Source organism: Scyliorhinus canicula, chromosome 20 (assembly GCF_902713615.1).
Source record: "Scyliorhinus canicula chromosome 20, sScyCan1.1, whole genome shotgun sequence".
Lineage (NCBI taxonomy): Eukaryota > Metazoa > Chordata > Chondrichthyes > Carcharhiniformes > Scyliorhinidae > Scyliorhinus > Scyliorhinus canicula.
The window spans coordinates 23,973,525-24,261,882 of NC_052165.1; the positions used below are offsets into that span (position 1 = coordinate 23,973,525).

Below are 288,358 nucleotides of genomic sequence, written 5' to 3' on the forward strand. Positions count from 1 at the left end.
GTGTGCTGCTGTGAGCGCTGCTCCATCTGGCGGTACTGAGTGTCACTGTTACAGTGAGCTCTGAAAGGCTTGGACGGGGAACCTGGGAGAAATCGGAAGTTGCTGAATAATTGGGGAAGGGATTATGTGTTAAGGTTACCGCGTGGGCGGTTCACAGCAAAACTTGTAGGAATTTAGCATATCCACTCCCACTCGTGCAAGTTTAAACGTTCCGGGGTGGGGGGTGGGGGTCTCTTCTTGACTAGTACAAAGATCTTTTTTTCTTAATTCGTTCATTGTGGACATCACCGGTGGTGAGGTCAGCGTTTGTCGCCTATCTCTCATTGCCCTTGAGAATGTGATGGACTACTGCCGTCTTGAAATGCTGCAGTCTGCGTGCTGGAGGTATTCCCACGGAGCTATGGGGCATGAGGAGTTCCAGGATTTTGACCCAGCCGCAGTGCAGGAATGACAGTACAATCCCAAGTCTGGATACTGTGAGACTTGGAGGGAAACTAGCAGGTGGTGGTGTTCCATGCATCTTCTGCCCTTGACCTCGAATTGTTCTTTCAAAGTGACGGTACAAACATGATGGACTGAAAGGCCTCCTGTGTTGTATGGTTTTGAGATGATTAAATCTATCATCTGCTATGACTGCTTGGTTTGCCTCTTCTGTTCGACAGCCATGGCCTTTTACCAATGTTTCGCAATAGAGAAATGATCAAAGGGTCTAGATAAATGACTATAAAAATGAAACGTGAGTTAACGGGTGTTACTTGATCACATAATATAGGAACTCTCGGATGCTGAGGCTGTTTCCCCTTGTGGAGGAGTCTAGGACCATAGTGCATAATGTGATGAATGTAGAAATTGATATATATTATTTCTGCCTGTAATGTTATTAAAAACCCTGGTTTAAAATACATATAGGCAGTGTGTTTACTAAAGCTGTGATTAAGGAGTTGTAAAAGTGTGGTAACCATTACTTCTAGCCATTTACTTGTTTACATAGAGATGGCGAATGGAACAATGTTCTGATTGCTGGAGATTCACTGGGATACAGATATATTGAGGGATTGTGTTTAGTCCAGGCCAAGCAGGTCATGGGACAAATTAGTGGAATACACATTATGCTACTAATGGCATAAGCCAGGTCGGTCTGTAGTTTTGCAGTCTGCTGGAAGATCTTAGGTTAAACAAAGTTTGCCATAGGATTTGAGTCTGACAAGACAGAAAGATTTTCAGGTTGTTCCTGATAGGATCTCTCTCTCTAAAAACTTGCACAGATAAGCAAGCTGATTGTTAACTTTAACTATAAGTGGAATTTGAACTGAATTGTTGCTGAATTTGAATTAGTGGCAGGTATAGGTAATGGGTTAAAGTTTATTTCCTTTTATTTAAGAACTGTTTAACTGTTAATTGTAAAGCTATTTCTTTGAAGTTAATGTGGTTCATTCTGTGTTTAGATTAAAGTTTGTTTTAACAGAAAAGATACCAATTGGTCAGAGTCATCACTTCTGGGGTGAAGTACCCTTTCATTATAAAGTTGAAAATTGTTTGCAGCTCCTCATCTGGTATTCGAGCAAAAGTTGGGGTCTGGCCTGGTGTCCTAACAATAATATCAGAGTAAGGGGTCGCCCATTTAAAACAGTGCTAAGGAGGAATTTCCTCGCATAGAGAGTAGTGAATCTGTGGAATTCTTTACTGGAGAGGGTTGTAGAGACTGGGTTGTCAGGGCATAAGGTGATTAGAGTACAGGTTGTCGTCGGACTTCAAACTCCATTCATTCCTGAGAACAGTGTCCAAAGTCAAAACATTTTAACTTGGAACCGATTTTCCCATAAGAACAATATTATAAATTGGGGATTGGTTCCTGAACCATGCCCTGATGTCCTGTTTTCACCAAACTAACCCAGAATTTTGTGCTCAATCAATTATAAATAAAAGTAATACAGCAATAAATTAATATTATAAAATATAATATTATTTCAAAGACGTGCAGGTTAGATGGGGTTTTGGGGTTACAGGGATAAGGTGGGGAGTGGTCCTAAGTAACGTGCCCTTTCAGAACACTCTTTCAGAGGGTCGGTGCAGATTTGATGGACTGAATGACCGCCTTCTGCACTGTAGGAATTCTATGATTCTATAAATTTCCAGATAAAGTTTGGAAACAGGTAGGTTCACCAAGTAAAAATGCGTCGCAACTGAGAGTCAGGGAGATGGGCAGCACAGAACATCGATGCACACATACAAATGTTTGAACTTTTTTTGCTAACGTTGAGTCGTAAAGGCGAAACCAACGTAAATTTTAAACAATGTGTCGTAACTCGAACGCAGTAAAGTCGAGGGCTGCCTGTATATCATGCCATTGTTTTGTGGTAATACGGAAGGACAAATGATTGTAATGCAATAAATGGTAATGTATTGAGAAGTAAGTAACAGCTGACCATGAGGAAATATTACTCATTATATATAGAATTACAGCAGGTTGGCAGGGTGTGGAAGTGTGCGGCACACTTCTAAAAATAAATTTAGAGTACCCAATTAATTATTTTCAATTAAGGGGCAATTTATCGTGGCACATTCTATACGCTCACCCCTTCTTTCCTTTACCTTCCGCGACCCCCCGGTCGCTCCCCACCTGCTATTTACACATATGGCACAATTGGTTGCTATACACGCTGCTACACGCGAACTACCTCTGAACCCTGGGACGAAACTCAACAAAACTGGCCGCCCTGAAATTCGGCTGGTTAAGATAAGCTTCAACCTCCCATGGTTGTGTTTTAAGAAAAGAATGGTCAAGGAAATTGTCCGCCCACTCACCGCATCGACCACAAGCTGCGAGAGTCTCTGGGCGCGACTCTCCGCTGCCCACGCTGTTTGGGAGAATAGCGGGAGGGCCTCCCGACATTTTTTGCGCCCTCCCGCTATTCTCCCCCACCCCCTCGCCCGACCCATGTCACGAATCGGCGATCGCCGTTTTTTACGGCGAGCGGCGATTCTTCACGGCCGATGGGCCGAGCGGCCGGGCCTTTACGTCCGTCTTTTCACGGCAACAAACGCACCTGCTTGCTGCCATCGTAAAAACAGGCGCTGGATGCCCGTTTGGGGCATCCAGAGGCCCGTTTGGGGCGGGAGCACCACCCTTGTGCTCGGGAGGGGACAGGCCCGTGATCGGTGCCCACCGATCGTCGAGCCTGCGTCCAAAAGGGACGCACTATTTTCCCTCCGCCGCCCGACAAGATCAAGCCGCCACATCTTGTCGGGCGGCGGTGGAAAAATGCGGAACCGCGCATGCGCGGCTTCGGTCAATGGTGTGATGACATCACCCGCGCATGCGCGGGTTGGAGCTGGCTCCAACCTGCGCATGCGCAGCTGACATCATACAGACGCCAGCCGCGCGTCATCTTGCCGCGCGGCCTTCAGGCCGCGACGCCGTGATTCCCAGGGTCCCGCTCCTAGCCCTGATGGGGGGGAGAATCGGGTCCTGGGAACGGGCATGAAGGCTGCCGTGAAACACGGGCAGTTTCACGGCAGCTTTTACGACTCTCCGCATTTGCGGAGAATCTCGCCCTCTGTACTTCAAAAAAACTTTTGCATTTCTTGTCTCTCCAAAATGGTATTTCGGAAAAAAAAATGGGTCATAATGGGTAACTGGAGTAAGGAGAGAAAGACTTATAAAACAAGATATTAACCAAAGATAATAACAGATACTATGCTTGCAACCCCAGGATTACCCGGAAAACAGAAAACACAGGATGAAGCAAGGACTGCTGGCATGCGTTTGGCCCATCGTTGGACTTCTGCAACTGCGCCTGCAACGGACTTTTGTTACAAACCCCACAGCAGCCCCGAACACTACCACACAACAGGCCCCACCAGCCCGGACACTACACCACACATAAAGACAGACATCGAAACCCCCACTTGGTGTGAAAACATTGCCAAATGGAGCCTCCTTTCATACATAGTACAGGCCCTTCTAGTAATTGCAATAATCTGCAGTGTCATTCAGACACTCCGACTCCATAAGTGGCGAGCAAAAGCCTCCCGCTCCCCAATATATACAGTCCGATCCCCCTTCTTTGTCATTCAACAAAATTAAACGCATGTACTAATCGCTGCTAAGAATAAACCATGTACCTCTTTAACTTTATTAGGATTAAGTAGAAATGTGATGCTGCTGTTTTAAATTTTATTCTGTATATAAGTTCTTTGATATTCACCAGCAGCATGAGAGTAGCTTAGATAGTGTTAGCTAGAGACCAACTGTGCGGATAAATTTAATGTTTTATCGTGCCCATTAGAGATGAATTAATTTATGGATGTATTAATGAAATATTAGGTAAATATCCCAAACCATAAGATAGAGTAGAGTAGAACCTTGCCTTGACCAAGGGTGACCGGTCCACCAAGGATGAACAGGGATCGATAGTGTGACCCACCACGCTTCGTGTTCAGGATCAAGAGGACGGATTGTAGCCATCTAAGAGGGCCACCTGCAAAGGATCATGGGAATTATGGCCAACCCAGGACTCAGACAGATAGGACAGCCTATGTGTATCTGAAACACAGGTAACCAGGCCTGATCAAAAGCCCCGCTCGTTTGCATTTCAATGGCCCATTTTCCCAGGACAATAGAACTCCGATCAAGCAACCGGTACAGCCACAGACTGATTGGCGCCACTCCCTTTGCTCAGAAAGGCCAACTGCCAAGGTCAATGAAAAAAGATGAAATCCCAAAAAAAAAGATTGGAATATAAATATGGCACTTCAGTCATATGCAATACAGATGAGGCACAAATGGAAGTTTTCTTTTTTCCCGAAGAACTGGTTGGCAGCTTCTGGGCAGCACGGTGGCGCAGTGGGTTAGCCCTGCAGCCTCACGGCGCCGAGGTCCCAGGTTCGATCCCGGCTCTGGGTCACTGTCCGTGTGGAGTTTGCACATTCTCCCCGTGTTTGCGTGGGTTTCGCCCCCACAACCCAAAGATGTGTAGTGTAGGTGGATTGGCCACGCTAAACTGCCCCTTAATTGGAAAAAATGAATTGGGTACTCTAAATTTATAAAAAAATAAAAAAACTGGTTGGCAGCTTCCATCACCATTTTTTCTGGTGCTGATCCTCAAAGTTACCAGATACACTGAATTCACTTTACAGCATGTCACCTGCAAGATAATGTGAATTGTTAGTGTATTAACAGAAACACTAGGCTAGCATATTCCTCAGCATTCAGCAAAATAAACCTTTTGACTTCAATGACTGATTATGTTTTAAAACTTTAAAATAGTCCCCCAGCTCTTTGACCATCAATAGAATGAGTCAAATATTAGTATTTAAGGGCTAGCATTTGAAAGTAGCAGTTAATGGACACGAACATTGGGGGTTAAGAGAAGCAATCACAATGGAATATTATGTGTAAATGATCAAAAGTCCATCAAAAAATTGAGTTTAAAGACCGAGAAGGATTATTACAATAATATTAAAGATGAAATGGACAAGAGTAGGGAATGAAAGGACTGAAAAGCTTGTCTATGTGTCAGAATCTCTTGAAGATTTCAATAATAAAATTGTGCACTCTGGACAGAAAGTAATTCTGCTCGAGATATTTTTAACAGGTTCACTACATACCAGAGCCCTTGATGGGGACAATCAAGACAATCACAAATCTTACAAAGATTTACGTACAAAATGAGCATTGGGGAATATACTGAGTTGTTGGCAAACATATATGGGTAAATAATTCTTTTCAATACAAATAAATAGTTTTGTAAGGTGAACTCTTGAAATAGGGAACATAGGTACGAACATATGGATTAGGAACAGGTGTAGGCCACTCGGCCCCTTGAACCTGCTCTGCAATTCAATAAGGATCATGGCTGATCTGATTGTAACCTCAATCCCACTCTCCCACTAACCCCCTATAACCTTCCACCCCCTTATTAATCAAGAATCTATCTAGCTCTGCCTTGAAAATATTCAAAGACGTCAACTTCCGGTGGCGGCTATGGAGGAGTAAGTCGCACATTTGGTGGCTCTCGATCCGGTCGGACGTTTGGACCTTTTTCCCCCGACTCTTTTGTACTTCTGAGTGCTAGATCGGAAGGTATAGGCACTCGAGCACTGACTCCAGACACAGGTAGCCATGATGTGGAGATGACGGAGTTGGACTGGGGTGAGCACAGTATGAAGTCTTACAACACCAGGTTAGTCCAACAGGTTTGTTTGGAATCACGAGCTTTCGGAGCACTGCTCCTTCCATTCACCTGAGGAAGGAGCAGTGCTCCGAAAGCTAGTGTTTGAAACAAACCTGTTGGACATTAACCTGGTGTTGTAAGACTTCTTACTGTCCAGACACCGGTGTATGGAATTAAGAAGCAGAAAGAATCGCAAACAGTTGAAGAAGTGGGCAAACAAGGGCAGTGTAGAAGCTGCTGCTGAGGACAATATGGCCAATGTCCAGACCCCAGTGCAGGCAGCCCAGCCAACAACAGAGCATCTGCTGAAGGTCATTCAAGAGGGCGTTACCACGTTGAAGCAGGACAGTTTAGACCCGATTCAGAAGTCTATCAAGCTCCTGGAGCATAGGCTGGATGCCCAGGATCATACAATCCAGAAGCTGGAAAAGGTGCTGGAGGAGCAGGAGGATCAGGAGGTGGAGATGGAGAGACTGAAGGATCAACAAAAAAGGCTCCTGGAGAAGGAGGAGGACCTGGAAAATAGGTCTCGTCGGCAGAATTGCTCGAGGACGGCTGGTTTAGCGAAGTGGTGCTGATGGGCGAGAGTTGGGTCAGAGGGAACAATAGGTGGGAGACTTGTTGGCGCCGGAGTCGAGAGTCAGCAGGCTAGCTGGGTGGGCTGGTCTACGGAAGCCATGTGGGGGTGTGTATTTAGTTAGTTTATGGCAAGGGTTAGGTTACAGGGTGTTGTTGCTAGGGGAGGGGGGGTAGTTGTTCTGCTGACGAGGGAGGGACTTAGGAGGTCGGAGGTGGGGACTGCCAGAACGCGGGCCGGGGGAAGCGCGACACAGGGGCTGGGGGTGGCCTCAAGAAAAGAGATGGCTGATCGGCAGGGCGGGGGGGCATGGCAACCAGGCTGATCACCTGGAACATTAGAGGGTTAAACAGGCCGGTAAAGACGGCACGTGTGTTTCCGCATCTGAGGGTGCTGAAGGTGGACGTAATAATGCTTTAGGAGACTCATCTGAAAGTAGTTGACCAGGTCAGATTGAGGAAGGGCTGGATTAGCCTGGGGTTCCACTCGGGGCTGGACACTAAAACTAGGGGGGTCGCGATTCTGGTTAACAAATGGGTGCAATTTGAAGTGGGCAGCACAATCTCGGATGGGGGAGGCAGATTTTGTCATAGTGAGTGGCAAGCTAAAGGGGATGAGGGTAGTTTTGGTCAATGTATATGCCCCAAATTGGGATGATGTGGATTTTATTAAGAGACTGCTGGGGAAGATACCTGACCTGGACTCACACAGGCTGATTATGGGAGGGGATTTTAACACAGTCCCTGACCCCGGCCTAGACCGGTCGTGTTCGAGAATGGGTAAGACTGAGGGGCTTCATGGAGCAAAAGTGGGGGGGGGGGGGGGGGGGGGGGGCTGATCCATGGAGGGCTAGTCGGCCGACGGGGAGGGAGTTTCCGTTCTATTCACATTCCCGAATTGATTTTTTCATCATGAGCAGGGATTTGCTAGCAGGGGTGACGGACGTAGAATATTCGGCGATCGCTATTTCGGACCATGCCCCACACTGGGTTGATCTGCAGGTCTGCAAGAAAATTTTCAGCGCCCTCAATGGAGGCTGGAGGTCGGTTTATTGGCGGACGAGGCGGTGTGTGAGAGGGTGAGGAAATGTATGCAAAACTACCTGTAGGTCAATGATACAGGGGAAGTCTCAGCTGTGGTGCTTTGGGAGGCGTTGAAGGCAGTTGTGAGAGGGGAGCTGATCTCGATTAGAGCACATAGGGACTGGACGGAGAGGGCAGAAATGGACCGACTGGTAAGGGAGAGCTTACAGACAGACAGGAGATATGCGGAGACCCCGAGGGCAGAGCTATTAAGGGAACGCCGAAGGCTACAGATTGAGTTTGGGGTGTTGTCCACAGGTAAGGCTGTGGAGCAGCTTAGGAAGGCGAGGGGTGCGATTTACGAGCACGGGGAGAAAGCCAGTAGAATGTTGGCACAGCAACTGAGGAAGAGGGAGGTGGCCAGGGAAATAGGGAAGGTAATCTATCGGGGGGGGGGGGGGGGGCGGCACTTGGTAGGGGATCTGGCAGGGCTGAATAAGGTGTTCAGGGACTTCTATAGCAAGCTTTACACCTCGGAACCCCCCCCCACCCGGGGTGGGAGGAGATGAGGCTTTCTGGATGGACTGACCTTCCCAAAAGTGGGCAGGGGATTAGAAGACGTGTAGGGGGCCCCAATCAGGACTTAAGAAATATTGAGGGGCTTGAGGGCCATGCAATCGGGTAAAGCCCCGGGTATCCGGTTGAGTTTTACAAAAAGTTCTCCGAGATAGTGGGGCCGGTGCCGGTTAGGGTTTTTAAGAAGGCAAGAGATAGAGGGGTGCTACCCCCGATGATGTCACAGGCCACCATCTCCCTGATATTGAAACGGGACAAAGACCCAGAGGCATGTGGGTCCTATAGGCCGATCAATCTGCTCAACGTAGATGCTAAAATGCTGGCCAAGCTCTTGGCTGCTAGGATTGAGGACAGTGCCGGACGTCATTATGGAAGATCAAACCGGGTTTGTCAAGGGTAGGCAGCTGGTGGCTAACCTAAGAATGTTGCTGAATGTGATCATGGTGCCCCCGGAGAGTCGGGAGGTAGAGGTAGTTGTGGCAATGGATGCCGAGAAGGCTATCGACCGGGTTGAGTGGGACTATCTATGGGAGGTGCTGGGACGATTTGGGTTCGGGGAGGGCTTTATCGACTGGGCCAGACTGTTGTACCAGGCTCTGGAGGTGGGTGTGAGGACCAACAGGACGACACCTGACTATTTCAGACTGTACCGTGGGACAAGGCAGTGGTGTCCGCTCTCCCCACTGCTATAAGTGATAGAGCCGCTGGCGATTGCCCTGAGAGCTTCTAGGGGCTGGAAGGGGCTGGTACGGGGAGGGGGGGTGTGGAACACAGAGTTTCATTGTACGCCGATGACCTGCTCTTCTACATCACTGATCCAGTGGCTGGGATGGATGAAATCATGGGAATCCTGAAGGAATTCGGCCAGTTCTCGGGGTACAAACTGAACATGGCAAAGAGTGAGTTGTTTGTAGTCCAGCCAAGAGGCCAGGAGGGTAGGTTGAGGGGGCTGCTGTTCAGGCTAGTCAGGGACAGTTTTAGATACTTAGGGATACAGGCATTAGTCTAGCAAACCTTCACGGAACTGCTTCCAATGGACTTACATCCTGTTGTGTTATGTTACTTCGAGTAACATAGGCTGCTACTTGATGTAGGCTTTGCTGAAGGATACTCCAGACTCTGAGATAAGTTCAACATATTCATTGAGCAATCAACAATGCTCCTAAATGAGTTTGACACTCCACTAATCTGACTCTAGTAACTCGGTATACTCTGCTAACTATACAAGCTTGCTCCGGACCACGTGCTAGGGTGTGATGTTGCTGTTAATCAACCCTGTCTTGCTCTCTAGGTTTCTGGCAGTGGAAGAGGCAGAGCCTGTGTGCCTTGTCCTTTTTATAGTGGTCATGTAGTTCCCCCTTGTGGTAACGCCACCTCTGGGTGTCCTGATTACCCATTGGTTGTGTCCTGTTCTGATGACCCATTGGTTGCGTGTCTGCATATCATGACACATCCTTCCTTAAATGAGGAGACCAATGCTGTACACCAGATGTGGTCTCATCATGCCCTATATAACTGAAGCACAACCTCGTTACTTTCTTATTCAATCTCCCCTGCAATAAATGAGAACATTCTATTAGATTTCCTCACTACTTGCTGGGAACTTGATAGTGAGTTGAGGAGTAATATTGATGCAGCTTTGGCAGGCGTTTCCACGGATTGGTCCTGGGACTCTAGATCACTGGTATTCCTCTCTCAGGCTCCTTTTTTTGGCCTCCTCTTCCCATCAAATGTCCTTGAAGAATTGTGTCCCTTCAATCAGGGCATTCATCCAAGAAGCCCTCTTCTGAGCAAGGGTCTCCCAGGCATTGACATCTATGTGGTATTTCTTGAGAGAAGCCTTTAGGTGTCTTTGAAGCACTTCCTTTGTCTTCCTCTTGTTTGGGAGCCTTCCTTGTGCTGGGCAAAGAGTATTTTCTTTGGCAGTCGGGAATCTGACATTGTAAGCATGTGGCCGGCCCAGCGGAGTTGTTTCGTATGATCGCCGCCTCAATGCTGGTGCTCTTGGCACCTTCAAGGATGTTGTTTCGCCTGTCCTCACAGCTGATGTGGAGAATCAGACAGGGTTAATGGTACCTCTCCAAGGCCTTGAGGTGGCGCCTGTGCATAGTCCCAGTTTCTGAGCCATACAGCTGGAAATGCAATGATTAGTTCCACAGCTGTTGATAAATGTGCATTGGGCACTGATGTCCCACATTACTGTCAGACGTCTTACAACACCAGGTTAAAGTCCAACAGGTTTGTTTCAAATCACTAGCTTTCGGAGCACAGCTCCTTCATCAGGGAGACCTCTTCAGGATCTCATGGAGTGGGATCCACAATGCTGCTTTATGTTTAATGGAGTTGTGCCACAACCATTTCTGTTGATTGGGAGCTGGGACCTTTAGTTGTGATAATAATTACTGCAACAACTTGGTGTAACGACAACAATCTCTCCCTCAATGTCAGCAAAACTAAAGAGCTGGTCATTGACTTCAGGAAGCAAAGTAGTGCACACACCCCTGTCTGCATCAATGGGGCTGAGGTGGAAATGGTGAGCAGTTTCAAATTCCTAGGTGTGCACATCACCAAAAATCTGTCCTGGTACACCCACGTCGATGCTACAACCAAGAAAGCAGAACAGCGCCTATATTTCCTCAGGAAACTAAGGAAATTAGGCATGTCCACATTGACTTTTACAGGTGCACCATAGAAAGCATCCTACCTGGCTGCATCACAGCCAGGTATGGCAACTGCCCGGCCCAAGACTGCAAGACATTTCAGAGAGTCATGAACACCGCCCATCACACAAACACATCTCCCATCCATTGACTCTATCCACACCTCCTACTGCCTGGGGAAAGTGGGCAGTATAATCAAAGATCCCTCCCACCCGGCTTACTCACTCTTCCAACTTTTTCCATCGGACAGGAGATACAAAAGTCTGAGAACACGCAAGAACAGATTCAAAAACAGCTTCTTCCCCTCTGTTCCCAGACTGCTAAACGACCCTCTTATGGACCGATTTGATTAATACCAAACTCCTTTATTCTTAACCTGCTGCCAGTGTCTATGTATTGTGTATTTGTGTGCCCTATTATGTATTTTCTTTTCATGTATTAAATGGTCTGTTTGAGCTGCACACAGAAAAATACTTTTCACTGTACCTTAGTACACATGACAATAAACAAATCCAATATTTATATAGCACCCACCCGCCCCAAGTACTCTCTGACTTAAGGACCTCTAACAGCGACCCCGTAACTAGAGGGACCCAAACAGAGACCCCTCAACTAAAGGAACCCCCCACAGGGACCCCTTGACTAAAGGGACCCCACACCGATACTGCCTGCCCCCCCCCTCTCCCCACCCAACCCCCCAGAAAAGAGAGCCCTGTGTGGAAGCTAGAGAGCAGTCCAGACAGAGGCAGTGACAAAAGGTGCAGCTGTAACACTTACCTGGAAGTTCCATGTGTCCATTCCTGGAAGGAGAAGAGCTGTGACCTGTGTTTCATCTGCTCAATCCATTAGCTGCAAATCATTCATTGATTTCTAGTAGTGGGCTGTGATTGATAGCTTCCACGAAACAGATGCAGCCCGGATTCATTCACCTCCCTTCCTGGATGAGTGACTCTAAGTGCTGAAACTCCAATAAACATCAACCACATTAAAGAGCTGTATGTGCATTGCAATCACACGCTTGTGTGATTGGAATGCACGTGGTGATTGGAATGCAATGACCTCTCTTTGAGAAGGTTGATATTTGTAAACATTGTGGCCTAATAGCCGGATTCCCTCAGAAATCCCTTGTATTCCTCACCATGCATAGATTTGCATGGCAAGGGACAGGGAATTGCTTTCCAATTTGCGCTCTCAGGGGGAACATTAATCGGTCCCAATTCTCCTCCGGCGGGAGAACTAGTCTCCCAAACAGAGACTCTCGCCCATGCTTTTCATAAAGGTCAAGCAGTATTGACAAGGAACTGTACCACCAGTGAGAATTGGATACCTGTCATCGTCTTGGCACTGACAGAACCGGTCTCCTACTCTGTGTAAACCCGGGACAAAGTTGTGCTTGGAAGACACACTGAGCAACATTTAGCAGTTCGAACAGGTTTGCCAGAGACAACTGGGCCAAGTGAAGACCTGGACATTCCTGAAAACCTGACAATACCTGAAACAACCGTGCAAGTCAGTACCTCAGTTGAGGATATTCCAACACCGAGTCAACCTCCAAATCCTTCGTCAACTCTAGTTGAGACAAATGCAGACAAAGTCTAAACTCAACCAAAATTACCGGAGGTTACAGTCAACACAAAGAAGCGGATGACTGAGGTTCGTCGACAACCACACAGGAATCAACGTCCTCCAAAGCGTTTGTTAATTGTTCATATTGTAAATTTTGATTGTTAACGTAATGCTGTGTTTCATTGCAGGAACCTCTGATATAAAGAAGGAGGAAAGTGTGTTCATGTTAGTCCCTAGTTAGAACAAGGTTGCTTTAAGAGTTTGATCACATGATGCATTGATGATGTCATCGGCAGTTTAGGCAGGCTAACAGTCAGTCTAGTTTGCAGCCTGTAGTGAAGACACCTTTCCAATAAAGCTCTTGTTTGTTTGTACATTCGCAGTCTGCAAGCATATCCTTCAAAAACACCTTTTAAGAGCTCAGAGTGGATAGTATGCTCTGTGATCCCTGAATGCTTCCAAAACATCTTGGACTGTGCACCAGGAGCCAGGTTAAATTAGTTAACTGAGCTGATCTCCCATGAGACCTGCATAAAGCCCTGCAAGCTAACTCCGTGATCAAGGAACGGCCATCCAATCGTTGTAACATCAGAGCAGATTTATCAATGCTGTGAAATAATAGGGAGCAATGCATTGAATCAGCATGAGTAATACTTGAAAATATAAAGGAGCCAGACTCCAAAGTAACCAAAGACCGAATACAAAGAAATAGAGGATATATTTTAAAATAAAAGGATTGAAACAGGATAATACCTGAGTTCCTTTGAATGTTATTTAAAGACATGAAAATGTTGAGCAGAACAACTTATTTTGCTGAATGGTTTCAAAATGATAAGTACAAGAGGGATTTGGCATGAAAAACAATTTTTCTTTTCTTCGTTCATAGGATGTGAGAATTGCTGGCAAGATCAGCATGCACTGCCCATTCCTAGTTGCCCTTATCGTGGTGATGGTGAGTTGTCTTCTGCAGTTATGTGATGTAGGAAACCTACAGTCCTTTTAGGGAGTTCCAGAAATTTGATCCAGTGACAGTAAAGGAACAATGATTTTATTCCAAGTCAGGATGGCCTGTGACTTTGAGAGGAATTTTCAGCTGGTGATGTGATGTTCCTATTCATCAGCTGCCCTTGTTCTTCTAGGCAGCAGAATTTGAGGATTTGGAAGATGACGATGAAGGAGCTTCAGTGAGTTGCTGCAGGGCACCCTGTAGATGGTACACACTGCTGCTACTGTGTGTTGGTAGGGGAGGGAGTGGATGTTTAAGTTGTCAATCAAGCAGGCAGCTTTGTCTTGAATGGCGTCAGGTTCTTGGATATTGTTGGAACTGCAGCCATCCAGGCCAGTGGAGAGTATTCCATCACGCTCCTGAATCGAGCCTCGTAGGTAATGGACAGGCTTTGGGGAATCAGGTGGTGAGTTCTTTGCCATGGAATTCCCAATCTCTGATCTCCTCTTGCCACCACATCTTTATGTGGTTGGTCCAGTTAGGTTTCTGGTCAATGGTGATTCCCAGAATATTTAACTTAAAAAGAAGCAAAACCTGCACATAACCAGATGACTAACTAATCTGCTAACTCAAAGCATTAATACTGTGATTGAGTCAAAGTCCTGGAGCTCCCTCCCTAACAGCACTGTGGGTGCACCTACATCACATAGACTGCAGCATTTCAAGCAGCGGCACGCAGATCGCTTGAATGAATGAAAAAAATTATTGTGAATAGAATTTGGCAGGGAAAATGAATGCAAATGAATCAATGCCTTTTGTTCGTGAGAGGTCAGGAAAAAAAACAAAAGAAAAATACTATGGCACCTGGTGAACTGAAATAGTTAATGGAAATGTTGTAAATACTCAGCAGGTCAGGCAGGCAGTATCTTTGAGAAGAGTGACAGGTTGATGACTTTTTATCAGAATTGGAGAAAGTTAGGGATGTAACAGGTTTTAAGGAAGCATAGGCGGAGAAAGCGGGAGGACAGGACAGAACAAAGTGCCCAGGTGGTGCTGGCAGGGGACCTGTTAGAGTGCCAGGCCCGGCATTGCCAAAGTGGCATCTTTCCCTCGCTGTGGATCAGGCCTGTGGGTACCATGCTGGAGGGAGGGGTGGGTGGAGGGAGGGGGGCAAGGATGCCCTTATAGGTGAGTTGAGGCTTGGATCGGGGGATTTGGGCCTCGCGTTGGGGGTCGAGAGGTTGGGACGCCATTTCTTTAAAATTGAGATGACACTAAGAGGATTGGAAAGTGTATTTTGCATCAGTATCTATTCAAATAACTATTATTGATCAGGTATAATAGTAAAATAGGGAAACTGATGATAGAACGAGAAACAGCAGAAATGTAATCCTTGAAGTAAAAGGTGGTATTGACTGCCAGCTTGTAGCCAACAAGTCGATGACATACTATTTAGGCAGATAGGAGAGGTTGCACGGAATTATAGCGTGGAGATCCTGGGGAATTTTAATACCTGAAGCGAGAACGAAATTTGGGCTGAAAATATAAACAACTGCACGTGCCAGGTTGTAGAGCTCACAAATAAGATTATTCATACCCTCAGTATTAAGCCAGGGACATGCAGCTCCCTCAGCACACGTGAATAGAAGCTAAAGATTCTGCAGTTTTAATGATCTAACTCCCACCATGATTGGAATCTATGCAATGTAAAGTAAGTCTTGAAATTGTGCATTGCCTAAATGTGTCGTGTAGTGATAACTTTTAATAAAATATTAATATCATGAAGCTGACATGGGCCAAGAGTGTTGTAGTTCATAATGCAAATTTGTCAAGAGAATCTCAAAATAACTTTGTCCAGATGGAAACTGAATGCAAATGGGTTTATATGCTCCACCCATCAGTGACAAGCCACCCTTCCCAGTGGTCAACCTTGGGAACTTTATTGTAATAAATAAGCATATGATTATCAGGCCCATACGTCAGAATCAACCCCTGACAACAAAACAATCCATCCACGGCAGCATGACGTATGACTGGTCTGAGAAGGTGTGCACCTGGTGAGCAGCACATCCAGGGGAGCTCAGAATGTGTGCAGCATTGGGGGGAGATGGGGGGGGGGGGGGGGGGGGGGGGGGGGGGGATGGACAGGACAGGGTAGTGCCCGGGTGGTGCCAGGGTAGTGTCAGGAAGTGGCATTGCCACATGCAGATTTAACGCCACTTTTCCCACCGGAAGTCGGCCTTTGCCGATATCAGAGAAAATCCCGGCCATTGTTGGAAAGTTCTCTGAGTGTGCTCAAGGGAGTGAAGAAATGAAATTCTCCGTCTGGAAAATAGATGGCATTGCCCCCGTTTTACAGTGTCAAGTGGGAACCTGAAGATCCAATATGACAGGTGGCATGCACGCATTCTCTCCATGATGAAATTGCGCCACGTGCCCAATTGATAAAGGCTCCTTCATTAGGGTGCAAGCCTGACACAATCATTAGTCCCATGCAGAAAACCACTGAAGTATGCATGGACATTTTGGATTTTTAAATAAGACATGCGTTTTAAAAAATGGACATGCAATATAAAGATGGCTGAGGATGTAAATTCTGAGAATGTAAATTCAGCCACTGTCTGAGTTGCTCCAGTGTGGATTATACTATGAAAGAGACAATGGAGTATGACACCCTTGTCTCAAACAGACATTTCAAAGGAGGAAGCCGTGCAAACATGAACTGCCATCTCCTGTGGAGATAATGGAAACCGATTACCCTCTCAGCTGGAATCAAAACCTGTTAAGTGATGTCCCAGACCATCTTCCACAAATACGCAGGAGACTGGAATTACAAATGGCAGCGGCAAAACTTGATGTGTGGATTTGGACTGAGTATGACACATACGCAAGGAAAGACAGCAGCAGTCACCCCTTCCAAAGTTTGTTGGTATCATCTTTCTCTCTCTTATTGCTGGAGCAAGCCAAGTCGGCAAAGTCACAGCCGAAAAGGAAGCAGGACAGCTTCTCAGCTAACCATAGGACCCAGGAATCTCAAAACCAACTATTCAACTGCTGAAGTCGGCACTACTGGAATCACGAGTCTCAAACGGCTGTAACATTTCCCCATCTACTCCTCATGGACAAGTCAACGACTGATCCGTATATCATTTTTTCTTATTTTTTTCAGACTCACTTCTCATTTCTAATCTGTGGCAACATGTGTGCAGGTGTGTTATTATATTCCTCGTCTTTAGTAGCAAATAAACTCATTCTTTAACTCACTCAGCCTGGGTAAACTGGCTTCTTTTAAAACATAAATACATGAGAACTGGGAAAAGGGATCCGCAAGGGAAGGGTTCATTTTTATCAGTAATCTTGTTGGGACCAGATGATGGGGTTGAATGAAGAAAGGGAGCCAGTTCATCCCTCCTCACCGGGGGGGCATAGTAGGCTGGAGATATCCTATCCAGAATGTAACATTTTGGGGCTGATGTCAAGATATTTCCCACCGTGGGGATGGAGGGTGACAAATTTGGTAACCTCATCAGGGGACAGGTCGTTACATTATGTAAATGTGGGGGCCTAGTATCTATCAGACACCATCTTTGTAAAATTGGATTGCACCTGACCACAGAATGTGCCATGCATGCTGTGGTCAATTTGTTCGGGGACTTGGCTTCCAATATGGCAGTCGTGACAGGGACCACCGCTGGAAAGGTAATCACCACTTTAAGGCCGTGGGCCACTACCAGCTGCATTTGACCTAAACCCCAGCCTCCATCCTCCTCCCACCACCCCCTCCTCCCCAACTGCTGCTTCCACCCCAAGACAGTTGTTGATTCAAAGTGGGGGTCATGACCCACGGGTGGGTCACGGGCAGGTGTCGGGAGGGTCACGGAGCCAGCCATCGCAGCATTCCCGATCACGGGAATTCATGCAAGCGGCTTTGAAAATGGCGGCCGCGACCAGCAAAAGAAAATGCGGGCGTACTGCACATGCGTGTACGCTCATCAGTGCACATGCGGCCCGGGAGCGTTGGAACCTGATCTTGGGGTCAGAGTGCAATCTCAGCAAGGCGCTGGCTGACTGCGTGGTGATCACCGATGATGAACCAAGCTATGACTTTTATCTGTTTTGCATCCCTAAACATTACTGTAATGATCTGGGGAGAGTATATATTCCTCATGGTTTATTCATGGACAGAACTGAACGTTTTGCAAGGGATATAATGAAAGCCATGGGAAATCATCACATCATCGCCCTCTGTGTACTGAAGGCTGGCTATAAGATTTTTGCTGACCTTTTAGACTACATTAATGCATTAAATCGAAACAGTGAGTCGTCAATCCCAATGAAGGTGGACTTCATCCGCTTGAAGAGTTACTGTCATGATTAGTCAACAGGGGAGCTACTCAGAGTTTATGAACTGAGGTATGAAATCCATGCTCTCATCTTGTGAACCTGGCTGGAGTGAGATCATGAGGACCAAGCAGGCTAACCTCTCGCATTAAAGATAAGATAAAATGGTGAATCGCGAATGTCGGCCGGCGTGGGTCACGAAGATCTACCAGTGTGGGTCGCGAAGTTCGGCCGGCGTAGATCCTGAAGTTCAGCTGGCATGGGCCCCGAAGGTTGGCCGGTTGGTAAAAATGGGTCCCCAGAAAAACGTTTGAAAAACACGGGCTTACATTGTTTGGGGGCTGGTAAGATGTCTTTGGGGCTGAAATTGGCGCCAGCAGGTTACCCAAATGAGGCAGACAGAACAACTTGCAGTGAAACCGACTCACTTCGGGCGAAATTCTCCCAAAACGGGAGAAATCGTCAAACTGCCGTAAAACCCGGGCGGGTTTTACGGCATCGCGCCCCTTCCCGACGGGGGACCGATTCTGGGGCGAAATTCTCCCAAAACGGGAGAAATCGTCAAACTGCCGTAAAACCCGGGCGGGTTTTACGGCATCGCGCCCCTTCCCGACGGGGGACCGATTCTGGTCCCCCGTCGGGGCTAGCAGCCCGACGTCGGAGGCTCCGACAAGTCGGGCTTAACGAAAATCGTTAAGCCCGCTTGTCGGACTTAGCGCCGGCTGACGCGTCATATGACGTCAGCCGCGCATGCGCAGGTGGGAAGACTCCACCCGCGCATGCGCGGGTGACGGCATCGCGTTTTTGCGCGAAATCCGCGCATGCGCGGTCCGGGTTGCCCCTCAGCCGCCCCGCGTATTGATACTGCGGGGCGGCGGAAGGACAAATAGTGCGCGGGCATCGGGCCCGCTGCCCGCGATCGGTGGGCACCGATCGCGGGCCCATGGCACCCTTGGCACGGCCGTGGTACTGCCGTGCCAATCGGTGCCATGGTTATTTTTTTCCAGGTGGTCACGACGTTTTTACGAACGGCAGGACCAGGTGTGTTTGCCGTTCGTAAAAAGGTCGTAAAGGGCTGGGACTTCGGCCCTTCTAACAGCTGTGAATCGCTGCCGGCCGTAAAAAAACGGCGGCAGCGATTCGTGTCGGGATTTCGGCGGGGGGGGGGGAGAATAGCGGGAGGGCGTCAAAAAAGTCGGGAAGGCCCTCCCGCTATTCTCCCACCCGTCGTGGGGGGGGGAGAATTTCGCCCAGGGTCCCCCGTCGGGGCTAGCAGCCCGACGTCGGAGGCCCCGACAAGTCGGGCTTAACGAAAATCGTTAAGCCCGCTTGTCGGACTTAGCGCCGGCTGACGCGTCATATGACGTCAGCCGCGCATGCGCAGGTGGGAAGACTCCACCCGCGCATGCGCGGGTGACGTCATCGCGTTTTTGCGCGAACCCCGCGCATGCGCGGTCCGGGTTGCCCCTCAGCCGCCCCGCGTATTGATACTGCGGGGCGGCGGAAGGACAAATAGTGCGCGGGCATCGGGCCCGCTGCCCGCGATCGGTGGGCACCGATCGCGGGCCCATGGCACCCTTGGCACGGCCGTGGTACTGCCGTGCCAATCGGTGCCATGGTTATTTTTTTCCAGGTGGTCACGACGTTTTTACGAATGGCAGGACCAGGTGTGTTTGCCGTTCGTAAAAAGGTCGTAAAGGGCTGGGACTTCGGCCCTTCTAACAGCTGTGAATCGCTGCCGGCCGTAAAAAAACGGCGGCAGCGATTCGTGTCGGGATTTCGGCGGGGGGGGGGGAGAATAGCGGGAGGGCGTCAAAAAAGTCGGGAAGGCCCTCCCGCTATTCTCCCACCCGTCGTGGGGGGGGGAGAATTTCGCCCTTCATCTCTCGGCTCTCAAATTTTGACACCAGACATCCAACTCTGGAAATCTAGTTGGCAAATGTGTTTTGTTGAAAGCAATGGTGAATTCTTTTATATCGCAATCTGTTCCAAACTGAATGATTCTATTGTAGCCAGTATGCGATCATAGAATCATAGAATCCCTACAGTGCAAAAGGAAGGCATTTAGCCCATCGAGTCTGCAACGACCCTCCGAAAGGGCACTTTACCTAGGCCCACTCTCCCGGCCTATCTCCGCAACCCTGTAACCCCATCTAACCTGCACATCTTTGGGCACTAAGGGGCAATTTTAGCATCGCCAATCCACCTAACCTGCACATCTAGGGCAGCACGGTAGCATAGTGGTTAGCACAGCTCCAGGGTCCCAGGTCCGATTCCCAACTTGGGTCACTGTCTGTGCGGAGTCTGCACGTTCTCCCCGTGTGTGCATGGCTTTCCTCCGGGTGCTCCGGTTTCCTCCCACAGTCCAAAGATGTGTAGGTTAGATGGATTGGCCTTGCTAAATTGCCCTTGGTGTCCAAAATTTCCCTTAGTGTTGGGTGGGGTGACTGGGTTATGGGGATAGGGTGGAGATGTGGGCCTGGGTAGGGTGCTCTTTCCAAGAGCCGGTGCAGACTCGATGGGCTGAATGGCCCCCTTCTTTACTGTAAATTCTATAATCTTTGGACTGTGGGATGAAATTGGAGCACCCACAGGAAACCCACGCAGACATGGGGAGAACGTGCAAACTCCACACAGACCGGAACACAAACTCCACCCAAGGCCGGAATTGAACCTGGGTCCCTGGCGCTGTGAGAGAGCAGTGCTAACCATTATGTCACCAGTGGCCAGCTTTTCTGCAGAACCTACAGAATTTCAAACAATGTTTGTGGAATAAATTATCTAGTGAATCCTTCGGTGGTGTTCAGCACACCTGCTGGCCCTCTCCATCCTTGTTGGAAGTGGAAAATATGAATAAACGTTTGCAAGTCATCATTTTGATCAGCACAGAGCTCTTCTTATGTATATTATCTGAAAAATGCTGCCTTCGAAGCCTCAAATCTAATCGGATCCCAATGAAAAAAATAGCACAGAAAGGGACGCGATTTCTGCTGTTTGTATTATGAACCATTTCAACGCAGAAGATCATCTCAATATAAATATAGACTGTCACCATATTTGTTTCCAGACAGTAGCATTCTCATGTTGTATTATCATCAACTAATAATGGTTTTTATTTGCAAATAAAGTAAGACTGTAGTTACAAGTCATTCAGCGAGGTATGATGCGTTCTTTTATTTTGCACTTCTAACTTTTCTACTGAGCTTCCAATTTAGATGTTAACATATTGCAAAACAAAATTACTGATCATCACAGAAAGGACAGAAGAACATTCCGTCAGCAGTTCGATTGCTTGGGTTCCTGCCGCAATGAAGCGGACAGTTTGAAGCAGGCAGTGTCGGTAGTGCAGGTTGTTGAAATACAAATATGTAAACAATGGGGAGACACATCAAAACTGCAACTGGATAGAGGAATGGAGAACCCATATCATTCCTGGCGCCTCACGGCCTCACGGTAGCATGGTGGTTAGCATCAATGCTTCACAGCTCCAGGGTCCCAGGTTCCATTCCCGGCTGGGTCACTGTCTGTGTGGAGTCTGCACGACCTCCCCGTGTGTGCGTGGGTTTCCTCCGGGTGCTCCGGTTTCCTCCCACAGTCCAAAGATGTGCGGGTTAGGTGGATTGGCCATGCTAAATTGCCCGTAGTGTAAGGTTAATGGGGGGATTGTTGGGATACGGGTTACGTGGGTTTAAATAGGGTGATCATTGTTCGGCACAACATCGAGGGCCGAAGGGCCTGTTCTGTGCTGTACTGTTCTAATGTATTCTAATTCTGCATATTCGAAAGTATCATTCGTTTGATCATCTGGGTGACAATACTTGTGTGGGCACTTTTGGTGTACGATGTAGGTTTCACTGTTTATAACCCTTGGGAATTTTTTATATTATTCAGACAATAAAAAGGTAAGAATGTGCTGTTCAGTAACTTCATATTGTTCGATAAATCAGATAACCTTGTGACTCAGGTAAATTTGCACCAAACCTCAGTTCGGTGGGCCCAGATTGAATTTGCGATCACAACCATCATTTAAATTTGTTTGCTTTCTTTGAGCCAACATCTGGAGCAACTTAATTGAGTGCAAGGGGTGGGGTGGCGTGGGTTGTACACAGGACAATATTAAAGCACAAAAGCAAAGTACTGCAGATACTGGAAATGTGAACTAAAAACAGAAAATGGTGGAAATACTCAGCATCACTGGAGGGTAAAACAGAGTCAACAGAGTTTCCGAGGAAAGACTAGGGGCGGGATTCTCCACCCCCCGGAATTAGCCCGCCCGCCGATCGGTAGCCCCCGATCGCGGGCCAGGCCACCGTGGAGGACCCGCGGAGTCGGATCCCCCCCTCCTCACTCCCCACCAGGACGGCCCCCGCAGCCAGAACGCTGTGGTCCCAACGGGTAGGACCACACGCGAACAACGCCAGCGGGACTCGGCCTGTCGAGCGCGGTGAATCGCCGGGGGGCGCATTCAGTGGCGTCCGACCGGCACAACAGCGACCGTGCCGGCGCCATCGGCAGCACCACGCCCCTCAGATGTCGGGCTGCCGATGGCGCCGGCACGGTCGCTGCAGTACCGCTCGGACGCCACTGAATGCGCCCCCCCGGCGATTCACCGCGCTCGACAGGCCGAGTCCCGCTGGCGTTGTTAGCGTGTGGTCATACCCGCTGGGACCACAGCGTTCTGGCTGCGGGGGTCGTCCTGGTGGGGAGGGGGGGATCCGACTCCGGGGGTCCTCCACGGTGGCCTGGCCCGCGATCGGGGGCTACCGATCGGCGGATGGGCTAATTCCGGGGGGGTGGAGGCCTTTGTTCCTCCGCACCAGGCCCCTATAGGGCTCCACCATGTTGCATGGGGGCCAGCGCAGAGATGGCATCCCACACGCATGCACATATCCGCGCCGGCCGTGGCTCGCATTCGCGGACCCACGCCGGCCATGCTGGAGCCATGCCGGTGCAGGTCCACGCATGCGCGCCACGCCCGGCACGGGTCCGCGCATGGCGCCACAGAGCTGCGTGAAGCTCTCCAGTGCCATGTTGGCCTCCTGTGGGTTGGATGATCGCTGCTCCTAGTGGCCAGATTATGCCGTTGTAAAACACTCCGGCGTTTACGACGGTGTCAACACTCTGCCGCTAAAACGGAGAATCCCGTCCCAGGGGTCTGAAGTGGCAACTCTTTCACTCTCCACAGATTTTGCCTGACCTGCTGAGTAGTTTCAACGCTTGGTTGATTTATTTCAGATTTTCAGTATTTGCAGTATTTTGCATCGAAGAGATGACATGGCATGCTGGTGAGGATTGGAAAGACAATTCTGCAGCTCACCCAGTCTATCTATGCCAAGAGCAGGGAATATTAAATCAATGTAACAATAAAGTTTGCTTCAAAATAATTCATATTTCAGAAATGGACAAAATTAACATTTGACCACATCTTCAATCTGGCATTTGTTCATTTCCAGTGGTTCGAGTTCAATAACCGGAATTAATTTACAGACGGGCGTAATTTTTGTAAGTCAGAAACATAAGCAAGCCTACTTGTATCATCGTTTTAAGAGATCATCAGTTATACTGACATTACTATAAATTACTATTGCTCAGTCGGATAATTGTGCCAATTTTCAAAAGGAAATAGATTGTGGTTTATCACATTCCCTCTCAAATGAAATGAGTTCAAAATAGAGGCAGTCATTGATATTATGCGATCTGAGCAGTGAGATGTATACGTTATTTGTGTTTTTGAACCAGCATATTAACTCAGAATTGACTGGGTTTTCCATCATATTCTGGTGTAGCTTAGGGTTGTCGAGCACATCCAAGAGCAGCGTAAACTTTACTAAAACACCTACATAAGTTATTAATGGTTTTGCAGGCAGGTTACGTCACAGTAATTTAGTATAACTTCTGCAAGCGGCTTCTACACCAAATGGAGAATGAGATCTTCGTGCACACAGTCAAATCCCTAAGTGTTTGTTCATTTTGGATAAAGCATCACACACTGCGTCGAGATCACTTTGGATGTCTTGAACAACTCTTTCAATGACTGTGGAATCCGTGAGCATTTCAATGCTTTGGGTATATGGGTTGTAGTGTACACAATATGGGCGTTTGAGTGATTTTGAAAATTCCCTGAAAGAATAAAATGTACGATTTGTAATCAAGTTCTATTAGAATTGCATCTAAAACAGTTTCACAAGTAACGCTGGGTAGCAGGAATGCAAGAAGTTAGGAAGCATTTCATGTGAAAAGGCCATTTGTCCCATCAAGCCAGCTCCTTCCACAGACCATGTACAGCCTGCCCTATAAAGCACTCTTTCCCACCTGCTTAATCTCCTGAAAACATGCCCCCCCCCCCCCCCAACCCCATGTCACAGGAAAGCCTAGCATCCATACTTGCCCTTCGGAAGTTGGTGGTGAGCCACCTTTTTGAGTCACTGCAGTCCCTGTGGTGTAGGCACACCCGCAGTGCAGTTACATTAGGAGTTCCAGGATTTTTACCCAGCAAAGGTGTGGTGAATGTAATATAGATGTATATATGTTAATTCACACTGTCTTTGTAAGCGCAGTAGCGCTATCCTACCACTAGGGGGAGTAGCGCTGGGAGCACTCAGGAACTTGTACTGGGCTCCACCCTTGGCTCCGCCCATGACTCCTCCCCCTAGTGCTGCTGTATAAATACCCGTGTCCAGAGTCAGCCTGAGTTCACTACGAGTTCATCGACAGGTAACAGTCTGGCTCTGAAGTAAGTCGATTAAAGCCTAGATTCACATCGGAAACACGTGTCTGGTGAATTGATGGTTCCATTAAAAGGTCAATATTCAATTGCCTTCCAATTCAGGCAGCTATCTTTCAAGGGCTCCAGATGCTCGGCCATGAGTAAGAGAGCTAGTGTATCTTACAGAGTATTAACTCAACTCAGTCCTAAAACCTCCACAACCTCTCACTTCTATAAATGGGAATATCTATCCACGGAGTCCAACTTCTAAACATGCTAACAAAGTATTAAGCTAGTAAAATTCAGATGTTCGAAGGCTGATTAGGAGCAGCCTTGCCATTGCCCTACAAGCACTTGGCAGTAAATTATCCTGTCCTCTGACAGTAAAATGCATTCTGTACTGGTCAGGTTTGATGAGGATCACTGGAAGTCCCTCGGGAACCGTGAGGGACAGGCTGACGACCAAAAAGAAAAAGATAGATTGCAACTAAAAACAGAAAATGCTGGAAAATGTCAGCAGGTCTGGCAGGATCTGGGGAAAGAGGGACAGAGTTAACGTTTCAAGCGCATGTGGCTCTTCTACAGAACTTTGAGTCACATTGAACTTGAAACGTTAGCCCTGACCCTCTCACCATTGATGCTGCCAGTCCTCCTGAGTTTTTATTTCAGCATTTTCTGGTTTTAGTTCAGATTGCCAACATCAACAGTATTTTAGCTTTTATTATAGATGGATTACCAGCCCCTTCAAGCACACAGACATGTTTAACTTTCGGCGTGAGGTATAACTTTCAAATGAAACAAATGGGCTTCGATCCAAATGGTTAGTTAGATCTGCAACCACACCATCTGGTGGATTAGAAAGAGAGCAGCGCATCAGTATCCATGAAAATAACTAGACGGCGGACCAGCCCTCCGTAGAACGGGAATCACACAGATTGAGTGACCTCCTGGGGAGGAGGAAGGGAGGAAATAGGAGAGAGCAAGAAAGATAAAGGAGCAGCACTTCTTTGTTAAAATCAATATTATTTTAATGGTTGAATGAACAATTAGTGCCCACAAAAATGCAACAAAGCAGATTGAAGTATATGTTTTTTTCTAAAAGATTATTTTCTTCAGCCTCTGGTCTGACATTAAGTTCACCAGGTCGATTACCTTTGCTGAATAGCTGGATAACAACTGTCTATACACCCTCACAAAAACAAAGGAACGCAGAGATGGGAATGGTCTATTTAGCTCAAGCCTACTTCATTTGCCATTTCTGAAAGAGAATTCCAAACTTCTAACACCTTTCCCCATGTAGCAGTGTTTCCTCATTTCATTCATGAAAGGTCTGGCTCCAATTTATAGACTTAATCCCTCTGGTCCCTCGACTCCCAAACCAGTGGAAATGGTTTCTCTCTCTATAGCCTGTCTGTTTGCCTTAATATCTTGGAAACTGTGCTTACATTGCCCCCTAACCTTTTACATTTTGGGAACACGTCACTAATTTATGTGATCTCACCTCGCACTGCCGTAACCTCGAGGGCTATGGGACAAGTGCAGGAAAATGGGATTAGTGCAGTCAGATCTTTGTCGACCAGTGTGAACATGATGAGCTGAATGATCTCCTTCTGTACTGTAAACGTCTATAAGTCGACTATGGATGTGGTGTACCTAGGGTTTTAGAACATAGAACATAGAACATTACAGCGCAGTACAGGCCCTTCGGCCCTCGATGTTGCGCCGACCTGTGAAACCCCTCTAAAGCCCATCTACACTATTCCCTTATCGTCCATATATCTATCCAATGACAATTTGAATGCGTTTAGTGTTGGTGAGTCCACTACTGTTGCAGGCAGGGCATTCCACGCCCCTACTACTCTCTGAGTAAAGAACCTACCTCTGACATCTGTCCTATATCTATCTCCCCTCAATTTAAAGCTGTGTCCCCTCGTGCTAGACATCACCATCCAAGGAAAAAGGCTCTCACTGTCCACCCTATCTAATCCTCTGACCATCTTGTATGCCTCAATTAAGTCACCTCTTAACCTTCTTCTCTCTAACAAAAACAACTTTAAGTCCCTCAGCCTTTCCTCATAAGATCTTCCCTCCATAGCAGGCAACATCCTGGTAAATCTCCTCTGCACCCTTTCCAATGCTTCCACATCCTTCCTATAATGCGGCGACCAGAACTGTACGCAATACTGCAAAAGCGGCCGCACCAAAGTTTTATACAACTGCAACATGACCTCATGGCTCCGAAACTCAATCCCTCTACCAATAAAAGCTAACACACCGTACGCCTTCTTAACAACCCTCTCAACCTGGGTAGCAACTTTCAGGGATCTATGTACTTGGACACCGAGATCTCTCTGCTCATCCACGCTACCAAGAATCTTACCATTAGCCCAGTACTCTGTCTTCCTGTTATTTCTTCCAAAATGAATCACCTCACACTTTTCTGCATTAAACTCCATTTGCCACCTGTTAGCCCAGTTCTGCAGCTTATCTATGTCCCTCTGTAACTTGTAACATCCTTCCGTACTGTCCACAATTCCACCGACTTTAGTGTCATGACTTCTATCCCCTTGCATTCTAGTCCTCTAGATATAAAGAGCACAATTTTCCCATTGCGTTGCACCCAGCATCGATCTGGGCGCATCAAGGGAGTGGCCCAGATCGGGCTTCGTGCTGGGTGCAATCTGGATCATGCCTTCACTGGGCGTGACCGAGTTAATTGTATTTAAATGAGACATTGTTCAAATATGCGCGACCTACTTGAGGCACATTCTCCTGGAACACGGGAGTCACCGGCTGCACCGGCGAGGCCCCACTGTTGAGTACTGGTCTCCACAAGTAGAGACCAGGCATGATAGCCATGCCAAGCATCTTAGAGGCCATTGGAACCCCCTGGGAGTTCAGGGGCAGGTCAGGCAGTATCCTGGCACTCCTCCTGGCATCCGGGCACCCTGGCATTGCCAACCTGTCCAGTTGGCACTGCCAAGATGCCAGGGGTATGGCCTGGGTGCCAGGCTGGTAGTCACTAGATGCCAGATTGACAATGCCAAGGGTTGGTGCCTGAGGGGGGCATGTCCATGAAGGATGGTCTGGGGGGGGGGGGGGGGGGGGGGGGGCGGTATAAAGGGGCTTCTGAAAAGTTTTGCGGTTTCAGGGGGGATAGGGGCCCTCAATGACCTCATAGCAGCGTTTCCTCACTTGGGGGAGGTGGGATATTGCCACACCTGAAGAGAGTCGCATTGCCCATGGGTGGAGGTTGTGGGGGACTCTCAAGCTCACTTAGAGAACAGGGCACCCTTTCAAAATGACGCCCTGATCTCTGAGGAGCCGGTCTTGCTGGCAAGTTCAGCTCCCCACTGCTGATAGAATTCTCAGTGTGGCCTAGACCGGGGGACAAACTCTCCATGGCTCAAAAAATGACTAGGTGTTGGTGAATTCAGGTCTGGATCTCACCCAAAAGGCTGGCGGGAAACATACCACCAAACACTCCCGAGATGACACAAAGGGTGGGATTCTCCAGCCGCGCCCGCCCGGTGACTGGAAATTCCCGCCCGATCTCAATAGACCTTCACATGGTCCACATCCCGCCTGTGGCAATCTTGCAGCGGGCGGGGAGGAAGAATCCAGCCCAAAGGCTTTTGGGTGAATCGCACCCACAAGCTAGCATTCCATTAGCCCTGATTATTTTTAGTACCAGTTCTTGACATTTTAGTGATCTATCCCTGGACCACCATTCCCCCCCCCCCCCCCCCCCCCCCCCCCCCCCCCACCCCCCACCACACCCCCTCCCCCAAGTCTCTTCAGACTTCCACTTCTTCTAGCTTCACTCCTTTTAGGAGGTATCCCATTCTATCCTTTTTAGGTCTAACATCATTGACCTTACATTTGCCTCCATTGAGAGCCATTTGCCGCATTCTTGCCCATTCACTTCATCCATCAATATCTGTTTTGTAATGTTATGCTTCTGCCGACATTGCTGACAATGCCACCTGTCTTGGTGTCATCACCAAATTGGGATGTGTGTGGCTTCCTATTCCCTCATCTGAGTCACTGATAAATACGATGAACAGTTAAGGCTCGAACAGAAATCCGCAAATTGCAGGACAGCACTAGTCGCATCCTGCTGATCATTTTACCTGCCCATTATTCCTACTCTCTCTCCTGCCACTCAACGAATTTCCTAACTGGGTTAATAATTTGCCTTCAACTACAGTTAACTGTCTCTCTTGAGGGACTTTATCAAATGCTTAATGCTTTCTGGAAATCCAGATTGATAACATCCATAGGCATTCCCTTAGCCACTATTTTTGTCACCTCTTCAAAAAAATTAATACAAAAGATACAAACTTCCAAATCAGGAGCAGGAATAGGCCATTCGGCCCTCCAACCCTGCTCCACCATTCTATAAGATCATGGCTGATCTGATCTTTTGGTGCAACACCACATTCCCGCCTCACCCGGAAGCCTTTGACTCTCAATTGTTAGTCAAGAATCTATCTACTTCCGCCTTCAAAATATTCAACGGCCCTGCCTCCACCGTTTTGGCTTTACAACCACAGCATTTGAATCCTACCCTTGTGACCTGAGGCAATGATTTTATTTCATGTTTACAAAGGAAAGTGGGGGACTGAGTAGAATTGGAATCATTGTCAACGGGATAGTAGCACATTATGGCTTAAAGCAACAGCAACTTTCACTGATTTAAAAATAGCTCAGCATACGAACCGGTTATTACTGCGTTGACATATTGAAAAGGCTTGGGAACGCTACAATCATAGAACATAGAACAGTACAGCACAGAACAGGCCCTTCGGCCCTCGATGTTGTGCCGAGCCATGATCACCCTACTCAAACCCACGTATCCACCCTATACCCGTAACCCAACAATCCCCCCTTAACCTTACTTTTTAGGACACTACGGGCAATTTAGCATGGCCAATCCACCTAACCCGCACATCTTTGGACTGTGGGAGGAAACCGGAGCACCCGGAGGAAACCCACGCACACACGGGGAGGACGTGCAGACTCCGCACAGACAGTGACTCAGCCGGGAATCGAACCTGGGACCCTGGAGCTGTGAAGCATTTATGCTAACCACTATGCTACCGTGCTGCCCCTAAGCAATCCTTTCCAAAGAACACATAATTATGTGTTGCTATGCTAAGCAGCATAAACGCACAGCTGTTGATTAACCTACACAGGTTGATTGTACATAAATGCCTAGAAATTCCAGCCCGAAAGAAGCTCCACAGGATGTTCCATTTATGAATGTCCAAATTCCTGATGCTCGCTCCCAATATGCAAAGCGGTGTCAAGCCCATTGCCCGTGAAGCAAGGCTGATGCTCTCGTATCATAAATATGGGAGGAAGGTAGCTTGAAATTGCTCCATAAAACATTGGAAGATCAAACATTTTGTTCATTTAAATCTTATCACTTTTTTTATAAATTTAGAGTACCCAATTCATTTTTTCTAATTAAGAGGAAATTTAGCAGTGACCAATTCACCTACCCTGCACGTCTTTTTGGGTTGTGGGGGTGAAACCCACACAGACACAGGGAGAATGTGCAAACTCCACATGGACAGTGACTCAGAGCCGGGATTGAAGCTGGGTCCTCGGCGTCGCGAAGCAGCAGTGCTAACCACTGCACCACCAGGCTGCCCCTTTTAAATTTTATCTCAACTGATTTCAATTCTCTTTTTTTTCTGCATACCATGACTGAACTCTTTTTGATCTACCGAAATACTGAGAGACACTGAAGCAGCCAATTGAGCAACTAGCACGGTGGGGCAACATCTGGTGATTTTCTAAACTCTGCCAACCATCTGCTGTGAGTTACCAGTTCAGACTGCAGCTGCCTGCCCAATGCAAAGTTAATGGAATGTGGGAAATAGCCTGAAGCTGCAGCTCTCACAGGATCTGTATAGAAATGTGCAAGGATAAAACGGGAAATTTATGGTGAGCGGGGGCATGCACATGATAAAAAATGGCAACCTCCCTGCCCATCATTGAGCTGGCCCCCACATCATGGGGGTAGTTAAGGCATCAGGCAGCCCGCCTATCCTTGAGCCTATTGGCACCCTTCAGTTGTCAATAATAGGACACAATCTGACCTCATTCAACCTTCATTTCCAAAACCCATTGGACACGGGAACATGCTGACCATTCAGGAAGTGGTGACCATTCAGGAAAGTGGTGGCCATTCTGGAAGGTGGTGACCAGCCGGAAAGATGGTGGCCAGCCGGGAAGGTGGTAACCAGCCGGGAAGATGGTGTCCGTCCGGGAAGGTGGTGGCCATTCGGGAAAGTGGTGACCATTTGGGAAAGTGGTGACCATTCGGGAAGGTGGTGACCATTCGGGAAGGTGCTCACCATTTGGGAAGGTGGTGACCATTCGGAAAGGTGGTGACCATTCGGAAAGGTGCTGACCTTTCGGAAAGGTGCTGACCATTCGGGAAGGTGCTGACCAGCCTGGAAGTTTGTGTTCAGCAGGGAACAAAGAACAAAGAAAATTACAGCACAGGAACAGGCCCTTCGGCCCTCCCAGCCTGTGCCGATCCAGATCCTTTATCTAAACCCGTCTCCTATTTTCCAAGGTCTACTTCCCTCTGTTCCGCCCATTCATATACCTGTCTAGATGCTTCTTAAATGATGCTATCATGCCCGCCTCTACCACCTCCGCTGGTAAAGCGTTCCAGGCACCCACCACCCTCTGCGTAAAAAACTTTCCACGCACATCTCCCTTAAACTTTCCCCCTCTCACCTTGAAATCGTGACCCCTTGTAACTGACACCCCCACTCTTGGAAAAAGCTTGTTGCTATCCACGCTGTCCATACCTCTCATAATTTTGTAAACCTCAATCAGGTCCCCCCTCAACCTCCGTCTTTCCAACGAAAACAATCCTAATCTACTCAACCTTTCTTCATAGCTAGCACCCTCCATACCAGGCAACATCCTGGTGAACCTCCTCTGCACCCTCTCCAAGGCATCCACATCCTTCTGGCGACCAGAACTGCACGCAGTATTCCAAATGTGGCCAAACCAAAGTCCTATACAACTGTAACATGACCTGCCAACTCTTGTACTCAATACCCCGTCCGATGAAGGCAAGCATGCTGTATGTCTTCTTGACCACTCTATCGACCTGCGTTGCCACCTTCTGGGTACAATGGATCTGAACTCCCAGATCTCTCTGCACATCAATTTTCCCCAAGACCCTTCCATTGACCATATAGTACGCTCTTGAATTTGATCTTCCAAAATGCATCACCTTGCATTTGCCTGGATTGAACTCCATCTGCCATTTCTCTGTCCAACTCTTCAATCTATCTATATTTTGTTGTATTCTCTGACAGTCCCCTTCACTATCTGCAACTCCACCAATCTTAGTATTATCTGCAAACTTGCTAATAAAACCACCTATACCTTCCTCCAAGTCATTTATGTAGATCACAAACAACAGTGGTCCGAGCACCGATCCCTGTGGAATACCACTAGTTACCCTTCTCCATTTTGAGACACTCCCTTCCACCACTACTCTCTGTCTCCTGTTGCCCAGCCAGTTCTTTATCCATCTAGCTAGTACACCCTGAACCCCATACGACTTCACTTTTTCCGTCAACCTGCCATGGGAAACCTTATCAAACGCCTTACTGAAGTCCATGTATACGACATCTACAGCCCTTCCCTCATCAATTAACTTTGTCACTTCCTCAAAGAATTCTATTAGGTTTGTAACACATGACCTTCCCTGCACAAAACCATGCTGCCTATCACTGATAAGTCTATTTTCTTCCAGATGTGAATAGATCCTATCCCTCAGTATCTTCTCCAACAGTTTGCCTACCACTGACGTCAAGCTCACAGGTCTATAATTCCCTGGATTATCCCTGCTACCCTTCTTAAACAAAGGGACAACATTAGCAATTGGTGACCATTCGGGAAGCTGGTGACCATTTGGAAAGTGCTGACCATTTGGGAAGGAGGTGACCATTCGGGAAGGTGATGACCATTCAGGAAGGTGGTGACCATTTGGGAAGGAGGTGACCATTCAGGAAGGTGATGACCATTCAGGAAGGTGGTGACCATTTGGGAAGGTGGTGACCATTTGGAAAGTGCTGACCAGCCGGGAAGATGATGTCCAGCCGGGAAGGTGCTGACCAGCCGGGAAGGTGCTGACCATTTGGGAAGCTGGTGACCATTCGGGAAGGTGCTGACCATTCGGCAAGGTGGTGACCATTTGGAAAGTGCTGCCCAGCCGGGAAGGTGGTGACCATTCGGGAAGGTGGTGACCATTCGGGAAGGTGGTGACCATTCGGGAAGATGGTGACCATTTGGGAAGGTGCTGACCATTCGGGAAGGTGGTGACCATTCGGGAAGGTGGTGACCATTTGGGAAGGTGCTGACCATTCGGGAAGGTGGTGACCATTCGGGAAGGTGGTGGCCATTTGGGAAGGTGCTGACCATTCGGGAAGGTGTTGGCCAGTCGGGAAGGTGCTGACCATTCAGCAAGGTGGTGACCATTCGGGAAGGTGGTGACCATTCGGGAAGATGGTGACCATTCGGGAAGGTGGTGACCATTTGGGAAGATGGTGACCATTCGGGAAGGTGGTGACCATTCGGGAAGGTGCTGACCATTCAGCAAGGTGGTGACCATTCGGGAAGGTGCTGACCATTCGGGAAGGTGCTGACCATCCGGGAAGGTGCTGACCATTAGGGTAGGTGGTGACCATTCGGGTAGGTGGTGACCATTCGGGAAGGTGCTGACCATTCAGCAAGGTGGTGACCATTCGGGAAGGTGCTGACCATTCGGGAAGGTGCTGACCATTCAGCAAGGTGGTGACCATTCGGGAAGGTGCTGACCATTCGGGAAGGTGCTGACCATCCGGGAAGGTGCTGACCATTAGGGTAGGTGGTGACCATTCGGGAAGGTGCTGACCATTAGGGTAGGTGGTGACCATTAGGGTAGGTGGTGACCATTCGGGTAGGTGGTGACCATTCGGGTAGGTGGTGACCATTCGGGAAGGTGCTGACCATTCGGGTAGGTGGTGACCTGCCGGGAAGATGGTGACCTTTCGGGATGGTGGTGACCTGCCAGGAACATAGAACATAGAACATTACAGCTCAGTACAGGCCCTTCGGCCCTTGATGTAGCGCCGACCTGTGAAACCACTCTAAAGCCCATCTACACTATTCCCTTATCATCCAAATGTTTATCCAATGACCATTTAAATGCCCTTAGTGTTGGCAAGTCCACTACTGTTGCAGGCAGGGCATTCCACACCCTTACTACTCTCTGAGTAAAGAACCTACCTCTGACATCTGTCCTATATCGATCTCCCCTCAATTTAAAGCTATGTCCCCTCGTGCTGGACATCACCATCCAAGGAAAAAGGCTCTCACTGTCCACCCTATCTAATCCTCTGATCACCTTGTATGCCTCTATTAAGTCACCTCTTAACCTTCTTCTCTCTAACGAAATGTCCGAAATCCTCCCTCCTCCAACCCACACCCCCGAGAGCACCCTGTCCCGTACCCCACGTGGGGGCAACAAGGGGAACCCCTCCACTTGCCGCCTGGCAAACGCCCTAACCTGCAGGTACCAAAACATGTTCCCCGGGGGGGAGCCCAAAATTCCCCTCTAACTCCCGCAAGCTCACGAACCACCCCTCCACAAACAGGTCCCTCAACCTTCTAACCCCTACCCTGTGCCAGCCCAGAAATCCGCCATCAATGCTCCCTGGAACAAACCAATGGTTCCCCCGTATCGGGGCCTCCATCGAACCCCCCACTTCTCCCCTACGCCGTCTCCATTGCCCCCAAATTTTGAGGGTAGCCGCCACCACGGGGCTCGTGGTATACCTCGTTGGAGGGAGCGGCAACGGCGCCGTTACCAGCGCCTCCAGGCTCGTGCCCACACAGGATGCCACCTCCATCCTCTTCCATACTGCCCCTTCTCCATCCATTACCCACTTACGCACCATCGCTGCGTTGGCAGCCCAATAGTACCCACAGAGGTTGGTCAGTGACAGCCCCCACCTATCCCTGCCCCGTTCCAAGAACACCCTTCTCACCCTCGGAGTCCAATGCGCCCACACAAATCCTGGAATACACCTGTTGACCCTCCTAAAAAAGGCCTTCGGGAGAAGGATGGGGAGGCACTGGAATAGGAACAAAAACCTCGGGAGCACCGTCATCTTAACGGACTGCACCCTCCCCGCCAGTGACAGCGGCAACATGTCCCACCTTTTGAACTCCTCCTCCATCTGCTCCACCAACCTTGTGAGGTTGAGCTTGTGCAGGGCCCCCCAGCTCCCAGTCACCTGGACTCCTAGGTAGCTGAAGCTCTTCCCTGCCTGCTTCAGTGGGAGCCTGCCAATCCCCTCCTCCTGATCCCCCGGGTGCACCACGAACAACACGCCCAGGTTCAGCTTATACCCAGAGAAGCCCCCAAATTCACTAAGAATCCTCATCACCTCCGGCATCCCCCCCACCGGGTCCGCCACATACAGCAACAGGTCATCCGCATAAAGCGACACTCGATGCTCCTCCCCACCCGCACCAGGCCCCTCCAGTTCCCTGACTCCCTCAACGCCATGGCCAGGGGCTCAATTGCCAAAGCAAAGAGCAAGGGGGATAGGGGACACCCCTGTCTCGTCCCCCGGTACAGCCGAAAGTACTCCGACCTCCTCCTATTCGTGGCTACACTCGCCATCGGGGCCTCAAAGAGCAACCTCACCCAACGGACAAACCCCTCCCCAAACCCAAACCTTTCCAACACCTCCCACAGATACCCCCACTCAACCCTATCAAAGGCCTTCTCCGCATCTAATGCCACCACTATCTCCGCCTCCCCTTCCACAGCCGGCATCATAATAACGTTGAGGAGCCTTCGTATGTTTGTATTCAACTGCCTTCCCTTCACAAACCCCGTCTGGTCCTTGTGAACCCTCAGCACCTTCCCAAATGGTGTTTGCCAGCAGCTTGGCGTCTACATTTAGCAGCGAGATCGGCCTATATGACCCACACTTGTCCCGCTTCAGGATCATGGAAATCAGCGGCCGTGACATAGTTGGGGGCAAAGCCCCCCCCCCCCCTTGCCTCGTTAAAGGTCCGGACCAACAGGGGGCCCAACAGGTCCGCATACCTTTTATAAAATTCAGCCGGAAACCCATCCGGCCCTGGCGCTTTCCCCGACTGCAAGCTCCCTATCCCATTAACCAGCTCCACCAGCTCAATCGGCGCCCCCAGTCCCTCCACCTGCCCCTCCTCCACCCTCGGAAATCGCAGCTTGTCCAAGAAGCGCCCTATTCCCCCCCTCCACCGGGGGTTCAGACCGGTACAGTTCCCCATAAAAGTCCCTAAAGGCCCCATTAACATCTACCCCCCTCCGCACCACCTTCCCAACTCTATCCGTCACTCCCCCAATCTCCCTGGCCGCGTCCCGCTTTCGGAGCTGGTGTGCCAGCACCCTGCTCGCCTTCTCCCCATATTCATACACCGCCCCCTGTGCTTTCCTCCACTGAGCTTCCGCCTTTCTGGTAGTCAATAGGTTGAACCTGGCCTGGAGGCTACGCCTCTCCCCAGCAATCCCTCCTCCGGAGCCTCCGCATATCTCCTATCCACCCTCACCATCTCCACTATCAATCTCTCCCTCTCCCTCTGCTCCCCCCTCTCCCTCTGCTCCCCCCTCTCCCTATGGGTTTGGATGGAAATCAACTCCCCTCTGATCACCACCTTCAATGCCTCCCAGACCGTCCCCACTCAGACCTCCCCGTTATCGTTGGCCTTAAGGTACCTCTCAATACACCCCGAACCCTCCCGGCTGTGGTGATTGTAGATCTGAGTAGATACAATACAACTGAACAAGCACTAGAGGGAGCACAGTAGAGCTATAAATACACAGGGACAGGAAGTAAGGACACTTCACCGAAGGGAGAACTTGGTAGCAGGACACAGACACAGGCAGACAGCATTTGAGGTAGCCGTAAGTTAAGCTCTGAAGACAGAACAAATTCACAATAAAGCATCTTCTCCAACTTTGAGACTACGAGCTTTATTAAGACACGAGGAACAACACATGGTACCAAGAGTGGCTTCAGATGCTTACTACAGGACAACTCAGCTGCAGATACAGAAAGAACAAAATGGCATGGAAATCTCCTACTGGACATTGGACTTGGGAAGACATTGTTTATTCGAGGATGTGGCTTGGAACCCCACCTCAGCTGGACATGACCGGCAATGTAAGAAATGTCTGGAAAATGTTTAAACAAATGTTCGATTTATATATCATAGCTAATGATGTAGCAGCAGCCTCAGACGAAATTAAAATAGCAATGCTCATCGCAGGACATGAAGCTAGGAAAGTTTATAATGGATTTAAATACTCAAAAGATGAAGACAGCAACAACTTACAAACAATACTAAACAAATTTGAAGAGTACTGTAAGGAATTTGAACAGCACGGTATGCTCAAAGACCAAACTGCACAGAGACTGAGTGATGCAAAACTCAAACAATCAAAATCAGAACGGAAAGAGTTCAGTCAAGAAATCGCGAGTGAAAAGTACAGATCAAAAAGAAGAAATAACTTGAATTTTCACAAAGCAAAAACGCTGCAATCCGCGATAAAATGGCATCGGAGCACATTTTACAGTCTCGGGCAAACAAAGAACAAAAAACTGCGTCTGCGCATGCGCAGGAAACAGAAGCCGCGCATGCGCAGTTACAATCACCCGTTTTGCGTTCTGTGCATGCGCAAGCCGTGAGCGTCATGACGTCTGAGCATCCGGACCAAGTCTACTTAAAAGGGAAATGCCCGATAATTGAAAACAAGATACTTAAAGCGGTAAAACCAAACTTTCTTGCCTCAGAAGACAAAAAAATGCCTGAACTTAAACCAGCAGTTGAAAACAACTCGCACAACACCCTGGAAAAAGCAGTCTGCACCACCCAAAGTGAAGAGAACAAAAAGAAATCCGAAACAAAAAAAGATGATTTGTTTTTTGAAGACTACTACTCAGACATGGCTGAGTTATTCGGATATGCTGATCACAGCATCAGCGACACGGTCGCAAAGCTCAACACGAATCTACTCGTGGTAGATTAATCAAACCAAGATGATTTGGTTTTCGAAGAATACTACTCAGACATGGCTGAGTTATTCGGATATGCTGATCACAGCATCAACGACACGGTCACAAAGCTCAGCACGAATCTACTCGTGGTAGATGAATCCAACACCATAGTGCCATGGCAGATCGTCGATACATTGGATGACAGCAATACCCAAGAAGAAGACGACGCCACACAGAGAGCACAGAAAGACTCTACAGAGAGAGCGATGACAGGCTCCACAGTGAGAGTGATGAAAGACTCCAAAAGGGAAGCAAGCAAACACTCCCTGGCGAACACCATGCATGAACAAGACCATGAAGGTCAACCCGACGTATCTGAGCAACCGCAAGCAGACTATGAAAGTCTACCAAGCTCACATAAACAAGAAGAAGACAATGTACATCTACCCACTGCATGCAAAAACAGTGACAAGGTGATCACACTCGACATACAGGAGGTACAGGATCACAGCGAGACTGACAGTTCTCAGCTTGTCTGTACAGAAGCACAGAGTAGGGCCACCCAAGAGTCCAGTGAGACCACGCCAATAGAAACCATCCAGATTTTGACTCCAGAAGAGGAGCACCAAGAGTCCTGTGAGACCACATCAACAGAAACCATGAAGATTTTGACTCCGGAAGAGGAGCACCAAGAGTCCAGAGAGACCACGTCAATTGAAATCATGAAGATTTTGACTCCGGAAGAGGAGCATCAAGAGTCCAGAGAGACCGCGTCAAATGAAATCGTGAAGAATTTGACTCCAGAAGAGGAGCACCAAGAAAGCAAAGACTCAAATTATCCACATGGGACACTCATTGAGCATAAGAAGAAAATCAAAAGCCAAAAGAAGCACAGCCGAAACGAGAACAACAACAGCAAGAACAAAAGCAACATGAAGCGCAATAAGAACAACAAAAATCGCAATGGCAGAGTATTCAACATCCTCCACCCTCGAAACCAGCCGCCTGCTCAGGACAAAAAAAATCAATCCTCGAATAGGCCTTATGCACGTGGGAGAAAAACGAGTACTCCCTGGCCCTTGGCCTCGCAAACCTCCAGGGATCCACCCCCCCATCTGATCCATAAATCCCCTCAACACCTTAGCCACCGCTGCCCTCCTACCCGTCCGGGACTTGGATCAATCCAATGGGGGATTCAGCACCGTGTTGAAGTCTCGCCCCATGATCAGGCCCCCCCCACCTCCAGGTCCGGAATGCGGCCCAACATGCGCCGCATAAACCCCGCATCATCCTAATTTGGGGCGTAAACATTCACCAACACCACCCGCTCCCCCTGCAGCTTACCACTCACCATCACATACCTCACGCCACTGTCAGCCACCACCCTCAATGCCTCAAATGACACCCTCTTTCCCACCAGGATCGCCACCCCCCGATTCTTCTCATCCAGCCCTGAATGAAATACTTGGCCCACCCACCCCTTCCTCAGCTGAACCTGGTCCGCCACTTTCAGGTGTGTCTCTTGGAGCATGGCCACATTCACCTTCAGCCCCTTCAAGTGCGCAAACACCCGGGCCCGTTTGACCATCCCATTCAGCCCCCTCACATTCCAGGTTACCAGCCGGATCAGAGGGCTTCCTGCCCCCCTCCCCTGCCGATTAGCCATAACCCATCCCCTGCCCACCACTGGCCAGCGTCCCCCGCTCGGCCTGTTCCCCATGGCGGCAACTCACCCCCCCCCCCCCCCCCCCAACCCCCCAGCACCCCCTGCATCCTCCAGCTCCTTCCTGGCCATTTCAGCAGCGACCCGGTAACCCCCCTCCTCCGCCGCGCCCCTCCCTCCATAGCACTCCTGTGAGCCAGCTAACTTCTGCTGACCCCCGTGGCTCCCGCCATACCTCCGACTCCTCCCCACTTGGGACTACTCCTCCTCCTTCGTGCCCATCAGCAGGACCTCCCCCCCCATTCCCCCCCTTCCCCCCTCCCCCCACCCCGCTCTTGCACAGGAAAATAACAGCCAGCAACGGCCCATGCTTCTCAGCCCCGACCCCGCCCCCATCATCCCACAACGCGGGAAACCAGAGAAAAGCCTGCGCTTTCGCCCTGCCCAACCCCGCCTCCTCTAGGGCAACTTCCATTGCCAGTCCCCACCACCAGCTCCCCGCACTCCCAGTTTACCTCCCTGCCCGAACCCGTTCACCAGACCTATACAAAAAGACATAACAACATCACCCCACCCACCCTAAAGCCAATACACATCTTGCATTAAACAGAGAAACCCCCCACCAGAGCAAAAATTAAACACAATTACATTATCATACAAAATCCCCCATCTTTGACCCTCAGTTTGAGTCCATGTTCTCGGCCTGCACAAAGGCCCACGTCTCCTCCGGGGACTCAAAATAATGGTGCCGGTCCTTGTAGGTGACCCACAGACATGCAGGTTGCAACATGCCAAACTTCACGCTCCGTCTGTAGAGCACCGCCTTTGTCCGGATATACCTGGCCCTCCGCTCAGTCACCTCCGCACTCCAGTCCTGGAAGATCCGCACCTCCGTGTTCTCCCACTTGCTGCTCCACTCCTTCTTGGCCCACCGGAACACGCACTCACGATCAACGAACCGGTGAAACCGCACCAACACCGCCTGCGGCGGCTCGTTCGGCTTGGGCCCCCAAGCCAGAATTCTGTGGGCCCCCTCCAACTCCAGGAGCCCCTGGAAGGACCCAGCTCCCATCAACGAGTTCAGCATAACGACCACATAGGCCGCCAGGTCCGACCCCTCCAGCCCGTCCGTGAGGCCCAGGATCCGCAAATTCTTCCGCCTCGACCGGTTGTCTAGCTCCTCGAACCGCTCCTGCCACTTTTTATGGAGCGCCTCGTGCATCTCCACCTTCCCCACGATGGCCACGGCCTCATCCCCCCTTGCGGAGGCCTGCTTCTGCAGCTCCCGGATTGCAGCCCCCTGGGCTATCTGAGTCTCCATCAGCTCTCTGGTGGTAGCCTTCAGCAACTCCAGCAGCTCCATCTTAAGCTCCTGGAAGCAGCGCAGCAGAGTCTCCTGCTGCGCCTGCGCCCAGTGCCTCAGCTCCTCGAGGGCTCCGCCGGCCGCCATTTTGTTTCTCTTCCCCCGCTTTTCCAGGGGCGCTTCCACTGTTTTTCTGCTCACCCCACTCCTGGTCCGGACCATAGGACCTTAGGGATCTACTCTCGACCCCTTCCCACATCGGGATTCGTCGACTAAGTTCCGTTGGGGGCCCTTAAAAGAGCCCCAAAGTCCGTTTTTAGCGGGAGCTGCCGAACGTGCGGCTTAGCTCCGCATTGCCGCCACCGGAAGTCCAGTACTCTGCCTTCTTGTTACACCTTCCAAAATGAACCGCCTCACACTTTTCTGCATTAAACTTCATTTGCCACCTCTCAGCCCAGCTCTGCAGCTTATCTATGTCCCTCTGTAACCTGCAACATCCTTCCACACTGTCCACAACTCCACCAACTTTAGAGTCATCTGCAAATTTACTCACCCATCCTTCTACACCCTCCTCCAGGTCATTTATAAAAATGACAAACAGCAGTGGCCCCAAAACAGATCCTGGTGGTACACCACTAGTAACTGAACTCCAGGCTGAACATTTCCCATCAACCACCACCCATTGTCTTCTTACAGCGAGCCAATTTCTGATCCAAACTGCTAAATCACCCTGAATCCCATGCCTCCGTATTTTCTGCAATAGCCTACCGTGGGGAACCTTATCAAACGCTTTACTGAAATCCATATACACCACATCAACTGCTTTACCCTCGTCCACCTGTTTGGTCACCTTCTCAAAGAACTCAATCAGGCTTGTGAGGCACGACCTACCCTTTACAAAACCATGTTGACTATCCCTAATCAAATTATTCCTTTCTAGATGATTATTAATCCTATCACTTATAAACCTTTCCAAGACTTTGCCCACAATAGAAGAAAGGCTCACTGGTCTATAGTTACCGGGGTTGTCTCTACTCTCCTTCCTGAACAAGGGTACAACATTTGCTATCCTCCAGTCTTCTGGCACTTTCCTGTAGACAATGACGGCATAAAGATCAAAGCCAAAGGCTCAGCAATCTCCTCCCTAGCTTCCCAGAGAATCCTAGGATAAATCCCATCTGGCCCAGGGGACTTATATATTTTCACACTTTCCAGAATTGGTAACGCCTCCTCCTTATGAACTTCAAGCCCTTCTAGTCTAGTAGCCTGTATCTCAGTATTCTCCTCAACAACATTGTCTTTTTCCTGCGTGAATACTGACGAAAATATTCATTTAGCACCTCTCCTATCTCCTCAGACTCCACGCACAACTTCCCACTACTGTCCTTGACTGGCCCTACTCTTACCCTAGTCATTCTTTTATTCCTGACATTTCTATAGAAAGCTTTAGGGTTATCCTTGATCCTACCTGCCAAAGACGTCTCATATCCCCTCCTGGCTCTTCTTAGCTCTCTCTTTAGGTCCTTCCTAGCTAGCTTGTAACTCTTGAGTGCCCTAACTGAACCTTCACGTCTTATCTTTACATAAGCCTCCTTCTTCCTCTTGACAAGTGATTCAACTACTTTAGTAAACCACGGTTCCCTTGCCCGACCACTTCCTCCCTGCCTGACAGGTACATACTTATCAAGGACACGCAGTAGCTGTTCCTTGAATGAGCTCCACATTTCAATTGTGCCCATCCCCTGCAGTTTCCTTCCCCATCCTATGCATCCTAAGTCCTAAGGTGGTGACCATTCGGGAAGGTGGTGACCAGTCGGGAAGGTGGTGACCATTCGGGAAGGTGGTGACCAGCCGGGAAGGTGGTGACCATTCGGGAATGTGGTGGCCAGCCGGGAAGGTGGTGACCAGCCAGGAAGGTGGTGACCATTCTGGAATGTGGTGAACAGCCGGGAAGGTGGTGACCATTCGGGAATGTGGTGACCAGCCGGGAAGGTGGTGACCAGCCGGGAAGGTGGTGACCATTCGGGAAGGTGGTGACCATTCTGGAATGTGGTGGCCAGCTGGGACGTTGGTGACCATTCTGGAAAGTGTTGACCAGCCGGGAAGGTGGTGACCATTCGGGAAGTTGGTGACCATTCTGGAATGTGGTGGCCAGCTGGGACGTTGGTGACCATTCCGGAAAGTGGTGACCAGCTGGGAAGGTGCTGACCATTCGGGAAGGTGGGGACTATTCTGGAAGGTGTTGGACAGCTGGGAAGATGGTGGCCAGCCGGGACGTTGGTGACCATTCAGGAAGGTGGTGAACATTCCGGAAAGCGGTGACCAGCTGGGAAGATGCTGACCATTCAGGAAGGTGGTGAACATTCCGGAAAGCAGTGACCAGCTGGGAAGATGCTGACCATTCAGGAAGGTGGTGAACATTCCGGAAAGCGGTGACCAGCTGGGAAGATGCTGACCATTCAGGAAGGTGGTGAACATTCCGGAAAGCAGTGACCAGCTGGGAAGATGCTGACCATTCAGGAAGGTGGTGGCCACCCCCACAAACTTAACATTTCAGGTTAAAAGTTCGGAAAGAAGGGAAGGATGGTACCCCATGAGGGAGATCGCCTGTGTCCATAAGGAGCACTCCCCTCCCAGATGGTATTCCCATTTGTTGCCTCCCCCCACTGAGCCTCTAAAGCCTGACCATCCAACCCCCTCCCCGGTCCCCCGTCATTAGAGCCCCTGAACCCTCCTCGAAGAAAATCTCCATACTCACCTTGAAATCGGTATCTATTTTTCATCTTCCCGAGACTCCTTGTAGTCCCAGCAGTGGCCACTACTGTGCTCTGGCGCTGCTGGTACTACTCAGCTGCCAGCCAATCAGCTCACAAAGACAGCACTTCCTGTGCTCGAGAGGCAGAATTCCCATTCTCACCATAAGGCCATCCCCAGCGTATTATCACTGCAGGGTGGCCCATTTTAAAATCAGCTAGGTGCTGACCAGGTTTTCTACCAGTGGAGGGGTGTGAGAAATATGCCCACTCCCCTTTAAATCTTCAAAATTCTGGTCTGACAGAGGATCATCACCGTTAAAAGGTCAACGTTGGAGGTACTACTGGGAGAAGTAAAACAAAAGATGGTTTCCCATTCTATCCTAAAGCACTACCATAGGCTCATTACGCCAATGGACACATTTCAAAAGTACTTCACTGGTTGAGACATCCAGTGTCATGAAAGCTTCCTTGGAAATACAAGTCTTTTTTTCATCTTAGACAGGAGGTGTCCACCAGAGTACCTATAATGATAAACAATTAACGGAAACATTTAACTTGTTTATTAATTCACGGGATGTGGGCATCACTGGCTGGGCAAGCATTTATTGCCCATCCCTAATTGCCCTTCCAGAGGTAATTTAAGAGTCAACCACATTGCTGAGCGTCTGGAGTCACATGTAGGCCAGATCAAACGATGGCAGATTTCCTTCCGTAAAAGAAAAGAGTGAAACAAATGGCTATTTACAACTCGATAAGGATTTTGTTTTTATTGAATTCAAATTTTACCATCTGCATGGTGGAATTTGAACCGGGTTATCTTGCGTCTCTGGATTACTAGTCCAGTCACAACACTTCCCCAGCCAAGGTAAAGCTAGTCAGCACTGCATTGAAGTAGATAATAAAGTATGCAGGTCGCTAACACTTTCCTCTCACCTAACTGAGGTTTTGTGCTAAGCCTTCACAAAAGAATGATTTACAAACATTCATGCCTCACAAACCTTATCGAGTTCTTTGAGAAGGTGACTGAACAGGTAGACGAGGGTAGAGCAGTTGATGTGGTGTATATGGATTTCAGTAAAGCGTTTGATAAGGTTCCCCACGGTCGGCTATTGCAGAAAATACGGAGGCTGGGGATTGAGGGTGATTTAGAGATGTGGATCAGAAATTGGCTAGTTGAAAGAAGACAGAGAGTGGTAGTTGATGGGAAATGTTCAGAATGGAGTTCAGTTACGAGTGGCGTACCACAAGGATCTGTTCTGGGGCCGTTGCTGTTTGTCATTTTTATAAATGACCTAGAGGAGGGCGCAGAAGGATGGGTGAGTAAATTTGCAGACGACACTAAAGTCGGTGGAGTTGTAGACAGTGCGGAAGGATGTTGCAGGTTACAGAGGGACATAGATAAGCTGCAGAGCTGGGCTGAGAGGTGGCAAATGGAGTTTAATGTGGAGAAGTGTGAGGTGATTCACTTTGGAAAGAATAACAGGAATGCAGAATATTTGGCTAATGGTAAAATTCTTGGTAGTGTGGATGAGCAGAGGGATCTCAGTGTCCATGTACATAGATCCCTGAAAGTTGCCACCCAGGTTGATAGGGTTGTGAAGAAGGCCTATGGTGTGTTGGCCTTTATTGGTAGAGGGATTGAGTTCCGGAGCCATGAGGTCATGTTGCAGTTGTACAAAACTCTAGTACGGCCGCATTTGGAGTATTGCGTACAGTTCTGGTCGCCTCATTATAGGAAGGACGTGGAAGCTTTGGAACGGGTGCAGAGGAGATTTACCAGGATGTTGCCTGGTATGGAGGGAAAATCTTATGAGGAAAAGCTGATGGACTTGAGGTTGTTTTCGTTAGAGAGAAGAAGGTTAAGAGGTGACTTAATAGAGGCATACAAAATGATCAGAGGGTTAGATAGGGTGGACAGCGAGAGCCTTCTCCCGCGGATGGAGGTGGCTAGCACGAGGGGTCATAGCCTTAAATTGAGGGGTAATAGATATAGGACAGAGGTCAGAGGTGGGTTTTTTACGCAAAGAGTGGTGAGGCCGTGGAATGCCCTACCTGCAACAGTAGTGAACTCGCCAACATTGAGGGCATTTAAAAATTTATTGGATAAGCATATGGATGATAAGGGCATAGTGTAGGTTAGATGGCCTTTAGTTTTTTTTCCATGTCGGTGCAACATCGAGGGCCGAAGGGCCTGTACTGCGCTGTATCGTTCTATGTTCTATGTAAACTTCACAATCCGCCCATACTGAATTAGGGCACATATTATTACTGCCACTGTAAAATGGAACATTTATTGCCATTTGGAAAGATAATCCCTCAAGGCTTCACCCTGCATGATTTAGGTTAATTTACTCACACGTTAGGTGGGATGCAGAGAGCCACCCATGTAGGTGCTCTTCTAATTTCCAACATCTCAGAAAGGCCTCTGCACTTGCTGAATAAAGCAATTTCTAACAGGAGGAATAAGAGCCGAAACGGAGGAGGTTCCCCTTTACTGAATACACACAGTCACAAGCCAAACTGAACACAGTGGGACCTGAAGGTCAGAAGAGGCTGTGCCATGCTGAATCTGCATGTAGTACTGTTTCTTTCTTCTTCATCTTCATCCCGTTACACATTTTCTCGCACGTAAATAAAATGAGACTGACCACCCAGAATGGACCTAGACACTGGAAGTAATACGTCAGAAGCTGGGAATTCTGTGATGAGTAACTCATCTCCTGTCTGCTATCTACAAAGCACAAGTCAGGAGTGTGATGGAATACTCTCCACTTGCTTGGCTGAGAGTGATTCCAACAACACTCAAAAAGCTCAACACCATCCAAAACAGAGCAACCTGCTTGACTGGTACCCAATCCACTACCTTAAAGATTCACTCCCTCCACTACTGGCACTTTATGGCAGCAGTGTGTGCCATCTACAAGATGCACAGCAGCAACTCACCAAGGGTCCTTCAACAGAAGCTTCTAAACCGATGACAATTTACCCCCTAGAAGAGAAGGGCACATGGGACCACCACCACCTACAATTTCCCACCCCAAGTCTCACACCATCCTGACTTGGAAATATATCGCCGTTCCTTTACTGTCACTGGGTCAAATTCCTGGAACTCCCTCCCTAACAATGATGTGGGGTGACCTACAGCACAGGGGGTACAACCATTTAAGAAAGCAGGTCACCAACACCTTCTCATGGGGCAATAGGATGGCCAACAAATGCTGACCTTGCCAACGACACTCACCCGCCCCATGAACAAATAAAGAAAAAAAGCGTTTGGTTTCTTGAGTAATTTGGAATAAATCTGTTCCATCTATTTATAAATCGGTGTTGATCCTGTCCATCTTCTAAACTAAGCAATATTCTGCTGCAGTTCTTAGCATGGACAATCTAACTTTTTTAATTACTTCAATGATCACCGTTTACAAAACAAATCAAGAGGAAAATGGGGCAAGCAGTATGATGGATTACCGATCTAATGTTGCAGCTTTTGCATTCTGACATCTATCCACAGCCTCACATTGATGATGTATAATGAATGTTATTCAGTGCACATGAAACATAGATCAAGAGACAGGGAAACAGTATGGAATAGCCTGTGGAGATGGCTGAAGGAGTTAATTCTCGGGAGTGCTTTAGTTGGAGGGCCCTGACTGCCATGATGTTGAAAACTGTTGAATCTTTCAGATTGTGTTGCTACATCTCTGACTTTCTGCAGGAAGGGGACTTGAGTCTAACTCTCTTCTGTGAAGGAATGAACTCCTGCACCAGATTTCCAGCTCAGTTATGTAAAAGCGACTAAATAGATGCAGAAATTCCCGGAAATGCAAAAATTCCCCCCAATGCAGCGGCTAGAGAATCTGAGCTGGGTCTCATGGGGCAGATTGTCATCACAGAGGCAGGCAGCTCGAGCCGGGAAATTTCCCGACACGCAGCCACACCTTGGTGTAAAGGATCCCAAATTGTGGGTCGGGGAGATGGATGCGGGATGCAGTCTGTCCCTGCGAACCTCGGAAGCAGATTCTCGGCAGTCACGGGTGTGAGTGCGTGGCAAGGTGGGCTGGTTAGAAGGCCAGCCACAGTCATCTCAGATTTAGTCAGCCCCTCTAACCTTCACCCCTCAAAAGCCCCCACCCATTCCCCATGGCCCCTCATACCGTCCATACCAACTTAGTGCCAGCTCATGCCCTTTCCATGCCTATTCACCCAATATGCACTGTGTAAATGAACAATGAGCCATATGTTAAAAATGGCAAGTGGGAACTACTGAGAGAGAGAAAATGCACCCATTCAGAAATGTTATTTGAAAAGCTTCTGTTCCTACAACCCTATAAAAGTATCACTCAGACACACCGTTAAAGTATTGGTAACAAGAGTCTTCAAATACTTCACACCCCTTAATCCTGTCCAAATAAATATTGAGATATTGACAAAAGACATTGCAGAACGAATAACTTATGATAACCTTTTAATGTCAACAATTTATTTAGCACTCATCAAAACAGAATCCCTGTTGAGCTCTTGCTTTTATTGGTCTTGACGCTCAGCCAGGCATGCATAATGAGGACTGATGGAGTCTGCCATATTCATAGGATTATGGAGAGTAGCGGGGGTATGAATTGGCATGGAGGGTATGAGGGACCAATGGGGAGTAGCTGAGGGGCATAGCTAAAACCTTTTGAATTTACCCATCAAATGATTCCCGCTTCCAGACCATAAATCACGACTCCTTTGAGGGTCCGGAGAAGCAAGCCCAACTCAAGGAACGTTGCAGGGGGCCTAGGAGATGCCTGCAACTGAAATGGAGCCAGCCAATTCGGGAGTGCAGGGTGTGGGTAGCCAATTGCCGATGCCAGGAATGGAGTGGACTTCCAGATTTGGGTCCCACCTGCCATTTTTAAACAGCCAGAGACATCCCGACTCCACCAAAATCACAATTCTCCTAATGTGAAGTTCTCCAATGAATTCTGAAGTTAAACTGGAGCTCTTCGCGAGATGAGCTGCAAGCGGATAAACTGCTTTCTTTTAAAGATGACTTTCCCTTACCTTATTCAATCTCAGTTCACTCTTTGAAAAATGAGAGGAAAATAGTAAACCACAGTGTCTGTCCCTTTCATGGACTGACTCCCTTGTTATTGCCAATATTTTTCTTTTAGAAAACTTCTAATTGGAAAAACTGACCTCCTGATCTTTAGTCCTTAGCTCTGGGCCCCTTGCCTACACCTCAGTTTCTTGTTTAACATCTGACTGCCTGTGTTTCCCTTTGTCCTTTTCTCTGAATTCCCACAGGTGCTCCGTTGGTTGCATTCACTTCATTCCTTTTCAATTATTCAGTCAGAAGTCTTTCAGTCAATAAAACTAGCTGCATCTCTTTCCCCCCCACCCAGGGTGTGAGTTTAAAGAGACATAAGAACATAAGAACTAGGAGCAGGAGTTGGCCATCTGGCCCCTCGAGCCATGTCTTGGATTCTCAAAAGAATCCTGGTAAGGAGGCCTGGACGAGACAATATGACCCCTCTAGACCTTTTTTAGAAACAGATCAGAGACTGTGTCTGGCTTCATCTTTAATACCTCCAGTGCGTGTTTTTTTTTAAACCTGTACAAACTCATTTTGTCTTCAAACACAATGGCGGGATTTTCCGGCCGATTCCTCTAGCGGAATGTTCTGGTCCCTCCAAAGGCAACCTCCCCCCACATCCCCACCATCCCCCGTGGTGGAGGGCGTGAACAACGGGAAACCCCATTGATATCGGCGTGACTGGAAGATCCTGCACACTAGCCAATGGCGGGTTGCCTCTGTCGCCACACAACACACTGCGGTGGGGAAGGGAAGGGGGGGGGGGGGGGGGGGGGGGAATCCTGGTCAATCCTTACAATTGTAGAATCCCTACAATTCTGAAACTCCGACCCTCCAAAAGAGCACCCCACCTAGGCCCATGCCCTATCATAGTAACCCCATCTAACATTTTGGACACTAAGATGCAATTTACCACGGCCAATCTTCAGATTGTGAGAGGAAATCGGAGTGTCCGGAGGAAACCCACCCAGGCATGGGGGGTTGGGGGGACGTGTAAACTCCACACAGTCACCCAAGGTCAGAATCAAACCCGGGTCACTGGCGCTGTGAGGCACCAGTACTAACCACTGTGTCCCCAATATATAAACATATCTCAATCCAAAATCATCCCAGTGAAGGGAAAAGTGATCCAAAATCTTAAAGCACCAGTAAAAAAGAAAACATGATGCACAACATGTGCTGCCTACTCTTCCTAGTGATCAGAATTATCATTCGAGAATTGAACTGTCGCCCATGATGCCTGTACCCCCACAGTCACAATTCCCCAAACAGTTATTTTTCTTTTCCATCAGGCCACATTGCAACAGCGAATGCACAGGTAGATCTCCACCATTTTCTGTTTTTATTTCAAATTTTTAACATCTACAGCTTTTCGTTTATAGTCATAAAAGGCACGATGGCACAGTGGTTAGCACTGCTGCCTCAGAGCGCCAGGGACTCAGGTACAATTGCAACCTCGGGTGACTGTCTGTGTGGAGTTTGCACTTTCTCCCTGTATCTGCGTCAGTTTCCTCTGGATGCTTCAGTTTCCTCCCACAGTCCAAAGATGTGCAGGTTAGGTGGATTGGCCAAGCTACATTGCCTCTTGGTGTCCAAAACAAAGGTTAGGTTGGGTTAGGGTGATAGTGTTGGGGCATGGGCCTAGGTAGGGTACTCTTTTCAAGGGTTTGTGCAGACTTGATGGGCCATATGGCCTCCTTCTGTAGAGATTCTAATGATTCTATATTTGTCAGCCTCTGAAACACTCCAAAGGGAGACCTCACATAATTTATTTTTTTTATAAGATTTGCTGAGACCGGCCCAGCAGTTATACCCGGATCCCAGCACCATATTCAGCAATATTTTCAGACAAAAAAAGCACAATTGTCACTTTACTTCGATGTAATCCAATTCTCGAAAGTGCATATTGAATAATGCCCACGAATTGTAGAACCCCTCCATCCTTCCCCTCAGTTCAAATTTGACTTTCTCAAGAGTCAAGAATTCCAGCAAGTCCCCCCCGCCACGCCAGGGCACAGGGTGAAGAGGCTTCTCTCCATCCCAACAGGATCCGCTTTCTGCCGATCAACGAGGCGAAGGCTACAACACTTCGCACTCGTTTCCAACCCCGGCTGCTCCGACACCCGAATACGGCCTCTCGAGGGCCTGGGTCCAGTTTCACGCACACCACTTTAAAGATTGCCCTAAAATCCTCCTTCCAGTAATGCTCCAGCTTTGGAAAGGACCAAAACATATAAACGTGATTTTCGCCCCCCCGCCCCCAGCAATGTTCACACACATCCTCTACCCCCTCAAAGAGCCAGCTCATTCGTGCCCTTGTGAGGTATGCTTTATATTCCACCTTCAGCTGTACCTGCCCCAAACTTTGGGCACGAGATGGAGGCATTCACCCTCACACCTCCTCCATATCCTCTCCCGACACTTCCTTCCACTTTGCCTTGATCCCTTCCAGCAGTACCTTCTCCTCTTCCAAAATAGCCCCTTAAACCACCGACACTACCCCTTTCTCCAGTCCCCCTGTCGTCAGCACCTCCTCCAGCAGTGTCGAAGACATCTCTACTGGGAAGCTCTGTATCTCCTTTCTGGCAAAGTCTCGAACCACTCACTGTTATTTTCATCATGATGAGGTCATGGCTCAGTATCTTCCAGTCCAATTGCGAAATCGTGTTGCAGGTTTGTAAACAAATGAGGGGCAATGAGTTTCAAAACTCTTGTTTTGTGTGAAGATATGCCCGTTTAAGGTGCAACGAAGAACAGTGGAAAGGTTGACGAACTCAGCTTGTATCCTGCTTAACTGCCAAGGGCAGCTTGACTACCTACCCTCAGAATAGCTAACAATAGATACAAAAAGGACCTTGGCTAGAAATGACTCATGAGCCTACTGTGCACACCATCCATGTATATCGTGCACGCTTATTAAGGGAAGCCACCTAAATTGGGCAATTAGTGGGAATATTTTCCACAGTCATCAAGCTCAATTACAAAGGCACTGCTTACAACATGTAAAGCAGGCTAACTATTCCAGATGGTGGTGAATCTAACAGTAGTTCACACCATTGTGATCTTTCAGCCAGTGAATAAAATTTACCCGCTAATTCACGTTCATCACTCCAATGTAGTCTCTCAAAGCTATGATGCAGTAGTTTAGTCTTGGTCACTTTGGGACAACTTTACTGCCCGATTCTTACAGCAGGAAGACCATGTTAACACCGAGTCACCAGCTATAAGCATTAGGGTCTGTGTGAGCAGACAAATGTTTTAACAGGTCTAATTGGCATTCCCGCTATAGCTGGTTGAATGCAGGCATTGACCAGTTCAGTTTAAACTTCCACTGGTATTGAAAATGAAATACCGTGCAAGTGTGGTGCTGAGCACTTGGTCCGTCAACAGTCAACTCTGGATTTTAGAAGGAAATAAATGACTTGCCTCATTTTGGCTTTGGCCTCCTCAAAACTTTCTGACAAAAAATAAGCTTCCTGGAAGGTGGTGATGAGGCATTCCTGCGTGGAGGTTGTCCTTGGCTCAAACGGTTTCACAATCGCTTTGTCCGACAGTGCGTGCTGTGAGAGACAGACACAAGTAAAACAGAAATCTCTCAACTATGAACTGCAAGCATCGAAACAAAAAATCAGTGAAAAGTCAGTTCTTGCCTTTAGTTCTCCGATAGAAGACAGAAGTCCTGCACCATAAGCACGCAGTTGTCCATCCTGCTTACAGAGCCCAAACTCCACTGTGAAGAAGTAGCACTGCAGGGTGACACGAGTGACATGTAAATTATAGATTACTGGGACTGCTTATAATTCCTGTTAAGTCACCAGAAAAATGGCTCCTGCGCTCAATAGTACTTCAAGCAACTAATAAGTAATTTTCTGGATTATCTTTTTATGTACTGCACGACATACGACAAGTAAATAGTTTGAAATGCAGGTTTCTGTGGCAATTTAAGCAACTGGACATTGTGAAGTACATCATCCATCCCAGTGCTAGGTAACAGTAACTGTGGCAACCATATTCTCTCTGTCACCAACCAGCTATGAATCACCAGAACTGAATCTGTTGATCACTAACCGTGATAATTACCAATTTCTTTAAAAAGCAAGCAGATTCGCAAATGCAAAGAAATCAGTCTTAAATAGCTAGAAGAAAGTCTGTTTGTTCAGGCACAGATTAACAAGAACGATATTAGAAATGCTGCTATAAAGAGATTTTCATGCAAACCAATTTATTTAGTCATGAGATAATGATGTTACAACTCATTTTTGATTGTAGATCTTAAATATAGCAATATGCAGCAATGGTATAAGTGTACTGTATCAAATGTAGTGTATTTAGTGGGGAAAGAAAGGGCCCACTGTTCATCAATCCTCCACTGGCTCTTTCAAAAGAGCAATCTGATTACTCCCACTTCCCTGCTTTCTCCTTGTGCCCCTGCAGTTTTTCTGCTTCAAGTATTTATCAAGTTCCCATTTGGAGGCAACTAGTGAATCACTCTCCACCATCCTATCGGACAAATCATTCCAAATCCTAACCACTTGTGGGGGAAGGCGTTTCCACATGCTGCCCTGCCAATCACTCGAGATCTGTGCCCCCTGGCTATTGACCCCCTTTATTTACCCTGTCCAAATCGTTCACCTTTGAAAATTCCTCCACCAAATCTCCTCTGAACTTCTTCCTCAGTCTCTCCACATAGTTGTAATCCCTCATTCCTGGAACCATTCTGGTAAATCTCTTGCACGCCCTCTCCAAAGCCTCTTAAATTCTTCCGGAAAAGGTGGTACCCAAAATCGGACACAATATTCCATCTGGGGCCAAGCTAGTGTTTTGTATAGGCTTACTGGCCTCTGTACATCATACCTCCAGTCATGAAGCTCAGGAACCCACACGTTTCATTAACTGCTTTACTAACTCGTCTTGCCACCTTCTATTAACTGCACATGAGCATCCCCAGGTTTCTCTCTTCTTGACCTCTCCTTAAAATTATATCATTTAACTCATTTCTCCTCAACCCTCACTTACAAATAACCTCTCACTTTTCTGCATTGAATTTCATCTCTATGAATGCACCCATTCTACTGGCCTATTGTACCCATGGCCTGGTTTAGCTCACTAAGCTAAATCGCTGGCTTTTAAAGCAGACCAAGCAGGCCAGCAGCACAGTTTGATTCCCGTACCAGCCTCCCCGGACAGGCGCCGAAATGTGGCGACTAGGGACTTTTCACAGTAACTTCATTGAAGCCTACTCGTGACAATAAAGCGATTTTCATTTTTTTCATTTTCAAGTCTGCTGGGAAATATGGCCACTATAAAAGAGACACTATAGCCTGATGGATATTTGTAAAGGCACCAGCAAAGTGAAGACACCAGAAACCCTGATGGTTAAAGAGGCTAACTCTGCATCAACATAAGCAACATAAACAGTGGGGGTCTGCAGTGAAGTACAGGATGTACACAGGGAGAGAGGACAGGAGCTGATTGGACATTGGCTGTGCTATGCTTTGGACAGACAGTGATTAAGCATTGACCTCTGTGTTCCATGCTCCTGAGAAGTAATCTGACCCCTGAGTGAGTCATGGCTCTTTGAACTTATGCTCCACATTGGGTGGATATGGTACTGGAGAAGGGGGTAACGCAGAGGCCGGGGTGGAAATTAGAGGTGGGACTGTTGGAGGACCGAGGGTTCTGTGACAAAATTGAAAAGGTAATTGAGGAATATGTAGGTTTCAACTGTGCAGGTGAGGTGTCAAAGGCAGTTGTCTGGGAGGCTCTAAAGGCGGTGGTGAGGGGTGAGGTGATCTCGTTTAAGGCCAGGGTGGACAAAGAGGAGAGGTTGGAGCGGCAGAGGGTAAGAGATGAGATGTTGGAGGTAGATAGGAGTTATGCAGAAGATGGCGATCCAGCGAAGTTGGAAAAGAGGAAGGAACTGCAGGCGACTATTTGACAGACTGTCCACCAGGAAGGTGGTACGTCAACTGAGGCGAGCAAGGGGTGCAGTTTACGAGAATGGAGATAAGGCAGGTCAGGTATGTTAGCAGGTCAGCTTCGGAGGGAGGCAGAGGTAAGAGAAATTGTTCAGGTGAGGGACAGGGCAGGGAAGTTGGTGGTGGCTCCGGATCTGATTAACAAGGTCTTTGAGGAATTCTATGAGAGGTTGTAAAGGGCAGAACCACCTGGGGGAGACCGGGAGATGCAGGAGTTTCTAGATGGGTTGGAGTATCCGAGTTTAGGGGAAGGGGACAGAGCTACATTAGAAGGAGCAATAGTGGAAAAGGAGATAAAGGACACGATTGGGAGGATGCAGTCAGGGAAGGTGGCAGGGCCGGATGGGTTTCCGGTAGAATATTATAAAAATTTCAAGGATAAGCTGGCACCCCTGATGGTGGGGATGATTGAAGAGGCGATAGGGAAGGCGGTGTTGCCACAAACTTTGGGGCAGGCATCGATTTCCCCGTTGCTTAAAAAAGATAAGGATCCGGCAGAGTGTGGGTCGTATAGGCCCATATCACTTCTGAATGTGGACGCAAAAGTATTGGCAAAGTTACTGGCGGGTAGGCTGGAGGAGTGCCTCCCGAAGGTGATAGGTGAAGATCAGACAGGGTTAGTGAGAGGGAGGCAGCTCTTTTCAAAGGTTAGAAGGGTATTGGACGTGGTTATGGCACAGGCGGAGGAGAAGGAAACAGAGGTGGTTGTGGCATTGGACGCTGAGAAGGCGTATGACCGGGTAGAATGAGGGTTCTTGATGGCAGTTCTGGAGCGGTTTGGGATTGGGCCAGGATTTGTGGACTGGGTAAAGCTACTATATAAGGAGCCGAGGGCGAGTGTCAGCACAAATAACATCAGCTCAAGATACTTTTCTCTCCACCGTGGGACTAGGCTGGGATGTCCTATGTCCCCCCTGTTGTTTACACTCGCAGTTCAGCCATTGGCTATCACGTTAAGAAGTTCGGGGGGGTATGGAAAGGAATAGTGCGGGGAGGGGGGAAGGGTACAGAGCATAGGGTGTCCTTATATGCCGATGACTTGCTGTTATACGTGTCGGAACCGTGCGTGTCAATAGGGGGAATATTGGAGCTGCTTCGAGTGTTTGGGTCTTTCTTGGGGTGCAAACTAAATCTAGACAAAAGTGAGTATTTTGTGGTGTCTCGGCCGGGTTGGGGGCAGGGGTGGGGGGGCTGCCATTCCGCAGGGCAGGGACTCAAGGCAGGCAGGGGGTTTGGTTCTCCCGAACCTGATGTATTACTACTGGGCGGCGAATATGGAGAAGCTGCGAAGCTGGGTCAGAGGGGTTGATTCCCAGTGGGTCAGAATGGAGGAGAGTTTGTGCAGGGGGGTCGGGATTGAAGGCACTAGCAACAGCGCCGATACCGATGACCCTGGGGAAATACTCAGGGAGTGCGGTAATAATAGCTTAATTGAGAATTTGGAGGCAGTTTCGCCAACACTTCGGGTTGGGGGCAGGGTCAAGGAAAATGCCGAATCGGGGAACCACAGATTTGAGTCAGGGAAGTGGGATGGAAATTTTGGGAAATGGGAGGAGAAGGGGATTAAGACACTAAAAGATTTGTTTCTTGGGCGTCGGTTTGCAGGATTGAAGGAGCTGGAAGCGAAGTATTGGCTGGAGCAGGGAGAAATTCTTAGATTCATGCAGATTCCAGATTCGAGATTTTGCCAGAAAGGAAATACTGAGCTTCCCGGTGGAACCGGCCTCCACATTGCTGGAGGAAGTGCTGTCAACAGGGGGATTGGAGAAGGGGGTAGTATCGGCGGTTTACGGAGCTATTTTGGAAGAGGAGAAGGCACCACTGGAATAGATCAAAGCAAAGTGGGAGGAAGAGTTGGGAGAGGACATGGAGGAGGGGTTCTGGTGTGAGGTGCTCCGGAGAGAGGGCCTCCACCTCGTGCGTGAGGTCGGGGCTGATACAGCTGAAGGTGGTATACAGAGCACACCTCACGAGGACGAGGATGAGCCGATTCTTTGAAGAGGTAGAAGATATGTGTGAACGTTGCGGGGAGGGGGGGAGGGGGGGGGGGGGGCAAATCACGTTCATATGTTTTGGTCCTGTCCAAAGCTAGAGGATTACTGGAGGGAGGTTTTTAGGGTAATCTCTAAAGTGGTGCATGTGAAACTGGACCCGGGCCCCCGGGTGGCCATATTCGGGGTGTCGGACCAGCCGGTGTTGGAAACGGGTGCTGAGGCGGATGTTGCAGCCTTCGCCCCATTGATCGCCCAAAGGCGGATCCTGATGGGTTGGAGAGCAGCCTCCCCACCCTGTGCCCTGGCGTGGCGAGGGGACCTGTTGGAATTCTTGACTCTTGAGAAGGTTAAGTTTGAACTGAGGGGAAGTATGGAGGGGTTCTGCAATTCATGGGCATTATTCATTATGCACTTTCAAGAACTGGATAACATCGAACATTAGTTGGGGGGGTGGTTGGGAGGGTTGGGGGGAGGGGGACTGTGTATGTTAATGGTGACTATGGGTGATTCCTGATTTCTTTTTGTCATTTGTTTATGTGAACATGTGGGCCAATGTCTGGGGTTTGGTGGGAGGATGGGATCGTTGTTATTGATATGGGGATTGATATATTCGTTTCTGATTATTGTTTATTGTTGGTGGGTGTAAATTTGGGAGAAAATGTGAAAAAGAGGAGAATAAAAATATATTTTTTTCAATGACTCTTTGAACATTTGTGACTCAAGGACAAATTTAGTGCCTAGCCTAGTACGATCGTCTTGCATTATCATAATTGTACGAACTGCGAGGGCAGCACAGTGGCGCAGTGGTTAGCACTGCTGCCTCATGGCGCCGAGGTCCCAGGTTCGATCACGGCTCTGGGTCACTATCTGTGTAGAGTTTGCACATTCTCCCCGTGTTTGCTTGCAGGGTAGGTAGATTGGCCATGCTAGATTGCCCCTCAGTTGGAAGAAATTAATTGGCTACTCTAAATTAATTTTTAAAAATAATTTTTTTTAAATAATTGTAAGAACTACAAAGGTTAATGTAATGTCTAAATCAACCACTGGAGGGACCTAGAAGTACAACTATAAAAGACATTGATGCTAAGCCTTGTGGGTGAGAGATTGAAGAGAAAGCCAGAGAACAGACTGAAGGAAAGATTGTGAGTGAGAGCAGATCGTAGTTAATGTAATAATGTAGAGATTAGTAGTAGATGAGTGCAGATTATATGTTTATTATCAACTGTGAATTATATAGGAGTAAGTGTTGAATCGATTTATAGCTTTAATTGTTGTAGTTGTATTTGTTATTTATAGCTTTGTTCAATTTAAAGCTATGTGTGGTCTTTTTGAACACTACACCAACCATCCTAAAATTAGCAATACAAAGTGCACCTCAGACGGGGTAGTGACATCCTCCGCATGTCCACTATGAGAAGTTAGATAAGTATTACCAGTTTAACCTATGTTTGTGAACTTGTAATGGTAGCAAAGGAAGATAGAATCATGTGTGTGCTTTTGATGCAGTGTATGATAGAGCCTCTCTTGTAGTAGTGATAAGCCTTAGGATTTTATATTGTGTTCAATAAAAAAATGATTTGATTCAAAGTTAAAGGGTCATGTTTATCCATTGGCTGGAGTGAGAGTCCCAATTAACACTATGCCTTCTTGATACATATTATGACACTTCCAAGTTTTGTATGATATACAAATTTCTGTACCCACACTGCTCCAGGCAACATCATGATGTAAAAACCAGCAGCAGTCAGAGAATCCCGACAGTGCAGAAGGAGGAGGCCATTTGGCCCATTGCGCCTGCACCAACCCTATGAAAGAATCCCCCACTCAGGCCCACTCCCCCACCCTATCCCCGTAGTCTCAAATAACGTTTGGATACTAAGGGACAATTTACCATGGCCAATCCACTTAACCTGCACATGTTTTGGACTTTGGGAGGAAACCGGAGCGCCCAAAGAAAACCCACGCAGAACACATGGAGATTGTGCAAACTCCACACAGTCACCCAGGCCCCTGATGCTGTGAAGTAGCAGTGCTAACCATTCTACCGCCCCAGTCCAAGTACCAAACACTGGGAATACCACTGGGGAATACCAAGGATGCTGGAAATCGGGAATAAAATCAGAAAATGCCCAACATACTCATCTGCGAAGTGAGAAACAGAGTTAACATTCAGGCCAATGAGCACTCGGCAGACTGTGAAAAACAACTATGCACAACTGTTTTCCATGCTGTCGCCAGTTTTATATCCATGCTGCTCCTCTCCCCTTTATCCAAAGCATTGAAATTTCACAAACAAACTCAATATGTGATACTTGTCAGATATCTTTTCAAAGTTTGTGGTTCACATGGACTATGCTGCTCTCATCCACCTTCACTGTTACCTTCCCAACAAATCCTAACCTTCATTAGTTCATGTCTATCCAAGTGGCTGTTCATTTTCTCCTGGTTTATTGTTTTGTGAAGCTCCCTCATGAGTGAAGTTAAAACGACTGGACTAAAATTCCCAGGTTTATATAAAGGTGTAACATTTGCAATCCGCCAGTTGTTTTGACACCGGCTCTGTATTGAAGGAAGGTTTGGAGTTTTGAGGCCAGTCCCGCCACAGTTTGCACCCTTACTTCCCTCAGTATCCTAGGATGCATCCCATTCAGACTGGATGGCATCATCAACTATAAGCAAGGATGCAACACCAGTGTCACATCTACTTGATGTAGGATTCAGTAACAAGACTCTGCGATCAGCTTACATGAAAATTAACTCAAAATCATTGCGTCAGGTCACCTTTAGGTTGACTGATAAAAGTGAGCTTCCCAAATTGGTGAATAGCCGTTCGGAGGGGCAGAGCTTGAGTATTGCTGAAAACAGACATTTTGTTGAAGCTTTTCATCTAGCACTCATCAGGCCAATCACAAGAATACCAATGTCAGGGGAAACAGCAGGTTTCTGTTGGATGAGAAGAGAGTTCTAATTTGTTGGCAAGTGGGCTCTGACTGGTAGAAGCATTGCCATGGAGAATGCACCAGTTGATGGTGACTGGTAGTTAACTGACAAGCTTCAACAAAATGTCTTTTTCAGAGATACTCAAATTAGTATCTGCGCATCATGTGCAGTTAAACCTTGTTACGACATGAGATTTGCAACCATGTCTTTCATTATCACAATGTTCAGTAGAAAAGATCAAACTCAAGTATAATGAAATTCTGACCGAAATATTGCTGCAGGCATTTCTTTATCACATATTGCCAGGATACATATTAGTGGATGTCACAGGACATCACTCCAGGAGCACCTCAGGGTAGTGTCCTGGGCTCAACCATCTTCAGCTGCTTTGTCAATGACTTTCCCTTTGTCATAAGGTCAGAAGTGGGAATGTTCGCTAATGATTGGATAATGTTAAGAACCATTCGCAACTCCTCAGATACTGAAGCAGAGCATGCCCATGTGTAGCAAGACCTGGACAACATTCAGACTCAGGCTAATAAGTAACATTCATGCCACACAAGTGCCACACAATGACCATCCCCAATAAGAGAGAATCTAACCATTTCTCCTCACTGCTAAATCCCCCATAAACATCCAAGGGGGTTACTATTGACCAGAAATGTAATCCTAACAGCGATGTAAATACTGCAGCAGCAAGATAAGGCCAAAGGGCGGGACTTAGGTGACCAGTAATTCGCCTCCAGACTCCCAATGCCTGTCAACCATCTGCAACGTACGAGTCAAGAGTGTGATAGAATACTCTCCACTTGCCAGCTCCAACAACATTCCCCATCGGTCAAAACAGCCACTTGATTGTTCACCGTCAAATATTCATTTGATCCAGTACCAACACACTGTGGCAGCAGTGTGTACCATCTACAAGGTACACTGCAGCAACACACCAAGACATCACCTTCCAAACCCACAAATTCTGCCGCCTAGAAGGACAAGGGAGGGGAACATCACCACCTGTATTGCTCTCCTAGTCTCATACACCATCCTGACTTGGAAATATATCACAGTCCCTGAATCAAAATGATTTCTACACCATGTGGACTGCAATGCTTCACAAAGGCGACTCCCCTCCATCTCCTGAAGGGCAATTATGAATGGGCAATAAGTGCTGGCCAGTCGGCAATGCTCACATACCATGAATAAAAAATAAAAATAAACTTTTCTCACGCTAAGTCACCATTTTCAATTGTGGACGCCTCATGGCGATTCATTTCAAGTTCTATTAGCAAATGTCCTTCACCCAGACATCTGTTGAGATGTCTGGGTGAAGGCCCGTGGGCTACATGGTAGCACAGTGGTTAGCATTTTTGCTTCACAGCTCCAGGATCCCAGGTTCAATTGCCAGCTTCGGTCACTGTCTGTGTGGAGTCTGCACATCCTCCCCTGTCTGCGTGGGTTTCCTCCGGGTGCTTTGGTTTCCTCCCACAGTCCAAAGATGTGCAGGTTAGGTGGATTGGCCATGCTAAATTGCCCCTTAGTATCCGAAAAGGTTGGGTGGGGTTACTGGGTTACAGGGATGGGGTGGAGGTGTGAGCTTTGGTCGGGTGCTCTTTCCAAAGGCCAGTGTAAACTCGATGGGCCGAATGGTCTCCTTCTGCACTGTAAATTCTTTTTTTTTTAATTTAGATTCAAGGTTATGACTGTGAGATTAGGTACAAGCCAGGTATTTTGATAATCACATCGGATACACTTAGCAGATTGCTTAACCCAACTAAATCAAAAGATATATGCTTAGATCCACAAGTTGACTTCATTGACATTGAACTTGAGGATATTTTCTAAATTGATCTGGTACATTTGTAATACAAATGCTAGCAGCTGCAAGAAGAAATGGCAAAATATTTTACATGACAGAAGTTGTGGAAAATGATCATCAAAGGATAGCCTGATTTAATTCAGCATGTCCAGATACACATGAGACCATTTTTGGCATTATTGGGATGGGCTAGACAAATTGCGGGGGGTCATTTTAAAGGCAGGCAGATCATCACACTGGAATCTCTGTGACCTGATATTCTTCAACAGCTTCATCACTTACACATGGGCATAGATCAGACGAGAAGACTCACAAGACAGACAGTCTATTGGCTGAGTCTCAGAAGGCTGAGTATGAACAATGATATTGAACTGACCATCAAGAAGTGCAAGGCATGTCAAGAGCACATGGCAAGTCAGACAAAGCACTATTGATTCAACATGAAGTTCCTACCCACCCTTGGTCCAAAATTGCATCCGACTTCTTTCTGATTTCATGTTCAACTACTTTACCAAGTTATTTACCCCATTATTCGACAATTGCAGAATACGTCAAGGACAACGGTTGCATATACTCTTAAGTGCTAATTTAGTTTATTTGGTGTGCCTGGAGAAATCATTTACAGATAACAGTCCACAATTTATTCAGAAACCATTTCCGTATATGAGTGAGAAGTGGAATATTGATCAAACTACTCTTTCTCCTCATTACACTAGATATAAGGGCCAACCTGAATGAATGATTTACACAGTGAAACCCCTCATTCGTAAATGTAGACAGGTCTAGCAAGATTTATACATTGCAATGTTATATCTGACAGCGAAATCGTTGAGTGCAACTATTCTATCAACAGTTGAGCTCATGTTTGGCAAACTCATGCATACTAATTTACCTACTCTTACCCATTCTACTCTCTCAGAAGCTAGAGAGCAGCTTTCCAAGTTACAAGAGAAGCATGCATGAGAAAAACGCAGGTACAGAATCAGCAAGTCTATATTTGGGACAATAAGTTTGCATCTAGGATCCCATGGAAGGTTTGTGACAATGAGGTGAGGTGACAAGGATTTGTTCAGAACCAAGGTCTCATGAAGTCATTAACACAAAGGTGCAATGGTGAGGCATAACCAAGGACAAATCAGGTCCATCCCAACTCCACAACCACTGTGCAGCCCTATTGCATCTAGGACAAGATTCCAAATGCAGCCAGGAGCAACAGCTAAGAATGACAATCACATGGATCACTGTGAGAAATTAAAGAACCCTCCAGACAAAGTTACCATCACAACAGCTGGACATACCAGCAGATTACCTCTACACTTTAGAGACTCACAGGTTCATCAGTTCTATGCACTTATGTAATAGAAACTAAGCATGAATGTGTATTTAAATAGTTATACTTCTTTGGAAGCGGGAAAAGTATCTTGAAAAGGAAAGGAGGATGTGGTAATATGCTCATATGGTAATATGGTAATAAGGGGCTGGTTTAGCTCACTCAGCTAAATCGCTGGCTTTTAAAGCAGGCCAGCAGCACGGTTCGATTCCCGTACCAGCCTCCCCGGACAGGCGCCGGAATGTGGCGACTAGGGGCTTTTCACAGTAACTTCATTGAAGCCTACTCGTGACAATAAGCGATTTTCATTTTCATTTCATATGCCTTTAAGGGATGTCAGCATGACACAGTAGAGGGGAAATGTGGAACGTGATCCAATCTTAGTTTCACTTTTTGCTTTGAGCAGAGCACTCACACATCTCTGATGTCCTCAAGCTTCATAAGTATGCATAACTGTTCCCATGTGCCTAGAATGCATAAATGAACCCATATTTACCCAATCCCATATGAGTGATAGGTGCTTGTGTCTTATACCGAAGGTATTATATCATTACAATAACAACATTTATGTGGAGTGAATTTCTCTTTTATAGAGAAATCTATAAATTATTGATGTTGGTATTGGGAGAGAGTCAATGAATACAGGAGATTTGGCACAGGGATAGAAGCAAGGCCACATTGCAAACAGGACAAATTCAATTTAATACAGATAAATGATGGCCAACCAATACTGCTGAACTGGTTCTGGAAGATGCTGAAAGTCATCTGGCAGTGACAATAAATTCAACACTTACTATATCCGAGTCAGGCAGTCAACCAAACAAACAGAATGTTGAACAATAAGTCTTGGAGAAGTGGGAATAAAATTGGCGCGAGATGACACAGGCTCTGAACAGATAGACATGTGAATATGTGGTTGAACTGCTCTAGCATATTTGTAAGAAATTCTAGACGGGGGCAACTTACAGTGGCTAACTTCTGAACATCTTCATCTGTCGCAGCAAGAGAGACAAGGCCTAGTTCTTGTGAAAACTGTGCAAAACTTGGATCTGCCAGGAGAGGTACATGTCCCAGCAGCTCATGGCATGTATCACTGAAAAATATATGTTGAAAAGAGAATTATAGTGTGCATAACCTGTACATTAGCATCACCAGCTACATTCAGATATACATTATACATAGTGACATTCCAGAAAGTGAGGAAATACAATTATGACTTTATAAATGTAATAAGATTAATTTATGTGGCTTTTATTGCTTACAAACTGCTTATATGTGGAAATGGTTAAAAGACAGAACTCATACAAATATTGTTCCTTTGGATTTGGGATCTTGGTGAGGGAGCATTAACCTTTTAACCAATTGGGAGCAGGGAAGCCCCTGGAGTGTACTCGGAATCTGGGGAAGTTCACCCTCTGGAGCTTTTGCTCCATAGTGCTGAATCGATGTCAGTGACAGGCTCCCCACCTAGATGTCAGGCTGAGTGATAGGTGGGCAACACTGGAGAAAAGGTCTCAGGGTCAGGGGCAACAGGCATTCAACCCCTTACCCCAGAGAGAGGGAAATGACCAGTCCAAATGAGGGTTGAGATGTCTCAGCGGGGTGGTGAAAGCACCTTGGGGAGAGTGGAAGCTAAGTGTGGGAGAGGATGAAAAGAAGGCTCAGGAGGAGAGGGTATGTCTGATCATGGGATTGTGGTGGTGAGGGTGGAGGTTGAGGCAGTTATGCTGGATTCAGCAAGCGAGTGGAATTGTATCGACCACCTGAATCTGCTCCAGAAGGACAAATACTAAAACATGGAGGCATCCTAGATCAAAGCATTGGCATCTCCTAGATCATGTAATCCACTGGTCAAAGATCTAAATGACATCTGGACCATTTGATCCATGTGGACACAAACCCATCCATACTGTGGTTATAAATCTGTTTCAATCATAGAATTTTACAGCAAAGAAGAAGCCACGTAATTCTTCAGTAAAGCAGATATCCACCTCACCTATTTACCCTGCCTGATGCTTTTGCTCAAATATTTATCCATTTCCATTTTAAAAGTCGTCATCATAGAATTTACAGTGCAGAAGGAGGCCATTCGGCCCATCGAGTCTGCACCGGCTCTTGGAAAGAGCACCTTACCCAAGGTCAACACCTCCACCTTATCCCCATAACCCAGTAACCCCACCCAACACTAACGGCAATTTTGGACACTAAGGGCAATTTATCATGGCCAATCCACCTAACCTGCACATCTTTGGACTGTGGGAGGAAACCGGAGCACCCGGAGGAAACCCATGCACACCCGGGGAGGATGTGCAGACTCCGCACAGACAGTGACCCAAGCCGGAATCGAACCTGGGACCCTGGAGCTGTGAAGCGATTGTGCTATCCACAATGTTACATTTCTGCTTCCACCACAATTTCTGGTGCTGATCTCTCATTACCCACTAGCTATCAGAAATAGTTTTTCTCAATTTATTTAATCGAGAACTGCAACGATTTTGAATATTTTACCTGCTTTTAACCTTCTTTGCCTCATGAAAAGGTTGCTGCTTGTCCCCTAATTACTAAAGCCCCTCATGTACAGTCAGAGAAGGGGGATAACTACCTGTCATGTGAGAGTACCTTTAAGAAATGGGTGTTTAAGAAATGCACCTTTAAGAAATGGGTGTTTATCAATGATGTCAGTGTGGGTGGATCTGGGCTGTTCGTCAGCTTTTTACTTTCGTTTTAGGCTGTTGCTGCGGGGTGTGTTTTAGTTTTGTTTCCAGAGCTGGATAGCTGCAGTCACAGCCAAAAGGGGTATTAGTCTCTCTCTCTCTCTCTGTAACCTAAAAACTGTAAATCGATTCCATGGTGTTTTAAAACTAATAACTGCTCTCAGTAGTGACTTTAACCTGATGTGCTTCTGTTTAAAGGTTTTTTAAAGTATTATGGATGGTAAAAGGACAGCTTAAGGATTACTTAGTATTGCATTCTTTGGGGACTGTATTTGAATTAATGGTTGCCAAGATGTTCACTGTATGTTTTAAAAATGTTAACTTGAGATCATAGAATAAACATTGTTTTGCTTTAAAAAATACTTTTCCATTTCTGCTGTACCACACCTGTAGAGTGGGCCGTGTGCGCCCCATACCACAATCTATTAAAAGTTGTGGGTCAGGTAAACTCTATGACACACTTTGGGGTTCTCTAAACCCTGGCCTATAAGACTACCTCATAACTTTGGGGGCTTTTAAGACACACAAAAATAAAATATTCACCAATAAAACTTCTTTATCCAAAGATTGGTCGGAATATAAAACATGTCACCACATGAAGTAATGGAGGTAAATAGCACAGATGGTGATCGCCACAAGTCGGTAGGAGCCCCTGAACCTGGAAGCCTGACATGCTGCGACAGACAATGTACTTAAATCCCCTCTGTCAGCGCTGTGTCCACGCCAAGCTGCGCCTGGGCCTCGGCAATGAACACTCAGGAAAATGCGTAGCTCTTGCATTTTCTTTTTTTAAATAAATTTAGAGTACCCAATTCATTTTTTCCAATTAAGGGGCAATTTAGCGTGGCCAATCCACCTACCCTGCACATCTTTGGGTGTGTGGGGGTGAAACCCACGCAAACACAGGAAGAATGTGCAAACTCCAAACGGACAGTGACCCAGAGCCGGGATTGAACCTGGGACCTCGGCGCCGTGAGACTGCAGTGCTAACCACTGCGCCACCGTGCTGCCCTAGCTCTTGCATTTTCAGGTAGATGAGTAATAATATGGGGTGGGGGGGGGTGGAATAACTATTAGGAGGCCCATCCATGGGTATCGATGCCACTCGGACGCCCTTCAAAGGCAGAGCTGCAAGCCGGAGCACCTGTTTGTTTTGGCACATCCACCACTTCCCCATTTGAGACTTCAGTCTCTTAAAAGTCGTCTGCAATGCTTGAAATAGCAATCCCCTCAGGCACTAAGCTTGCAGTTTCCTAAGGTGTGCTTCCTGAGAGTGCTGCTTAACTCTGGTAATGTTAGATTGCAGACCTGCCTCTCTTGTTAACACACATTTCAGTACTGGATTCAGTACCTCACTGAGCTTGTTGCTGCGATGACCAGAAGTCTCAGGCTCCCTTGGAGCTTAGTAGATCAAGTATTGCATCTGCGTTCTCAGGAAGAGCCACTCAATGAAAGCTTGCTGCTGAGGAATGATATGCAAGCCCATCATCCCAGCTCACTCTTAAAAATCTCCCAGAGGTAATTTACAGTCTGAGCTCTGTAGAAATAAATGGAGGTACAAAATGCACAGTGACTGCACAACCTGTTAGTCAGCGTGGTTTGTTTGTGTTCATTCATGAGGGTATTGCTGGCTCGGCCAGTATTTTCTGCCCATCCCTAATTGCCATTGAGAAGGTGAGCTGCCTTCTTGAGCCAGTGCAGTCCATGTGGCATAGCTGCACCCACCGTGCTGTTGGGGAGGGGGTTCTATGGTTTTGACCCAGCTACAGTGAAGGATCGATGATATATTCCTAAGTCAGAATGGTGAGTGACGGGGCAGCACGGTGGCCTAGTGGTTAGCACAACCGCCTCACGGCGCTGAGGTCCCAGGTTCGATCCCGGCTCTGGGTCACTGTCCGTGTGGAGTTTGCACATTCTCCCCGTGTCTGCGTGGGTTTCGCCCCCACAACCCAAAAATGTGCACAGTAGGTGGATTGGCCACGTTAAATTGCCCCTTAATTGGAAAAAATAATTGGGTAATCTAAATTTAAAAAAAAAAAAAAAGAATGGTGAGTGACTTGGAGGGGAACCTCCAAGGGGGTGGTGTTCCCGTAATATCCTTGGCTTAGATGGTGGCTGCCATCGGTTTGGAAGGTGCTGCAGGGCATCGCGTGGATGGTACACACCATGGCCACTGTGGTGGAGAGAGTGAATGCTTGTGGATGGGATGCCAACCAAGTGGGCGGCTTTGTCCTGGGTGGTGTTGAGCTTCCTCCGTATTGTTGGAGCTGCACTCATCCACTCAAGTGGAGAGTATTCCATCACATGCCTGACTCGAGTCTTGTTGATTTTGAACAGGCCTTGGGGTGTCAGAAGAGGAGTTACTCACTGCAGAACCTGAAGCTTCTGACCTGTTCTTGTAGTCAGAGTATTTATATGGCTGGTGTAGTTCAGTTTCTGCTCAATGGTAACCCCCAGGATGTTGATAGTGGGGGATCCAGCGATGGTAATGACATTATATTAAAGGATCGAAAGTAGGGATAAAATAGTACTTGTATTTATTTTATTCTTTAATAAGATTATGCTGCGTCAGGGCGGCACAGTGGCGCAGTGGTTAGCACTGCTGCCTCACTGAGCCGAGAATCCGGATTCGATCCCGGCTCTGGGTCACTGCCCCTATGGAGTTTGCACATTCTCCCCCTGTCTGAGTGAGTCTCACCCCCACAACCCAAAGATGTGCAGGTTAGGTGGATTGGCCATGCTAAATTGGCCCCTAATTGAAAAAAAAAAGAATTGGGTACTGTGGTGACCTACCAGGGCCTAGCGCTTAGGCCTGATTGAAATTGGTCATTTTAATTTAAAGAACTGGGCACTTTAAAACAAATCGCAGTCGCTCCAACACAGCCTCGTGGTAATTCGGGCTAGCCAAGTTCGAATACACTTAGAGGTCAGACAGGCTGCCAAGACATGTCCGGAACTGCCCTGTCAATCGACTATCAAGAGATAATCGATCTGATTGATATGCGCCGGCCTACTGTTGTGAACCCAGGCTGGGCCAGACTCTCGGGCGCCTAGAGTTACCGCCGTCCCTTATCCGGCAAAGGTGTATGTGCAAACACGACCAGGGGATACGGACACCTGGGGTGGGCCCAGATGACCTGTCAATTGGGCATCAATCAGATCATTGGACACTAAAAACTGCTTCGAATATCCCATTGGCAAAAGGCCACAGGAAGTGGGGAAAATGCGCAAAGCCAAAGGGGGATAACAGTAAGCACTCTGGGCCCCTTGGCAGCGAAGACTCGGTGTGGGAAGTGACCTTGACCAGACCAGAGAGGAGAAGACCAGACCAGAAAGCAAAGTACTGTACACATCCCTGTCAGCATCGACGGGGCCAAGGTGGAGATGGTGAGCAGTTTCAAATTCCTACGGGTGCACATCTCCAAAAATCCGTCCTGGTCCACCCACGTCGACGCTACCACCAAGAAAGCACAACAGCGCCTATACTTCCTCAGGAAACTAAGGAAATTCGGCATGTCCAAATTAACCCTTACTAACTTTTACAGATGCACCATAGAAAGCATCCTATCGGGCTGCATCACAGCCTGGTATGGCAACTGCTCGGCCCAGGACTGCAAGAAACTTCAGAGTCGTGAACACCACCCAGTCCATCACACGAACCTGCCTCCCATCCATTGACTCCATCTACACCTCCCGCTGCCTGGGGAAAGCGGGCAGCATAATCAAAGACCTCTCCCACCCAGCTTACTCACTTTTCCAACTTCTTCCATCGGGCAGGAGATACAGAAGTCTGAGAACACGCACAAACAGACTCAAAAACAGCTTCTTCCCCACCAGACTCCTAAACGACCCTCTTATGGACTGACCTCATTCACACTACACCCTGTAGGCTTCATCTGATGTTGGTGCTTATGTAGTTACATTGTATACCTTGTTTTGCCCTATTATGTATTTTCTTTTATTCCCTTTTCTTCCCATGTAATTAATGATCTGTTGAGCTGCTCGCAGAAAAATACTTTTCACTGTACCTCGGTACACGTGACAATAAACAAATCCAATCCAATCCAATCCAACCAGACCAGACACTGCCAGTGAGAACCACATTTGTGAAGACGGACCAGAGGAGCGCCAGCAATCAGACCCATAGCGGTACCAAGCCACCTTTGTGGGGAGTATACACTGATCTTGGGTACTTGTAGTATTTTGTGGGTAATTTAAGGGTTAATTGTGTTAAGTAAATATTGTTGAATTGAACTTGTGTTTGTGGTTTGTTCTCCTCGATATTAAAGACACACTAAGTAAAACTTTTGAGTAGGTAAACTGGTCAAAAGTATCTGAGGTTTTACAGATACAACAATACTCTTTATTTATTTTTAAATATTGTTTTTATAAGATTATGTCACGTCGAATTACACCATTCTGCATCTACACTACAACTGCAGCGTCACTATAAAATGATTTTGCCACATCTCCACTACACCCAGAAGTTATAAATCCAGCATCAGAGCATAACCTAACCTAACTCCAGATTGAAAGTCTACATTGTCATTTTACAAAGTTAAACCCTTTACGCCAACTTTCCAATTATGAGTGTAAATGCAAGCAATGATCTCATATTGGCCCATGATTCAGAAATGCAGTTGCAATCAGACAATCATTGTCACTGGGTAATCCAACTCCTTCTGTGTTTCAAAGGGGAATCATTTCCTCCCTAAATTAGACAATAGTTCTCTTTATTCTTTGATGGCAACGTAATAAGTAGCGGAATCTGTTCAGCTGCCTAAGGAAACTGGAAAAGCAATTTTTAAAATGCTTGTTCGGCATAATTACAGTGAAACAGGAGTAGCCGTGGGATCTAGGTTAAACACTAATAGTCACAGTTCCACACAAGAGACAGGCGAAACTTCACACGCCTGGGGTTCCATTAAATTACAGTCAGATTATTTGATACAAAATAGTTTTACTATTGATGTTGCATATCAGTAATATTAGTAGAATATTCATTCGTTAGAAAGTCTTGGAGCAGCACCAGTTCATACAATAGGCACTAACTGATTCCAAAAGCAGTTTTAGAACAATTTTGTACTTTGAAGAACAAGTTCAAATCTGGAAAAGAGACACTTACGGTTCTGGAGTGTAAAAGGGATCTGAACTGTGACGCACATACTGAGTGCAGTGGAAAACTCGAAAAGCTAGGCCAGCTAGAAAATCCCTCGGGGACAAGTATCCAGCCACTGGTCGGACTACAAAGCCCGATCGTTCTGTAACATGGAACAAAAGGGTTTCTACTTCAATTTGTTCCGTTAGTTGAGGAGAACAGCCCAAATATTGTCAAATCCCAGTAAAAGTCATCAGTACTGGCACCACATAATGCTGGAGTTCTATTTGAAGGTGTACATGACTAGCTTCTTCCCTGCTGCCTTCAGACTTTCGAATGGACCTGCCGCATATTAAGCTGCTCTTTTTTCTACACCCTAGCTATGACTGTAACATATTCTGCAGCCTCTCCTTCCTTCCCTGTGTACTGCATGCATTGTCTGTATCGCATCCAAGAAACAATACTTTTCACTGTGTACTAATACATGTGACAATAATAAATCAAATCAAAAGACCAGTTCGGGCAGGTCTTACCCTTCATTTCCAATTTTTACCGTTTCTCCTTGTCAGTGTGCAATGCACGCAGCCTCTAATACCTTTCAAAAATGCAGAAACATCTTCCAGTTGTGGGATGTTGTCCTCTCTGTAGCCACAATGTTTTGTCAGAAGAGGGAAATTCTTCAGGTACTCTTGACAGGCATGGGTTGGGTAAAGTTTCGTCAGCTCTTTGAACACGGTCCCCCAGGTCTCAACTTCTTCTTCTGTGTATTCAACTCGGGGGATAGGTTGACCACTAGAGGGCAGCAATAGAACATGTTACTGAACAATGGTGTTCATCTCTGTTCCTCAGTTACAGTTTAATTAGCGTTTTCCATCATTTGGTTATTGGAAGGTTTTTTGCAGATGGTTTAATATCTGCGCGGTTACCCACATCTTACCCATCAGCTGGCGATTATAAAGATGATGCACCGGTTGGAAATCAGTGCTTTATAGAGTTAAATAAAACAGTAATAATAAAGTCATAGAATCCCAACAGTGCTGAAGGAGGCCATTTGGCTCATTGAGTCTGCACCGACCCGCAGAGAGACCCCAATCCCCCGCCTTATCCCCGTAACCCCACCCAACCTTTGGACACATAGGGGCAATTTATCATGGGAGGAAACCGGAGCACCCAGAGGAAACCCACGCAGACACGGGGAGAACGTGGAAACTCTGCACAGACAGTGACCCGAGGCCAGAATCGAACCTGATTCCCTGGCGCTGTGAGGCAGAAGTGCTAACCACTGTGCCACCATGCCATCCTTGTCCTGACATTGGTACATAAATGTTACAGTGTGTGAGCTGGAATCTTTAGAACTGACTGGTCCAGGTAAACTATTGTTGTCTGGAACTAATAGTGGGAAGTAGTAAAAACATATGAAAAAAATAGAAAATTCTGGAAAACACAACCAACCCCTCCGTATGTGAAAGAAAAGAGCAGCAATCGGTGATAGTTTCATTATACCCAGGTCATTGGCCCGGGTCTCAGGATAATTAATCCAGTGACAATACACTATTTGCTGCCTCTTTGCTTTGAGCAAAAGCAGTGTAGTGAATGTACATCATGTAATTCACACTGTAGTGTATTGCGTTCACACTGTATAGCATTGTGTCCCTGTGGGCTCTGTCGGTGAGCCGTTGCGCGGCCCTGCCCACAGCGGGAGATGAGGAGCTTGTACAGGGCTCCACCCTCGGCTCCGCCCATGGCTCCGCCCATGGCCCCTCTCACTACCGGAAGTATAAAGTGCTGCAGCCTTGTGAGTCTGCAATTTAATAGACTTAAGAAAACTACTATGGAATCAGCCCTGAAACCTGGTCGACTAGAACTCGACCCGCAGGCTGCAGAGGCGAAGGAAATCTTTCTACACTGGCTTCAGTGTTTCAAGGCCTACCTGGCTGCGTCGACTACCTCTGAGACTACAGATGAGCAGAAACTCAGCCTACTGCCCACACAGGTGAGCCATTGCATCTCTACGCAACTTAACAGTACCGACTCGTACACCAAGGCCCTCGCTATGCTCGACCGATTATACGTGCGGCCTGTAAACGAGGTCTACGCATGGCACATTTTCGCTACCCACCGCCAGCGCTCCACAGAGTCGCAAGAGGACTACCTGTGCGATTTAAAAGCCCTTGCACGGGAATGCAACTTTCAGGCTGTCACAAGGCTGCCTCCCAGCATATGGAACTCGCTGTCTGTGATGTGTACATTGCGGGGGTCCGGTCTAATTATGTGCGCCAGCGTCTATTCGAAAAAGGGGCCCAGAACTTGGAGGACACGGTAGCGCTAGTAACCTCAATGGAGGTCGTGTTTCAAAGTCTCAACTCATTCCCCGCAGACCAAGCGACCCCATCGTGGACCCCCAACCAGCGACTGCCCCAGGCCTGCGCCGCACGGCCACCCACCTACTATGGAGCGCCAGTGTGCCATTTTTGTGGCCAACCCCAACACCCACGGCAGCACTGCCCGGCCTGCAACGCAACCTGCAGCAGCTGTGGTCGAAAAGGACATTATGCCAAAGTATGCCTGTCGAAATCAAAACCCTCTAACTCCCCCGCAGTCCAGAGAAATCGCTCCCCCAACTCGCAGGCCCACAGACCCCGCAATGTTGCAGCGTGTCTGCTGACTCCACCTCCCCCGACATGTGTGACTCATGGGGGCCGCCATCTTGGCAATCCTCCCCCACGCGGCCGGCCATGTACGAGTCATGGGGGCCACCATCTTGGGCGCCATCTTCCTCGCCGTCCGCCACGTGCGATCCACGGGGGTGGGCACCTTGGACGCCATGTTCCTCATCATCCACCACGTGCGATCAACGGGGGCCACCATCATGGCCATAACCCGATGTTCACCTCGACGACTATGACCTCCGCGGACAGTCATCACGGGGCAACTCCAGCACTGCTGACCGAGCCACCGACTACCCGCAACTCAACGCAGTCACTTTGGACCAGTCGCTGCCAAAGCACCTCAGGAGCTCGATGATGTCCGTCCAAGTCAACGGATACAAGACACCATGCCTCTTCGGCTCTGGGAGCACCGAGAGCTTCGTACATCCTGACCTGGTAAGACGCTGTTTGCTCCCTATCTTCCCCGCACGGCAAACTATCTCCCTCGCCTCGGGTTCGTACAAGGGCGCACCGTTGAGACCCTAATGATACAGGACGCCAGCTACTCTAATTTTTAGCTGTACGTACTCCCCGACCTCTGCGCCCCACTCTTACTCAGGCTCGACTTTCAGTGTAACCTCAGGAGCCTCACACTCAGCTTCGGCGGACTCCTACCTCCTCTCACTATCTGCAGCTTGGCAACTCTAAAAACTGACCCCCCTCCACTCTTCGCTAACCTAACGGCTAACTGTAAACCAGTAGCCACTCGCAGCAGGCGGTATAGCCTGCAGGACAGAGTATTCATTAGAGCCGAAGTCCAGAGGGGGTCATAGAGGCCAGGAACAGCCCCTGGAGAGCTCAGGTGGTGGTCGTTAAGACCGGGGAAAAGTTCCGGAAGGTGGTTGATTACAGCCAAACCATTAACCAGTTCACGCACCTCGATGCGTACCCCCTCCCCAGAATTGCAGACATGGTCAACCAGATCGCCCAGTACCGCATCTTCTCCACGGTGGATCTGAAGTCTGCATATCACCAGCTCCCAATCCGCCCGGAGGACCGCCACTACACGGTGTTCGAGGCAGATGGCCGCCTCTTCCATTTCCTCTGGGTCCCCTTTGGCGTCACGAATGGGGTCTCGGTGTTCCAACGAGCAATGGACCGAATGGTGGACCAGTACAGGCTGCGGGCCACGTTTCCGTACCTGGATAACATCGCCATCTGCGGCCATGACCAGCAGGACCATGATGCCAACCTCCACCGATTTCTCCAAACCGCCCAGAAACTCAATCTCACCTAGAATAAGGAGAAATGCGTTTTCCGCACTGCCAGACTAGACATCCTCGGCTATGTCGTGGAAAACGGAGTCCGGGGCCCCGACCCGGACCGTATCCTCCCTCTCCCTCATTGTCCCAGGGCCCTCAAGAGGTGCCTGTGATTCTTCTCTTATTACGCCCAGTGGGTCCCCCAGTATGCGGACAATGCCCCCTCACTATTTAAGACCACACTCTTCCCACTGTCAGCTGAGGCCCGCCAGGCCTTCAACTGCACCAAGGAGGACATCGCCAAAGCCGCCATGCGGGCGGTGGATGAATCCGTCCCCTTTCAGGTAGAGAGCGACGCCTCAGAGGTCGCTCTCGCCGCCACTCTGAATCAGGCAGGGAGACCAGTAGCTTTCTTCTCCCGAACCCTCTCCGCTTCGGAACTTCGACACTCCTCAGTCGAAAAGAAGCTCAAGCCATTGTGGAAGCCGTACTGCAGTGGAGGCACTACCTCGCAGGTAGGAGGTTCACCCTCATCACCGACCAGAGATCGGCTGCCTTCATGTTCGACAACTCGCAAAGGGGCAAAATAAAAAACGATAAAATCTTGAGGTGGTGGATCGAACTCTCCACCTATAATTATAACATCATATATCGGCCGGGGAAGCTCAACGAGCCCCCAGATGCCCTGTCCCGTGGCACATGCGCCAGCGTGCAAGACGACCGCTTAAAGGCTATCCACAATGACCTCTGCCACCTTGGGGTCACCCGGCTCGCCCACTACGTCAAAGCCCAAAATCTGCCTTTCTCCACCGAGGAGGTAAAAGCCATCACCAGGGACTGCCCGATCTGCGCGGAGTGCAAACCGCACTTCTATAGACCAGACAAGGCCCACCTGGTAAAAACTTCCCAGCCCTTTGAACGCCTGAGCATCAATTTCAAAGGGCCACTCCCCTCGACCAATCGTAATGTGTACTCCCTCAACGTCATAGACGAATTCTCCCGCTTCCCCTTTGCTATCCCATGCCCCGATATGACCTCCCACAGTTGTCAGAGCCGTGCACAGTGTCTTCACCCTGTTCGGCTTCCCCAGCTACGTGCACAGCGACGAGTTTGTCCATCATGAGCGACGAGCTGTGTCAGTACCTGCTCGACACGGGCATCGTCTCGAGCTGGACTACCAGCTATAACCCCAGGGGGAACGGGCAGGTGGAGAGGGAGAACGCGATGGTCTGGAAGACCGTCCTATTGACCCTCCGGTCCAGGAATCTCCTGACCTCCCACTGGCAGGAGGTCCTCCCCGACGCGTTCCATGCAATTAGGTCCCTCCTGTGCACTGCCACTAACCAGACCCCTCACGAGCGATTATTTGTTTTCCCTAGGGGAACTACCATGGGGGCTTTGCTCCCATCTTGGTTGAGGACACCGGGCCCGGTTCTCCTCCAGAAGCGCGTCCGGACACATAAAACAGACCCACTAGTAGAAAGGGTACTACTGCTACACTCGAACCCCCACTACGCCTATATTGAACACCACGACGGCCATCAGGACATCGTTTCCCTCCGGGACCTGGCGCCTGCAGGATATACCACTACCACCACCACCGCCGAGGTACCCCAACACCCCACCCGACCCCCCCCCACACCCTGCGCCCCCACACCTACAGGTTTCCTGTGCCCCCCTTCGCCCGTCACACCTGTCAGGAACGAAACTCGGACCGAACCACCCCCGGAGTCCACCCTCAGATCCACACCACCCGTCACCACCCAGCTACCCGAAGAGGCTGCAACCCCAGTGCTCCGCCGATCCCAAAGGACGACTCGGCCACCAGACCGGCTCAACCTGTCGACCCGTCACCCCCGCCGGACGTGATTTTTTTTAACAGGGGGTGAATGTGGTGAATGTACATCATGTAATTCATACTGTATAGTATTGTGTTCACACTGTATAGCATTGTGTCCTTGTGGGCTCTGTCTGTGAGCCGTTGCGCGGCTCTGCCCACAGGGGAGATGAGGAGCTTGTACAGGGCTCCACCCTCGGCTCCGCCCATGGCCCCTCCCACTACCAGAAGTATAAAGTGCTGCAGCCTTGTGAATCTGCCCTCAGTTCTTCTGGTGGCAGGCAGGCTCAGTTGTAAGTCTATTAAAACCACAGTTTACTTCCTATCGTGTCTCGAGTAAATTGATGATCACATCAAGCAGGAAGATACATAACGTAGAAATTTCACAACAGATGATTTCATGACTGGATGATATGATGTCTACCTGTTGTTCATGGTTCGTCGCATTATAACTTCTAATTTACGCATGAAGGAAATCCCAGTTTTTATGCTACAATTGTATAAGGTGTTAGTGCGGCCACACCTGGAGTATTGTGTTCAGTTTTGGTCTCCTTACTTGAGAAAGGACGTACTGGCGCTGGAGAGTGTGCAGAGGAGATTCACGAGGTTTATACCAGAGCTGAAGGGGTTGGATTACGAGGAGAGGTTGAGTAGACTGGGATTGTACCCGTTGGAATTTAGAAGGATGAGGGGGGGATCTTATAGAAACATTTAAAATTATGATGGGAATAGATAGGATAGATGCGGGCAGGTTGTTTCCACTGGCAGGTGACAGCAGAACTAGGGGGCATAGCCTCAAAATAAGGGGAAGTAGATTTAGGACTGAGTTTAGGAGGAACTTCTTCACCCAAAGGGTTGTGAATCTATGGAATTCCTTGCCCAGTGAAGCAGTTGAGGCTCCTTCATTACATGTTTTTAAGGTAAAGATAGTTTTTTGAAGAATAAAGGGATTAAGGGTTATGGTGTTCGGGCCGGAAAGTGGAGCTGAGTCCACAAAAGATCAGCCATGATCTCATTGAATGGCGGAGCAGGCTCGAGGGGCCATATGGCCTACTCCTGCTCCTAGTTCTTATGTTCTTATGTTCACACCTGGATTGCACTGACTCTCTGCATGGAGGCACGGTTTGTGAGGACAAGCTCAGGGATTTGAAGAGCTGCAGCAGCAAAGTGCAGATTTATTTATCTAATCCCCATAATCACATCCAAAGTTGAAATGCAGGAAATGGAGCGCTGTAGCACCGGTATCCTCTTTACATTTTCCCTCCATAAAAAACCTCTGACACATTTTGTGCAACAGCAAAAATTCAAGGATCGGCAACTTGAGGTGGCGCACCTCACCCATTTACCAACATCCCACCAATCAAAAGACATGCAGCGGGGTTCTCCGTCAGCTGATGCCGAAATCGGGAAATGTGATTGGGCGGAGAATTAGTTTTGACGGCGAAATCGTGGCGGGCGCCGGTTTCACACCAAATCGCAATTTTCCGTTGCCTTGAGAGTGGCATCTATGCGTTCCACTCCGCTCATTAGCGAGCCGAACCCAGTATTCTCCGGGACCTCCACCATTCTCCGCCTCCACTGGGGGAACACCCGGCAACAACGTTCACAAATCAAGAAACAGGCGCCGTGGCTGATGAGGGAGAGAGAGGAGGTAGGGCATCACAGAGGCACAATTCATAGTGCCAACTAGGCCACCATTTAGCCCGTTGGACCTGGTTGGGCACTGGGGTGCGCACCATGTCAACCTTGAATACAACCAGTCATGGTGGCCTTCCTCCTAGTTGCCACAGCCCTGCGGCTGTACGAGCTGGATCTGCTTGAGAAGGAGGAAGATGCAGCAGTGGAGAGTGCCCCAGAGGAACAGGAGGCAGCCAATGATGATGGAAAGCCAGCAGCGCAACAGGCCAAGGAGGAGGTGCAAAGGAGGCGCCGCAAGAGGCCTCGTGTGTACCAGAAGCGCCCGTCATTCGAGGACCTGCCGGACCGGGCATGCCAGTGGTAACAGCAACTCAGTGGGGTCTCACTTCCTCTCCCAATGCTGACATCCACCCGGTGACTGCCCTTTACTCGGGCCCTGTGCTGCAGTCTGCCTCAGGTCTGGCAGTCGCCCTCCAATCTGCTCCTGCCCCCGCCGGTTATGGGCAACCTTCTCCTGGGGGTGGGGGGTAGCTGGTGGCTTCAATGGCCAGGGCACCCGGCCGCGGCGGTCGGCATGGGTGCCAGCTGTGGTGCCGGGTGGGGTTTCGGACGCCCTCCGGGTGAAGGGTGGTGGGGGTTGGTGCCAGGCGCGCAGCGCTGCCTACTCACCTGGGCTCTCTGAGGAGGTCGTGCGGCTTTGTCTGGCACTACTGGCCGGTACAGATGGTGTTGCCATTGGCACTGTCAGCCTCTGCCACCTGCGCCCAGCCCACGGCGGCACTGGCAGTCTCCTTCCCGGGGCGGGGTACAGGGTCCCCTGCCTTTCCTCCACAGTGTCTAGCAGGGTCTGAATCTCGGCGTCCGTAAAACAGGTGGCCGCTCTACTCGCTGCCATTTTGTTGGCTGCGATGGTGTGGATGGGGAGTGAAGTGTGTATACGCGGCTGCAGCTTGTCAGCTTCCTGAGTGCCAATCGCAAATCTGCTGAATCCGGCAGCGTTTCTCATTGGAATCGATTACATTCCCCGTGACACCGGTGCTAGCCCCTCAACGGTCATTGAATGAGTCGAGGTGCGGCGCCAGTTGTGGAAGTCCATGAATCCTGCCCCAGCATCAACACTTAGTCTCCGGAAGGGAGAATTGCGCCGATGCTGTATGGCTGTTCATATCCTCTGGAGAGTAGCAATTGGAACTGTAATTTCCTGACATCAAATGGGTGGAGTTTTCCTTGTAAGAATCTCAATGGCTGTCAACCATTTTAGCAGTGGACTCACACTTGCTGATGGTAAAACTAAATGAGCTTTAAGTTGAGGCCATAATGAGCAATTAAAGTTGAATCTATCAGAAAGGAGCTGATGCAGAGGATTTAAAATAAAAATCAGCAAAATTCTCTTTGTTACCTGCTAACACGTACATTTTGTAATTCATGGCAACGTCCACAAAGTACTTCCTTCGCTTTCTGTACTCATTGTCTTTAAAGCCCTGTGAACAGAGGGAGATTAAGGCTGAATTTATAGAATCATAGAATTTACAGTGCAGAAGGAGGCCATTCGGCCCATCGAGTCTGCGCTGGCCCTTGGATAGTGCACCCTACTTAAGCCAACCTATCCCCATAACCCAGTAACCCCACCTAACCATTTTGGACACTGAGGGCATTTTATTTTTTCATAACCAATCCACCAAACCTGCACATCTTTGGACTGTGGGAGGAAACCGGAGCACCCGGAGGAAACCCACGCACACACGGGAAGAACGTGCAGACGCCGCACAGACAGTAACCCAAGCCGGGAATTGAATCTGGGACGCTGGAGTGGTGAAACAATTGTGCTAACCACTATGCTACCGTGCTGCCCACTTACACTACAATAGTGACGAAACAAAACTCCCCAAAGTCCCCGAGGTCCCTCGGCTGTTTTTCCCTTCTGGGAGGAGAGCTGAGAGCTTATCCTGAGGGTCACCACACCTCAAGCGCAGGGCAAAGTTGAGAAGGTGGGCGGAGTCTTTGTGGATAACCTCAGGAGGTAAGGGAATTGAACCCACGCTGTTGGCGATGCTCTGCATCATATATCAGCTGCCCAGCCAACTGAGCTAAACAACACCCACCCCCGCCCACGAAGTAGCATCAACGCAACCCAAACCCGCTTCACGCTAACACTACAGTTGCAGTGTAAGCTCAGCCTAAGTCGCAACATTTTAAGAGTTATCATGCAACATAGCATTGTTGTCAGAGCCTGCAGTATTCACATATTAAAGAAAACATGCGTGTGAGTTTATATTACTCGACGAAACTGTAAAATGAGCATTTTCAATCACTCATGCACTAACTACATTCATCTAAGACATTGTGGTTTACATATCTGTCTGGCTTCATGCTGGGGTACCGTCTTATAAAATGGAACTGGATATCAGAACCTGGGCATGCGTTGCACCAAATTTTCAACCAGTAATCTAAACAATCAGGGGTTCATATGCAGCTGGTGTCCAAATTTCTGATTACCTCTTTTTTTTTAAATAATTTTTATTGGAATTTTTTACAGAAAATATAAAAATATAACAAGTAATAATATGCAACAAACTGCCCCATAACACCCGCAACTCCCCCAAACCGTAACAACACATGTATCCCTTCCCCCCCACCCACCCCAACCAAGAGAACTTAACCATAAATTAAAATTAAATAAATCAAATTTAAATAAAATAAACAAACATAGTCATTGGTCCCCCCCAACCCCCCAATCCCCCCCCCAAACCCCCCCCAACCCCCCCCCAACCCCCCAACCCCCCCAACCCCCCCACCCCCCAACCCCCCCCCCAACCCCCCCCCCAACCCCCCCACCCCCCAACCCCCCCCCCCAACCCCCCCACCCCCCAACCCCCCCCCAACCCCCCCACCCCCCCCCAACCCCCCCCCCCCAACCCCCCCCCCCAACCCCCCCCCCCCAACCCCCCCACCCCCCCGGGTTGCTGCTGCTACTGTCCCAGTACCCTATCGTTGAGCCAGAAAGTCGAGGAAAGGTTGCCACCGCTTAAAGAACCCTTGCACCGATCCTCTCAGGGCGAATTTGACCTTCTCTAGCTTAATAAAACCCGCCATGTCATTGATCCAGGTCTCCACGCTTGGGGGCCTCGCATCCTTCCATTGTAGCAAAATCCTTCGCCGGGCTACTACTGAATGAGGAAGGAGCAGTGCTCCGAAAGCTAGTGTTTGAAACAAACATGTTGGACTTTAACCTGATGCTGTAAGACTTCTTACTGCGCAATTGGAAGAGTTTCACACAGGGGTTCTTGATCTCGCACCAAAACTGCAGTAGAAGATTGCCAGCAACCACAGTGAAATCCGCTAAGTTACGGTGAGAGATTAGAAAACACTCCTTTGAAATCCTACCCCGAGTAAAGCCTATCAGAGTAGAGGACAGAAGATGGGTGTTTGGCCCATTGCATCACTGCCAGAACTCTGAAAGTATTGGTGACTGACCCAATCGCCTGCTCTTTCCTCGCAAAATCGTTCATTTTTCAAAGTTCATTTTTTCTTCTTCTTGAGAAGCCTGTGGCCATCGTGTCTATGTTAATTATCCGTCACCACCCGGAAAGTTGGCAAGCATTTGTTTCGGGGTCTCTGAATCTTAACACCCTCGGGGCGACGTGCTCTGCTCAGATCCCAAGAACAAATTTTTTTCAAGCAGTTATTTTTATTTATTTATGCAATATGGGCCTCACTGCCCGTCCCTAATTGCCCTAGAGGATGTTATGGAGACAACGGAATGGCTCACTAGACCCTTTCAGAGGGCAGCTTTGTGTCAGCCACGTTGCCATGGATTTGGAGTCACATATTGGCCAGACCAGGCAGGGACAATGGCTTCCTTCCCTGAAGGACATTAATGGGTTTTTAACAACTACCTGGTGATGGAGTTTTATGCCCAACTTATTTAATGAGCTGAATTTAAATTCCTCACCCATCATAGTAGTATTTGAATGTATGATTTAGTGGATTACTCGCCTAGACCTCCACATTACTCGTCTCGTCACATAATCATCAATGTTATGCAATGGGAGTAGATTTTGTTTTTTACTGACTGGTCAGGGCTAACTAGAGTAAGCGAACCAGCCTTATCTTTCCAATCCTTTATAAACTATTTTTGAACACTGCCAGAATGACATTTAAAACAGCATCCCCACAAGGGGTTGAGACTTGTTGCAACTCCATTCTGTAAGAACCTTCGCTTCGAACACAGACTCTTTGTTGGTACTCACTGGGTGATCTGCATCAAGGTCTGATCCATACATCAGGACTCTCTGGGAACTTTTATCCAGCTCAGAAATCTTTCTTGGAAACCAAGGAACGCCCCCAAATTCTACACAATACACAGTAAAATAAATATGGAAGCACGGATGGACCATCAGCACATTCTAAGTGGTACGATCAGAATTAATCAAGTAACTTGTTAAATCTGCAAGTTTTCCCAGTTCCTTGAAAATTCACCAGCCTCTGATTCCAGCATTTGTGTTGGTGCCGGGCTAGTCTGTAACCTCCTCCACTGGCCCCAGTTTGCGGGGCTTCTCTCTCTCTCTTTTGCACATTTGTGGTGGGCATCGTCTACAGTGGTACATCTCAGGCACCTGCTTGTACCAAAGATCCAGTGACTGTTGCGATTTCTTGGTGGGTTGTGTTACCTCTTCCGGGAAACAACCTCGATGTTATAGTGTCCTTTGCAAAGGTGCATTCTTCACAGAAAAAATCATCAATTTTTACTCCCATCAAATCTGTTAAAATGACATCTCCTTTCACAATATTAATGACAGCATTTCCCCGACTATAATTACAGTGCGTGAGACACAGCTGATAAGTCACTTCTTAGGCTTACGCTACTGAAGTCAGGAATGCTGCTTGGTGACACTAGTTATGCAAGTTATCATATCCGTCAAAAATGTGCAAATGCTTCACATGGTGTTTCCCATAACCAGCAGACATAAAATACCTTTAATCCTTAAGGTATAGAAATTAGCAGTGTGAAAGTTTGGAGACATCCATTACAACTCCAGCTGCACCCATTATAATCAGTTACGAAATAAGGCACCTGGCTTCTGATTGGGGTGATGCCCAAATTTAATCCTTTATATGTAAAAGGTAGAAATTCTGAAGAATAATTATTTTCTGCCAATATATTCAGTGACAGGTATAAACTGCGAGAGCAAATTTGTTTGATGCTCTTTATGATGCAGTAATAAATAGTCAATACAAAACAACTTCCCTTATACCCACAATTCTGAAATCAGTTCTGTTCCCAGAGGTGAAAAAGCCAAAACTCACATTAATACCAAGCTGCTTTGACTCAATTTCTATGAATGCGACAATGACAGTACAATGCGTAGACTGCAGTATAACTCATACCTTCTTCCTCGGTCCCCTTGCTGGCCAATGGATTCAAAGAAACAATGTTTGCGTTGGCTCGTAGTAACCGAATCAGTTCGTTAAAATCTTCTTTTGTGCTGCTGCAATCCACAAATATCTCAACTTCTGAAGCTCTCCTCTTTGACTTCCTGGACTCTATGTGAACTAGATTGATGCGTTTCTCCTGATGAAACAGAGAGTAATTGAAAGTTTAGAATTCGCACAGGGTGACTCAAAACGAAGCGCCTATTGAGGCGAAGCGATGTTAGAGGTGGGGGGGATAGTTAGACGAGGGACAGGGAGATATTTTATACTCTATCTTGAACATTCCATCTTTATTTTTAAACTGAGGGTGCTCTTTCCAGGGGCCGGTGCAGACTCGATGGGCTGAATGGCCTCCTTGTGCACTGTAAAATCGATGATTCTGTGACCTGAAACGTTAACTCTGTTTCTCTCGCCGCAGATGTTGCCCGCCCGACTTGTTGAGCAATCTCTATTTTTAATTTCAGATCTCTGGGATCTGCGGTATTTTGCTTTTGAATTGGAGGTTTCGCAAACATTGCAGGGGAAGGAGCTGGAGATGCAAAAGTGGTTAACAGTGCCATCACTATCCTGGTGGGGAAGAGGGTGGCGTTTGAGGCGTCTGAGGTTGTGGCTGATAGTGGCGGCAGATATGTGATGGTGAGCGGTAAGCTGCAGGGGGAGAGGGTGGTATTGGTAAATGTATATGCCCCAAATTGGGATGATGCTGGTTTCATGAGGTGTATGTTGGGCCGCATTCCTGACCTGGAGGCGGGGGGCCTGATCATGGGGGGGGACTTCATTACTGTGTTGGATCTCCCACTGGATCGTTCTAGTTCTAGGATGGGCAGGAGGCCAGCGGCGGCCAAGGTGTTGAGGGGATTTATGGACCAGATGGGAGGAGTGGATCCCTGGAGGTTCGGGAGGCCGAGGGCTTGGGAGTACTCTTTTTTCTCCCACGTGCACAGGGTTTATTCCCGTATTGATTTCTTTGTCCTGAGTAGGGGGCTGGTCCCAAGGGTGGAGGATGCCGAATATTCGGCTATAGCGATTTCGGACCATGCTCCGCATTGGGTGGATCTGGAGATGGGGGGGGGGTGCGGGACCAGCGCCCGCTTTGGCGTCTGGACGTGGGGTTGTTGGCTGATGAGGAGGTGTGTAGGAGGGTCCGGGATGTATTGAGAGGTACCGCAAGGCCAATGATACTGGGGAGGTCCGGGTGGGGATGGTGTGGGAGGCTCTGAAGGCAGTGATTAGGGGGGAGATGATCTACATCCGAGCCCATAGGGAGAGGGGGTGAGGAGGGGGTGAGGAGGGAGAGGGAGAGACTGGTGGGGGAGCTGCTGACTGTAGATAGGAGGTATGCGGAGGCCCCGGAGGAGGGATTGTTGGGGGAGCGGCGTAGCCTGCAGGGTAAGTTTGATTTACTGACCACCAGAAAGGCGGAGACACAGTGGAGGAAGGCGCAGGGAGCGGTCTACGAATATGGAGAGAAGGCGAGCAGGATGCTGGCGCATCAGCTCCGCAAGCAGGACGCAGCTAGGGAAATTGGTGGACTGAAGGATAGGGGTGGGAATGTGGTGCGGAAGGAGGTAGAGGTCAATGGGGTCTTCAGGGACTTCTACAGGGAACTGTACCGGTCGGAGCCGCCGGTGGTGGGGGGGGGAATGCAGACCTTTTTGAACAGGCTGCGATTTCCAAGGGTGCAGGAGGAGCAGGTGGAGGGACTGGAGGCACTGATCGAATTGGAAGAGCTGGTTAGAGGGATTGGCCACATGCAGTCGGGGAAGGCGCCGGGACCAGATGGGTTCCCGGTTGAATTTTATAAAAGATATGCAGACCTGTGGGCCCCCTGCTGGTTCGGACCTTTAACGAGGCATGGGAGGGGGGAGTTTTGCCCCCGACGATGTCACGGGCGCTGATTTCCCTGATCCTGAAGCGAGATAAGGACCCCTTGCAGTATGGATCATATAGGCCAATTTCACTGTTGAACGTGGACGCCAAGTTGCTGGCGAAGATCATAGAACATAGAACAGTACAGCACAGAACAGGCCCTTCGGCCCTCGATGTTGTGCCGAGCCATGATCACCCTACTCAAACCCACGTATCCACCCCATACCCGTAACCCAACAACTCCCCCCTTAACCTTAACCTTACTTTTTAGGACACTACGGGCAATTTAGCATGGCCAATCCACCTAACCCGCACATCTTTGGACTGTGGGAGGAAACCGGAGCACCCGGAGGAAACCCACGCACACAGGGGGAGGACGTGCAGACTCCGCACAGACAGTGACCCAGCCGGGAATCGAACCTGGGACCCTGGAGCTGTGAAGCATTTGTGCTAACCACCATGCTACCGTGCTGCCCATCTTGGCCACTAGAATAGAGGACTGTGTGCCGGGGGTGATACATGAAGATCAGACGGGTTTTGTGAAGGGGAGGCAGCTGAACACTAACGTGCGAAGGCTGCTAAATGTGATAATGATGCTGGCGGCAGAAGGAGAGGCGGAGATTGTGGTGGCATTAGATGCGGAGAAGGCCTTTGATAGGGTTGAGTGGGAGGTGTTAGAGAGGTTCGGGTTTGGGGAGGGGTTTATTAAATGGGTGAGGGTGCTGTACGAGGCCCCGATGGCGAGTGTAGCGACAAATGGGAGGAGGTCCGAGTACTTCAGGCTCTACCGTGGGACGATGCAGGGGTGCCCCCTGTCCCTCTTGCTTTTTGCGCTGGCAATTGAGCCTCTGGCCTTGGCGCTCAGGGAGTCGGGGAGGTGGAGGGGTCTGGTGCGGGGTGGGGAGGAGCACCGAGTGTCACTTTATGCAGATGACTTGTTGCTGTATGTAGCAGACCCGGTGGGAGGAATGCCGGAGGTGATGGAGATTCTTGCTGAGTTTGGGAGTTTCTCGGGCTACAAGTTGAACCTGGGCAAGAGCGAGCTGTTTGTTGTACACCCGGGAGATCAGGAGGAGGGGATTGGTAGGCTCCCGCTAAAAAGGGCAGTGAGGAGTTTTAGGTACCTGGGGGTTCAGGTGGCTAGGAGTTGGGGGACTTTGCATAAGCTTAATTTTGCTAGGTTGGTGGAGCAGATGGAGGAGGAGTTTAAAAGGTGGGACATGCTGCCGTTGTCGTTGGCGGGTAGAGTACAGTCCGTTAAAATGACGGTGCTCCCGAGGTTTTTGTTTTTGTTCCAGTGCCTCCCCATTCTTATTCCGAGAGCCTTTTTTAGGAGGGTGAACAGCAACATCACGGGATTTGTTTGGGGCACGGGACTCCGAGGGTGAGGAGGATCTTTTTGGAGCGGGTCAGGGATAGAGGGGGGCTGGCGCTGCCCAACCTCTCTGGGTACTATTGGGCGGCTAATGTCTCGATGATATGCAAGTGGGTAATGGATGGGGAGGGGGCAGCATGGAAACGGATGGAGATGGTGTCCTGTGGAGGCACGAGCCTGAAGGCACTGGTAACGGTGCTGTTGCCGCTCCCTCCAACGAGGTACACTACGAGCCCGGTGGTGGCGGCTACCCTCAAGATTTGGGGGCAGTGGAGGCGACACAGAGGGGAAGTGGGGGGCTCGGTGGAGGCCCCGCTGTGGGGGAACCACCGGTTTGTCCCAGGGAACATTGATGGCGGGTTCCTGGGGTGGCACAGGGCGGGCATAAGGAAGTTGGGAGACCTGTTCATTGACAGGAGGTTTGCGAGCCTGGGTGAGCTGGAGGAGAAGTTTGAGCTCCCCCCGGGGAATATGTTCAGTTACCTTCAGTTCAAGGCATTTGCTAGGCGGCAGGTGGAGGGGTTCCCTTTGCTGCCCCCGCGGGGGGTAAGGGATAGGGTGCTTTCGGGGGTGTGGGTTGGGGATGGGAAGGTGTCTGACATCTACCAGGTGATGTAGGAGGTGGAGGAGGCGTCGGTAGAGGAGCTGAAGGCTAAGTGGGAAGTGGAGCTTGGGGAGCAGATTGAGGAGGGGACATGGGCGAACGCCCTGGAGAGGGTGAACTCCTCCTCTTCATGTGCGAGGCTTAGCCTCATCCAGTTCAAGGTACTGCACAGGGCTCATATGTCCGGGCCGAAGATAAGCAGGTTTTTTGGGGGTGAGGACAGGTGTGTCAGGTGCTCGGGGAGTCCAGCGAACCATGCCCATATGTTTTGGGCATGTCCGGCACTGGGGGAATTCTGGCAGGGGGTGGCGAGGATGGTGTCGAGGGTGGTGGGATCCAGGGTCAAGCCAGGCTGGGGACTCGTGATATTTGGGGTTGGGGTGGAGCCGGGAATGCAGGAGGCGAAAGAGGCCGGTGTTTTGGCCTTTGCGTCCCTAGTAGCCCGGCGGAGGATCTTGTTGCAATGGAAAGATGCGAGACCCCCAAGCGTGGAGACCTGGATCAATGACATGGCGGGATTCATTAAGCTGGAGAAGGTCAAATTCGCCCTGAGGGGGTCGGTACAAGGGTTCTTTAGGCAGTGGCAGCCTTTCCTCGACTTTCTGGCTCAACGATAGGGAACTAGGTCAGCAGCAGGTGCAACCCGGGGGGGAGGGGGGGGAGGGGGGGGTTTCAGGGGGGTATTGTTTATGTTCATTTAATTTATTTTTAATTTATTTTGTTGTTCATCGGGTTTGGGGGGGGTGGGGGGGTTCGTTATAGGCGTTTTTACGGGTCCAGGGGGTGTTTATTATTGTTATTATTGTTCTGTTGTTATACATTTTTCTTTTTTAAAACAGTGCCATCACTGGCACATGTCTAGAATTGCAGCATAGCATATTTACATAAGCAGATTCCAATGTTAATTGGATTTAGAAATTTGATACAGGAATGTTGGCAAAATGTGACAGCAAGAAATAGGTTTTGTAGACTGGGTGCAAGTGCAAACATTAAGATGTTAAATATAGGTGCATGCAATTAATTTTCAGTAGGTCAACATAATCTATTCCGTGATATCTGTCTCTCTGGACCCTGTAGAGTCTTACTTGAAAGATCTGAAGGGCTTTCACTAATTCACCAACTTCATTTTTCAACGCAAACAGAATTGTGGTTCTGGTAGTCTCATTCTTGACATTTTCTTTGCTGACTTTCTTCTCATCATATTTAGAAGACCATCCTTTATTTACCTGCAAAAATATTTCAATCAAAATGCGTTTAAAAAGTAGTTGTCAAATTGGAAGAATTAATTTACTTTGCAATGACTGTGTATAACATATGGTGCAAATGGAAAGGGCTCTACTCAGATTCTACAGCATTCAGTGATCGAAATGTATTGAATCTGATGGGGAGGTAGTTATGAACATCCGATTTAGGAGCAGGAGTAGGCCACTCGGCCCCTCGAACCAGCTCCACTATTCAATAAGATTGTGGCTGATCTGCTTGTAACTTCAACCACACATTCCTGCCCACACCTGATAAATGTATCTATCTTGGCCGATAAAATATTCTAAGACTCTGCTTCCACTATCTTTTGAGGAAGAGAGTTCCAGAGACTCACGATCCTCTGGAGAGAAGTAAATTCTCCTCATCCCCAGCTTAATGATCCACCCCTTATTTTGAAACAGCGAGACCTAGTTCTAGATTCTCTGACAACAGGGAATATCTTGTCCACATCCCTCTGGTCAATACCCCTCAGAATCTTAAAGTTAAGATCAAGTCACCTCATACTCTTCCAAATTCTAGTGGATACAAACCTAATTGTGGGCAGCACGGTAGCATTGTGGATAGCACAATCGCTTTACAGCTCCAGGGTCCCAGGTTCGATTCTGGCTTGGGTCACTGTCTGTGCGGAGTCTGCACATCCTCCCCGTGTGTGCGTGGGTTTCCTCCGGGTGCTCCGGTTTCCTCCCACAGTCCAAAGATGTGCCGGTTCGGTGGATTGGCCATGATAAATTGCCCTTAGTGTTCAAAATTGCCCTTAGTGTTGGGTGGGGTTGCTGGGTTATGGGGATGGGGTAGAGGTGTTGACCTTGGGTAGGGTGCTCTTTCCAAGAGCCAGTGCAGACTCGATGGGCCGAATGGCCTCCTTCTGCACTGTAAATTCTATGATTCTATAATCTGTCTGAGCTTTCATCATTAGACAACCCGCCCATTCCTGGTATTAGTCTACTGAACCTTTTCGAACTGCTTCTAATGCATTTACATCTTTCCTCAAATAAAAACTCAACAGAATACTCTAGATGTAGTCTCACCAATGCCCTGTACCATTCCCCTCACAATAGCGTTCTATTTGCTTTCCTAATTACTTCCTGAACCTGAAACTTCTGTGGTTCATGCACTAGGACACCCAGATCCCTCTGCATCTCAGTGTTCTGCAATCTAACAGAATTTAGATAATAAGCTTCTCTTTTATTCTTTTACTATATTAGATAATTTCACATTTTCCCACATTATACTCCGATTTGTCAGATTTTTGTCCACTCACTTAACCTACCTATGTCCCTTTGTAGCCTCCTTATGTCCTCTTCACAATTTACTTTCCTACCCATCTTTGCGTCATCAAAAAATTTGGCAAACATACCTTCAGTCCCTTCATCCAAGTCATTTATATAAATTGTAAAATGCTGAGGCCCCAGCACTGATCCCTGTGACACACCACTTGTCACATCCTGCCAGCGTGCCTACTCTATGTATCTTTTTTTTAAAAATTCTAATTAAGGGGAAATTATGCGTGGCCAATCCACCTACCCTGCACATCGTTGGGTTGTGGGGATGAGATCCACGCAGACACAGAGTGAATGTGCAAACTCCACACGTTCAGTGACCCAGGACCGGGATCGAACCCAGGTCCTCACTCAGCATCGTCAGTACTCTGTGTATCCTGTTGGCTAGCCAATCTTCAATCCATGCCAATATGTTATCCTCTACACCATGAGTTTTTATTTTACACAATAACCATTAATATGGTGTCTTATCAAATGTCTTCTGGAAATCTAAGTACAGTACGTCCACCAGTTCTCCTTTGTCGACAGCAGGTGACTACTTCAAGGAACTCCAATAAATTGGTTTAACATGATTTCTCTTTCAAAAAACCATGTTGACTCGCCTGGTTATCTTGAATTTTTCCATCTGCCTCTTGAACAATGGCTTCCAACATTTTTCTTAGGACAGAAGTTAGGTAAACTGGCCTGTAGTTTCCTGCTTTGCCTCCCTCCTTTTTGATCTTCCAATCTAATAAACCTGCCCTGATTCTAGGGACTTTTGGAAAATTAAAACCAATGCATCAACTATCTCACTAGACCCTTCTTTCAAGAACTTAGGCTGAAGTCCATCTGGACCCAGAGACTTGTCACAGATCCAACAATTTGCTCAATACCACTATTCATAGGTGTTGACTATGTTGAAACTTAAGTAGTGTGAGTCATCCCAGCTCACCTCAGCACTATTCAAAAAAGGGACTGTTGAAAGCGCACAATCAGCAATATTCATGCACGAGCAGTTGGGAGAGGCCACGTTCAGAGTGAGACACAGCCAGAGTGAGTGTTGAATTTGGAGCACCTTGGAAATTTGGTGCAGGGGAGAAAGATGTGCTTTATGCTTTTTTTTTGCTTTCTAACTTTTTAGTCTTCAGAGAGTGGTCTTGTCCTGCTGAAGGGGTAGAAAACAGAAGGGAGGGAGCTGATTGGTGAGTAGTGAGTAAGTTGCTTCTCTCCAATTTAAAGCTAAATGAAGGAAGAGATAAGAGCTCTAGCTTTTCTTTAAAATAACAAAAATAGTGTTCCAATTGGCATTTATTTAAGTTAAAAAGTATGATTGGGGAGTTGAGTCCTTTGTTTTGAACCGTCTGGAGTTCCTGACGAGCCGTACAATCTGAGTGGCCATATTTGCAGAAAGTTTGACCAGCTTGAGAGCTTTCAGAGTTTGAGCGTCGGCTGGAGGCACAGGGGTACATTCACGAGGCTGAGAGTGAACGTGCATAACAAGTTTTTAGATGTGGTCACCCCTCAGCTGAAGGAAGTACGGTCAGAGAGGGAATGGATGATAACCAGTCAGAAGAAAGGGAGCAGGCAGGTAGTCAGGAAAGCCACAGAGATCTCACATAAGAACCATTTTTCTGTGTTGGAAAACAGAGTGAGACTGAAGGAAGATCCGCATCAGAGCAGTAGGAGTCATTCAAAAAGGAAATGGAGAATGCAATGCCAACATGCCAACATGTTCCCATAAAGGGAACAGGTCAGTCCACCAAGTCCAGGTAACCCTGGATGTCAAGGGATATACAGCATTGGATAAGGAACAAAAGGGAAGCTTATGGCAGATTCAAGGGGCTCAATACAGTGGATGCCCTAGAGGAGTTTAGAAAGTGCAGGGCGGTACTTAGGAGAACAAAGAGGGGGCATGAAAGAAACTACCGGGCAAGATAAAGGGAAGCCCCAAAATGTTTTATCATAGAATCATAGAATTTACAGTGCAGAAGGAGGCCATTCGGCCCATCAAGTCTGCACCGGCTCCTGGAAAGAGCACCCTACCCAAGGTTAACACCTGCACCCTATCACCATAACCCAGTAACCCCACCCACCACTAAGGGCAATTTTGGACACTAAGGGCAATTTATCATGGCCAATCCACCTAACCTGCACATCTTTGGACTGCGGGAGGAAACCGGAGCACCCGGAGGAAACCCACGCACACACGGGGAGGATGTGCAGACTCCACACAGACAGTGACCCAAGCCGGAATCGAACCTGGGACCCTGGAGCTGTGAAGCGATTGTGCTATCCACAATGCTACCGTGCTGCCACGGTATAGGTTTATAAGTATATTAAGGGCAAGAGGGCAACCAAGAAAAGAGTAGGGACCATTGGGGAACAAATGAGCAAACTGTGTGTGGAGCTGAAAGACATTGGTAAGGTATTAAGTGAGTATTTTGCATCTGTGTTCACTGTGGAGAAGGACAATATAGGTATAGGAAGCAGAGAATGGGACTGCGGTATAACTGGACAGATTAGTATTGACAGGGAGGAGCTGTTTGCAGTTTTAGTGGGTTTAAAAGTGGATAAAGGCCCAGATAAGATGTATCCAGGCAAGTGAGAAGATTACAGGCGCATGACACTAATTTTCAAATCCTCCCTGACCACAGGAAAAGTGCCAGCGGACTGGAGGACAGCTAATATGTACCATTATTCAAGAAGGGAAGTTAGGAAAAAAACAAGTAATTACAGGCCAGTGAGTCTAACATCAGTGGTAGGGAAATTATTGAAAACCATTTTGAGGGACAGAATTAATCTGCACTTGGTGAGGCAAGGATTAATCAAGGATAGTCAGCATGGCTTTCTCAGGAGGGAGATCATGTCCTATAAATTTGTTTGAATTTTTCAAGAAGGTGACTAGGTGTATGGATGAGGGCAGTGCAGTTGAATAGTCTACATGGACTTCAGTAAGGCTTTTGACAAGGATCTGCATGGGAAACTGATGAAGAGGGTAAGAGCCCATGGGATCCAGGGCAATTTGGCAAATTGGATCAAAGATTAGCTTAGTGGCAGGAGTCAGAGGGTGATGGTCGAAGGTTGTTTTTGTGACTGGAAGCCTGTGTACAGTGATGTTCTGCGGGGATCAGTGCTGGGTCCCTTGATGTTTGTTGTTTACATTAATAAACTAATGTTCAGGGTATGACCAGTAAGTTTGCAGAATACACGGGAATTGCTGGTGTGGTAAATAGCGAGCAGAAAGGCTTAGATTAGAGGCTGATATAGATGGACTGATCTATGACTCTGTGATGAAACTGCCTGCATGATTTCCCTCTTGTTTATCTTACAAAGTCATTCCCCCAAAAAATGTTCTCCATATTGCACAAAAGATTTCAAAACTTTCCTCTGCCATCTCTTTAGATCCATATGTCCAGAAATGTACACCTAAGAAAACCAAGTAAAACAACAATAGCTATTGTAAAAACTATTTAATTGGTAGCTCTAGTTAAAGACAAAAATGTGCATTCACTTAAATATTTCTGGAAAGCATTGTATTTATGCATGTTTTATGAGGCTAGATGGTATAGTGTTTGTCATGACATACGTATTCTTTGTTGATCAGACACATGTAATTGTTTTCACTGATGGAACACGTCATCGCTGCAGTTATTACCAGGCATCATTACTCAGGTTCTGTCAGGTTATTCTGCTGGTTGTTTCCTGTTTTTTTCCTTTCCAATCACATGTCTGCCACCACTTTTGATTATTCAAGTTATTCCCTAACCTGAGCTACCTTCATCTACATGACTTTGTGCGGTATTTCTCAAAATTGTCTATTTTGCTAGTCTGCATGTCCTGTGCAAAATTACTTAACCAACATGAATTTCTCTGCATAGTACGAAACCTGAGTTTGCGTTGGTACTCATTCAGAATCATTAAGAAATAGCATCTGACATGCTCATCAATGGTATTATTAATGATTTTTGGAATAATAAAGAATAGATGTAAGCTTTAAGGTTCCCTATAGTGCTTGGTTCTGTTTACCTTGATCTTTATTGAATGTACTCCAGTTTAAAGGAACTGTGCATCTCAACCACGATTAACATATTTGCTCCTATTGTTGGATGGATCCCTGTTACACTGGTTCTGAACTTTTGGTGCAATTATTTTAATTTGAGCAGTGAATTCTTGGCAGATTGTGAAGGAATGTATTCAGTGAAACGGCAATAGTTTTCTTCAGGAGCCTGAGTGATGTGGTTTTTAGCAGACCTGCCTCTGAGCTGGAAGGTCCTGGGTTCAAGTCCAACTTCAAGATTTGTTAGTCACAGAATAACCCAGCCACTGGTGCAGGAAAGCCAGTGTTTATGAGTGCTGGTCCGCCACAAGCCTGGATAAATGAGTAGGGTTAATGGCAGGAAGGGAACCTGGTAAGACCACCCTCGAAATCCAAAAGCTGATGGCTAATGTGAAGAGTAATTAACCAGCATTGAGGCAGCTCCATGCAACATGGGAAAAGCAGAGAGGAATAAGATTCTTCACTCTTTCATCAGTCCAAATGTTGTAATTGTGACATTATTCAAATTCAATTACAGAACTACTTTCCTTCAAACTTGCCAATATGCTGCTATGAAAACTTAAATTCACAGCCAGACAAATATAAATGATTTCAATCAAATTCAACATGTGACTGCAAAGCTCCAGGAACACATAATTTCAGTGGATGACCCTTCTAATTTAAGCTGTGAGTTTAATGGATGTTCTTTTATGTACAAAATCTAACATGGAACTTTGTAGTGCTTTCACAATATAACTTGTAATGCTGCACAGTAAAGAGAAGATACTGAGCAAGACCCTTCTGAGAGACTGAGATGAGAAAGATTGTCAATAACCGGATAATGACAATTTTTCTAAAAATTGTTGAAATGTACTTTTAAAATGTACAGACATCAACAAGAGTTTTGACAAATTAGCTAAGTAACAACTCTTGTAGAATATCTGTAAACTTGAATGTGAGAAAAGCACGGATTGCAAGCTTCAGACTCTGAGTAACAACTTCAACTTCAAAATAAGCGATGTGTCATTCACTGCCACCAGAGAGAGAGCTAAATAATTCTGGATACTCTTATCAATTGAAAGAATGTTCAGTAATTATGTTCAGCAGAAGTATACATTATTCTTAATGACTTTTGTCTTGCGCAGGTAATTGATATTCCCTTCAGTGATAAAACCATAACTGAATCTTTAATCTGAATAACTACATAATCACTCACAGTTGCTCATATTTAAACTCTTTCGTAAGTGCAAATGTGATGATGTCTAACATCCATTCTGTCTGTAAACTCCAAATATCGGGGCAAAATTTAACAGGAAGTAAACATTTTTACCTGCTTTAATCTGGACTCTGAAAGGTGCGGCATAGTTAATTATTATTAAATGGTTTTATTAAATATTCGGTTATTAATAACAGAAAGATTTTGAAACTTAAATTAATTATTAGAGTGAATAACACTTGAAGACTTCATGTGAATAGGGTAATGGTAGAAGATAGTAATCTCTGGATTATTGGTCATTTAAACTGGGCATTTAATGCTATCGTGAAGCTGTACAATTGTCGTAAAAACCTAACTGGTTCACTAATGTCCTTTAGGGGAGGTAACCTGCCATCCTTACCCAGTCTGGTATACACGTGACTCCAGTCCCACATAAACATGGTTGACTCAACTGCTCTGTTAAGTAGCCTAGCAAGTTATTCAGGTGCCCCACCACCACCTTCTCAGGACAACACATGCTGGCTTTGGGGTGATGCCACATCTGAGAATGATAAAAAAAAAAGGACAGGAAATATCTGAGGTATACGGAACTTAGCAGTAAAAACATTTAGCCACTAACTCTTCAAATAAGCTTTTTCATGTATTTTATAGGAAACTCTTTAACTGTAGGCCATGTCCAATGCCATACCTGCTTCATTCAAAGCCAATGAACTTAAAGAAAAACACACAGAACGGATTTGTTCCTCAAGCATTTGGTCTTTCAGAAACTTTTAAACCTACAAAGTAGACAGGTTTGTTTTATTTGGTTGTTGTTTTCAATGGAGTCATTTTACCTCTGATGAAAATGGTGCTATAAAAATCTAATCAGCTGTAACTTGTATAATAATAAATCTTTATTATTGTCACAAGTAGCCTTACATTAACACTGAAATGAAGTTACTGTGAAAATTCCCTAGTCGCCACATCTGACGCCTGTTAGCGTACACTGAGGGAGAATTCAGAATGTACAATTCACCTAACAAGCACGTCTTTCGAGACTTGTGGGAGCAAACTGGAGCACCCGGAGGAAATCCACGCAGACATGGGAGAATGTGCAAGCTCCGCACAGATAAAAGCTAGGAATCGAACCAGGGTCCTTGGCACTGTGAAGCAACAGTGCTAACCACTTTGCTACCATGCCGCCCATAGAATGGGGCATTATTGACCCATTTTAAGCTTGTGACTAATTTAACACTGTTGTTTTCCCTTCCTCACTGTTTCCATCTGTAAACTTATCTGACTTTCCCCCTGCCTCAACATTTCTTATTGCCAGTGAACCCATCTGATAACAAGGTTCTGCTCTTTTCAAACAGACATTTGAACTTGAGCTACCATATTTCATTTGGAAGTTTTACTCCTCAATTAACTTCATTGGAGTGCAAGCTATACAAACGTTGCTAAATATACACCATCCTCATTGATTCATTAAATCCCTCCATTAGTAAAATCAAACTACGGATCATATTCTGAATATTTATGATCCTGGTACATAGGACAATTTTATCCACATTGGTTCTACAATTCAATAAACTGACAGGAACCAGGAGTTGCAGGTATCATAGTCAAGTTCCAACACATACATACTGGATCCATCACTACCATTTTAGCAAAGTGTCAATTAAATTATTTTCACGTAACTTGTTACAAATTATTATCTTATCAGGGATGTGTAATACTTGCGAGTGACACCCATATCCCTCAAACTGATGAAAAAGAAAAGACCATAGTATCAAGTGTAAATGTTTCCATTGCTGCATTGAGTTTCTGTTTGAAGAATTGCTCATAAGAAAGTAAGAAGCCATAACCAACTATTAGCAATGATCTGCTGTATATCAGGAAACTCACATGTGAACAGGTGATCACCTGGGGTGAGATTGAATTGCTGTTTCATACTGCACAAGCTAATTGCAATTGAATATCTAGAGTTCACTTTAGAATACAATAACATTATGTAGCTCAATCAGTCCATGTCGATGATAACCTACCAGCAAATCGCATTTACTCACTCTGCCCCCAATTTGCCTTCAAACCCCTTTTTCTTCACCCACCTGTCCAATCTAATCTGAAATGCTACTCTAGTTCCTACATGATCCACCAGCCCGGGAATCGAAGTCCACCGCCTCAAGAGATTATATTAAAAAGTCTGCTCCTGTCTTCTATTCTAAACCTCTTGCATTTAATCCTGTATCTAGGAACTCTCGATCCTGGTCCACCAACTGTCCCCGGACGAGGACACACCCCAAAGCTGCGAACCCACCTGAGTGCTTCGACGTTGCTCCTCCAGCAAGCCCGAGTCCAGGGACATTCCTCGCTTTGCCCAGTATTTACTGCCGATCATCATCTTGGCAACGTTTCCAGGGGGTGGGGGGAGGGTGGTGTAAAAGACCGCGTTCCTCAGTGGGACTTCCAATCAGTCTGGATGTTGTCCTGTTCAGTGGTTGCTTAAATACTCTGCAATTGCTGATGGGGAGATAGGAGACGCTGCTCGTGTGCGCACTCACGTAAGCATCCTGGCCAAACTGCTCGTCCCTTCCCGCAAGAGAAGAAACATGGGTACCGCAAAATCTGGGTTTAACTGTATAGAGTGGGGCATGTTGTCTAATCGCAAGGGGGGAGGTTTGGGGGCATAATTGACCCGCTGAGACGCCCTGGGATACTTGGAGATAATGGAATATGTATTGGAAAGCCCCGCTCCTTTCCAAAAGCGGGCATTTTTACCTCAGCTGTACTTCACACAACATTTCTTCATCTGCCTCATTCGCACGTGAAGTTGTTTCATTTACAGGACGCGCTCTGGAAAAAAAAGTTCTCTACATTTGTCAAACTGCAATGAAGTAAATCAATAAGATTGCCGATTGAAATGTCAACCTCTCGTTTACCTGACTCACCAGGGGGCAGGCTAACTGACTGTGAAGCGGGCCGCCAAATCCCTCAGTTTGATCAGCAGTCGCTCTTTGAAAGAAATATTTCCAGTGATTTGAAGTAAAATGTAAAAGTGGTCAATGAAAAGCGCCGCTGTCAGCCGGCTCGGCGGTAAGGATATGAGTGGGACCTTATTGAATACACATTCCATTTGAATAAAATGATTGCCGGGTTCAGTAAAATGTGCTTTACTCTTTTCCTGACTGATTTCACTCTCACCGCATTCAGCTTTGCCCTGGGGTCTTTTCCACACGAACAGTATTTCTTGACGATACCGGAGTTCCTTTGGCCAAACAAGCCGAGGATTACCCACCAGAGGAATGTAGAGTGAACTGACCAAGGGGCAATTTTAGATGAAAGGATTTATTGAATTCAGCCAGACCGCAAACACTTTCTAACAAACGATGAAATAATTCAGCTGGTTTGCAAAATAAATGTTTGGGGGGGGGGGGGGGGGGGGGGCAGCAACAATTTGTTGCCTCGGTATTTTAAGCAAGAGTTGTTGTAAATGAGGGGTGGGAGATTGTGAGGGCTCTGTGCGTCCCAGGGTATACGCAGACAGACTTCTTATCGGTGCCAGGGAACTAGCTAGACGGGATTTGTGTAAAACCTGCCTGGCAGGTAACCGTGCAAAACCTCTCTGGGGGGCGGCTGGGGAAAACGCGGAGCGGAAAATGGTTATTATTCGTGACTGCAACGATTCTGAAATAACGTGGACAGAACAGGACTCGAGTGTGGCAGGGTTGTCTGTCCTGCTCACTGCGATAACGCCAGGAACCAGGTCAGAATGTGACATCAGGCGCTTCAGATAGTCAGCATTCATGAACCTGGGACGTGTTGAACAGGAATGTTACTTTTACTCCCTCTTGCTGGCCCGCCAATAAATACATTTGTGTGAATGGTATTTTAAAACGCTCCAGTCAGTTCTCAGAGTGGACTAGTAAAACCCAAAATATAAACCACTGGTTCTTAAGCAGCCCTTGGTAATATTTAAGAGCACTTTGGCATCCTCAAAAGATGAAATTATTATTGAAGTGAGACGGTTAGAAATAACGGAAATGTGGCAGGTGAGCAGCAGTCCAACTGGTTACACGAAACAGTGTTGAATTGCACCTAAAGCAGAATCGCAGAAGGAGGCCATTCATCCCGTCGTGTCCGTGCTGGCCCATCATTGGAGCAATTCACCTGGTGGCACTCCCCTGCAGCACTGCATTTTTGTCCTCTTCAGATATGATCCAATTTCCTTATGAAAGCCTGGATGGGGGCAGCACAGTGGTTAGCGCTGCTGCCTAGCGGCGCCGAGAACCTGGGTTCGATCCGGGCCCCAGGTCACTGTCCGTGTGGAGCTCGCACACTCTCCCCGTGTCTGCATGGGTCTCACCCCCCACAACCCAAAAAGATGTGCAGGGTAAGTGGATTGGCCACACAAAATTACCCCTTAATTGGTCAAAACATTGGGTACTCCAAATTTATTTGAAAAAACATATCCCCACATTGCAACCAATGAAATAACGGCTAGAACAGTCAACAACTTCACCAAATCATTGCTACTGGGCTACTTTCTGAAAGGCGAGTTATTAATTTTGGTCCAGGCCAACGGCACCAATGACCACAGTAGTTACTCGCTCATCAGCCTCTGGAGTTACCTCCGAGAGTTGTTTGAGAGGGTGAATGGCAGCATGGGTGAAGAAAGAAAGCTAATTTTTCAGGTTGATTACATCAGGCCGTGTTTTGGCAACAGAGGCTGGCTGCATGAGTTGAGAAGTTCCACAACTCAAATGATCCGCCTGGGTAAAATGTATTCTGATACACACAACTTGTGCATGATCCGCCTGGGTAAAATGTATTCTGATACACACAACTTGTGCATGATCCGCCTGGGTAAAATGTATTCTGATACACACAACTTGTGCTCAGGAGTCGTTGGAGTTGTAGGATGGAGTTAGACCTGTCAACTCAATTCTCTGGGACTTCATCCCAGTTATGTTAGAAGATTGTATCCACTCTAACCCTTGCCCCATAGACTCCCTTACCTCCACTCATTCCATACTCCCTTACCACCACTCACTTCCCAAAGTTCCTTGTACCTTCCATGCCAACTCAATGTCACCTCATGCCATCCAAACACCCCATAGCCCATTATACTCTCCATGCCAACTCACACCCCTTTCCATGCCCTTTCACCCAGTTTGAACCATATATTAACAATGGCAAGTGTGGAACTGCTGAGGGAAAAAAGACATTCAGAAATGTTACTCGAAAGAAAAACTGCGGTTCCCACAACTCTCAAAAAATGTCAAGGATTGAGGATTGAGATAGAATGGGGCCCTTGAGAGATTGACCACACTTCCCCTCTCTTCCAGAGCAGGGTGACTATTGGATTTTGTCTCTGAACTCCCTCCTACCTTCAAGCAAGGTGGGGGGGGGGGGGGGGGGAAGGAGTAGGGAGCACTCACCAGGGACAGCCCCCCCTCCCCCCCCAACCACCCAGGGAACTACCCAGGGCATATTACAGGCTCCCCTACCATCTGCAAACCTGCCAGAAGGGGAACTTAAAATTATAGTCTGTGTTTCTGGCAGCTAAGAAATTATTGGTCTGTTGTTTTTTTCTATCACTAGTGGAATGCCTGTGCCATTGCTCACAAAGCAAGATATGCTACCGTTTAATGCATGTGCTGCACCATAATTCACAATGTAGCATATTACATTGACTGAATAAATCAAACTGCATTTTTACTGGACCACTGTAACTTCTTTGGCAGTGTTTCAGGAATCACATTGCACAAACCGGAAATTGTGAAAACTTTAAATCAGCGACCTGGATTCTTGTTTGTTTCTTTGCATAGTACAGGATATGCAAGTTAATAAGTTGCATGGTGCCAGGTTAGGGCAGGCGGGGGGGGGGGGGGGGGGGGGGGGGGGGGGGGGTCGGCTAGATATCAGATATTCAAAATGCTCTGAATGGGCTTGAGACCAGCTGTGATGTCATGTCGGTAGTTATACAGGAGGTGGTGAATAGCCTTGGAGGTTGTAACAATGAGAATGGTTGTCCTGGGATTGCAGAGCATGGGATATTTTGAGATTTGGCAGGTCTGAATTTATAATCTCCAGAACTGGTTGACTGAGATAATAAACCTACCGCCTGTTGTGGCTGAAAAACATTTGTATGCAAAATCATGTACGAGACATTTTAGCAAAACTCAAAATGACAGAAAAGTATTTAACACCTCTGCTTGTTCGACATATAAACATTTTTAATATCATGTAACAGTTGATAACATCTTAGCATCAGGGTTTATTTTAATATTTTACAGAGGAAATTACAGGATGCTAATAATCAATATTAATATCAACTTCACTGATAGCTCAATGAAAAAGAAAGCATGACTCATTCCACTGACAGCTGGAAGATTAAAAGTCTAACTCTGCTTCGTACAACAGAAAAGAATGTAAATATTGCAAAACCGAATTCGGAGAAATATAACTCTTCTCAAGTCTAGTCTGTCCAATTCAGTGGGTGAGCAAATATATAATGAATTTCTATTCATATTAACTCCCTTATCTGAAAATATGCACAGAAGTGATGGCCACATTTTATTCTGAATAAGATCAGAATGCCATTTTTTTGGAAAAGTTGCAATGAGCACCAAGTCCATTTTTTTCATGAAGTGTAAAAACAATAGCAACATGAAGAAAATATTTTTTTACCTACCAAGTGATTAGGATCTTGACCGCGCTGCCTAAATGTGGCGGTGGAGGCAGATTCAATGGAGGCCTTTTAAGAGAGAATTGGATTCGGATTTAATTTTTTTTTTTCTTAGTGAGGAGGGAGGGAGGGACTGGGATAGTGAGGAGGGAGGGAGGGACTGGGATAGTGAGGAGGGAGGGACTGGGATAGTGAGGAGGGAGGGACTGGGATAGTGAGGAGGGAGGGACGATTCGGATTTAATTTAATGTCACATGTACAGAGGTATAGTGAAAAGTATTGTTCTGCCGTACAGTCCAGAGAGATTGCTCCATACAAGAAAAAAACAGGACATACATAAATCACAATGCAAATAAATAGTGTTGCTCGTTCTACTGTTAGTGTGATTAACACGCCTCCATTTAAAGGACATGTGCTTAACACTGGTTTGGCTCTGTATCTGTATCTATGCTCAGGAGTCGCCAGGTGCCGTAACATACACCGTCACAAGTTATCAAGGTCAAGTTCAAAGCAATAAGTCTTAACACCGATCAGTAAGTCTAAACAATTAGTGTTTATTATAACAGATATAATAAATACTCATGCACACGCTAAAAGACTAATACTTATTTCTACTATTAAACGACTAAATACTTATCTAAGTAGGAACCAGCAAGGTCAGGGGACAAGGCCTTTGTTCCTTTCTGGACTGCACCTTCTGTTCACTAATAGTCGGCAAGAGTATAAGCAATGCCTGGGTCACGTAGCGATCGTTGTTTTGGCACTTACTGAAAGATGGCTGATGCTCAACGGCCGGTGATGAAAGACAGGATCTGGAGGCTGGGGTCGGAGTCAGGATGCAACAGCCTAGGCCGGAGTCTGGAAGCAACAGACTGAATCATGTGCTTGACCTTCTTTTTATAGGTCCTAGAGGTCCGTGCCCCTTGGGGCGGGCTCTTTCACCTGCTAGGTATCGATTGGGTCTTTCCCAATTGATATCATTCGAATTCCCCTATCCTGGAGTCGTTCCTCGATGGCGGGGGCGGTTCCTAGGGGTCATTGACCTGGGTTCTCTGGCGCCATTCTGGCTGGGTAGCTATAGAAAGTATCAATCGATACTTAGAATGTTTCTATTGTATCTGGGACTGGGCCGGTATCATCTCATTAGTGTGCAGATCGCTTTCCTATTTGCACCTTTGGCTGAGTCTCTTCACCTGCCTTGAAACCGGTTTTTACGAGTGTCTCACTGTTGAAAGCTTCTGCAAGCTGTTTGTCCTTACTATGGCTGTTTTTCCCTGCAGTCTTAGCAGTTCTCCATTTTGTAGACTGGTGTCCATTTTAGAGGGCTACAATAGACACAGGCATCGGGTGAAGCATATGGAATGTAGTACTACTCGGTAGAGATGTGTGGAGAGATCAATTCAGCCCATGAGAGGATCATTCAGGCGTCTGGTAACAGCGGGGAAGAAGCTGTTTTTGAACCTGTTAGTGCACGTTCTAAGACTTTTGCATCTCCTGTCTAATAGCTATATGAGAAAAAAAAAATTGCAGGGTTACAAGGAAAGGGCAGGGAGTGGAACTAGATGGGTTCCTCTTGCGAGTACGGAAACAACAGGTCAGTGGCCTACTGTAACCATTCTGTAATTCTTCACTGGCAATTACACACAAGTAAAGGAAAAATGCAACATCCATTCAAAAGTCACAATTTATCTCGATTTCAAGTAGCTGATTATTCATTATTACTAAACTACCTTTATTCAGGGGCTGGTTTAGCACACTGGGCTAAATCACTGGCTTTTAAAGCCGACCAAGGCAGGCCAGCAGCACGGTTCAATTCCCAGACCAGCCTCCCCAAACAGGCACTGGAATGTGGCGAGTAGGGACTTTTCACAGTAACTTTATTTGAAGCCTACTTGTGACAATAAGCGATTTTCATTTTTCATTTAATTTTCCTTTCATTTCATTCACTCTCGTCCAAAGGGCAAGGTCGCATCGATTTTGAAAATAACTTATTTCAGATCCCACAGTGGAGAACAGTTTTTGCCAGACACGATGCATTTTGTTTGCAACCATACCAAAGAACTTTAGGGCATTTACAATCTCCTCTGACAGGATCTGGCACTGTACTCTCAGAAACATTTTACTGTCATAGTCTTTCACTAAAACTTTATTCATGACTATCCAGTTTTCCTGGGGATCATTCCAGTAGTTGTAGTAGAATCCATTAAGGAGTTACACCTTCCCTCAAATATTGTTGGCTCTCCTGCAATGATGATCTTGAAATGTGCCACTGTAGGAACAGCAGCAAGGAAAAGCAGCAATACTAACAAGACAAATGAGAGCAGCACTTTCACAAAATATATGAGCTCTTGTAACCGCATCCTGTTTTCCACAGTAAATTGAGAGCAGAGCCTTTCCCTTCAAACACTTCCTTTCAATTAAAGGCCTAGAATCTCAAGATTAGAAGAAATATGAAATGAGTAAAAAAACATTGTCCAGCATGGTCATTCCTTTGCAACAACCCTCAGGTATTCCACACTGCATTCTTAGTTTCATGATTAAAAACCCAGCCTCAAAAGACAAGGGTAATAGATGCATGGGAACCTCCTCCAAGCCACTCCCAACCCTGACTTGGAACCATATTGCAGCTCCTTCACTATTGCTGGGTCAAAATCCCTTCCTAACAGCACTATGAATGCACCTACACCTCATAGACTGCAGCAATTCAAGGCAGCGGCTTACCTACATCTTCCCAAGGGCAATAAAAATGGCCAGCCAGCGAAATCCATGCCCGTGAAAGAACAAAAAAAGACTTAAGTTTCTGTAAGAACCTCCTAATTATTTCCACTATGTCGCCTCGACCCAGCGCAAGATATATTTGTGCTTAATGCAATCATACACTAGGTTGGATTCTTCAAGCCCCGATGCCAAAACCATGTTCAGCGACAGGGCGGAGAATCCCCGATGATGCCAAAAACGGGGCAGCGCCACTTTCACGGTGCTCCGCCCCCTGAACAGCAGCATACTATGCCGTACGCCATATCCACAGCCTCCGTACATTGGCTGAGGCCCGCCCCACGATGCTCCACCCCGACTGGCCAAGTTCCTGACGCTGTGGGTCTCGCATGGCCTTACCAGTTGGGAATTCAGTGCCGCCACAGTCGGGGGAGGGCCGATCCGCGGGTAGGGGGGGCATTATTTGGGGCTGGGGGCATTATGGTGGGACGGTCCGGAACGCGCGAACCGGCCGAAGGAGGGGGCCACTATTTCGCTGGCTGGGTCCGCAAGTGGCATCCACCATGAAGCACGGTGCGGCTGCCACCATGCGCGGCCACAGACCCAGTAACTCTCCAGGCTCTATCGACAGCTAGAGCCGGGTGCTCTACGCTGCCTGGCTGCTAACATCCACCCCCCCCCCCCCCCCTCCCCCTCCCCCTCCCGTTTTTACACTGCTGTGAGGACTTAGTCCCCAGAACAGAGAATCCAGCTCTGCAATTTTCTAACATTTTTCAAGTTGTTTGCCTATGGATAAGTAACAGTAGGAGTTTGTGCTTTGTCACAACTGACAAAAAGTGCTTATAACTATTCTGGTTAACTTTTTCTCTCTTAACAATTGACAGTGACACAAGCTCAGTCGGTTTCCAGCAGCAATAACCGAAGAGAAGGAAATTATATCTTGCCCAGAATTAGACATCAACTAGATGTGAAACCAAGGATGGAGTCTTAAGTTCACTAATTCTTACCCCACAAATGAATTGATGCACTCTCTTCCATATAAGAAAACAAAAGTACTGAAGATCATCAGCTACTATTATAACTATAAATAGCAGCTGCCTTTTTACTTTAAGAATGTTTTTCTACATCATGGAGTGAAGTAGCAACTAGAGGTACGAGTTCTCACATATGAACCGTAAATCAGGAAGTAAAAACAGTAATTCGCTCATTGCCTCCAAAGTAAAAAAAAACAGCATGACGCTGTTTAACACTGAATAATGTTCTGTGCAATGGCATATATAAATCTAACTGATAATTTATTTCAGTCTACAGTATTATGAATCCAAGGTTTTACAATGTACGAAACAATAATTTGATTTGAGATCAATGCAACTTTATATACATATCGCAGAAACAATAATAGATGTCCAAACGCAGCATGCTATGGAGACAGACTATTCCACATCAAATTCTTGTGGCGCAGTTTTTAATAAAACTAATTTCCATACGAATGGCATAGAATATGTCATAGCTGCTGAAACACTGCACAATAAACCTTTTTAAACTAATAGGAAATTTGGAGAAAGGGCATCACAAACAGAAAAGAACAAATGTGAGGCACAAACTGAAAGAAAATTATGTCAAACTGTGCTAATTTCCTGGGCAACAGGAAATTAAAACCTTAGAGCACACCAGTACACTCTTCTTTGACTCCCTGTAAATGTCTGTGTAAACTAAAACAAATCCCTGTAAATTTGAGAATGCTTTCCCTCAAGTTCAAGGCAAAAATAAGTTGTAAACTGTATATTAGTTAATGGAATTGGCCGATAACTTTCAACATAATAATTGTTTATTGCAATTTTAACACTTCAGATCACTGGTCCATCACAAAAATGTTTATTTTGACAAGCTAATTGGAAGATTTACAGGTCAATAAATAGACACCAATTTTGCAGTACAGAAAAAACATTTGATCTGTAGGGCCTGCACCTCTTGACACAGACATGCACTTAGTTCCATTCATTGCTCCTATGTCACATTTTAATCTTAAGGAATTTATTCCTCCTCCTTTTATGTATCATGTTTCCATGTCATTTGTGCCAGTACAAACTCTGGCCCGATTTAATATTTTGGCTAATCAAGAGATTGCCAACAGCATTTTATAACATTTGATCCAGTATGCAGGTTACTGCAATGGGGTCATTGGTTATCCTACAGCTCAGGCAATTCCCCATGGGGAGATTACAGGGATAATATTGTTTCAAGATTGCAGGGGAACAAAGTTCACTTTACAGGAGCTGCTGTGAAATTGTTGACAGGAATGCTTCTGCGGTGCCTGCGAGACACATACCAGTCAGTCAGAGTGTACAATGTATGGCCTCCACCTGGAAAATATCATGTTATGTCTACTCCTTTTGGATGCATGTGTACTAGATCTCCTTGCACAACACAATATGCCAAAGCGGAAGCGGCATGCTAATATCAATTAGAGCACACTGCCACCAGTGATCGTCAGGTAAAGTACATCAACTGAAGAATATCCCTGAAAAAGATGGAATAAGCCTCTTCAACCTATCTTCTTGAATTGGCCCATTCCAAGTCCGCTTCAACTCTGGGCTGCTAAATCATTGCAAACAATTAAGCCAAGGTACGCTGTTGCAAATGGGATGCTGAAAATAGACAAGAATATATCTTTTCTTTTAAAAAAAGTAATTTTTAAAAATAATTTAAACTAAAAGGATGATTTAGATGTAAATCTTAAATATTTGCTAGTGTTCCAGTTTTAACTCAAAGTATTTAATGAATAGTGCCAAGAAATAAAACAGGGGAGAAAAAATAACAAAAATTGTAGAACCTTTACAGAAATCCACCACAGGGGACATGACACCAGGAAGTAATAGTACCTTTAATGGCTTCAAAAATATAGAGCTATCAGAGATGAAGTACCAAGTCACATCTGTTCGGTCAATGGCACTGTGGTTAACAGTTTGCTCAGTCGGAACTCCTTGAACCTTGTGAAGATTTATTAACATCCTCCAGGAACTAGAGAGCGAACTAAGTCAGACTGAGCTGAAAACTGAAGGTCTTTCTACACTAAAGCTGTTAACTATAGTTATTCAAAAATTGTGTATTTTTATTTAAAGATTTCTTTGTTACAATTCTATTAATGGGCAGCATATAAACTTGTGTATTTCTAAGCCTTCCTTCCAAGTGCATGGACTTTAGTGCAGTTTGTAAAGTAAAACAATCTTGAGTTTTCCATAATAAAAAGGAAGCAGTGCAAATAGGGATTTTCTTTTCCACAAACCACATTTGTTGCAAAAATAGTTCCCTTGTGATCACAAAGTACATATTTTAGAGAGCAGGGTTATATATTACATTTACTTTTATACACATAATCAGAATACAAAATGTCAGGCTTTATACAACTGTTAGAAATTATGCCACTGTACATTTCTCATTATAGTAAAAATTATAAGGTAAATCAAGTTATACATTTATTCATCATGCTTTATTATTAACCATACATTAAAGTATGGACAAGAAATGTGACTCCTTAAAAATCAAGCTTTTCAACAAATATTCTCAGTTGATTAAAAGATTATATAATTTTTTGATTTATACTTTGAGGAAGGCTATTAGATTACTAAGCATTGTGTTAATTGCAAATTAAATACTTTTGTTGGCAGTTCTGACAATCTCCAGCGCATAAGCAATCTTCAGGCACCAAAAAGAATGCTTCTGCTGTCAACTAACTTCAAGTCTTGTAAAATAACCTCAGAACAGTAAACCATATAATCTCCCAGCCTTACGTTTAACTTTATATGGTGAACACTCTTTAATTAATACTGCATACAATAATGCATCACAGCAGCAAAACTTAAGTATTTTCTTCCTCTAGAACACTGTAGATTACAATGTCATTTTGCTGAAGTCTCATTTGCAGTAGTCACAGCTCATTTTAGAAATATTTGTGATAACTTTGTTATAACCAACAATACAGTTAATCCAAAATCTGTGGGGTAGCTCAAAGCATTGGTCCTTTTTGTTAGAACAATTAGAGCTGGTAGAGCTTTTTACAGATAACTAAATATTATCTATAATTCACCACCCATTATATTTCTTTCCCTTAATCTTGACCCCCCCCACCCCCCACCCCACCCCCACACACAAAAAATGGTCAAGTCTGAGTTATCACATAGGATGCCCTATTTTAGATAGGTAGATTGGACAAGCAAGTTATACAATTTAATTAAATTTTGTACATGTTTGATTTAAAAACTACAAAAAACATTATTTCATTGATTTCAGGAGGCATCATGAGAGAAAAAACTCTTTGTAAAATAAAATCATAGATACTAACTTGACAAGCTTTCATGAATTAACAAAATATTTGTTTTCATATTAATACAAAACAAAATCTCATTACTATCCAACATCCATATAAATGTTTGACGAGGCAGTCTGAGAAAATGCATTTCCATATGAAGGCTCTTATGGTTTTAAGTAATTAGAAACAGGTAAAGTTTCTCTGCATCATTTTCTTTAAACATCTGGAATTGCAATAGATGCATTTGTTGTACTAATCCCTTTCTCTCTTGTCTTAAACATATCTAAACCCACTGATCGTTCTAAATACTGATGAGTCATCCATGAGGGCTTTTGCAAAAAGTAAACAAACTGTGGCATCTTTTTTCTTGGGTTATAAAATTGCAGCTTTCAGCATCATTCTACACTTGACACCTGGTGCCCATTTTGAGGGGTATCTCTATGTCTGGCTAAGTCTTCATTTGTCTGTGCAAAGGAGGTTGCTGCTGCATCTGAATAGTTTGCCCTCCAAGGCTTTTTGGTAACCCCCGTCTCAGGTGCACTGATTTCCAAATCAGGGGTTACAATTGTGCTATCCTTTAGGCCGAGAATCTCACCAACAGCCTGTGGCAACTCCTACACAAAATATAAACAGTTTAATTTAGAAGAAAAAAAACATACAAATTTTCATTTGTTTCTATATAAACTCCTATCAATTTGGATTAAAATAGTGTGACCTTGGCAACAATGAACAGATACAGGAAATTAAAGTATGGTAGTCAAAGGTTGCTATGGAAAACCTGTCATTGAAATCTCTGCCGTTTCCCCATATTAACTAATAGATTCATGCATCAGCAGAGATGGCCAAAATACATGTGTAACGGATTTAAGTATTTGAAATTGAACAGGCATTTAGGAGTGAGATTCAAATTCAAATAGCCTGTGTAGACACAATGTAATCAAAGTAATATAAAACAAAGGGCCTTTAATTATGTTTTGCTTAACTATAAATGTATCACAGACACAAAACAGTGTGCAATAAGGCTATCCCTGTGATTATTTTCACTATGAAGTTGTAGATTGATTTTCGGAATCATTTACAGGGCAGCATGGTGGCGGTGGCTAGCACTGCTGCCTCACGGCACCGAGATCCCAGGTGCGATCCCAGCTCTGGGTCACTGTCCGTGTGGAGTTTGCACATTCTCCCTGAGTTTGCATGGGCTTCGCCTCTACAACCCAAAGATCTGCAGGGTAGGTGGATTGGCCATGCTAAATTGTCCCTTAATTGGAAAAAATGAATCGGGTATGCTAAATTTATTTATTTTTTTAAAAATGAATCATTTACTACAACATATCAACTCTATCCTTACTTTCAGAATAAAACAAATTTCAATGGTCAAAATTATGAGTGTATCAGTAATGAAAAACTTTAGCATTTATATTTAAACGTCTTCATACTCCACAGTTGACTATCGTTCTATGTAATGCAGTGTGTACTTTAATGAACAGCCAGTAGCTAAATTTGCTCTAGAGTAATTCAAGAGCTTTATCATTTTCTCAAGCACGGTTCATTACAGAGGTTAAACATAGAAAATAGGAGTAGGTCATTCGACCCTTCGAGCCTGCTCTTTATTTAATATAATCATGGCGGATCTTCTATCTCAACGACACACACCTGCACACTCCCCGTAGCCCTTGTCACCTTTCGAGTCTAGCAGAGGTTGGTAAAAGTTAAATACTTCACAGTATACCACTCACCTTGCATTTCATCATTTGGCAGTAAATTGCGTCTGCTTTACATAGCATTTCTTCTACATCCAATTTCAAGGAAAGTTCATTGACGTGCTAAAAATAAAAAAATATAAAATCCTCAATGTGGATTCTGAGTGGAAATAAAGTTAAATCCTGCACTATGCAAAGTTTAAAGGGAAATTGAGCCAAAGGACGGTGAGCAGCAAAAATTCATGCAAATCAAATTCCTCATTGGGACAGTTTTCCTTGGGTGAGGGGGGTGGAAAGCGAGGTTTGACACAGGTATTAAAAATCACAAAGAGTCTTGATAGACGTATTTGGTAAAAGAAGCAATGGTAACACGAGGAAAAACCTTTTCATACGAGTGGTTAGGGTCAGAAATGTACTGCTTGACGGGAGTTTTAATTGAGGCATTTAAGAGGGAATTAGATAATTATCTCAAAGGAAAGAATATACAGGACTATGATAAGAAGGCCGGGGGGGAAGGAGGGGTGGGGGGATTGGCACTAGGTGAACTACTCTTTTGGAGAGTTAGTATAGTCACAATGGGCAAAATGGCCTCCTGCCGTGTTGTAACCATTTTGTGATTCTGTAGTTTTTATACACTGATCTGAAACATACAGCAAAACACACAGCTCTGCAACTGACCTACTAGTGTACAAGTAATTCAGTACCTTTAGAATTTCATTAAAACCGTAATGGTTTTCCATTATCTTCTGTTTTTCAGAGTCCAGTATAGCACAGCATATCAGAAGATGAAAATTCTGGCAAGGCAATCCAGTCCACATAACCTACAAAATGAAGAAGGTTTTTTTACCCACTGTTACTCACAATTTAATTTCCTCCATTCTTGTAAAAAAAAAATTAATACTACCATGATTCTGTTTCAGAAACACAGGAGGGAGAGATGAATATTCTTGATAACAGTTCTGGTGTCAGCACTTTCAAGAAATAATCTTCAAATAGCATTGCAATTTTATTATGGGTTTTTTTCACCCGTTTTATCCATTCTTTATCAATTTAGCTGAACAGCTGGCTGAGGCACATTTTGAATAAAAGAAACAATATTACCTCAACATTGTCAGAGAACAAGAAATATTTTCTCTCTAAATTACTGAACTCAATTAACTCAAAATGCTGGTTGGGAGAGAACCAAATGATGCAGATCTAGGCCAAAATTCTACATGGCAAACACAAATTAAAACTCTTGGTCCTTCTGGGAGCCTCATAACATGTGTAGGCACATTCCCAGGGACTGTGTTAAGAGTAAAGTAGTGCTAGCACACTTACCTTTAGCATGTGGGAGCAAGAATCTAAGGCAGCCCAGACTATTGCAATAAATATATGTAGATTTTAGATGTTTTTTGATCAAATTCAACATATGGAATTAAAGAGCTTATTTATAGGTTACAAACCACTGCTTTTTAAAAAGTATATATAAATGACGGATCTTGAAATACAGCGTAAAATTCCAGAAATTGCAGACAATATTAAACTTAGAATGTGATATAAATTATCCAATTTATTTTTTTCCAATTAAAAGGCAATTTAGCGTGGCCAATCCACCTAGCCTCCACATCTTTGGGTTGTGGGGGCAAAAGCCACGCAAACATGGGGAGAATGTGAAAACTCCACACGGACAGTGACCCAGAGTCGGGATTGAACCTGGTACCTCAGTGCTGTGAGGAAGTGGTACTAACCACTGCGTCACCATGCTGCCAAAGTGTGATATAAATTACGTGCAACAGGACATAGATAGGCATGCAGAATGGGAAGCAAGGTTGGATTTAATACAGGAAAATGTGAGGTGATGTACGTTAGCAGAAGGGACGAGGAGAGGAAGTATGGACTTCATGGTACAGTTCCAGATGTGTGCAGGAACAGAGGGATCTGAGGATGCATGTGCAATAATCTTTAAAGGTGGCAGGATATATTGGAGAGTGTGTTTAGCGACGCATAAGGGATCGTGCGCTTCGTAAATAGAGTCATTTAGTACAAAAGCAGGGAAGTTAGGTTCAACTAAAATACTGAATCCGGTGCTGGTCAACAAACTTTAAGAAGGAAATAAAGATCCTTGAGAGGGCTGCAGAGGAGATTTACCAGAATGGTTTCAGGGATAGAGCGCTCCAATTACGAGGTTCTGTTGGAAAGGCTGGGGTGTTCTCCTTGAAGCAAGAGAGATGGAGGGGAGATTTGATAGAAATGTACAAGATAAGGTAGGGAAGGAAAAGCTTTTCCCATTAGCTAATTGTACCAGGACTAAGGGACACAGAATTAAGATTTAGGGCAAGAGATACAGGGGGAATGCGAGGACGATTTTTTTTTTTTTACGCATGGAACTTATTGTCCATAAGGATGGTGGATGACGGTTAACTCAGTAAATTCAAAAATAAATTGGATGGGCACGTGAAGGAAATGAACTCACAGGACTACAGGGACCAAGCAGAGGAATGGAATGACTGGACTGCCCAGTGGCAAACCAGCTTGGACTCGATATGAGCTGCATGTCTCCTTCCTAAATTATTCCATTAGAAGTCAATGAATTAATAGCAAATTAGCGAACTGGATTGAAAACTGCCTCAAGAAATGATGAAAATTTAAAATATTTTAGTTAGGAACAGAAAAGTCTGAAGAAAATGTCGGACTGCAACTTATGGAAGAGTCAAGCGACCAAATATATACTTAAGAGCAGTAGCTTGATCAAATATAAACAAAATGCATTCACATTAGCAAATAAATAAGTAAATGCCTACATTAATGGTTCAGATTTTAAAACAACAGTGCTATTTTAAAATTAATAGCTTATTTTCTAATCTGGAAAATTCAGCACAAAACATGCTTTGGGTTGAGGTAACCGAGGTTTATGTTGTGGCACCCAATTCTCTTTACTAAGCCAGAAAATGTAGCAACTGAGGATAAATAAACCACTTGTTCAGATCTTGAATATTGCTGAAAAGAGACACGTTGTCGAAGATTTTCATCTTGCACTGATCAGGAAAAATGTAAGAATGCCAAAATTCAAACAATCACAGCAATTTATACTACATGAGGGAAGGGATGCTGGTCTGATTGGCTGAGGTGCCGCCATGGAAAAAAACAGTGGGAACTATAGATTTCCTGCACTGCCGTGTGATTTAAGAGCACAATGTTTGAACATGTTCCTTTTCTTTGCAGAGTATAGGCCCCAGCCTAAGAATGTCATGTCATTTCTAGCAAGCATAAATCAAACATTCTGACATCGCTGAAGAGATACAGTCTCAAAACGTTAACCCCGTATCTCTCTCCACAAATGTTGCCAGACCTGCTGTTTTTATTATGTTACAAGTTCGACTGATTATTTTAGTCAGTTGTTAGTGTAGCTATTAATGCACACAGGATTGATCAGCAAGTGCTGCCCAGTCACGGAATCACATCTAACAGCAGATGTTTTGTTTTGAGTTTTTGCAAGCATGGTCTGTACTCTGCTCATTCTGAACAAACAAATGTATTTGCCCTGATGAGTGCAAGACAAAAAGCTTTGGTGACATGTGCCTCTTTTCAGCAATATTCAAAACCACATGTTGTTTTACTCTTTGAGATGTAAGTGGAGTTACTGCAAAGTAACTCCCAAACATTTCTTCAAAGATTAACTACAAATCAAAAGCACATTCATCTGTACAATATGAAATGATTCTAACCTCCCAAAGTCTAAGAGTATCTTGAAAGCTGAACTCCCTTTTGAACCGAATGAGAAGCCACCTGAAGCAGAAGTAGAGATATCCAGATTCTTGAGATTCTAGGAAAACAACTTATCTTGTTAAAAATCCACTTATCCAGTAAAATACTTCACTCTGTACCAGTTATCTTGTCCATATATATATTCAAATACCAAAGCTTAAGATTTCTGCACTATGAAAACAAATAAAAAAACCTTGCTTTTAGATAGCACTTCCAACACCCTCGGGGTATTGCTAACTGTTTCACAGTTCTTAAGTATTTTTGAAATACAGGTAGCAGTCTTACACAAGGAAATGGGGCAGCCAATGTGTGCATACCAAAGACCGACTAACACCAAAGGAAATGACCTAGTCTGTTTGGGTGGCACTGGATAAGGAAGCAACAATGCTGGCGAGGACATCTGAAGAAAATACTGCTGCTCCTCTTTGAATCAGTGCAGTGAACCTTTAATCTTCACCCAAGAAGGTAGCTGGGGGTTCGAATTATGTACCATTCAAAAGACAGATGAGGAATTAGATGAACAATTCAAAACCATACATTTTAAAACTTATTTTTCAAATAGGTGTCAACCAGATTAAACTCTATTGGAATAATGTCCGCTTTGTAGTCTTTCAAATTAAAATAAAATTAATTATTTGCATATTCATTTTTTAAAATTACAACAAATTTTTGAATTAACAATAGACTGCATTTTTTAAATAAGGTCCTACCGAGAGTGACTGCATGAGTGTTGTTTTTAATGTAGTTCTCGATTCAAAAGAATGTGTTATTGCCCCAAAACTTAAGATTAGCTCCCTACAAGCTGACCAGCCTACTGCAGCTACTGTCCTTTGCTGAAGGAGATGAGAGAAATGGGGTGAGCGTGGCGTTTAGAAATGTAGAAACACAGCGTCTTATTATTGCTCCTTCATTTCCAAAAGTCTCTGCACTACTGTTCTTAATCTGCAGGCAAAAACCATTAATGGCGGCTCCAATCATAAAGTCAGTTGCATCACAGAGATGAGAACTACCTTTTTAATTGAATATCTGTTCCCTATAAGACACTATTCACAACGCTCTATGCTGCTCTTGCTTATGTTATATTTGCTTTGTTATTTTGCCCTTGTTCCACTAATTATTTGTCGATGAACTGTGTACTTTTTCCACATTCACTGTAACCATCTACTATTTTTCTTGTCTACTGTGTACGTTTCCTTGGCTGCAGAAAAATACTTTTCACTGTACTTCATTATGTGACAATAAATAAATAAAATCAAAAATAGAGCTAAACCGAGTTAGTTTAGATACACATTTAAAAAAAACACACTTACCAAGATAATTCCAGAAACCAAGGTCTAGCAACTTAAGTAATGTACTCAGTTGAGATAATTCTGTTTTCATGCCTTGCATTTGCTCCTCAAAGTTACAATGCTACAAGAAAAATAAAAACATTGCTAACACTGCCATTATATTACAAATATAGCATTAAAAAACTAAGCTTTCACTCTATTGTAATTGACTCTCAAATTAACCAATCCTTGTGGCTCATCAAATGCACCAATCAATATTGTCCATCCTTGCCTTCCATGGATCAGTTTGAGACAATTTAACAGTTCTGAATTCCCAATTTCACTTCCAGACTCTTCAGAGTTGTGGGGGCGGGGGGGGGGGGATAAGCAATAAATACAACAAAATAAAAAGACTAAATGGAAGATGAGAAACAGGAAAGGCAGGAGGGAAGAAATTATACCAAAAAGGAACAAACGAAGGCATAAAATAAACAGGAAAGGAAAAACATAGATATAGAAAAAAGGTGGCAGATAATTATATCAAATTAATGCCATGAAGACATAGATTAGTTGTCAAAGCTGGTTAGTTTACATTTCTAGCTTTATGACGAATCAAAGAAAAACAGTAACTTCTGCTTTACTGTTATCATTAACACATTACTAACCAGGTAGGTTTTTGGAATTTTGTGCACTTCTTAAAAATAATTTGTGTTAAGGCCATAACTCTACTTAAAATAACGGCGGGCTCGTCCCCAGAAGCCCCCAAAATGCCAATGACTGGGTAGGAGAGATGCACGCGCAACAAGTGAGAGCAATGTTGATCTTGTGGGAGAGACACAATCTGTGAAGAGCTGCTCCTCCGATCACAGATGCTGACTTCCCCATGTTCATTGATTCAGCTTCCCTATCACCGACCCTTGCTTCTCTTCAAGGGAGAGAATTTATAATTGGAGGAGCAGCAAGAGCAGGCATGAGGGAACAAGTGAGTGGAGGAGCTGGAGCTGTTATTCTGCCTGGTCTCACTGCTGGCATCACAAATCACTTTGAGAGGAGGCAGTTTTGAAGAGGAGTAAAAACAAATCGCTTCAGCTGTTAGTCTTCAATAATCTAGATAAATTTGTGTAGGATGTGCACTTGGGGGTTTACAGTTGGGGTTAGGTAAACAAGGTAAATGAGCTATTTCAGGCTCAATGTTTTTATTTCAACCGCCAGATAGATAGTGTCCGGCCCTGTGGTTTCAGAGCATACACCACATCCCGACAGAGACTGTCCTGTATTTAACAATATCATTGATGATATTCTCCAGAAAGATGTTCAGCATACCCCAGATCTCATGGTAGATAATGCCAGAAATGTGTCTGACACTGCCTCAGTGAGCCAGGCAGCAGATGGCAGGCTTGGATGTTATCCTGGGAGGACTTTGTAGTGGTGTTTGCCTTCCCCTTTCCCATAGAAAGAGGAACTAGACACTAAAAAAAGCAACTGATAATTGTTAGTGTCCAAAGTAGATGGCACACATTATTATATCCGTAGGGATTAGGAATCCTATAAAACAAGGGATTTTTATGGGTATTTTCAATTTTAAACCTGGATGAAAACGGTCCTGCCTTATACTTGATTCCAACTATTTGATACTCGGGTTGTCAATTTTGCAATCCACCAACTCTCGTTTCATTTTCTTTGTGGTGGCGTCAGTTCATATTAGTTTCAAGGGCTATAATTGCAAAGGAGTGAAGGCTTGGTGCATGAAATGTTGTTAATAGATTGAGCTCGGGGGAACATCCTTCAGGAGCCCTTATACGTGAGTGTTGGGGGGGGCGGGGGGGGGGCGGGGCAAGCAGAGACATGGAGGTCTGAGCTGGAGAAGGGGCAAGGATTCGGCAGTGGCTGCTTTAAAAGGGTCGCGGTCTGATCACAGTCCCAATGGGCGCCCAGATGAAGTAGTGCCTGATTTCAATAAATTCAATTTCAAACGTTTTCCAATGCTGGTAAAAGGTAAAGTTGCCATAGTTGCAGATGTCCATCGGCTGCTTTCCCCTGAGGGGGAGAGCTAACTGGTGGTAATTTAGCCTGAGGATCCCCACACCCCAGGCGAGGGGCAAGGTTGAGAAGGCATAGCCTTCTTAACATTGCTGGCCTTGCTCTGCATCACAAACCAGCTGACTAGCCAAGTGAGCTAAACCCAGCATTACCTGGGGATAAGGTGGAAAGTCCATGTACAACTTGTCAGACAAGAAACAGGCTCAGTTAGACTATTATGTCACACACTACCCCCGCTCATTACCCAGGTTCACATGCACAAGCAGACTTTGGACTTTGCTGAAACCCCTGCCCTGGAAGTGCTCACTTGCTTGTGCAAGGTCACAAGGATTCCGTGACATCACTTCCTGCAACATCTCCTGGAATATGTCCAGCCTGACTTGGCAACCCTAGCTTCATCTGGTCTGACAGTCTGGGGAAATTTATGAAAGATATTTTGGACAGCCAGCATACCCGTGTTTGCTTCTATATTTGTGTACAGACTTTCAATGTCCGTTGTAAAAAGTACGGTATTTGGGGGATACAGTTAATGGGTTAACCACCTCTATGAAGTAGTTTGTATCTTTAATGTAACTAGGGTGCTTCTGTGCTAAGGAGTTTCAATTTCTGTCTCATTAAAGCTTGGATGATCATGTGAGGAGGTGCATTTGTTTGGAAATAATGTCAAAGTATGAAGTTTTTGTGAATTAAACCATTTGTTATCTGATTGTTAGCTTGGTGCTGCAGAATAAATTTGATGGGAATCCTTTTGTTGCACAGTTGGACGTTGGTATCATGATGCAGTTATCACCACGCACTTTAAACAGAAATATTGAGCAGGAAGAAGCTTGAAATTGCAGAACTAAACCAAAGAATGCTGGATAGTGCTAACTGCTTGCAAAGAATGGTTAAAAGGGGCTGCGGATGGGAGACTCATTCCTAATAAGTTACCTTGTGCCAGGAGTTGGAATTTTCATTTTGGAAAATGAGGTATGTGAGATTTATTTATAATGAATCAAACCACCTTACTTATAGATTCCAAGTTAAAAGATTTGATTATATATTCTCCTGTTGATATTTGCGCTAGGTCATCTATCTAAAAAATAAATCCTAAAAAAAAGGGTTCATTCCAAATACAAAAGATAATGTTCCCACGTGACTGCATCACCTAATAAAGGAGGTTTAAAAAAGGAACGTCTGAAAACCGAAAGGTAGCACCCCCTGAGAAGAGCCCTGAAAAGAAATATTTGAGACCTGTTGCATACAACTCTAAAAATCTACGATAGTGTGCAATGAGGCAAGTAATTATAAAGAGATGGCAAATGGCAATTAGGTCATAAAAATGTCTACTCTGCATGTCAGAGGAAATAATGCATCTTACTTGTGGTTGAGTTGCTCACATTCCCTCCCTTGAGAGTTAAATTCTCTACTTCAGTACTCAGTTGGGGAGTCATTTCCACTTTTTAAAAAAATGTTGGAAATTTCATATCGGAGAGATGCTTGCAAAAATTTAAATTCAGTGCTAACTAATTTTAATTCTTACCATTTGTTCTATGAAGGCAACAAAGCACCAAAAGGCATCCACTTCATTTTCCATAACATATAAAATGGGAGAAAGCAAATCACTCATTCCTTGGACATACCCTAAAAATTAAAAAGTTCATGTCAACTCATTTGACTAGCCATTTCAACAACTACTGAGCTCACATTAAATCAGTAACTTAATATCATGCGTTTCATATCGACATAGTTTGACATGTTAGGTACACATGCAGTCACTAACGGTATAGCCATATTCATGCAATGTGTTTATTGATACTCAACTTAAATATTACAAACATTAAATACTTTTAATCAAAAAATGTTAAGGTACATAGTTTGTTGCTAAAGTTAAAGATATATTTTTAAAAAGTAAATATTTGTGTAAGCAAAGCTGAACATGATTTTTATAGATTATAATACTCACCAAGGTCAAAATCATACATGCAGTAGGTCATTAATATGTCATGCAATAGAATCAGTCCAGGATTTTCATGACCTTCATAAAAAGGATTTATTCTATCTGTTCTGTTGACATCTTTCTCTGAAAGAAATATTTATTTCCAAAAGAAATTAAAATTTTCAAACTACTTTCCGACATTGAAGAAAAATGAAAGCATCTGATCTTGTCAAAGAATACATTTCCATACTTGAAACAAATTTTAACTAGTACCTTCACGTATCACTTTCTTTTACTGCTCCTGGTTTTTAGTGGATTACTTCTTTCCCCTCTCAAGATGAAACACGTTAAATCAACAATGAAATATCACACGCTCTTTAAACTATCAAGGCACTGCACCAACAACTCTTATCAGAATCAACAATTTATGCAGTGACATTTCAGTGAGGATCAAATGCATCAAGGAATTTTTTAAAAGTTCAATAATTTCCAAATGTCTACAGTTCAAGAAGCAAACTCTGAAAGACAATCATCGTAACAGTTACAAGACTGGCTCACTTGAAGAAAGATCAACTTGTGTTAAACAAGCAGACTGCTTTATCCTACAATCCATGTATTAGTGTGACACTTTCAAGGTGGAAGTGGCAATGCAATTTGGGATTCTGATTTCCAAGTACACCACAGCAAGATTTGGGAGACCACATTTCTAATCAACATCAGTCTATTGAAACTCTGCATTTTAAATGTTATCCAGGTAGTTTGCTGGACATCCTCAGAATTTGCATACTTTCTTTATCCTTTTTTAATGTTATGACAGAAGAGCCATCCATGCACTCGCAAAGTTAAAAGTTAACTGGCATGGCTGTGCTCATACCCAAGATTACACATGAGTAAACCCTGTTAATGCATCCAATAAAACATTAAGCTGTGGACATGACCCAAGATAGGCCTGCTGCACATACAGGCCCGAGATCAGAATCCATAATAATAAACTGGCCATAGTCCCAGATGACCATAGGCTGCTTTCCCCTTTGAGGGGGAGAAACTGGTGATGATTTAACCGGAGGATCACCACACCTGAGGCAAGGGGCAAGGTTGAGAAAGCAGGGCTTTCATGATATTATGACAACTTTCAAGAAACCCAATAATTTTAATTTAAAAAGGGTACCGAAAGTTATCAAAAAGTTAAAGGAAATTTAACTATTCTTTAGCTCTACATCAAAAAGCTAAAATTGTTAAATAGGTTTGTTAAATTAAGAGACAATGAATGAGGTCATGACAAATTCAGAATCTAAGTTACTGGTTGCATTACTGCTTGCCATCCTTAATCTAGACTTTAAATTACATATTATTCCTGCAACGCAATAAACAACAATGCAAACAACTTGTACAAAAAAAAAGTGCCCCGTGGAAAAAGTCAGGAATGGCCAAAATAGCAAAACCAATTCCTCAGGTTGAAGCAATGTTTTTCTCTCAAGTTTGCAAATTCAACATTTTAACATTTATTTAAAAAAACCGAAGAGTGCCCAATTATTTTTTTTTCCCCAATTAAGGGCCAATTTAGCATGGTCAATTAATCTGTCTTGCATATCTTTTTGGGTTGTGGGGGTGAGACATGGGGCGAATGTGCAAACCCCCCACGGACAGTGACCCAGGGCCGGGATCGAACCTTGGTCCTCCGCACCTTGAGGCAGCAGTGCCAACCACCGTGCCGCCCTAACATGATGTCTCCAGTGGCTGCTAAGATGATAAGAACATGGCCCATGAATTTGGAATCTGGTATTTCTGGAAACAGCAGGATTTGGAAGAAATTCCCTCGGAAAACAACAGCTAAGTTGCACAGCCTTGACGTCCAAGCCATTAACAAGTTCTCTGGGCATCCTCAATTGTTTGACCCCATGTAAATCAGATACAATCATCAAGCCAAGAAGCTGAATGTTTGTAACTGAAGACGGATTTAAAGAAAAATGAAGAGGCAAGTAGACAGCATGAATCAAAATCAGTGAACAAATGAAACACTATATGATGAAACTACCACCAGAAAAAGAATGCTTCCGGAGCAGTACACAGCGGGGCAGTGGTTAGCACTGCTGCCTCGCGGCACTGGGGACCCTGGTTCGATCCCGGCTCTGGGTCACTGTCAGTATGAACTTTGCAAATTCTCCCCATGTTTGCGTGGGTTTCACCCCTACAATCGAAAGATGTGCTGGGTAGGTGGATTGGCCACGCTAAATTGCCCTTAATTGAAAAAACTGAATTGGGTACTGTAAAGTTATTTTTTTTTAAAAAGAAAAATGATGCTTCTTTTGATGACACTGATCAGTACAAAACTATGATTAGACAGACACCCCAAGTACTATGAGAAAGGAATGGAAGATAAGTTCAACAATGATGAAGGTGGAATAAGGAAATAAGTTGGTTATGTATTATAGGTTTAGGAAGTCATGTTTGGTGACAGATTGCATGTGAAGTTTACAGCTCAGCTCAGAGACAAAAGCCCTGTAACGAGTACTGCACAATTGTTTACCCTGAAAGAGTATTCTATGGTGTATATAATACAAATAAGCACTGAGAGATTGATGATTTTATAAGTTATGGAACTGTGATAGTGGACAGTTAGCTTGTTCGTGATGTTTGGCTTGCGTTTGGATCCAATCACAACTAATGAGATGAAAGTTTTTCCCTCTGTTGTTTGTTCTGAACTGAAACAATGTTGGAGGTCTTAACTCAGTGCCTGCAGGACACAGCCGATCAGAGAGAAAAAATATAATGTTTTTTTTTTTTAAATCATCTGGTCTCGACTACATTTGTTCCGTTTAGCATGGCTAATGCAGGCAATAAGCACCAGAAATAATAAAAACATTCCATCACTCGTACCTTAGAACAAACATTCTCAGTCACAGAACTATCAGCATTTCAATCTGACTAAATGTTTCTTTCAGCTCTTAATTAATGAAACATCGGCCTGTTTACCTATAAGACTCTTGTAATCTTTTAATCTTGTATTTCTTTTCTCTTGTTCTTCGCTGACTGACTTCCACTGAAGCTTCATCCTGAAGTACTCATCTCTATACATGTGAAATAGAAGGAAAACCCAAAATGGATTGATTGCTGCCTTAGTTATTGCAAAAACTCAATTCTAAAATTCGGAAATTGTCAAATGCTTTATTAAAAAGATCATTTTAAATATTGAATCAAATCCACAAAAATGTATACAAATCTTCCCTAATTAATACAGGGCTAGTGAACTCTGGGTATTGTAGCCTGGAGCTCATTTGCCATCACAAAAAAACTATACTAGGCAGAAACAGAAACCGTAATCTTCCTGCACAGAACCTAGAACAGACCAGCCGAGGTCCAGAAACATTCCACATTAACAACTATTGTTAGCACATAATCTATGATACATAGAGAAGAACAAAGATAACTCACGTTTTTCTTTTGGTTAATAGTCTTCTATTTTCTTTTGTACTATCCCAAGGGAAGTAATTTAGAAGGAATTTCCAAGTCACTTTTCTTACTGCATGACAAAGACCCTGTGAGAGAAGTATATTAAATACAGGAATACATTTACATATTTATAAAAAGATAAAAATGGGCGTGATCTTCCGGCCTTGTTAGGCTCCTGCTCAAGCGAAATGAGGCCCATGAATAGCGGGGGAAGACAAAAACGAGAACCGCACCAGGCGCCAAACAGTTTGCGATGCAACCGGCCCACTCCCATAGGCAAAATCAGGATCTCACCGTAGTGATAAACCAACTATCACCACTTAAGCCCAATTTCCATACAATTAACAAGAGCCACCCCATATCCAATGGTCTTCTGTCATTCAGCAGCCTTCCCAGCAAAAGTGGCAAAAGTAAAAATGCTGGCAAACAAACTGTTGCACAAACTAAAAAAGTGTTAAAAGACTTCAGTTATGCATGGCAGCATGGTGGCGCAATGGTTAGCACTGCTACCTTATGGCACCAAGGTCCCAGGTTCAATCCCGGCTCTGGGTCACTGTCCGTGCAGAGCGTGCACATTCTCCCCATGTTTGCGTGGGTTTCGCCCCCAGAACCCAAGGATGTGCAGGGTAGGTGGATTGGCCTCGCTAAATTGCCCCTTAATTGGAAAAAATGAATTGGGTACTCTAAACTTAAAAAAAAGACTTCAGTTACCCCCTTGAATATCATTTTTTTCAGCTTGTCAGGGTCGAGGATTTTTCCTTCTGCATCCATATTCTGTAACCACCTCTCAGTAGAAACTGGTTCTTCTCTATGAATTTCAGGCCTTGTTCCAAGATCGATCTGAAATAGATGTATGATTTTCATTTCATACCACTCCAGACTCCCTTCACAAACAAGCTGGATAGCTAAAATACACATCAGAAATTGAAAATTCTGAAGACATTTCATCAGCATGATAGTTTATAATAACTGGTGGGCTTGGTGCATTTTTTGACATCAAGATAACTCACTCGTGTGATGACTTCAAAACCTGGCTCCTCCTGATGATTAATTTCCAGACCCGAAATAGATTCAGTGAGATCCATTTCTGATTCAGGTCTTTGTTGGGATGTTACATCATAGCCACGAAAAGCATCCATAATATAGTTTGTAACTTTTGAAAAGCCTCCTAATGTTGTTGTATATGGATCCTTCTTGAACTTCTGTAAAATAAACCCCCAAGATAATAAACAACACCATATATAAACAGACCAGAATACAAATTTCCCTAAAATAGTTAATCCAACAGATACGTTTTGTGTATGCAATAAGATAGTAGAATCTCTAATTGGTCAGCCATAGAATCTTACAATTGGTGACTAGTTCATTTTCTAAAATAGGTTGGGGCTCTTTTCTTTAGAAAACAGAGAAATGAGAGGTGGCCTGTTAGAGATTTTCAACATGGAACGGTTTGACAGAACTACCAATAGGACAAATAGCACAGAGCCATTTAAGGGGGAGCTAGATAAATACTTGGAAGAAATAGACGGTTGTGTTGTTACGAGCGAGATAAAGGAACACTTAGGAGGTTGTGTGCGCAATGTTAAAACTGGCATTGACCCGGTTGTTCCTTTAAAGCAATTTCAGTTAAGTAAGCAGGCGTTCAGGTCACTCAATGTTTCAGTTACACGTTAAAAAGTACCCGGCATAGGTTAATGGCATTACAACTTGTTCCCATTTCTTTATTTCCCAAAATTACTTGCATCTTGTAACAAGGCGTTAACATCTGACACGCACTGATTTGCCGTTTTTAATACATGACTAAATGATCTTCAGTGCAATTATTGATGCTGAATTGGAAGATATGCAGAGTTTGCATAGCATAAAATATGACAGCAAGACTGATTTATTGCCACTGAATAAGACTTTTTTTTTTAAAAAGCTATAAAAGTCATTTATGGCAAAGAAGGAGGCCACTCAGTCCATGTGGTTATAAAAGCAACTTATATTTATATAGCCCCTTTAATGTAATAAAAGGCCCCGAGAAACATTGCAGGTGCATTATAAAAGAAACACCAAGCCGCATAAAGGGACAATAGGTCAGAAGATCAAAAATTTAGTCAAAGTTTTAAGGTAGGTTTTAAGAAGCATTTTGAAGGAGGAACTCAAGGCAGAGACATGTAGGGCAGCACAGTAGCACAGTGGTTAGCACGATTGCTTCACAACGCGAAGGTCCAAAGTTCGATTCCCGGCTTGGGTCACTGTCTGTGTGGAGTATGCACGTTCTCCCCATGTCTGCATGGGTTTCTTCCGGGTGCTCCGTTTTCCTCCCACAGTCCAAAGATGTGCAGGTTAGATGGATTGGCCAAGTTAAATTGCCCTAAGTGCCCAAAAAGGTTAGGTGGGGTTACAGGAATAGGGTGGAGGTGTGGGACTTAAGTGGGGTGCTCTTTCCAAGAGCCGGGGCAGCATTGATGGGCCGAATGGCCTACTTCTGCACTGTAACTTTTATGTTCTATGTTCTAAGAATGCCAGCACTTAGGGCCTAAAAAACTAAAGGCACAACCACCAATGATAAAGCAATAAAAATCAGGAATGCCGAGAACAGGATTAGATGAGTTCAAATATCTTTTTGGGCTGGAAATGATTAGAGATAGGGAGGATTGAAAACTAGCATGAGAATTTTAATTTCAAGGTATTGCTTATTATAGAACACTTTGGGAGTCAGTGACATTTTTAAGCTTGAGTTCTACAATTACATGGAAAGTATAAATTATTGATTTAGATTGCTATTCAATATTAGTTTAAATATATAATTGCTAAAAGCTTAAGATAGAGAAGAAAATATTCCCTCCACCCCAGAAATTTAAACAGGGTTATGCTTACTGTCCACCCCTAATTACCCTAAGCAGTTGCTTTTACAACTGTGGCTTCCAAGGTCATTCAGAGTCAAACATGTCATATCAGCCACACCAGGGAGAGGTTTCCCTTCCCTAAGGAAGTCTAGAAGCATTTATCATCATTTTTGCAGAGCCAGCCCACTGAAGAGCAATTCATAATTTCACTTCAGATAGTCAACAAATATTAACATCCATTGTGGTGAGGTGATACAATTCATATGGACAAAACAGATGGTGTTCAGGAGTCAGTAAGGTTTTAGGATTTGGGCCAGAGTTGGAACATAAAATGCAGTTAGTCAGCCTTTGGAGCTGAAAGCTTTTTAAGAAGCAAGGCAATGCCTTAGCAGCACCTGTTTTTTCTCCTTAAAAATGGGGAAAGTGAGATTGTTGTGAAGTAAATCAACTTTGCTTTAACGGTTACTATATTCACTTATTTGTAACTATATCAGTTTAACAATTAGTATCTGATATAATCTCACAAAATATTTCTCAGACTGACTTTGGAATTATTGGACAAGTGAATAGCGGGGCAGAAATAAATTATATCTGGTTCAAATCAAGGGGGTAGTATTGTTGCACCCTTGGGAGTATGTTATCGCACAATTAAATATTGGAGTACTCTTCCATCCTAGACACTCAGAAAATATAACAATTTAAGGTTATGCATCTTAAATATGTCATGTACTTACTTGCACTAAACCAGCTGCATTTTCCTCAAACAAGTTTTCAAAAGACTGAGAAAGTGCCTTACTATTGTATGTAACGAGGAGTACTCGGTCATCATGTGATGATCTATAGGAAAACAACAAAAAGGTAGACCACATCATTCGGAGTTTCTTCATGTTTCAATGGAATGGCTATGTTCATTTGGTTTAATGATATATACGTCCAAATCGCCGCACAAAAACCATTCACTTTTGGTTTTCAAAGCAAATGCTTTTTAAAAACTTTTCATGGGATGTGGATGTCACTGGCAGGACCAGCATCTGTTGCCCATCCTAATTGCCCTTGAATTTAGTGAAGTTATTGCTGTGGGTTTGGAGTCACGTGTAGGCCCATGTAAGAATGGCAGATTTATTTCGCTAAAGGACATTAGTAAATCAGATGTATCTTCACACCAATAGATGATCGTTGATATGGTCACCATTACCAAGACCAGCTATATATTCCAGATATATTAACTCAGATGCAATTCCACTAGCTGCCTGGTTGGCTTTGAACCAGGGCATTAGCCTGGGCCTCTGGATAATTAGTCCAATGACATGACCTCTACCCTACCATTTTGTTCCAACAATTATCAAAGAAGTTATTTTATGCACAACTGGAAGAAATACAATTTAGAACAGTTCTGAATTTGTTATCGAGAAGAATCTGAAAAGAATGGAGCATTACAATGGTATTTATGCTCTGCGGATTTCAGTGAGAGGCAGGCTTTCCAAAGTCTCGGTAAACCTGGCAGCTGAAGTGAGGTATGATAGCTTCAGGAAGATGCAGTGTCTGCGTGAGTTTCATCCAGGTGCTCCAGTTTCCTCCCACAGTCCAAAGATATGTAGGTTACGTGGGGTTTAAGGGGATAGGGCCTAGGATGAGTGCTCTTTCAGAGGGTAGGTGCAGTCTCGATGGGCCAAATGGTCTCCTTCTGTACTGAAGGAATTTGATGGTTCTATGATCTCCTTTGTAAAACCACTGATGCTCAAAGGGTAGCTACTGCTGGTGAGTTGTACACCTTCTCAATATCAGCATGAAACGCTCTCAAGATCGGGTACAACAAATCAAGACAGCAAGATCTTCCCCAACAATGAAAACTCCTTTCCACTGAATTGGAGTGGTATTCTTCTTTTTTTCCCATATACACATTCAAGTCTTCCTTGATTTAGGTTGTGAATTAGGAGCAATTCTACAAAATTTCTCGCCATATTAAGACTGGCCAAACTTGTTTTTGTAGAGCATATCTACAGAGGAGACGTTTATCCCATCAGTTTGGGCTAAAACTGAACTGAAGTCCAAGAGGCAAAAGGTCAGTGTCTAACACATACTGCAGCATCCAGGGTGAATTTTACAAAAAGAATACAAGGACAAGACCATTTTAGATTTAGATTTGTCAAGTGTACCGAGCTACAGTGAAAAGTATTGTTGTGTGGGTGTAAGGTCGAGACAGATCATTCAATACATGAAAAACATAGGACATACGATAAATACACAATGTAAATACATAGACATCGGCGAAGCATACGGAGTATAGTGCTACAACAATAAAGAAGATGAGGAGAGAGATCAGTTCAGTCCATAAGAGGGCCATTCAGGAGTTTGGTATCAGCGGGGAAGAAGCTGTTAATACGCATTCTCAGACTTTATCTTCTGCCCGATGGAAGAGGTTGGAAGAGAGAATAACGCAGGTGGGAAGGGTCTTTGATTATGCTGCCCACTTTCACAAGGCAGCGGGAGATGTAATCAAAGTCAATAGATGGGAGAAGGGTTCGCCTGATGGGCTGTGTTCACAACTCTCTTTAGTTTTTTACAGTTTTGAGCTGAACAGTTGCCATACCAAGCTGTGATGCAGCCAGATAGGATGCTTTCTATCGTGCATCAAGAGCAGATTACTCCAAAATACTCCTTTGAGCAAAATCTGGAATAAAGAAGCCGGGGCGGAATTTTCCATCTCCCCCACCCCGCCCAGGGTTTAGCAGCAGCCCAAGGAGCTCAACATTGGCCGGCAATAGGGCTTCCCATTCAATGCACCGGTGGCAGGGATTCACCATCAGTGGAACCGGATGATCACGTTGGCAAGAAAGTCTAGAAATCAACGTGCCAGATATTAACAGGCTTTTTTTTGTTAAAACCTTATTTGAATATGGCTAAAGCAATAAGCTTACATTTGCAGCAGGTTTCCACCATTACATTGATCAAATTGCTGTTTCAAGATTTCTGAATCGCCATGCTCATCCACATGCTGCAACAATTTAATTCCTGACTGAGCGTAGCTGAACAGTTATACATTAGGTTATCTCATCTCAGTGAGGCCTAATCCACACATTTCTATTATTAAAGTTGAGTGATAAGAACTTTAATAACTGAAAACTGTTGGCTAACCAAGGATAACAGGATGCGCTTATTTGAAATGAAAAATGTGACACGGTATTTTCATTGGTAAAAGGCAAACCCGTACCGCACACATTCTGAGGTGACAGCAATTTTTAAAATCGCCAACTCACTTTACCTCAGACAGCTGGGATTATAAAGAACCAATCAGACAGATACAAGACCAACTGGAAAAATGAACAAGCTGTGTCATCACTGCCATTTAATTGCGGAGCTTCTGTTGAATTGTTGGTCACAATCCATGAGAAAGTTTAAAAACCACATATAGCAGCAGGCTTCTTAAGCAGCTGTAATGTGTGTACTTAGAACTGAAAAACAGTTACAGAATAAATATAGCCAATGTTAATTCTAGCTCAAATAATCAAAAGCTTTGGAAATCTCCAGAATCCCAAGATATTAACATCTTCCTTCTCCATCCCAAAGCACAAAAACAACTATATGAACTGTTGACTATATCTTTGGGATTAAAGGAGTGAAGGAAAAGCCATAATGGTTGATCAAGCACTGCTTTAAGCTAGTGTAGCTTTTCTGTTGCAGGAATTGGCCAATCTCCCAGTCACATGGGAGTCAAGACCAAGAACAGTCTTTGGGTCAAGATTGTTGGATAAGTGTTAGTTGTAGGAGTCCTCATTTTAAGTATTTCATATTTTTACATAACTTGATGTTATACTTTTTTTGTATTTGAACAAATATAAGCAATTTATAGATCAACTCAATGTTGTTTTTATGCAATATTGACTGTTAATTTGGGAGACAGAAATGGGCACTACCGTGTCACCACAACTGGGAATGTGCAAATACATTGTGACAAGTTTGCACAGCAGATTTCCATCATACAAAAGCATGGCAACAAAAGAAAAACTTTTTCAACAGGAAGCATAGGCAGAGGGAAAAGTTTAAATATATTATGATAGGCCTCCAAATTAACCATATTAGCATGCCTCTGACTTTAGATGATTACAATATTCAAACAAATTGACTGCCAAACACAATTACTAAAAGCAGGCAAGCAGACAATTTCACAGGTCATCAAAAATAGTTTAAGAAAATTTATGAAATGTTTATATGAAAATTTTAAGTCGATCCTGCCAAAAAACAAACCTCTTATGGTACAGGAAAATTGGTTGAGATTGCTTTACATAATCATTTCCACTAAAAAAAAGGCACTCTTTATTTTTATCACTTCCAAGTCAGCCTTTTTTTAAAAAACTTAACTTCCTAGGTTATTTACTTCACTTTTTATTCCTAGATCACTGGCATAGCTCCATTTGCCTCCAAGCACTGCCACAAACCAAGTTCTAGTTCAGTCAGGCGCCTTCAAGGTGTGACATGACCTGAAACGTTAATTGTTCTGCGCTTTGTAGATGCCGCCTGACCGGAGTATCTACAGTACTTTTGTCCATTTATAAATTTCCCCTTTCTTTCTAGTGATACTATAATTTGAAATCTCTGCTTGCAGAGCTTTTCGCTCATCCACATTCAAACCAAATTTGTCTTTGTCTCGGAGCACAGTTATGGAGATAGGCAAAGGAACGTAACATAAAGAATGATTTTCAAATCGGTAATTCAAAGTAGTAAATAGAAAATAGGAAATAAAGAAATGATAAATTCAAACAGCTAAACAGCAGGCCAAGAATGATAAAACTATGTAACTGATTAACAGTTAGATAGACAAAAAGGAAATGACATTCAGAAATTGACAAACTGCATGGCTCACAAGTGTGGTAGACTTACAAAAACGCTGTATAAAGTAAACAGACTTAAAGTATGAGGAAGTCTTAAAGAGGTGTGCAGATAAAAAAATCTCATGACAAAGTGCAAGAAAGCGCACAAAGAAGAGGCAAAGGGTAAATGAGTGAGACACAAACAACAATAATGCCAAGGAGAACACAAATTTATCTTTTTATCCTTGAACAGTGCCATTTGAGATTATTTTCTGTATTTGTAAACTTAATGACAGCACGGTAGCACTGTGGTCAGCACAGTTGCTTTGCAGCTCCAGGTTCGATTCCCGGCTTGGGTCACTGTGCGGAATATTCTCCCGGTGTCTGTGTGGGTTTCCTCCAGTTACTCCGAGTTTCCTCCCACAGTCCAAAGATGTGCAAGTTAGGTGGATTGGCTATGCTAAATTGACCTTAGTGTCCAAAAAACGGTTAGATGTGGTTACGGGGATAGGGTGGAGATGTGGGCTTAGGTAGGGTGCTCTTCCCAAGGGCCGATGAAGACACGATGGGCCAAATGGCCTCCTTCTGCAATGTAAATTCTATGATTTATGAAATATTTTAACAAGTGATGGATCTTTTAATGGGATTACTACCAAAAGCTCGAGACAAGTTTAATTTTGTCTAATGTTTCTTCACTACCGGTTTCTCTTTCCCATCCTTGGCAAAAATTGTCAAACAATTGATATCAAGCAGGACACCATTAACACTTTGGCACTAAGATCAAAGGCATAAAATTAGCATTCTTAGCATATGAAGAGCTTGCGAATAATAATGGAAGTAAAATTTAAAACTATGTCAGCATAAAAATTCTTAAGAAAGGGCCAAAAACATACATGGAGTAGACTATGTAGAGACCACATGCAAGGATCGGAAGATGGGGCAATGGTAGGGATAAACAAAAGGAGGACTTTCCAGCATACAGAGCAAAGAGAGACATGTCTTTCATCTCTCCCCACAGCCCCTCCCCCCCCCTCACCCCCACCCCACAACCTCCTCATGGCATTAACAGCAGCAAAACAAACATGCAATAGCTGGAAGATGCTCTCTGACTGTTAGTTAGATTGCTGATCACATTTTGCGATTACATTTTATGAAAAAGTGTCTTTCAGGCCAAAATGTATTAACTATGACTGATGCTGGAAAGACACATGATGAATTACAGGCTTAAACAGCTCTGGAAGCACACATTAAAAATTTTGCAATAAAAAAAACTAGAATATTTCATCTGAAATGTCAGTAGCCACACATTTTGGATGCGATTTTACAGCTGCGTTGCGCTTGAGCAAGAACGCGACACTTCAATCTCGAGAAAGGCCAAAATGGGGAGCCGTGCCGAGTGCTGATCTTTTTGCGATCTAATGCTCCCGTTGCCAAAATCAGGATCCCACTGTGGCGTGGTGAGAAACCAATAATCACCATTTAAGGCCAATCTCCAGATAACAAAAATAAATGACCCCCTATTTAACAGCCTCCTCAGCAAGTGGTCACGCGGGTGCCAATTAGTACCCCTTTTTTTTAAAACGTGAAACTGGCAGAATGGCTGCTGCGGGGATCCGAGGAGGTGAGTAGCCATCTTTGCTGTAAGGCAATGAGCTCAGGGGCACAGAGGTGGTGGGGGTTGGGGGGGGGGTCTTGTGTGCTCCCATTATGGGGGCAGCCCCAGCCCCTGCCTATCCCACCGACCACTCATAACTCCAACTGACCGTAGAGGCCTCCAGCCCCACTGAAGGCAAGTGCTAACAGGGAATTGGTAATTGCAGTAAAGTGAGCACTTCACAGCTCCCAACTGGATTCCCGTGGAAGGCGTACCATGTAGGATGTAGGAGTTATTGGCGGGCATCACAATCAGAACGTGCTGTCTGGACACTGCAGGAAGCAACACCACAGACACAGCGGCCCACAACTGAACACCAAAGAACTGGGCCCCAGCACTGGGGACATTTCTGCGACCAGATAGTGGATGTGCGCGCCAGGGAGGGGAGTAGCACCCAGTTTAGGTAACATTACGTGCCGGTGACTGGGGTACAGGATGTGGCCGGAGGTGCATGGTCAGGGTGTGTTGGATGGCAGGGGACGTGGTGAGCAATGGTGTCCCGGGGTGGAAGACACTGCTATTTGTCAGCCGCTGAGAGCAAAGGCAAAGAGAGCGATTCTCTTTTGGGGGCTTCTTCTTACCAAAGGGGCTTCGCGCGCTTTTGGGCGGGCCTTGAACTTGGTCCCAATTAATTGGACCGTATCTTGATCATCGGTATCGATTTCCGCCAATAAAGGGGTGGTGCCCTGATTGCTGGGCGGGCCCTAGGTGGCCGTTGGCCTGCTTTGTTCTAGTCTCCTCTGGCACCAGGTGTCTGCTTTAGTATCGTTTACCTAAATGTTACTCTTTTGTCCCCGGAGATGGCTCATTAGTATGGTAATGGTTTTGCAGTATCCATCTTGTCTGGGAGCTACAGCTCCAATCAACAGACAAACCTTGCACCTGCTTGCTTTCTCAGCATTGTCCATTTTCCCTGCATGCTTTGCAACGTGTCCATTTTGTAATTGGGACGTGGCCACCCCAGGTGGCTACATCGCCCTCTCGAAATCTTTATAGATATTACACAGGATGGATGCCGTCTTGGACCCCTTGGATGTTGCCTTTGCAGTGCTGCTGGCAGGCCAAGCAGCTAGTTGCCAGAGAAGGCGGCTGCAGCAGCATTGGCTGAGACTCGAGATGGCGGCCCATGTGCAGTGCCCCGTCTCATACCCTGAGGACCTGGCTGCCCATCAGGCCAGTAGTGACCCCAAGGGAGAGGCCAGCGATGGCCCAAGGTGTACAGGTGTCGCTGATGATGTGTGCCAAAGAAGACTCCGCCTCAACAAGAGTTGGTGCGGCACATGGCCATCAGTGTCTCCGCAGCCCTGAACCTTTATACCTCAGCATCATTCCAGAGCTCATCAGAGGTGGAGCCAACTTGCTGCTTACCGCATCCTGTGGCCTTCAATGCCCCAAGCGGGTGTCCCCTTGGGGACCTGGGCCGGAGGACCCCAGCCCACTTGCCGATGTCACATGCACAGCTGTGCCATACTGATCCAGGTGCTGACTCAGATGTGTTATTGTCAGGGGGTGGAACTGGTGGTTGCCGTCACCACTCCATTGGGTGTCTTGGGTTGGCACCCAGCGCTCCCTCCGCCTGGTCGGTGCCCATAGGGTACTGGGGTCACCTTGGGATGGGGAGTCAACTGGATTGAGTCCCGGCACCCTTGCTTCATCTGACTCTAGGAGCCCTAGTGCCTCCCCAATGTCTACAGCATGGTGTCAACGCTCTCGGCGATGCTCCTCCGTGACTGGGACATGCTCTGGAATGCCCCGGCTATTCTCAACTGCGACTGGGACATGGACTGGAATGCCTTGGCAATGCCCCCAGCCCCCGCCCTATCCCCATAACCCTAAAGATGTGCAGGTTAGGTAATCCCACGTAACCTTTTGGACACTAAGGGGCAATTTAGCATGGCCAATCCACCTAACCTGCACATCTTTGGACTATGGAAGGAACCCAGAGCACCCAGCGGAAAACCACGCAGACACAGGGAGAATGTGCAAACTCCACAGACAGTTACCCAAGGCCAGAATTCAACCCAGGTCGCCAGTGCTGTGAGGCATCAGTGCTAACCACTGTCACCATCACTAGGGTGGCTTTCCTTAGACCAGGGAATGCCAAGGAGGGAACCTCATTTCAATTATGAGGGACAAAGATAGGAAGAAACCTTTCCCCTTCATAGAAGGGGGGCATTTGAGGAAAAACCTTTTTACCCAGAGGGTGTTAGGGATCTGGAACTCACGACAGGGTGGTAGATACGGGAGCCCTCACAACATTTACGAAGCATTTAGGTGCGGCATGGTAGCTCAGGTTCGATCCTGGCCCTGTGTCACTGTCCTAGTGGAGTTTACACATTCTCCCCTGTCTGTATGGGTCTCACCCCCACATATCTCAAGCGTATCTCAGCTACCAGTAGCTGCAATGTCCACATCAGATCATTAAAGAGTAATGTACTAACATCTAACCATGTTGAGTGAAGAAAAAAAATCAGAATAAATTCTGGATGCAAACAGATTAGTAGAAAGAGGGCTGAATTAAATGGTGCATCCGAATTTCCTGCCCCACATCCTCCCTCCAACCTGGATAAAATATCAGCCTGGGGTGGAAACATTGGCTGTTCTACAGTCATTTGGCTGAAAGTGGCATTCAAGCCCCTCAAGAACAGGAACTTCCACCTCAGAGCTGCCTCCAATCAGAGGCCTCCCTGCAGATTCATCTCGGGTGCCAAGCTGGCAGGCCCTGACAAGGAGGGCGAGCTCACTGGGGTTTGATTAAAACTTTGGCTGGTAGCCCTCTGGTAGGCACAGGGGACCTGATAAGGAAGAACCTGCCACATCCACCATCAGCCTGTCAAGGAAAACCTATTTGGACCGCCACTTGGCATGGGCCTTTCCTGATGTTATTACAATGTTGGCAGACACAGGCGGAGATAATTAAGTGGGCATCAGTTGCCCACTTAAGCACTTCGATTGGCCAACTGGCCTGACACCACCTCAACCACTGGTATAATTGCAGTGGGGCTGAGAAGATAGATAATAAGCAGGTGGTCCACTGGATTTAACGTGCCTCTCTGACTTTAAACATATTGACAGGAGAGAGCAAGTCAAGCCCAAAGTCTGCACCAAATGCTCTCTGCAACCATCGGTTGAAGATGCTGCAATTCTGATAATTAGAAACACAGAAAATTAATTAAACATCCAAAGCACTACATACAGCCTATATCTTTTCCAATGGCTGAAAGTAGGAAGTTCAAAATTGGGAATGGAAGCAAATAATTCATAGGGTAGTCCCACATGCTACAGGTAGAAATATTAGCTCACTTTCCAATGGATCAATATTTCACAAGGCTTCTAGCAGAAACTCCATTTTGGCATTAAATTTGGATGCTTACACCTCTAACTCAACTTTGAGGGTTGCTTTCACTAAATGTCCTGAATAAGGAGCACATTAGCAGATGCCATCTTTTAGCTTTGACCACAATTACATCAATACTGAAACATAACCCAGCAGGTTTCTGAACATTCCATAGCAGAATCTCACATCCCTTCCAATGAACATGGCTACAGCACTGATGTAAACCTTTATTTCTCATCATCAATGATGGTTTACAATAGCCCTCACCATAAACAATGGCAATTACCTCTCATTACTATTGCAATAGGCAAATAGCTGGCTTGTAATGCAGAACAATGCCAGCAGCGCAGGTTCCATTGCTGTACCGGCCTCCCCGAGCAGGCGCCGGAATGTGGCGACTATGGGCTTTTCACAGTAACTTCATTGAAGCCTACTTGTGACAATAAGCAATTATTATTATTAGCTAGCTGTTCTAAACTTATAATTTCATTAATATGGAAGTGATCTATGAACTTCTCCAACTTCAGGCTTTCATTCCACATATTTTTTTTTTAAAGCGTAAAACAGATTGTGCCAAGTTACACACTTGAAAGGTAGGGCGGTCTCCTGTCAAAGTGAAACACCTGACGACTAATTGGGCAGCATGCTCCATTTTAAAAATGTTATAGTTCTTACAACCACCTGCAATACTAACAGCAGTTACACATCACCACCAGCATGAATGCAAAATCCACAAGTAAATGAGGGTACAAGTAGATTTTACAACTTGGGCCAGGACTTCCCAGTCCAGCCCACGGCAGCAATTGCTGAGGGACCAGAAAAAGTCCAGCCTTGATCTCCATTACCTAATGATATAATGTTTGTACATGTGCATTCTTTTAACATTTGAACTGCTTGCTGAGTTATTTACTTGACCTTATCTCAGCTGGATGTATTATTGGAGGAAGAGGAAGGAATTTGTTAATGATATATCCATCGTCAAATGTTAGTCTATTTACTTGGATATTTGGATACACTAAGATAACTGTTTTACTTTTTTCTAAATTTGTACAATTGGTCCAAGTAAACAACGAACAGTGATTTCTCATTTATGAAAATAGCAATCAATACATCAAACTAAGGATGAAGAGGTAATTTGGTCTACCTAGCTCATGCTTAGATAGGAATGGAAATTCCACGCCCCTGCCCTCATAACAACTTAATTGCATCCTGTTTGATTTCAGTTTTTCTTGCACATCACAACTGTTCATCAGTGTGTCTATGGATCAGGATCATAAGGTGCATTGGTCACTCGCATTTACCAAGGACAGTCACAAAACAATTAAACAATATAACAATACAGGTCTTATGGTTAAATTCATCCACCAACCCTCCCCACAACAAGATGCTGCTGCATTAGGAAGTAGATACGACATGATCAAGCTGAATGGCAGAGCATGCTTGAGGAGCTAAACGGCCCAGTCCTGTCCTATGTCCCACTTCTAAGTACTCAGTTTCCTGCAGGAAATAATATAAAGAAGTGCAGTCTTTTGTAGTCAGATTTTATTCATTTAAATCGTCCATTCAGATTCATTTCATCCCACTCCAATGATTTTCATTTATTTTGTTAATCTGGAAACCATCAAAAGACACTGTACATTTACAATCTTGACAATGTAACCAAATAATCTGAAGTGCCCAAAATACTTTTAGAATCCATCTATGGTTTAAATGTAATCTACAATAAACCATACCGAACACTTTACAATATTTTACAACTAATGTAGTAGTAGAACGATTATAATTATTTCATAATCAGTTTGTATTTTTGTCTAATCATCATCTGTGATACAAAACAGTCAATTAGAAAGTCTGATATGAGGGAGTGAAGCTTAAGTAGTTTATCAAATCATAAGAAGATATAAATTCATTGTTTTGTGTCATGTGGGGACATCCCATGCAGAAAATCAAAATAGTTACTGGAAGAAAGTTTAGAAATGTTGGAGACAATAGGACTTGAGTTCCATGTCAAACAAATACCAGTCATTTGTAGGTGGCCATTTAAAACAAGAGTGGCGTAACACAAGATATTAGCAAATTTACACTCATTACTTAGGAAGGAAAAAGATGGTGCTTCTGATCTATTAACGAGGAAAATAGATACATTGAAGAACACATCCATAGATCCCTAAAGGTAGCAGGACAAGTCGATAAGATGGTTAAAAAGGCCCATGGGATGCTTTCCTTTATTAGCCAAGGCACAGAATATTAGAGCAGAGAGGTTTGATAGATGTATATGTAAAATATTAGTTTGGCCACAACTTGAGTACTGCGTGGTGCTCCGGTCACCTTATGACAAAGGATGTAATTGCAATAGTGAGGGGAAGATGATTTATGAGGGTGTTACCAGAACTGGAAAAACGCAGCAATAAGGAAAGATTGGATCAGCTGGGGATTTTTCCCTTGAAACAGAGAAGGCTATGGGGATATTTGATTGAGGTGTACCAGGCTGGGAAGGGCCTGGGGGGAATGGATGGGAAAGACTATTTTCCATAGCCATGGGGTCCGTCACTATGGGACATATAAAAAGTGATTGGATTAAAGGGGAGATGAAAAAAACATTTTCATCCAGAGGATGGTAGGGGTCCACTGCCTAAAAGGGCAGTAGAGGCAGTGACTTCAACTCATTTAAAAGATGGCTGTATATGCAACCAACATCCTGCAACTTCCTGGGAAGGATATGGACTAGGTGCTGGGAAATGTGATTAGGTTGGAGGGCTTGTTATTCAGCTGGCAAGCACACAATTGACAAAGTGACTCCTTCTGTGCCATAATTCTTTTCTACATTTTCTAAATATTTGAGAAGGACGAATTTGAAGGGATGTGGGGAGAGGGCGGGTGACTGGCAGCATGGGAGTTGCTCCTGAGGAGAGCCAGCACGACAAGACGGACCAAATGGCTGCCTTCTGCCCTGTAATGATTCTACGATTCTATAATTTGTGGTGCTAATAGCATGAGATGATCAGGTTTTGGCTTGTTAGCAAAGAGTAAATCATCATGGAATGCCATCTAGTGGCAATACATACACGACTGCCAGTTAATTGTGTATTTCAAGTATTTTCCATTTTGTTTGGTTTCAGCATTTTCAGTTTCTTTTCTTTACCCTGCAATAAAAACAATTAGAAAGAGCACCCAGCTAAAGTGTATCAGAACTAACAATAGGTTTTAGGGGCAATCTAACAATGGGCTGCAGTGGTTCAAGAAGGCAGTTCACCACTGCTACCAAGGGCAATCGGGGATAGACAATAAATGCTGGCCTAGCCAGTGACACCTACATCCCTTGAATATATATAAACAAATTTCCACACCACCTTCTGTCATAGTTAGTTTCAATCTCAATCAAATATCTTGGAGCCGGAACTTAAAAATGCAGAATTTTCAGAATTGCCATGCATTGCCTAAAAACTAGAAAAGTTGTACCTGTATAGATTGGGAGAAACGTATTTATGCAACATGTGGTGATAACAAAGGAATAATGTTTGCTGGATCATGCCGGAAATAAAAGTTCTAAATTGGGGAGGGCTGATTTTAATAGGATAAGACAAAATTTGTCCGAAGTGGACTGGAGCAACCACTTGTAGGAAAATCCACATCAGAGCAGCAGGAGTCATTCAAAAGGAAAGGGAGGGTGTATAAAGTAATCATGTTCCTGTAAAGATAAAGGGTTGAACCAAAATGTCCAAAGAACCCTAGATGTCAAGGGAAATACAGGATTGGATCAGAAAAAAAAAAGGGAGGCTTATGGCAGATTCAGGGGGCTTCAAACAGCGATCGTCTTAGAGGAGTATAAAAAGTGCAGGCAAAATAAATCAGGAGAGCGAAGAGAGGGCATGAAAACCACTGGCAGGGAAAATAAAGGAGAATCCCAAGGTGTTTTATAAGGGCAAGAGGGAATCCAGGAAAAGATTAAGGCCTATCGGGGACCAAAGTGGCAACCTGTGTGCAGAGCCAGTAGATATAAGTGAGGTATTAAATTAGTATTTTGCATCTGTGTTCACCGTGGAGAAGGACAATAAAGGTATAGAAAGCAGGGAGGGAAACTGCAATATAATTGATCAGATTAGCACAGAGAGGGAGGGTTTAGCGGGCGAAAAGTGGATAAATCCCCAGGCCCAGATGAGATGCATCCTAGACTGCTGTGTGAGGCAAGGGAGGAGATTGCAGCGCTCTGACATTAATTTTCAAATCCTTTTTGGCCACAGGCGAGGAGCCAGAGGACATCTAATGGGGTATCATTATTCAAGAAAGGATGTAGGGAAGAATCTAATTATAGGCCAGTGAGTCTAACATCAATGGTAGCGAAATATTGGAAAACATTCTGTGGGACAGAATTAATCGCCATTTGAAGAGGCAAGGATTAATCAATCATAGTCAGCATGGTTCTGTCAAGGAGACATGTCTAACAAATTTGATCTAATTATTCGAGGAGATGATCAGGTGTGTAGCTGAGGGCAGTGTATTTGGTGACATCTGCAAGAACTTCAGTAAGGCTTTTGAGAAGGTCCTGCATGGGAGACTGATCAAGAAGTTAAGAGCCCATAGGATCCAGGGCAATTTGGATCCAAAATTGTCTTAGTGGCAGAAGTCAGACGGTGTTAGCTGAAGGTTGATTTTATGACTGGAGGCCTCTGTCCAATGGTGCGCCACAGGGATTGATGCTGTGCCCCTTGCAGTTTGCAGTGTACATTAACTTACAGACGGGAATGTGGGTGGTATGATCAGTAAGTTCGCAGATGACACAAAAATTAGTGGTGTGGTAAATAGTGAGGAGGAAAGCATTAGATTACAGGACAGTATGGACAGGCTGGTTAGATGGGCAGAACAGTGGCAAATGGAATTTAACCCTGAAAAGTATGAGGTGATGCATTTTGGGCCAAACTAACAAGGCAAGGGAACACACAATGAACGGTAGGATACTAGGAAGTACAGAGGACCAGAGGGACCTTGGTGCGCATGTCCATAGGTCCCTGAAGACATCAGGACAGGTAGATAAGGCGATTAAGAAGGCATATGGGATACTTGTCTTTGTTAGCCGAGGCATAGAAGAGAGAGCAGGGAGATTATGAAGGAGCTGCATAAAACACTCGTTAGGCCGGAGAGTAGTGTGTGGAGTTCTGGTGGTCACACTATAAGAAGGAAGTGATTGCACTAGACAGCCCTAGGTCACTGTCCGTGTGGAGTTTGCACATTCTCACAGTGTCTGCATGGGTCTCACCCCCACAACCCAAAACAATGTGCAGGGTAAGTGAATTGGTCACGCTAAATTGCCCTTTAATTGGAAAAAAAATATTGGTTACTCTAAATATTGAAAATTCAGGGCAGCAGGGTAGCATGGTGGTTAGCATAAATGCTTCACAGCTCCAGGGTCCCAGGTTCGATTCCCGGCTGGATCACTGTCTGTGTGGAGTCTGCACGTCCTCCCCCTGTGTGCGTGGGTTTCCTCCGGGTGCTCCGGTTTCCTCCCACAGTCCAAAGATGTGCGGGTTAGGTGGATTGGCCATGCTAAATTGCCCGTAGTGTCCTAATAAAAGTAAGGTTAAGGGGGGGGTTGTTGGGTTACGGGTATAGGGTGGATACGTGGGTTTGAGTAGGGTGATCATGGCTCGGCACAACATTGAGGGCCGAAGGGCCTGTTCTGTGCTGTACTGTTCTATGTTCTAAGAAAGTGTGTAGAGGAGATTGTAAAGAATGTTGCCTGGTCTGGGCATTTCAGCTGTGAAGAGCGGTTGGTTAGGCTGATGTTGTTCTCTTGAGATCAGAGAAGGTGGAGGTGGGACCTGATTGAGGTGTACAAAATTATGAAGGACACAGATACGGTAGATAGGAATAAACAGTTCCCCTCAGTTGAGGGATCAATAACCAGTGGAATAGTTTTAAGGTAAGGGGCAGGAGATTTAAAGGGGATTTGAGGAAAAATCTTTTCATCTGGAGGGTGGTGGGAATCTGAAAAGCACTGCCTTAAAGGGTGGTAGAGGCAGGAACGCTCACAACATTTTAAGAAACATTTAGATGAGCACTTGAAATGCTATAGTTTACAAGGCTATGGACCAAGTACTGAAAAATGGGATTAGAGTAGATTGGTATTAGTTGGACTGTGCATTCACGATGGGCCGAAGTGTGCAGCAAAACTCTTTACTATTCGCATGACAAATATCACTAAAGTTAGAAAATGCAGAACAGTTCCCTCTTTCACTTTAGAAAGGTACTGTGTGTTTTACTTCAGGTGAAGGCAAGAAATAACTGTTAGCAGCATGGGGGAAAAGTGAAAAATATATCACAAAAATTAATTTAAAAGCACATAAATTAAAGGTACCAAGCTGAATTTAATGTAAACCTAATTCAATTACTCACTCTCTAAGAAACACATATCTCTTAAGGCACTGGAGTAGATCTGTGCTGCCGCCATGATGGAAATGAAGAGCTGGCAGAAAGGTATCATCCCAAAGACAAAACACCATGTACGACCAGCCCATGCCTTCTGTATTTTTTTTGATGGATTTCAGGTCAGTCAGGCTGAAGGAGAATGTCCATTTACTTCTCTTACTCATATTATATGTTGATTCATCTGAAAAAAAGTTAAGTAGAACACAGAAAAGTAACTCCTAACTGAAAATGCAAGCGATTATCACAAGGTATTCTTAAACCTTCAAAAAACAATTTCATGGGCAGCATGGTGGCGCAGTGGTTAGCACTGCTGCCTCAAGGCACCGAGGTCCCAGACTCGATCCCAGCTCTGGGTCACTGTCCGTGTGGAGTTTGCACATTCTCCCCGTGTTTGCGTGGGTTTCGCCCCCACAACCCATAGATGTGCAGGGTAGGTGGATTGGCCACGCTAAATTGCCCCTTAATTGGAAAAAATGAATTGGGTACTCTAAATTATTAAAAGAAAAAAAAAACAATTTCATTACTTACTGTTTGAAAAACAATCACAAAGGTCAATGTGACGGCTAGAACCAATTCTTTCTAGCTGTTTTATTCCAAGTCCAAGAGACATTATATTTTTATTATAAGTGTATTATTCAAGAATAGTCTCTGGGAAGTTAGCGCCAAAATATATTTGCATTAATTGAATTACCAATAGCATTCTATTTATTAACACATAGCAAAGTAAACTATAAAATGAAAGATGTTTATCCCATACAAAGGTCACCAAAATCTTGAGAAGTGCCTTTGAAGTAATTCTGCAGTTATTGCTTCCCATCATTTTGGCATGAATGAAAAAACATTGGCCCATATTTAGCAACTGTAATGACAGTCAAACTGTCAGTGTTCGGCATCATTCGAAATGTGAAACTGACAGCAACTTCTGCTATCCACACATGTGCAAATTTGGAAATCCAGACAGTTCCAAAAGTGATTCTCCATTCCACCAGGGTGAATTTTAAAAGTCCCCACAGTGAAAATCGCTAGACCTCACTTCAATTAATGGGAACTTCCACTTTTCATGCTCTAACTTCACTGTAAAAATCCTCCAGAAAGTTACGCCTTGATGAATGAGGCATTACTGGCTTTTTAAACAGCTTGCCAAGTCATAATTCTTGTCAAACAATCTCTCTGATGCTAAAAACTACTTTTATTTATTTGTACAATGGCAAAATTAGACATTATGGTAACAATTCCATAGATTTAATATAATTTTTAAAATTAAGTTTGTTGCTATTTCTGCTTCTAGCTTAATCTCATGCAAATTTCCCTGTTAAAAAATTAAACTGTTTAATTTTCTGTAAATTGATGAAAAGTTGATTAAATTCTACTTCTCACTGTTGCCGGTGAAAATTCTTCAATGTGATTGGCTGTTTAGCCTGCCTGATGACATCACAGTTGCTGGATACCAGAGATTCCATATAGTTGGTGCCAGAATCAAATTAACATTGGAAAGAGGAAATCCATGCCAGAGATCCATGCAAGAACTTTGCAGGCTGCTTTTTCCTGATCAGCTATAAGTGACAGCAAAATCCAGGCTATCCTCCACAACCGTGATGGGGCATATTTACTATTCTAGAATCTAGAGTCAAGATTTTCCTTGGAATATGGAGCTCTCATTGGAGGAGAGCAAAGCCACATATTTCATGACCAGCCCAAAAAAGAAAAACTAACCCAGTGGAACTAACTTTCCATTATAACCCGATTGTCACAGCATCACAGAACTGTTATGGCGCAGTGTAAGAGGCTATTTGGCCCATCGTGTCTGCACCAGGTGTCCAAATGAGCAACTCACCAAGTAACATGTCTTCTCCCCATCAACTGGCAGATTCTTCCTTTTCATGTAACGTCTAATTCCCTGTTTGGAACCTGCCTCCATTGCACTCTAGGGCAGCGTTCCAAACACGAACCACACGCTGCACAAGTTTCCCCTTGTTATTTAAACCCCATCGAATTCACTAATGTCCTTTAGGGAAGGAAATCTGCCATCCTTACCTGGGGTAGTCTATATGGGACTCCAAACCCACAACAATGTAATCAACTCTAAAATGGCCTTAGCTGTACCAAACAGCTAAAAAGTTTAAAAGGAGCGAAACTGGACGGTAAACTCAGCCCTGTCAACCCTGCAAAGTCCTCCTTACTAACATTGGGAGAACCGTCTCACAGGCTAGTCAAGCAACAGCCTGACAGTCATAGTTACAGAATCATACTAAACAGATAATGTCCCGGACATCACTGGGTACGTCCTGTCCCGCCAACAGGAGAGATCCAGCAGAGGTGAAGGCACAGTGGTATACTGTCAGGAAGGAGTTTCCCTGGAAGTCTTCAACATTTACTTCGGACCCCATGAACTCTCACGGCATTGGGTCAAACACGGACAAGAAAGCCTCCTGTTGATTACCATGTACTGCCATTCAGCTGATAAATTAGTACTTCTCCATGCTGAACACCACTTGGAGGAAGCACTGAGGGTGGCAAAGCTGCAGAACATAGTTCAAGTGGGAGACTTCAATGTCCAATACCAAGAGTGGTTCAGTAGCACCACTGCAGTCCAAGTTGGCTGAATCTTGGATATGTGGTAGGCGGTGAAGGAACCAAAAAGAGGGAAAGATATACTCAACCCCATCCACACCAATCTGCCTGCCGCTGATGCATCTGACCATGACAGTACCGGTAGGAGTGACCACCACACAGTCACTGTGGAAGTGAAATATCTACACATCGAGTTGTGAGAAACTATTACCGTGCTAAGCATAATCACTAATCACCTAATTTAAATGTGTTATATGTTCCCAAATGACAGAATCAATCTGGCATGCCTGGATCAATGCAGGGTCATTGAAGAAGCATTAAAGGCCTCAGATTGCTCAATACTCCATTCATGCCAACATGTTTGTACTGTCATTACTTCATTTCTAATTGCATACACCTAATTTTTTTCTCTTCATGTCTTTTAGATTTAAAAGTCTCCCTGCATCAAGTACCATTCCTCAGCTTAGTCCTACACACCTACCAAACTCCCTGGCAAAGATGTAGGGAGTAACTTTTGCCTTCATTATTGTTAAAAGTACATGGTGCCCACTGAACACTGACCTTTTAAAGCAGAGCAAAAGAGCATGACTTTACTGTCTAAAGTATAGGCACAAACTAATCTTAAATCTCATCGGCATAAATTGCTACATGACAGAATTTTTTTGTCAATTCCATTTAATTTGATTAATAACTTAATTGTTGTATTTGGCTGGCGCTGTAGTTTATGCCATCAACTTAAAAGGAGAAATTTATTCCAATTGGATAAAACCAGCATTGCCCAACAGAGACCAAGAATATACCCTTTCAAGAGCATTAAAGATACTACTCAAAGAAACATTGAAAATAGGAGTAGGCCATTCGGCCCTTCAGACCTGCTCCATCATTCATTATGAACATGGCTGATTATCCAACTCAGTGGCCTGTTCCTGCCTTGCCCCCATATCCTTTGATCCATTTCGGCCCAAGAGCCAAATATAACTCTTCTTGAAAGCATATAATGTTCTGGCCTCAATTACTTCCTGTGGTAGTGAATTCCACAGGCTCACCGCTGCCTGGGTGAAGAAAGTTCTCCTCAACTCAGTCCTAAATGGTCTACCCCGTATCCTCAGACTGTGACCCCTGGTTCTGGCTTCACCCACCATCGGGAAAATCCTTCTTGGATCTACCCTGTCCAGTGTCAGAATTGTACAGGTTTTTATGAGACCCCCTCATTCTTCTCAAATCCAGCGAATATAACCCTAACGGACTCGATACTCCTCATATGTCAGTTCTATCACCCCAGGAATCAGCCTGGTAAATCTTTTCTGCAATTCCTTGAGAGCAAGAACATCCTTCCTCAGATAAGGAGACCAAAACTGCACACAATATTCCAAGTGTGGCATCACAAAGTCCCCATATAATTTCAGCAAGACAGCCTGCTCCTGTACTCAAATCTTCTCGCTATGAAGGCCAACATCCATTTGCTTTCTTTACCACCCACTGCACCGGCATGCTTACCTTTAATGACTGGTGCACAAGGACACCCAGGTCTTGTTGCGCATTCCGCTCTCAATCCATAGCCATTCAGATAACAATCTGCCTCCCTGCTTTTGCTACCAAAGTGGATAACATCACATTGTACTGCATCTGTCATGCATTTGTCGACTCGCTCAACTTGTTCAAATCATGCTGAAGCACCTGTGCACCCTTCTCACAGCTCACCCTCCCAGCCAGCTTGAAGTCATCTGCAAATTTGGAGATATTACATTTAGTTCCCTCATCTAAATCATCAAGATATATTGTGAATAGCTAGGGCTCCAGCACCAATCCCTGCGGTTCACCACTAGTCACTGCCTGTCATTTGGAAAAATACCTGTTTAATCCTAATCAGTGTTTCCTGTCAACCAGCTAGTTTTCAATCCATCTGAATTCAACACCCCAATTCATGTGCTTTACTTTTACATGGGACTTGGTCGAAAGCTTTCTGAAAGTCAAAATAAGTAACATCCGGTTGGCTCCCCCTCGTCAATTCCACTGGTTACATCCTCAAAGAACTCTGGCAGTTTTTTTCCCCCAAGAATGATTTCCCTTTCGTAAATCCATACTGACTCTGTCCGATTCCGCCACTGTTTTCCAAATGCTCATAAAGTTTCAGTACTCTCAGAAAGTATCCTTATTAAAGATTTTTCATTGTAAACCACAATAATATGTAACAGTTAAAACAAATTACAATGCAAGAATAACACAATAAACAATCAAGAACCGGGCAGCACGGTGGCACAAGTAGTTAGCACGATTGCCTCACGGCACCAAGGTCCCAGGTTCGATCCCGGCTCTGGGTCACTGTCCAGGTGGAGTTTGCACGTTCACTCCGTATTTGCGTGGGTTCCGCCCCCACAACCCAAAAGATGTGCACGGTAGGTGGATTGCTCACACTAAATTGCCCCTTAATTGGAAAAGATGAATTGGATTCTAAATTTATTCCAAAAAAAAAATCAAGAACCCACACTAACTTAAACCCCCCCCCAAATATTAAACCAAACCCGTTAATAACGGTCGTTGACTAACTCTTTGAAGAAGGAAATGAATGGCTGCCATCTTAGATAGAACCTTTCTGACCCCTTAATGGTGTATCTGACCTTCTCTAAATGCAAGAATGATGTGCGATCACCCAATCAAGCCAAGACACTGGGTGGAGCGAACGATTTTCACCCTCATCGCCGGTCTATTAATGAAGCAAAAGCGCGGGCATCAACCCCCCCCCCCCTCCCCCACCCCATCCGCAGCACTAGCGAGTCAGATACCCTGAAAATGGCCACCGACAGACATGGCCCCAGATCAACATTGAGGATCTCTGATGTGGTGCTGAAGAAATAGACCCAGAAGCTCGCCAAATTGGGACCAGACCAGAACATGAACGTGTGGTTAGCCGGTCCCAACACTCGCACCTGTCTTCCACCCCAGAGAAAAAAAGACACTCATCCTTGCCTATATCAAACAAGCCCTGTGATAAGAAAGTTTCAGCCACATTTTAAATTCATGGTGGAATAGTGCTGTAAAACCCAATTCAGATTTTTCCCTTTCAATTTGTGCTGCTGGAGGCTTACAATAATTTACTTAGATTACTAAAAGTACTAGTCGCAAAATGTGAACTGTTTAATGCAATGCAATGTGGAAACATTCCATTTAGTGCAGTTTACATACCATCACCGTTCAAAAAGGGTTTCTTTCTAAAAGTAACTGTATTAATCATGTCCCATTCAGCTTCACAGCTATTTTGGTGGATTGTACTCCTGGAAGATTTTTCTTTCGGACATTGAGTCCATTCAACAACTGAACTGGAATCCTAAGAGAAAAGCAAAAATAATGTCAATTTTCTTCCTTTTAAATGACATTGAAATCTATATGAAAAATATATATACTTGTATACATATTTTACATGTTTGTTTCTTTCGTCCATAAAGATACAAAACAGTGAAATTGAGAGGGAATACCCAATAGTCCTCTTTTATTATTAAAATCCTTTGAAAGGTTATGTATTTTCAATACAAAACTCACATTTAACAACAAAATATCAGACTAATTAATCTGCAACACGAACCAGCCAAACAATATGCTACACTTTCAATATTTTGGATTTTCAATGTGTACAGGAAAGTGATGGAAATCTGCAATACAATTTCTCAATTGTTTCAGCATCTACGTTACTAACAACTCACAATTCTTTCAAAGGTGCATATTAATTTGGCCCACATGCTAGCTGGCATTATAAGTGTCGCTTCCTCAGGTACTGTTTTCCCCTTGCTGTTGAATAACCACTGTTATCATTCCTGCCTCCAAAAATGTACCCTCAACCGCTCTGACTTTGCAAACTGCTGCCAATCTCTAACCTAATTTCCGTCGCCAAATTCCTTCAATCTGCTGCCATCTTCTAAAACAACATCCATTTTTCTTACATTTAAGTCTCCCCAAACAAGTTTCTATTCTTGCCATAGCAATGAAACAACCTTAATATTCTGTGACTGCTGTCTTCAGCCCCAGCACAAACACTATTTCAGGTAACAAACTTCCACGCCCTTTAAAGTTGAAAAACGTAAGAATTGACATTGACAAAATTTTACGGATATGTTTGAAGTCTGCATTGATTGGTAATTCATAAGACCATAATTACCATAACATTGGTAATTCATTCAATAGTTGATTGTATCGTGGATTTACTCCAGCAAATGCTTGCTGCTTACACCAGAGTAAAACAACTCAATTATTTCAGTGGAGAAAATATTAACATTCAAAATGTTAATCGCCTAATTAAGACATTTTTAAAAAAATTATTAATAGAGTTCTATCCTACCAAAGTAAATTGAACTGGGATTCACTTGGCAGATCAGAAGGTGAGTTCGAAGCATCTAATTACTATCTAATTTGTAATTCATTGCTGAAATTGTGCTATGCCAGGATTGACAAAACAAGATGTTTCAGTAAACACACGTTAGAAAGATTACATAATTAAAGCACTTTTAACCATTTTAAACAGGCATCTGAAGATGCACAGATAAACATGAGTTCATCTAATTATCATACGGCACAAATATATACCACATTAAAAATACTGCAACTCGACATTAGACAGATCAGAGTAACATTTTGTAGTTATAGCTTTTAGCTAACTGCTCACTTCATCAGAAGTGGTATTGAAATCTAACTATTCCATTTAGTTATGCAATAAATTACCTTTCCCGCACAAAAAATGTTTGAAGAATCCAAAGAGTCATCCACTGGCGACCAATCCACTACAGCCCCTGAACCCTGGAAGAAAAAGAGTATCAACGACCTAACCAATGCAAATATTTCAGGCAACCAAAACTACATTTTAAATTTGAACAATGATGCAAGGTAGAACACAGACTCAAAGATTTATGGATGTTGCTTTGTCTCAGAAATTATTGCTAATTCATATTGTGGATTCTGTCTGATAAATAGGGCTGTTTATACGTTGTAGGGAATAACATCAGTGCCACTAATTTACAATGATGGAATATATCAAATAGATTTAAATAGTTGAAAGTTTCTTTTAAACTGGCGTTTTGGAGATTTATTTCCACAACTCTCCATTATTCTACAATTGCAAGGTGAATGGTATTTATTATAATAAAAAGTTAAATGGATAAATTTAATAATGTTAGTTGTGAAATGTATAACTTTTTGTTTAAAACTCCAAAGAACTTCCAGTTACTGTAAAAAATTAGCTTTTGGCTCATTAATAAATTGTAACACTGAAATGCTTACATGATTTTCCGTCATGAAAAGACTTATATAATTGTTAGATACAAAATGATATGATAATGGCTACACAGGAAGTTTCCACGTTAAATGTTAACATATAAATTACAGAAATTGCAAATATTTATGTTTGCAGATAGATTCCTGTACCCCAATTAATGTCTGCAGGTTTCTATTATGCCCCATTTCTGCCACTGTTAAACCTACCCAATGATTTTATTTACCTCTTAATTGAATTCTGCAAGGTAAATTATCACTTACTTACCACAGGAACCTCCCAAATGGGTCCTCAAGATACTAAAAGCAAACCACAGACTTACTGTTGCTTGACCCCCTCCTTATTGCTATCATCTCACCCATTTCAACCCAGAACTTAATTTATTTTACAGGGCTCATCTGGCAGCGATCTATGAAAATTTATACCACACTTAAATACTTAGTTATATTTTTAACAGCACAGGTTTCCTGAAGTCACATTTCAGATCTTTGCATGAAATTTCCATGTTACCACTCACTCTGACACAAATATTGTGGTCTCATGGACCGTGGCCCTCAACTCCCACCCTGAACCAACTTTCATATGCTGCACCCACCCTGCCTTCAACACTGCTGAAGATTCACGCCTGAGAAAATCAATCAGCTAATTTCAGATTACTTTAAACAATAGAAACATAGATTAATTTTCTTTATGAACTCTCTACCAGACTGATTTAGCCAGGAGTCATTTGCAAGTTGCTAGAGGCAATATTTAAAATAATCTAAATATGATGACTAGGAAACACTGATAGACGGCAACACATTAGAGACAGTAGTACACATTGGTAATAAGTATAGAGCATCATCTTGTTTTTAAATAGAAAATAAAATTTGTGAAGGCAGGTGAGAAACAGCCCTGTAAATCTAAAACCTGAGTGTGTAAGGCCAACAAGATGCTCGAGAAAGCTTGCAATAGATCTGTTAACCAAAGGTATCAAGGAATACGGAGCAAAGGCAAGTATATAGGGCTAGGTCATAGAGTAGCCAGGATCTCTTCAATGACAGAACAGGTTTGAAGGGATAAATAGTCCACTCCTGATCCTATGATCCGTTTCAAGGTTTGCACCTTTCCATAGCACCAAGTCAATAATCATTCCTAATGCAAATCAAGGGAGCATCTCAGCTTCATTTCACAAAAATTACTTTTCCCAGTTTTCAAGTTTGCCTGCCACTTACGTAGAATTAACAGCTGCTACTTTACCAAGATGGAGAAAGAAAACCAATGGAGTTTGTTGCTCAACATCCACAGTAGTGTTCTTGGATTGTTTGGATACCGTCACAAAGATACATCAAATCTTGGGGTGCATATTGCCTCCATTTGATTAAACATATCATTGTAATCATTCATTGTCGACAAAACATGCTCAAGACAAAAGCTCCACTCTCGTTGAGAGAATGCACGGGAAATGTGATTTAATTCCAGGGAATTTTTCAAACGCATGTGACCTTTTAATAGAAACATAGATGAATTTTCTTTATGAATTCTCTACCCAGACTGATTTGGCCAGGAGACATTTGCAAGTTAGTAGAGGCAACACTGGTCAAACAGATGAACTGATGTCAAACAAAATAAATTCACAGGAACTACAATCACTTCCAGAACATTGATGCCCGAGAGGATTAACAGTCACAGTCTTGGGGTAGCACAATGGTAACAAGACATGTCCTAAGATACAAGAACACCTAACATGAGCTTAGATTTCAACAGTTTCATATCAGTATGCAGCTTATACGGTGAAAACGTTGATCTGGTTCTTGGTGAATCTGTTTTCATGCAGTCTCCAATCACAATGCTAAAGTTTGAAAAAGAAAAGAGACGGAAAGCAGATTTTTGAAATTATGACTAGCATTATCGGATTTGGCACTGCGGAAAGCAAAGAAACTCATGCTTTTATCCTTTATAAAGTTGCACCATCTAGTCCAAACCAACGTAAATGCTGTGGTTCTAAAGATGTAACTCAGAAAACAAATTCATTGGTTGAAGTACCTTATCAATCAACCTCAGTACTCCCGGAAGCGTATCTTGTTCACCAATTCTTTCAGAGCATGAATGAATGAACACTCCATCTTGTTCATATACAATCTGGAAAAAAACAAAGGCGGAGGAGAATTTTTATTTAAGTTGTATGACTCTGTCTACACGTCCTGCTGCCGTGGGAAAACGGGCAGCATAATCAAAGACCCCTCCCACCCGGGTTATTCTCTCTTCCAACGGACAGTAGCTACAAACATCCGAGAACACACACAAACAGGTTCAAAAATAGCTTATTTCCCGCTGTTACCAGACTCCTGAATGACCCTCTTATGGACTGAACTGATCTCTTCATATATCTTCTCTACTGAGTAGTACTACACTCTGTATGCTTCACCCGATGCCTGTGTCTATGTATTTACATTGTGTATTTATATATGTCCTATGTTTTTCATGAATGGAACGATCTGTCTGGACTGTACGCAGAACAATACTTTTCACTGTACCTCAATACATGTGACAATAAATCAAATCCAAAAAGGCTGCCTGTCCTTCAACCCAACAGCTTTACAAATGCTGTTTACAAATTCAGCCAGATGTTCAACAGTTCCAAAACTGAGTTAAACCATACTAAGTGGCAGCTTGGCTCAACGGAGTTTAAAGAAGTCATTGGCATCTCAGCTGAGAAATTAAAGTGCTATCTGCCTGTTCAAAGAGACATAAAAGATCCCATGACAGTATTCAAAGAGGAACACAAGAGCTCTCCGAGCACCATGGTCAACATTTATCCCTCATCCAAATCCTGCAAAACAAATTAACTGGTTTGCTATATGCAAACTGTGGCCTGAATTTGCCTACATAAAAATGGCAACTTTACTTCAAAATAATTAATCAGCTTTGAAGCACTTTGGGACATATGCGGACGAACAGTCAGACATTACATGCATGCAAGTTGTAAATGTTAATTTATCTGGTTCATGTAATAAAAATAACAATCTTCATTGTCACAAGTGGGCTTGCATTAACACGGCAATGAAGTTACTGTGAAAAGCCCCTAGTCGCCACATTCCGGTGCCTGTTCAGGTACACAGGGAGAATTCAGAATGTCCAAATTATCAAACAACACGGGCGCGATTCTCCGCTCCCCACGCGGCGTGGGAGAATCGCGGGAGGGCCCCCCAACAAAATTCACGCCCCCCTCGATTCTCCACCCCCCTCTCGGAAGAGTCACCGCTCCCCGTTTTTCACGGCGAACGGCGATTCTCCGACCTGGATGGGCCGAGCGGCCTGCCGTTCGCGGCCGTTTCACGACGGCGGCAAACACACCTGGTCGCTGCCGTTGTGAAACGGGAGTGAGAAGCCCGTTTGGGGCTTGTAGGTGGACTAGAAAGGAAAGAGCACCACGACTGTGCTCGGGAGGGGACAGGCCCGCGATTGGTGCCCACCGATCGTCGGGCCAGCGTCCAAATCGGACGCACTATTTCTCCTCCGCTGCCCCGCAAGATCAAGCCGCCACATCTTGACAGCCACCGCGCATGCGCGGGTCCGTGCTGTCAGCGGCATGACGTCAGCCGCGCATGCGCGGGTTGGAACCGGCCAACCTGCGCATGCGCGGCTGACATCATTAGGCTCGCCAGCCGCGTCGTTCTTGCCGCAACACCCCCGTGGCCGAGATTTACGGATCCTAGCCCCGCCGGGAGGGGGGAATAGGGGGCGAGGAGCAGCCTCCGAGGCCGTCGTGAAACTCGACCGAGTTCACGACGGCACTCCTCATTTTTCCCGGGAGCGGAGAATTCCGCCCCACATTTTTCGGGACTTACGGGAGGAAACCGGAGCACCCGGAGGAAACCCACACAGACATGGGGAGAACGTGCAGACTCCATACAGACAGTGACCCAAGCCAGGAATCAAACCTGGGACCCTGGAGCCACAAGGCTTTTTATGAAAGAATGGCACGAGCCATTAAAAGTACATGAGCTGCAACCAGAACGGGAAAGTCTCTCCCTTCACATTCTGGGAGGCGCTGTAGGTAGTGGCCGGGGGGAGTTAATAGCATACAGGCCACATAGGGATAGGACAAAAAGAGGGCAACTAGACAACGGTTGATCGACTGAATGCTGGAGGTGGATCGGCAGTATTCTGCGGTCCCGGCAAGCGGAGAGGGAAAGACTACAAAACGAGTTTGAGTTGAGCTCAACTGTGAAGGAAGTGAGCCAGCTCCGCCAGTCCCAGGGAACCTTCTACGATCAGCTGTCTGTTGGCCCACCAGCTGAGGAAGCAGATAGCCGCTTGAGAGAATGCACAGATCAGGGATGAGGGGGGAACGGGTGACCACAACTCCAGAGATGATCAAAGGAGCCTTGGCTGCCTTCTACCGAGGACTGTACATACCAGAGGCGGTGAAGCAGCTCCTGGATGGGGGAGGAACAGGGGCAAGGACCGTTGGGTTTAGAGGAGGTCATGGAGTGCATCATGGTGTGCATCACCTCCGAGACGGCATGTAGCACAGTGGTTAGCACTGCTGCCTCACTGCTCCAGGGTCCCAGGTTCTATCCCGACCTCGGGCAACTGTCTGTGTGGAGTTTGCACTTACTCCCTGTGTCAGCGTGCGTTTCCTCCAGGTGCTCTGGTTTCCTCCCAGTCTACAAAAGTGCAGGTTAGGTGGATTGGCCATACTAAATTGCCCCTCAGTGTCCAAAAGGTTAAGTGGGGTTGCGAGGTTACGGGAATAGGGTGGCGGTGTGGGCTTAAGTAGGGTGCACTTTCCAAGGGCCGGTGCAGACTTGATGGGCGGAATGACCTCCTTCTGCACTGTAAATTCTATGAATCTGGGAAGGCTCCGGGACCTGATGCACTTCTACAAAACAATTTGAGGCAGTACTGGCCCCACAACTGGGGATGTTCAGTGTATCACTGTCGAGGGGGGGTCTTGCCACCCACGCCGACATCGGCTTCAATTTCACTGATTATGAAGGACAAAGATTCGGCGGAGTGTGGGTCATACAGACCCATCTCACTCCTAACACTAACGGAAAAGTTCTAGCGAACATTCTGGCAAAACGACTGGACAGTCAAATGCCTGATAAACATAAACCAGAGGTGATTATCTCCCTAGATGTAGAGAAGGCCTTTGATCGGATGGAACAGAAATATCTCTTCAAGGTACTGGAATGGTTTGGACCAGTGTTCACCTCGCAGGTAAAACTCTCCCATGGCATGCATCTGGAGAAATGCCACAAGCTCAAATTACTTCCAGCTGCACAGAGGTACGAAGCAGGGATACCTGTTGTCCCTACTGCTGTTCACTCTGGCAATTGAGCCACTGGCTAGCGTGCTCAGATGAGTGGAAGGGTAGATAGCCCACAAATGGGGCCTGGCTCCACAAGAAGAACCTAGCTAACCTGGTGAAGGGGTGCCTGCGGAGGTGCGGTCCCTGGCAGGGAGACTGCAGACGATAAAGATGACCGTCCTGCCAAGGTTCATATTCATGGTCAGATTGCTTACGATCTTTCTCCCAAATCCTTTTTCACCAGGGTAGAAAAACTGATTATGGCCTTCATTTCGGCGAGGAAGAACCCCAGGATCTGTAGAACTATCCTAAAGATGGGGTGACGCTAGGGGTGGGGGAGTCACCTCTGTGGGTACTGGTCTCTGCCCCACTCCCATTCATCCTGGCCAAACACTCGATGAGCTCGGTGATGATAGCATCATTAAAAGCCCTGAACCAACTGAGACACCATTTCAAGTTAAGCGACATGTCCATCTCAGCTCCCATTTGTAATTACCATAGATTCATCTGGGCCGGAATGAACACCACATGCAAAACTTGGATTGGATTGGATTGGATTTGTTTATTGTCATGTGTACCGGTAGGTACAGTGAAAATAATTTTTCTGCAAACAGCTCATTACGTACATGCGAAGAAAAGAGAATAAAAGAAAATACATAATAGGGCAACACAAGGTACACAATGTAACTACATAAGCACCGGCATCGGATTAAGCATATAGGGTGTCGTGCTAATGAGGTCAGTCCAAAAGAGGGTCATTTAGGAGTCTGGTAACAGCGGGGAAGCAGCTGTTTTTGAGTCTGGGAAACTGTTTTTGAGTCTGAAGAAGCTGTTTTTGAGTCTGGAGAAGGGAACTTGGAGAAGGGAAGAAGGGTGTTGAGGATCAGGGTGGCAACCTTGGAGGAATGAACAGAGAAGTTCTAGCTGTCAAAAGGGAGCGAGCTCCAATATCTCCAGATACGGGACTTCATCCACATGGAGCCCCCATCCTTCCGTCAGTTACCCAGGTGCACACTGCCAGAGAGATTAATATCATTGGTGGAGTTATGGGAGGGAAAAGTGTGCAGACATGTATGGATGACTGCTAAAGGAAGTAAGGGCCCCACTAGATGAAACAAGGGAGAGGTGGAAAGAGGAACTAGGCCTCGAACTAGGGGGGAGATCTCTGGAGCGAGATCTTGTTTCCTCATGCACGAGGCTGGGTCTAATGCAACTGAAGGTGGAGCACAGGGCACACCTGACGAGGACACTGGTGAGCAGATTCTTCCTGGGGATGGAAGACAGCTGTGAGTGATGCCAGAGGGGTTTGGCTAACCACTCCCGCATGTTCTGGTCCTGCCCAAAACTGGTCAGATGCTCGGCCATGTTATTTGAAGACATGTCTGAGGTCATGGGGGTCAAGGTGGAGTCATGCCCATTGATGACGATCTTCGAGGTGTCAGAACAGCCAAAACTATTCAAGGGAAAATGGGCTGATGTGGCATTATTCATAGAATTTACAGTGTAGAAGGAGGCCATTCGGCCCAGGAAGTCTGCACCAGTTCTTGGAATGAGCATCAGTGCAGACTTCACACAGACAGTGACCCAAGTTGGGAATCGAACCTGGGACTCTGGAGCTGTGAAGCAATTGTGACAATCTTGGCCTTCACCTCCCTGAAAGCCTGGCGCAACCCCTACTTGGGTGGAGATCGGCAGCGCTGCCCAGGGCCTCGGACTAGCTGGCAGACCTCACGGAATTCCGGAGGTTAGGAAAAAAATTGTTTGTCATTTGGGGGGGGGGGGGGAGCATCCCAGGTTGAGGTAGTTCACCACCATTTTTAAGGAGCAGCAACTTTTTTGGGGGGGGGGGGAAGAGAAAGAGAGAAAAAGACTGACGTTGGGGGTGGGGGGGGGGGGGGGGGGGGGAACAGCTTCAAACCAATAACACAACTGTTTGCATTACATCCATTGTACTGATGCCCATGAGCGTTGTTCTGCAGCCTTTTAAAATTTAAAAAAAAAAATTCAAATTTGTGCAAATGAGTATGCCGCTCGGCCCCTTGAGCCTACTCTGCCATTCAACTCCACATTCCTGCCTACCCCCAATAGGTTTTCACCACCTTGCTTAGCAACATTATATCTACTTCGGTCTTTAAAATATTCAAAGACTCTGCTTCCACCATCTTTTGTAGAAGAGTTTCAACGAGTCACCAAGGTTTTCACCTCATCTCAGTTTTAAATGGGTGACCCTTTATTTTTAAATTGTGACCCCTAGTCCTAGAATCCCCCATGAGAGGAACATCATTCCCACATCCACCCTCTCAAGACCATTCAGAATCTTAAAAATTCCAATCAAGTCCCCTCTTACTCTTCTAAACTCTAGCAGATACAAGCCTGGTCTGTCTTGCCTTTGGCCACTCAGCAAACAGAAGTTAACTTGTTCCGTAAATACTATTGGTGAAGTTATCCAGAAGTCTTAGAGGAACTGTGCAATGAAAGAACAGTCTGTGATAACTAAATTTTAAAGGGAACATTGGTCGCATGGACAAGGTGAGCTCAGAGAGGGCATAAAGATACATCAGAGTCAACCTAGAAAATTATGCAAATTAGAGGGTGGGGAAAGAGAACCTTCAGAAAGGTTTCGGGTGGTGAACGATGGGAAGGGAGGGAAGTAACTTAAGCAACTGAATTCAGGGGGATCAAGCTTGTTGTCTTTTCAGCTTGCACACCGTGTACTATGGGTTCTCAAACAGCACACATAATTATGCATATATTTAAAGCTGCTAACAAATTTAATCCACCAATTAAGCAATAATGCAAAAGCAGTCCGTTACAAAATCCAGGTTTACAAAATGTAGATGTTACAAACCAGCTAACATGAAATATATGCCAAATTATCTGTCCATCCATCCTAAATGAAAGCAGAAAAATCTAGCTCAGTAAGTGCAAATTGAAATGGTCTTCATAGACCCATACATCCGATTGTTAAGTCCCAGAGCTGCTCGTCATCGACAACTCAAGAGTTTGCATCCTCTTGATATGTGTTAAAACTTATCTGGCACAACTGCGCCATAGTTTCATCACTGCAGCTCACTTCACAAAAGAGAAACATTGTTTCCCGTTTCACAATGGTCAAGTCACTTGCATATTTGCTGATATAATCATGTACTAAACATCTACGCACTTCTCAAAAGCTTCAAAAAAAAGTTCCAGTAATCCCGATTCTATGACAAATTGAAAAAGCGAAACTTCAACAAGGTCTATGTATTTTAGTCTTTCCAACATGTAAAATGTCTCAAGATGCTTCACATGAGCTTTGGCAAAAAAGCATCAAAGGAGATATTAGGGCAGAGCGGCTAAAAGTTTGGTCAAAAGAGGAGCTGTTAAGTGTCTTAATGGCATTTAAAGGTCCTCAGGCAGCACCTTCCAAACCCATGACCACTACCAACCACAAGGTCAAGAGCAGCAGCTTCCTGGGAACCCCATCACCTGGAGGCTCCCTTCCAAGTCACTCACCACCCCAACTTGGAAATATATCGCCATTCCTTCACTATCGCTATGTCAAAATTCTGGAACTCCTTCCCTAACAGCACTGTGGGTGTACCTACACATCAAACTGCAGCGGTTCAAGAAGGTAGCATAGTGGTTAGCATCAATGCTTCACAGCTCCAGGGTCCCAGGTTCGGTTCCCGGCTGGGTCACTGTCTGTGCGGAGTCTGCACGTCCTCCCCGTGTGTGCGTGGGTTTCCTCCGGGTGCTCCGGTTTCCTCCCACAGTCCAAAGATGTGCAGATTAGGTGGATTGGCCATGCTAAATTGCCCGTAGTGTCCTAAAAAGTAAGGTTAAGGGGGAGTTGTTGGGTTACGGGTATAGGGTGGATACGTGAGTTTGAGTGGGGTGATCATTGCTCGGCACAACATCGAGGGCTGAAGGGCCTGTTCTGTGCTGTACTGTTCTAAAGGTAGCTCACTGACACTTTCTGAAGAGCAACTAGGATGGGCAATAAATGCAGGTTCAGCCAGGGACGCCCACGTCCTGTAAATTACATTTTTTTAAAAGATGGAAAAAGTGAGAGGCAGAAGGGCTTTAGGAATGGAATTCCAGCGCTTTGGTCAAGACAGCAATCCCACCAAGAATAGAAGAGTGAAAATCAGAGACAGGCAAGAGGCCAGAATTGGAGGAGCACCAAAATCTCAGAAGGGTTGCATGGCTGGAGGAAGGTTGGAGCCACACTTGGATTTTGGAGACAAGGATGAGATTTTAAAATTGAGGAAAATTGGAAAAAAATAAAGTCCTTACATTAATTTCCTACCAATCCACAACAAACATGCTGAATTTTAAGTTAATTTAATTCACATTTTTTCACAAAATTACATTTGAATGCCAAGTAGATAAACTATTGAGGATTGGCATTACAGATATTACAGCACAGAAATAGATTCAGACCAACTTGTCAATGTTTATGCTCCATAATAGTCTCTTGTACCCTACTTCATCCTACCCAATTCTTACTAATTAATGGCAAGGTTACATCCTCAATACTACTGGTTAGCACTGCTGCCTCACAGCACCAGGGACCTGAGGGCGATTCCCACCTTGGGCGTCTGTCTGTGTGGAGTTTGCACTTTATCCCAGTGTCTGTGTGAGTTTCTTCCGGGTGCTCCGGTTTCCTTCCACAGTCCAAAAATATGCATGCTAAATTGCCCCTTAGGGCATAGGGATAGGACCTACGTAGGGTGGTCTTTCAAAGGGTCGGTGCAGACTCAATGGGCCAAATTGCCTCTTTCTGTATTTTAGGAATTCTATGATACGCGAATGGAGTTGCCAAAAGAAAAAACATTGCACAAAGTGAATCCAAGTTAACGATCACTGGCAAAAGAAAGAGCGTTTGCAGCTGTTAAGTTCCTGTGAAACGCCAGCTCCGATCCTCTCCCGGTCTGGAGGGGGGAGCACAGATAAGGAGGGGAGTGGACACAGGAATGGGCACGACCGGGTGCCAGCCGTCAGCAGAAGCCAGCGCCAAGCAGGTGCTGCACTCGTGGCATTTCCCCAGTGACAAGTTGTCAACACAGCCCAGCCAGCTTCCCGTGGCATTCTTCGCCGCCGCCTCCCGCTCTTTAAAGTCGAAATACATTTATTTTTAAAGATCCTCCTCATTTACTGATCAAAAAATCAACCAAAATGCTGCAGACGGGAAGCGGTCCAGTTAGGGAGCAACGAAGCCGTTTAATTTTTAAACATGGGGTATCAGGCGGCGGGGGGGGGGGGGCGGTGGCGGAAGAACATGGAAACCAGAGAAACACAATCTTTACCTTGGCCGCCGCCGCCATCTTGCTGCCGCTGGTGACGTACGGTCAGTCACGTGCTTCAGCCAGGGAAAACAGTCCAGCTGCGCGCGCGCGCTTCGCCGCCTCCGTCTCCTTCCCGTTTATCAAAGAGGTCGCGGCGACAAGATGGGTGGCCCGCTGGCTCTCATGAGCGGGCGGCGCCCCGCCACCTCCGTGGCCACCGACGGCAATGGCAGTTCGACTGCCGAGCGAGGTGGGAACATCCGTGGGAGTCCAGCTGTGAGGGATCTACCTGGATGGGAGAGGGTGGCGATTTGTGGAATGGGATTTGAGTCATTAAATGTTTTCAAGAAAGAGATAGATATATTTTTGATTAACACAAACGGATTAAAGGATATGGGCAACAGGTGGGGAAGTGGATTTGAGACCAGGAAGAGATCAGCCATGATTTGATTGTGAATGGAAGAACAGGCCCGAAGGGCTGAATTGCATACTTCTGCTCCTAATTCCTTTGTCGCTAAGTTGATTACCCACTCCCCATTTACAAAGACCAGGGCTATGCCATTCATATACACCTAGCTAGCCTTCCATTGGATAGGTGCAGGGGTGGCATAGAGGGATGGAGTCCATGTACGGGCAGATGGAGAGGAATGACTAGAGGTACCAGCCTGAGGGCATTGGTTACGGCTCCATTTACATTTTCCCCAATGAAATAGACTGCCAATCCGGCGGTGATGGCCACCTTGAAAATGTGGGGATAATTTAGACGGCACTTCAAACTCGGGGCCATGCCAATCTTTGAGATCCATTGTTGTGAGCCGGCGGTTTTGGCTTCGCCCTTCGGGATTTGGAAGGAGGAGGGCTTGGAAAGGTTCGGGGATCTGAAGTTCCTGGGTTTTTAGGAGTGGCTGGAGAGCGGTAAGCCCTTGAGAACTAACTAGTTTAGATATTACCAGGTACAAAACTTTGCGTGTAAGGAGATTGCTTCCTTCCCTTCGCCCCTTCCTCATTGATGGACAAAGTTCTTTCAGCTGCAAGTGTCGGGGAAGGAGGGGTGTAGGAGATCTACGGCCGGCTAATGTCGAAGGATCAAGTCCTGTTGGACAAAATTAAAAGGAAATGGGAGGAGAAATTGTGCCAAGGACTTGAGGATGGGGAGCTCTATATAGAGTCAACTCTACCTCTTTGTGCACTCAGCTTAACCTGATGTAATTCAAGGTGGTGCATAGGGTGCATTTGACCAGGACCCGTATAAGAGGGTTTTTTGTAGATGTTGGGGATAGATGCGAGCGATGCTGTGGGGGCCCTGCCCATCTCACATACATATTCTGGTCCTGCACTGGGATCGTGAACCTTTGGGTCTCCTTCAGCACCGTGTCGGGTATTCTCGGTGTCGACTTGGAGCCATGTCCTGAGGCGAAGGCAGAGCTCTTGCCTTTGCTTCGTTGATCGTCCGGAGGCGAATCGTGTTTGGCTGGAGGTCCTCGTCCCTGCCCAGTACAGCAGCTTGGCTCGGCGACCTGATGGAAGTTTTACACTTAGAAATAATCAAATATCTCATGAGAGGGGAGGCTGAAGGATTCTACCTCTTGTGGCAGCCATTCATTTCCTTTTTCAGAGAGTTGATCACCATCACATGTTGGGAGGGTAGTGGAGTGGGAGGGCATTGGGGATTGCTGTTATTTCTTTTGGGTTTGTGGGGGGGTGGATGAAAAGGTTGAATTACTGTCAACTTGCACATAAATTATTGTTTTGGTGTTATTCTGGAAAATAGTTAACTAAATAATTATTTTTAATCGGGAGGGGGGACTGGTTGGGCAGCGGGGGATAGTTTCTGTACATTGTATGAATCTGGTTGAATATTTAAAAATCTGTAAACTGAAAATTTGAATAAAATTTATTTTTTTTAAAGTTGTGAAATAAACAGAATTAAAATGTTCTGCCTTTTCTCGAGGTAAGTCCATATCTGGAATCTGTGTCCAAAAAAGATTTTTGAAACGTCAGTGGATTCCAAAAACATTGAGTCATGTTCGTCTGTCTTGAATTAAATTCGGAGATGTTCCTGTGTGTGCAAAGGTTTATGGGTATGAAGCTTTAGTCCTTTCCTGCCTCTTAACAAAGAGTGACTATTTATTCAATTCTAAACTATAATGTCCTACATATAAGAATTCTACTTAACTATTTCTATGTTCCATCACAGTGGAACCTCCTCATCCTCTTAGTTCTTTAATTGTCCACTACCGTTCACAACTGGATGTGGCAGGCCTACAGAACTTAGATCAGACATGTTGGATATGAGGCCACTTACCTCTGCCTTATCACATGCTGCTTCTACTGTTTGACACAGCACAAGTAGCCCTGTGTTATAGCTTCACCAGATTGACACCTCATTTTAGCTATACCTGGTGCTGCTCCTGGCAAGGCCTTTTTGCACTCTTCATTGAGCCAGGTTTAATTCCCCCAGCTTGATGGTAATGGTTGAGTGAGGAATATGCCGGGCCACGAGGTTACAAATTGTGGCCCACAGCACCTCATGGATACCCAGTTTAAGCTGCTAGTTATGTTCTGAATCTACCATATTTAGCATGTTGGTAGTGCTACGCAACACACTGCAGGATATGCTCAGTGTGAAAATGAGGCTTCCCCTTCACAAGGATTCTGCAGTGGTTACTCCTACTTATATTGTCATGGGCAGATTAATCTGTGACAGGTACATTGGTGAGGAAGGATTAGGGTGAGGTTTTCCCTCCCCACAGGCCCAGTGTGGCAGACTTGTTCTTCAGAACTCCACCAGCTTGATCAGTAGTGGTCTACCAGGCCATTCTTGGTGGTGTACTTTGAAGTCCCCCAGCCAGAGTACATCTATGCCCTTGCCATCCTCAGTGCTTCTTCCAAGTGGTGTTCAGTGGGTAGGAATGCTGATCTATCAGCTGAGGGAAGGGGGGTAAGTGATAATCAGTAGGTTTCCCTGCCTGTGTTTTACTTGATGGCATTAGACTTTGTTGGGTCCAGGGTCAAGGTTGAGAGCTACCAGGAAAACTCCTGCCTATATACAACTGTGTCACCGCCCCTGCTGGGTCTTCTGCAAATGAGACAGCAAACCGAGGGATGGTGATGGTGGTGACTGAAATATTGGCTACAAGGTATTTTGTAAGGATGACTATGTCATGCTGTCACTTGAATGGATTGTTGGACAGCTCTCCTAATTTTGGCACATGCCCCCAGATAGTATTAGTAAGGAGGAATATGCTATTGTCATTTCTGGTGCCCAATTCAATGCTAGATGGTCCATCTGATTTACCTTCTTCTTCTTGACTTTTTTCTAGCAGTTGATACAACTGAGTAGCTTAGTAGGCCTTCAGAGGGCAACATTATTCAATACGTTCAATAGCCGATGATATTATTGTGAGGTAAGGAATAAACAAATCAGGACGAGACCATTCGGCACATCGAGTCTGTACCGACCCTCCGAGAAAACACCCTAACATCGGCCCACTCCACCACCCTTTTCCCCGTAACCCTACCTAACCTTTGGGGTGGCACAGTGGTTAGCACTGCTGCCTCACAGCACCAGGGACCTGGGTTTGATTCTGACCACGGGTGACTGTGGAGTTTTCACATTCTCTCTGTGTCTGCATTTTCTCCAGGTACTCCAGTGTCCTCTCAAGGGCCAAATATGTGCAGGTTAGGTCAATTGGCCATGCTATATTGCCCCCAAGTATCCCGACGGTTATGTGGGATTACAGGGATAGAGCGGGGATTGGGTCTGTGTAGGATGGTCTTTCAAATGATCGGGTGCAGACTTGATGGGCCGAATGGAATCCTTCAGCACTAAAGGGATTCTATGAAGACACTATGGGGCAATTTAACCATGACCAATCCACCTAACCTGCACATTTTGGACTGTGGGAGGATACCAGAGCACCCGGAGGAAACCCACACAGAACTGGGAGAAAGTGCAAATTCCACACAGTCCCTGTATGGATTTCCGTTATGCCTGTCTTTTTGTGGGGTACGTACGATAATCCTTGTTCCAATCCTACTCAGGCTGTATGGCAATGGTGCTAAGCCCTTAGATAAATTTGCCAAATTTAAAAGCAATTTTCCCAAATTCTTCACTCAGTTGGGGTGACTATATATATGAACACAGTTATTTGTTAGCAATGAGCACTTAATGTTCACCCATATAAGACTCAGAGCCTGTTTGTGAGACCTGCTGAACATGCAAGAAGGCTCTGTGCATGGGTGCAGACTATACTTTATTGATTGCTGGTTCTTCGCTGAGGACCTGGGTTTGATCCTGGCCCCGGGTCACTGTCTGTGTGGAGTTTGCACATTCTCCCCATGTCTGCATGGGTCTCACCCACACACGGCTTGGGTAGGGTGCTCTTTCTAAGGGCCGGTACAGACTCAATGGGCTGAATGGCCTCATTCTGCACTGTTAATTCTATGAAAGTAGCATCAATAGGAACATATGCGAAGGAGATGGAGAGACTGGGAAAAGGGGTGGAGTCTTTACAGGAAGTGGGGTGTGAGAAGCTGTAATTGAGGAGTTGTGAAGGTCAGAGGGCTTGTAATGAATAGATAGTCTATCACCAGAAATGGACACAGAGAGGTCAAGGAAGGGAAGCGTTGGAGATGGACAATGAGAAGCTGAGAGAGGGTGGAAATTGGAAGCAAAATGGATACATTTTTTCAGGTCCAGACAAGAGCATGAGGTGACACAAATAGTCGGCGATGTACCAGAAAAAAGAGTTCTGGGAGCAGGCCTGAGTAGGATTGGAACAAGGATTATCGTACATACCCCACAAAAAGACAGGCATAACGGAAATCCATACAGGTACCAATATGCACCTTTTATTTGCAGGAAATGAGAAATTGTTCATTGAGAGAACAGCATAAAATCCATAATATTTCCCCCGCTTTAGGTCTGAAGAAGTCAAACGGACTTGAAACATTAACTCTGTTTCTCTCTCTTCAGAAGCTGTCCTTGGAGATATCTGTGCTCATCCAATTCTGGACTCTTAAGTATCCCAGTTTCAATCGCACCATTGTTGGTAGTGTCATGGGAGTGTACCTTTATGAAATGGGTGTTTATCAAATAACTGCAGTGATGTCATTGTGTGGGTGGAGCTGGGTTGTGTCTCTGGCTTTTACTTTCATTTTGAGCTGGAAGCTGTTTGTGGCTTTGTGTTTTACTTTCGTTTTAGGCAGTTTAAAGCTGAATTCAGACAAGGGAGGTTCATTTTGTCTCTCTGTTAAAAGGAGTCCAGAACACTTGATAATGTAAAAGTGATAACTGTGTTGTGTAAAGAATTTATACCTACTGCTTTGTTACAAAGTGTTTGGCTTATGGATATTGTTAGGAAAGTTGTTAAGGGTTACATATAGAGTACTGTATCTGGAGGGGTATTTGTGTTGGTAGTTGATAAAATGTTTACTGTATCTTTATAAAATGTTAACTGAATTCATAGACTAAACATTGTTGAGTTTAAAAATACTTAAGGTCTCTGTTGCATAACACCTGGAAAGTAGGCCCTTGTGCTCCTCATAACCAAAATTTATTAAAAGTTGTAGGTCAGGTAAACTCCATGATACACTTTGGAGTTTTCTAAACCCTGGCCCATAGCAATAGACATGCCTTCAGTTGCCTAGTCCTAAGCTTGAAAATTCTCCAGCACTTCTATTTCATTTTTTGTCCTTTAAGACCACCTGGGACATTGGAACCGGTTCTGGGGGTGGTGGGACCATTACAAACTGGATGGTCTACACCTGGGCAGGACAGGAACCAGTGTCCTAGGGGGTGCTTTTGCTAACACTGTTGGGGAGGTAGGGGGATGGGAACCAGATTAGGAAGTTAGAGGTCAGTAAAGAAGCAGCAACTAAAGGCAGTAAGATATGAGACAATAAACTCAATGTGACTAAGGGGAAGAGTAGACAGGGAAGAGATGATGAACGCAAAGGGACAGGTGGTCTGAGGTGCATTTGTTTTAATGCGAGAAGTGTAGCAGGTAAGGCAGATGAACGTAGGGCTTGGATCAGTAACTGGGAATATGATGTTATTGGTATTACTGAGACTTGGTTGAGGGAAGGGCAGGACTGGCAACTGAATATCCCAGGGTATAGATGCTTCAAGAGGGATAGAGAGGGAGGTAAAAGGGGTGGAGGAGTATCATTACTCGTCAGAGATGATATCACAGTGATTAAGGAGGGCACGATGGAGGATTCGAGCACTGAGGCAATATGGGTGGAGCTGAGAAATAGGAAGGGTGCAGTAACATTGTTGGGACTTTACTACAGACCTCCCAAAAGCGAGCATGAAGTAGAGGTACAAATATGCAGACAGATTATAGAAAAATGTAGGAGCAATAGGGTGGTTATGATGGGAGATTTTAACTTCCCAACATTGAATGGGATTCGTGTAGTGTTGGAGGCGTAGATGGAGCAGAGTTTGTAAGGAGCATCCAGGAGAGTTTTTTAGAGCAGTATGTAAATAGTCCAACTCGGGAAGGGGCCATACTGGACCTGGTATTGGGGAATGATCCCGGCCACGTGGTTGATATTTCAGTTGGCGATTACTTTGGGAATAGCGATCACAATTCCGTAAGTTTTAGGATACTCGTGGACAAGAACAAGAGTGGTCCAAAAGGCAGAGTATAACAAAATTCGGCAGGAGCTAGGGAATGTGGATTGGGAGCAGCTGTTTAAGGGTAAATCCACATTTGAAATGTGGGAGTGAGGTTGATTAGAGTGCAGGACAGACATGTTTCTGTGAAAATGAAAGATAGAAATGGCAAGGTTAGGGAACCATGGATGACAGGTGAAATTGTGAGACTAGCTAAGATGAAAAAGGAAGCATACATAGGATCGAGGCAACTCAAAACTGATGAAGCTTTGGAGGAATATCGGGAAAGTAGGACGAATCTCAAACGCGCAATAAAGAGGGCTAAAAGGGGTCATGAAATATCTTTGGCTAACAGGGTTAAGGAAAATCCCAAAGCCTTTTATTCGTATGTAAGGAGCAAGAGGGTAACTAGAGAAAAGGATTGGCCCACTCAAAGACAAAAGAGGGAATTTATGCGTGGACTCAGAGGAAATGGATGAGATTTTAATGTGTACTTTGCACCGGTATTCACAAAGGAGAGGGACAAGACGGATGTTGAGGCTAGGGATGGATGTTTAAATACTCTCGGTCAAGTTGTCATACGGAAGGGGGAAGTTTTGGGTATTCTAAAAGACATTAAGGTGGACAAGTCCCCAGGACCGGATGGGGACTTATCCACCTTATCCACTTATCCCAGGTTACTGAGGGAAGCGAGCGTTGAAATAGCTGGGGCCTTAACAGACATCTTTGCAGCATCCTTGAACACAGGTGAGGTCCCGGAGGACTGGAGAATTGCTAATGTTGTCCCTTTGTTTAAGAAGGGTAGCAGGGATAATCCAGGGAATTATAGACCTGTGAGCTTGACGTCAGTGGTAGGCAAACTGTTGGAGAAGATACTGAGGGATAGGATCTATTCACATCTGGAAGAAAATAGACTTATCAGTGATAGGCAGCATGGTTTTGTGCAGGGAAGGTCATGTCTTACAAACCTAATAGAATTCTTTGAGGAAGTGACAAAGTTAATTGATGAGGGAAGGGCTGTAGATGTCATATACATGGACTTTAGTAAGGCGTTTGATAAGGTTTCCCATGGCAGGTTGATGGAAAAAGTGAAGTTGTATGGGGTTCAGGGTGTACCAGCTAGATGGATAAAGAACTGGCTGGTCAACAGGAGACAGAGAGTAGTGGTGGAAGGGAGTGTCTCAAAATGGAGAAGGGTGACTAGTGGTGTTCCACAGGGATCCGTGCTCAGACCACTGCTGTTTGTGATCTACATAAATGACCTGGAGGAAGGTATAGGTGGTCTGATTAGCAAGTTTGCAGATGATACTAAGATTGGTGGAGTTGCAGATAGCGAGGAGGACTGTCAGAGAATACAACAAAATATAGATAGATTGGAGAGTTGGGCAGAGAAATGGCAGATGGAGTTCAATCCAGGCAAATGCGAGGTGATGCATTTTGGAAGATCAAATTCAAGAGCGGACTATATGGTCAATGGAAGGGTCTTGGGAAAAATTGATGTACAGAGAGATCTGGGAGTTCAGGTCCATTGTACCCTGAAGGTGGCAACGCAGGTTGATAGAGTGGTCAAGAAGGCATACAGGGGCAGCGCGGTGGCACAGTGGTTAGCATTGCTGCCTACGGCGCTGAGGACCCAGGTTCGAGTCCCGGCTCTGGGTCGCTGTCCGTGTGGAGTTTGCACATTCTCCCCGTGTCCGCGTGGGTTTCAACCCCACAACCCAAAGATGTTCAGGATGGGTGGATTGGCCACTCTAGATTGCCCCTTAATTGGAAAAAATAATTGGGTACTCTAAATTTATAAAAAAAAAAAAAAAAAGAAGGCATACAGCATGCTTGCCTTCACCGGACGGAGTATTGAGTACAAGAGTTGGCAGGTCATGTTACAGTTGTATAGGACTTTGGTTTGGCCACATTTGGAATACTGCATGCAGTTCTGGTCGCCACATTATCAGAAGGATGTGGATGCTTTGGAGAGGGTGCAGAGGAGGTTCACCAGGATGTTGTCTGGTATGGAGGGTGCTAGCTATGAAGAAAGGTTGAGTAGATTAGGATTGTTTTCGTTGGAAAGACGGAGGTTGAGGAGGGACCTGATTGAGGTCTACAAAATTATGAGAGGTATGGACAGGGTGGATAGCAACAAGCTTTTTCCAAGAGTGGGGGTGTCAATTACAAGGGGGTCACGATTTCAAGGTGAGCGGGGGAAAGTTTAAGGGAGATGTGCGTGGAAAGTTTTTTACGCAGAGGGTGGTGGGTGCCTGGAACGCTTTACCAGCGGAGGTAGTAGAGGCGGGCACGATAGCATCATTTAAGAGGCATCTAGACAGGTATATGAACGGGCGGGAACAGAGGGAAGTAGACCTTGGAAAATAGGCAACAGGTTTAGATAAAGGATCTGGATCGGCGCAGGCTGGGAGGGCCGAAGGGCCTGTTCCTGTGCTGTAATTTTCTTTGTTCTTTGTTCTCTTTGTTCTTTGTAAAACCATCTTTGGCCTAGCTTCTGGCCATCTGACCGAATATCTCTACCTTCTGGTGGAGATGATTGTGTCACTGAACCAGCAATCCTGGGGCCCAGGCTACTGCTCTGGGGAGTGTTGCTTGTTATGCTTTCTCTTTAATTGCTCTGTTTTAATAACCTTTGCTCTAGAGTCGCCAGGTATCTTTCTGATACCACCACGAGGTTCAAGGCCAAGTGCTGATCAATAACTCAATACACCAGTTAGTAAGTTTCAAATCAATACACATTTATTATACGCACAGTCAATCACTACTCATGCATAAACTCTACTGACTAAACAATCACTGCAATAAAAGCCCATACTTAGCTTTCAAATGGCCCACCAGGTAAGAGGAACAATGGCCTTTGTCCGGTTCTGATTCTGCTGGCTTCAAACTGGTACGGAATAGTAGCTAGGAGCGTCTATCTCGTAGCGTGCGTTGACTTGAGACTTACTTGGCTGATGCAGCTGCTAGGCAGGTCTCTCCTCGCTGAGAGTCACGGTCAAGAGTTCTTTAAGAGCTGCCAAGAGAGCGAACTGAACTTGGGGACTCTACTTTATAGTCCCCAGGGGTTTTGCACCCTTGTGGGCGGACCCCGGACTTGGTCCCAATTAATTGGACCATGTCCCAATCGTTCTAATCGATTTTCCCAATACCGGAGGTGTTCCCTGATCATTGGGCGGGCCCTATGTGTCTGTTGGCCTGCCTTTGTCCTAGCTCCCACTGGCGCCGGGTAGTCGGTCTTGGTCCCGATTGATTCAATGTTTCTAATTGTTCCTGGGGATCGCTCATTAGTATGTAGATCGCTATTGGTTTTGGTTCTGTCTGGGTTCTGCAAATCTTAATACAGAGGAAACCTTGCACCTGCTTGTTCTTCCTGTGGCTGGCCAATTTTCCCTGTATTCTTTGCTGGCATTCATTTTGAAATCGGGACGTGGCCACCCCAGGTGGCTACAGGATTTGGATTCAAATCACAACATGGCAGCTGGTAGAATTTAAATGCTATTACACAAAACTAGTGTTGGGTTCCTACGACAAGGAAAATAAACCCACCCAACATGTATATATTTTCAAAGTTCTTGTTATTTCTATGTTTATTTTAAACTGGACTTTTTCTACTGAACAAAGAAAATTCAGTTGTCTGCTACAAGGCACTTGATCACAGGGTTGACTCTCTTTATGGGAACTATTCCCATGGGTTTCAAGGACAAAATAATTATTTCTCGGTTTCTGGAATGTTGCACCCGATTATGGCTAGAGAGCTATTAATAAATTCATATCCCATCAGCGATTGTTCAGACCAATTTCAAAGAGAACTACAAGGATGGCATTTGCATTTGATATGCCAACCTTACTAGCGGAGTCAGTGGGCCTCAACACAGATTACATCCCTTTCAATGACTAATGACGGAAACGTTATTACTCCTGAAATCAAAGTAAATTCCAGATCTGGGATAAACATCTCTTTTGAAGTCATAATGGAGGAGGAAAGTCACATGACCAAAGCATCTAGTCTTTTGGACAGTTTAATATGATATCTTCAGAGCCATCTTACTGTTGTAACATCAACTGGGCAGTACAGCTCGATTAAGTCAACAGTCCCACATCAACAAAGGCTGCTTGATTCTAAAGGTCATTGATCAAAGACTGTAACGTTGTCTAAACAGAGAAAATCACATCGTGCAGCATTTAAAGGATTTTCATATTGTTTAACCTGCTAGAAACACACCAGAACAGAACCTCGCCGAGGACCTGGGTTTGATCCCAGCCCCAGGTCACTGCCGTGTGGAGTTTGCACATTCTCCCCGTGTCTGTGTGGGTCTCACCCCCATAAACCCAAAGATGGGCGGCAGGGCAGCACAAGTGGATAGCACTGTGTCTTCACAGCGCCAGGGTCCAAGTTCGATTCCCCGCTGGGTCACTGCCTGTGCAGAGTCTGCACGTTCTCCTCATGTCTGTGTGGGTTTCCTCCGGGTGCTCCGATTTCCTCCCACAGTCCAAAGACATGCAGGATAAGTGGATTGGCCATAATAAATTGCTCTCAGTGACCAAACAGGTTAGGAGGGGTTATTGGGTTATGGGGATAGGGTAGGTGAGTGCTTGAATGGGTCGGTGCAGACTCGATGGGTCGAATGGCCTCCTGCATTGTATGTTCTATGCATAGGGTAGGTGGATTGGCCACGCTAAATTGCCCCATAAGTGGAAAATAATAATTGGGTACTCTAAATTTTTAAAAAATCAGAGCAGAACCTCACCACAAAGGAAACACCTTCTTGACTCTTGCCTTTACACTCTGCAACTCATGTGAGCTAATATTCATTTGTTCTGTGGCCTTTATATTGTAAAACGCATTCTCCCCATCCCCATTTATTGCATATCCTCTCTGTCCCCTTTTACTGTGCGATTTTGTGCAGTTGTAACTAGAGAACACTCCTTTTGGGTTTTGAATGTGTAAAATAAGCCAACCTTCTTAGTTAGTCATAACTTGACTTTGCTCTGATTAGTACAATTAGATCACAAACAGAACGAGATATTGGGGACACATGCAACTGTGTAGTCTTTGAAAAAAAAAATTAAAATCATCTTCTGCTTACCGAGGTGGTGAGAGGAAATCGGTGCAGCCTGAACTGTCTCATCTCTTGTCCATAATACTAGTCTCCCTAATGGTGAACTGAAAACTATCATTGCTTGTTGTAAAAGAACGTGCAAACTCCATACGGACTGTGACCCGGGGCCAGGATCGAATCCGGGTCCTTGGCGCCGTGAAGCAGCAGTACTAACCATTGTGCCACTGTGCCACACTGAGTGGAGATAATTTAAGGATGTGGTGTTTAGTCCTAGCTAAGCAGGTCATGGAACAGTGGGATACAGATAATATAATTAATGGGAGGAGCCATGTCTGTCTGTAGTTTTGCAGTCTGTTAAGTTTAAGTTGAACAGCAGTTTTGCCAAATGCTGTTGGGTTGAGTAGAAGTGTATCATCCCTCATTTCTATTTCAGCTATGCTCCTGCTTGTTGCCATCACAGCAGCGATGAGTAGCATTTGTTCTCATAAAATAACAATTATGAAGCAAACTCATTTGATGACTCCTTCTTCAATTTACACTCCTACCACATTGTTTCCATTGAACACCTCTCATCCTGTTTGCAACCTGCTTCTCACTTTTGTGATGAATGTATATATTGTTATATATTTTAGATTCTGTTGCAGTAATGTTATTAAAAACCCAGGTTTAAAATACACACAGACAGTGTGCCTACTAAAGCTGTAATTAGTCATAATACCTGAGGTAATCATTCCTTCTAACCACTTACTTGGTTACAGATAAAGGGCTCATGAAATAGTCTTTTGGGCTGGATTGGATTGGTTTATTGTCACATGTACCGAGGTACAGTGAAAAATAACGTTTTGCGTACAGTTCAGATAGATCATTCCGTACATGAAAAGAAAATATATAGGGCAAACATAAAATACACAATGTAAATACATATTCATAGGCATCGAGTGAAGCATACAGGAGTGTGGTACTACTCAGTAGAGAAGATGTGTGAAGAGATCAGATCAGTCCATAAGAAGGTCATTTAGGAATCTGCTAACAGTGGGGAAGAAGCTGTTTTTGAATCTGGTAGTGTGTGTTCTCAGACTTTTGTATCTCCTGTCTGATGGAAGAAGTTGGAAGAGTGAATAAGCTGAGTGGGAGGGGTCTTTATACTGCCTGCTTTCCCAAGGCAGCGGGAGGTGTAGACAGAGTCTATGGATGGGAGGCGGATTTGTGAGAGGGACTGGGCAGTGTTCACGACTCTGTAGGTTTGTATGGTCTTGGGCTGAGTTACCATACCAGCTGTGATGCAGCCAGATAGGATGCTTTCTATGTGCATCTGTGAAAGGTGGTAAGAGCGAACGTGGATATGCCAAATTTCCTTAGTTTCCTGAGAAAGAATAGGTGCTGTTGTGCTTTCTTGGTCGTAGATGTTGGTGATGTGCACACCTACGAATTTGAAGCTTGTCAACTATCTCCACCTCAGCTCTGTTGATGCAGACAGGGGTGTGTACGATATTCTGCTTGCTGGAGAGTCCCTGGAGTGTAGATAATTTATGAGGTATTTAGTCCGGGCTAAGCAGGTCATGGAACTTAGTGGGATACTGATGATGGAATTAGCCAGGTGTCTGTAGAATATTTTAAGTTGAATAGCAGTTTTGCCAAATGCTGTTAGGTTGAACAGAAGTGCATTGGGTCTGCTCTTGAAAGGAACTCCCACCAAAGGTCTTCACACAGATACGCAATTAACCTGTTTATAAGTGGCATTTGAACTGTATTGGGCTGCTTAATTGGAATTAGTGGCAGGTGTAGAAAGTAAGTTTAAGTTTTCCTTTTATGTAAGAATTGTTTATCTAAAAATGAAAAAGAAAATCGCTTTTTGTCACGAGTAGGCTTCAATGAAGTTACTGTGAAAAGCCCCTTTTCATTGTAAAGCTATTTCTTTGATGTAAATGTGGTTAATTCTGTGTTTATGTTAAAGTTGGTTTTAGCATAAAAGATATCTATTGGTAAGAGTGATCATTCCTGGGATAAAGTATACTTTCCTCAGTTTTACAAATAGAAATGTTTGGGGTTCTGAGCTGGTTGGGGGTCTGGTCCGGTATCCCAACAACAAACGTTGGTCTGATCAGTGACACCTATACCTCATGAAGAAAAAAATCTGGCTCAATGTCATATTTTGTTTTATAATTCCACTGAAGCAACTTGAACGTTCTATGAGGTTAAAGACTGTTGTTGTCTCTTACGTGTTGCCCGGTTTACCAGCTTGTAATTGAGGTGATAATCCTCAAGTTTAGTCCTGATAATCAATATAATTGTTACGCAAGGCTAAAGCAAGAACAATGGCTCCATAGTTGACCATGTTTGTCACCCTTTTTGAAATGAGTACCCTTACACTAGCCATTTTGCACTGTAATCAGTCTTGAATTTTGTCTTGATACTTCTTTTCCTAGAGAAATATTGCTTGTATATTCTCTTGCAATGATGCAACTATATTTACTATTATTTGCCCACCCTGAAATTCAAATCTAGCAAAGATTTTAATGTCTAAAAATATTCTCTGCCACTGCTCTATTGCATATTGCTATAATTTGTTGGTACAAATTCTTCTAGGGGTGGCACAGTGGGTAGCACTGCTGCCACACAGTGGCGAGGATCCAGGTTTAATCCCGGCCCGGGTCACATGTGCTGAGTTTGCATATTATCCCCTTGTTTGCAAGGTTTGTGACAATAAGCGATTATTATTATTCTCACCCCCTCAACCCAAAGATGTGCAGGGTAGCCGAATTTGCTATGCTAAATCTCCTCTTTGGAAAAAATAATTGGGTACTCTAAATTTATTTAAAAAGACAAATTCTCCTAGATTTCTCTTTGATCACCCATACAATTTGCTTTTGCATGATATTGTATTCATGTCCGTGAACCCCTCTCCTTGATGGAGTATTTGTAAATGCAATCTTCCTCCCTTATTTTTCTTTTGTCCGATAATCCGTTCAGGATCAAGCTTGGCTGAGCTTGTTGATTTAAAAAAGTTAGAGTACCCAATTTTTTTTTTTTTCCAAATTAAAGGGCAATTTAGCATGGCCAATTCACTTACACTGCACTGGAATTGCGGAAGGGAGACCCACACAGACGCGGGAAGAATGCGCAAACTCCACACGGCTAGTGACCGAAGGCAGGATCGAACCCGGGACCTCAGCAGCATGAGGCAGCAGTGCTAACCACTGTGCCACCATCCCACCCTGAGCTTGTTGATTTTAAGCATGTCCCACACCATTGTTTTAAGAATGTTCCATTTGGAAATATACCACTTTAATAAATGCATTTATTTAAATCTTCCTTGATGCCTTTGAATTTAGCCCTTGAAAGTTAATGTTTTAAAAATTCTTTCATGAGATGTGGGCATCACTGGCAAGTTGAGCATTTGTTGTCCATCCCTAATTACCTTTGAATTGTACGGCATTTTATGGAGCAGTATTTCAGAGTCAATTACATTGCTGTGGGTAGTGAGTCACATGCAGGCCAGACCAAGTATGGCAGATTGCTTTACTTAAATGACATTGATGAACCAGGTGGTCTTTTATGATAATTTCACTATTACTGAGACGAGCGTTTTAATTTTAGATTTTTAAAATTAATTGAATTCAAATTCCACCAGCTGCCATGGTGGAGTTCGTAATCTCGATTAGAGTGACATTACCACAATGCCACCATCTCCCAGTTGCAGTTTTTGTTAAACTTGATCATTCTATGTTTGGCTTGAGACAAAGAGATGGTTGCACAATTCTTGGACAAGTCTGCCCAAAATGCAGTATGATAAAGTCATGTTCACTACAGTTGTAAAACTTCACTATTAATGATTTAAATATCAGTTCATAACAATCAAAACTCACCTTTAAACCATTGCAAGTATGTTACAATCAACATCCATTTGTTCAAAATGGGTAAAGATACATTGCAGTTCCCTTCATATGGTATATTATGAAAGAAAATAGTTGAGGAAACAGCAGTGCGTAGAACACAGATGACTCTTTAGTGCATTTATTACATTGATTTAGATTTACAGGTAAGAAATTTAGCATTGCACTTTTAAACCATAATCAAATAAAACATTCTCCCCAGACACTGCACACAAAACATTTAACAAATTGTACATTTCTTCAGACCTTTGTGGTTCAATTTTCAAAGCATAACTTCACCTCCAAAGCAGGTCTTCAGGTGGTGTGCCAGTTTGTTTCTGCCTGTTTGTATCCTGCCAAAGACTAATTTCACCCCTTTATTTAAAAACATCGTGGAGGGGGAGATTGTACTTTGACAGAAAGAATGCACCCGGAGGACATCCACGCAGACACGGGGAGAACGTGCAGACTCTGCACAGACAGTGACACAAGCGGAAATCGAAGCTGGACCCTGGCGCTGTGAAGCAACAGTGCTAACCACTGCTACCGTTGGTTCTTGTCATTTAAGTAAATATGGTGCAGCAGGTTCAGGCAAGTGGATGCGTAGTTAATAATATCTTAAAATTGCTGTTTGAGTTAGCTTCATAAATTGCATTTCACTGTCTGCCTTACCACTGATGTGGAAGGAATGATGTGAAGTTGTTCTATTTGCAGTATAGATACAAACTAAACTTGGCATAAAATTAATTTTCATAATTACAAATGCAAGTATATTTTAAAAGATGTAATAAGTCAATAATAGCCATCCAAAATCTCGGACTTGAAAATTAACTATTAAAAGTGTGGAATTGCATTATTTCAGCTATTTGTTGACGATTGTAAAAATCAAAAAGTTTAATTTTTTTTTAAAAATGTACTTTTCCTTCCGTCTCTTTTCTTTTGTCTCTAAATCCAATATTTATTTTTCTCTATCCAATTTGAAATAGAATTCACCCAGTCATTTTCATCATTATTATTCCTTTCTCCCCCCCCATCCTTCAACTTGATTAGTTAAGGAGATATTGTTGCTTGTTCTGTTCACACAGATCCTAGAAGACATGCTTCCCTCAACACAGCATCATCAACTCACTTTTAGCAATTTGCCACACAAAAAGGTTTAAAAATCTAACCATGCAAGGGCATTTACCTAACCGCAGATGCCATTAGATCCCTTGTTACAGCAAAAGCTGGGCCATTATTCAAATGTTTTGGATCCCTATTCACACAGGCTCTTGGAAAAGCTGAAAGGTTATAACATGTACAAGACTTGTAAAGTGGATAAAATATTTAATATGAAATTTATATGCATATTTTCACCATATTAAGGAACAGATTGAATAAACTCAAAATAGGAAGAGCCCTGTGCAAATCCCTGCTCAAACTATAAAATCTGACTGAGTTTGCACATTTAGTAGTTATGTTCAAAAACAATCAAATGCATACTAATCAACACATATACATAAATTATTAAATAATAGAGATCTGATTTTAAAAGGACAGTACAACTAGAGCTTCTACATACTAAGACGCTTCATGCAAATTATACAGCTTTTCAATTAAAAAAGACCATTCTAAATAAGGTTCATGACAAAGGCCACTGATCATTTCTATTCAGACAAGTGTAAAAAAAAAGGAAAAATAAAACCTTCTGGTCACACATTCCACTTTGTTTAGCACTTTTAGTCCTTTAAAAGGTGAGTTTTATCTTAAAACACTTAACATTCTGCTGATAAGAAATGTGATGTGGTGCATGGCAGTCTTCATTTCAGAAACGAAGATAAACAGTTTTGGTCAATTAAAAACAACATCCTCTACTCTGTTGTTGGGGTTCATCATCAACTATCTGTACACCTCGTCTTGTGTTCGCAGATTGGCCATTGCCATTGCCTTTTGCCCTTTCTTCTGCTTGAGCTGTTTCTATCATTCCTAAATTAAGAAACAAAAATAAAATTCAGTCTGCACAATTTTAGAAAATGGGGAGTGACTCAAGGGTTTTGTCATGCCCGACATGGTCATGCAACAAGGCCGATGAATCTCGCAAAAGGCCTCTCACGAGATTCTCAACACTTGAGACATCTTGCAAGATTCATCCAAACCTCGATAGACCTTGCGATCTGGATCATGTTATATTATCCCATGGCACGGAAACCAATACCCTCGTCAATGAGGCCTGGACCAGGCCTAATGAAAGCTGGGAAGTGGGGGGTCCCAGGCCTTTGGGCACTCCTGGGTGGCCGGGTGGCCCCATGGCTCTCCCCCTGGCACCCCAGCACCTTGAAAGTGCCAAAGATCTGGGCCAGATGGGAGCCATGCCCATGAAAGGAGCGATAAGGGGGACTATGAAGGGTGGGGTCCTGAAAGGGGGTGTCGAGGCCTGAAAAGGGAGGGGGCCAGCAGCGACCGCATAGGGGGTGTCCTCACTCCTCACTTATTTTTGGTTGAATCGGGCCCATGGCTTGAATATGGTATATACTGTTTTTGCACATTGGTTTAGAAAAAGACATTAAAGCTATGGAGAAGGTGCAGAAGATATTCACTAAGGTGGTACTGATCATACAGGACTTTACGTTATGAGCAGTGACAAGAGAAAATTTTACTTTATCATTTGTCCAAGTTTAGAGAATATCAGATACTGGTGTTTCAAATCAGGTAACTTAGGAAAATTGATGCTTCTATGACCAGAAGGCATAACTTTATTAGCACCCCAGAGAGAGGAATCTGTGAAATTCTTTACCATAGAGGGCTGCAGATGTTGGGTTATTAATAAGTTAATTGCTGATATAGACAGATTTTCAATCAGTGAGAGAATCAAGGGTTATGGTGATAAGGTGAGAAAGTGGAGTTGAGGATTATCCAATCAGATCAGTCAGGATCTCACTGAATAACAGAGCAGACTCAATTGGCCGAATGACCTTCTTCTCCTCCTGTCTTATATAGGAAGTGGGAGAATTTTTTTTTGTGCAGAGTTATAATAAGAAATGCCCTAATAGAAATAGTTGTAGAAGCAGAATTCCTAGAAAACGGAAGTGAACATGAAGAAAACAAATTCTCAAAAGTGTAGAGGAATGGGATTAAATTGATTGAAGTGGTTCACAGATGGAAAACATTTAACGGAAACAAAAAGTCAAAATAACGAAGATGATATGTCAGAAATTTGTTGCACTGTCTGAAAAGGTTTGCAATCATTCAACTTTTCAATGAACAAAAATGCATTAAAATCATTTGAATTTTTTTAAAAAAGCATTCGTAACATTTCGGCACTAACTTTTAAAAAAAATTTAGAGTACCTAATTCATTTTTTCCAATTAAGGAGCAATTTAGCATGGCCAATCCAACTACCCTGCACATCTTTGGGTGGAGGCAAAACCCACACAAACACTGGGAGAATGTGTGAACTCCACACGGACAGTGACCCAGAGCTGGGATCGAACCTGGGACCTCGGTGGTGTGATGCAGCAGTGCTACCCACTGCGCCACCGTGCTGCCCTTCCTGCACCAAAATTAAGAATCCAATTAAATTTATATCAAGTAGTGTTTGTACTTTGTAACTGACGCTATTGGAGATGATACATGGGAAATGTTGAAAGGTCCTTTATTACTCTGACAGGGATTTTAACATTTTGAAACAAACTTTTAACATCCACTACATCATGGCAAGTAAATAAGAGGCAAAATTTCACCCACGTTTACAAAGGTCAAGAAATAGTTCTTCAATTCCCTTGTTCAGCTTGGCAGATGTATGGAAGTGTTTTGCTCCAACTGATTCAGCGTACCTGTACAAATGTAAGTCAGTTAACGTCAAAGTATCTACATTGTTTAAGGATGATTATGGAACAGAGAATAATAGAATTTATTGTGCACTTACACCTCTGCTTCTTCGACTGACACATGACGATCCTTTTCAAGATCTAATTTATTACCTGTTTTAAAAAAAACCACAAAAATATGAGCTTTCTAATTGGTTATAATACACAATCGGGCCCATTAATCTTTATAATCATGACCAATGGTTTTTAAATCGGGGTCAAATTGAATTTAAAGCAAGATTCTGGGATTTCAACCATTCCATGCTTTCATCAGTCCATTAGTGAAAACCAAAAGCTTACTTGTTAATCAAATGTACAGGAGTGTATACTCTAGATATTTAGAATTAAAATCTCACATACGGAAGTGTCATAAAACGAAAGTTTCTAAAAATCTTGGTTTATGTTTAAACCACTTGCGTGGGAAATCATACTTTCATAACTGAAAATATTAATTAATAGATTCAATATGACAACCAAGGTTATTCGTACCAATATCCCTCAATCAACATCACAAAAAATATTCAGGGGTTTGGGGATACTGCAAGAATGTGGAGTTGAGAAAGATCAGTCATGATTATACTGAATGAGCGAACAGTCTCACAGGGCAGAGCTTGCTATTCCATACATTTCCAAATCAGAAGATACATATTTCCATTTAGCCCATTAAGTCTTGTGCTAGCTGTTCCCAAGAATGGTTCAAAACTAGGCTCACTACCACTCTCTTCTCCCGAGAGTTAATTTTTTTTTCTTTACTTCAAATATGTATCCACATTTCACTTAAAAAGATGCATTATTGCAGGGATCTCTGCCTCAACTATTACCTGTCGGAAGGCATCCAATGATTTAACAATCCTCTATGTGCACAGATTTCCGCAAACTTCTCTCCTCGCTCTTTTTTGCAACAATTTTAAACAGATGATTCCATGTCCTCTCCCCGAATAGTGGAAATATTATTCCATCAAAATTATTAACTTGTAAAAATTAAGTTTTCTCTTTGCAACATCCAATTTAGTGTTTTTGATCACACCAAGATGAAATACACAAAAGCAGTTAAGGGGAACATCCAATCCAGTCCACTGTCCCTTACAGGCAAAACTATAAGCTCTTGGTTTGCATCAGCACCAACTCACGATTTTAAATTGCATTTGACTGCTCTATTACACACCTAAATAGCTGTGCGGCTGCACTAGCCTGTAACTTTCATTTTAAATTGCATAGAAATGGTAGACTTATTGGACCATGGCATCATTTTCCAAATTGGATATTTTTACAGTGTAATTTATAAACCACATGAAATTTAAATAATTATTTGATATTTGGGCTCAGGTTTGAGTGAACTCGTCAGAAAGCACAACTGGAAAGCACTAGTTCATTTACAGATAAGTTTCTAAAGACAAAGGACAAAACAGACTCACTGAGGACATATTGTTCTAGGGCTGATCACAATCTTGTGATTTTGATGACGTTCTTAAACTGAATTTTAGTTTCTGGTCGTTTCAAAGTCCAAATCCCATGATCATGTTCGAATTCTAACACTTGGGACATTAGTCACACGCATGGATAATTTGGAACTTATGACAGTTGTCATTGTAAATTATAACAACTGTGACAATTTACTGGAAAAATAAGGCCAGAAAGTTTTGACTTCAACAAAATAGAAAAATAAATCCCTAATGCATTAAATAGGATGCCACATCTACACTTGAAAGTGGAAAGAAAGCTGGATTTTAACCTTGCCATTCTTCAAAGTTCACTTACTTTTACAGTCATACTGTAAGTATGATTGCAGGAAGATTGCAACTCTCAAGATGTTATGTAAAATATTAAACCAAGGATTAAGAAAGTTTAAAGGATAGCATCATTAGTTTAATCATCTTTTCCAAAAAAAAAAATCAAAGGAGACAGAGAATGATGTCCCAGCCATGATATCAAGATTCCATTTAATCATTAAACTCCACTTTGGATACATCACCAATATCCAACCAAGGTTGGGAAAGAGAGGCTTTTTGTTCCACTTTGAAGTATTTTGTGCAAAGGCCTGCCTCCTTGTCTTGCCCCAAGCTTGATGTGGTGCGGACCGCCTGAAGCTCTGTAACCAACTCTCGCTATGGACAGAGATACCTATGGTCCTTCACGGACTATGGCTAATTACCAAATTATTAGCTGTGCTGCAAATGTTAGTTTCGTGGTCAAAACTATTTTCATTTGTAATATCGAAGTTGGCTCATTCTCCTGACTTTTGTTTTATTGATAAAGTGATTAGGTAATTTTTTAAAACCTCTATCCTCTGGCCAACATTATAAGAAATTTCTACCAAGCCAAGTCTATGGTACAGCAATTTGCACACTTTTGTGGACGGTGTACTTGGTGTCTTTCTCCATTATTTTTTGGCATGCTAATGAAATGCAAAGACATTTAAAGGGTAAGATTCCTTTGCGACAATACCTATAGCAAGGTCATAAATGAGAAAGCTTATTTTCACTTTCACAAAAGTAGCATTTTAAAAAAAAATTTAGAGTGCCAATTCATTTTTTCCAATTAAGGGGCAATTTAACGTGGCCAATCCACCTAGCCTGCACATCTTTTGGGTTGTGGGGCGAAACCCACGCGAACACGGGGAGAATGTGCAAACTCCACACGGACAGTGACCCAGAGCCGGGATAGAACCTGGGACCTCGGCGACGTGAGGCAGCAGTGCTAACCACTGCATCACCATGCTGCCCTTACTAAAAGTAGTATATAAAGGAATCTTCTCGTGCAGTGTTTTAAAATTAGGGTTTTGTTTTGTTTTTTTAAAGTTCAGGAAAACATTTCTTTAAAATGAAATTGAGAATCTTCTACTCTTAGCTTAGATACCACACGATAATTTCATCTTTATGTATTCCTAAAATAAACAAAGCATTTGGCTCTATGACCAGCTTTCACATCAGAGGATCCATTTTGATACATCTCATTGTTCTAACTGGAGATTATATCATGTTTGGGGATTTAGCAATCTTATCACACCACTAATAGTATGGCCTAAAAAAAAAACGAGACACATAAATAGGGTGGTCATTTAAGCATTGTGTCGAGGTCACGGGCCTTCATTTTAACAGTGATTCTATTCCCAGGCCTCAGGAAACTTGACAGGTCAAAAGAGATGGAAACGGGTGAATCACGAAATAAACGTGTTTACAGCACAGCTTGTGGGTTAGGACGAGTACTTCTTGCAAGTCCAACAAGCTACCAAGCTCACATTCCCATCCAACGCCTTCCAGTGTTTCTTCTTCCCTCATTCACCCCACTTCTAGCAATCTTTCTCTTCCTAATGCATTCCCAAAATCTCCCTTAGTTATCTCTTCCAGAACACTCCCTCCCCCACTCCCACCAGTTCACAGAGCAGCTCAGCAATGGGTGTGTGATGCAGGTTTTCCTATCCAACAGAGCAGCTCAGCCATGGATGTGTGATGCAGGTTTTCCTATCCAACAGACTGTCAGGCTGGCTGTGCTCAGGAAACCTAAAGAAAAAAATGTCAAGACCCAGAAAACCTATGCTTTTAAAGTTACACAACCTCAGGAGCAGCGCACCCACCCTCGGCCCCCATATCATCGAACACACCTCCAAGCTAAAATTCAGGTCCTTATTTCAGAGTGGTGCTGCATCTATTCAGCCTAACAACAAAAATATATTATCTAGATAGAATAAATGCAATTTATTTGCTGACAGAGAAGATGAAGACTTACCCACTATACATAAAGAAATATCATTTCCTAACATTTTCCGCAATTCTTTCACCCAATTTTTGACCTAAGAACAAAGCATCATATTTTGTAAATATCAGTGCACTGTTTTAACATTCATTCACAATTTCAGCATTAAACAAAAATTGCATCCAAGGCATTCTTGCCTCCGAGTCAGAAGGTTGAGGCTTTAAGCACCACTCTCCAGTGCTGAGGAAGTGCTACACTGTTACAGAGATATCACTTTTTGGATGAAACATCAAACCAAGGTCTCACCTGCCCTTTTAGGTAGACGTCAAAGATCCCACTGCATTATTTTAAAGCGCAGGGGTGTTCTCTCTGTTCTGGCCCATATTTACCCCTCAAATCAACATCGCCCCTCCCACAGTTCACATAAAAAAGAAGCAAGCCGATTATCTGGCTAGTATCATAGTGCTAAGGGATTTTCACAGTAACTTCATTGCACTGTCAATGTAAGCCGACTTTGTGACAATAATAAAGATTTTTTTAAATATTATTTGTGGGAGCCTGCCGTGTAGATTGGATGAGATGTTTCTTGCATTACAACAGCAATCAAAGTTAAAAATAAAGCTCTCTGGACTATCCAGCAGTCATGAAAGGTGCTTTTTAAAATATTCTCCATGTTTCTTAGGAAAACATATGAGGCTATTTCAGGAAGAGGAAGAGCCACTGATTTGAAGTGTTTAATTTTCTTTGCTGAGCTTTTAATTTGTGAGAATCAAAGTTAGGAATCCCAAATTTTCAAAATGCAGTATAGAAAAATTAAAAAAAATTTTTTTTTTTTTTCGTTTTTTTTTAAATTTAGATTACCCAATTATTTTTTCCAATTAAGGGGCAATTTAGTGTGGCCAATCCACCTACTCTGCACATTTTTGGGTTGTGGGGGCGAAACCCACGCAAACACGGGGAGAACGTGCAAACTCCACACGGACAGTGACCCAGAGCCGGGATCGAACCTGGGACCTCAGCGCCGTGAGACGGTTGTGCTAACCACTAGGCCACCGTGCTGCCCTAGAAAAATTAAATTAACTAAACATTTTTTTTCCATTTCCAGGATGAATACAACCTTAGGAAAAAAGATATAAAAACTGTTCCAACCTCTAGCAATCAAAGGTTAGCAGATTCACGAGAACATTTAAACTGGAGCATACTTCATAATTCAGAGGGGGCGGCACGGTGGCACAGTGGTTACTACTGCTGTCTCACGTGGCTGAGGACCCGGGTTCGATCCCGGCCCCAGGTCATTTTCCGTGTGGAGTTTCCACATTCTCCCCGTGTCTGCATGAGTCTCACTCCCACAACCCAAAGATGTGCAGGGTGGATTGGCCACGCTAAATTGCTCCTTTGGAAAAAAAATTTCCAAAACAATTAGAATTGGGTACTTGAAATTTAAAATGAACTTCGCAACTCGGTAATATTATTTGTATTGATAAACTACATGCTGTTCATACAATAGCTTGCATAGTTGTGGCTACGCAACAGACACTATATAAATCAACAAGTAGAGACACATGAGCCATCATCTGGTAGTAGTACGAAGGAATGCCAAAGAATTGTGCAAGAGAAGAGTGAATTTCTTTCACTCACCGTCTGCCAAAGCAGGAGCTGATTTGTATAATTTGCAAATTCGAACTAACAAGGACAACAGAATTTTACAAAACCAAGATGAAAGTAAGTCATTATGGCATTTCTGTTTCATAGCACTCAATTTGGTGATAATTAATACTTGTGTCATTCTGGAATGAAGCTTTGAGGCTCAATTGTATTTTATGCATAAATTCTTCAAAATCTCACCTTCTGAAATGAGTCTTCATCTGTAATATCGTACACTAATATGGCTCCATTAGAATCTCTGTAATAAATTGGACCCAAAGCATGGAATCTCTCCTGACCCGCTGTATCCTGGTTTAGAACACAAAGGTTTGTTTTCATAATGACTTTTTCTTCCAAACCAGTACAACTTGCAACCATTTCTATTTGAAAAAGGCATAAAGATTTGAGCTGAGGCAGAGGAAAAATATGCAAGAAAGCATCCCACCGTACTGAAATTTACAAGTTCCAAATCACATTGAACGTGATCTCGTGTCCAAAGGTTAAGTGGAGTTATGGGAATAGGGCAGTGGATTGGGCCCAGGTAGGGTGCTCTTTCAGAGGGTCGGTGCAGACTCGATGGGCTGAACGGCATCCTTCTGCACTGTCGGAATTCTAAGATTCGGTGATAACATTCAACTCTTAGTTAAGCACATTTAGAATTTTCTAAATGTTTCTTTTATTTAGTTTATGCTACAACTATAGCATCACTCGAGAAGCAGTTCTGCTTTGCATTGATACTGCAGTTAGAGCGTAGATGCAGTGAGAAACTTAAATAAAAGCCCAATATGATACAAGAGGGAAGTAGAGCAAGACTTTCTCAAGAAGGGCTTCTCACTCCTCTTTCCTGGGAATAGTTCATGTTTAACACTTATATTACATTATAGCATTGGTGCAAAACAGAAATTCTTCCACATTACCATCAAATCTAAATTAAATTAGATTAATTTGGTCATAAACGCTTTATAATAAATTTGAGCACTTACCCAAATTGCAATATTTACTCTCTTGCCTCCAATATTCAGTTTTTTGGTCAAGAATGATGCCTAAAAATGTACAAAGAGAGCTTGTGAAACTACAGATTGAATATCTTTGTTGAAAAAACTATTACACAAAGGAAGCCAAACAAAACAAAACAAAACAACAGAACAATGTTTAACTAAAACAAAGAGGGACACATTGGATGTTTCAGGAAATGCAGTCTTTGACAATAAACTAAACGGAATTGGAAACTCCCCCCCCCCCCCCCCCCCCAACCACCTGAATTTACTGACAACAAAACAGCTCCGCTCTGAAATAAAGACGGCTTCGGCTGGACCTAGTTGAGGTGTTGTCAGGCTCTTTTCAATGTTGTTTCTAAGAATCAAACAAGAACATCACTCATCGATGCAAATTTGTGTCGCCTCTGGTCCTCAAGTAGAGGATGGAGCAGTCGCCAAGTCCCAAAAGGCGAAAACTGCTAAAGTTGCAGTACGTGGAGAGTAGCATTAGATTTAACACGTTCTTAGGTACAGAATAGTTAATTCTTAGTCTTAGTTAATTCGAATATTATAACCACGACCTTCCAATATTATAATCACAACCTCCAGAATACAAGATACAATAGGCAGACCAGTTATTATTAGCTGTACTTGCTGATCTAGACTGGCTCCCCGTCTGCCAAAGCCTCCATTTTAAAGTTTTCATTCTTGTTTTCAAATCCCTCCATGACCTCAGACTTCCAACTTCATCTAACCTATCAACTGTCCACGATCTCTGCACTCCTTAATTCTCACCGTTTTCATATTCCCGATTTTCAGCACTCTGCTACTGGTGGCCATTAATTCAGCTGCCTAGACCACATCTTTGGAATTCCCTCCCCACATCAGCCGATATTGTAAACGTCTCTCTCTCTTCAAATATTATCAACCTCTCCTTCAAACCATCTCCCCATCAAAAAAAGCCTTTCACCCCACTGCTTTTGCAATGTGCTGTCCCACTCCAACCTCCCTTTCCTCTCAAAATGTCCGTGAACGTGTTGTCACCTCGCAAATCCAATCTCACCTTGCCCAGACTCCATGCACAAATCATGCTCCCACTCCTGATATCCTTTGTAGAGGTAAAAAAGATGAACTTTATAACCTCATCTTTCTCGAGAAGTCTGCAGCCTTTGACAGAGCTGACCACAATATGCTCCTCTAATGGTCATCCAGCTGGTGGGGGGTAAACTACTCTCACCCAGTACCATTTTTAATCTATATAAATCATAGCCAGAGAATCACTTAGAACATAGAACGATACAGCGCAATACAGGCCCTTCGGCCCTCGATGTTGCACCGACATGGAAAAAATCTAAAGGCCATCTAACCTACACTATGCCCTTATCATCCATATGCTTATCCAATAAATTTTTAAATGCCCTCAATGTTGGCGTGTTCACTACTGTTGCAGGTAGGACATTCCACGGCCTCACCACTCTTTGCGTAAAAAATCCACCTCTGACCTCTGTCCTATATCTATTACCCCTCAATTTAAGGCTATGTCCCCTCGTGCTAGCCACCTCCATCCGCGGGAGAAGGCTCTCGCTGTCCACCCTATCTAACCCTCTAATCATTTTGTATGCCTCTATCAAGTCACCTCTTAACCTTCTTCTCTCTAATGAAAACAACCTCAAGTCCATCAGCCTTTCCTCATAGGATTTCCCCTCCATACCAGGCAACATCCTGGTAAATCTCCTCTGCACCCGTTCCAAAGCTTCCACGTCCTTCCTATAATGAGGCGACCAGAACTGTACGCAATACTCCAAATGCGGCCGTACTAGAGTTTTGTACAACTGCAACATGACCTCATGGCTCCGGAACTCAATCCCTCTACCAATAAAGGCCAACACGCCATAGGCCTTCTTCACAACCCTATCAACCTGGGTGGCAACTTTCAGGGATCTATGTACATGGACACCGAGATCCCTCTGCTCATCCACACTACCATGAATTTTACCATTAGCCAAATATTCCGCATTTCTGTTATTCTTTCCAAAGTGAATCACCTCACACTTCTCCACATTAAACTCCATTTGCCACCTCTCAGCCCAGCTCTGCAGCTTATCTATGTCCCTCTGTAACCTGCAACATCCTTCCGCACTGTCTACAACTCCACCGACTTTAGTGTCGTCTGCAAATTTACTCACCCATCCTTCTGCGCCCTCCTCTAGGTCATTTATAAAAATGACAAACAGCAACGGCCCCAGAACAGATCCTTGTGGTACGCCACTCGTAACTGAACTCCATTCTGAACATTTCCCATCAACTACCACTCTCTGTCTTCTTTCAACTAGCCAATTTCTGATCCACATCTCTAAATCACCCTCAATCCCCAGCCTCCATATTTTCTGCAATAGACGACCGTGGGGAACCTTATCAACGCTTTACTGAAATCCATATACACCACATCAACTGCTCTACCCTCGTCTACCTGTTCAGTCACCTTCTCAAAGAACTCGATAAGGTTTGTGAGGCATGACCTACCCTTCACAAAACCATGTTGACTGTCCCTAATCATATTATTCCTATCTAGATGATTATAAATCGTATCTTTTATAATCCTCTCCAAGACTTTACCCACCACAGACGTTAGGCTCACCGGCCTATAGTTACCGGGGTTATCTCTACTCCCCTTCTTGAACAAAGGGACCACATTTGCTATCCTCCAGTCCTCTGGCACTATTCCTGTAGCCAATGATGACCTAAAAATCAAAGCCAAAGGCTCAGCAATCTCTTCCCTGGCTTCCCAGAGAATCCTAGGATAAATCCCATCCGGCCCCGGGGACTTATCTATTTTCACCTTGTCCAGAATTGCCAACACTTCTTCCCTACGCACCTCAATGCCATCTATTCTAATAGCCTGGGTCTCAGCATTCTCCTCCACAATATTATCTTTTTCTTGAGTGAATACTGACGAAAAGTATCCATTTAGTATCTCGCTTATCTTCTCAGCCTCCACACACAACTTCCCACCACTGTCCTTGACTGGCCCTACTCTTACCCTAGTCATTCTTTTATTCCTGACATACCTATAGAAAGCTTTTGGGTTTTCCTTGATCCTACCTGCCAAAGACTTCTCATGTCCCCTCCTTGCTCGTCTCAGCTCTCTCTTTAGATCCTTCCTCGCTTCCTTGTAAATATCAAGCGCCCCAACTGAAACTTCACGCCTCATCTTCACATAGGCCTCCTTCTTCCTCTTAACAAGAGATTCCACTTCTTTGGTAAAGCACGGTTCCCTCGCTCGACCCCTTCCTCCCTGCCTGACTGGTACGTACTTATCAAGAACATGCAATAGCTGTTCCTTGAACAAGCTCCACATATCCAGTGTGCCCAACCCTTGCAGCCTACTTCTCCAACCAACACATCCTAAGTCATGTCTAATGGCATCATAATTGCCCTTCCCCCAGCTATAACTCTTGCCCTGCGGGGTATACTTATCCCTTTCCATCACTAACGTAAAGGTCACCGAATTGTGGTCACTGTTTCCAAAGTGCTCACCTACCTCCAGATCTAACACCTGGCCTGGTTCATTACCCAAAACCAAATCCAATGTGGCCTCGCCTCTTGTTGGCCTGTCAACATATTGTGTCAGGAAACCCTCCTGCACACATTGTACAAAGAATGACCCATCTAATGTACTCGAACTATATCTTTTCCAGTCAATATTTGGAAAGTTAAAGTCTCCCATAACAACTACCCTGTTACTTTTGCTCTTTCCAGAATCATCTTCACCATCCTTTCCTCTACATCCCTAGAACTATTAGGTGGCCTATAGAAAACTCCCAACAGGGTGTCCTCTCCTTTTCTGTTTCTAACCTCAGCCCATACTACCTCGGAAGAAGAGTCCCCATCTAGCATCCTTTCCGCCACCGTAATACTGTCCTTGACTAGCAGCGCCACACCTCCCCCTCTTTTGCCCCCTTCTCTGAGCTTACTAAAACACCTAAACCCCGGAACCTGCAACAACCATTCCTGTCCCTGCTCTATCCATGTCTCTGAAATGGCCACAACATCGAAGTCCCAGGTACCAACCCATGCTGCCAGTTGCAATGGCTTATCTTCCTGCTCCCACATGGTTACCTGGTGCACTTCACAAGGATCTATCTTTGGCCCCATTTTTCTCAACTAGTCTGCACCTTGGCCACATAGTCCAAAGGCACATTAGTTTGCACGTGTACACTGATGACACCAGCTCTACATCATCACCATCTATCTTAAATCCTCTACTGTTGCTAAATTATCAGCAGCAGCACGGAGGCGCACTGGGTTAGCCCTGCAGCCTCACGGCACCGAGGTCCCAGGTTCGATTCCGGCTCTGAGTCACTGTTCGTGTGGAGTTTGCACATTCGCCCCGTGTTTGCGTGGGTTTCGCCCCCATAACCCAAAGATGTGCAGGCTGGGTGGATTGGCCACGTTAAATTGCCCCTTAATTGGAAAAAATGAATTGGGTACTCTAAATTTTTTTTTTTAAATTAACAGATAAAAAAATCATCAGATTTCTTATCTGACGTCCAGTGTAAGGTGAGCAGAAATTTCCTCCAATTAAATGCCTGGAAGACTGAAGCTATTGCTTTCATTCCCTGCTCCAAACTCTATTCCGTAGCTAATTACTCCACCTCTCTCCCTGGCTTAATCTCACTGTGTTGTCAATCTGGTGTCACATTTGATCACATGATGAGCTTCTGATCACTTATTCGTGGCATCTCTAACACTGTCCATTTCCAACTCTGTAACAGCACCCAATTTTATCCATCTAATAGAATCGCACAGTGCAGAAGGAGGCCATTTGGCCCATTGAGTCTCCACTGACCCTCTGGAAGACTCCACCCAAGGCCACTCATCACCCTATCCCTATAACCCCAACTCACCGTTGGACACTAAGGGGCAATTTAGCATGGCCAATCCACCTAACCTGCAAATCTTTGGACTGCAGGAGGAAACTGAATCACCTGGAGGAAACCCATGCAGACATGGGGAGAACGTACAAAATCCACACAGTCACCTAAGGCTGGAATTGAACCTGGGTCCTTGGCGCTGTGCGGCAGCAGTGCTAACCACTGTGCCACTTTAAATACCCATTTATAATTTTGCTACCTCAAGCCTCGACTATTTAAATACACTCCTGGCTGGTTTTTCCAAATTCTACCTTCTAAACTTTAGGTCATCGAAATCTCTACTGCCTGTGTCTTAACCTGCATCAAGCCTGTTCTCCCATTATCTTTTGTGTTCACTAACCTACATTGTCAAGCAATGTCTTGATTTTAAGAGCAGGTGTCTCCTGCCAACACAAGACGGCCACCGATACCTGTCTGCGCATATGCATTTGTCTGTGAATATGCAGAAGCCAATCTCATAATTTGCAGGAGACAAGAGTGCCGATGAGGTCTTATTCGGATCCTGAAGTCGTTCACCCAGTTTCTGAGCCCTGCATCGGGCTGGTAATCAGGGCACAGCCTTCCCACAGTTTCTGGGGATCATTATAGGGAAGTTACTGATCCACCTGGTGGCAGCCACAATGGCATTTGCAGCTCTATGGCTTATTCCCAGTGACAGATCCGGATTAAGGGGAATAGGCTCTCAAGCAGGAAATTCAGAAACTGTGGGGATGCCACAATTGCAAACTTTCTAAAGAAGCTGCATCCCTTCAGTAAAAGGTGTAAACTGGATACTGCTGTGAATTTTACAATTTCTGTAATGTGACAACTGCACGTGCCCTGCTACACATTGCCCCCAAATAAAGATGGTGACCACGGTTACAATTTTGCATGTACCATTTTGGCAGCAAACGCAGCCTCTTAAAACATCTCAACTTTGTTTCCAAATATCCCCATGGCCTTGACCCTCCCATTATCTGTAATCTTCTTCAACCCCACAACGCTCCAAGCTACCTGCGCTTATCTAATTGTAGCCACTTGAGCATCCCCAATTTTTATTACTCCACCATTGGTGGTCGCACCTTCAGCTGCCTACATCAGAAATGTACTCCCTACACCTCACTTATCTGCTTTAACACACTCATTAAAAACTACCTCTTTAACTTTTGGTTATCTGACCTATTCTCATGTGGTCCGGTGTATTACTTTGTTTTATAATGCTCCTATGAAGTGCTGTAAGATATTTCATTATGTTGAAGATGCTGCATAAATTTAATGATGTGGAGATGCCAGCGTTGGACTGGGATGGGCACAGTAAGAGGGCTTACAGCACCAGGTTAAAGTCCAACAAGTTTATTTGGAATCACAAGCATAAATTTACATTGTTGTTGTATTTTCTTGCTCCACTCCTTTAAGATACTAAAACTTACATAGAATAGAACAGTACAGCACAGAACAGGCCCTTCGGCCCTCAATGTTGTGCCGAGCCATGATCACCCTACTCAAACCCACGTATCCACCCTATACCCGTAACCCAACAACCCCCCCCATAACCTTACTTTTATTAGGACACTACGGGCAATTTAGCATGGCCAATCCACCTAACCTGCACATCTTTGGACTGTGGGAGGAAACCGGAGCACCCGGAGGAAACCCACGCACACAGGGGGAGGACGTGCAGACTCCACACAGACAGTGACCCAGCCGGGAATCGAACCTGGGACCCTGGAGCTGTGAAGCATTTATGCTAACCACCATGCTACCCTGCTGCCCCCATCTTTGGTCACTTGCCCTAATATTCCCTTATGTGGCTCAGTATCAAAATATTATCCAATAAATGTTTCAGAGAGGTACCTTGGGGTGTTTTATTTTGTTAAAGATGCTACAAGGATACTCTGGTTCATGAAAACCGAGTTAAGCCCCTGCAACCTGGGGGTAGCCTCAAACCTCTATTTTAGAATGCTTGTGAAGCAGGGTACTGATATGCCTTTTTGACAATGATATCAATGCATATTCAAACTTTATTTGCATTTGTGTTAAAGTGGTATAGTGACAATGAAACCGAACCCCAATTTCTTTAAACACAGGAAAATATAAATTGGCAATCATGAATGCAGTTTGATTCAAAGTGCAACAAATTTGAAATCAATTATTGGTTCACCTCATCAAACTAAGTGCAGGAACTTCCGTACATTCTTTTTTTTTTGCACAAGACTATTTTAAAATGCATCAATTTCAATTAAGAGCTGTAATCTTTTAACTGCACAACTAAACAAAGGCACTGACCAAAGTAGTTCACTTTTCAAGTCATTACCAAGAGAAAACAGGAAGTTGCATTTATAGCATCAAGTTTGAATGAACGGAAAAGAGATTGTGAGAACAGGTTGTCTTCCATTATAAAATATAACAAGTTTAATAGTAACATTCAAAGCAAATGTTGAAAATGAATGCAATGTATGCCAATACATCAAAAAGTACTGGAGAAATTATGTATTGATCAACTTTTCCCTGCCATTTTTGTATGCCACCAGCTGTCTTTCCAGGCTGTATTAATTCAGAAACAACCATTTGCAGAATCAGGTTTTTGCTTAATAATGGTTCGAACAGTGAACAGATTATTTAAAACAACAGTAATATTTCAATAATCAGTATACCAGAAATGCAACCGTGTCTCATTTGTATGGCTCAGTGGTGCTTTCATTACATTTCTTGAATAATACGTCAAAGATCAAGTCATTTCAGTTGCGCGGTAGAACATGGGCAGTTAAAAGAAAAACTGAATGATTACAAAATCTCCTGACTGAATGATTACAAAATCGCCCCACTGTCATGCGAGTGAAATATGCCTTTTCACTACCAAAAGTGATGCAAGGATGCATGCGTAACTTCTCAAGAGATTAGTGCAACACTCCCACGATACCATATTCCACATTTTTTTCTTAAAGTGCATTAACTTCCCCCACCCCCCAAAAAAAGAGCATTAGATGCGGAAGTTCCGGTTTTGAATGGTTCAATTGAGTTGAATACACCTTTTAAAAAAAATATCGTCTGACGCACAAAAAAGTTACAATGATCTCCCTGAACGCCGGTGCAATAAAATCCATCACATGCCACTGGTGGTACCCTGAGATTTGAGAAGAGCACTGAAGCCAAACCTGGAATGCAGGAATGGCTACTGCAAGCAAATCCGAGTGATAACAGATCACTTGAGGGAAGATAGTCTGTGGGAAGAGAGTCTGTTGGAAGACCCCCCCACACACTACTCCAGTGTAACCACGAGGGACGAAAATAGCTCCCCTCCCCAAAAAACTACTCAGTGACCATGGCACTTCCAACCACCGTTCTCTCAGCATCTCACATAAGCTGACAAGGAAAACAAACAAATACGTGCGGGTCACCCAATGTGCAGGCGGTCGGCATGTAAAATATCTTTTGTGCTGTTCAGGGAAGTGAAAGATGATTTTTCACAAGTCGACAATGGGCATGAGGGCCTCCTCTTCACCGGGACGGGGACGGGCCTCCTCTTCACCGGGACAAGGAGGGGGCCTCCTCTTCACCGGGACGGGGACGGGCCTCCTCTTCACCGGGACAAGGAGGGGGCCTCCTCTTCACCGGGACAAGGAGGGGGCCTCCTCTTCACCGGGACGGGGACGGGGACGGGCCTCCTCTTCACCGGGAAGGCCAGCCCACCCTCCTCCCTCCCTTTAAAGGATCCAAATCAGGCCCGGGTGGGAAAGATAATCGGACGGGTGACGAACCTGGAGCGTTGTGATGTGCTTATCGTTGAATTTGTTCTCGCAGTACCTCAGCACCAGAGACGTCTTTCCCACACAGCCTTCCCCCAGCAGGACAACTTTAAACGAATAGGTTTTACCGCCTCCAGCCCCGGCGCCCGCCATTATCAGCAGAGAAACGCAGCCCGGCAGAGCTCGGCCGCAATCCACATGAGAACCTTCCTCCCCCCCCCACTCCCGCCGACGGGGAGCTGCTGAAAAGCGGGAAGTGAGTCAGCCCCGGCGACGAGTAAACAAGCCGCTGCCCTCTTGTCTAATGGCGTCTCCTTCCTCCTGCGTCAGCCCTCCAGGGGGAACAGGCCCTGATTGACAGCTCGGGGAAAGAGTGGGGGAGGGGCCAGGCAGAGGCCGCAGCAACAAGGAAACAGATATGCTTTGGCATTTATTGCACCTTGGCAATAAGATAACCACCCCCTCCAAAGGAAAACCATTGCCAACTGTGCCTAATACACAGCTCTGAACATCCCAAAGATTTCACATGTCAGCTCTCTCAGTTCCAATCTTTCAGGCACATGACACAGCCCAGGTTGGCAAATAATTGATGCCAGCTTAACTGCTGCCCTTATCTTGCATCAAGACCATAAGACATGAGAGCAGAATTGGGGCATTCATCCTATCAAGTCTCCTCTGCCATTCAATCATGGTTGACATGTTTCTGATCCCCATTCTCCTGCCTTCTCCCCATATCCCTGTTCATTGTCAACCTCATTGACGTGTATTGGCCTCAGGCCCGGCAACACCTTAGCTTTAAAAGCCTCACCCTTATTTTGAGATTCCTCCATGGCCTTGCCTATACTAACTCCATAACCATGCTGAGATACCCTCAATTATGACACATGAGAGAAGATTGGTAATTCAAAGGCTTTAATCATCAGAGAATTGAACAGCAGCTGAGAAGTGTGCTCACCACATGCTGCCGAGTGAGCCTCATCTTATATACCGTTTCCTGGGGGCGGAGCCAGAGGCAGAGTCCCCCAGGGTTCCAAGCCTGGTCTTAAAGGGCCAATGTATTAAAGGTAAGGTAGTTACAGCAGCTACTGATGCCATTCATCACACATGCAATGATATTTGAAGACTTCAAATTCCATTTTCTTGATCATCCCTGATTTTAATTACTCTACTACTTGTGGCTGTGCCTTCAGTTGCCTCGATTCATTCCTTGAACCCCTTGTGCATCTCTCTTCTCTGTGGCGTGCCTTAAAACTCACTTTTGACTAAGCTTTCGGTCATCTGTCCTCATACCTCCTTATGCAGCTCAGTGTAAAATTCTGTTCAATAATAGTCCTGCAAAGCATCTGGAAGCATTTTATTATGTTAAATTTCATTTGTGTTCTGACTGCTGATAATTCACCGTGAGCTATTTTCTCAGCCGTTTTTGTCAAGTGGTTTGCTATTGCCTTCCACTCTCGAAGCAGAGTGAAGAAATAGGTATATTAACGGTATTATTGATATATAAAATATATTCAAGCTGTTGCAAGGTTGGGTGGTTTGGTGGCAAACATCCCTGTGAAGTACCTTGGGATGTTTATTCCATTAAAGGCATTATGAAAAAGCAAATTGGTAGCTTAAGATAATTGATGCTTTTGTTTTAACATATGATTAAAGAGTGTTGTCAGTGTTTTAGGCTGTCACTACAAGCGGTGCTTGATTTTTCGACCGTCGAGTTACGACGAACGGCTTTTACAACATATAGAAATTAACACCCTGGTTTGAATTTACGTCAGCTTTGACTTTCTGAAGCTATGCACATTGATAATCTGCGCTGCTCATCTCCCGGACTCAAGGCACTCAGTTGCTGTTCCAATGTGTTAATTTATAGGCATTGCCTTCTTCCAGATCCTTCCATCAGACAGAAGGTACAGAAGTCTGAAGACATGCACATCCAGACATAGGAACAGCTCCTTCCCCACAGCTATAAGACTCCTCAACGACTGCCCCTCGGACTGATCTTGTCCTATACGAACACTATTCACGACGCCCTATGCTGCTCTTGCTTCATGTGTTTGCTTTGTTTTGCCCCTTGTTCTGCACTGTAACCAAGCACTGTTTGTCGATGTACCATTTGTCAACGTACTCTGTTGATTATTCTTTTTGTCTACTATGTAGGTACTGTGTACATTCCCTTGGCTGTAGAAAGATACTTTTCACTGTACATCAGTATATGTGACAATAAATCAAATCAATTTATTCAGTACAAAATTTTGGATTATTTTGATGGAAATAGGGCATTAGGCCTTGGGGAACGAACCCCAAATTTAGAACTTAACTTTTTCTTATGGGAAAATTGGTTCCAACTTATAACGTTTTGACTCGAGGTACATTTTCCAAGGAACCAACCAACACTGTTGTAGGTATTTGCATCTGCATTCACATTCATTTTAACTCAAAATGTCAAATTCTATTTTTAATGATGCAACTTTCCTAGATTTTTGCTGAGCTAATTCCATGATTCTTCAATTTTGTGAGATAAACTTGATATTTCCCAAATGATCTCTTCTAAAATATGTGAAGAGTCCTCATTGATGCACTATTTAAGAATGACATTCAGGGTTTTTGGATCACGCTTGCAACTATTCCGAATATGTAAATTATTTTGAAATTAAGTGCAAGAGCCCTAATCCCATTCAATCAAGCTGAAAATTAGACATACAGGTTATTGTCTCAAGAGTACATATTCATGATTCCCTCTTTCTCAGCTCAGAATCCAGGATTTGCAGAGGCCTCACAAGATGCAGCTTGCTACTTTACTTGGAAGGGCAAAGATATCAAGGATGGAAGTTTATAGAAACTTCAATACGGTTTCCATTACGATGTCACCGAGCTATCAAGGAAGCCTCAGAGTTCCTGCAGTGCATCTTGAAGTAGCTGGTGTACACTACTGCTACTGCACATCAGTCAGGGAAGACAGTGAATGTTTGTGGATGCGATGCAAGCAAGGAATGCTTGGAGGGGGTCACGTTTTTCAAGTTGATGGAGCAGCACTCATTGAGGCTAGGGAAAGATTATTCCATCACAATCCTCATTTATGCCTTGTAAATGGTGTACAGGCTTTGGAATTAGGGGGCAGGTTTCTTGTTGCAGGATGCCGAGCTTCTGATCCGCTCTTGTAACCAGTCCTTCCAAACAATTAAATCCCCTAAACTTCATTCCAATGAATATAGTCCTACACTTTTGCCTCAGATCCTATCACCCAGTGATGTTTATATGAATATGCTTGATATTAAGCATTGTGTAAATGAGCTAGTCATTTGAATGGTGAAACATTTTCTGCGTAATTCAGCGGACAAAAGTGGAAGTCCGCTTTTGGTGCGTTTGGCAGGGTGTTGAGGTGGCGTTGGCGAGATCTGAGCCTGTATTCAATGGCATTTAGTGCCAAAAATGAGCCTCCCACGTGAATCACGGCAACTGATTCGCCCAACTCACGCCTCAGCTGCTCATCGCTAACACGAGGGAGCTGCTTTTAAGTGCTCCCGCATGACTCACTCCCACTCAGCACGCAAACATGCAGCATGTCGACCTGCTCCTCACTTTGGCAATGCCAACCTGACCAGGCTCCTAAACGCCGATGAGAGGCATTAATTCTTGCTCCCCCAAGGGGGCTGAAGAACCAGCAGCAGGATCAGCAATGCCACCTGGGAGGCAGTGGCAGCTGGTGAGTGCGGGCATGACCAGGAGGACCGCTGTACAATGTCATAAGACAGACAACCTCTAAAGTGCTGCAAGGGTTAAGTTACGACCTGTCACCTGGCATCTGTTCTGTTCAGCCTGCCACCCCTCAATATTCCAAACTGCCAGAAATCCACTGGCTGGCACCACGCCCACCCCCCCAAAACTCCAATCTTGTTCCTCCGAACCCCATGGCACCCATCCACACAACCCCTTGATGGCTAGGTGCAGTGCCCACACATGCCATCTGCTATAGGCCCCCCCCCCCGACCCATCAAGCATTACGACTCACAATGCCCTCTTCGTCCCTGCAGAAGATAGTCCATTGTTCCCGCAAGAGGGAAAGGGTGAAGATGGAGGGAAGAGGCCCAAAGATCAGAGTCCTCACAGCTTCAAGAGATCGTGGGGTTTCCCAAAGAGGGAGAGCAATGACCGACTGCAAAGTTGGCCTGCGCCAGGGAGGTAAGAATCCATTGCCCCACCACAGAGACCTGTCTCAAGCGAGTTATTGAAGTCCCACAAAATTATCCTTCGTTCTCACTCACTACATGTCCATTATCTCTCATGATCACCATCTGATGCGTACGGACCATCCGGAGTCATTCTCCTCTCCGCCAAGAGAACACCTCAGAGGAGAACACCGACTATGTGTCACAGCTATCACCCTCACCCTCCACCAGCAGTGACACACACCTCAGTGGGCGATATTAGTGGACAAGAGCATGATTTGGTGAGCACCACACAGCTGCTGATGCACATCAGGTGAAGGCAGGAACATCGAAGGGAGACAGGAGTCGAAGGTCGCTGTATCCCAGGACACAGCTTGGTCCTAGCCAGGTGCCACTTTCTGATAAAAGGTTCCTGAGCGGATGCAGATGTTAGGACACAGTCATGAGATTCAGGAGATATCAGTGACTGCAAGGCCAATTGGAGGAGTCCCAAAGCCTTCATACGCAGGTGCCAGCATTAAGACCAGAGGCGACCGCAGTGGAAAACCTGTAGCACAACACCTGTGTTTTGATGGTGTACAAGGCATGGCTCAGTCTGTGACGACCATGGCTGAAGGCCTCGACATCATGTCCCAGCCACAGGTGGACATTGCCAAGGCACTCGTTTGGTCCAGTCACTGAGGACCATCGCTGAGAGCGTCAACACCATGGTGCAGAAAATGGAGAGCCTCCAGGACTATGACTCAGGAGGCTCCTGGAGCTCACTCCAGCTGCCCCTCGATCCATGGAGTCCCTCAGGGCCCCCACAGGGAGGAGGAAATGCTGGAGGCCATTCCGGGGTCTGCCAGCAAGGAGACTACAGTGGTCTTCAGTTCTTCTGATTCCATCATGACACCGGCACATTGAGGGCAGCGGGCAGAACAGGGTGACATGACCCAAGCCCTTCAAGGAACCTCCGGCAAGGGCATCAAAGGCCATTGGGCACAGAAAACAGAAGCTCAGGCTGCCTCCACCTCGGATGTACATATGGGGGCACATCCAGGTGAAGCCTCTCATCAGGTTATTCTTCACAGCAGCAAAATTACACCCCTCCCTCCTCAGGCAAAGCGATCCATTCAGAAAATAGGTGTGAGCACACAGTCAACAGAAAGACAGGAGTCAGACTTTCTCCGATCCTGAGGAGAACTAGTTTGCCTCACAGCGAGTGATTACTCTCCTGCCCTGTATAGTGACCCGCTGACAATGCTGACACAGGCCCATCACCCTGAACTGCAGAGACCTCGAGAGGGTGGTCATGTAAGGAGGGTGGTATTGGAAGTGGTGGTGTGATGGGGTGAGAGTGTTGAGCTGACGGCACAGCCTCATCCTATGAGAATCTGGATACACGAGGGCCGCCTTGCATATCTCCTCCGCTGGGTAGTCCTCCAGCGGTCTCCAAAGCGTCATCCTGCGGCTGTGCCAGATTCTGGAGAGAACAGTAGACCATCACAAAGCAGGAAATCCTCAGGGGGGTGCACTGCAGATACCACCAGAGCAGCCAAGACATCACAATCACATCGAGCAGTCAGATGCACTGCTCAAGACAGCATGGATGGCAACATGGGTCTCATTATAAATTGGATCTCCACCTCGGCTGCAGGCCTCCATCGGTGTCATCTGCCATTTTCTCAGCTGGTGTCTTGTGCCCTACCAGCCAACCCATCATCCTGGGGTGGTCCGTGAAGACACCAGGGATCTCAGTACGTTCTCATGCATGTCCCAGGGTAGCGGGCACAGGCGTGCATGATTCTGAGATGATGGTCGCACACAATCCAAACATTGAGAGTGAAATTCTTTCCCATCAATTTCAGGCACTCCCTGATGCGCCCAGAGTGACGTGCAATCAATCATCCACTGACCTGGGGCATCCTGGCAATGGCGACGGGTCCTGCTGGCTGGGCATCTTAATGGGCCTGGTCCATGTCAAAGTTGGTATAGTCAGATGCTCAGGTATACAGGGCATCCGTTACCTCACACATGCACTTGGGGGCTGTACGTTTTGATATGCAGCACGAGTCCCCGTTCTGGCCCTGGAATGAGCCGGTTGCATAAACATTCACGGCTGCTGTGACCTTGAAGGCCAGCAGATATGGGAATCCTGCTCCTCCATATGGCCGCGAGGACATGACACAGGTGCTGCAATCTCCCTGCTGAGACGCAGCATCCTGCAGTATATGCTGACTGTCAGCTGTACACCTTGCCCCCTCACTTTCCTGGCTCAGGGGTGATCCCAGCCCCCTGAACAACCCCAACCACCCAAAAAGGGTCCCCCACCCCCCCCCAAACTCAACTCCATGAGCACTGGTGCAGCAGCTCCAGTGCCTTTGAACTGCATGCTGGAAAGTGGAAATGGCTACTTACCTCACTTCCCCTCAGTAGCCATTGTGCCAGCTTCACATTAGTACTAAATGATGCCTATGTGACTTCCTGGTGGAGAGTTGGGTCATTCCCAGGGGAGCCGCAGCATTCAACTTCAATCGTTATGAATGCAAATTAGGGTGAATGATATTTTCACCATTTTGGAGAGATCTGCATTTGGGGAGACTAGACCTTGGGAAGGGGCCACGCAAAATTGTCCATGGCCAGAGAATCTCCGGCACACCCAGATCAACACTGTCACTGCATCAGGCTCTTTATTTCAAAATCTTAGATCTGTGCAATGGAAGAGAATATTTCTAACAAATACTGGATAGGCAGCAGGGGGCTGGGATTCAGGTCACTGAGCTAGCCAGCTGGTTTTTGATGCAGTGCAAGACCAGCAGTGCGGGTTCAATTCCCATACTGACTGACATTATTCATGAAGGCCCACCTTCTCAACATTGCTTCTCGCCCAAGGTATGGTGACACTCAGATGAAAGCACCAATCTGCTCCCCCTCAAAAGGGGAAAAGCAGTAAATCGTCATATGGCAACTTTAAAATCACCTTTAGACACCTGAATTAAACTATTGCTAATGCTTATAGAATTTACAGTGCAGAAGGAGGCCATTCGGCCCATCGAGTCTGCACTGGTTCTTGGAAAGAGCACCCTACCCAAGCCCATACCTCCACCCTATCCCCATAACCCAGAAACCCCACCTAACACAATTTGGACCCAGAGGGCATTTTATCATGGCCAATCCACCTAACCTGCACATCTTTGGACTGTGGGAGGAAACCGGAGCACCCGGAGGAAACCCACGCACACACGGGGCGAACGTGCAGACTCCACACAGACAGTGACCCAGCAGGGAATCGAACCTGGGACCCTGGCGCTGTGAAGCATTTGTGCTATCCACAATGCTACCATGCTTGTACGGTATGTACTAGTTAGATGTTGCTGAAATGGACTTCCGGTTGCGGCTATGACTAGCTAAGCCGCACATTTGGAAGCTCCTGCAACAAAGGTGTTTTTGGGCCAATTGGAGGGCCCCAACGGCGCTGAAAAAACGAATCCCGGTGGGGGAAGGTCCCCTGAGGAGAACTAGACCGATTTTATGGTCGGTACCCGGAGCGGAGCGGCAAGAAAAACGGCAGCAGCTCCCCAAAAAAAGCGGGGGAAGAAAATCAAAATGGCGGCCGGCGGTGCATCGGAGGAGTGGAAGAAATGGGCGGAGGAGCAGCAGGCCACTCTCCTCCGTTTTTTCACGGAGATGAAAGTGGAGCTCTTAGAGTCCATGAACGCGACGGCCACCAGGTTGGTGGGAGCCCAGGCGATCCAAGAGGCGTCGATTAAAGATCTGCAGCAGGAGATGACCGCGAGGGAGGAGGAGGCCACAGTCATCGGGGCAAAGGTGGAGGTGCACGAGGCACTCCACATGAAGTGGCAGAGCCGCTTCGAGGAGCTGGACACTCGGATGAGGAGGAAAAATTTGAGGATCCTGGGCCTGGAAGAAGGCCTGGAGGGGTCGGATCTCCCGGGATATGTGGCGGAGATGTTGAGCTCCCTGATGGGGGAAGGGGCCGGTCCGGCGCCCCTGGAATTGGAAGAGGCATACCGGGTCATGGCCAGGAGGCCTAGGGCAAACGAGCCCCCGAGGGCGATGCTGGTGCGGTTCCAGCGGCTAAGTGATCGAGAGAAAGTCCTGAGGTGGGCAAAAAGGGCGAAAAGCAGCAAGTGGCAGAACTCGACGGTAAGGGTGTACCAGGACTGGAGTGCGGAGGTGGCAAAGCGGCGGGCCCGGTACAACCGGACAAAGGCGGTGCTACACGCGAAAAAGATCAAATTTGGAATGCTGCAACCGGCGCGCTTGTGGGTCACCTACAAGGACCAACATCATTATTTCGAGTCCCCAGAGGAGGCCTGGACCTTTGTACAAGAGGAAAAGTTGGACACGAACTAAAACCTGGGAGCACCGGCGGTCGTAGCCGCCGGGGGACTCTTGATTGAGCAAGTGGCCCTTTTCTTTTTCAGGCCAGGTCGGAACTGGGTAACAGTTTTGTGGATTGTTTGGGGTGTTTTTTCTCGAACGGTTGACTTTTATGAATATTTTGAAGGTTTCGAGTTGTTGGGTGTGTCTGTATATTTGTACTGTTGAAATCTCTATTGTGGGTCGTTGGCTTCTTATGGGGTGTTTCTTCCCGTTTCCAATTTCCCTTAGTTATTTACCCCTCTTACCCTTTTTCTTTGGGTGCTTGGGGGGGTTTTTTGTTCTTTTTTTCTTTTCGGGTTATGGTTATCTGCGGTTATTTATACTGTTTGATGGAGGGTGATGGTTGGGCACACTGTTAGTTGATAGCTAGTTAATTATTTTGTTATTTAAGTATGTAGTTAAGTATTTATGTATTTAGTTGCCATTGGGTATTTATATCGTTAAGTTGGGGAGACGGGACGGGGGGGAGCGGGTTGATTATGCGGGTCTTTCTCGGGGGTTTTAAGGGGATCTTTCACGGGCGCAGAGGGGGTGAACCGGGAGGAGTCGGAATGTGGCAGGAGCAGCCGGGTCAGCGGAGACCAGCTGACTCTCGGGAGTACGATGTGGGGTACATCGCGGCTAGGAGGGGTCCTAGCCGGGGGGGGGGGGGGGGGGGGGGGGGGGGGGGGCGGGGGGGGGGACACCGGGTTGCTGCTGGAAAGACCAGGGACGAGAAGGGGAGAGCCGGGGGGGTGGGGGGGGGGGCCATCGCTATGGGAAGCGGGTCAGAAAAGAAGGGATGACCCGGGGCGAGCAAGGGACAAGACATGGCTAATCGACAGGGAGTAGGGACGGGTCGCTCTGCGACCCGATTGATCACGTGGAACGTAAGGGGGCTGAATGGGCCGGTCAAAAGATCAAGGGTCTTCTCACACCTGAAGGGACTGAAGGCTGATGTAGCAATGCTGCAGGAGACTCATTTGAGGGTGGCAGATCAGGTCCGCCTGAGAAGGGGGTGGGTGGGACAGGTGTTCCACTCAGGCTTGGATATCAAGAACCGGGGGGGTGGCGATTTTGGTGGGAAAGAGGGTGTCGTTTGTGGCGGCAGAGGTGGTGGCAGACAAGGAGGGCAGGTACGTGATGGTGAGGGGTAGGCTGCAGGGAGAGAATGTGGTACTGGTAAATGTGTATGCCCCGAACTGGGACGACGCGGGTTTTATGAGGCGCCTGCTGGGCCTCATCCCGGGACTGGAGGCAGGGGGCCTGATCATGGGAGGGGACTTTAATACGGTGTTAGACCCTGGGCTGGATAGATCGAGTTCCAGGACGAATAGGAGGCCGGCAGCGGCAGAGGTGTTAAGGGGGTTCATGGAGCAGATGGGAGGGGTAGACCCATGGAGATTTGGTAGGCCTAGGGCGAGGGAGTATTCTTTTTTCTCCCACGTCCACAGAGTGTACTCTAGGATCGATTTTTTCGTATTGAACAGGGGGCTGATACCGAGAGTGCAGGACACGGAGTACTCGGCCATTGCGATATCGGACCATGCACCACATTGGGTGGACGTGGACATGGGGGAGGCGCGGGACCAACGCCCGTTGTGGCGCCTGGATGTAGGGCTGTTGGCGGACGAAGAGGTGTGCAGAAGGGTGAGAACGGGTATTGAGAACTATCTGGGTACGAATGACACAGGTGAGGTGCAGGTGGGGACGGTCTGGGAGGCCTTGAAAGCAGTGATTAGAGGAGAGCTGATCTCCATAAGGGCACACAGAGAGAGGAAGGAGAGGCAGGAAAGGGAGAGGCTGGTGGGGGAGCTCCTAGAAGTAGATAGGAAATATGCGGCGGCACCAGAGGAGGGGCTATTAAGGGAGCGGCGTAGCTTGCAGGCCAGGTTCGACCTACTGACCACTAGGAAGGCGGAAATGCAGTGGAGAAGGGCGCAGGGTGCGGCGTATGAGTACGGGGAAAAGGCGAGCAGGATGCTGGCACACCAGCTTCGTAAGCGAGATGCAGCAAGAGAGATTGGGGGAGTGAGAGAGAGGGGTGGGGACGTAGTGCAGAAGGGGCAAGAGGTGAATAGGGTCTTTAGGGACTTCTATTGGGAATTGTATAGGTCTGAACCGCCGAAGAGGAGAGGGGGAATGAAGAACTTTCTCGACAAATTGGGGTTCCCAAAGGTACAGGAGGAGCTGGTGGAAGGGTTGGGGGCGCCGATAGAGCTGCAGGAGCTAATTAAAGGGATAGGCCAGATGCAGGCGGGGAAGGCGCCGGGGCCGGATGGGTTCCCGGTGGAGTTTTACAGGAAATTTGTGGACTTGGTGGGTCCAGTGCTGGTGCGAGCCTTTAATGAGGCGCGCGAGGGGGGGGTTCTGCCCCCAACAATGTCGCAGGCCCTGATCTCCTTGATTTTGAAGCGGGACAAGGACCCGGTCCAGTGCGGGTCCTACAGGCCCATCTCCCTCCTGAATGTTGACGCCAAGCTGTTAGCAAAGGTCCTGGCAACCAGGATAGAGGACTGTGTGCCAGGGGTAGTCCATGAAGACCAGACGGGGTTCGTGAAGGGACGCCAACTTAACACAAATGTCCGGAGATTGTTAAATGTGGTTATGATGCCAGCAGTGGAAGGGGAGGCGGAGATAGTGGTAGCGCTGGACGCGGAGAAGGCATTTGACAGGGTGGAGTGGGAATACTTGTGGGAGACGTTGGAAAGGTTTGGGTTTGGGGAGGGATTTATCAAGTGGGTAAAACTGCTCTATTCAGCTCCGATGGCAAGTGTGGTAACAAACGGGAGGAGGTCAGAATATTTTGGGCTCCATCGAGGTACTAGGCAGGGATGTCCCCTATCCCCCTTACTCTTTGCATTAGCGATTGAGCCGTTGGCGATGGCACTGAGGGGTTCAGGGGGGTGGAGAGGACTGACAAGGGGAGGGGAGGAACATCGGGTCTCGCTCTATGCGGATGATTTGTTGTTGTATGTGGCAGACCCGGAGGGGGGAATGCCGGAGGTAATGGGGATACTAGCGGAGTTCGGGGACTTTTCGGGATATAAATTAAATCTGGGGAAAAGTGAGGTCTTTGTAATACACCCGGGAGACCAAGGGGAGGGAATTGGGAGGCTCCCCTTCAAAAGAGCAGTTAAAAGTTTTAGGTATTTGGGGGTGCAGGTGGCAAAGAACTGGGGGACCCTCCACAAGTTGAACTTTTCCAGACTGGTGGAACAGATGGAGGAGGAGTTTAAGAGGTGGGACATGGTGCCGCTGTCGCTGGCAGGGAGGGTGCAGTCAGTTAAAATGACGGTCCTCCCGAGGTTCTTGTTTTTGTTCCAGTGTCTGCCCATCTTCCTCCCCAGGGCCTTTTTCAAGAAGGTAACGAGTAGTATCATGGGGTATGTGTGGGCACATGGCACCCCGAGAGTTAGAAGGGTCTTTTTGGAGCGGAGTAGGGATAGTGGAGGGCTGGCGTTACCCAACCTTTCAGGATATTACTGGGCGGCAAATACATCGATGGTACGAAAGTGGATGATGGAAGGGGAGGGGGCAGCCTGGAAGCGCATGGAGAGGGCGTCCTGCGGCAACATAAGCTTAGGGGCACTGGTAACGGCACCATGGCCGCTCCCTCCCACGAGGTATACCACGAGCCCGGTGGTGGCGGCCACCCTCAAGATCTGGGGGCAGTGGAGGCGACACAGGGGGGAAGTGGGAGGTCTGATAGGGGCACCACTAAGAGGGAACCACAGATTTGCGCCGGGAAACACAGGAGGGGGATTCCAGAGCTGGCAGAGGGCGGGTATTAGACAACTGAGGGACTTGTTTATAGAGGGGAGGTTTGCGAGCCTGGGAGAGCTGGAGGAGAAATTTGGGCTCCCCCCGGGGAACGCGTTCAGGTACCTCCAAGTGAAGGCATTTGCCAGACGACAGGTAGCGGGGTTCCCCGCGCTCCCCGACAGGGGGGTGAGTGATAGGGTGCTATCAGGGGTCTGGGTCGGGGAGGGGAAGATCTCGGACATCTATAAGATTATGCAGGAGGTGGAGGAGGTACCAGTAGAGGAGCTGAAAGATAAGTGGGAGTTAGAGCTGGGGGAACAGATAGAGGACGGGACATGGGCAGACGCCCTGGAGGGGGTCAACTCGTCGTCGTCATGTGCGAGACTAAGTCTCATTCAATTTAAGGTACTGCATAGAGCCCACATGACGGGGACAAGGATGAGTCGGTTTTTCGGGGGTGAAGACAGGTGTGTCAGATGTTCGGGAAGCCCTGCGAATCATGCACATATGTTTTGGGCATGTCCGGCACTGGAGGAGTTCTGGAAGGGGGTGGCAGGGACGGTGTCGAGAGTGGTGGGGTCCAGGGTCAAGCCAGGATGGGGACTTGCGATCTTCGGGGTTGGGGTGGAACCGGGGGTACAGGAGGCGAGGGAGGTTGGAATATTAGCCTTTGCGTCCTTGGTGGCTCGGAGGAGGATCTTGATTCAGTGGAGGGACGAAAGGCCTCCGAGTGTTAACACCTGGTTAAACGACATGGCAAACTTCATCCAATTGGAAAGGATCAAATTCGCCCTGAGAGGGTCGGTGCAGGGGTTTTTCAGGCGATGGCAACCCTTCCTAGACCTCTTGGATCAGAGATAGAAACTGAGGCCGTGACAGCAGCAACCCGGGAGGGGAGGGGAGGGTGGGAGGGAGGGGGGAGGAGGGACAAAGACGAAGGAAGTACGGTAGCGGTGGTGGCACGGGCAAGGCCTGCCCGAGGACGCTGCTAGAAATGATAAGTTGGTCTGACTGTCGGTTCGCCGGCGGGGGGGGGGGGGGGGGGGGGGGGGGACGCGCGAGTAGGGGGGGGGGACTTTTTTCTTTTTCTTGTTAAGTAGGGGGGTTTGACTTGGTTTTGTTATAATTTAAATGTAAATGTAGGGGGGGTTAAAATGTTTGTATTTTGAAAAATTTCTTCAATAAAAATTATTTAAAAAAAAAAAATGTTGCTGAAATGCACAAAAATGCAATGCAAGTCATGTTGCTCGGCTTCCAGCCCAAGGAACTGAGAATCTCAAATCAAAATGTATTGAGAGCAACATCTGACCCGTTTCCTGATATTGGTGCAAAAACAAAACTCAGAACCTGTAAAAGGGGAAGATCAGACCATGGACTTTTATCACCTGGTACAATTTTGCAGTCTTAAGGAGAAAACAGTGGAGAAACTGGTCTGTTCTCCTTGGATAACATTTGAAGATAGTAAAAAAAATAGAACCAGGACAGCACAAGGAAACCTGTTTATAGAGCTATTGGATTATCTGAAAGGGCAGCTAGCAGAAATTAAATAAAACAAGCATATCCCTATTCTTGTATCCCAATGGCAATGGAATTCCAAGCTATGAAAAAATATTTAAACTCTTACCCACTTTCCTAACTTTCTTATTCATATAGAATTTCCATTCAAGTGGAAAGAGCACTTAAGCCCATGCCTTCACCCTACCCCATAACCCCACTTAACTTTTTTGGACACTAAGAGCAATTTAGCATGGCCAATCCACCTAACCTGCACATCTTTGAAGGAAACAGGAGCACCTAGAAGAAACCCACACAGGGAGAACATGCAGTCTCCACACAGACAGTGACCCAAGCCAGGAATCAAACCTACATTCATGTTGCCTTGTTACCGCTCTGCTGCTTCTAATTTGTCAGACTGCTTGTCCAACATCCAACTCTGTCGATTTACCATATTTAAGACCAAAGCAAATATCCAGTTTCTTCCATAAACTACCTTGCAGGCCCAGGGAAATATGGTTAAGCTAGAAGAGACATGATGGGAATTCATAAGGGCACAAAGTGAAAACACCAGCAAAGTTTATTTATATATAAATTTAGAGTACCAAATTTCACCCCCCCCCCCCCCCCCCCCCCCCCCCAATTAAGAGGCAATTTAGTGGCCAATTCACCTGCCTCATTTTTTTTGGGGTTGTGGCGGCAAGACCCATGTAGACCCAGGACTGGCTTCAAACCCAGATCCTCGACACCGAGGCAACAGTGCTAACCACTACTTTACTGTGTTGCCCATACACATCAGCAACGTGTGAAGGTTAAAAAGAGCTCATTGCAAAAGCAGTGAGCGTCTGCAATGAAGGACAGGATGTGCTGCCAGGAGCACAGGAACTGAATGGCTGTTGCTATGCCTTGGACCGCCCCCCGTGAAGTGCTCCCGAAAAGAAATATGACCCCCAAGTGAATCACAACTGAGCAGTCGTGACCAGAAAAAAAATATTACTACTGCTCTGTGAGCACATGATTAGAAGCATGAGATCTGTACAAAAATTAGACAGGGATTCCATCAGCAAAACAGAGGAATATCAAAGAAAGCCTCAAGCTTGAAGGTGTCCGATTGTACTTGTGCCCAGCCATGGTGGTGAACTCTCAACAAGTCGACTAAAAGTTGGTTGTGAACTTGTACTTGGTAGCAAAGAAGGTAAAACCATTTGTGCTTTTAATAGCATATGATAAAGGTCTTGTAGTCATAATAAACATTGCATTGCAATTTTATATTGTATTCAAGAGGTGATCTGATTCAAAGTGTCTATAAATCGACTGGAGCATTTTCTATTTTGTCTATTTTCAACCTGGTGGTCATTTGACAATTCCATAATCAAGACCACCTCCATGCCTGCCTCAACTCAATTTGTTGATACTTACTTTCGTCCATTCATCATTCATTCTCTAAATGTGACAATTCCAGTGCTCTCTCGGCCAACTACCACCAATCGCAAATTTACTGATCAATTCTGCTGCATATACAGCTTGCACCAAGTCCTGTTGACCAATTAACTCTATATGCCCACCAACATAAAAAGTGCTCAACTTCCACAGGTAGCCCCTAGTTTAGTTCTACACATCAAGGACAGGATTCTCCACTTTTCTGCACCAGTTTTCTGCTGTGCCGCACCCCCACCAGCAGTGGGATTCTCCGTTCCACCAGCTAGCCAATGGGGGTTTCTCATTGTGGGCAGCCCCATGGGAGTCGGGAAATCCCCAGGCATGGGTGCACTACTGGCACAATGTAGAATCCCAGCCCAGATCTCTGTACTACCAATTGAGGGCTGGATTCTCCAATTTTGAGGCCATGTCCCCAGGCTGGCATGAGAACTGTGGCGTTTAAGACAGGAAAAAATAAATACAGCCACCGATCCTCCGTTTGAACATAGAACATACAGTGCAGGACACCATTCAGCCCATCGAGTCTGCACCAACCCACTTAAACTCTCACTTCCACCCTACCCCTGTCACCCCTCCTAACCGTTTTGGACACCAAGGGCAATTTTTCATGGTCAATTCACCTAACCTGCATGGCTTTGGACTGTGGGAGGAAACCGGAGCACCCGGAGGAAACCCACGCCGACACGGGGAGAACATGCAGACTCCTCACAGACCGTGACCCAGCAGGGAATCGAACCTGGGACCCTGGCGCTGTGAAGCCACAGTGCTACCGTGCTGAGGGCTAGCAGTGTAGAGCACCCAGCTCTAGCTGCTTATACAGCCCAGAGAATTGCCTGGTCCGACGCCACACATGGCAGCAGTCACGATGTGCAACATGGCACTGGCCACTCGCAGACCCAGCCTGCAAAACAGTGCACCCCCTTTGGCCAGCTCGCACCACCCCCTAACAGTGCCCTGCAGCCTCTGGCAAAGTCTCCCCTGCCCCAACAGTGCAGGCACTGGACTGAGTCCGCAGCCGCCATGCCGAGTTCCCGACAAATGTGACCACACGCGACTGACGCCGTTGGGAACTCAGCCAGTTGGGGGCAGAGCATCGGGGAGTGGGCCTCAGGCAACGACCGGAGGCCGTTGATATGGAGCATCGCGAAAGCAGAGTCGCCCCCGATTCAGTTGTGAACGGGGATTCTCCGGCCAATCCTGATTTCTGCAACCAGAGAATCCTACCCAAGGTCTCTACAACCATCAATTTCACATTCCTCAGTCACTGGGCAGCTGTGCCTTCAGTTGCCCAGCTCCCAAGCCCAATAATTTAGTTCTCCTTGAACCCACTTCCAACAATCCTTTTGGTTGTCAATCATTGTGAAACACCATTGAGATTAAATGCGATTTGGTTTCCCAGAACAGCCAAGAGCTTTGATATTAATTGAATGTATTGCAATAATGGAAAGTTTGGTTGCCAAGATGCAAACGGAATTACTTACATTCAGGCCGTTGTCACTGTGTAGATGATTGTACAATTTGGAGAGATAATTAATTAAATTAATCTTTTATTACAGTGATCAAAATACACCTGTACAATTAGTTGACAAAATAAAGTAACAGCAAAATTGCAACTATCCCACATTTTGCAACTATCCCACCAAAGTCTGACGATTTCATATTGTAAGAGCATCCAGTTTCAAGTACAACTAGTCCTGGATATAAAGTAATATTGGAAACAGAATATGCATGTTGCCCTGTACAAGACCAAAAATATTTTGTTACCCCCTTCCAAAAAAAGGAAAAATAGAAGAATCAAGTAGAGGTACTCCTTCCAAAAGAAAGTCTTTGTTCCAGATTAGAAAAGTCATTCTCTTTGTCTCCAAAAGAGAATTCATGAACTTGCTGGGTAGTAATCTTGTTGCTTTGGAGCCTAAGAACACATTCAAACAACAGATGTTACCAACATTTATGTAGCAAGCAGTATTATTTGATATTCTAATTAGCATCAAGTGTCTACCTATTATTCAATTATGTGGGATGTTATTCTCTTAACTGTACATTAGAATGCATACCACTATGTATCTCACTCCATGGTTAAGTCATATGCCAACAGTATTTAGTGTTAAAACTAAAAAGCCAAAACAAGTCAATGTTAAAGTATAGCTTAGAAAAATAGTCAGCTTCAAAAAGTTTCAAACTCCTAGCAATACCACAAAAGGGTTGCTGTCCAGGCCCACAACTGAAATAGATGGCCTGCGGAGAGACTTGCACAAAACAGAGATATTCCTTAGGAAATGAACTACATTTGAAATTTTTGGAATAGTTCAGCAATCCATTTCCGAAGTTCAAAGAAAACCAATTGTCTGCATCTAAAATGGTAGTGTGGTCAGAATTGTGTACCTGGTTTTAAAGCTGGTCTGAAGATCGGTTTAGGGCAGCAAGGTTGCAGTGGTTAGCACAATTGCTTCACAGCTCCAGGATCCCAGGTTAGATTCCCAGCTTGGGTCACTGTCTGCAGAGTCTGAACATTCTCCCAGTGACTGCGTGGGTTTCCTCCGGGTGCTCCGGTTTCCTCCCACAGTCCAAAGATGTGCAGGTTAGGTGGATTGGCCACGCTAAATTGCCCCGAGTCTCCAAAATTGCCCTTAATGATGGATGGGGTTACTGGGTTATGCAGATAGGGTGGAAGTGTGGGCTTGGGTAGGGTGCTCTTTCCGAGAGCCAGTGCAGACTCTATGGACTGAATGGCCTCCTTCCGCACTGTAAATTCTATGATTCTACGAAACTTGATCCCATCTGAGCAGACATATTACATATTACCCAACTTTAACACTGAAAACAGCTGCTGGATGAGCACCCAGTGGATATGTTTAAATAATCATACAAATATCCAAAATAGGATACATAGGCCATTCAGCCCTCAAACCTGCTCCACCACACAATTGATCACAGCTGCTCAGTGTTTCAAATTCCACATTCCCATTCATTGTCTAACAAGCTACATTTGGCTTAAAAACATTCAATGACCACACCCCTGAAGCGGAGTTTCAAAGTCAACCATCAAAATTTTCCTCCATGGGGACAGAAATAAAGGTCTTCTGGAAACCCAGTGATCTTTGCAGCCAACATTATATTCCATGACAATTCAGAGTACAAACACCTTGGAAAGTATTGGCAGCTCATCTGTAAAACCTGTAATTAACTTCTACGGTTTGATACTTCCAATTGATGTACAAATATCAACTTGTCATTAGTTACATATTATTATAAAACTTCTTCACTGAAAGCATGGTAGAGATTTAGAACTCTCTCCACAAACTGCAGTTGAAGCTAGATCAGTTGTGAAATCTGAGACAGATAGGAAATCCAAGGGATATGAGCCAAAAAGCAGGTATATGGAGTTAGATCATGAATCAGCCATGGCCTCTGAATGGCAGGACAGGCTCAAGCGGCTGAATGGCGAACTGCTCCTATGCAGAAGCAAAGCAAATTCAGTTTTGAAAATTGCCTGCTTCAGGTACTTGAACTTAGCCGTTGCATTCATTTTATACAATGCCTAGTGGAAGTTAGCTCATTTCCAAGCCCAATACAGGTGCAATTTAATGTTAAAACTACATTTTCAGAGAACTTACTCTGTATGATTCACATGCTTTGGTTTCATCAGCCTTTGAGAGCATGGAGAAAGCATGCTGTCAGTTGGACTTCGGAAGAGCTTCCTGAGCATGAAAAATGTAGTTAATACATTGAATAAATGTTTGCATAAATGTTTGCATGTCACAATTGTTTGACTTTTTTTTTTTAAAACTTACTTCTCCTGTGCCTGTTTTCTTTTTGTTAAACTTGGAGTTGGGGGCTGTTGGTTTGGGTCACTGTGTTTAGTCAAAGCTTTGCTTGTATTCATTTCAAAATCTAGTGTGGTGGAAAAATGGGGGGAAAAAGGGATATGGTTAGCCTTGTACCCATCAGCAAATGCTGAAAACTACTCGTTGAGTGTCTTCATCTGAACCGTGTTAAAATTTGAGGGTCCGGGGGGGGGGGGGGGGGGGGGGGGGGGGGGGGAAGAGAAAGAAAGAAACAGAAGCAAACGTCAGACTCAATATGCCGCTTTTGGTTTCTGTCCCATCCAATTTCTAAGCTTTTAAAAGAAAAAGTTAGGCACATCATGTTAATAGGGTTTCCTCTGGTAAAATTGTTGGCTTGACTGGAATACAGATCAGTGCTACAAGGCTAACTGCTCATAAAATGTACAGTGCAGAATGAGGCCATTCAGCCCATCTAGTCTGCACCAGCCCTTAGAAATAGCACCCCTCACCTCCACCCTATCCCCATAGCCATACATATGGAGCAGCTTTGGTTTAAGAATCTAAAAGGTCACAAAATAAGGAATGAACACATTCCACAAAGGCCAAAGGTGATCATTTCATGGATTTGCCATCATGCACATATCATGGTATGTCTGGGCAAGCACATATCACTCAGTAGGACTCTAGGCTAGTGAGAAGCACAAGGATGTAGAATCTTATATGCAGGCAAAAATCCTTCCATATTAAAACTAGGACAGATTGTTGTAGGTGGGGAGGGAGGAATGAAGAAACTTTTTTTTTTTAAAGTCAACTCTTCTTGGGATAGTGAATCTCAGTTTTGATCTGGTTCAGGACCAGTAACTTTGTTTAAAAGTCAACAAAGTTTGAAATACGACAAGGAAAATATTAACAGACAAACTGCAGAGCAATCAAGATGCAGAGCAATGAAGACATTAGACCTCAGCAACCCACTGCACTCGTAATCATTTAATCAATTCAAACTCCATCTCAAAGAAATTTCAATTTTTCACTTGCCTCAACTCCCTGACAGGCTGCCTCAATGATTATTAGTTAAAACTCTTCAATATGACATTCCACAGGATTCAAAGCTGCACCGCCTCTGGCATGAAACAAGTTTCTCTGAAATCCAGTCCCCCGGCTGCACCAAGTTATATTTGGTGATCACTTTGCTGAGCATCTTCAGTCTGTGCGCATTCAAAACCCTGACCTTCCTGTTGCTTGCCATTTTAACAAAACACCATGCTCCCATGCCCACATATCTGTTATTGGCCTGCTGCAATGTTCCAGTGAAGCTCAATGCAAACTGGTTGAACAACATCTCATCTTCCAGTTAGGCACTGAACATCGAATTCAACAACTTCAGATGATCAGCTCTACCCCACCTCGACCCATTTTTTTTCATCCCATTTCATTTTAACTGTCTTTTACCATTTCCTTCTTAATATATATTTACTTTCTCTCTCTACTCCCCCCCCCCCATCCAATCTTATCCACCTTCCCCTCTCATAGTTTCTCTGCTGTTGACCTTTCCCATCTTTTGTTCTCTCTGGGGACTGCCATTAGCACTCTTTCCCCTTTGTTTCTGTGGCCATTGGCACCCAGTTTCCCTGGGTTTCTGTGGCTATGACTCATCTTTCATTCTCACTCCACAGTATAACTATTTCCCACTTTCTCTGGCTGTTGGCTTTGACAGTCATTGGACTCAAAACGTTAGCTCTTTCTCTCCCTACAGATGCTGCCAGACCTGCTGTGATTTTCCAGCATTTTCTCTTTTGTTTCAGATTCCAGCATCTGCTTTCAGGGCTTCTGGCAAGCAGCATGGATGACAGATGCTCCAGTTAAATGAGCCCACTAAACTGTACTAGATAAAAGTTATTGCAAAGTGCTTTCAAAATCAAGTTGGAGCTTGGCACAATGTTTATTATAACCAACACTGCTTCCCACGGTCAGAATGTTCCTGGCAAAACTTGCCGAGAGCACAAAATTGAGGTTTTAAATTAAAATCTAGAGTTTAAAGTTTCATTTCTCATCTAGTATAGAGAAGTTGCACATCAGAGGTAGAACTAAAAACATTGATTCCATTTACAATTTGCCTGGAGGCAACAGGAAGGTCAGAATGCTTTGTTGGCTAGATTGTTAAAACTGCCTACGCAGTGTTTAGTCATGCAGGAAGGCTCAGAGGCAGATTCCAAGAGGCAGGCAGAGGAGAAGAAAGGTCAATTACACAAGGCCCGGGTTGAATATTTCGCAGAAAACATCTAATTTGAATAATAAATCAATCAAAAGATATTATAAAAGAAAAGCATGCAACATGTGGAGAATGTTCAGATTTATTTATGTTTTGTTATTTTTGAAAATATTTGGAATAAAATACACCTAAAACACACAGTATACTGGAAACATTCAAGCCCAAAAAAACACTTCCATTCAGGATCTTGCCTCAGCTTGAATGTTTCAGCATGGATGGACAGGCACTCTTTCCCACAGTGACGCAGTCAGTCACTAGGGGGCATAGGTTTTAAGGTCTGTAGGTGTTTTCTTTTCATATAAACACTGGGTGGTGAGTGCCTGGAACACATTGTCAGGGGAGGTTGTGGAAGCAAATACATTGTGTTGAAAAGGCATCTCGACAAATACATGGATAGGATGGGTATGGAGGGATACGGCATGAGGAGAGCTGAGGGTTTTGGCCAAGGGTGGTATCATGACCAGTACAAGCTTGGAGGGCCAAAGGGCCTCTGTTCCAGTGCTGTATTGTTATTTGTATAAAAGATGAGCTTGGGACATTTTCTTTAAGAGCAGAGAAGAGGTTAACAAAATTGAAACATAAATAAGGAGGAACTTTCCCCCCTGAATCAAGGGGTCAATAACCAGGGGGATAACAGATAACAGACAGAATTTAGAGGAAAAACCTTTTCACCCAGACGGTATTGGGCACCTGGAACAGACTGCCCAGGAGGGATGGTAGAAGCAGGAACCCTAAACATTTAAGAAGCATTCAGACAATCACTTGAAACACCATACCATTCAAGGCTACAAACAAAGTACTAGAAAATGAGATTAGAACAGGCCAGACCATTAGATGGCCAGTGCAGACACAATGGGCCAAAGAGCCCTTTTGTACTGTAAAACTCTAGACCATCATCACTGCTCATCTCCAAAACATGAACATTGATACCAGCAGTAACAATGGTGACAAGAAAACAATTTAAATAAAACCCTGGACTAACCACAAACTTCCAAAATAAAAATATTCAGCCCAATCAGAAACTTTTGCAACTCCTCAGTTTTCATTCCTTCCTTTCAACTACCAATCATTTACTTGGAAATATTGAAAATCTGTTGCAATTGCTATCTGGCAGTGCATTCTGCAGTAAAAACTTATTCTTGTTCTATCTTCAGACTATCACTTAAAAAAAAAAATCACACAAACAAGAAAAAAGCCAAGTGAATGTTTATTGACTACAGGTGGATGAAATATAAGAGACGTGATGCTCCCGTTGTGCAGACCAGGAGCAGCAATATTTTCATTTCTGGACAGAAGAGATAACAGCATAGCTTCACAAGAATAGGAATTTAAAAGATTAAACACCAAGAAGTAGTTAAGCAGAAAGACAAGCCAAAACCGCCTTCCAACCACCAAAGAAAATAAAGTAGCTGGGAGAAATAGCTAGATAAACCAACCATATAGTTTCAGACAAATGCACAAGCAATTCAGTCAATGCCCCAAAATGTAGCAAGACATTCCTTATCAGTTCCACTTACATATGCTAACGTACATGTTAACCATTGCACATGGTATTTTTTTCTGCATTAGGTAAAAGCTAACTTTGGCTTGAATGTGGAAAAATCGTATTCTACATTAATTCTGCTTCAATTGGGGCAGAGGAACCTCTCCATTAATTTTAAGCACATTACTCCCATTATAGTACCCCCTGTCAGCTTAATCAAATTAAAGTCACAATTAAACCCAATGTTTGGGTTTATCATTTAAAATTTATAATTGGAACGTGTCCTTAGTCACTACTCAAATTCTCACACGGTGGCAATGAACCGCCAACATTTCACATCATAACAATTTGCACTCATATACAGTTTTACACAAACCCTAGTCTCACCTTTTTTTTCCCCCTCTCTTCTTTACACGAACTCTCCCTTCCCAATTACCTTCAGCAAACGCTAAACCACCGTTTGCTGCGCGGCGCCAGCGTCGCCGCCCCTTTTATAGGTGCACCTGACCCTCGCGTTACGTCGTCGGCTCTGCTCGCGACTCATTGGCCAGCCGTTCAAATCATCACAACATTCTGGACGGTTGGTGCTGCGCGCGGCAAAATCCTGCCCCCCCCCCACCCCACACACACAGAGCCCGGGACCAACCGTCAACGACTGGGCGGGGCCGGCATCCCGGTTTCCATGGCGACTGCCGCAGCCGCTTGATGAAAGGCGAGTGCAATGCCGGCCTTGCCCGTTCCCGCTGAGCAATGGAGAGAGTCGCCCGGTCTCTCCCCGCAGGGGTTTTTAAAAAAAAGAGACATCTTTCCGCAAAGTGCACTCCTCCCCTTGTGTTCAGGGCGCTCAACCAGTAAAAAATAAGTTACACGTGAGGCTGATAGTTTGAACTGATAATTTAAATGGTAATGTTGTTGTTCATGTTTATTCCTTGCTTCGGACGTCGAGCATATGCTTCCCCCCCCCCCCCCCCCCCCCATTCCATAAAACTTTTGTAATTTCATCTGATGACGTTATTGGGTTAAATCCAATTATGCAAATGTGAAATAAATTCAGAAAGTGCTGGATAACCCCAGCAGGTCAGACAGCGTCTGTGGAGAGAAAAAGTGTTTATGTTGTGAGCGTTCGAGGTAGATGTGGTGGGTTTAATAATAATCCTTATTATTGTCTCAGGTCGGCTGACATTAACACTGCAATGAAGTTACAGTGAAAGTCCCCCAGACGCCACACTCGGACACCTGTTTGGGTACACAGAGGGAGAATTCAGAATGTCCAATTCACCTAACAGCCTGTCTTTCGGGACTTGTGGGAGGAAACCCACGCACACACGGGGAGAACGTGCAGACTCCGCACAGTGACCCAAGCCTGGCGCTGAGAAGCAACAGTGCTAACCACCTTGCTACCGTTTAATGACTGATCTTGGGACATCCGACTGACACCCGTGCACCAATGTTTTGCCTCTTTACAGCTACCATTAGCAAGCACCCACTTTGCCTTTTGTGCCCTGTCAATTAATCTTTCTTGGAACTCTCCACTTCTCGTCCTTTCAGATGGAAGGTCAAACTCTCACGTGGATGTAAAAAGATACCACGATAGATCGCCTTTTGAAGAATTATCCCCGGAGTTCTGGCCAATATTCATCCCTAAATCAGCATCATAAAAAAAAACTATCTGGTTGTAATCACCTTGCTGTGTGTGGGATCTTGACTGCTGCAGTTCCTATATTACAACAGTGACTACGCTTCAGAAGTAATTAATTCGCTGTCAATACTTTGGGACATCTGGTGGTCGCGAAAGGTGCTATATAAGTGCAGGTCTCTATTATAAACTGATTGTGCAAAATAGTTTACATTATTATATACCAGATTGATTATGCAACAAAATAATACAAACATACTCAGGTTTAGGCCTGGATAAAATCATTTTAGATTAGGACATTGGCCCTAATATTTATGGGGAGGGAGCATGACAAATTTTAGGGCGAGATTTTAACATGCTCAAAACCTATTCACTTACAGTTAAAATTTAACGACTGGGAAGCCCAAATATACAAGAAACACTAAGATCTGCAGGGTGGGATTGTTAGTGAGACATTGGAGGTATAGAGGTTCCAGGTTGGCATCGAATCATGTGGAGATTGAATTGCAGGGCTGTATATCAGGTCACTGGGGAATATTGGATTTTGAGCGGGTGGGGGTCAACTGATCCCGGGAAGGCATGTAAAAATCTAAGGAAATGTGGGTTCAAAAGTTATTTGGCGAAACCAATCCAAAATAATTTAAAATTGGAGCCTAACATGGAGCAACAGAGTCACTTAAACTGCTATACTTGTTAACAATTTTTTCCTGGCTAACAAATATGTTGTTTCTTTCTTTGTCCAATCTATAACTGCCTTGATTAGTTCATATTTGATCTTCTCGCTTTGATAAACCATAATTCCATTAATTCCCTGAACCAAATCAGTAAAGAGGAAGGTATTTTGAGTTTGATTACCGTCAAATTATTTTCAAGGTCTGCAAGATTAACATTAACCCATGGACAATGGAAACCTATGATGAGATTAAATAGAGAGATAAGAGAGGCCAAAGCTCCACCTGGACCTGGATTACTGATGTAATTGGAGAGTTTGGGGGTAGATTGGGGAAACAGGATCAGATGAATTCTGCTGCAAATGCCTGTTTATGGGCTGTATCGTGTTTTTAGACAGTCCCTTGGGACCAAGGATGACTTTCTTTCATTCCGGGGTTGTGAGTCCTGAGGTAACTAAAACGCCCAATGCTGGATCTGCACACTGCCACAGGTGGGATGTTCAGACTTTGGGGCTGCTCCTTCCAATTCCAGGAATGGGTGGGTTGTTTTACTAGGAAAGTTTGGACAGGTTAGGTTTGTATCCACTAGAGTTTAAAAGAGTAAGAGGCAACTTTATCTAAACCTTTAAGATTCTGAGAAGTATTGACAGAGCAGATGTTGGTAGGATATTTCCTCGTTGAAGAATTTAAAATTAGGGGTCACTGTTTAAAAATAAGGGTCATTCAATTTAGATGAGAATTATTCTCTCTGAGGGTCGTGAGTTTCTTCAACTCTCTTCCTTAAAAGGCAGTAGGGCGGCACAGTGGTTAGCACTGTTGCTTCACAGCGCCAGGGTCCCAGGTTCGATTCCTGGCTTGGGTCACTGTCTGTGTGGGGTCTGCATGTTCTCACTATGACTGCGTGAGTTTCCTCCGGGTGCTCTGGTTTCCTCCCACAAGTCCCGAAAGACGTGCTGGTTAGGTGATTTGGACATCTTGAATTCTCTCTCAGTGTAATAAAGGTTATTATTATTATAATAGAGTCTTTGAATATTTTTTTTTTCTAAATTTAGAGTACCCAATTATTTTTTCCAATTAAGGGGCAATTTAGCCTGGCCAATCCGCCTACCCTGCACATCTTTGGGTTGTGGGTGTGAAACCCACACAGACACGGGGAGAATGTGCAAACTCCACACGCACAGTGACCCAGGGCCGGGATTCGAACCCAGGTCCTCAGCGCCGTAGGCAGCAATGCTAACCACTGTGCTGCCCTGTCTTTGAATATTTTTAAGGCAAAGTTAGATTGATTCTTGATTAACAAGGGGATGAAAGGTTATTGGTAGACTGGAATATGGGTTGAAGTTACCAGATCAGCCATGATCTTATTGAATGTTGGAGCAGACTCAAGGGGCTATGTAGCCTACGCCTTCTCCTAATTCACATATTTGTATGCTAGGGCTCTCAGATACATTCAAAATGGTTGGCACCTTGGCAGATGCTTCTTCTACAGTTTAACTTTAAGGAAAAGATCCCCACGTACCATTGGGATATTGTATTGTTTCAGGGAGGATTTGATGACATTCCTGAAATGTTTCCTCTGCCCTCCTGGTAACCGCTCACCATAACGAAGCTTGGAGCAGAGAACTTGCTTTTCATAGAATTTACAGTGCAGAAGGAGGCCATTCGGCCCATCGAGTCTGCACCGGCTCTTGGAAAGAGCACCCTTCCCAACCGCACACCTCCACCCTATCCCCATAACCCAGTATCCCCATCCAATACTAAGGGCAATTTTGGACACATAAGGGCATGCCAATTTAGCATGATTTAGCATGCCAATCCACCTAAACTGCACATCTTTGGACTGTGGGAGGAAGCCGGAGGAGTCTTACTTCAGGCAAAGGGCATGGCTTGCCCACCGTAGCTGATTAGCCATAATCAGTGCCTTGATACCCTGAAAGAGGATTTTTCAGATACATCGCTGGTGATATTTCTTTAAGGATTTGTTTTTTAAAAAATCTTTTTATTCTCCATATTTTCATAATTTTCACCGTACAAATATAAAAAAACTCCAGGAAAACAACAAACAGCCCCACCAATTAACAACCGAAAACATCGACTCATAGATTTAAAAAACGGAAACCAAACAACTCCCCCTCCCTCAGCATTCAACGGCAGCAACTCCTCAAAGTGCATGATAAACAAACGCCATGAATTGTAGAACCACTCCTTTGCCCCCCTCAACTCCAGAGTTAAAAATTCCAGCGCCATCATTTCGAAGCTGCACCGGTACCAAGACTGGGAAAGGATCTTGAACTAGGCAAGACAGACAAGGTCCTGCAACTGGGAGGGTCACTCCATCAGGTATATCAGGACATTGGGACAGACCTGGCCAAGCTCTGGGTGATTTTCCAAGGCAGGGAATATTACTTTACTGCACCGGCGGATGCAGACAAATCCATCCACAAACGGTCTGGGAAGACAACAGAACCGACGCTGAACCAGATACCCCAACATATTGGGACATTGAGAAACGGTTTGTGCAGGATCTGTACTGCCTCATTTTGAATGATGGAGCTAAGTCTCAGAAAGCAAGGATCTGGAGCAGCAGGATGCAGGAGGGGGTGAGGAGGAGGAAGGGGCAAGGGGGAAACAGAAACGCATTGGTCAGGGTGTGTGTGTGAGGTATAGGTCGACCCCAGGCCGGGTTGGGGGGGGGGGGGGGGGGGGAGGCACCACCACACCAGCGGGAAAGCTAGCACCAGGAGATACGAGCGCGGGGCGGGAGCCGATGCACATCTCCCGTCGGGGGGAAGGGGGCACTACAAACTAGTTAATTGGGTGGGTGGGGAAGGGGAGGGAGATAGAACAGAGATGAGGAAGAATTTCTTCAGCCTGATGGTGGCGAGTCTGTGGAACTCACTGACGCAGAAGGCTATGGCGGTCAAGTCACTGAATATCTTTCAGACAAAGATAGATGGGTTCTTGATTAATAAGAGGATGAGGGGCTATGGGGAGAAGGCAGAAGAATGGGGATGAGAAACATATTATATTACCTTTGGTGGTAATATGTTTTGTTCTTTGCCTTTTGATCCAGGATGGTCCGTTGAGTTGTTGACAAAGAAACCACTAATCTTTAGATTGAATCAAAACTAATTTATTGGATAACGATTAATTAAATAAAGTTTGCACACACTACTGAGCTATAACTAATAATAAAGTATGGTTGACTCTGCTTAGCAGTAATCTATAATCTAGTAATTACAAATGGTGTCCTCGTGTTAACTCTCAAATCTAAACTACTCGTGCTGTGATCAATCTGGCTCCTCTCCTAACTCTCCACTAACTACCCAGCATTCTGTGAGGTCTGATATTTACACTGGGAACTGGTTTTGCCCTCTAGTGTTTGACTTACACTGAGATGTAATAATTAACCCTTCACTGGCATACCTATATACATATTACATCCCCATTTTTTAAACGTTTCTTTTCTCTGTACAAAGGAAAAAATGTATAATGTTATGACAATACATGATATGTATATAACTTTGAAACGTAGTGAAAAATCAATAAGGAAAAAATGTTCAACATGAACAATTCACAAATCGAATCTGTCCACCTTCCTTCTTTTCCTGGTTGACCTTCTTAAACCACGAAGAGGAGACTCAGAAGGTTTTACAGTCCTCTGTGAATCTTCATGAACTTGTGAATTTGTCATTGTATCATTGAAGATACCTTCACGGTGTTGTACATCTGGAATGATGTTATTGTGTTGTTTGAGCTTGAGTAGTGCTCGGCGATTGCGTCGATCTGTTCCTTCAGCTGTCTGAGCGATGTAGGAACGTGATGCTGCTTGTCTGATAACTTTTGCAGGAGCAGATCAACCTCCATCAGGCTTCTGATCCTGACGATGTCATCTGGAAACAGAGAGTCCAGTGTATTGACATGTTGATCATAATACATTTTGTTTTTCTTGTTGATGTTTCATCTTTTGTATCACGGGTAGATGATCTGGATTAGGTAGTGATATAGACAGTAGAGTAGTTTTCAACTCCCTGTTCATCAACATTTGTGCTGGTTGCAGACCCATGGAAAGCAGAGTTGCTCTATAAGTGAGTAATGCTAGATTCATGTGTGAACGAGAATCCAAAGCTTTAAGAAGTTGTTCGATGATTTCAACTCCTTTCTACACTTTACCATTTGATTGAGGGTAGTGCAGGCTCAAAGTGAGGTGAGCGAAGTTGTATTCTCTTGAGAATTCAGCCCATTCATGACTTTTGATGCACGGCCCATTGTCAGACGTGACAGGGTTGGAATACTACGTCTGGCAAATGTTTCCTTATTCGCTTTATAACAGATCTGGATGTGAGATTCAATAACTTGATGACTTCTGGATAATTCAAATAGTAGTCGATGATCAGTGTTGCCCTCTAGTGAACTGGTGTTGCTCTCTAGTTTTTGAGTTACACTGAGATGTAATAATTAACCGTTCACTGGTGTACCTATATACATATCATTAGAAAACATATCAACCTTGATTGAATGGAGTAGCAGACCTGATGGGCTGATAGGAACAGAATTAGTCCAATGTCTTATGGTCTTCTGTGGAGCTGTCTAAGGGACACCACACTCAACATTCTGGGGAGAAATGAAGTGCAACATCGGCACATGAGCCTAGATAGGCCAAAGGTGATGCTGACTCGATGGGCCGAATGACAGGCAGGTCAGATGGGCAGAACATTGGCAAGTGGAATTTAACCCCGAAAAGTGTGAGATGATGATTTTTGTGGAACTAACAAGGCAAGGGAATACACAATGTATGGTAGGACACTAAGAAGTACAGAGGGATCTTGGGTTGCATGCCCATACATTCCTGAAGACAGCAGGGCAGGTAGAAAAGGTGGTTAAGAAGGCATATGGCATACTTGCCTTTATTAGCCAAAGGATAGAATATGAAAGCAGAGAGGTTATGAGGAAGCGCCATAAAACACTCGTTAGGCCATGCTCGATTACTGTGAGCAGTTCTGGTCGCCACACTATAGGAAAGATGTGATTGCACTAGTAAAGGTGCAGAAGATTGTGCCTGGACTGGAGTGTTTCAGCTATAAAGAGAGGCTAGTTAGGCTGGGTTGTTTTCCTTAGAACAAAGAAGTTAGAGGGAAGACTGATTTAGGTATACAAAATTATGAGGTACATAGATCGAGTAGGTAGGACGGAACTTTTCTCTGTACTAGAGGGGCAACAGCCAGGAGGCATAGACTGAAGGTGATTTAGAGGGGATTTGAGGAAAAACCTTTTAACCCAGAGGGTGGTGGTAATCTAAGAAAATCTAGAAGTCACTGCCTGAAAGGGTGGTAGTGGCAGGGATCCTCAACGATAAGAAGCATTCAGATGAGCACTTGAAATGCTACAGCATACAAGACTATGGATGGGCCAAGTGCTGGAAAATAGGATTAGAATAGTTACGTGTTTGATGGCTGGTGCAGAGGCAGTGGCATAGTGGTATTGTCACTGGGCTAGTTATCCAGAGACCCAAAGCCATGTTCTGGGGACCTGGGTTTGAATTCCACTATGGCAGATGGTGAAATTTGAATTTAAAAAAATCTGGAATTATAAGTCTAAAGATGACCATGAAGCCATTGTCGATTGTCGTAAAAGCCCATCTGGTTCACTAATGGAAGGAAATCTGTTGTCCTTATCTGGTTTGGCCGACAAGTGACTCCCAATCCACAGCAGTGTGGTTGACACACGGGGGAAAAAAGAAGAGCTAGCAAAATACTGGTTATAAAAATGGTATTAGAACCATAAAATTCCTACAGTGCAAAAGGATGCCATTCGGCTAATCGAGTCTGCACTAACTCTCTGAAAGAGCACCCCATCTCAGCCTACTATTGAAGGTGATGTAACTGATTAGATGAGAGAGAATAGAAAGCAAGGTTAACGGATATTCAATGGATTAAGGGAGTAAAGCTTCCATAGTCCCAGATGACCATAGACTGCTTTCCCCTTTGAGGGGGAGAAGAGCTAACTGAAGATGATTTAACCAGAGGATCACCACAGCTCAGACAAGGTGCAAGGCTAGGAAGGCAGGCCCTCTCTGATAACCTCAGCCAGCAAGGAAATAGACACTCTGCTGCTGGTCTCACTCTCCATTACAAACCAATTGTCCAACCGAGCTAAACTAAGAAATGTAGATGGAATGCACCAAGGACCTTTCCTGGAATGTCCTTTGATTTCAATTTCTACAAATTATTTCACAGCAGGCATAAAACTTATTTCAGCACATCTGCTGATGAAATGGTTTACCATGCCTTTGTTGGTTTCAGATTCAGGTATTCCAATATTCGCTTGGTTGATCTCCTATCTCCCAAATACAAGCCCATTCAAAATTCTGCTGCCCTGAAACATCCTTAATGTAGAAAGATTGGACTGTTTTCCTTGGAGAACAGATGGTTGAGAGAGTTCTGGTAGAGGTATTCAAAATCATGACAGATTAGATCGGAAACAATTCTTCCACCAGTGGGAACAGTTAAGGTCATTGGCATAAGAAACAGGAGAGAAACAAAGAAAAACTTTTTCGCATAATGCTTGGTTGATATCTGGAATGCACTGCCAAAGTGTGTGGAGAGGCAGCTTAGGCATTCAAAGGAATTGTATTATTGCCTGGGGGGGGGGGGGGGGGGGGGGGGAGGGAAAGAGTATGCAGGGTTACAGGGAGAAGGTGGTAAATGGCACCAGGTAAATTCCTCAATCGGAGAGCCGGCACAGGCATGACGAGCAAATAGCCACCTTCTGTGATGTAACAATTCTCTGATTCTGTGACTTACATAAAATCCCATTCACCCATCCAGCATGTGGTCACTGACCTATATTGCCTGCCAGCATCAAGCCACCCCTCCCTCCACACAGGTTTACCAACAACTTCAATTTCACAATCTTGTGTTCAAATGCCTATATTTGAACACCGGGAAGGGGGATGACACATGGACTCAGAATTACCACTGGAAAAATTAAAGTCATCTATTTCTTCTTCATGCAAAAGATTAAAACATCAGTTTTATTACCAGTGGCCAGTGAAGCACATTTCAAAACATGAAAATAGGAATTAAATGAATATTTGAAAAAAGGAAAGAAAATGTGTAAAGGTCACAGAAAACTCCAGTTGAAAAGCAAACACTATCACAGATGTAATGGACGGAATGGCCTCTGCTCTAATATTAATGAAACTACAATTTCAGATGATTAAAGAGCTGTTATTCAAGTGTAACCTGTGTAGATACGCTTATTTTTTAATTGGTCACACAAAACATTTGTTTTATTTCAGATAATTTAAACTATTTTAAAAGGTGCACATTTAAACAAAATCTCAAAAAAGCATAAACATTTTAATGCAAAATTATTACATATACTAGAGATCAAGAGTATGGATTAAATACATCAAAAAGTGTGACATTTACTGGATTTTGTATACCATGCCAAAAAAAGTTCATATTCTGAATACTACTTTACATAGAATATTTAGGCACATTATAGAAAGCAGAAGTTTTATTCACACAGACAGACTTCACAGCAATGTGAATTTTAACTGAATTAGTACCCAGATAAATCAATCCACTTTTCTAATTTATACATTTTGTATGTAGCTCTCCGTACAAATCCTACTGAATCTGCTTTTTAAGACAGAAGATTTAGTCCAAAGTTTAGAGCATACAATCTAGCAGTGCAGCAATCTTTCAAGTGAGATTAACTGAGATGCTGTTGATCTTCTCAGGTGGCCATAAAAGAATGATGAATAGGGAGTGATCTTTCCTGATGGCCTGGCCAATATTGCACCCTCACCCAAAAAGATGATGGGCAATTTTTCCTAAATGTTTTTTTTTGCAGGATTTTGATGTGCCATATCAGCTTAAATCACAACTCTATCATTGAAAAAGTACTTCAGGCAATGAGATCCTGAGGACAATAGATGCTGCAGGATAAGTTATTTCTCAATATAATTTCAGAATGTACTTTCAGATAATTCAAAACTACAACCAAATTTCTGGCTTTATAAATGTTTGGTTTTAATTTATTGTAGTTGATATGAATGTCCAAATTGCAGACCGTGTGTCACATGTGACCCATGAAATTTGGGCAACTCAATCTTACTTATGTATATATTTCTTAACTGCAGATTTGCCCAGTTAACATTTTGAGTTTACAAAGGTTTGTTTTGGGCACGATCACCTCATTGGTGAATAAATCCTAAAGATAAATCCTAAATCCAAAGATTTGTTTGCATCATCAACATAAGTTATATGCTAATGATTGAAAATACAAATGTGTACTATGTGGCCTATGAAGGAAAAAGTTTGGACAATCTTCGTTTAAATATTATACAAATTGAAATTCCAGTGTTTTTGCCATTGAGTTGTGTTTAAATTATTTAGATACTTAAAAGTAACTTAATATTGGACTTCATTAAACAGCAATTGTACAATGCCTATGCAAATTTACTCCCTGGAGGAGAGATTAATGGGGTTTGTATGAAGAATTTCTATCCAAGCTAGGAGCAGGAGTAGGCCATTTGGTCCCAAAACCCTGCTCCACCATTCAATAAAATCATAGCTAATCTCCACCTCAAATCCACCTTCCCACACTTATCCCACATCACTTATCATTCAAAACCCCCTGAAAGTGCAGAAGGACACCACTCAGCCCATTGAATCTGCACCGAACCTCTGAAAGAGCACCCTACCTGGGCCCATGGCCCCACCCTATCATCCCTGTAACTCAGTAACCCCACCTAACCTTTTGGAGACTAAGGGGCAATTTATCATGGCCACTTAATCTGTACATCTTTGTACTGTGGGAGGAAACCGGAGCACCCGGAGGAAACCCACCCAGACACGAGGAGAACATAAAAATCCACAGTCACCCAAGGCTGGAATTGAACCCGGGACCCTGGTGCTGGGAGACAGCACTGTGCCACCATGCCACCCTAAAATTTACTGCGGGTGCTTTGGCGGGATTTGTCCCCAAGACATTAGCCTGGCCATCAGGAATATAAGCCTAGTGACATAACCACTATGCCACCATCTTACCTCCCCTACTTGGCAGCCTTTACCTTCATCTGCACAGGCAGCAAACGCTTATATGGATAATGGCAAATACAGAAACCCTTCCTATTCTGATCTGCAGTTCCCTTACCTACCTGACTTGCAGTCACACACTTCTGTCCCTCACCACTAACTAGACTTGTATCACTACCTCAACTAAGGAATGTGACTGCTTCCTGTATCAAAGTGTCCAGGTAGCTCTTCTGCTTTGTGATTCTCCACAATGTCTGTGTCTTGGGTTCCGCTCAGCAACTCTGAACTGAAGTTCCCCAGAATCAGACATTTCAACAGGCAGGCACAGGTGTGTGGTGTTCAGGAGTTCCACAGATTCCCGAAATGCTGCAGTTGTACCACTACCAGTGCTGCCATCTCTAGCTAATCCTGTCTATATATTTAATTAATGTTTCATATGTATTAAATCAACTTAATTTCTCTTAGCTTTGTTCACAAATTACCTTGGTAGTTTAGGTTATAGGTAGATTAAATTAAATCCTTATCTGTAACTTACCCCTGCCACCCCTCCTTGCTGCAGGATTTCCTCCTGTGCCATTCAAACACAAATCTGCTCAGTAACTTCACTTCCTTTTCAAACTAAGGTTCACAAGCCCGCTGTCAAACATCGGATTCAAGGATTAGAAATTCTGCAAGTTGTGAAATGTAGATAGTATTTGTTTTCATGAAAAAGTATGATACTTGTGATACTGATGATCAGAAATGATGGTTGAACAGAAAAGCAGGATTTAAAAAAGGAATGGATAAACTTTAATTGTGGATATAGTTCCAGAATCACAGTAAGGAAACAAACGTGTGATTTGTAAAGAGTGCACTAGATGGATCAATAGTCTTCCACCTAAATAAAATATTATACAAACACATGAGTTGCTACAAATTGTAAATAAGTATTCTGCTCTAATGGAGGCATTTCCTAAATAAATCTTAATATAATTATGTAACAATGTGTATTATATTAATAAAGCACTTTGCTGAGAAGTAATGAATGATTAGGACTAGGCTTATTGATGGAGGAACCATGCAACATATCCAAAAGAGCAATAAGGAAACCTTCAAAATTAGATCATGAAGATATATTGTTCACTTCAACAAGGTTGAATTAGTATTTTAGTGCATCTTCATTTTAATTCAGTCATTTATTTGTTAGTGCAATATTCGTACGGAATATTTGATGCCAATAGATCGGGATATTTCTTCATTTTTTTTAAATAGTTAATTTCCTTGGCCAAAAGGGCCAGCTCATGCCTGGCAGAAGTAGAGCAATAAGGATGGCAGAGAAGAGGTTCACTGCATTGTTGTCCAGGATAGGTTTTCCTGATATGTGCCTTCCATTAGAAGTAATGTGATTGACAACCATTCCACTGTCTACATCAAAACCTGTGAAAACATAAGAATTATAAACATTTATTGGAACTCAGATTACACCAACTCTGTGCGAAACAAATACTTGTGTTTTGAACTCCAGTTCTGTACAATTTATTTATTCACAATGCATACCATATATAGTTGTGTAAAAGTCAAACTTCCGAGATTGTTTTTAGACATAAGTGTAAGGGGTCAGTTTTTACAGAGAATGTTTTGAGGGGCTTACTTGCAACTGCTGACAGCCAGCAAAAAAGTATATTGGAGCAAGGTGGATGTCTAAAAGGTAAGCTTCTAATAACCCATTTTCCTTTGGGCCATAGCTAGGACTGTTCACGACAGCTCAGTGAGCTCAATTCCATTTCAGAGAAAGTTTAACATGTACACCATTTACATGAACTCTGCAGTTTGTTCCAGTCTTACCTCAGTCATTTGAAAAAATAAATTACACTTTTACTCAAGTTTCCTGATATCTCAGTGGACTATTGCACCTATGCAGAAAGATCAAAAAACTCCTGCTTCAAATCCTGGTCTTTGCTATATTATTCTGAACACGCTTTGTTGAAGAGGAATGTCCTTGGAAAGTTGATTTTTACACGAGGTATGTGAAAAATTAAAGGAATTTTTTTGGACAAAGGTCAACTTTTACTCAAGTACATATAGTCAGCAAATTGTACATTTAAAACTTGGAACTCCAGTACAGTTTGAACTTAATCACAAAAATATACATTTTATATTCTAATAATTTGAACTGTTAAGCAGTATATTTTTGAGCAGACAAAGCAAATGTATTTCCTAGTTGTAGGTGAGGCCTATAAACTTGCCAACTTAGTTTGGAATGTTTCATTGATTTGTCAGCTTGCTGAAATGAGGAATAGTCTTCCAACGCATTAATTAAGGCATTTGCAGTGGTGAGATATTCATCCATTATGTATTCTCCTCTTGGAGAGGGAATATTGCAGCCAAGGAAGGGGGGATTCAAATACTCTAGTACCAGTAATTGGTTCATTCCACAATGTCTTTTATTCAGTGCACGTGGGAACAAAACAACTTATTTTCTTCACCTTTCAACACAGGGCTAAATCGCTGGCTTTGAAAGCAGGCCAGCAGCACGGTTCAATTCCCGTAACAGCCTCCACGAACAGGCGCCGGAATGTGGCGACTAGGGGCTTTTCACAGTAACTTCATTTGAAGCCTACTCGTGACAATAAGCGATTTTAATTTTTCATAATTAAAAGTATACAAGTAAAACAAAACAATACTTAATAACTTCAAGCACAAACCTGAATACTGCATTATGGCTCCTAGATAGGAATCTAAAATGGAACCGAGGAAACCGGCTGCTGCACCATATAAAACAATTGGCCACTGAGGTGGTGAAATATCCAGGTTCTCCACAAATATCAGCTGAGTTAATAGATAGGCTAATCCAACAACCATTCCACCAAGTAAACTTGATGCAAGGCCGACAAAGGTAACCCCTCCATTGGTACCTGAAAGAAAATAACTCCTTTTTGTCAGTTCAGGATTGTTCTGAACAAAGATTAAAGAATCAAAACTGGCAGAAACCAACTAACGGCACTGAAATAGTTCACAACCAGAATTTATTTATTTACCTATTTATGTATTTATCGTCGATCGATATCTGAAAACAAGCATTCGCACAGAAAATACTAAAGGAGATGAACTTGTTATAACCTGAGCATTCATTCATTTGTAAGAAAAAAAATACAAAGTATTTTGCAGCTGTAATGGATTTGGAAATTTATGAAAAGGGGCATGACAGCTGAAGACACGAGATTCATTTATTGAGATTGCAGAACCATCAATTTTCCACTCCAGAACCTTTTTTTAAAAAAATGAAACAAATGCATTTTGATGAAACTTTTGGAGTCAATTGTGATTCAGCCTTTCAAATTAAAATTTATCCTGCTTTACTGCAGTTTTGTGGAACATGTTTTTCAGACTTCAAAACGTCATTTCTTCTGAAAACGTAAGCCCAAGTAAATTGCTGAAATTTTTCACAAGACACCTAATAATAAATCCAACTGATTTAAGGTGTCTAACAGACTCTATCTAATGTGAGCAATGCAAGACCAAACAATCCTAAATCCCACTTAGGAAAGTAAAAATAAAGTGCCCAGGAGGAGCAGAAGAGATCTTTAGTTTTAAGGAATTTACCATTTTAGACTAGTGCTCAGCTGAGCCAAGATAAACTGTCCATTTAAAACATTATGCAAAGAAATATTAAAACAAATTAAAATAGTGAAAGCAGTATTGTCCATCTCTACCTAGTTACAAGTGTGGCTAAAACGACACTGTTTTAACCATATTCACCACTTTCATTAAAATTACCATACATACCATGATATATTACAGGTAAATGGAATTTGCACAGTAGTTAGTACTACAATCACAGCTCCAGGGACCTGGGTTCAATTCCAGCCTCAGGTGACTGTCTGTATGGAGCTTGCACTTACTCCCCGTGTCTGCATGGGTTTCCTCCGGGTGCACCGGTTTCCTCCCCAAAGTCCAAAAATGTGCAGGTTAGGTGGATTGGCTATGCTATATTGCCCCTGACCAGGTGGGGTTACTGGCTTACAGGGATAGAGGTGTGGGCTAAAGTAGGATGTTCTTTCCAAGGGCCGGTGCAGATTCGATCAGCCAAATGGCCTTCTTCTGCACTGTATGGATTCTATTCTATATTTAAACTAACGTGGCAGGGGGATGGGAACCAGATTAGGAAGTTAGAGGCCAGTAAAGAGGCAAGTAAATAAAGTCAGTAAGGTACTAGATAATAAACTCATTGTGACTAATGGGAAGAGTAGACAGGGAAGAGATGATGAACGCAAAGGGACAGGTGGTCTGAGCTGCGTTTGTTTTAATGCGAGAAGTGTAGCAGGTAAGGCAGATGAACTTGGGGCTTGGATTAGTACCTGGGAATATGATGTTATTGGTATTACTGAGACTTGGTTGAGGGAAGGGCAAGATTGGCAACTAAATATCCCAGGGTATAGATGCTTCAGGAGGGATAGAGAGGGAGGTAGAAAGGGTGGAGGAGTAGCATTACTGGTCCGAGATGATGTCACAGCTGTGATTAAGGAGGGCACTATGGAGGATTTGAGCACGAAGGCAATATGGGTAGAGCTAAGAAATAGAAAGGGTGCAGTAACATTGTTGGGACTTTACTACAGGCCTCCCAAAAGCAAGCGTGAAGTAGAGGTACAAATATGTAGACAGATTATAGAAAAATGTAGGAGCAATAGGGTGGTCGTGATGGGAGATTTTAACTTCCCCAACATTGAATGGGGCTCATGTAGTGTTGGAGGCGTAAATGGAGCAGAATTTGTAAGGAGCATCCAGGAGAGTTATTTTAGAGCAGTATGTAAATAGTCTAACTCGGGAAGGGGCCATACTGGACCTGGTATTGGGGAATGATCCAGGCCAGATGGTTGAAGTTTCAGTCGGTGATTACTTCGGGAATAGCGATCACAATTCCGTAAGTTTTAGAATACACATGGACAAAATCGAGAGTGGTCCTAAAGGAAGAGTGCTAAATTGGGGAAAGGCCAAGTATAACAAAATTCGGCAGGAGCTAGGGAATGTGGATTGGGAGCAGATGTTTAAGGGTAAATCCACATTTGAAATGTGGGAGTGAGGTTGATTAGAGTGCAGGACAGACATGTTCCTGTGAAAATGAAAGATAGAAATGCAAGATTAGGGAACCATGGATGACGGGTGAAATTGTGAGACTAGCCAAGATGAAAAAGGAAGCATACATAAGATCTAGGGGACTTAAAACTGATGAAGCTTTGGAGGAATATCGGGAAAGGACAAATCTCAAACGCGCAATAAAGAGGGCTAAAAGGGGTCATGAAATATCTTTGGCTAACAGGGTTAAGGAAAATCCCAAAGCTTTTTATTCGTATACAAGGAGCAAGAAGGTAACTAGAGAAAGGATTGGCCGACTCAAAGACAAAAGAGGGCATTTATGTGTGGAGTCAGAGGAAATGGATGAGATTTTTAATGTGTACTTTGCATTGGTATTCACCAAGGAGAGGGACATGACGGATGTTGAGGTTAGGGATGGATGTTTAAATACTCTACGTCAAGTCGGCATAAGGAAGGGGGAAGTTTTGGGTATTCTAAAAGGCATTAAGGTGGACAGGTCCCCAGGTCCGGATGGGATCTATCCCAGGTTACTGAGGGAATCAAAGGACGAAATAGCTGGGGCCTTAACAGATATCTTTGCAGCATCCTTGAGCACGGGTGAGGTGCCGGAGGACTGGAGAATTGCTCATGTTGTCCCTTTGTTTAAGAAGGGTAGCAGGGATAATCCAGGGAATTATAGACCTGTGAGCTTGACGTCAGTGGTAGGCAAACTGTTGGAGAAGATACTGAGGGATAGGATCTGTTCACATTTGGAAGAAAATAGACTTATCAGTGATAGGCAGCATGGTTTTGTGCAGGGAAGGTCATGTCTTACAAACCTAATAGAATTCTTCGAGGAAGTGACAAAGTTAATTGATGAGGTAAGGGCTATAGAGGGGCTGGTTTAGCTCACCAGGCTAAATCGCTGGCTTTTAAAGCAGGCCAGCAGCACGGTTCGATTCCTGTACCAGCCTCCCCAGACAGGCGCCGGAATGTGGCGACTGGGGGCTTTTCACAATAATTTAATTGAAGCCTACTCGTGACAATAAGCAATTTTCATTTCATTTTTTCATATACATGGACTTCAGTAAGGCGTTTGATAAAGTTTCCCATGGCAGGTTGATGGAAAAAGTGAAGTCACATGGGGTCAGGGTGTACTAGCTAGATGGATAAAGAACTGGCTGGGCAACAGGAGTTCAGGTCCATTGTACCCTGAAGGTGGCAACACCGGTCGATAGAGTGGTCAAGAAGGCATACAGCATGCTTGCCTTCATCGGACGGGGTATTGAGTGCAAGATTCGGCAGGTCATGTTATAGTTGTACAGAACTTTGGTTAGGCCACATTTGGAATACTGCGTGCAGTTCTGGTCGCCATATTACCAGAAGGATGTGGATGCTTTAGAGAGGGTGCAGAGGAGGTTCACCAGGATGTTGCCTGGTATGGAGGGTGCTAGCTATGAAGAAAGGTTGAGCAGATTAGGATTATTTTCGTTGGAAAGACAGAGGTTGAGGGGGGACCTGATTGAGGTCTACAAAATTATGAGACGTATGGACAGGGTAGATAGCAACAAGCTTTTTTCAGGAGTGGGGGTGTCAATTGCAAGAGGTCACGATTTCAAGGCGAGAGGGGGAAAGTTTAAGGGAGACTTGTGTGGAAAGTTTTTTTAAAAACACAGAGGGTGGTGGGTGCCTGGAACGCTTTGCCAGTGGAGTTGGTAGAGGTGGTCACGATAGCATCATTTAAGATGCATCTAGACAGAAATATGAACATGCGGGGAATAGAGGGAAGTAGATCCTTGGAAAATAGGTGACAGGTTTAAAGGATCTGGATCGGTGCAGGCTGGGAGGGCCGAAGGGCCTGTTCCTGTGCTGTAATTTTCTTTGTTCTTTGTACTCTTTGTTCTATACCTAAACCAGTCATTTTCAAACTCAGGGTCGCAACTCGCGGATGGGTCATGGAGCGATCGATCCCGTAGAAGTGCCCAACGGCTGCGACCAGCTTTTAAAAATGACAGCTGTGACCGGTTTCAGGAATGTCGGCCACCCTGTGCATGCGGACGCCCTCAGCCAGATGCAGCAGTGTAGGCCCAGAGCCCAGTAGGGCAGACCCCCTCCTCAGTAAGTCAGTGCTCTGTTCCAGGAGCAGATTAAAAAAATATATTTTTTAATCCCATTTGTCCTCCCACCAGAAGCGGCAGCAGAGAGCAGGTCACGTGCCTAGTACACTGACGTCACGTACTCGGGGCAAAATTACTGAGGGGAGCTTCCTCCGTTTTATAGCTGCCAGCAAGCAAGCAACAGGACTGCGTGAAGAACTGAATATGGATCTTTTTGGATGAAGAAAGAGAGAGGGTCAGACACACAAGCAGGCCAGGATCGCAACTGAATCTGTGGAGAGAGCTTCGTAGGCTAGTCTACAGCAGGCCAAAGCAGTGCTGATGTGAGCTCCAGGACCTCTGATGAACAGCCCATACAAAAATGAATGACAAAGCAAGTGAGATCATGAGGACCAAGCAGGCTCACCTGTCGGATTAACGGTAGGGTGGCACCCTGGCACTGGTACCACCTGGACACCCCGGGTGCCGTTCCATCTGACCAAGTTTTGTGGAGACCAGCTCGGAACGGCGCTCGCCCGAGTTCTCCAAGATGAGGGAGTTAGATCCCACGTCTTGGTTAGATTTCAGGAATTTATATTAAAGTGAGACTAGCTGTCTCACTCCAATGTGCAGATTTGCCAGAAAGTGATGTCTCGCGTGATTGCAGTAAATCTCGGGAGGCACGGCGAGCCGGTTAAATCCCAGAAGTGGGATCTCCCAGCATCTATCTACCGCACTCCTTTTCTGGCGCAACGCACCCGGTAGATCTTGCCCAGTGTGTATCCAGCCTAACAAAGAAGGACGCAATAGGAATCTGGGGAATTCTCTTGAATCATTTCTGTACCTTCTCTAATGTTTTCATATCCTTCCTAAAGTGTGGTACCCAGAACTGGCTGAAATACGCTCGCTTAGGTCGAACTGGAATAAATTACATTCAAGAATAAATTGTATCATATGTTTTTCTTTGTCAAAATAAATATTACAGGACATCTACATGGGAACAAAGTGGATTGTGGCATTCTTTATAAAGCATTGTGAATTCTTACCAGTGGGAACCTTTTCCCATGTGGTTATTAGCCTTGGTTGGCTTTTGCTGGCAACACTTCCAATCTCTGACGCCCAGGTATCGCCTGAACTGCAAGCCAGAGCTCCAAGGAGAGACAGACACATCCAAGAGGCAGTGTACTGCTTTGAAAAATCAATTGCAATTTCTCCTGGCCCATTTTCAATCATATAGAGTAAGGCAATCTCTGTAGGAACACCTCCATTACAGAACACCTGCATCCAGTTTCTCTGGCCACCTGTAAAAAATTATAAACATAAGATTCAATAAAGTATGAAAATACAGATACTGAGAAAGTATTGCGATGAAAATGCCCATCAGAATAGTTACTGACATGACATTGATTCTCAACATTCAGATCCAATTCTAGTGAAAATGATAATAAAATGGGATCCGATATAGTATTCTAGGCTTTCAAGATTGGATTCAATTAGTAAATTTAGGCTGCTGGAGGTATGGTTACGATTCACACGTACAATTTTACTCTTCTAATTTAGAATGGGGACTTCCATGAAGGCTTTTTAAAGCACACTTTATATTTAAATGTGAACTTTCTTGGATGTTCTTCATTTTGGTTGCCCCCTCACATGTTCCTCCCAAAGTTATTATTCACATAAAAAAAAAACAGCAATCATAAAAATGAAAATAAAAGTTCAATCACCTAAAAACTCAAAACACTTTATCTCTCAAAGTCTCCCAAGCCACATTGGTAGCCAGTTCCTCAGTTTAGCTGATGGGCTTTTGCAAAGCTTCCAGCTGCTAGCACCCAAGCTGCACCTCCATGTATTGAATTTTACTCTTCCAGTCAGTCATAAATGCATCTGTTCACACCTCATCTGCCTGGTGGCAAACTGCCAAGACCAGATTGACTACCCTGTTTACATTCAGACATATTTTACTGACCACTGAAGACTGCTTTTGGCCACTGCTGTCCACCTGGCTCTTCAGCCAGCCTCTAACTCTGCTACATATTAATTGTAAATCTAAGCCAGATTCCATGACAAATGCTATGGTAAACCATTGTGCTGATCTCCATTGACAGTCTACCATTTTCCTGCTCTTCAACTTTCAGACATGGTCAACTTAAGACTGGAAGTCAAATCAATCAGAATTATCGTATCTATACCATTCAATTAATCGATTTGAAATTGGCAAACTCAGTGGCATGGGGAACTTTTGATCTATTTTACTCTTGTTAATCAATTTCTTTGCCTTTTTTCCTCTTTCACTAGATTTGAAGAAGCTGAAAGAGCTGGCTGTTGCCAGAATTGTAAATTGGCGTGGAAAATGGAAATAAGGAGACTCTTTTTCTATGTTTTGCTCCAAATACAGGCATCAAAGTAAGTCCTTCTGTTTGGAATAATCTGACTGAGTCATGTGTGTGATTTAATAAAAAGAAATGCGTACTCCTGACGCAAACTAAGAATGAGTAGTTTATGTAAACCACATTGGCAACCACTCAGGAAAATCAATAGCACTTTTTTTCTGCCTTTTTCAGATTTTTCCTGTCTCTCGTGCTTTTGGAAACACATTGACCCAGAGACAGAAAGATTTGGGCCATCAGAAAACCAGACTACAACCACAAAAACAAATCAGGACTCTATGGAAGTCATGACAGGCTGACCTATATAGGATTTGCCCATGAAATTATAACTTAACGGGCAATTTCCCTGCCCCCCCGGGACCCTTCACAAAGACTCCAACTCGCATTTAGACAGGCATCAAATCACTAATTGATTATAATTATGGTAAAGTATGTAATCATTATAAATATTTGAAGAAATTACAATAAAGTAATTGCAATGTATACTGGTAGAAAATGCTTTCAGTTTTTCTATCTAATCAGCAAGTGTTTTGTTTTGTGCATAAACAATATGGATTGGCAACATTACCGTCCTTATATTCTGCATCCAAACGCTTTTTTGCTTCTGCCTTCCATTTTGTTAGTTTAGACGAGCTAACAAAAAAAGTTAGCAATGCAGAGAAGAAACTGAAATTGGCAATGGTAAGGATGAACCCGACAATCAAAGCTGGAACAAAGTTTGTAAAAATAAAACATTATGCAAAGAAATTGATTTTCCTTCAGGAATTATGCAATATGATTGGAGATATCCAATATATACTCAAAATTATTAAAAGAGTAACTAAAATTGATGAACTTTTAAAAAAAAGATTGTTGGGGAACTAACACATTTTACAACTAGAAATTTAAAAATGATTTTCTGAAAACATGAGTTTCCATTTTATTCCGCCTTAAACCATATAAAACCTTGCAACACTTTAGACACAGCACAAGTCATCGGAGCAGTTTACGGCTGTCCTCCAACCTTTTAACCCCTCCCACAATCCTTCCGGAGAGTTTGTCCCTCATCTACATTGTGAAGTTGGCTTTTGAGAAAGATGAAATATAGCCTCATGAGGATACACCTTAACTTAGTTACGATGAGCAACTTTAAAACTGTTGGCTAAATTCCATGAAGTGGAGATCTGCCATTAGTGTTGAAAATTCTGCCCAGCATTGGAGGGTAAATGATGACGGAATAATTCCATTGGTTGCTGAAATTGTCAGGGGAGTAAATATGGGATTAATAGAAAAGAGTATGTGAAGACCCGTTTCTCCATATAAGTCATTAAGAAGACAAAGTCCCATGCCACAAGGACTGCTGAATCTGCCAAATCATAATAAATGATGGAATTAAACATTTGAAGAAATTTTGGCTGGTTGACCAAATAGCATCCTCCTTTGCTCTGGATAGAAATGTGATGCTGAGTCTAGTAAGGTAGGAACAGAGCAAGATTATGCCTCAGTAAGATCATGGCTAACTAATGGAAAATAAGATGCTGGCGTACAAATGAATTTGCATCAATGTAATCCCTTTCACATTTTCAGAACAACTGAAATATTAACTTTGTTATCTCTCCACAGATGCTGGTTGATCTGCTAAGAAGTCCCAGGCTTTTCTGTTTTTATTTCAGATTTACAGCAGTTGCAGTATTTTGCTTTTGTACATATTAAACACATTGTCAAAATTTAATGGATTAAACCAGGCAACGTAAATGTAGCTTACAGCATCAAGATAAATCTATGAAAGTATTTTTGTTTTCGACTAATCAATATATGCTCCATTTGTTTCTAGAAGTTAAAGATTTGCGTATTATATTGCATTGTGTGGGAACTCAGCCAATATTTTATAACATCTTTGAGCTTTGGAATACTGCACACTCTTCTGACGTACGCAGTAATATTTATACTGATGCGCTCCCAAAATCAATTTCCTCCAGCTGAATTTGGGAAGACTGAAGCCGTTGTCTTTGGTCCACAGCTACCAATGCCATCCTTCTGTCTTGCAATAGTCTTGAGACCTATCCGTTTGCAACCTCGGTGTCATTTAATAATACTCTTTATTGTCACAAATAAGCTTACATTGCAATGAAGTTACTGCGAAAATTTATGCCATCTAATATACATTTATGTCTATTAATTTATGACTCGGAACATTTATGACTCGGAGTTGAGCTTCCAATTACTTATTTCCCCGACTTAGCCCAGTTTCAGCTCAACTGCTACTAAAACTCTTGTTCGTGCCTTCGTTACCTCTAGACTTCACTATTCCAACAGACTCCTGGCAAGGTCTCCCACATTCTATCTTGGGTAAACTGGAGGTCATCCAGACTCTGCTGAGCATGTCTTAACTTAAATCGTGTCCTATTCACCTATCAGTCCTGCTCGCAGATCTGTGTTAGCTCGTAGTCAAGCAATGTCTTGATTTTTAAAATTTCAAATCCATCCAAACCCTTCCTATCGCTGTGATCTCTTCCAGATCCACAACCCTCCAAGACATCTGCTTTTATCTAATTCTGGCCTCTTGATCATCCATCATTTTAATTGTTTCACCAGTGGTGAAAGTGTTTTCAGTGCATTGGCTTCAAATTCTGGAATTTCTCCTCCTTCTGTACCTTTTCCTTCCTTTAACATGAAATCTACCTCTTTTTATCAAGCATTTGATCATAGAATCATAGAATTTACAGTGCAGGAGGCCATTCAGCCCATCGAGTCTGCACCGGCTCTTGAAAAGAGCACCCTCCTGCAACACCTCCACCCTATCCCCATAACCCAGTAACCCCACCCAACACTAAGGGCAATTTTGGACACTAAGGGCAATTTATCATGGCCAATCCACCTAACCTGCACATCTTTGGACTGTGGGAGAAAACCGGAGCACCCGGAGGAAACCCACGCAGGCACGGGGAGGATGTGCAGACTCCGCACAGACAGTGACCCAAGCTGGAATCGAACCTGGGACCCTGGAGCTGTGAAACAATTGTGCTAACCACAATGCTACCGTGCTGCCCTTGCCCTGCCTTGATGGTCTAACTTAACATCCCCATTTGTGGTTTGATGTCATATTTTGCTTCATTGTGCTCCGGTGAAGCACCTTGGATCGCTTATTACATCAAAAACAAAGCTCTTATTTTCCCATAGCCCAACAAATTTCTCAGTTTAAATATAAATTAATACGGAGAAGTGTAAGGCAACGGAACAAGTATTGAAGTACAAACTCAATGGAAATATTATGAAGCTTCTCTAACAAAGCTATTACTGACACTGAATGACCGTTTGTGGTTGGGGGGCTAAGGTCGGTACCACCCTGGTGAACACTCCAGGTGTCCCAGTTATGGCTAGGAACTAATGTTCTAATCCATTGCAATCCTGTAGATTTTACCAGTCAATGTAATACAGTTTAATATAACTCTTTATATTAGACATCATAACAGAAAACACCTAACGGAATAGAAACATAAAATATTAAAATGTGATCAATTTACATTTGAAACTTTACCTCCAACAGCTCCACTACGATCAAGACTTTTCTTCTTTAGTGCACGTGAAGTAATAATTAGTGGAACTAATACAGAAAACAGCCATCGCCAAGGTGACACAGGTCGTAGAGTACCTATGGAAAGAAAAAGTCCACTGTAACAAGATACCAAAGTTCTTGTCATCTTCTACCTTGTGAGATATGGAATCCACAATGATCACACCACAATCAGAATCGGTTTTATTCATTTTAGGTTTACGATTAGGTTTTTAAACAAGTGTTACATAGATACATAGAACATACAGTGCAGAAGGAGGCTATTTGGCCCATCGAGTCTGCACCGACCCACTTAAGCCCTCACTTCCACCCTATCCCCATAACCCAATGACCCCTCCTAACCATTTTTTTGGACATTAAGGGCAATTTAGCATGGCCAATTCACCTAACCTGCATGTCTTTGAACTGTGGGAGGAAACCGGAGCACCCAGAGGAAATCCACGCAGCCACGGGGAGAACGTGCAGACTCCACACAGACAGTGACCCAGCGGGGAATCAAACCGGGGAGCCTGGCGCTGTGAAACCACAGTGCTAGCCACCTGTGCTACCATGCTGCCCTGTTATATTATTAAGATATATTATTAAGTATCAAAATTTGAAAAACGATTGAAGACAAATGACTTGAGATGGAGAAAAGTAAATCGAAAAAAGCAGAAGGGTTGAGGGTAGGGTGGGGGGGGCATGGTTTTTCTAATGTTATGGGCCAGGGTTTAGAGAACCCCAAAGTGTATCATGGAGTTCACCTGACCCACAACTTTTACTAGATTGTGGTATGGGCAGCACACGGCCCACTCTACAGGTGTGGTACAGCAGAAATCGAAAAGTATTTTTGAAAGAAAAACAATGTTTATTCTATGAACTCAAGTTAACCTTTTTAAAACATACAGTGAGCATCTTGGCAACCATCAATTCAAATACAACCCCCAAAAGAATACAACACTAAATAATCCTTACTAACTTCCCAAACAACATCCAGAAGAATCGCTGGCTTTTAAAGCAGACCAAGGCAGGCACGCAGCACGGTTCAATTCCCATACCAGCCTCCCCGAACAGGCGCCGGAATGTGGGGACTAGGGGCTTTTCACAGTAATTTCATTGAAGCCTACTCGTGACAATAAGCGATTTTCATTTCATTTCAGAAGCACATTAGGTTTACATTCACTACTGAAAACATTTATAATTCCGAATTCACCAAATGATCAAGAGATAGTCTTTTCATGACAGAGAGATAAACAGTACATCTGCTTTGTCTGGCTTCAGCTCCAACACTGAAAACGAAACTAAAACACATCCTGCAGCAAACAACCCAAAACTAAAGTAAAAAGCTGATAAGACAGCCCAGCTCCACCCACACTCTGACATCACTGATAAACACCCATTTCTTAAAGGTACTCTCACATGACACTAAATACTTCTGTTTCCAGACATATGCTATCAACATAATGACATCAAAAATGGGCTCAACAGCAAAGCAACTCTTAGGAGACAACACCCTCTGTTAATTGAGAAACAGAATTAACATTTTAAGTGCGATGTATTACTCTGATGTACAAAATAAACAACAATCTGGCAAAATACAACAAGTGACGTGGATCTGAGAAATGCAGATTGTATCCCTTATTCCAATCTAAAATAATCTGAGCTGAATTCCTCGTCTCAGTCTTCTTGCATATGGAGGCGACATGCAGGAGGAAAATCACATGATATTGGACTCAAATATTAACTCAGTTCCTCTCTACAGATGCTGCCAGAACTACTGAGTTTTTCCAGCACTTTTTATTTCAGATCTTCAGCAACTGCAGTATTTTGCTTTCATTTGCCCTTTATTGACTTTTGTTCGGTTGATGAATTATTCAGAAAAGTGTTAATACCTGTATTTCTTGAGCAGGAAATTAATTTTGCAAATAAAAGAGAGCACAGTTTATTGGGACAAATTGATTAATGGACCCACAAAATACACAATCCAAAGAAAAAAGTCTGCTTTAATATAGATGTTTAACTTGAAAACAGGAATGACAAACTAGCTTAATTGTGCAAATCTTTATTTCATGTATATTTTGTTGCACACTTAAATAGAACTATTAAATTCAGATATGCTTACAATGTGGTCAGCAGGATTAATGTATGAGTATACAGGGAAAACCTGAACTCAAAATATAGCATATTGAATCTGAAAAATTCTTATTTCATCACCTCAAACAATTCTGACTACTACCAGGACCACCAAAAGACTACATCTTGGTGCTGCCACATGCAAAGTGTGCTCTCCATTTACACCTAAATCTTAAAAGAACAAAGTGGGGTTGCTTACCATTTCCCATTCAAGTGAATAGAATGAGGAAATGTTACATAACCCACTCGTATGCATTACTGAAGGCTAATACATTTTGTAATGTATTTTAATCACTAGCTTGTTCCCTCTGAAGGCAACTTTTGAAAATAATATATATATCTTTTAGTCAAGGACGCCAAGTACTGGTAATGAAATGAGGATGCATTTACAAACAGAGTGTAGCATTGCAGTAACACTCAGAAACTGAAAAATGAATTTTAGATCCTCGGCTGGAGTGCAAACATGGTCTTCCCGAGTTTGGATCTTAACTTTCACCATGTCACTAGCACATGATAGGGCTTGGAACCAGAGAACTGAGTGTTGGTTGGAGATATCATTTGGAAATATTAATTTATCTCCAGTTCCACAAACTGTAGATTCACCGGGTTGCCCAATTTGGGTTTTTAAAAACCAATTTTAAAGCATGTTTAATATCAAATACATTTTATGAGTATTTCAAGTAACAGGAGGGGATTTAAATGTGTAACACACACAAAACAACCCACTTCCCACAACACAAAAGCAATCCACTTACCATAATAAGTACTGACAGTCATTGACACAATCCAAAATGACAACGATATGGCCACTATCAAACTAAGGATAATCATGTTTTCCATCATGTTCACCAACTCTCTGTAGGACGAGTGTCGATGAGTGATCCAGGCATTCACAGTACCTAAAAGAAAAGAAAGTAGTAATATTTCCACCACCAACCAGCAGAAATTAAGAAAACCAGACAACAGCTCTTGGGTGCCCTGAGCCTCTGGCGAGCTGGTGTCTTTGTTGCAAACGATGGTTCGCATGGGACTGATTCAAGTGAAACCGGGCACCGGCTCAGCTGATCTGGTTCACGATACCTCTGCTGGCCGCAGGTTGGGGAAGCATGATTACCATTTTCCTCCAGGGAAATTACCATTTTCCTCGCACTGTTTGCAGACAAACTGTAACCGCTGTGGTGGATATCTAGAGAGGCGGTAGGTTTAGCCTCTCCCCTTCACCCGGCTCGTCACAGATAGGTCGGGCCACACCTCCTTCCTGGAGCAGCTCCCGGACCCACGTCAGGCCCCTAACCTCACACCAGCCACCCGCGAATTGACAGTAATCCCAGGAAGAGGCATGGAGGAAACTTCCGCCTTCCAATTTCTGACCAATCAGGAGGCTGTAATTGATTGGGGGGGGGGGGGGGGGGGGGCAGTCAGAGCGCCCCCCGCAGGCCCAGCGGCGCAATCAAATTAATTCCACTCGCAAAGAAAGAGCTACATTGATGTGGCGACCTTGGGACGTCCCCAAAGCGTTTTACTTTCCACGTGAAGCGTCTTTGATCACCTGGGGCCAGGATTATGCCGCGGGAACGAGAACAGAAACGTCTGGGAGTCAGCGTGGTCAGTCCGCAAATCCAGAAGTTGTTGGCCAGTGACTCTACTCATCTCCAGGAATCAACCATGCTGTTGAAATCCCATCGGAATGCAATCCCTGGATTGACCACAGCTTCCACTTTGTTATCAGTCTTGCTGCTTAGACCCTGAAAAGGCGACACATTATTGAACAGGCTGTTTAACAACAACTTGACAGTAACTGTTAAATACTCTTATTTTTCACCTTTAAGAACATAGAACATAGAACAGTACAGCACAGAACAGGCCCTTCGGCCCTCGATGTTGTGCCGAGCAATGATCACCCTACTTAAACCCACGTAACCCGTATACCCGTAACCCAACAATCCCCCCATTAACCTTACACTACGGGCAATTTAGCATGGCCAATCCACCTAACCCGCACATCTTTGGACTGTGGGAGGAAACCGGAGCACCCGGAGGAAACCCACGCACACACGGGGAGGACGTGCAGACTCCACACAGACAGTGACCCAGCCGGGAATCGAACCTGGGACCCTGGAGCTGTGAAGCATTGATGCTAACCACCATGCTACTGTGAGGCCCCCATAATGGTAAAAAAATCCTCATTAAAAAAATTATCGAACCCGGGGCCATGAGGCAGCAGTGCTAACCACTGCACCATCGTGCCACGCACCACATTCCTTCCATGCTGGCACAAACATGATGGCCTGATTTTTGTATAGGAAGAAGGAGGGCAGTGGGTTGGCAGCAAGTATTTGATACCAGTCAGGTCAGAAGCTTGGAATTATGTGGAGTGTAACTCACCTTCCATCTCCCAACCACCTGTCCTAAAGGCACCATCCACAAGGCCAAAATCGGGAATACTCTTCACTTGCCTGGATGCATGCAACTCCCAACAACCTCAACAGGGGAGGCAGTGACATAGTAGGCAGGGGAGGTGTAGTGGTATTGTCACTGGATTAGTAATCCAGAGACCCAGAGAAATGCTCTGGGGACTCAGGTTCAAATCCCACCACTGCAAATGGTGAAATTTGAATTTAATAAAAATCTGGAATTAAAAGTCTAATGATGACTGTGAAACCATTATCAGTTGTCGTTAAAAAACATCTGGTTCACTCTTAACTTGCCCCCTCAAGGGCAATTAAGGATGGGCAATAAATGCTGGCACAGCCTACAAAGCCCATACCCCATGAACGAATAAAAAAAAACATGCAGGACAAAGCAGCCTACTTGATTGGCACCCCATCCATCACTCCATCACTCCCACAAACAAATATTGACAGCAGTAAGATGCACTGCAGCAACCCACCAATGCTCCGTCAACAGCACCTTCCAAGCCCATGATTTCTACCACCTAGAAAGACAAGATGCATGCCCACCTGTAAATTCCCCTCCAAGTTACGTACCAACCTGTTCTTGGAACTATATCGCCGTTCTTTCACTGTCAAAATGTTGGAACTCCGTTCCTAAGAGAACAAGGGCTTTACCACATGGAAGCAGCCAAGAGAAATTAGGGCTGGGCAACAAATACTGTCTTAGCGTACATCCTCTGACAGAATTTAAAAATTCTTTAAGTTGCAGACAGATTTAGCACAGCTTGTGGCAATTATTATTAATTGTGACTATTATTATTAGCTTTGGCACAGGCTTTGTGCCCACCCTACCCCCAACCATTACTATCAGAACCAGCAATCACCGAACGCAGGTGATGCATCATCAATTGGACTCGCGTTGTAGTGAAGTTCCAAACAGGCTTTAATAAGCTAGATGTGAGCCAGGCAGTGGTCGTACAGAGAAAGGCCGACTGCGAGCCAACACGAGCTCTTATACCCTGCCTTGTAGGCGGAGCTACCAACCTCTCAGCCAATCAGCGGGGAGTCACATGACCAGCCACAACCAATTGACAGAGAGGCACATGACTTGCTTGGGCCAATGGGCAGCGAGGCTGCTGTACCAATGGCAGCCTGGTTCTCCGGTAATATTTTAAATTTAGATTACCCAATTATTTTTTCCAATTAAGGGGCAATTTAGCATGGCCAATCCACCTACTCTGCACATTTTTGGGTTGTGGGGGCGAAACCCACGCAGACACGGGGAGAATGTGCAAACTCCACACGGACAGTGACCCAGAGCCGGGATCGAACCTGGGACCTCAGCGCCATGAGGCGGTTATGCTAACCACTAGGCCACCGTGCTGGCCGTTCTCCGGTAATATGATCTCTCTAGCCGTACTACCACAGCAGGTAAGCAGTTGATGTGGTGAGAACTAACCCCATAAAGCGTTACAGCTTTAATGCGAGTAACAACCATTGTTAGACATCTGACTTGGCTCTGAAAAAAATATATCTGTATTTGTGGAGTATCCTTAAATGTCTCAATGATGATTGCTTACTAAATTTTTAAACCTTTTTTTAGAATAATAGTTAAAAACAGCACTTCACCACATGTGTGTATCCCTTTTTTTCCCCACATAAAAGTTTTAAAGAGGTGACTTTTAATTTCCTGGCTAATTGTCTGAATATTGTTTAATGTGATACACATAATGTGAGGATGTAATGTCATCTCCACAGAGATTATTAGATCTTCCAGTGTAACTTTCTTTCAGGTCAGTGATGAGTGCCCTTGCTGCCCACTGACCTCAAATTCTGGGCTATCATCTAGCCATTTATCAAATAGAGTTTGTTGGACTTTGCTGCGCACAAATTGCCTGCCCCATTTTTCTATGTCAGAAAGGTGATGACACTTCAAATGTATTTAATTGACTGAGAAGTCCTTTGGGGTGTTGTGCAAGTTTCAATCCTTAAATGCAAATTCTTTGTTGTACTGTAAAATGTATTACATGCCCGCGGCTACCTTTTATAGAATCCCTAGTACAGGAGGTCATTTGGCCCATTGAATCTGCAGTGACCATCTGAAAGAGAACCCTCCCTAGGCCCTCTCCCCTGCCCTACCCCACCTAACCTGCACACGTCCTCGCACAGTAATGGGCCTCAATTTATCAATATGCTTAAAATGCTGATTTGTTGTATAATCTTTGACACTCAATCTCAGAGAGCTATCTCTGTTCGGGCTCACTGAACAGAACTATAAGCCAAGTCGTTGGAGGAGAACACTATGAGATCAGGGAACCGTAACTTAAATAATTTTTAAAGTACAGCTAATGCTTTTGTTGGTCCAAGTATTGAATAAAGTGATGATGTGGAGATGCAGGCGTTAGACTGGGGTGAGCACAGTAAGAAGTCTTACAACACCAGGTTAAAGTCCAACAGGTTTGTTTCAAATCACTAGCTTTCGGAGCACTGCTCCTTCCTCAGGTGAAGGAAGCTGAGGAAGGAACAGTGCTCCGAAAGCTAGTGATTTGAAACAAACCTGTTGAACTTTAACCTCATGTTGTAAGACTTCTTACTGAATAAATTGAGGTTAGTGAGGGTCTAATTTTGCTTGCAGTTGCAAGTTAGAATTCAGGATATGAAAATATCTCACCTTAAAAAGTGTGACTGTTAAGATTATTTACTCACTGCTCCCCTATGTTCTGCCATTAACATATTCTGATTTCTTATGTGTCACTATCAGCACCCTTCTTAGTCTTGATCACCACCACTTACATTCCCATGGTCTTTCTGTCCACGACATTTTTGTTAGTCTCCACCTATTGCTGGCCCTCTATCCAGTCCCACTGCTCCACATACCGCCACCCCCACCCACCCCCCCCCCCTCCCCGCCACAACATTGTAAATCTGTTTACAACTCTTTAAAGACACTCATTCTAGTTCTAACTTTGACAAAGGATCATCCAGACTCAAAACATTAGCTCTCTTCTCTCTCCAGAGATGCTTGAAGAGTAAACCCTTTAGGGTTATGGTGTTCTGGCAGGAAAGTGAAGCCGAGTCCACAAATGATCAGCCATGATCTCATTGAATGGCGTGCAGGCTCGAAGGGCCAGATGGACCACTCCTGCTCCTAGTTCTTATGCTATCAGACCTGCTGAGAATATCCAGTACTTTCTGTTTTTGCTTCAGATTCCAGCATCCGCAGTAAATTGCTTTTACATTTATGTTAAGATTACTTTTCGAGGCGGCAGGGTGGCACAGTGGTTAGCACTGCTGCCTCACATCTCCAGGGACCCGGTTCAATTCTGGCCTCGGGTGACTGTGTGGTGTTTGCACTTTCTCTCCGCGTCTGCTTGAGTTTCCTCTGGTTTTCCCCCAGAGTCCAAAGATGTGCAGGTTAGGTGGATTATCCGTGATAAATTGCCCCTATCCAAAAGGTTTGGTCGGGTGACTGGGTTACAGGGATAGGATAGAGGCGTGGATTGAAGCCCGGTGCTCTTTCCAAGAGTCCGTACAGACTCGGTGGGCCGAACGGCCTCCTTCTGCACCAGAGGGATTGTATGATATACTTGAATTCCATTACAGATTAGCCATTTGATGGTGAAACTGGCAAAGCAGCAAAATGGCTTATTCATGTTCCTAATTTTGGTTGTATCTCTGGTGCTGCCATTCCCTGCATTTGAATGGCAAAAAATAATCCACTTTTTAAAAGTGATTTTTTTTTTGGAAAACATATTATTGAAGCATTTGTAATTTTCACAGTCCCTAGTGGTCCGATACACACAACAATATTACAATAACGTAACCAACTATCCCCTCGCACTAGCTCCTAACTACCCGTATATTAGATTCCCTGTCTCTTATTTTACACTGTCATATCTCTCATTTTTCTCCCCACCCCCTCTTTCTGCTGACATTGTTTTCCGTAAAAAAAGTCAATGAACAACTGCCACCTCCGAGCAAACCCCTGAATTGAACCTCTCAAGGCGAACGTAATCTTTTCCAGCCTGAGAAACCCTGCCATGTCACTAACCCACACTCCTGACTTTGGAGGCTCCAAGTCCCTCGATCCCAGCAAAAACCCGTCTCCGGGCCACCAGGGAGGCAAAGGCCAAAACATCAGCTTCTCTCCCCTCCAGGCTTCCGGATACCCTGAATATTGCCATTTCTGGACTCGGAGTCACCCTCCCTTCCAGGAGCTCTGACACCCGCAAATCCCTGCCAGAATCCCCTCAACTTCGGACATGCCCAGAACATGTGTACGTGACTCGCCGGGTTACCCCCACACCACACCTACCCTCCACTCCCTGAAAACATTTACTCATCCAGGCCACAGTCACATGAGCCCTATGAATCACCTTGAACTGGATCAGACTAAGCCTGGCACTCAACGAGAATGAATTGACTTTCTTCAAGGCTTTTTCCCATAGTCCGACTTCCAACTCCCCTCCAAACTCCTCCTCCCACTTCCTCTTCACTTCCCCAAATGGGACCCCTTCTCACTCCATCAACTCCTTGTATATCTCCGAAACCAACCCCTCCCGAACCCCCATTTTTGACATCACCTTATCCTGTAGTCCCCTTAAGAGGAGGCGAGGGAAGCTTGGAACCTGCCTCCGGACAAAATCCCGTACCTGCAGGTACCGAAACCCGTTCCCACCCAGCAACTCAAACTCCATTTCAAATGCCTCCAGGCTCGGGAAGCCCTCCTCAATGAAGAGATCCCCAAATCTCTCAATCCCTGTCCGCTGCCACCACCTAAACCCCCGTCCAGTCCCCCGGGAACAAACCGATGATTATCACAGATCGGTGACCACACTGACGTCCCTTCAAATCTCATCTGCTGTCTCCATTGTCCCACACCCTCAGGGCTGCCACCACCACCGGGCTTGTACCGAGCCGGCGAGAATGGCAGGGGCGCCGTTAGTAAAGCCTCCAAACTCGTACCCTTGCAAGATGCTGCCTCCACTCGCTCCCATACTGACCCCTCCCGCACTACCCACTTCCTAACCATCGATATGTAGGCGGCCCTGTAATAGTTTTTAAAAAAGTTTTAGAGTACCCAATTCATTTTTTCCCAATTAAGGGGCAATTTAGTTTTGCACTGAGTGCTGAATTTGGTGCATTTGAGTACTATAATGAGAGTTTGGTGACTGAGGGAGTATAAGGGTTCATTTTTATCTAAAGTCAAGTCTTTCTTTTATTTAGGTAATTAACTTAAAAGTTGCTGTTTGGTTTAGAAGAAGGTGAATTTTCAATAAGCTTTAAACAAAGGTTCTACTTGTAGGTACTTGCAGCTGGAGCTTGTTAATTAGTTAATTGGATTAGACCAGTTTTCAGAGGCTAGAGTCACAATATAAAAGTGATCCAGCTACAGTGGAGACTTTGTACTGAGTGCTGAATTTGGTGCATTTGAGTGCTAGAGGGAGGGTTTGGTGACTGAGGGAGTTAGGTGAGGAGGGAGCAAGGTGTTCCTTTTCATTTCATTTCTGCAAAGAGTGAGACAGGAGCCAGGTGTTTACAGAGAGCACAGCGGACTGGAAGCAGAGTCAGAGGGCGGAGGTCCAGTTGGTCCACAGGCTAGCTATATTCTGTAACGTAAGAGGGGATGGAGGCTAGGGCAGTTGCATGCTCCTCCTGTAGGATGTGGGCGCTAAGGGATACCACCGGTTTCCCCGCTGACTATACCTGCGGGAAGTGCACCCAACTCCAGCTCCTCAGAGACCATGTTAGGCAACTGGAGCTGGATGAACTTCGGATCATTCGGGAGGCAGAGGGGTTTATAGAGAAGAGTTACAGGGAGGTAACCGCACCCATGGTACAGGACAAGAGTAGCTGGATTACAGTCGGGGGAAAGAAAACGAACAGGCAGACAGTGCAGGGATCCCTCGTGCCCGTTCCCCTTCAAAACAAGTGGGGGGGGGGGGGGAATGACCTACTGGAGGAAGGCCCTAGTGGCCAGGTCTCTGGCACTGAGTCTGGCTCTGTGGCTCAGAAGGGAAGGGGGGAGAATAGAAAAGCAATAGCAATAGGAGATTCTGTCGTCGCGAGCGATACTCCCGGAAGGTATGTTGCCTCCCGGGTGCCAGGGATGTCTCGGATCGTGTCTTCAGGATCCTGAAGGGGGAGGGTGAGCAGCCAGAAGTCGTGGTGCACATTGGTACCAACGACGTAGGTAGGAAAAGGGGTGTGGAGGTAATAAACGGGTTTAGGGAGTTAGGCTGGAAGTTAAAGGCCAGGACAGACAGAGTTGTCATCTCTGGTGTGTTGCCGGTGCCACGTGATAGCGAGGCTAGGAATAGGGAGAGAGTGCAGTTGAAGACGTGGCTGCAGAAATGGTGTAGGAGGGAGGGCTTCAGGCATTTGGATAATTGGAGCGCATTCTGGGGAAGGTGGGACCTGTACAAGCAGGACGGGATGGATCCGAACCAGAGGGGAGGGAGGTTTTCTAGTACTCTTCGGGAGGGTTTAAACTAATTTGGCAGGGGAATGGGAACCGGACTTGTAGTCCAGCAACTAAGGTAGCCGATATTCAGGACGCCAAAGAGTGTAGTGAGGCAGTGGGGAAGGTAACACTGACAAAGGAGAGTACTTGCAGGCACGGAGATGAGTTGAAGTGTGTATACTTCAACGCAAAAAGCATCAGGAATAAGGTGGGTGAACTTGAGGCATGGATCGGTACTTGGGACTACGATGTGGTGGCCATCACGGAAACCTGGATAGAAGAGGGGCAGAAATGGTTGTTGGAGGTCCCTGGTTATAGATGTTTCAATAAGATTAGAGAGGGTGGTAAAAGAGGTGGGGGGTGGCATTGTTAATTAGAGGTAGTATATCAGGTGCAGAAAGGCAGTTCGAGGAGGATCTGCCTACTGAGGTAGTATGGGTTGAAGTCAAAAATAGGAAAGGAGCAGTCGCCTTGTTGGGAGTTTTCTATAGGCCCCCCAATAGCAGCAGAGATGTGGAGGAACAGATTGAGAAACAGATTTTGGAAAGGTGCAGAAGTCACAGGGTAGTAGTCATGGGTGACTAATTCAACTTCCCAAACACTGAGTGGAAACTCTTTCAATCAAATAGTTTGGATGGGGTGGTATTTGTGCAGTGTGTCCAGGAAGCTTTTCTAACACAGTATTGTAGATTGTCCGACCAGAGGGGAGGCCATATTGGATTTGGTACTTGGTAATGAACCAGGGCAAGTGATAGATTTGTTAGTGGGGGAGCATTTTGGAGATGGTGACCACAATTCTGTGACTTTCACTTAGTAATGGAGAGGGATAGGTGTGTGCAACAGGGCAAGGTTTACAATTGGGGGAAAGGTAAATACGATGCTGTCAGACAAGAACTGAAGTGCATAAGTTGGGAACATAGGCTGTCAGGGAAGGACACAATTGAAATGAGGAACATGTTCAAGGAACAGATACTACGTGTCCTTGATATGTATGTCCCTATCAGGCAGGGAAGAGATGGTTGAGTGAGGGAACCATAACAAGAGAGGTTGAATGTCTTGTTAAGAGGAAGAAGGAGACTTATGTAAGGCTGAGGAAACAAGGTTCAGACAGGGCGCTGGATGGATACAAGATAGCCAGGAGGGAACTGAAGAAAGGGATTAGGAGAGCTAAGAGAGGGCATGAAAAATCTTTGGCGGGTAGGATCAAGGAAACCCCCAAGTCCTTTTACACATATGTGAGAAATATGAGAATGACTAGAGCGAGGGTACGTCCGATCAAGGACAGTAGCGGGAGATTGTGTATTGAGTCTGAAGAGATAGGAGAGGTCTTGAACGAGTACTTTTCTTCAGTATTTACAAATGAGAGGGGCCATATTGTTGGAAAGGACAGTGTGAAACAGACTGGTAAGCTCGAGGAGATACTTGTTAGGAAGGAAGATGTATTGCGCATTTTGAAAAACTTGAGGATAGACAAGTCCCCAGGCCTGACGAGATATATCCAAGGATTCTATGGGAAGCAAGAGGTGAAATTGCAGAGCCGTTGGCAATGATCTTTTCGTCCTCACTGTCAACAGGGGTGGTACCAGGGGATTGGAGAGTGGCGAATGTCATGCCCCTGTTAAAAAAAGGGAATAGGGATAACCCTGGGAATTACAGGCCAGTTAGTCTCACTTCGGTGGTAGGCAAAGTAATGGAAAGGGTACTGAGGGATAGGATTTCTAAGCATCTGGAAAGACACTGCTTGCTTAGGGATAGTCAGCACGGATTTGTGAGGGGTAGATCTTGCCTTACAAGTCTTATTGAATTCTTTGAGGAGGTGACCAAGCATGTGGATGAAGGTAAAGCAGTGGATGTAGTGTACATGGATTTTAGTAAGGCATTTGATAAGGTTCCCCATGGTAGGCTTATGCAGAAAGTAAGGAGGCATGGGATAGTGGGAAATTTGGCCAGTTGGATAACAAACTGGCTAACCAATAGAAGTCAGAGAGTGGTGGTGGATGGCAAATATTCAGCCTGGAGCCCAGTTACCAGTGGCGTACCGCAGGGATCAGTTCTGGGTCCTATGCTGTTTGTGATTTTCATTAATGACTTGGATGAGGGAGTTGAAGGGTGGGTCAGTAAATTTGCAGACAATACGAAGATTGGTGGAGTTGTGGATAGTGAGGAGGGCTGTTGTCGGCTGCAAAGAGACATAGGATACAGAGCTGGGCTGAGAAGTGGGCAGATGGAGTTTAACCCTGAAAAGTGTGAGGTTGTCCATTTTGGAAGGACAGATATGAATGTGGAATACAGGGTGAACAGTAGGGTTCTTGGCAATGTGGAGGAGCAGAGAGATCTTGGGGTCTATGTTCATAGATCTTTGAAAGTTGCCACTCAAGTGGATAGAGCTGTGAAGAAGGCCTATGGTGTGCTGGCGTTCATTAGCAGAGGGTTTGAATTTAAGAGCCGTGCGGTGATGACACCTTTCCAGACCTGGGACTCGACCGGTCCAGTCTCGGATCCAGGACCGTGTTGAAATCTTCCCCCCATCATCAGTCAGTGCGAGTCCAGGTCCAGAATCTTCCCCAGCACCCTCCTAATGAACTCAACATCATCCCAGTTTGGGGCATATATGTTCACCAGCACCACAGCTATTTCCTCCAGCTTCCCGCTAACTACAATAAATCTACCCCCCCGGGTCTGCCTCTATCTTCCCCAACTCGAATGCCACCTTTTTGTTGACCAGATTTGTCATCCCCATTATTTTAAAGTCCAATCCCGAATGGAACACCTGTCCGACCCATCCCTTCCTCAATCTAACCTGGTCTCCCAACTTCAAGTGCGCCTTCAGTTGCCTCAAGTGTGCAAACACACGGGCTCTTTTGACTGGTTCATTCAGTCCACGAACGTTCCACGTGACCAACCTGGTCTGGGTGTACCCTACCCCCTCCCCTGTCAATCAGCCATAGCCTCTCCTAGGCCAGCTCTTGGCCCATGCCCTGGACCTCACCTGGCCCATCCTCCGGCAGCTACCGTCATCAACTCTTCTCCTCCACCACCTTAAACGTCCTCTCCCCATCAGCAGTCTAACCACAGGCCCCCCCCTTCTCCTCCAACTCCCATCCCCCTCCCACGCCTCCTGTTAAATTGGTCTTCAGCTCAACCCCCCACTTTGCTTCTGTGAACTAGCCCTCCCAGCTAGCCTGGCAGTCCCTGCCCCTGATGCCTAACCCCTTCCCCTGCTCTTAATGCAAACTCTCAAAACAATGGCAAGGTCGGAGCACAAAGGCCCACCTCTCCTCCCTTAACAAAGTATTATCTAATCAGCTAACCCCACACAGAACCGAATGAAAAACGGAAAAGAAAATATATATACAAAGCCTCAAACGTCATTCCGAGCATCGCAAATTGAACGTTGAAAGTTTTACAAAACATAGCTCATAGCTCAGTTAGAATTAGAATTAGAACGGTACAGCACAGAACAGGCCCTTCGGCCCTCGATGTTGTGCCGAGCAATGATCACCCTATCCACCCTAGACCAGTAACCCAACAACCCCCATTAACCTTATTTTTTAGGACACTATGGGCAATTTAGCCTGGCCAATCCACCTAACCTGCACATCTTTGGACTGTGGGAGGACACCGGAGCACCCGGAGGAAACCCACGCACACACGGGGAGGACGTGCAGACTCCACACAGACAGTGACCCAGCCGGGAATCGAACCTGGGACCCTGGAGCTGTGAAGCATTGATGCTAACCACCATGCTACCGTGCTCCCCACAGTCAAAGCTCAAGGTCCTCATTCTCTCATCAGCTGAAACGATGAAACCAATAATTTCTTTCATAAAGTCCACCACGTCCTCCGGCGAGCCAAAGTACAATTCCTGACCCTCATAGGTCACCCATAGACAAGCTGGGTAAAGCAGTCGAAACTTTATTCTTTTTGCAGACAGTGCTGATTTGACCTTGTTGAAACTTGCCCCCCCCTTTGCGTGTTCTGCCCCCAAGGCCTGGTACACCCGGATCTCAGCATCTTCCCACATACACGTGTCTGCCTGTCCCATCTCATGATACGTGCCTTGTCTAGGAACCGGTGCAGTTGTACCACCATCGTCCTCGGGGGCTCATGCCCTGAGGCTTATGCATAAGTGCTCTGTGGGCCAGGTCCACCTCCAACGGCTTGGCGAACGTACCTTCCCCCATCAGCTTCTCCAGCATCTTCCCCGCACCAGCATCCGATCCTTCTTTCTCCTCTGGCAGACCCACGATCCAGATGTTCTGCCTCCGAGAACGGTTCTCCAGGTCCTCCACCTTCTCCAACAAGCACTTCTGCTGGTCCTGCAGCATCCCAATCTCTGCTGCCATTGAGGTGGACCGCCCCTCATTCTCCCCCTCCTGCTCCTCCAACCTCTGGATCGTGAGTCTCACCTCCACGCGGTCAACCACCGCCCTAATCGAGTCCACAGGGCCAGGTCCTCCGCATACTCCTTACGGAGTTGGGAAAACTTCTCATTCAAGAAGCTCACCAACTGGTCTGTCGACCACTGAGCTGGCGGGGCCAAAACCTGCGCATCCGCCATTGCCACACTCGAAATCTGGTCCTCACTCGCCACCAACTTCCGATTCCTGCTTTTACGATTTTTCCTGGGGCGCAGCTCCATTAAACGAGGGGTCCCGTCCTTCTGTTCCTGCTTCCACACCCTTACTTCACAAAATTCCTACAACAATCCGGTGTAAAAGCCACAAAAAAGACCACCATGAGCGGGAGCTGTCAAATGTCTGACCTTTCACTCCATGGCTGCCACCAGAAGTCAACCTTGAAAAGTGATTTCAACGGTATGAAACATAAACTTGCATTTATAGAATTTACAGTGCAGAAGGAAGCCATTCAGCCCATCGAGTCTGCACCGGCTCTTGGAAAGAGCACCCGACCCAAATCCACACCCCCACCCTATCCCTATAACCCAGTAACCCCACCCAACACTAAGGGCAATTTTGGACACTAAGGGCAATTTATCACGGCCAATCCACTTAGCCTGCACATCTTTTGACTGTGGGAGGAAACCGGAGCACCCGGAGGAAACCCACGCAGACACCGACAGAACGTGCAGACTCCGCACAGAAAGTGACCCAAGACGGGAATTGAACATGGGACCCTGGAGCTGTGACACAATTGTGCTAACCACTATGCTACCGTGCTGCCGCGAGCACCTTTGCCCGCCCCCGCCCCCGCCCCCGCCAGATGCATGCTTTACAATCAATGAATGAAACAACAGCCACTATCCTGAGGAGGGAACCATGAAACCAAATAGCGCACAGGGAGCTCCCCTGTGAAATGAATGGAGGGGAAACAGGCCAGGTTACTGAGCAGGGCCCACAGCAAGGTTGGTCGTCTGAAAATGAACACAGTGGCTGCTGCTGCCAATTCCGGGACGGGAGGAAGGGGGAATCTCTCCCACTGGGAGCTGCTGGCCGCCCCCACCGCAAACACAGCCTCACCCGGAAGTCGGGCGGAGCATGCGCGCGGAGGCCGACCCCGCCCCCCCCCGCGGAAGCCACGTCATATCCGCTTCCGGCGACTGTGACGGAGTTTGCGACAGGAGCGGCCATGGAGCTGGGCGCCGAGCGGCTGTCGCCCAAGGAAGAGGGCGAGCTGGAGGACGGCGAGATCGACGATGACAACGACGAGAATGTTTACCCCGACCCGCGGTCCCTCTCGACTTCCACGCCCAAGCCGAGGCCCGGCAACAGCGGGGGCGCGGGACCCAAGGGCCACCGGCCGCAGGGCTCGGGCAACGGCCTTATGTACCGGCTCAAGGAGCCGTACCGGGGCTTCCCGCCGCCGCTCCCTCCTCCCCCCGCCCTCCTCGGCGACTCGCCCCGCTCCAACTTCTGGGAGAGGAGCCACGGCACCTTCGGCCGCTTCCGCTTTCGGGAAGGCTCGAGCCGCGGCCGCTGGGGCCGGGGGGGCTGCCCGGGAGCCCCAGGGCCTCGGGGCTGTAAGAGAGGGAGACCCGGGCCCACCTTCATCGGAAACAACAACATCCGCAGGGATTCCCCACCCAGGAAACGTATCCTTTCCCCGTCGCTCTCCCTCCCCTCCCCGGTTAACCGGAGGCTCCGGCCTCTGATCCCCCCCCCCCCCCCCCCACAAGGCCTGGGCCCGTCTGACGAAGCAAATTGGAGGAAACCGATGAGACATCATTTTTTTAAAAACCCACCCACTGACACTTTCCTCGGACTCAGGTCAGCTGCCAGCGCCTGATCCGAACCGAGATCGGCGGGGCGGGCGGGCGGGTGGTGTCTAATGATTTTTGTTTGGCAGAGAGAGTAAAAGTTAGATTACAGGCTGCCCTTCAACAATATAATGCTATAGTGGCTCAAGAGTAAGGCTGTCATTGAGCCCTGAATGGCGAGGCGCATGATCTCACTGATGTGAACTTCGTGTATGAGAATTCAACAGCCATCTTCACGGATGGCTGGTGTAAAGTAATTCGAGGGCAAGTGACGGGCGCATTCAGCTGAAACCTGAAATCAGGAAAGTAGAGATTTGATGGTCTGCTTTATCTTAGCATCATGATTTATTTGCGAAATGGCAATTTATGCTAGCGTACATGTACGTGTGTGTGTGCACATATGTAAGAATAGTACACCATGACTGACTACAGGGTTTAATATGGTGATGTGGCCAGATTATTTCAATACAGAGTGGTGTCTTTGCCTAAACGACTGAAAATATCAATTAACCAACTTAAAATGTGTATGACATATACATTTCTTAGCTCCTTGCATTTGGATGATTTGACAAATATCTAAGTACAAATTTTAGATATTTTGAAGGTATTTCAGTTATAGCTGAGGTGGCAATCAGTGTCACGCAATGTCATGCTTAGAATATGCATCATAATTAATTTTGTAATTTGGCTTTCGTCTATTGTTGCTCGTTGCTGTGGAAATTTGGTTCCTTGTATCAAACCATGATTTGGACGTTGAGCTGAATGTTTCTCTTTTCGGTAATTACCTGATATTCGCTGCAACAGGGATATTTGGTTGGTGATGCCATAAATTAGATTTTTCTGCTTCCCCTCAAGTGACAAAGTTGCTAAAATTTGCTTGAGAATTCACTTTAATATGCTGCAGCATCAGTGTCCGATGCACAGCAAAGTTTACCAGGATCATACCTAGAATACCGAGTTCTTTAACATTTTCATAAAAGCATGAAGAGCTAACCAGTTAATGTTGGATTCTCATTTTCATTGTATTAATCTTGAGACTTTTTCCTTAGTTGACTGTGCTTTCTTATTTTGTGATTAATTCTTGTTATTGTAGTTGGAATAGTATGAAAACAAAGGCCATTCCTTCGGCTACTCATTCTTGTATTCTGGTGTCTGCTTTGTTTCATTTCTCTGACTATCTGTGTTGTCAAACCCAGTGTGATCACTTTCTTTTTGCACTAGGAATCCATTTTTTCCCATTCAGTGATGGTTTTGATTTTCTTTCAGTATCCCTTTAAGAGCTACGATTGGTCAGTAGCTTGCCAGTAATTAGAATGTCTTTTAGCTGAGTCAGAGTTCTGATGCAATTATTCTCAATGAAATGCTTGATTTTGTGAAACTGTTTGAAAAATGAGCAAGAGTGGATCAGAACCATAGGATTGGCCACTTGTCCCAAGTACACAGCTGCTTTGATATGAAACTCAGGAAAATTTGTTCTCATCAGTTTATCATGTTTTTCAAAGGATAGATGGTAGAAACCACTTGGTTCGGGTGGCATGTGGCGCAGTGGAATGAACTGGGACTGCGGCACTTGAGGACCCGGGTTCCAATCCCGCCCCTGGGTCACTGTCCGTGTGGATTTTGCACATTCTCCCCATGTCTCCGTGGGTTTCACCCCCACAACCCAAAGATGTGCATGTTTGGTGGATTGGCGATGCTAAATTGCCCCTTAATTGGAAAAAAAAAATTGGGTACTCAAAATTTTTTTTTTTTTTTAAAGAAACCACTTGGCCCAGTAAATAATGAGTTGATCTGTTTTTTGCTGCAGTATCTGACAGTGGCCATTCATCACCTACTTCTGCAACCTGCTGTTTAGGACAAACACATTCTCTTTGTGGTATGTGCATTATGCCACAAATTGGGAATGAGGAATTGGAGCTCACCAGCTACATTTTGTGATGGTCTAAGTGGCATCAGAAACACAAACAACTTCACTTCCTAGACTAATAATCTCGATGGCTGGGAACTAAATATTCTTGGAAGGGTTTTGGTGGAGTGATGCTCAAGTTCCAGGAAGTTTTGGACAACGCAAGTATGATGCCACTTGCAGCATTTCCTATCGATCAGTTCATTTGATGATTTCACATATCTCCCTGCTGACTGTCCAGCGGTCAGTAATTCTTCAAAAATACATTGAATAGTTGTGTATAAATTTCGGAAAATTTCTTGTTCTGATGCTTCCCTTCACCATTTAACCATGAGTCACTGGTTCATTTGGGGGTGTGAATCCATATGCTGTTTTGGATTATTGAAGCACAGATACCCTGCTATACAAGTTTGTAATCTAACTTGTTTTAGTACGTTTTACACAGGATGTTCTGCATTTACACTGACTTAATGGTAAGAGATTTGATTTGACTTGACAGAAATCTGTCCTTGTGTGACCATGGCCTTTGAGATTTTAAATGATTTGATGGGGTGAACCTAGGAATACAAGTGGGCCAAATTTGTTTCACTATTTGTTTAGTTTGTGTGTGTCTCCATAATTGATTCAACATCGTGATTGAAGGAGTATAGCTATAGTGTCAAAATCTATACAAACCTTTTTTGGGGGGGGGGGGCATCTGAAATAATGTCTCGTAGATCAGAAAAATATGAAGAATAAAAGAAAACGGCAAGCTGCCCACTTGGAATAAATTCAAGGTAGTTTGTGTCAGTTTTGCACGGTAGGGCAGTACGGTAGCATGTGGATAGCACTGTGGCTTCACAGCGCCAGGGTCCCAGGTTTGATTCCCCGCTGGATCATTGTCTGTGCGGAGTCTGCACGTTTTCCCTGTGTCTGTGTGGGTATTCTCCAGGTGCTCCGGTTTCCTCCCACAGTCCAAAGATGTGCAGGTTAGGTGGATTGGCCATGATAAATTGCCCTTAGTGACCAAAAAGGTTAGATGGGGTTATTGGGATAGGGTGGAAGTGAGGGCTTAAGTGGGTCGGTGCAGACTCGATGGGCCGAATGGCCTCCTGCACTATCTTGTAAGCACATGGAGCAGAAATTCTACACCTGAAGTGGCTGAATGCATTTGCCCTCTTAATTAATGAAGGGCAGCAGTGTTTGACTCCCACCTTGGGTGACTGGAGTCTGCACTTTCTCCCCGTGTCTGCATGGGTTTCCTCCCACGGTCCAAAGATGTGCAGATTACGTTCATTGGCCATGCTAAATTGCCCCTTAGCATTCAACGGTTAGGTGGGGATAGGGTAGGGGAGTGGGCCCACGTGCTCTTTCAGTGGGTGGTGCAGACTCGATGGGTTGTGTGGCCTCCTGCACTGTAGGGATTCTATGGTGTGCATCTTGGCTGCTCTGGTTTCCAGCAGAGTATCACATTTACTTCAGAATAAAAGGAGGGTTAAGATAGAGGCCAGGGAGGGCATTTAATTTGGACTCTGTGAGCATGTTCCATTTTTAATGCTTTGTCTATGTTTTTCCAGCATTGTCTGATGAACTCTTAGTTTTATTAGTTTAATCATATTTTAATTGTGGAAAAGCTGATTTACTTCCAATAATGTGAATTCCTTGCATCAGCGAATGCTGGACCAGACTCTGCTCCCATGTCTTATGGTCTTGTGATTAAATAACTGGGAAACTGTTGGGTTTGCACTGGTCTGTAACATATTTGATAATGTCCTGTTCAAGTGAGGACTTGTGGATTTGGAAGGAAAGAAGCCCATCAGTTTGTGGGACACCTTTTTTGAACTATGAATTGGTAACTGACTTTGAGCCTATTAATCATCTACAAATGATGTGGCTCCTGTTGATACTAGTTTGCTCAATAGCTGCTTGCAGATATGTTATTAACAGGGAATTTTAATCACATTGAAAACAATTCAGTTGGCATGCATCAGTCAGTTTATGGAGTTACTTGTACTTTATTTCTGGTTTGTCTGATCTACTTCACTTGATTTGTCTGATCTACTTCACTATCAGTGAAATAGTCCTCCATTTGTTACTTTAAGCAATTGATTGTGTTTTTAAGCAATATTAAAACATCCTTTGCATGCAGCACTTTTGTATCATGAGTATTAAAACACCATTAGATTGGACATCTGTGATCCAGTTGAAAAGATCCTTCAACTTAAAGTTTGGGAGCCATTTAATTGCTAATGCAAAGTCATTTTTTTGCTTATGAAGAGAGGGGAAGGTTGTAAAGCATTTTTAGAATAGTAATCCAGAGATCCTGAAAAGCTCGAATGCAGAAGGTGAAATTGAATTCAATATAAATCTGGATTAAACGGTTATCGGTTGTTGTAAAAGCTAATCTGGTTCACTAATGTCATTTAGGGAAGGAAATCTGCCATCCTTACCTGGTCTGACTGAATGTGGTTGACTCTTGAGCTACTCCAGTTCAAGGGAAATTAGGGATGGGCAATGAATACTGATCTATTCAGCAGCGCCCACATCCCATGAAAGAATTCAAAAAAAAAAAAAAAATTTCCAGATTTTATTTTGGGCTACTTTGAGCAGCTGTTTTTCGCTTTTTTTCTCTTGCCCTCCTATCCCTCGGCCAACAGCCTAGTCTGGAAGTGTATGGTATTATGTAAACCTCAGTAGAGTTGCTAACTCAGTTGCTTAGTTTCCCTGCAGAGTTTACGAATTGCCCAAATTGAGGGTGCGCCATAAGAAACATTTTATATCTCCATTACTTGTTTTTAAATTTATATATGTGTATAAATGCTGATCATAGGATTTTGATAGCTCCATTTTCCAGCGACATGTTGGAAATTTGAGTGATATTGAAAGTTTCCTTCACATTTAACTCAGCAAAATTCTTTGGGCGGTCACCATCAAGAAGACCAGCTCACTACTATAGAAATGAAGATAACATGGATGAGACATTTGAAGACCTGCTTAGGAAGTATAAGGAGATTCAGCTGGAACTGGAATGTCTTAATAGAGAAGAAAAGATGTCTCAAACTACAAAGGGAGAAAACCTGCTGGAAGAGGAAGCAGGTGTTATGTCTGGGAATGTTAATATGGAAGCCAACAGTATTGAAAAGAACAATTCACAGTTGTTATCCACAGAGAAACCTCAGGTGAAAGCCTTTCAGGCATTTGAAATAAAACCTCTTCGACAAAAGCTACGTGCACCAGCTGAGATGGATCAAATCAACCAGGTCAAAGATGACCATAAATCAGAACCATTGGAGCCTGCAACAAATACACTAGGTACCTAGACCACATCCTTATTAAATGATTTAAACAAAAGCTAAATTTGCTAGTAACATGGCTGTATTTTCTTTCAGATTGTGAAAGTAAAGATCCAGACCATTCCAGTTCAAATAGCAAAGGGTTATTGGTGGAATCCCCTTTCAAGGTAAATAATTGTTCACATTTGTGTAAAAGTATCTGCAATTGGAGAGTTCTATTTGTGCTATCTGAGCAGCATCACTTTGGAAGTAGGGTATAAGCGGTATTATTGTAGGGATATTAATTTTATAAAATTTAACAGGATATTTCCAGAGTGGAGGATGATGATTTCGAGGAAGAGAAGGAGGAAGAGGAAGAGTTGTCAGAACTCCAGTTGCGCCTTCTTGCATTGCAGTCAGCTAGTCGGAAATGGCAACAAAAGGAACAATGTGTAATGAAGGAGAGCAAGGAGAAGCTGACTAAACCGAGAATCTCTCAGCAGAAAATCAAAAGTAGCCCCAAAGAACAAGCAGTCAAGAAACCTCTTAGTGCAGGTAACACTCAGATTTGTGAAAATAAAAGTTATTTAATACTAATAGAACATGCAGCTTCTTAAATCTAGAGAGTAGATTTATTTGGGTAAATGGATAGCATAATTTATTGAGTTTTACAATTTTAGTGACTACTTGATATATGGCCTATCATGAGATTTATTTTTTAAACCACCTTTTATAAGTGCTTGCTTTACTTTAGTTATTATTTTATCCATTAATGTTACAAAGAAAGGGCAGCACGGTGGTGCAATGGGTTAGCCCTGTTGCCTCACTGCACCGAGGTCCCAGGTTCGATCCCGGCTCTGGGTCACTGTCCGTGTGGAGTTTGCACGTTCTCGCCGTGTTTGCGTGGGTTTCGCCCCCAAAACCCAAAGATGTGCAAGTAGGGGGATTGGCCACGCTAAATTGCCCCTTAATTGGAAAAAATGAATTGGGCACTCTAAATTTAAAAAAATGTTACAAAGAAGTCGTGACCAAATGGGATCTTAAGATAAAAATGGTGTTCAGGCAGATATAACTTGCCATTATATAGTGTCGTTAATGTACAAATATATCTCAAGGTATTTCACTGCATTAGACAAAAAATGGACATTGAACTAAAAAGGTAACTGATCAGAGTTGGGTTTTAAGAGGTTTTATGGAAAAGGAAGTAAAGGTGCAGAAAGGTTTAGGGAGGGCAGTCCAGCCCAAAGGGCTCCGATTGCTGAAAGCATGTCTGCAAAAGTGGGCAAAGAAGATGAAACGCATAATTGGTCAAAGTTGAAAAAATGGAAAGCATAATCCCTAAAAGAGATTTAAACACTAGAGAATTTAAAATTTGAGGTACTGGGAGTCATGTAGGGAAGTGTAGATACTGGGAAGCAGTGAGGAAACTTAGAGCTTTGGATGAACATGGAATACACTGGTTTGTGTATAAGGATTTCAGCAGGAAATTGATGGAATCAGGTGTGAAGGAAGAGTAGACAGTGATTTCCATGTGGATGATACTCGAGGTAACATGGGGGCAGACAGCCTGGAGGGTGTGGTGAAGGAGAAGCCATTGCTGGAGATGCTCTGAATACAATTGTGAATGTAAGACTGAAATTAACTAAAGGCAGTCCCATTAGATGGGAGTGGAGAGGCTTTTGGCTATCGTGCCAAAGTCTGCAAATAAATTGGTGAATAACGGGGAATAGTTTAACATAGTCACCATTTCGGAAGTTATTTGTGATTTTGATTAGGAATATTTTGGGATAGGGAGATCTGATTGAAGAGATTCAAACATGGATTTGTGGAAACGTTGGATGTGGATTTGGGAGGTGATGATGCATTCTGGAGCTTGAAGGCTAAGGAGGGAAGATTTTTGATGGGATGGATGGCAGTTTTGTAAGGGCAGGAAATGATACTTATGGGGAGGGAACCATTTACAATGGGATCTAGTGAGGGAGCTAGGAAAATTTGTGTCGGTCAGCAGTTTAAAGGGAAATAAATTGGGCAACAGGAACATAAGAGGCGCAAGAAAGGGAATAAAATAAGCTTGTGGGTTCAGGACTAGAACTGGGAGCCAGAAACCTTGAAATATTTGGGTTGGTGGGCAAAGGACGAAGCAGCAAGAGGTTAGTGAATGAATTGTTGTCATTCTTGGAACTTAGAGACATGTGTGATACTCTTACAGGATGTAGTGGAAGTTGAAAAAATGGGGGTGTGGACTTGTAGAGAATATATCTGAGGTTGTAGAGAATATGATCTAGGGTTATCTTGTCACCTGGATGAATGGGTTTTCTATTTGTTCCTGGGATTTGAACTTCACTGACGGCCAGAATTTATTGCCTGTCCATAATTACCCTTGCAGCTGGTGGTGAACCACTGTCGCATTGAACTGCTGCTGCCCGTGTGGTATAGGTACTCTCAGGTTCTTGTTAGACCATAGCTTCAAGGATTTGACTCAGCGGTGAAGATCAGCAATGTGCATCCAAGTTAGGATGGTGTGCGACTTGGATGTAAGCTTGCAGGTGATGATCATAGAATCTCTACAGTGCAGAAAGAGGCCATTCGGCACGTTGAGTCTGCACTGATCCTTGGAAAGAGTACCCTACCTAGGCCCAGACCTGATCCTACCCCTGTAACCCAGTAAGCCCACCTAACTTTTTGGACACTATGGGGCAATTTAGCATGGCCAATTCACTTAACCTGAACAACATGGACTGTGGGAGGAAACCAGGGCACCCAGAGGAAACCTACAGACACTGGGAGAAAGTGTCGACTCCATGCAGTTACCTGAGGCCAGAATTGAACCAGGGTCCCTAGCGCTGTGATATTCCTATGTCTGCCGCCTTTGTCATCCTAGGTGGTAGAGGTCAGTAGTTTGAAAAGTACTGTTGAAGAACCTTGGTAAGTTGCTGCAGTGCATTTTATAGACGATACACACTTCTGCCACTGTGCTAGTTGTGGAGGGAACAAATTTGGAGGTGCAAACAAGCCGGCTACCTTGTCCTGGTCACTGACCTCCTTCATTGTTATTAGAGCTGTAGTTCTCCGCTTAAGTGGAGAATATTCCATTAGCTTCCTGACATGCCTGTGGAGATGCTTCTGCGGAGCTAGGCGAGTTACTTGCCATAGAATATCAAGAGGAGGTGGTTAGATTTTCTTCTGCTGAATATGATTGTCTTCTATTTGTGTGGCATGAATGTTATTTGTCACTTGGAGCCCAATCTTGAATGTTGACTAGGTTTAGTTGCATGACTGCATTATTTAGCAAGACTGCATTATTTGACTAATGCGAGTAGTCCCCCAGTGCTTGATGTGGTTCAGCCGATTTGGTTTTAGATGACTAAACGATTCATATACCAGACTTTCAACCTTGAGTGAGTGAAGATGGTATTTGTACCTGGAGAATGGTCAGGGTGAGCGGACAAAGCTTTACTGGGGACATTAAAACAAGGTGGGGAGAGGAAATAGATAACTGGATTGACAGCTTCAGAATTACTGAGACTTATGAAATGTTACAGTTTGAGGCATTTGAAAGTGCATTTAGAAGTGAGTTTCCAGGGCAAGTAGGTGTGCAGGGATAGAAGGATTTTCAATTTTGGTGGCAAGGAAACAATCTGGCACAGCCAAGGAATGATTAGGTAGCGATGGGCAAAATCAGACCAGCAATGTGGGGGGGAGGCATAATTTGAATGGGGTGAGTGGATCTAAATAATTCCACATATTAAAACATCCATTAGCTATGCTTTTGTGTTTTCATTGTAAACTCTTATCCACTTTTATAATGGAAGCAGCCGATACGAACTTGGTGTGCTGTATTTACACCACTAATCTTTTTGTAACTCTTTTCTCTTTAGCTGTTGCTACAAAGCAGGTTTTGCGAAGGCAGAAAACAAGAGCGTGGAAAAAGTTGCAGCAGCAAAAAGAGCAGGAAAAGCAAAAAAGGGAAGAGGAGGAGAAAAAACAACTAGAAGAGGAAGAGCGAAAAAAACGTGAGGATGAAATCAGAAAGATTCGTGATCTCTCCAATCAGGAGGAGCAGTACAATCGTTTTATGAAACTTGTGGGAGGAAAAAGAAGGTCTGGTAGCAAGGTAAGACTTGACCGCTTAGACCATTTGACTTATCCTGGGGTGATTTTGATACAGTTTTCTTGGGTGTCACCAATGCTATGTACACTGCATTGTTCTGTATGTTTATTGCTTTAATTATTAGTCCCTATGTTAATTCATGACTTGCTGTTTCAGATGGATTTGGCACATGTAAATTGAAGTTGGGTTTTCAGTTTTGAGTTATCTGTTGTATAATTGGAAATGGAAGCCAGACTTCCCTATACCGTTAAATTCAAATGTTTTTAAAAAAATAAATTTTAGTGTACCCCATTCATTTTTTTCCAATTAAGGTGCAATTTTAGTGTGGCCAATCCACCTACCCTGCACATCTTTGGGTTGTGGGGCGAAACCAACATGTAAACAGGGAGAATGTGCAAACTCCACATGGACAGTGACCCAGAGCCGGGATCGAACCTGGGACCTTGGCACCATGAGGCAGCAATGCTACTCACTGCGCCACCGTGCTGCCCCCGTTAAACTCAATGTTGACCACTTGCATAAATTTAATGCTGAAGCTGTTCGGATCAAAAGTGAAACCTAAGAAACCTAGATGCATTGGCAATCTATCCCCCATGTCCAAATGAGAATTGTAGTTTATCTATTCGGTTTATTAACATGCTTTATTTAGTTTGTATGGCATGCAACCAGGTGAGTGTAAAACAATTTATGTCTCGGGCTCGAATCTACCTTATTCTAAAGTTCTGCAGTCAGTTAATTGTGGGGTTCCTGTTGACAATTGAATGTACTCCTATATATGGCATTGAAAGTAAAGCAGAAATACTTTGTAGAAATTTTAGTGTGCATAGATTAGGTGTGCCATTATAGTCTGGTTTAGGAATGAACCACATTTTGTTTCAGTCATGCACCAGTGGATGCTTTGTGGTATGGGCTATTAACAATAGCTTATTGCAAAATACTGCAGACGCTGAAAATCTGAAATAAAAGCAAAATATTGAGCAGGCCAGGCAGCATCAACGGGGAGAGAAGCAGAGTTCATGTTCATGTCGATGACCGTTCAACAGAACCCAACAACTTTTATTTGTAATAAAACGTCCCAAGGTCCTTCACCGGAGCATCATAAAATAAATATGACAGCCAGCCACATGAGATATTGGGTCAGATGGCTAAAACCTTTGGCTGAAAGGTATATTTCAAGGATTCTAGGTTTCTCAAAAATGCTGTTTGATCACCCTTTTCCTTCTAATAATAATAATCGCTTATTGTCACAAGTCGGCTTCAATGAAGTTACTGTGAAAAGCCCCTAGTCGCCATATTCCGGCGCCTGTTTGGGGAGGCCGGTATGGGAATTGAACCCGTAATGCTGCCTCTTTCTGCAGTACAAACCAGCTGTTGAGCCCGCTATGCTAAACCAGCCCCTACCATCACTCCTGTCACTCATTCCTCTTTCTAGCTTGTTGTGTTTAAGTCTCTGCTATTTCTTCTTTCCACCTGATCTTAGATCTTTCTCTTCTTCCCATCTCCCATCACTCACCTCACCATATTTCCTCTCTATCTCTACATTGGATGGCCGTACCATTTTAACTTTTTCTCTGCTATTTATTTCAGTGCTCCCACAATCTTCATTGACTCCTGATGTGCTGATTCTTGCTTTTGTCTTTTCTTGTTAATCCATACTCCCAGACTCAAAAACAGTTTCTTCCCTGCTGTTACCAGACTCCTAAAACATCTTCCCCGCTGTTACCAGATCCCTCTTATAGGCTGACCTGATTAACACTACACCCCTGTATGCTTCACCCGATGCCGATGTTATGTAGTTACATTGTGTACCTTGTGTTGCCCTGTTATGTCCTATTATGTATTTTTTTAATGTACTTGATGATCTGTTGAGCTGTTCGCAGAAAAATGCTTTTCACTGTACCTCAGTACACGTGACAATAAACAAATCCAATCCAATCTCTGTGTTCATGAAAAATAAAATATGACAGCCAGCCATATTGCATTGCGTCATTGTTCCTCTCTTCTTGATCAGGTTTCTACACTGTATAACGAGGCCAGTTTCACAACTGTCTTGTCGGTTCTTCTTTTCAGTTTCAGTAATACTTTTCTATCCCATAAAACTCCCCCGCACACTTTCCAATTATTCTACCAGAGCCAATCTGTTGCTTAATTTCCATTCTTCCACCACTGACTCCAGGTACTGTAGATCAAGGTATATAAAACAACCTCCCTTTCTGTCCCCAAAAATCATGTTTTTGCACATATTGTGTATAATTTGGATCAACTCCTGCCTTGCCAAACATGCATTAGTAGTCAGTCTCAGTTTTTCACCCCATTAAATGTATGTTTAAATTCTCAGAACTTTATAACTGGGTGAAAGAGCTTAAGTAGACAGTACAGGCTGTGTAACAAAGATGTGTCAGATTTTAAGACATGCCCATAGAGCAGGCACCACATGGCAAATGACAAGGATGCCAACCACCCCATCCACACCAATGGTTGACATGCAAGTCTACCCCCAATTTGGAGGGATGTTTCAAGACTTTAAAGGTTGACTTGTATGTTGACATCTACCCTATTTAAAGCTACTCGCTTTCTCCAAGCCTTCACCCATAATCGTCGCAATTTCACCGATTCTCTTCCCAAGGCTCAAACTGACAGTCCAGAGATTGGTCTATTGATCTTAATACCTCTGTCTTTGTGTGCTTTTTTTCCAGCTCAATCGTGTTCTCTTCATCCCCAACACATAGCTGAAAGTCATTTGTAAACATAAGAACTAGGAACAGGGGTAGGCCATCTGGCCCCTCGAGCCTGCTCCGCCATTCAATTAGATCATGGCTGATCTTTTGTGGATTCAGCTCCAATTTCCGGCCCGAACACCATAACCCTTAATCTCTTTATTCTTCAAAAAACTATCTATCTTTACCTTAAAAACATGTAATGAAGGAGCCTCAACTGCTTCACTGACCATTGACTTCATTGACCATGACATTTTCCATCTCTTGCTCAGCTAGAAAACCCATGACAATAAGAAAGAAGAAGGAGCTATGTGCCAATTTTTGTAATCCAGCTTTACTGTTGAAACTCACACACTGTTTCTTACTCTTGCCTGAAATTCCTTGCACATGCCTGCAATGGTTGTATGTACTTCTCTGGGACTCCATGTACTGTAGCATATCTCCAGGATTCCTCATTGAACATCTGTTCTGAAGGAGTTGCAGAGTGCCTTAAAGGAGGAAGGTGAGGCGGAACAATCTCTGAAGGGAGTTCCAGATCTTAGTGCCGAGGCAACAGAAGGCATGGCCACCTTGGTGGAGTTATTAAAATTAGCCTTGTCAAAGACACCAGAATTTAACAAGCGCATATATCTCAAAGGGTTATGGGTAGAGATGGAGAGAGAAAATGCAAATACGTTTTGATTGTGGAAGTGAGTGCTTCAGAACAGAGGATGAAGAGGATGTTTGTGTATGGGTAAATATTTGAGACATCATTATTAGGCTGTCAAATATTAAATGACCCTATCTGATCCCTGGTTAGACAGTGGCATTTAATTGAGTAGAAACATGCAAATCCACTTCAAATTTGAGCCTTGTTTCAAATAACTACACATTTTACACATTTGAATTGATTTTCAAACTGAGTGTAAAGCTTGTGGATCAGAAATGAAAATTGGACTGTTCCTGTAATGTTCATTTCACATCGAGGAAGCAGATTAAATTCTACCCAATTATATCATACTATTGAGAAGTGAGAATGCTTTTATTACAGAACGTGGATGTAGCAAATTATTGCCCAGTTTTTGTGATTGTACCGACCTGTCAATTTTTGTTTTGTTTCTCTGCTGAAGCTGACAGCAGCTTATGGAATCTGGACTCGTGTAGAATAATGCAGAAATCCAAAAATTGCTATCAGTGATTTTACACTGCTCTGGAGAGCAAGCTGTGGAGGTACCCCCCAGGTTGCAATCATTTAGCAATCTGAATTGATGAAACTTCCACGCTGTTAGAATCACTGTTAAAACATTTAATCACATACGCCTTGGTATGGTGTAACTGAGATTTTCTTTCTTTAAATTTAGAGTACCCAATTATTTTTTGTTCCAATTAAGTGGCGAAGCCACCTAACCTGCACATCTTTGGGTTGTGGGGTGAAACCCACACAGACACTGGGAGAATGTGCAAACTCCACACGGACACTGACCCAGGGCCAGGATTCGAACCCGGGTCCTCAGCATCACCGTCCCAGTGCTAACCACTGCGCCACGTGCCGCCCCATGGTTTTAATGGCCATTTTTAAGAGATTTTAATGGCGTACTAACTTCACAGAGATTGCTAAACATCCTCACTGGCACTGAATAGCAAATGTTATATTTGTGCAATGCCAAATCTCTCCATTGTTCTCAAATGTCACGCTTTCAAAATAAAAGGTAAGTTTTTGGATTAATGTTACAGCCCAATGTTAAACAGTCGATCCTTATGGGCAGCTTTCTTTGAGATCATGTCCAGCACCATTGTTTCGCTGCTGTCTGGAAAATGCAACATCGCCTCGGAAGAGATGTTGTGAAAAAGCTGTATAAGCCAATAGCAAGACATGCCTTCCTTTGTGCAATTCTTGTTTTTCTTTGTGCTTAGCTTAATGGAAAAGCATTGTCATGCCTAAAATAGCTACAGCTCTCCATCAATTCGAGCATTTACATTTTGTATGTATTATTTTCACATTATACCGGACATGCAGTTTTGTATGAAATTTTTTTAAAACCCCGAAATAAACTAAAATTGTTGTCCAATGGTAAATTTTATTAAATCTAAATGCAGATTGATGTTGAAGGGATTTGTATACTTTAATGGCTTTCTTTCGAATCTCTTTAGTCAATAGATGCAGATATCAGAAAGTCACAGGAGAAGCCAATGGAAGAGTCTGGAAACTTATACCAGTATGATAACTACGAAGAGGTTGCCATGGAAACAGACAGTGAAACCAGTTCACCAGGTAAGCATCGCCTGTAATCTGTAAACTACATTACGATCTTGTCACTAAATTAATGTTCCATGCCACTTTTTCTTTAAATTTTCCAATTAAAAGCTTGGATTTTGTGCAGAGTAAATTGACAGCAGCTAACATGCAGTTCAATGCAGAAATTTGCTGTCCGATTCCCACTCCTCCAGAAGGTACGGTGTAACAGTCCTTGATGGGCTCTTTCTCTCCGACCGAGCAGATCCATCAGAAGTAACAGCACAGTAATATACAGTTGAGATAGTATTATTGACTTGAAGCAAATGTAAATTTGGGGGTTGGCTTTCCACTTCTGAGAGATATACCGAACACACACGAGTCGATACTCTTTTAACGACACTTAATTGTTGGCATAAGTCACTCATGATATTCCAGGATATCATTGGTGTTCTTGCAATATTATTTCAAACAACCTTATTCATCTGTTTCAACAATGGTCTTCCCTCCATCATAAGGCCAGCACTCAGATTTGTGCTGACGATGATACTGTTCAGATGCTGACACAATCTCTGCCCATAGGCAGGAAGATCTGCCAATTTGTGCCAAACAGGTGTCAGGTAATGACCACATCCAACAAGAGAGAGCCTAACCTTCTTGCATGACATTCAATTATGGTACGAGCACTAAACTCCATTCATTCATTCCTGCTCTCTCTCCTGCGCTCTCTCTCCCTTTCCCCCTCCCAAAACAATCTCAATGTCCTACAGGTTTTTATGGTTCAGAACTGAACTGTACCTACCATGCACAAGTATTGTGGCTACAAGACTGGACATTCTGCAATGAGGCACTCCCCAAAACCTTTTTCCTCTCTGTAAAGCGCACGCTTGCCTATGGAGTTTAATGGCAACTAATGTGCTCCATCTCAACATTATTTCAACAAAGAAACCTGTTTGATGGCATCTCATCTACCACCTCAAACATTCACACTCCCATCACCATAGCACAATGACCACAGAGTGTATGTTCTGCAAGATGCACTGCAGCAACTTGCCTTCCAAACGTGACCTCCACCATCTGGACAAACGAGCAGAAGAGGCACAAGGGAACACCTTCACCGGAAGGTTTCCTTCCAAGTCATTCAATGACTAGGGCAGTGATGGTGGCACAGTGGTTAGCACTGCTCCCTCACAGCGCCAGGGACCGAGGTTCGATTCCAGCCTTGGGTCACTATCAGTGTGGAGTTTGTACATTCTCTCCGTGCCTTTGTGGGTTTCCTCCCATAGTCCAAAGATGTGCGTGCAGATTGGGTGGATTGGCCGTAGTAAATTGCCCCTTAGTGCCCAGGGATATGCAGGTTAGGTTATGGGGTTGCAGAGGTGGGGTGACGGGATGGAGTGCTCATTTGAAGGTTGGAGCAGACTCAATGGGCTGAATGGCTTTCTGCACTGTAGGGATTCTATGACATTGCCACTATGCCACCATCTCCATAATAATTACTGACATTGCCAGTGGTGCCCACATACCATGAACAAATTCACTAATGTGAAGATGGGGTACTTATTAACTATCCACTAAACATGATAGAAAAACTGAGCTGGTGCATTCAGGTGTACAGCGGCATAAGTGGCAATTTACTGCCTAGCAACCACTCTAACCTTAAAAATTCAATTTACAAGTGTGGTGTCCCATTTCCTTAGATGTTGGTGTTGGATATTATGAAAAAATTATTTAAATTAAATTGGTTGAAAATCCTTGTTTTTGTTCTGCACAGTCACTGCAGATCCTCTCTGGAGGACAGGATGTTGGCATAGCTGCTGATTTAAGTAGATCAAAGGACAGCAAAACCGTCATATAAATTGTTGTCATTGAAGTGATTGGAGACAATATTGCTTTCCTATTGATCACAAAATGTGGCCTGGTGTCGAGAGACAATTAAGATATTGGAAATATCTTTCAATTGTAATTACTCATGCATATAGAATAATGGTGAATGCATGTGCAGTACTTTACTGTGTTTATAACTGTCTGGATTTCTTTGCTTAAAGACTTTGTAGGCAGATTCTCAAACATGTGTTTTATATAATTCTAATATTTAAATGTTGGCTGAAAATCGCATATCGAGGGAAAAAGTGCTGTGTAGTTTACTCCAAATGCTGGCAATAATGCACAATCTTGTAGCTGAAAGGTTTGATACTAAGATGGACGTAGTCTTCTCCAATGTAGTTCTTTGTCCCTATTGATATCCACATTTCTCACCGGATAAAGGGTTTTGATAGCTTTTCCTGTTTTAGAAATGGTGAGTTGATAAGACTGAAAGCTCGTGTCAAATGTGTTTTCTTCACCTTTTCTGACAGTGTCATCTCCAGTGCCAGCTGCGTTCTCCACGGATTACCAGTCAGGGTATTTTGTTCCAGTGCCATCAGTGCCAGTATCGTTGCAACATCAAGTTAGTTTCATTTCTGCATTAATCCTAATAAAATATATAATTCTGATGTTTTGCTGCTGTTTTTTACCTTGATTTATACAGCAAACTATGATTCTAGTTGATCTATTCTCTTCGTTCTGGGCGTGAACTGTCTTGATTGACCTATTTTCATTTCCATTTTCCTCAATTAATTGTAACTGCACCGTTTGTTACTAGGCAGTATTGCCATTTTACAGTTGAAGGTAGCCCAATTAATGGCTTTAGGAGTGATGAAGCCTGTCGTTTAAGGAAAGGAGTTAAATGAGGTGAATACTTTTAACAGCCAGGTGTGATTGAACCAAATCAGGCATTACATTTGGATTGCTGTATAAACTGCAGCAGAACAAACTGGTTTTCTTTTTTGTTTCGTAGCAGTTAACTTTCCACAACTTTTAAAATCTGTAATACATTAATAAATATTTTGCAAATGTTTCCTTTATAGAATATGGGGGAGTCTGCGAATCCAAATTACTTGGAGAATTACTTCCCGGGAGCCTTAGAGCTGCCCCTGCCGCCACCACCCCCACCACTTCCTCCAGAGGAGCCAGAGCAGCCACCTAAACCTCCATTTGCTGATGAGGAGGAGGAAGAAGAAATGCTGCTCAGAGAAGAATTGTTGAAATCAATAGCAAATCGGCGTGCTGTGAAACCTGAGGTAATTGAAACAGCTTCAATTCTTTTATACTCCATTTAGCCAGCAGAGGGCAATATTTTACAAGTCAGAATATTTAGTTGGAATGGTTTGTTCTCTAGTCTTTTTTTTTGTATACTGATCAATTAATTCAACACTGGATGTCATAAAAAATATTATTTTTTTATAAATTTAGTGTACCCAATCATTTTTCTAATTAAGGGGCAATTTAGAGTGGCCAATCCACCTAGCTTGCACATTTTTGGTTTGTGGGGGCAAAACCCACGCAGACACGGGGAGAATGTGCAAACTCCACACGGACAGTGATCCAGAGCCGGGATTGAACCTGGGACCTCAGCGCCGTGAGGCCGCAGTGCTAACCCACTGCGCCACCGTGCTGCCATAAAAAATTATTTTAAGGTGCCACCTCAATTTTGGTGCACTGCAGAAAGGCCAAGTTCAATTTCTGCTCTCGAGTTAATTTTGGTTGGAGCCCAAGAATTCCATGAATTCTCCCTGTGTTTGTGTGGGTTTCGTCCCCACAACCCAAAGATGTGCAGGCTAGGTCGATTGGCCACACTAAATTGCTCCTTAATTGGAAAAATGAATTGAGTACTCTAAATTAAAAAAAAAAATTCTTGAATGATGTTCTTACTCCTGGGGCTGGATTCTCCGCTCTCCGACGGCGAAATCATGTTCAGCGATAGCATGGAGAATCCGTTTTGATGCCCATATCGGGTGCGACGTCAGTTTTTGAATTCTCTGGCCCCTGAAAAGCGGCATAATCTAGTAGTACGCCGCACCGATTACACTTTGGTGGTCCAGGTCTGCGAGCTGAGTCCGCCATGGAGCATGGCGTGGCCGCTGCAGGCCACCAGCATGCACATGTGCGGCCTCGGAACTGGAAGTGCTGAGGGCTGTATTGGCAGCCCGACCTGCAAGCTCTACGCTGCCTCCCTGCTTGCTCCAGCAAAACGGCGAATTGGTGGTTTTGCGCTGGTTTTCCTGGCGTGAAAGACCACTGCATTCATGCCGGCGTGGGGACTTAGTCTTCAAAATGGAGAATTCAGTTCCCGGTGTCTAATAACATTGCTTTTTGGTTGGATTTTGCTGCTCCTTATTGTGAAGTACCTGACCTTGTTTTTCTAAATGTTATCCTAGCATTTAGATGTTCCTTTTATGTCCATATTTTGAGTGGTGATGGTGGATGTCATTTGGGGGGGGGGGGGGGGGGGGTGGCTATGACTGAGAAATGAATGTTAAACCGAACTAGCAATAGGAAGGAATCACATTTTCATTTGGCTAATTTTCTTTCCCAAATTTTCAAAACAGGATTCAGCTGATAACTGTGATTTAGCTTTGCCACCTCTTCCTATTGAGAATTCTCAATCTGTGCCAAAAAACTTTTCAACTGCTGGCCTGAACTCAACACTACAACCACGTCCTCACAGTACAAAATTTGCAAGAGGACCTTCAGCTCCTCGGCCACTGATAATGGTAAGTATTTTGTGTACATTTTTCCGTGACAGTTTATGCTGGAAAAATGTGTTTTCACTTCCCACTTATAATCTTGGATATACATGAAGGCCCACCGTCTCAATCTGCCCCGCCACGGTCATCTGGGACTATGGCGACTACTTTTACTTACTCACTTATAATCTTGGTTTGTTTTGGATGTGGAGAATTGCAGGACAAAGAGTTTCTGAACTTTAATGGGCAGTATAAACATTTATTTTCAAATTTTACAATGGAATAAACCGTTACCAGAATGGAATAGAGCTAATTTAAGATTTATTGATTAATCTTGTCCAATTAAATACTGTAAATTGAAACCGTTTAATGTGGCTTTTAGTTTTATGAAATGTTAATGAGAAGAATGAGTTGTGGTGGTCTTTTAAATTCCTGGATTGGCCCAACTTCTTTTAAAAGCTAAAACCTTCCAAAGTATCTTTATAACATTACCGAATGTGAAAATGATCTTTGATAGTGAAACATATTAATCATTTGGGTCATTGCTCAGAATGGGTCCATTTAGGGACAAATATATGCAGGTTAGCTTTTCTGCCCAACTAAATGTTTCAATTACTTCGGTAAAAGTAACCTCTTTAACTTCCAAGGGACCCAAGCATCTAAATGGAAACAATGCTGCCTTTAGCAAAATTCCATTAGGTTCGAGCCCTCAGTCACTTGAATGCAAGAAACTTATCAGATGATATATTGAAAGCTCTGAAATCTTTGAAACAAAATAACCAAGTTCATGCAGGTTGTCGGAGAATAGATCTCGTGTGTGTTTTTAACTTTCGAGTTTTGTGTAATAGTTTTCATTTTTTCATTTGAAAGTCCGCCCTGCAGGTACTTGTCAACATACGGGTATATACAATGTAAATTTCAACAGCTTCTCTGAAGGCAGGAAATTGCTTGGAATTGCATTTAAGATGCAGCAGAGTACCAGGCCCATTCCAATGTTTCTGATTCACTTGAGCCCCCTCCCTTTCAAACTAGCAACATCTCATCCTCTACTCCCTTCTCTCTCATGCTTATTTAGCTTCCCTTTTAAATTCTCCTAAACAACTCACCTCAATTAATCCTTGTAGGGATATTTTACACCCTCATTGTCGGGGTGGGGGGGGAGGAGGGGGGAATCTCAATTCCCCTATGTGATTTCTTGGTTGACTATCTCATGGTTTAAGCTTCTGGTTTCGCTTCTCAACAAATGGAAATGCTTATTTTAGTGTATATTTCTTGGCCATTTTCTGATATGTTCAATGGTCTAAATTTGCATTCCCTGGGGATTTAGGAGGTAAAACATTCATTAAGTCTTTCGCATGTAGATTTTCGGCTGTTGTGATTCAATTGTAACAACTTGACCATTTCCCTTTGCTTTTATTGAATTTTCAGATTCCAAGGCACAAATCTGTAGTTGTGAGATTGGATGACTCTGATGATAGTGAGTCAGATAATGAACAATCCAATTCAAACGTGGGTGCCTTGGAGGTTTGGAATCCATGATTCGAGAAGCCAGAAGATCTGCAGAGGTGCGCAGAAACATGACCATATAGCTACCATAGTAAAAGGTTTTTGTAGGGTTTTGTATTTCTTCAAGGGCCCCTCATGATGTCCCAAAAGTGCTTTAATGCAGGAAATGCAGTGGCCAAAGATGATAGCATAAGGTCCAACAAACAAAAATAGGATTATGACCAGACAACCTGTTAGTGATTTGGGTTGTGGGATAAAATTTGGCGAGGATGCTCTGCAGTGACCTTTCATGTTGGTGTGACAGGGCAGATGGGACCCTGATTTAATGTCTCATTTGAAATTTAAAGTAGACATTTCTTTTTTTTTTAAAAGGACAATTTAGCATGGCCAATCCACCTACCCTGCACATCTCTGGGTTGTGGGGGTGAGACCCACACAAACGGTGACCCGGGGCCAGTATTGAACCTGGGTCCTCAGCGCTATGAGGCCGCAGTGCTAACCACTGTGCCACCTGCTGCACTGGAATGGAATGTTAATGTAATAATGTAGATTGCGTTGCCGAATTATCAACAACTTGAATCGACAACTTTGTGACTGAGGAAAGAACAGCTGAGCGACTGCGAATATGCTGTCATATTCTTCAGTTTCATCATAGGGTATGTTTTAATGTTAGAAGTTAACTGCAGTTTTCGTCAAGTCTCTGAAGTAGTTTCCCATGGGTTGCAGTTGCAGTCGGTCAGACCTTTCCTAATTTTTTAAGCCTCGGTAGCCCGAGTGACCTCCCAAGAGCATCTGGCAACACCAAACAATTTCATCATCTCGACAGCCCTCTTGCCGCACAATAGGGGCGAACATAGAAATCCAATGTAACAAGTCATTCTAACTCTTATCTATGCATCTATACCTGTGCTGAGGCCTGCCTGCTCCTCTTCCACGTGAGCTCTGCTGTTAGCAGTGGGCCTTTATGTCCAGCAGCAATGAGATCACAGGGGTCAAACAGAGAATGGCCTTTTGGCGTATCCCGTGCTCCTGGAGGCCTTGTTCTGATTAGCCTATCTGCTTACTCTAATTTCTTTCAAACTTTGCAGGTTTGTGCTGGCGTTTGTCAGTCACATGGTGGCTGTCAGTTTCATGGACCACCTAGAGTGCCTTCTGCGAACGCCAATTTGGGCACCCCTTGGCCTAGTTAGTGATGTACAGTGCAGGGGAAGTTTAGATTAGGCTTCTCGGATGCAATTCAGTTCTTATTCTGTCACAATACATAATATATGCAATTTAAGACGAGAGTCCCATCATAAATGAAAACTGCCTATGCGTAATGGACAGGCTTTGGCACAACCTGCCTTTGGACATGTTTTAGTATAACTGGCAGAATGGTATAATTATAACCTGAGTTTAAATTACAAACTTGATGCTGGAAATCCCAAAATGATCTCTCAATGCTGGTAATACTTCTGCCGGAAAGATGCTGTGATTAACAGTTGAGGGTCGGTGAGGAAAAATTATTGGCCTGAAATATTAATTTTCTCTCCACAGATGGTTGTATGCAGTTGGTTTTTCACATGTGCTCACGCTTTATTCCAGGCCTTTTGCTTAAAATTTTACTAGGATTAGGCGAGCAATCAATTGCCTAGCAAAGTAGCGACTGTTAATTTTGATTGATTCACCCTTGTGCTATAATGGCACTATAAAATCTGCTAATTTGCCACTGACTTGCTAACTTCACTTAGGCTACAAGGAAGGCCAGGGGTGTGAAAATGAATAAATAGCCATCGCATCTGGATGGGGATATCCAACCTTATTCAGCAACCCCAGGCCTATTCTTTGAAAACTGGATGATTTGAGCCTCAAAGCAGAGGCTGCACAGACTTCAGTGCTGTGTTTCTTACCAACTAGTTTGCATCTTGTGGGCCTGAAGATTTGGAAAGTTAGCAGATGCATTATAACACCAACTTTGGCCATAAATGTATCTCTTCGGCTCCATATTACGCATGTAGCCCACAGGGCAGCATTGCAGCGCAGTGGGTAGCACTGTAACCTCACTGCTGAGGTCCCAGGTTCGATCCCGCCTCTGGGTCATTTCCGTGTGGAGTTAACACATTCTCCCCGTGTTTGCATGGGTTTCGCTGCCACAACCCAAAGATGTCCAGGCGAGGTCGATTGGCTTCGCTAAATTGCCCCTTAAGTGGCAAAATGAATTGGGTACTCTAAATTATTATTTTTTTAAAATTACACATGTAGCTCACGAAGACTGAAAATCTGAACACAATGTATTGAAATGTCCAAAGTGTTGTAAGATGCTGTCACACAAACTGTTGGTCACTAATGTAGAAGGCATACAATTTTTCTTTTATAAATGTACCCAATTATTCTTTTTTTATTTCCAATTATGGGGCAATTTAGCATGGCCAATCCACCTAATCTGCGCATCTTGTGGGGGTGAAACCCATGCAGACGTGGGGTCGGGACCCACAGCCGGGATTCTAACCAGGTCCTCAGCGCTGTAGTCCCAGTGCTAACCACTGGGCTGCAATGCTGCCCCAGAAGAGCATACAATAGTCAAGCTTCCAACATGGATTGAAACTTCTCAGTAAAATCTAAAGTTATGACTGGGTTGTTGACTGGCGTAGGTGCCAATAGCAGAGTGTCAATAGGGATTTATGCTAGAGCCTTTGCTGTTTTAAGTGGACACATTATTTGGTTCCTGCAGCACATTTTCTTTTGGAGTTTATGGGTAGGGCATCCTCCAATATTAGAGAATATGCAAATAAAATTCAAAAGAAACAAAATAGATCAATCAGGTGGTTCAATGAGTAACAAAGTATATGTAATATAGGTAAATATAAAGAGACAAGCTAAATGGCTTCAGGCTACAGAGCATGATTGGAATGTTTTGTTGACAGCTCAGGCCTAAACTTATTGCCACAAAGAATTATGCAGTTCAAAGCAAATTACTGCAGATGTGAAATCTGAAACAAAAACAGAAATTACTAGACAATCTCAGCAAGTCTGACGGCATCTGTGGAGAGAGAAGTGAGCTAACGTTTCGAGTCTGAGTGACTCTGTCAAAGCTCTTAGAGATATTATTCATGATGTGGATATGCCGGTGGTGGATTGGGGTGAGCACAGTAAGAAGTCTTACAACACCAGGTTAAAGTCCAACAGGTTTGTTTCGAATCACTAGCTTGCGGAGCACTGCCCCTTCCATTCACCTGAGGAAGGAGCAGTGCTCCGAAAGCTAGTGATTCGAAACAAACCTGTTGGACTTTAACCTGAGATATTATTTAGACATTGGTTCAGAAAAAAAGCAACCAAGCTTGAGGCATCTTAAGTTATCGGAAGAGATTGAAAACTTTGGGATTAATACAACATTCTTATAGGCTTAGTCATGTTGAACTCTGTTGGCAAATTTGAGATTAGTTCCAGAATTTTTGGAAAAGAATGTGATTTCAAGCTAGAAGTGGGAATCAAGACATTTATGTAGAGGATGCAGACTGTAAAACGAAGCAACTTGGGAGACCGAGAATAAAGCCACAAGTGGGTAGATATTTGAAAGCGGCAGCTGAGGGATATTTTAGTCACCAACCAGATAATTTCACATGCTGTCCTGCCCTATGTTCACATACATAAAATAACACCTTTGCAGTAGAGGTTACTTTTCAGATGCATAGTGGCAAGGAGGAACACAACAGAATTGTCATGCTACATCTGAGTACTTAATGCTTCTTTTAGAAGTGGATGTGAGTTTCATTTCTGAGCACTGATGTTCATTGCCTTTTTTAAAAAGCAGAATATGTATATAATGGCTGAAAATGTTCTTTGCTTAAGGCCTCAAAACCAAAGCCAAGATTAAAAGCAGAGAAAGAAAATGATCCTGCTGGAACCAAAGATGGGTTTGTTGAGGGAGGGAAGAAGGAGAATAAACTTTTAAAGGAAGAAGATATCAGGTAAATGTTCAGTATTTGTTTTTGCCTATTTTGTTTGCTTATTTTCATTTTATGCTGAACAATTCACGACATTACTCAGAGGGTTAGATAGGGTGGACAGCGAGAGCCTTCTCCCGCGGATGGAGGTGGCTAGCACGAGGGGACATAGCCTTAAATTGAGGGGTAATAGATATAGGACAGAGGTCAGAGGTGGGTTTTTTACGCAAAGAGTGGTGAGGCCGTGGAATGCCCTACCTGCAACAGTAGTGAACTCGCCAACATTGAGGGCATTTAAAAGTTTATTGGATAAGCATATGGATGATAAGGGCATAGTGTAGGTTAGATGGCCTTTAGTTCTTTTTCCATGTCGGTGCAACATCGAGGGCCGAAGGGCCTGTACTGCGCTGTATCGTTCTATGTGACATTTTTGCATATCACTGTTGTCATTTAGATTTCATAGATCATAGAATTTACAGTGCAGAAGGAGGCCATTCGGCCCATTGAGTCTGCACCGGCTCTTGGAAAGAGCACCCTACCCAAGCCCACACCACCCTATCCCCATAACCCAGTAACCCCACCCAACACTAAGGGCAATTTAGCATGGCCAGTCCACCTAGCCTGCACACCGTTGTACTGTGGGAGGAAACCGGAGCACCCGGAGGAAACTCATGCACACACGGGGAGAGCATGCAGACTCCGCACAGTCAGTGACCCAAGCCGGTAATTGAACCTGGTACCCTGGAGCTGTGAAGCAATTGTGCTAACCACTATGCTGCCGTGCTGCCTGTATTTGAGCGTAAAGTTATGAAGGGGCTGGTTTAGCACACTGGGCTAAATAGCTGCCGTGCAAAGTAGAGCGATGCCAGCAGTGCGGGTTCAATTCCCGTACCGGCCTCCCCGAACAGGCGCCGGAATGTGGCGACTAGGGGATTTCCACAGTAACTTCATTGAAGCCTACTTGTGACAATATGTTGTTGTTGTTGTTATTATTATTATGACTATTATTATTTAATTCCCATAAACTTGTTCATGTTTTGGTACAAAAGAATTTTGTCCCATTCCCGTGCTTTTCAACATCATTCTTGGTATCTGCTGAATTTATATTCAGTTTGTGCTTGAGCTATTTCTGTGAATGTCCAGTGAAAGAAGGCATCAGAAGTAAATTTTAAAAACTAATCAAAATAGTTACTGCAAGCTGAATGATTCTTCACAAGTGGTGATGTTTAACTAACCTCATGCCAAGTGAGTACAGGAAGACAAAAGAAAGTCTGGCATGTACTGAACAATATAGCTTAAATCCTATGACTGCAAACTTGTACCAAACACTGTAACCTTGTTGTATTTGTGTTGCTGCCAAGCATGGGCATAAGAAGGCTGGCGTCTGCTTGTCAGAAGAACATTAATTAGTTTCAGTGCTTGATACAGTGCCATTGTAATGACTGGTTTGGTTTGATTTTATTTAGTCGTGAGAAGCAGCGACTGTTGAAATTGGATTTGTCAAGAGGTAGTCCATCACCGGTTCACTCAGACGCTGCAGTAAATGCTATTGGAAAGAGAACCGTGGTCAGCAAACAACTGTCAGATGTTGAAGATAGACTGAGAAAACACAAGTAAGTTTTAGTTGCGCTCAATAGGTTAAGAACATTTTCTTCAGTCTGAACGTCAAAGGAATAATTTTGAACCAATTTAATAGAAGCTTCTCCCAGGATGTCTTGGAGACAGCAGTGAGATAAATGACTAGACCAACTTTTTTTTTTTCACTCGAGTAATTGTTGTCTAGGACCCTGAAAAAGCTCCCTTATTTCTGTTCAAATAGTTGCATGGGATCTTTATCTGCACCTGAGCAGATTTTTTGTTCCAAGTTCTCAAGAGTGGTGGTAACTGAGGGCAGCACGGTGGCCTAGTGGTTAGCACAGCAGCCTCATGGCGCTGAGGTCCTAGGTTCGATCCCGGCTCTGGGTCACTGTCCATGTGGAGTTTGCACATTCTCCCTGTCTAGAACATAGAACATAGAACACTACAGCGCAGTACGGGCCCTTCGGCCCTCGATGTTGCGCCGACCTGTGAAACCATCTGAAGCCTATCTGACCTACACTATTCCATTTTCATCCATATGTCTATCCAGTGACCACTTAAATGCCCTTAAAGTTGGCGAGTCTACTACTATTGCAGGCAGGGCGTTCCACACCCCTACTACTCTCTGAGTAAAGAAACTGCCTCTGACATCTGTCCTATATCTCTCACCCCTCAATTTAAAGCTATGTCCCCTCGTGTTGGTCATCACCATCCGAGGAAAAAGACTCTCACTGTCCACCCTATCTAACCCTCTGACTATCTTATATGTCTCTATTAAGTCACCTCTCAGCCTTCTCCTCTCTAACGAAAACAACCTCAATTCCCTGAGCCTTTCCTCGTAAGACCTTCCCTCCATACCAGGCAACATCCTAGTAAATCTCCTCTGAACCCTTTCCAAAGCTTCCACATCCTTCCTATAATGTGGTGACCAGAACTGCACGCAGTACTCCAGGTGTGGCCGCACCAGAGTTATGTACAGCTGCAGCATGACCTTGTGGTTCCGAAACTCAATCCCCCTGCTTATAAAGGCTAGCACACCATATGCCTTCTTAACAGCCCTATTAACCTGGGTGGCAACTTTCAGGGATTTATGTACCTGGATGCCGAGATCTCTCTGTTCATCTATACTACCAAGAATCTTGCCATTAGCCCAGTACTCTGCATTCCTGTTACTCCTTCCAAAGTGAACCACCTCACACTTTTCCGCATTAAACTCCATCTGCCACCTCTCAGCCCAGCTCTGCAGCTTATCTATGTCCCTCTGTATCCTATAACATCCTTCAGCACTATCCACAACTCCACCGACCTTCGTGTCATCTGCAAATTTACTAACCCATCCTTCTACACCCTCTTCCAGGTCATTTATAAAAATGACAAACAGCAGTGGCCCCAAAACAGATCCTTGCGGTACACCACTAGTAACTGAACTCCAGGATGAACATTTGCCATCAACCACCACCCTCTGTCTTCTTTCAGCTAGCCAATTACTGATCCAAACCGCTAAATCACCTTCAATTCCATACTTCCTTATTTTCTGCAATAGCCTACCGTGGGGAACCTTATCAAACGCCTTACTGAAATCCATATACACCACATCAACAGCTTTACCCTGATCCACCTGTTTGGTCACCTTCTCAAAAAACTCAATAAGGTTTGTGAGACATGACCTACCCTTCACAAAACCGTGTTGAGTATCGCTAATCAACTTGTTCTTTTCAAGATGATTATAAACCCTATCTCTTATAACCTTTTACAACATTTTACCCACAACCGAAGTAAGGCTCACAGGTCTATAATTACCAGGGTTGTCTCTACTCCCCTTCTTGAACAAGGGGACAACATTTGCTATCCTCCAGTCTTCCGGCACTATTCCTGTCGACAAAGACGACATAAAGATCAAGGACAAAGGCTCTGCAATCTCCTCCCTGGCTTCCCAGAGAATCCTAGGATAAATCCCATCTGGCCCAGGGGACTTATCTATTTTGACATTTTCTAAAATTGCTAACACCTCCTCCTTTTGAACCTCAATTCCATCTAGCCTGGTCGACTGAACCTGAGTGTTCTCCTCGACAACATTGTCTTTCTCCAGTGTAAACACTGACGAAAATATCCATTTAATGCTTCCCCTATCTCCTCTGATTCCACACACAACTTTCCACTACTATCCTTGATTGGCCCTAATCTTACTCGAGTCATTCTTTTGTTCCTGATATACCTATAGAAAGCCTTAGGGTTTTCCTTGATCCTATCCGCCAACGACTTTTCGTGTCCTCTCCTCGCTCTTCTTAACTCTCCCTTTAGGTCCTTCCTGGCTAACTTGTAACTCTCAAGTGCCCTAACTGAGCCTTCATGTCTCATCCTAACATAAGCCGCCTTCTTCCTCTTGACAAGTGCTTCAACTTCCTTAGTAAACCACGGCTCCCTTGCTCGACAACTTCCTCCCTGCCTGACAGGTACATACTTATCAAGGACACGCAGTAGCTGTTCCTTGGAAAAGCTCCACATTTCGATTGTACCCATCCCCTGCAGTTTCCTTCTCCATCCTATACCTCCTAAATCTTGCCGAATAGCATCATAATTGCCTTTCCCCCAGCTATAATTCTTGCCTTGCGGTATATACCTATCCCTGCCCATTGCTAAAGTAAACATAACCGAGTTGTGATCACTATCACCAAAGGGTTTCGCCCTCACAACCCAAAAATGTGCAGAGTAGGTGGATTGGCCACACTAAATTGCCCCCTTAATTGGAAAAAAAAATAATTGGATAATCTAAATTTTTTTTTAAAAAGAAAAAAAAAGTGGTGGTAACTGTACCACTAGTCAGCTAAAGTCAATAATCTTTATTAATGTCACAAGTAGGCTTACATTAACACTAATGAAGTTACTGCGAAAATCCCCTAGTCGCCACACTACGGCACCTGCCCAGGTACATTGAGGGAGAATTCGAAATGTCCAATTCACCGAACAAGCACGTCTTTCAGGACTTGTGGGAGGAAACTGGAGCACCCGGAGAAAACCCACGCAGACACTGGGAGAACGTGTAGACTCTGCACAGACAGTGACCCAAGCCGGGAATCGAACCCAGGTCCCTGGAGCTGTGAGCAATAGTGCTAGCCATTGTGCTGGGCAAGTTGACAAAAATAGTTTGTTTCTATTGTTGTAGTTCTCTGGTAACGTTCAGTTAGTTTGCAATTTAAATAAAGTTGCTTTTCCCTAATTTGAGAGATGATATAAAAATACATGTCTTTTCATGTTTTCTGTAGGGCTCCCAAAGTTTTGTGTTGCTGCATTTATGACTAGTGTAGTTAATTTAATTTAATTTTTTTCTCCTGCTCAAAACCACTACAAAGCAGGGAAGAATTTGGATTTCTCTTTCATACAAGTTTCAGGAAAGGATAGGAAAATTCAAGCAAAATTATAGGTATATCAATTTCCTGCAATAGGAGAAAAAAAATTCTACACCTATTCTTTGTCCGTGCTGCACCTTCTATTAATAAGGTACAGCTTCCTTGAGACTTTCAAATCAAAACCCATTTTAATGATCATGTTTCCTTGAGATTTGGTAACCAAATAAATCTATCTATGGTAATGGCACTATTTAGTTATAACGTTTAATATTTCATAGAGTTTTCATAGAATTTACAGTGCAGAAGGAGGCCATTCGGCCCATCGAGTCTGCACCAGCTCCTGGAAAGAGCACCCTACCCAAGGTTAACACCTCCACCCTATTCCCATAACCCAGTAATCCCACCCAACACTAAGGGCAATTTTGGACACTAAGGGCAATTTATCATGTCCAAT

At 44.7% G+C, this 288,358-nt stretch overlaps 5 protein-coding genes across 7 annotated transcripts in view; 1 reads left to right on the forward strand and 4 right to left on the reverse strand.

The window, feature by feature from the left end:
• Positions 1–23,236: 23,236 nt before the first annotated feature.
• Positions 23,237–97,150, reverse strand: LOC119954897 (tryptophan 5-hydroxylase 2-like). Its single transcript, XM_038780530.1, has 11 exons — positions 97,046–97,150; positions 88,061–88,201; positions 83,083–83,266; positions 81,945–82,045; positions 79,108–79,175; positions 70,905–71,101; positions 70,337–70,472; positions 63,464–63,590; positions 52,093–52,188; positions 51,869–52,002; positions 23,237–23,984 (listed from the first exon to the last, which is right to left on the reverse strand). The coding sequence occupies exons 1-11, from the start codon at positions 97,127–97,129 to the stop codon at positions 23,810–23,812; spliced, it is 1,443 nt and encodes a 480-aa protein (XP_038636458.1). The 5' UTR covers positions 97,130–97,150; the 3' UTR covers positions 23,237–23,809.
• Positions 97,151–108,338: 11,188 nt separating this feature from the next.
• On the reverse strand, positions 108,339–160,055 carry tbc1d15 (TBC1 domain family, member 15). 2 transcript variants are annotated; one of them, XM_038780084.1, is made up of 17 exons: positions 160,038–160,055; positions 151,473–151,568; positions 148,901–148,975; positions 147,374–147,515; positions 141,587–141,800; positions 126,132–126,234; positions 123,574–123,765; positions 123,275–123,403; positions 122,546–122,649; positions 122,087–122,181; positions 119,141–119,257; positions 118,718–118,818; positions 115,198–115,297; positions 113,848–113,945; positions 110,845–110,961; positions 110,177–110,263; positions 108,339–109,054 (listed from the first exon to the last, which is right to left on the reverse strand). In XM_038780084.1, exons 1-17 carry the CDS (start codon positions 160,053–160,055, stop codon positions 108,836–108,838), a joined length of 2,007 nt encoding a protein of 668 aa, XP_038636012.1. In that variant the 3' UTR covers positions 108,339–108,835. The 2 variants fall into 2 exon arrangements, with proteins under 2 accessions (XP_038636012.1, XP_038636013.1); XM_038780085.1 differs by lacking the exon at positions 160,038–160,055 and having other exon boundaries at positions 147,374–147,517; positions 148,904–148,975.
• Positions 160,056–175,684: 15,629 nt separating this feature from the next.
• LOC119954683 (ras-related protein Rab-21) lies at positions 175,685–194,749 on the reverse strand. The gene is made up of 7 exons (XM_038780152.1): positions 194,404–194,749; positions 185,739–185,798; positions 184,957–185,064; positions 183,145–183,208; positions 179,478–179,532; positions 179,297–179,385; positions 175,685–177,538 (listed from the first exon to the last, which is right to left on the reverse strand). The coding sequence occupies exons 1-7, from the start codon at positions 194,542–194,544 to the stop codon at positions 177,408–177,410; spliced, it is 648 nt and encodes a 215-aa protein (XP_038636080.1). The 5' UTR covers positions 194,545–194,749; the 3' UTR covers positions 175,685–177,407.
• Positions 194,750–229,278: 34,529 nt separating this feature from the next.
• Positions 229,279–245,429, reverse strand: tmem19 (transmembrane protein 19). Of its 2 annotated transcripts, none has more exons than XM_038780428.1 (7): positions 245,262–245,429; positions 244,468–244,611; positions 241,565–241,678; positions 238,616–238,753; positions 236,707–236,961; positions 231,197–231,406; positions 229,279–229,928 (listed from the first exon to the last, which is right to left on the reverse strand). In XM_038780428.1, the coding sequence occupies exons 2-7, from the start codon at positions 244,553–244,555 to the stop codon at positions 229,756–229,758; spliced, it is 978 nt and encodes a 325-aa protein (XP_038636356.1). In that variant the 5' UTR covers positions 244,556–244,611; positions 245,262–245,429; the 3' UTR covers positions 229,279–229,755. The 2 variants fall into 2 exon arrangements, with proteins under 2 accessions (XP_038636356.1, XP_038636355.1); XM_038780427.1 differs by lacking the exon at positions 245,262–245,429 and adding an exon at positions 244,849–245,032.
• A 12,695-nt stretch (positions 245,430–258,124) lies between these two features.
• Positions 258,125–288,358, forward strand: part of LOC119954853 (zinc finger C3H1 domain-containing protein) — a 65,701-nt gene continuing 35,467 nt past the window's right edge. Inside the window, 13 exon segments of the mRNA XM_038780435.1 lie at positions 258,125–258,620; positions 263,578–263,982; positions 264,060–264,130; positions 264,266–264,497; positions 267,821–268,056; positions 272,901–273,021; positions 275,340–275,431; positions 275,892–276,104; positions 277,413–277,577; positions 278,979–279,063; positions 279,066–279,115; positions 282,885–283,003; positions 284,446–284,592. Coding sequence (XP_038636363.1) covers positions 258,158–258,620; positions 263,578–263,982; positions 264,060–264,130; positions 264,266–264,497; positions 267,821–268,056; positions 272,901–273,021; positions 275,340–275,431; positions 275,892–276,104; positions 277,413–277,577; positions 278,979–279,063; positions 279,066–279,115; positions 282,885–283,003; positions 284,446–284,592 — 2,399 coding nt within the window. The 5' untranslated portion in view covers positions 258,125–258,157.

Bases quoted from the DNA above. Each gene is read 5' to 3' on its own strand.
- tbc1d15 (XM_038780084.1), bottom strand. The intron at 126,235-141,586 runs GTGAGTAATTGA...GTTTTCCTATAG, and splicing joins AGATATGTGTTTCTTAGAGA to ATCATCACATGATGACCGAG. The intron at 122,650-123,274 runs GTAACTGAAGTC...CTTCTCTCACAG, and splicing joins AAAAAATGATATTCAAGGGG to GGTCTTTGTCATGCAGTAAG.
- LOC119954897 (XM_038780530.1), bottom strand. From the start codon at position 97,129: ATGATGATCGGCAGTAAATACTGGGCAAAGCGAGGAATGTCCCTGGAC. The intron at 83,267-88,060 runs GTAAGACTCTAC...CTGTTTCATCAG, and splicing joins AAGCCCTTCAGATCTTTCAA to GAGAAACGCATCAATCTAGT. The intron at 71,102-79,107 runs GTACGTGTTAGC...GCTGCCCTCTAG, and splicing joins GTTGCCATGAATTACAAAAT to TGGTCAACCTATCCCCCGAG.
- LOC119954683 (XM_038780152.1), bottom strand. From the start codon at position 194,544: ATGGCGGGCGCCGGGGCTGGAGGCGGTAAAACCTATTCGTTTAAAGTT. The intron at 185,065-185,738 runs GTAAGTGCTCAA...GTTCTAAACCAG, and splicing joins GAGTAAATATTGCAATTTGG to GATACAGCGGGTCAGGAGAG. The intron at 177,539-179,296 runs GTGGGTGAAATT...TTCTTAATTTAG, and splicing joins ATTTCTTGACCTTTGTAAAC to GAATGATAGAAACAGCTCAA.
- tmem19 (XM_038780428.1), bottom strand. From the start codon at position 244,555: ATGATGGAAAACATGATTATCCTTAGTTTGATAGTGGCCATATCGTTG. The intron at 238,754-241,564 runs GTAAAGTTTCAA...ACTTTGTTCCAG, and splicing joins TCGTAGTGGAGCTGTTGGAG to CTTTGATTGTCGGGTTCATC. The intron at 236,962-238,615 runs GTAATGTTGCCA...AATTTTTTACAG, and splicing joins GGATGCAGAATATAAGGACG to GTGGCCAGAGAAACTGGATG.